Source organism: Taudactylus pleione, unplaced genomic scaffold (assembly GCF_031769625.1).
Source record: "Taudactylus pleione unplaced genomic scaffold, aTauple2 ptg000334l, whole genome shotgun sequence".
In the NCBI taxonomy this organism is placed as follows: domain Eukaryota; kingdom Metazoa; phylum Chordata; class Amphibia; order Anura; family Myobatrachidae; genus Taudactylus; species Taudactylus pleione.
In genome coordinates, this window is record NW_028284735.1 from 2,897,501 (window position 1) to 3,122,886 (window position 225,386).

At 44.1% G+C, this 225,386-nt stretch overlaps 1 protein-coding gene across 1 annotated transcript; it reads left to right on the forward strand.

Annotated features, from left to right (window-relative positions):
• Positions 1–101,559: 101,559 nt before the first annotated feature.
• Positions 101,560–224,829, forward strand: LOC148508926 (NXPE family member 4-like). The gene is made up of 8 exons (XM_088443790.1): positions 101,560–101,827; positions 101,869–102,197; positions 146,817–147,505; positions 174,661–174,733; positions 200,596–200,844; positions 202,726–202,865; positions 221,893–221,978; positions 224,291–224,829. Exons 1-8 carry the CDS (start codon positions 101,560–101,562, stop codon positions 224,827–224,829), a joined length of 2,373 nt encoding a protein of 790 aa, XP_088299916.1.
• The last annotated feature ends 557 nt before the right edge of the window (positions 224,830–225,386 follow it).

Consider the following 225,386-nt stretch of genomic DNA (forward strand, 5'->3'; position numbering starts at 1 on the left):
TCACATCACTTTATACGGTGATAAATCATGCACAAGGAATCAAGAGCATAAAATATTATCTGGATCAAGATCAAAGCATGAAACTGAGACAAATCGAATTCATACTACAAGCAATTAGCTACATCCTCCACCATAACTATCTGTGGTTCGAGGGCACCTTCTGCTTGCAGCAACAGGGCACGGCGATGGGGACCAAGTTTGCCCCAAGCTATGCCAACCTCTTAATGAGTCACTGGGAACATGAGGAGGCAAACTTGGTCCTATGGAGATGATACATCCACTATGTCCTGTTTGTTTGGGAAGGGAGCGAGCAAACCTTGGAAGCCTTCATCAGCCAAATTAACAACAGCAAAGTAAACCTTAAATTCACCACCCTATACAGTAAATCATCGGTCCAATTTTTAGACTTGGACATATACATACAAGAAGAAAAAATAAAAACCAAAACCCACTACAAAAACGTTGATGTCAATAGTCTGATTCTGGCCACAAGTGGCCATCACTCCCAATGGCTAGGCAATATTCCGAAGGGTCAATTCCCCCGCCTCAGGAGTAATTATACAACCATGGAGAATTACATACAACAAATCAGAAGTACTTAAGACACAAGTACTGGAGAAGAAATACAAAGAAAAGACAAATGAGACAGCATATAGAGAAGTTCTAAATAAAGAAAGAGAAACTCTTTTATCATATAAAGAAAAAAAGAAGGTTGACAAGAATGAAAAACCAGTGTATTTTAGAACAGAATACAACACAGCGTCGGCACAGATAAAAAAGATTCTCAACAGACATTGGAAAATGCTGCTATAAGATGACACACTCAGATCTATTCTTCCATCAAGACCAACAATAGTTTATAGAAAGGCCCCGGATATCAAGAAGCAACTTTTTCAAAATCACATTAAACCAGAAGATCCTCAACAAACATCCATCATTACAACACGCAGAACAAAAGTTTTTTTCCGATGTGGAAAATGCAAGAATTGTCTCACCATGGGAAACAAAACAACCAAACCTACAACAACATTTACCTCAAATATCACAAAAAAGACCTTTCAAATCCAACAATTTATAACATGTGACACAAAAGGGGTCATTTACATCTTAGAGTGTCCTTGTGGAAACAGGCAACTGAATTGGAGAACACAGACGAAATATCAAAAATGGATTTGAGATGCACAGTGTCTCACAGCACATCAAGCAATGGCACAATCAAGACCCAAGCCAACTCACATTTGCAGCAATTGAAAAAATAAAATGAAATTGGAGAGGAGGGGACCATAATAAAAGAATAAGTAAAGCAGAAATCAAATGGATAATGACTTTAGACACATTACAACCTAACGGTCTGAATATAAACTTAGAAATACAGAATATACTTTGAAAACACAACAAACAAATAATTGAGTAGAAGAACTTGAACAGGAGCAAATCACTGTAAACTGACACATTCAACACTGTAGTTTGCAAAACACAACCATATAGATTGCATACAGGTAGAAAAAGAACAGCAAAGATACAATATTTACATTTGAGAACTTGCAATATTTAGAGTAATTGTAACATTTACAAATAGTAATACAGTATTCACAAATACAAACTGAATGATAATGCCAGTTTGTACAAAAGGAATAGATACATAATTACAAGATACTAACACATGTGAGGTCATTAAATCTAATATGCCACTATCAATAATGAATGTATTTTAAATGTCAGCATTAATACAAATATGTCACATGTTTCTTCTAAATGTCAACATTATCAAATAGATGCGAACACAACTGGTTCAGTAGCAGACATCCCCTTACATATTATTTATAATAAATGTAATAAAAGAATCACACATCTGTATATATATAATATCCAGGAGTCATACAGCATTAGTGTGACTGCATTGGAGATAGAGCCACATTACCAACACCTGCAATTTATTCTGCATACAACACAGTTTTATGTAAACCACACCTACTGTGTTATCCTCAGTATTCTTAACCACCTGTATCCAGGTACTTTGTACCACACCCCCCTGAAAGGAACAACCAATCACCTGGAGGAAACAAATAAATCCTGAAGGATTTATAGGAGATCATGAAGGACATGATTATACACCTTGACAAAGGCAAAACGGAGCCGAAACGCGTTGGTGTACTGACACCCTCTACAACAGCAGAAAGAAATCCAGCACCATTTCTATAGGACTGAAGCAGAACCTCAGACGGAGAGATCAGGACAGCGCGCGCACACGCTTCCATCCCTTACAACGGTCCGATCAGCCGCAGGTGCAGCAGCAGCTCACTGAAAACGGGAGGTCTCACTGGGACTCTGGATCATGTGGACGACAGAGCAAGTGTCACCGCGAACTTCCAGAAGATCATCTACAGGAGTACGCCGCACAGAGCGAGGACCGGCATTGCAGGAAGCCAACAAAGGGTAAGTCACCCAAGAGGCTACAGCGGCCGGTCACCAGCGGCTCTCAATACATTTTACAACATACAGGGAGAAACCGGCATCTCAGAGAGCCCACAAGGGACAGTCACTTATGTGGCATATTGGCAGCCGGATCCCGGCAGGCTGCATAATATTGAAAGTAGCTGCCATATCAACATTACCATCAACAGACCAATCAGGCTGTCTCAGCAGAACTCTTTTTGGATGTATCTATTGTACTACATTGGGACATTAGTCATTACCTGATACCTGTCCCCATCATCCCTAAACCCCTGCACTTAACACTGTTGTAATTGTGTATACTACACATCCCCACATACTCACTCCCTTCCTATGTTAGTTTGTGTCTAAAACGTACTGTTGTTCATGTGGACATCCTAGATCCACTTACCATCAGCTGGCTATTCTTATAATACATATATAATTGTTTCCATATATATTTTAATTGATTATAAAGATTAGCTCAAATATATGATCATAACTATTCTGATTGTGCTTTTACAGTAACATTCAAATTTATATTGATAATGTAACAACTATTGCGGTAAAATTTAAATTTTGCTGATTTTATGAACTAGATAAATAAATTGTTTTTATAAAAAAACAGTTTCATTCATTTATGTCATTACACTAAACAAAGGTTTAATGAGACACACAAATTTTATGAATTTATTCTATACTATATTGCAAAAGGTCGAGGTATTACCATAAATCACAGATCCATAAGCAAATTGAGGGTGGTAACCTCCTATACCCGTAGCTGCCCCCATTACAAGATATTTTGATCTTGGAGCGCTTGTGCATACAAGCACAAAATCAATCAAGACAATATTGAAACCAAGTTTGTATGAGCAGCTCAGATCAAGAATCTAGACACATCCCTTCACTACACATATGGGAATTCTAGAATTCAGAAAAAATAGGGACAAAAGGGCAAAGGAAGTGTTTAATACATTAATTAATGATACCACTAAGACAAAGGAAGATCTAAATATACATAGAGTTCTAAAGAAACTATCCAAACTCCTCTCCAAAGAAACAAAAACATGGTGGGACTACTTCACACTACATTGGTATAAAGAGAACAATGTGATTCCAAAAGGACTGAAAATTATGGTGGGTACACACTGAACGATTTTCAGCCTGAACGATATCGCTGAATGATTTGGATGATCTTTCTTTGATCGTTAAACAACTTTATGCAAATGATTTTCAAACGATTTTATAAACGATTTTCAAACGATTTTACAAACGATGAACGATCAGCGATATCATTCAGATTAATAATATTATGGTCTCTGGCTGTATTTATGAGGCTTTATTATTTTTAATGTAAAAAAATGTGGGCAGGGCTATCATGAGGAGATAAAATTGTGTCAGCCATTTTAAATCACTGCATTTATGCTCTGTGGCTAGTTTGGTTTGGTGTATTCCTTGCTGAACGCTGTTGCTTAGCTAATTGCTGTGGTTTGTTATTGCTTTGGGTTTAAACAAACTGTCTGTACTTTCTGTCGTGATGGATACGTACCGTTATCGATTGATGGTTGCTTATGCAGGAGTGGTGGTGATAAGTAACCGGGAGAGAAATGAGAAGAGGAGAAGGCTTCGTTCATGCTGGACGAAGAAGTGGTTGCAGCAGAGGGATTCATTCTCTCATATGCCGCAGCTCATGCAGATTCGCTGGAACAACCCGGATGACTTCCGGAATTTCTTGCGAATGGATGATTCAACATTTCAAGAATTGCTGGCCTTGGTGACTCCGTACATACAAAGGCAAGACACCAGGTTGCGTAGAGCCATTCCTGCAGAGGAGAGGCTCATTGTGACACTGCGTTTCCTGGCTACAGGGAGATGTTTGGCCGACCTGAAATTCGGGACACTCATCTCACCGCAGGCTTTGGGTCTTATTATTCCGGAGACCTGTAAAGCCATCTTTTACGTCCTCAAGCCGGAGTACTGTAAGGTATTAAAATTTTAGTAACCCTGTCACAAATCTCCTAAATCTGTTACTTCTTTCTATATGTCTTCTAAAATGTGTTTAAATAGGTGCATGCCAGTCGTATATCCGTGCTACTGCTCCCTACTATATCTACTCCCAAATCTATATAAATAGCTGTTTATCCATCCTCTGCCTTTGCTGCTGCTGCTCCCTAATTATATCCCAATTATATACCCCCCAAAAAAGGGTCCCCCCTCTCCCAAGCACCACAGGCTTACGCTGAAGCCTGGGGCTCATCCCCATACCCCTGGAGTGGTGGGTATGGCGGTAATAGGGGGGCCAAAATAATGTCACACTATTGTACTTTACAGTGGAGCTACAAGTGCCAGCATGCCTGCCATTTTGCACTTGTGGAACTACAAGTGCAAGCAGACATGCGGCACCTGTAACTTCACTGTAAAGTACAATAGTTAAAAAAAGTCAAAACACACACACCGTGTCAAGTTAAATTTTATTACACACACCTATCCATTCACACATACTTACCTATACCAGATGTTTGGTCCCCTTGTCCACGTAGGATTTCCCAAAACCATGGCCCTGCAAGAAAGATTTCATACTCACCTACATCCAGCGCTGGTTTCCGCAGTAATCCTTGGTTTTATTAAAACAAAAAAATCCTTACACGACCCATGGAACACAGCTATCTGTATGTGTGTTGTCACACATACAGAAACCTCCCAAATGGCAGCTACCGTCACTTGACGGGGCATTGCAGTCCTGTGAGCCAATCAGCGGCAGCGCTGACTGTAGAGCGCCCGCTGATTGTCTCCGGCAACTGACAGTTCCAACATGGTGTGACTCGCCCAGGACCCTGAGAGGGGGGACCCTTTTTCGGGGGGTCCCCGACTCCGCCGAGCTCACCGGCTTGCACTGACTGACTTGGGGTGTAATGCTTTGGACCTGGAGCCCTGGTGATTGGGTCTCCGGCCTGTGGCATTACACCCCAGTCAGTTGGGTCTGGGGCTGGTCTTAAATATAGGGGGTACCCCACATCTTTTTTGCCCCCTCTATTTAAAATCAGCACTAGTCCCTGCAGCCTGGTGTTGGTTTCAAAAATACGGTGGAACCCTACACATTTTGTTCCTCATATTTTTAGAAACCACCACTGGCTGGCAAGCCTGTGGCTGGTTTGTCTTTTGGGGGGGGACCTTATGTCATTTTTTTAGTACCATATTTCAAGTTTTTATTTAACAGGTTTGAAAAAAGTGAATTTGAGGTAAATATTCTATGGGACCTCCGTCAAGACGTGTAGACAAAGGGGATCACTATGGAGACCCCCAATTTAAACTACTGAAGGAAGTTGTGGTTTTTAATAGCCACGGCAGGTGCATAAATTCAGCTTTTACTAAGGTCATGCACAAGAGCATTTAGAATTCTTTTTAGAGCAAAACTACTATGCTCATCAAATTAGGGCTACTTGAAAATGGAGTTGAGTATATTAAAAAAAATATTAAACTACTTTTAAAAAATTTAGTAAAAAAAAAACCTGACACAAGCACCTGCAATGAAAAAAACAGCTGAGACAAACTTAGGAACCCCCCCACAGTAAATTTAGCAATTTTTGAAACTTTGTCCCTCAAAAAGTTTTATTTATGTCCCCTCAAATTTAAACTGATTTGTTTGTGGTATCCCTAATTTTTTTATTCTTTTTGACACAGATGGTTTCAAGGGGTCATTCAAAAGGGTGCAGGCTAATTTTTTTAAACCTGCACCCCTTAACCCAAATCCCATCGTACGCATGCGCGAGACCCGGATAGCGACAGCCAAGCTGTCGCTCCGGGTCTCGCACCAAAGGGGGCGTGCTGTCGATGGTGAGTGACAGCACGCCCCCTTTGGTGGGCGTGCCAGGGGCATGGCTGCCAGATGGAGGCGTTCCCATGGGAACGCCTACCGTCTTGGTCCGGCCCCACTGACATCACTAGTGATGTCAGTGGGAGTGATTTTGGCTCTGTTAGAGCCAAAATCACTCCAGGACTTGCGGCAACGAGACCCTACCACAAGGGTCTCGTCGCAAGCCCGATGGTCGCGATCGTCTTGACCATCGCGACCATCATCATGGACGCTTGCATAAGCTGTGGGTGGCAACCCACAGCTATGCGAGCGTCCAGGAGGACACTCCAAATTTAACTAGGACGGCCCTGATTCAGAGCGAGCGCTCTGGTCAGAGCATCCGGCTCTGAATCAGGGCCTGAATACGGTGTTGATGCAAAACTAGCAAAAAAGATGTCTTCGATTCAAAATTTTAACATAAGAGAGCACCAAAATGAATACCCCTGTAAATGTATTAATGTAATGTTTAAAATATGTTATGATTTTTTTTTTCTGTTTCTAGTTCCCTTCGACTGTCGAGGAATGGCAAGCTATTGCCAACGATTTTGAGACCCGGTGGAACTTCCCAAATTGTGGCTGCGCCATAAACGGGAAACACATCCGGATAACACAACCAGCAAACACTGGATCTTTGTACTTCAATTACAAAGGATTCTTCAGTATGGTTATTATGGCGGTCGTGGATGCCAATTATCAATTTTTATTTGTTGACGTTGGCAAAAATGGAAGGTCTTCCGATGGTGGCTCTTTCCGAGAGACCGTCTTTTTTGAGAGACTAATGAACAATCAGTTAAACATACCTTCGGGGTCGCAAACCAAATATGGTTTGAATTTTGTATTCGTTGCCGATGAGGCATTTGGCCTTAATGAAAATTTAATGAGGCCATTTCCACAAAGGGCATAAACACCTGAAAAGAGAATTTTCAACTACAGACTATCGCGTGCGAGCCGCACTGTTGAGAATGCCTTTGGCATAATGGCGAATAGGTTTTGCATTTTCCATACTTGTATAAATTTCAGGCTAGACAAAATCGAGTGGCTTGTCTTGGCATGTTGTGCCCTACATAATTTGCTTCGAGCCAAAAAAATTGGACAACCGCCTGCCACAAACTCATTGCCTGAAAATATTGACCATAGTGAGGAAAATATTGTCCTAACATCTCTAAATCCCCCAAGATTTCCCTCTGCGGCCTCTGCCCGGGCAAAAGAGGTCAGAGAGAAATACTTGAATTATTTTAATGGAGAAGGTGCCGTTTCATGGCAGGTTTAAATATAATCTGGAATTATGTTTCTTGATATTTTTAAAAACTGAAAACTAATAAAAATATTTTCACCTTGTGTTTTTTTTTGCATGTTAATATTTAACATAACTTTTTGCAAAATTAGAATAAGAAATACTATAGTGGCCATTAAACCGAATTTTAATCATGAAAGTTAAGTATTCAGTTTTAGGGCCGAATTCAGAGGCGGTCGTAGGATGCAAGCTTTCATTCTGAAACAGGGCGGCCACTTGTATCCTGAACGGCCGCTTCCATGTCGCCGGTTAGGCTGTGGGTCAACACCCACCGCTGTAACGTCCGCTATTGGTGATGGTTGCAATGGTCAAGACCATCGCGACCATTGGGGCTAATGACAACACCCTAAGGTAGGGTCTCATCAACCTTAAGCCCCAGAGCAGGAAGCTCCCCAGTGACATTACTGATGATGTCAGTGGGGCCGCCCCCAAACGGCAAGCGTTCTGGCAGGAACGCTGCCGTTTGGCCAGGCACGCCGCCGTACAACCAAACCAACGGAGCAAGCTGTCACTCAACATCTCATCACAGCTTGCCCCGTCAGCTAGGAGACCCCTAACGACGGATCACCCATCGTTAGCCAGGTCACGGGCATGTGCATGATGGAGCCGGCTCCTTTTGTACTCATGCGCATTGGAGCAACATCCACCCGATTGCAAGCTTGTAGAGCTAATGACCGGGTGTGAACAAGCTCCATTATGAGGCATAGGGGCCCATTTATTAAGGATTGCATTTTGCAATGCGATCAGGGCATGCAGTACCGCCCATGATCGCATTGCAAAATGCGATCATACCGGCCGAATGTATGACCAGGCACATGCATGGAGATGGGCTCCGAAAAGAGCCCGTCCCACGAATTGGCCGGAGCGCATTCCAGGCTGCTGTGCATGCGCAGTCCCGTGGACTGCACATGAGCGCACCCATTGCCGGCAGAGGGATCTGGAAGATCCCTCTGCTGGCTGAAATGCGGGTAATTAGTAATGTTGGAGTTGTGCACTTGTACTTTCTTTTCTTGTGTTTGCAACAATAGTCTCCACAGGTAGCACCTCCCATTATATATATATTCAGGGTGTGCAGTCTAGGGCCCCCTTTCTATATACTCTATTTAGTGTGCTCCCATGCACACATGAAGGTTTGAGACTCCTTCAGCCTAGATTAGCACCCCTTCCCCATTGGTTTTAAGCAGGGATTCTGGCATTTTGACTGCACCTTAGTACAAGGCACAATCCTAGGTAAGTCCTAAAATTTTTTATATTGCAGTGCAGATATGGGTTGTTTTTTGGGGCATGGGTCCCCTGGATTGCTTTGGTTGGGCTGCTTCAGGGCATCACATTATAAACACATTTTCCTTTTTGCACTTTTAGCACCTTTATTGTTTGTTTAATATATATGTATTTTTCACCTTCTTATATATGCAGCAGCAGCTGCTCTTATCTATCTTACACTTTCTTACACTTCACCTTCTCTCATTAGAGTGATGCCCTGGGGTGGCTAAACTGGGCCTGTTTAGGGGTGTCCTGTGCTCTGGATTTCAACCCCAGTAGGTTAGGGACCTACCCTCAGAGGTTACCTGGGTGTGATGGGTAGGCCCATAACCATGGCCATGATTATGCTAAAACCTCTACGTATTGCAAAATTCTATTGCATAATGTATATTATATATAATTAGTAATGTTGGAGTTGTGCACTTGTACTTTCTTTTCTTGTGTTTGCAACAATAGTCTCCACAGGTAGCACCTCCCATTATATATATATTCAGGGTGTGCAGTCTAGGGCCCCCTTTCTATATACTCGAAATCCCCCAAGATTTCCCTCTGCGGCCTAGATTAGCACCCCTTCCCCATTGGTTTTAAGGACACATAGGACACAGAGGCTAACGCTATCTTCGGATGGCGTTAGTTGCTGGTGCCAATATCGGGAATACTTTGCATTCCTGATATTGATACATTTGGCAGCATCGCATCCCCCATAGAAACCAATGTGGGAGGCGGCTGCTGGCGGCAATGGAGGGATCGCAGCAGGTATCGGAGATACCTGCTGCGGTCCCTCCTTCATACATTTGGGGGATACTTAGTATTTGAGGTAAAGCCCCGAATACAGGTGTTTTCCGGGAATTTACCTCAAATGCAGTTTGATAAATGGGCCCCTTAAAGTATAAAGTGAAGGGTGTGAGTTACACAGTAGATGGGAAATTTGGGACTGTAAGGTGTTAACAAATCTACATTATATTATATAGGTAATCTAATTGTGTCTGTGTAAAAATTTATGTAAATTTTAAATTCTTTACCAGTCAAGTTAAAAAAAAAAAAATACTACTGGCATGTTTAACTTCTTGAGTACACAGTTGTTAAATGTCAAAGGAAATACCAAAAATACACCTAATCATACACTTATGTAATATATAAATATATATGTGTTCAATAAGCCTAAGTACCCTAAATAACACATTATAACATTACAATTATAATAAGCCATTAAATAAGAGACCACACGAATTTTTAACTTTAGTAAAAAAACTTTTTTTACTTTTTGGACAGGATTCATTGAGTCTAATCAAGACTTTAAGTGCCTCTGGAGACAAGATTACACAAATAGAGTGTGAAAAATAAGGCATTTGAACAATACACCAATACAGTACAGAACAATATTCCTGATGTGAACATTGCAACAGGTTCAAGATCAGAATCCAGGATCTGGGCCCCGGTTTTGAGGGAACACAAAAAATACTTTAGAATCACAAAGAACAAGAAACCAGGGGCACATGAGGTGGAGTAGCCATCGCTATTGTACTACGACCATGCTACAGTCCACCATGAAACAAAGAACCAAATCAATACAAGGAGTGATAAGTTTTTAAAAAATGGAAAAAAAACAACTGCCAAATTTATAACAATTTACATATTTAAAAATTCATCTTCGCCAAATACAGTGGTGCGAGCACTGCCCAGTGCTGCGTGAACACCACTGGATGAAGTACTGGGAAAGGCAGAAGGGGGCGAGGGGGTATGCGACAAAGAAAAGGGGTGGGACTGTAACGGAGAAGGGTTTTCATGTTGTGGATCCGCGAAAGTTTCTTCTGGGACGGTGAGGTTGCCTGATGTGGCCGTTGGGGTGGGCTGCTGCCTGTTATTTAAGACAATGGTACTTGCCATACTCAAGTCCCCCTCAATAGCATGTACCAATGCCTTCTAAACCAGATGCTTGAAAGGCTTGACCTGTTCCGGAGGAATGGTCAGCATTTCATTGGCGAGATTTAGGCCAAATATTTGATTTTCATCCGGGGGTTTGGAAAGAACCTCCTCCGCATGTTTTAGAAACGTGTCACTCCTTGACTTTCCCGAAGTGGATGCTTGGGTTGTCCCTTTCCGCTTCTTAGCGGGCGCCTTGGATGGCGTCTCGGCCACACGCACAGGGACTTCCACTTGTTGGGGCTCGCAGGACATCGGGTCAGGATCCTCTACAGCCAGCAGTAACTTAAAAGAAATGATAAAAAAAAAAATTATATCAACAATATAAACATTAAAAAAAAGAATGCTGTAATAAAAAGGTTTATTTAAAAAAAATTTTTTTTACCAATAACTCACAAACCTGCAAAATATAAAACTCTGGTCCAAAAAAATGCGAATAAATGGCAATAAAAATATTACATAATTAATGTTATGGTTAACACATGCTTAAATTATATTCAACATAAATGACCCACTCCCGCATTTCTGGTGCCATAAACAATACAAAATCCAAAACAACAGGGATTAAAAAGTCAAATGTTTATAGTTGTAAGAAACCCTTTACAATTACCCCACCTTACCATTCCTTTATGGTGCCTAACCTGAAGCTCCCCCTTTCCCCAGCCTTACCCTATACCTCCCAGGGTGGTGCTCTAAGAGCCCAACCCCCCTCCCCCCAGGAACCCTTAACCAATCATTCCCCCCCCAACAACTATCCCTGCTGGCTTTAGCAGTGACCGGGATACCATGTGTCTGGACTCATGCGTAGGTCAGGCATCGGGATTACGACGCCTGGCATTTATCCACTGCAGGGTTTAAACATTTGGAAAGGCGATGGTTGGCATCGGCTTCCTGACTGATTTCTATTTAAAAAACGTGACTAAATTTAGATTTATTAAAAAATTCGAAATTTTGAAAAAATAAATATTAATAAAAAACTTACAGCATCCTGACTCACGGTGTCCTGTGGTAATACATCTGGTGACTGTGGCACCAGCGAGCTCCGGGAACTTTGACTTGGCTCTTTATCCAAGGTAAACAGCAGCAGGTCGTAGTACCATAGCGATGACTTTCGCACCTCCGCTGCCCCTGCTCCTGATCTTTGCGATTCCAAGTATTTTTTGTGTTCCTTCAAAAACACGGTTCGCAGACCCTGGATTCTGTTCTTGACCCATTCAATGGTCACACCAGGCTTATATTCTGTACTGTATTGGTGTAGTTTCTCAAATGCCTCATTTTCATCACTCATGTAGTCTTTACTCTTCAATCTCCAGAGGCACTCATTAGCTTGATATAACTCAATGAATCCTGTCCAAAAAACTGTGTCTTTTGATGAAGGCATATCTGAAAATTTTATAATAATAATAAAAAAGATATATTATTTTTTTTTAACACAAAATAAAGATATGCCCCCAGTAGTAATGCTGTCCCCCCCCACATGCTGTGCAATTCCCCCAGTAGTAATGCTGCCCCCCTCCCCCCTCCCATGCTGTGCAATGCCCCCAGTATTACTGCAGCCCCCCACCAGCACATGCTGTGCAATGGCCCCAGTAGTAATGCTGCCCCACCCACATGCTGTGCAATGCCCCCAGTATTACTGCAGCACCCCCAGCACATGCTGTGCAATGGCCCCAGTAGTAATGCTGCCCCCCCTCCCCCTCCCATGCTGTGCAATGCCCCCACTATTACTGCAGCCCCTCCAAGCACATGCTGTGCAATGGCCCCAGTAGTAATGCTGCCCCCCTCTCCCCTCCCATGCTGTGCAATGCCCCCAGTATTACTGCAGCCCCCCCAGCACATGTTGTGCAATGGCCCCAGTAGTAATGCTGCCCCACCCACATGCTGTGCAATGCCACCAGTATTACTGCAGCCCCCCCCAGAACATGCTGTGCAATGGCCCCAGTAGTAATGCTGCCCTCCCCCTCCCCCTCCCATGCTGTGCAATGCCCCCAGTATTACTGCAGCCGCCCCCCAGCACATGCTGTGCAAAGGCCCCAGTAGTAATGCTGCCCCCCCTCCCCCCTCCCATGCTGTGCAATGCCCCCAGTATTACTGCAGCCCCCCAGCACATGCTGTGCAATGGACCCAGTAGTAATGCTGCCCCACCCACATGCTGTGCAATGCCACCAGTATTACAGCAGCCCCCCCCCAGCACATGTTGTGCAATGGCCCCAGTAGTAATTCTGCCCCCCTCCCCCCTCCCATGTTGTGCAATGCCCCCAGTATTACAGCAACCCCCCCCCAGCACTTGCTGTGCAATGGCCCCAGTAGTAATGCTGCCCCTCCACATGCTGTGCAATGCCCCCAAAAGTTTTGAAGCCCCTTATGCAGAGTCCCCTTTGCTGCTGCAATGCCCCCAGTACTTATGCTGCCCCTTATGCCTCTCTAATAATGACCCCAAAAACATTGGTGGTCAGTGGGGGACTTTACTTACCGTTTTGTTAGGCATGACCACACGCAGCAAACTTCCTTCTTCTTTAATAGCAGTAATGGCTGTGTCTGGCTCTCCGCGCGGCGCCAAATCGTTATCTTTATCATTATCGTTTGACAAAAAACATATACTACATGCCGAGCGATTAAATGATAACTATATCGTCCTAATCGTGCTGCAAGTAGCCGCGATGAACAATGTCGAAAATGACCAGCGGGAGCATGCATCGCTGGTTGTTTTTGACATTGTGTTGAATGATATTTGAACGATTTATGAATGATCAAGCGATTACGATATCGTAATCGCTTGATCTTTCATTAAAATCGCCCAGTGTGTACCCACCATTAAAAAATCCCCTGCACACAATAAGGATAATCAGGGTTTCATGCGAGATTGGAACAAAATATTAACGAATTGCTCGGGACATTTAATAGATCTATTAATAAAAACCCACACACTACAACTGGAAATTTTGGATAAGGAAATCAACCTTCTTTTTGGAACACTGGATACATACACACAAACAGAGCAGCAAAAGGACATGTTAATATCAATAAAAGAAAGATTATCAAAACAAGAGGAACACGCATCATAGATAAGAAACTAACAAAAATTATATGGGATAAGTTTGGCATTACAACAAAGAAAACAAATCAATATTCTAAAAGACACCAGGTAACCAAGAACTATACAAGAAAGAACAAGAAAACAAACAAAAATAAGACAACGGGAGAGAAAACACAACTCCTGAAAAAGACACCACCATATTGCAAACTTGGCTTAACTTACCAACAGTATATGAAAAAATTTCATAAAGAAAACCTGTTAAACGAATTCAGAAATCCCACAAGCAAACACTATCTCAAATCATTACCATCAGAACTGCCGTATAATACAGGTTCTGTCTCTATTCACGAAACGACCGAGATAAATCCTGATTTCACTGTACATTTAAGTGAGGAGAGGGAAGATATTACAGCGATCACCAGAACACCCAAACAAACTACACCTGGACCATTGCAAGAGGTACAATTGGATCACATCCCCGCCCCCAATATTTCGGTTATAACAATCCCAATAGACCCTGATTCTGAAAACCACACTGATACCATCAACGAAATTGAGGAAGAACAAGAATGGGGCCATCATTTTTTAGATTTAGAGGCAGGAGCAAGTGCCTGCCTGACACCAGAAATGAAAAAAGCAAAAAAAGAGAGGTTAGAACTGAAAAGAATATCGCTAACAAACATTTCAACTCCAAAAAAAGAAAATTACAAGACATTATGAGTAGAAGAACAAGAAGAGGAACCCGAGTAGGAAGATCCAACAATAGAATTAATAACAGACAACAAAAACAAAAGAAGAAAAACCCAATATACCAAACCCAAGAACATGAGAGTGAAGAATTGCAAATAAGACAAAAATCCGCAGAAGACGACAAACAAGATTCATTACAACAAAAAGGAATTTTCAACTTAAGCAAATTGGAACTCACCAAAAGCCAAGTTTCATTACTCCAAAAAGGACTTAAATTCGCTCCTCCCAATAAGATCAATAAGTTTGAAGCATTTTTGGATGTACATAAATTCACTAGAAAATTCACACTTAAAAAATTATTTGAAAGAACTCCATCCTTAAGAACGGATAAAGAAAATCCTGCAGAATATACACATAGTGACCTGAAACCCCAATCCCACTTCTACCAACAACACATTAAAGGAGAATTTATATCTACATTTGAGAAAATGGTTACAGATGACATACAACAACTGAAAATACAGGTGAATGCTAGGAATCAGAACATCTGTAAGCAAGAATCCAAAGCCCTAAAGGAATTACAACAAAACAAGGAGATCATGATCAAGCTGGCTGACAAGGGGGGTGGGATCGTAATCATGGACACACAACAATATATTCAAGTTACAGAACGCATTTTAAGCGACAAATAAACTTACAGAGCACTCAGCAAAGATCCAACAGAATCATTTAACAAGGAACTTCTCAATAAAGCAGCAGAAGAGGGCATTATCATATACAACCAGTATCCAGTCATCCTAGTGTTCTATCAGTTACCAAAAATACATAAGGACAAAAAGAACCCACCTGGAAGACCAATAGTCTCAGGTATAGATTCCATCACAGCCTATCGTAAAATATATTGATTTCTTTTTACAAAAATATGTCACTCAACAACCATCGCATCTCAAGGACACCACCCAAACCATACAAGTTTTAGAGTCAATAACATGGAATGACAACAGATGGTTGGTCACATGTGATGTCACATCACTTTATACGGTGATAAATCACGCACAAGGAATCAAGAGCATAAAATATTATCTGGATCAAGATCAAAGCATGAAGCCGAGACAAATCAAATTCATACTACAAGCAATTAGCTGCATCCTCCACCATAACTATCTGTGGTTCGAGGGCACCTTCTACTTGCAGCAACAGGGCACAGCGATGGGGACCAAGTTCGCCCCAAGCTGTGCCAACCTCTTCATGAGTCACTGGGAACATGAGGAGGCAAACCTGGTCCTATGGAGACAATACTTCGACGATGTCCTGTTTGTTTGGGAAGGGAGCGAGCAAACCTTGGAAGCCTTCATCAGCCAAATTAACAACAACAACAGAAACCTTAAATTCACCACCCTATACAGTAAATCATCGGTCCAATTTTTAGACTTGGACATATACATACAAGAAGAAAAAATAAAAACCAAAACCCACTACAAAAACGTGGATGTCAATAGTCTGATTCTGGCCACAAGTGGCCATCACCCCCAATGGCTAGGCAATATTCCGAAGGGTCAATTCACCCGCCTCAGGAGTAATTATACAACCATGGAGAATTACATACAACAATCAGAAGTACTTAAGACACAATTACTGGAGAAGAAATACAAAGAAAAGACAATAGAGGCAGCATATACAGAAGTTCTGAATAAAGAAAGAGAAACTCTTTTATCATATAAAAAAAAAAAGAAGGTTGACAAGAATGAACAACTAGTGTATTTTATAACAGAAAGGCCCCGGATATCAACAAGCAACTTGTTCAAAATCACATTAAACCAGAAGATCCTCAACAAACATCCATCATTACAACACGCAGAACAAAAGTTTTTTTCCGATGTGGAAAATACAAGAATTGTCTCACCATGGGAAACAAAACAACCAAATCTACAACAACATTTACCTCAAATATCACAAAAAAGACCTTTCAAATCCAACAATTTATAACATGTGACACAAAAGGGGTCATTTACATCTTAGAGTGTCCTTGTGGAAAACAGTATGTAGGAAAGACAACCAGATAACTGAATCATAGAATTGGAGAACACAGACAAAATATCAAAAATGGATTCGAGATGCACAGTGTTTCACAGCACTTCAAGCAATGGCACAATCAAGACCCAAGCCAACTCACATTTGCAGCAATTGAAAAAATAAAATCTAATCGGAGACACACATTACAACCTAACGGTCTGAATATAGACTTAGAAATACAGAATACACTCTGAAAACACAAAAAAACAAATAATTGAGTAGAAGAACTTGAACAGGAGCAAATCACTGTAAACTGACACATTCAACAATGTAGTCTGCAAAACACAACCATATAGATTGCATATAGGTAGAAAAAGAACAGCAAAGATACAATATTTACATTTGAGAACAATATTTAGAGTAATTGTAACATTTACAAATAGTAATACAGTATTCACAAGTACAAACTGAATGATAATGCCAGTTTGTACAAAAGGAATAGATACATAATTACAAGATACTAACACATGTGAGGTCATTAAATCTAATATGCCACTATCAATAATGAATGTATTTTAAATGTCAGCATTAATACAAATATGTCACATGTTTCATTCTAAATGTCAACATCATCAAATAGATGCGAACACAACTGGTTCAGTAGCAGACATCCCCTTACATATTATTTATAATAAATGGAATAAAAGAATCACACATCTGTATATATATAATATCCAGGAGTCATACAGCATTAGTGTGACTGCAATGGAGATAGAGCCACATTATCAACACCTGCAATATATTCTGCATACAACACAGTTTTATTTAAACCACACCTATTGTGTTATCCTCTCTATTCTTAACCACCTGTATCCAGATACTTTGTACCACACCCCCCTGTAAGGAACAACCAATCACCTGGAGGAAACAATTAAGTCCTGAAGGATTTATACGCGATCCTGAAGGACAAGATTATACACATTGACAAAGGCAAAATGGAGCCGAAACGCGTTGGTGTACTGACACCCTCTACAGCAGCAGAAAGAAATCCAGCACCATTTCTATAGGACTGAAGCAGAACCTCAGACGGAGAGATCAGGACAGCTAGCGCACACGCTTCCATCCCTTACAACGGTCCGATCAGCCGCAGGTGCAGCAGCAGCTCACTGAAAACGGGAGGTCTCACTGGGACTCTTGATCACGCGGACGACAGAGCAAGTGTCACCGCGAACTTCCAGAAGATTGTCTACAGGAGTATGCTGCACAGAGCAAGGACCGGCGTTGCAGGAAGCCAACAAAGGGTAAGTCACCCACGAGGCTACAGCGGCCGGTCACCAGCGGCTCTCAATACATTTTACAACATACAGGGAGAAACCGGCATCTCAGAGAGCCCACAAGAGACAGTCACTTAAGGGGCATATCGGCAGCCGGATCCCGGCAGGCTGCATATTATTGAAAGTAGCTGCCATATCCACATTACCATCAACAGACCAATCAGGCTGTCTCAGCAGGACTCTTTTTTGGACGTATCTATTGTACTACATCGGGACATTAGTCATTACCTGATCCCCGTCCCCGTCATCCCTAAACCCCTGCACTTAACACTATTGTAATTATCTATACTACACATCCCCACACACTCACTCCCTTCCTATGTTAAATCACTGCATTTATGCTCTGTGGCTAGTTTGGTTTGGTGTATTCCTTGCTGAACGCTGTTGCTTAGCTAATTGCTGTGGTTTGTTATTGCTTTGGCTTTAAACAAACTGTCTGTACTATCTGTCGTGATGGATACGTACCGTTATCGATTGATGGTTGCTTATGCAGGAGTGGTGGTGATAAGTGACCGGGAGAGGAATGAAAAGAGGAGAAGGCTTTGTTCATGCTGGATGAAGGAGTGGTTGCAGCAGAGGGATTCATTCTCTCATATGCCGCTGCTCATGCAGATTCGCGAGAACAACCCGGATGACTTCCGGAACTTCTTGCGAATGGATGATTCAACATTTCAAGAACTACTGGCCTTGGTGACTCCGTACATACAAAGGCAGGACACCAGGTTGCGTAGAGCCATTCCTGCAGAGGAGAGGCTCATTGCGACACTGCATTTCCTGGCTACAGGGAGATCTTTGGCCGACCTGAAATTCGGGACACTCATCTCACCGCAGGCTTTGGGTCCTATTATTCCGGAGACCTGCAAAGCCATCTTTTACGTCCTCAAGCCGGAGTACTTTAAGGTATTAAAATTTTAATAACCCTGTCACAAATCTCCTAAATCTGTTACTTCTTTCTATATGTCTTCTAAAATGTGTTTAAATAGGTGCATGCCAGTCGTATATCCCTGCTACTGCTCCCTACTATATCTACTCCCAAATCTATATAAATAGCTGTTTATCCATCCTCTGCCTTTGCTGCTGCTGCTCCCAAATTATATCCCGATTATATACCCCCCAAAAAAGGGTCCCCCCTCTCCCGAGCTCCACAGGCTTACGCTGAAGCCTGGGGCTCATCCCCATACCCCTGGAGTGGTGGGTATGGCGGTAATAGGGGGGCCAAAATAATGTCACACTATTGTACTTTACAGTGGAGCTACAAGTGCCAGCATGCCTGCCATTTTGCACTTGTGGAACTACAAGTGCAAGCAGACATGCGGCACCTGTAACTTCACTGTAAAGTAAATTAAGTCCTGAAGGATTATAGGCGATCCTGTAGTACAAGATTATACACCTTGACAAAGGCAAAATGGAGCCGAAACGCGTTGGTGTACTGACACCCTCTACAGCAGCAGAAAGAAATCCAGCACCATTTCTATAGGACTGAAGTAGAACCTCAGACGGAGAGATCAGGGCAGCGCGCGCACACGTTTCCATCCCTTACAACGGTGCGATCAGCCGCAGGTGCAGCAGCAGCTCACTGAAAACAGGAGGTCTCACTGGGACTCTGGATCACGCGGATGACAGAGCAAGTGTCACCGTGAACTTCCAGAAGATCGTCTACAGGAGTATGCCGCACAGAGCGAGGACCGGCATTGCAGGAAGCCAACAAAGGGTAAGTCACCCACGAGGCTACAGCGGCCGGTCACCAGCAGCTCTCAATACATTTTACAACATACAGGGAGAAACTGGCATCTCAGAGAGCCCACAAGAGACAGTAACTTAAGAGGCATATCGGCATCCAGATCCCGGCGGGCTGCATATTATTGAAAGTAGCTGCCATATCCACATTACCATCAACAGACTAATCAGGCTGTCTCAGCAGGACTCTTTTTTGGACGTATCTATTGTACTACATCAGGACATTAGTCATTACCTGATCCCCGCCCCCGTCATCCCTAAACCCCTGCACTTAACACTATTGTAATTGTCTATACTACACATCCCCACATACTCACTCCCTTCCTATGTTAGTTTGTGTCTAAAACGTACTGTTGTTCATGTGGACGTCCTAGATTCACTTACCATCAGCTGGTTATTTCTTATAATACATATATAATTGTTTCCATATATATTTTAATTGATTATAAAGATTAGCTCAAATATATGATCATAACGATTCTGATTGTGCTTTTACAGTAACATACGAATTTATATTGATAATATAAGAACTATTGGGGTAAAATTTAAATTATGAACTAGATAAATAAATTGTTTTTATAAAAAAAACAGTTTAATTAATTTATGTCATTACACTAAACAAAGGTTTAATGAGACACACAAATTTTATGAATTTATTCTATACTATATTGCAAAAGGTCAAGTGCTAAGGTATTACCATAAATCACAAATGAGGTTGTCTACCAAACAGGACTTCAAAGGGGGACAGATTGAGGGGGGGGTCTAGGAGTTGTCCTGATACTATGAAGGACTAGCGGTAATACTTCTGGCCACCCCAGTCCAGTTTCTACCATGATCTTACTTAATTTATTTTTAATATTACCGTTCATCCTCTCCACCTTGGCGCTAGCTTGCGGTCAGTAAGGGGTGTGAAGTCTACTATTAATACCCATCAACTTACACATATTCTTCACTTTCAATAATTCTAGGAATAACGTATCTGTGCATACAAACTCCTGAACAATCTTTTTAACAGTAAACACAGCAGTATTAGTGGCAGCTGGGTATGCCTCTACCCAGTTAGAAAATACATCTGTACAAACTAATACATACTTGAGATTCCTGCAGGGTGGTAATTGGATGGAATCAATTTGTATTACCTGAAAAGGTCCATCTGTCGGAGGAATGTGGGATGGCTCGGTTGGTATTGTTTTTCCAACGTTCTTCCTCAAGCATGTCTAACAGGACATTGGCCTCTTTTCAGCCTGGGAAGAGAAACTTAGTGCACACCAATACACCCTTACCAACTTGCACATACCCTGCTTTCCCAGGTGAGTCAGACCGTGCGCTGCCTCAGCCAAGCTCGGGTAGTATGCCTTGGGTGCCACCGGCTTACCTTGTCCATCTCTCCAGAGTCCAGAGGACTCTTGCCCACATCCCTTAGATCTCCAGGCTGTCTTTTCCTGAATGGAACACACATTTTGCATCTCAATTAATTTCTGCATATCAATCGTTTGGAAAACCATCATCATTTGATTAATTGGCATGTTTACTCTTAAACCTGCTGCCCATTTGGCAGCTTCATCTGCCCTGTTATTGCCCAGTGACACCGGATCATCTTCACATGTATGGGCTTTACACTTAATGACGGCTACTGCTTTAGGCATTTGGATAGCTGTCAATAGTCCTTTTATATGTTTTGAGTGTGCGACTGGTGTGCCTGCTGCTGTCATAAAATTTCTTAGATGCCATAGACCACCAAAATCGTGTACTACCCCGAAGTCAGTTTAGATATTAGCAGATTTGCCTTTTGCTAATTCACATGCTCTCTTTAGTGCCACCAGCTCTGCCACTTGGGCCGAGTGATGTGGACCAAGGGATTCGGCTTCTATGATGTCTTCGTCATTTACAACAGCCTAACCTGTACATAACTCTCCAGTGTCAGTTTGTCTATGACAACTCCCATCCATGTAAAATGTCACATCCACATTTTCGAAAGATGTATCACGTATGTCAGGTCTTGCAGTAAAGGTCTGATTTAAATATTCCATACAATCATGTGCATCAATATACCTGCAGAACTCACCTTCCGCCAGCGACTCAACTCTCTCCACCCTTTGTGCATCCTGAGGCACATATGGTAAATACGTTGCTGGGTTTAACGTACTGCACCGTTTAATGGTGATGTTTGCAGGTGCTATTAGAGCTAGTTCCCATTTTGTGAACCTAGCTGACGAAACATGTCTGGTTTGGGCAGAATTCAGCAAAGCAGATACAGCATGGGGTGTATAAACAATTATAGCCTAATACTACATCCTCACTCTTACTGACCAATAGAACAGTTGCTGCTACACTTCTTAAACATGTTGGAAGTGATCAGGCCTACTGGCATCACCATGTTTTTGTGTGAGGACACCTGCTGCGCAAACCATCAGCTTCCGTACAATACAAATAATAAGGTTTTTCATAATCAGGTATTCCCAATGCATGTGCTCTTGTCAGACTATCCTTAAGTTTAAGGAAAGCCTGCTCTGTTTCCTCTGTGTGCATGACACGATCGGGCTTTGAGGAAGAGACTAAGTCCTGTAATGGTAAAGCCAAAATAGAAATACCTGGGATCCACATTCTGCAGTATCCACACATTCCCAAGAAGGTACGGATTTGCTGTTGGTTCTGCGGCAGTGTCATGGTCCGTATGGCCTGGATTCTGTCAGTAGTCAGATGTCGTAATCCATGCGTTAGACAGTGTCCTAAGTATTTAACCCTGGACTGGTATGGCTGTAGTTTGTCCTTAGCAACCTTGTGTCCTGTTTGCGAGAGATGAAGCAATAAAAGTTTAGTATCATTTAAACATGACATAAACGAATCAGAGCATAACAACAAATCGTCCACATATTGTATTAGAACAGATCCATTGGCAGGTTGAAAAGATTGTAAACAGTCGTCTAAGGCTTGGGAGAAGATACTGGGGCTGTCTATGAAGCCCTGGGGCAATCGTGTCCATGTGTATTGTACCCCCTTATATGTAAATGCAAATAGGTACTGACAGTCAGGATGAAGAGGGACAGAGAAGAAGGCAGAACAGAGGTCAATGACAGAAAAATGGGTGGCATTTGGTGGGATCTGAATTAGAATGACAGCTGGATTCGGCACTACGGGGAATTGGGTCTCTACTACCTTATTAACCCCTCTAAGGTCCTGTATCAGCCTATAACCCCTCCCACCACTCTTCTTCACAGGAAAGATGTGACTGCTGGCTATACTCGCTGTACAGACTAAAATTCCCTGTTGTAATAACTGCTCAATTATGGGATAAACCCCTATCTCTACCTCCTGTTTTAATGGGTATTGGGGAATTTTTGGAGCTTGCCTACCACTTTTTAGATTTACCATTACGGGAGCTACATTTGCCCTCAATCCAGTGTCCTGTCCATCTTTGGTCGAAAGTGAACCTGGTATTTGAGATAACACCTGCTCTACCTGAGATTGGTTCTTATCTTAGCGAACCTGTCAGTGCGGCCGAAAATCGTTTGTTCGCTAAATAGCGAATGCCTGCTATTTTGAGTGACATGAGGAGGCATATGTGGGTGGTAACAGGGGAAGGTGCTTGAAAACGGGGAGTGGAGATCCGAACGCAGGCGTGCTTAAAGGTCAAAACGGGCGTTTTATGGGTGTGCAAAATGAATACAGCAGCGTCATTGACCACGTCACTGGGTTATTTTATAGTCAGAACTGCTCGCAAGATTGTGGTAGGAAAAACCAACCACAAGAATAGCGAGCAGTTCATACGCTGGTCGATGTACTCGATTAATCTAATAAATAGCGGACATGACGTAGGATGCGAGCGGCCAAGGGGCGTATTTTTCCAAAAAACGACAGCAAGTTTTGTTCGCTTGTTCAGACATAGAGGCGTGAACAGACCGCAAAGAGCGAACGGTTCATTTGAATAGCCACCCCTTTTTTCTGAACAAGCAAGCGCAAATAGCGTCCGGCTCTGAATCAGGCCCATAGTTCTACTCTTGTCCATGGACAATGCATCACTACATTCCTTGTGGCCACTACACCAGGTGCATCCAGATTTCCATTGGGAACAGTTATTGTGCTGACGCAATGGATGCCTGCCACACTGCTACCTTTGGCCTGTTTACCTGGTTGAGGGTTCAGCCTACTACTACTATGTATGGTATTAACAACCTCTGCTACTGTTACAGAGTGTGTTAATACCTCCTGCACTATCAATGGTGGGGCTACCTCCACTATGGGCACTGGTGGGGCAGCTACCTGTGCTTGCTGTGATGGTACATTTAACATTTGGGCAACATGGGAAAGAGCTGACATTACAACATGTTCATCATCTACATCAAAAACATGTTCCTTATAGTTCCTTATGAGAGGGTACAAGTTACTTGTTACATTTTTATGATTTTTGAGATCGACTATACCTTGACCCCCATCCACATAGGGCGGAGGTGGTGTGCATGCGCTACTAACAATACCTTCCGCAACGCGCTGCCATAACTTTAAAAAGTCATTAAACTTTATTCTTTTCTTTAGAGATTTTACTAAACATACACTCTCTTTAACATTATTCAGAACCTCTGGATCAAAGCTACCAATTTTAGGAAAGGTGTTCTACAGTTCTTGGTCATTTTGACCCATATGTCACAGTATGCAGTATCATACGCCCCATACTTTTTAAACATAACATACCTGGCTGACCCAAGCGGCCCTTCCATCAGCAGCACATCATCAACCATTACTAGAGATTGCTTCACACCCATCTGAGTAAACACTTAGCAATTTCTAGAGAATTTCTATTGGTGAACGATTTTCAGTGAGCTACGTTCACGCACTCTCTCCCGTTATACACAGCAGACCCGCCTGGCGTTAGTCGGCTTGTATAACAAGGAGCAAAATAACCACCTATTGAAAATTATTCTACTTGTGGCGATATTAGCTCAAGCTTCTGTCGCTCGCTTCCTACTTTGAGTTTACTCCTGCTGGTAGCATCTAGAAGTTTCAATAACTCCTAACCTTGCCAGCAGTTTCACTCCCACGACAACCCACTTCACAATCACGATTTATATAACCATGCGGTTCGATTGCATTGCCCAAAGAGCCTAACTGATCAATGGACTTTGCTATTAATGGGTACTGGACCAAGAAACCCCTTAGTTTCTCGATAACCACAATGTACCTGCTTTGTACACTGGCCCAGTAGTTTGTACAGCCCCATCAGGCACCTACCGAGTTTTCACTGAGGTTTAACAGACAGTAACCTCCACTATTTTGGCTTAACAGACAGTAGCCTTCACAATCACACATTTCAATTTACATACACCTTTTTTGCACAGAAAATAGAACCTTGTCCCTTAATATGGCAGTACAATACAGAGGTTTTAACAAGCAATCACACTATGCATACAATGACCGTTTAAACATGTGGCAGCAATACAGGAAACATGCGTACGCTATTGTGCAACTTCCCCTTTTAACACAAAGCTATCAACGAAGGAAAACAAACTTTTTCCTTCCTTGTCCCTGGATTCTAATCAGCGCTTCTTGAACTCACACAATAACAGATAGCGGTCTCTAAGCATAAAGTGGTAGCAGGTTTTCGAAGGCAATGCATTCTTTCCTGCATATGGCGCCTCCACCCTTTGCTGAGGGATTGATAATCATGTATTACCATGTAAATTGGCAGCGTGATCTCACTCTACGAGCCCCCATCTGTGAATTCCTAATGATCTATATACCTTAAATTTGCTGTTTAGCGTTGCGTACGCATATGAAAAAATCACTTTTCAGACTTTAAGTGTGGTTCCAGGTGTACCAGTCCCAGTTACAGTCATCAATCCAGAGGTCTGTGGTCATCCCAGAGAATGGCTACTAACTGGTTAAGGGACACAGGCTATATACCCTAACAGATCATGATAACAACAATGCAGACAGACAAACATAATTCCATTGGTTCTTGCTCTTGGTCTTTGTAGTACACTGTAGTTCATAGGACAGTTCACTAGGGGTATGTCCCAATCCTCCAGATTACATTGTCGTTCTTTAATTGATTTAAATTAGATAGAGACACTACATTACAGTGTATACATTTTAAAAAATAATTTCCTATATTCCATAACCATCGAGCACAAGATGCGACTCCCTTGCTGATAGGTTCAGATATCTGGAAATAAACAGTGTGTCAGTTTAGTATCAAACATACCATGTCTATCATGTTGTATACCATTAATATTAAATACATGCATTTTACATCATAATTAATAACTTTAATATAAACCATAATGTGAAGGAACCTTTTATGAGTGCGTGTATATTTATGAATATATGTAAGTATGCATTGTGTGTCTTCATGCAGTGAAAAAGGTGCGCTGTGTGTTTCTATTTATAATTGCAACTGTATATATATGTGTGCACACATTGTGGATACCCATGTGATCGTTTAAGTGTGTGTATATATACATATATATATATATATATATATATATATATAATATATATATTCACACATACATATCTATACACATATATCCTCAAACTGGTTATTATTTATTTTACTTCTGTCTGAACTAAAAGGATGACAGACAATGGGGTTTTGTCCTGTTCATAGATGGAGAAAGCTTTGGCAAACAATCTGATAATTTTAACAAAAGGCTCTCCAGAATACAACTGTTAGTTCTACTTAACCATATCAACATTGGATACAAAACCTACAATTGTTAAACGATGGCTAAACGTCTGACCATTGTTTCCAAATCTACATTTAGCATATCAGTGTCTGTGTTATACTTCAATTGTCATAGACACACTGTATCAATATGCAGAGCAAACACTCACAGTATCCTTGTGTATTCTTAATTATTTTTCACAAACATGTCCACCAGACATGTCTGTCATCACTGATATATGTGTAGTCTTAATAAATGTATGTATTGTTTTTGTAAGGACTTTTAACAGAGTTCTATTGCGTAGGAAACGCACAACGCTAAGTAATAACACAGCGCCGTATACTGTGTAGGATTCGCAAAATGGCGTTGTGCAGATTTTGATTTAAACAGATTCTGTCTTAGCCAACCATTCGGCTTCGACAAGTCACAGACTGTGTACAGGTGTCCTGCTCCTGCATTAGTTAACACTCCCCAAGAGATGGGAACATTGTGTGCGAATAAGCAGGGAAGAAAGCAGGGAAGAAACGCCTCTTCGATTGAACATTAACTCCAGTGTCTTGATGTAAGGGGGGGTAGAGGGGTTATAGGTGTTCAGCAAGGATGTACTTTGACCCTTCAAAAGGAATATCACAGAAAATTGAAGGAGAAATGAAGAAACACTCATGTACTGTCCATAAGAGCCAATAACCACTTGCGAGTGCAAATATAGCATATAGTCAGTCATACATATGCAGGTGCAGCTCACTCTACCTGGGCAGCAAATGCATAATGGCATAAATAGGCAGATACTGAATACAGAAGACTGCACACAGTCAGGAGCCAGCATTGGCAGGAGATACTCTAGTTTTACAACTGGCACGTTTGCACCTTATTTGGAAAAGAGGGTATCCCGGTGCTCCTTGTCAATTCTCAATGTATGGGTATTTTGGATCAGAATCTTCCTTTGTGTATTCCCAGTTGGAAACCATAAATGACAGAAAGAAAATACAATAGTGTTTACTGATTGAAATATTGTTGGTTGTCAAACTATTGCACTCACCTTTATAGGTGTAAATATTTACACTTTGAGTAAACTCACAGTTGCCCAATGGTGGTTATGAAATCAACAAGATATAAGGTAGAAGGGCAACTTAAATGGTGAATGGCCTACAACACAAAACTTACCAGGAAAGACTCATACCCCTTTTAGCTCCTTGGTGTAAAAGGGGAAAGGGTTGGATTGCCGGGTCGAGTGACCTGGCAATCCAACCCAGGTAACTTGCAGGGTTTAACGAGGAAATAACCCATGCCTGCTGATTGGCTGGCTTCAGTGGCACTTGGAGATGACGTCATGAAAAGCCGGGTCTCTCCGGTGTGAGTGGTGCCGACTCGTGAATATCCTGTGTCGGTGCCAGGGAAATTCCGGGTCTGATCCGGATTGGAACCCTTTTCCAAACTGCGAGTCAGACCTTGAATTTCAGTATAAAAGCAGTATCAAAGATTGTAATATGTATAATTTGGAGCAGAGTAGGGAAAGGGGTTTAACAAAGTACAGGAGGGAGGCACCCTTTAAAAGAAGAGAAGTACTAGAACACAAGGACATGCACTGAAACTGGAGGGAAGTAGATTCAAAGTAAATTTGATGAAAAATGGCTTTACTGAAAGAGTAGTGGATATATGGAATAGCTTCTCATTAGAGGTGGTAGAGGCTAAAGATAGTAGAGCAATTTAAACATGATTGAGACGTAGGACGGAGTGCATTTCATACGCAAGGAGTTAATTAAACACCCAAGCCTGTGGGTGTCAGCCTCTGGACAAGAAGGGGCTAGTTGTTTAGTGAGATAGTGTTGTGGGGTGGGGTTAGGTTTGGTTAGCCTATAGGATTGGCAGAGGGTGGGTCAGTGCTATTTCAGAGTTGCTGCTTGGCAGCCATTTCATAGAAATTTCTCTGGTCGGCTGTTTCCCGCCCTCCCTCCCTTATTCATTGAGTTGTTTGGTGTGGACTTTTCTTGTGGTGGGAAAGAACGGTAGCAGTCGTTATCTGTCTTTGGAGCTTGATGTGCTCTCCCTTCCAATACATGGCTTAGGCTGATTTTACCCTACTGGGGTCAGCGGCAACCACATAACCAGGAGGGCCTCACGTCATGTCATTGGGGTGGGAGGTGGATACCTTCGGTGTGATCATGGGCTGGCTACTTGCCTCCCATTTAGAAGATCAATGTGAGTATGCAGTTGATGATCTTGCATTGTGGGGCCGTTCTTTCTGCACCACCATACTTTGTCTGTCTTTCTTTCTTCTTCTATTAGTTAGTTCAGTTATACATTAAATAGTTTAATTAGTTTAAAATTAAATAATTCTGACCTTCCTTTCCCCTTATACAAGTCTCTGTGTCATTATTTCATTATGATTATGATTGATGATTTGATTTACCCTGCACTGTTAGGAGAGAACACTCATCAGGTGATGGGGAGTTTAATGCTTGAGACACAAGAATATTGTTCCAAAGGACTATGGATTAAATAGGGATGAGGTTACCAAAAGGTTAAAAAACGACAGACTAGATGGGTCAAGTGGTTCTTATCTGCCATCAAATTCTATGTTTCTATCTGTCTTAAGCTGCATACACACGTAAAGATTTTCTGTCCAACCATCCAACTAGTTGATTGGTTGGAATGAAAACCTGGTAAGGTATGAAAGCAAATGACAATCTGCAATTTGCTCTCAAATCCCGAAAATGGACATAAACTGTTGTTTGAACAAATTGTTTAGATCAAACATTTAACAAACTTGTCTGACGACCATTTTCATCTATTTTCTGGCATTTAGGAGCAAATTGCTGATCATTAGTTACTCCCATACGTTCCCAGATTTTCATTCCAACCAATCAACTAGTTGAATGGTTGGACAGAAAATGTTTACGTGTGTATCCAGCTTTACAGCTCATTAGTTTTCTTTTGTGACGGCTATGGTCATTCTAAAAAGAAAAAGATGAAGACTAGTGCAACCTAATATTGCCACATGGGGTGATCTCAAGTACTGATAATAATTGCAATCACTTTATATCGATATTTATGAGCTTTGGACATTTATATTATCAATCCTGATGTATAGCGGTGCGTTGAAATTAGCAGAACAGTACCTATTTTCTAACAGAATATTTACTGCTGGTATCAGAGTAAAGAAAATCAGATAATAGACTGTTCTCTTAACACCTTGGGCTAAATTTACTAATTAATGCTAAACAAGCCTATGTAATTATTACTAATTACTATGTCCTATGAAATGGAATCGGTATGAAATACCGGCGTCCCTCTGGCCGGCTGTTCGAATCCCAGCAGCGGCAGGCTGTCAGAAGCAGAGATCCCGGCAGCGGAAGCACGACAGTGCTGGAAATCCCAATCATCCGCAGGTAAGTAAAAACTAACCTAACCTAACCCCCTAACCCTCCTTAGGGGTGCCTAAACCTAACCTCCCCCCTAGTGCCTAAACCTAATCCCCCCTGTAAGTGCCTAACCCCCCCTTCCCCGCTGCCTAAACCTAAGTCCCCCGGGGGGGTGCCTAACCCTAAGTCCCCCCCGGGGGTGCCTAACCCTAACCCTCCCTCCCTCCCCCTAGCCTAACCCTTCCGGGGGGTGCCTAACCCTAAGTCCCCCCCGGGTGCCCTAAACCTAACCCTCTCCCCCCCGCGGCTGTCCGCTCGCGGCGACCGGCATCCCTTCGATCGGGATGCCTGGCGCCTGTCTCCCGGCATTGGGAAAATGACAGGGTCTAGATATATATGCCTGATATTTAACCCCCGCCGTGATAAAGCAGTCGAGAAGCCGGCTGTCGGGATTAAGACAGCCGGGTTCCCAATTGCATCCCCTTTGAAATCCATTGGTCACGGCTGCCGATCAGCAGCAGCTTTGAAAAGCTGTGGGTTAGTAAATTGAGGACAAGATTAATGTAATTAATTGATAAAATTGATAAGACCTTATATTAAAAGTGATGCATAATAACATTAGTCATATACTGTGTTCAGAGATGGACAGTATTGCACAGCTGCAAGGTAGCGGCTGTACAATACTGTCTAACTCAAATGCACATGCAGCAGGAAGTGTCTGTAGGAAATAGACAACTCCTGCATGCATCTGCGATCAGAGTGCAGCATCCATAGACGCTGCTTCGGATCGGATCACCATCGCGACTATCAGTTGGTCCTTTTCCCAGCTGAGACTCACTCAGCCTGGTAGGTTCCTGGCAGATGCGAGACCAGAAAATTTGCATCCATTGGCACATACCCTGACCTCGACCCTCCTGGAGAATGGTGATGACGCTGCCCCCTGTTTCCAGGAATGGTAGCCAGCAGCATTCCTGCACCACCCCTCAAATGCCACAGCATGTTAATTATGGTGCGGAGTGGGGGATCTGCGAGCGAGATTGCAGGACCCATTCTGCACATGTGCAGACCACAAAATATCGAAGAGGTACGCAAACCATCTGTTGCATACATCTATGAATCAGGTCCTGTGTGGTGACAAATTATAGTCCCTGTTCAGCTTTTGTGATGATGTGGCTAGTTCTATGTACACACACAGAACAATGCTAGCACTCACTGTTATATATTGCATCTTGAGCAGTGCTTTTCTCAATATCACTCCAAACTGAGGAGGAGAGCATACTAACACACACACAACCATAAATATATATATACAGTATACAAAAAAAAATAAAATAAATATATATATATATACTGTATATATATAGACAGCAAAAATAGGCGGCACTGCAGGTCTTATTAAGCGTTGAATTTATTTGGCAAAATAAATTCAACGCTTAATAAGACCTGCAGTGCCGCCTATTTTTGCTGTCTACATCCACCATTGAGGAGGGCACGCAGGCAGTATAATCAGTGGAAACGGAAGTGCCGGACCGATTGGACCTATATATATATATATTAGGGGTGAGCGGGTTCGGATTTCTGAAATCCGAACCCCCCCGAGCCCCCCCGATCCGAGTCCGATCCGAGTCAGGCTCGACTTTTCCCGCCTGACTCGGATCTGACATCGAGGCAAAACGTCATCATCCCGCCTTCCGAGTCTCGCGGGTTTTGGATCCTATATAAGGTACCCGCGTCGGCGCCATTTTCTCACTCGGCTGTGGACAGTGAAGAGGGAGGGTGGGAGTTAGTGCTGTGTAGTGTAGTGTAGTGTAGTGCTGCTGTTGTCCACTACTTCAAAGTCCATAGGGGCTGGCTGTGTTGTGCTGTGCTGCTGTTGTTAATAGGGGCTGTGTCCACTACTTCAAAGTCCATAGGGGCTGGCTGGACTGTGTTGTGCAGTCAGTTCTCCATAGGGGCTGTGTCCACTCCAAAGTCCTGTGCAGTGTCCCAGTCCTAAAGGGGTGCTGTAGTGTTGTCCAGGGGGTGCTCTGTCCATCAGGGGTGCTCCCCCCAAGTGCTAAAAAAATAATATATTTTCTGTGTTTGTGAATTGTGTGCGCAGTAGCCGCACGTGCATCAACAAAGTAGTGCCAAGCGTGCGCCTGTGTCATAAGTAAAGGGCCGGCTGGCTTGACCGTTAAAGGGTGCTGTAACCCCCGAAAGTACACTCCAGTCCAAACCAAAAAAAAATTATTTTCTGTGTTTGTGAATTGTGTGCGCAGTAGCCGCACGTGCATCAACAAAGTAGTGCCAAGCGTGCGCCTGTGTCATAAGTAAAGGGCCGGCTGGCTTGATCGTTAAGGGTGCTGTAACCCCCGAAAGTACACTCCAGTCCAAACCAAAAAAAAAATTATTTTCTGTGTTTGTGAATTGTGTGCGCAGTAGCCGCACGTGCATCAACAAAGTAGTGCCAAACGTGCGCCTGTGTCATAAGTAAAGGGCCGGCTGGCTTGACCGTTAAGGGTGCTGTAACCCCCGAAAGTACACTCCAGTCCAAACCAAAAAAAAAATTATTTTCTGTGTTTGTGAATTGTGTGCGCAGTAGCCGCACGTGCATCAACAAAGTAGTGCCAAACGTGCGCCTGTGTCATAAGTAAAGGGCCGGCTGGCTTGACCGTTAAGGGTGCTGTAACCCCCGAAAGTACACTCCAGTCCAAACCCAAAAAAAAATTATTTTCTGTGTTTGTGAATTGTGTGCGCAGTAGCCGCACGTGCATCAACAAAGTAGTGCCAAGCGTGCGCCTGTGTCATAAGTAAAGGGCCGGCTGGCTTGACCGTTAAGGGTGCTGTAACCCCCGAAAGTACACTCCAGTCCAAACCAAAAAAAAAATTATTTTCTGTGTTTGTGAATTGTGTGCGCAGTAGCCGCACGTGCATCAACAAAGTAGTGCCAAACGTGCGCCTGTGTCATAAGTAAAGGGCCGGCTGGCTTGACCGTTAAGGGTGCTGTAACCCCCGAAAGTACACTCCAGTCCAAACCCAAAAAAAAATTATTTTCTGTGTTTGTGAATTGTGTGCGCAGTAGCCGCACGTGCATCAACAAAGTAGTGCCAAGCGTGCGCCTGTGTCATAAGTAAAGGGCCGGCTGGCTTGACCGTTAAAGGGTGCTGTAACCCCCAAAGTACACTCCAGTCCAAACCAAAAAAAAATTATTTTCTGTGTTTGTGAATTGTGTGCGCAGTAGCCGCACGTGCATCAACAAAGTAGTGCCAAGAGTGCGCCTGTGTCATAAGTAAAGGGCCGGCTGGCTTGACCGTTAAAGGGTGCTGTAACCCACAAAGTACACTCCAGTCCAAACCAAAAAAAAAATTATTTTCTGTGTTTAGCCGCACGTATATATCAAATCGATATAACATAAATGGAGGACCAAACTTTCTCCGATAAAAATAAAATAGAGAAAGATCAAGAACCACTTCCTCCTAGTGCTGAAGCTGCTGCCACTAGTCATGACATAGACGATAACATGCCATCAACGTCGTCTGCCAAGGCCGATGCCCAATGTCATAGTAGAGGGCACATACAATCCCAAATGGCAAAGTTCAGGAAAATGACCTTGAAAAAGACATTTAAATCAGCTGAAGAGAAACGTAAACTTGCCAATATGCCATTTACGACACGGAGTGGCAAGGAACGGCTAAGGTCGATCCCTAGTATGTTCATGACTAGTGGTTCAGCTTCACATGACGATGGAAGCACTCCTCCCACTAAAAAAATCAAAAGAGTTAAGCTGGCAAAAGCACAGCGAAGAACTGTGCTTTCTAAGAAGATATCACAAATCCCCAAGGAGAGTCCAAGTGTGGTGGTGGTTGCGATGCCTGACCTTCCCAGCACTGGACGGGAAGAGGTGGCTCTTTCCACCATTTGCACGCCCCCTGCAAGTGCTGAAAGGAGCACCCACAGTCCACTTGCTGATATGCAAATTGAAGATGTCACTGTTGAAGTACAACAGGATGAGGATACTGGTGTAGCTGGCGCTGAGGAGGAAGTTGGCGAGGAGGATTCTGATGGTGATGTGGTTTGTTTAAATCAGGCTCCGGGGGAGACAGTTGTTGTCCGTGGGATGAAAAAGCCCATCACGGTCATGCCTGGGCAGAAGACCAAACATTCCACCTCTTTGGTCTGGCAATATTTCTATCCAAATCCGGACAACAACTGTCTTGCCATATGTACCATATGTAAAGGTGAAATAAGTAGGGGTAGGGACGTCAACCACCTAGGAACATCCTCCCTTATACGGCACCTGCAGCGCGTTCATAAAAAGTTACTGTCAAGTTCAGAAACTTTGGCTCAGACTGTAAGCAGTCCAGGGACACCTAAATCCCGTTGTCCTGTTGTATCCAAGCGCCTGCAAACCACACCGTCAACTCCCTCCTCGTCAATTTCCTCCTTAGTCAGGATCGGAAGTAGTCCTGCAGGCCATATCACTGGCATGACTGACTCTCCTATCCGGGATTCCTCCGGAGGATCCTGCATTGCTACGCCTACTGCTGCCGCTGCTGCTGTTGCTGCTGCTGCTGGGAGTCGTTCATCATCCCAGAGAGGAAGTAGGAACACCACTACTTTTACTAAACAATTGACCCTCCAACAGTCCTTAGCGAGGAGGATGAAGTACGACAGCAGTCATCCTGAAGCAAAACGTATAACTGAGGCCTTGACTGCTATGTTGGTGTTAGACGTGCGTCCGGTATCCGCCATTAGTGCAGTGGGATTTAGACAATTGATGGAGGTAGTGTGTCCCCGGTTCCAAATCCTGTCTAGATTCCACTTCACTAGGCAGGCGATACCGAGACTGTACAGAAACGTCAGAAAAAGTGTCCTCAGTGTCCTGAAAAATGCCGTTGTACACAATGTCCACTTAACCACGGACATGTGGACAAGTGGAACAGGGCAGACTAAGGACTATATGACTGTGACAGCCCACTGGGTAGATGTATCACCTTACGCAGCAACAGCAGCAGCGTCACCAGTAGCAGCATCTCAGAAACGCCAGCTCGTTACAAGGCAGGCTACGCTGTGTATCACCGGTTTCAGTAAGAGGCACACCGCCGACAACCTCTTAGAGAAACTGAGGGAAATCATCGCCCAGTGGCTTACCCCACTTAGACTCTCCTGGGGATTTGTGATATCTGACAACGCCACCAATATTGTGCGGGCATTACATCTGGGCAAATTCCAGCACGTCCCATGTTTTGCTCACACAATAAACTTGGTGGTGCAGAATTTTCTGAAAAGCGACAGGGGCGTGCAGGAGACGCTTTGGGTGGCCCGAAAAATTTCTGGCCACTTTCGCCATTCAGCGACTGCGTGCCGAAGACTGGAGCGCCAGCAAACACTCTTGAACCTGCCCCGCCATCACCTGAAGCAAGAGGTTGTGACGCGGTGGAACTCAACCCTCTATATGCTTCAGAGGATGGAGGAGCAGCAAAAGGCCATACAAGCCTATACATCCACCTATGACATAGGCAAAGGAGGGGGTATGCACCTGACTCAAGCGCAGTGGAGAATGATTTCCGTGTTGTGCAAGGTTCTTCAGCCCTTCGAACTTGCCACACGTGAAGTCAGTTCAGACACTGCCAGCTTGAGTCAGGTCATTCCCCTCATCAGGCTTTTGCAGAAGCAGCTGGAGAAAGTGAAGGAGGAGCTAAGACGGAGCGATTCCGCTCGGCATGTGGGACTTGTGGATGAAGCCCTTCATTCGCTTTGCCAGGATTCCAGGGTGGTCAATCTGTTGAAATCAGACCACTACATTTTGGCCACCGTGCTCGATCCTAGGTTTAAAGCCTATGTGGTGTCTCTCTTTCCGGCCGACACAAGCCTGCAGAGGTGCAAAGACCTGCTGGTGAACACACTGTCAGCTGAAGCGGAACGTGACACGTCAACGGCTCCTTCTTCATTTTCTCCCGCAACTGGGGCTGCCAGGAAAAAACTTAGGTATCCTAAGCAACCCGCTGGCGGTGATGCAGGGCAGGCAGGACCAAGTTTGGACATCTGGTCCGGACTGAAGGACCTGGCAACAATTTCTGACATGTCTACTGTCACTGCATATGATACTGTCACCATTGACAGAATGGTGGAGGATTACATCGGTGACAGCATCCAAGTAGGCATGTCAGACAGTCCATACCTGTACTGGCAGGAAAAAGAGGCAATTTGGAGGCCCCTGTACAAACTGGCTCTATTTTACCTGAGTTGCCCCCCCTCCAGTGTGTACTCCGAAAGAGTGTTTAGTGCAGCCGGGAACCTTGTCAGCGAAAGGCGTAGGAGGTTGCTTCCACAGAATGTGGAGAAGATGATGTTCATCAAAATGAATTATCAGCTCTTCCAGGGAGACCAGCCTCCAGAACGTACAGAGGGACCTGTGGTGGTGGATTCAAGTGGGGACGAGTTAATACTTTGTGAGGATGAGGATGTACACACTGAAGAGGGTGAGGAATCGGTGGATGAGGAGGATGAGGATGACATCTTGCCTCCGTAGAGCCAGTTTGTGCAGGGACACATTAATTGCCAGCTTGTTTTGTGGGGGCCCAAACGAACCAATCATTTCAGCCACAGTTGTGTGGCAGACCCTGGCGCTGAAATGATTGATTTGTTAAAGTGTGCATGTCCTGTTTATACAACATAAGGGTGGGTGGGAGGGCCCAAGGACAATTCCATCTTGCACCTCTTTTTTTCTTTGCATTATGTACAGTTTGGGGCCTAGTTTTTCTAACTGCCATCCTGTCTGCCACTGCAGTGTCACTCCTAGATGGGTCACGTGTTTGTGCCGCCCACTCGTGTCGCTTAGCATAGTCATCCAGCTACCTCGGTGCAACCTTTTGGACATAAAAACACTATTGTGAGGTGTGAGGTGTTCAGAATAGACTGGAAATGAGTGGAAATTAAGGTTATTGAGGTTAATAATAGCATAGGAGCAGAAAAACCTACAAATTCTGTGATTTTAGCTGTTTTTATGCTTTTTTTCAAAAAAATACAGATCCAAAACACAAAACCCAGAACCCAAAACACGGAAGGGTGGTTTTGGCAAAACCAATCCAGATCCAAAACACGAAGAAAGATCCAGATCCAAAACCAAAACACAAAACACGAAAAGTGGCCGGTGCACACCGCTAATATATATATATAAATATACACATATATATATATATGCAGTATAAAAACACATATATATATATACAGTATATATATATAGCAAACAGTAGATTCAGAGCAATGTAGTAATAGCAAAATCCCAAAGGATGCAGGCGGCACTCATAGTCTTCATAATGATAAACTTTATTTCTCTACATTTCAGGGGACACAGCGCCTTTCGTCAGGAGATATATATATATATATATATATATATAGTGATATAGTCAGGGTAGGGGGTCCCTCTCCTGGGGTAGATGGACACCTCCTTACACACAGCAGCCAGGAAACAGCACACCAGTCCAGGGTTTTTGTGCAAGCTGGTCGGAAACAGTTTTATTGTGCAATATAAACAACAAAATAAAGAAAACATAGAAATAAATCCTAGCCCATCTGGGCACTAACTAGACAGTGTCACACACTGCTCTGGAGACCCCAGAATCAGACCCCACAGCTTACCTTTGCGGGCGCTGACCCGCGCTGTCTTCCGGCTCCCACGCCGTACTCCTCTCTCAGGGCGGTCTCCTCTGTTGTCCTCTGGAGGGTCCCACTGCTGTGCTGCTTCCACGCCGGCTCCTACTGATCGCTGGTCCCCGCTGGTTACTTCCAAGAAGCGCTGTCCTCTGGTCCATGGGCGCGGCCATCTTGGATTGCCCATGTGACTCCATTACCACCAGTGAGGAATCTTCTCCTTTTCTCTCAGCCTGTCAGCGTCTACTATAAAAGGATCCCCAATGCTGACACAAGTTGCCAGTGCAACTAGTTTCTTAGTTTTACTAAGTGAGCCATGCTCCAAAGGTGTTTCCTGCTATCCAGATTAGTGTTCACCTCACGTAGCGTCCCAGCTACCAAACGTCTCCACATGGCTACCCAGCCACTCCACGTAGTGTCCCAGCTACCAACATCTCCACACGGCTACCCAGCCGCTCCACGTAGCCACCCAGCTACCAACGTCTACCCACGGCTCTCCAGCCACTCCATGTAGCCACTCAGCTACCAACGTCTACCCACAGCTATCCAGCCGTTCCACGTAGCCACCCAGCTACCAACATCTACCCATGGCTCTCCAGCCACTCCACGTAGCCACTCAGCTACCAACGTCTACCCACGGCTATCCAGCCGCTCCACGTTGCCACCCAGCTACCAACGTCTACTCACGGCTATCCAGCCGCTCCATGTAGCTTCCCAGCTCCTAACGTCCACTCAAGGCTATCCAGTCTTTCCAAGTGGCTTCCAAGCTACCATGCTACTTCTACATTACTCAAACTCCCCATCAGTTCACTGCTCTCGCTCATGCGGAGGAACTTTATTAAGCCAAGTCTCCATCAGCGAGCGTCTGCACCAAGTAGTACAGGTCCAAGGCCCAGTCCGGGAACACAGCCTCTAAATCCCACGATTGTGACAGTTTGCACTGGCCCAATGGACTCGGCAAGTGGTCAAGGATCTGGGGTAGATCCCTCGCAGGATGTACTATCTCATCTGGAAAGACAGGAGACCTCTCAGGCCCAGTTGATCCAGTTCATCCAAGATATGTCGTCACGCTTGGACAACATTCAGCCCTTATAGGCTCATCCCGCTCCTGCTGGCTCCCAAGCTGCATCTCCTCCAGTGGTGTCACCTGCTCCCCCGCTTCTACCTCCTGCTCATCTTCAGCTTTCCCCTCCGAGCAAGTTCGATGGCAACCCCAAATTGTGCAGGGGCTTTTTAAACCAATGCGAAATCCAGTTCGAGCTACAATCCGCCAATTTTCCGACAGCCAGAACTAGGGTGGCATATATAATCTCTCTGCTCTCTGGCCAAGTACTCGACTGGGTCTCGCCCCTTTGGGAGAAGTCGGATCCTTTGCTCTCCAACTACCCGGAATTTATTTCCACATTTTGCAAGATCTTTGATGAACCTGGAAGAACCACTTCCGCATCAGCTGATATTCTACGCCTCCGTCAGGGTAGCAGGACAGTCGGTCAATATGTAGTCCAGTTCCAAACTCTGGCTTCAGAACTCAATTGGAACGAAGATGCTCTCATCGCTGCCTTCTGGAGTGGCCTTTCAGAAAGACTCAAAGATGACCTAGCTTCCCGTGACCTTCCAACCAATTTGGGTGATTTAATTTCCCTTTGCAACAAGGTGGATCTTCGTCACAGGGAGCGTGCCTTGGAAAGAGGCAGACTTGACCACGGAAGGCCACGTCCAGCTTCCCGTTTACCCTCTCCTCCTGTGGGTGAAGAACCCATGCAGGTCAACCACTCTCGTCTATCGGCTGAGGAACGACAGAAAAGGCAGAGACAGAACCTCTGTATGTACTGCGGATCTCCTCAACATGTAGTTAGATCCTGTTCCATCCATCCTATTCGTCCGGGAAACGCCTCCTCCTAACTTATGACAGAGAGGTTAAGTTAGGAGTTGCCATTGAATCACATAGGAAGTCTGATTCCACCATCCAAGCTCATTTAAAGCTTCCTCGAGGTTCCAAAGCTGTATTAGCTCTTCTAGATTCTGGAGCAGCAGAGAACTTTGTCACTACGGACTTTGCCCAGAAACATCAAATCCCCATAGAAGCGTTGCCTCGAGTCATCACTTTAGCCGCCATCAATGGTAGTCGCATTACTAGTGGAACCATCACTCCTCGTACAGCACCACTTAGACTTACCATTGGGGTGCTCCATACCGAACAACTGTCCTTCCTAGTGATTCCAAAGCCTCTCCTTCTTTAGTCCTCGGACTACCCTGGCTACAGAGACATTCACCACAAATCGATTGGACCACCATGCAAATAACCTCTTGGGGTTCCAATTGTTTCAAAGGCTGCCTTCAACGGGTAGTACTTGTCCGATCTTCCATCATACAGGATTCTAATAACCTGCCCAAAGCTTATGGTGGGTTTTTGGACGTCTTCAGCAAACAGAGCGCGGATCTATTACCTCCCCATCGTGATTGGGACTGTCCCATAGATCTGATTCCCGGGAAGAATCCTCCTAGAGGCCGAACCTACCCTCTATCTCTCCCTGAGACTCAAGCTATGTCGGAGTACATTAAGGAAAACTTAATTAAGGCTTCATTCGACCTTCCACGTCTCCAGCCGGGGCTGGATTTTTCTTCGTAAAAAAGAAAGACGGTGGGCTGCACCCATGTATTGACTACCGGGGTCTTAATGAAATAACTATTAAGAATTGCTACCCTCTTCCTCTCATAACAGAGTTATTTGATAGAGTCAAGGGATCCACAGTTTTTACCAAACTCGACCTAAGAGGGGCCTATAATTTAATTCGTATCCGTCCAGGCGATGAATGGAAAACATCCTTCAACACCAGGGATGGGCACTGTAAATATCTCGTTATGCCCTTCGGCCTCTGTAATGCTCCAGCCATCTTCCAGTTTTTCATCAACTAAATCTTCCGGGATCTTTTGTACAAGTGTGTGGTCGTTTACTTGGACGACATTTTGATTTTTTCTCAGGACCTCCAAACTCATCAAGACCAGGTGAAAGAAGTCCTTCTGAGGTTGCGGTCCAATCAACTTTTTTGCAAATTAGAGAAGTGTCTGTTTGAAGTCTCAAGTGTACCATTCCTGGGGTACATCATCTCCGGAACAGGATTCTTCAAAACTACAAGCCATTCTTGATTGGTCGCTTCCTTCTTCCTTAAAATCCATACAAAGGTTCCTAGGATTTGCCAACTATTATCGCAAGTTTGTGAAAGGTTTTTCAACACTGGTAGCTCCTATTACAGCTCTCACCCGTAAGGGAGCAGATCCAACTAAGTGGCCCGTCGAAGCTACCTCGGCATTTCAACTACTTAAGCAAGCCTTCATCTCCGCTCCCATCTTAAAGCAACCGGATTCCACCCGGCCATTTATCCTGGAGGTGGACACATCCTCTGAAGTTGTCGGCGATGTGCTCTCCCAGCAGTTTGAAGATGAAAAACTTCATCCTTGTGGTTTCTTTTCCCGGAAGTTTTTGCCTGCAGAAAAGAACTACACCATCGGAGATCAAGAGCTATTTGCCATGAAACTAGCCCTCGAAGAATGGCGATATCTTCTAGAAGGAGCTCACTACCCCATTACCATTTTTACAGGCCACAAGAACCTGCTTTATCTTAAATCTGCAAATTGCTTGAACCCTCATCAAGCCTGGTGGGCTATGTTTTTCTCCAGATTTAACTTCAAACTCTCCTATCGCCACGGCTCACAAAATCTCAAAGCCGACGCACTCTCCCATTCCATGACAAGCGACCCTGATCTACCCATGGAACAGCCCCAACCAATCCAAAATCCAGCTTTGCTTCCCGGCTCTCTGGACACTTGGGTATGGATAAAACCCTTGAATTCATCCAGCGGTCCTATTGGTGGCCTTCAATGAAAAAGGACGTCAGGTCTTACGTATCGTCATGCATCAAATGTGCCCAACACAAAATACCTTGGCGGGTTCCACACGGTCAACTCCAGCCTCTTGCAATTCCATTTAAGCCATGGACTCACCTCTCTATGGATTTCATCTCTGATCTTCCTCCATCTCGGGGCCACAACACCATTTGGGTTATCGTGGATCGCTTTTCTAAAATGGCTCATGTTGTACCTCTTACTGGGCTTTCATCTGCACCTCTACTCGCCCAGAGTTTTATAAAAGAGATCTTCAAGCTCCACGGCCTTCCTCAAGAGATCATCTCCGACAGGGGAGTACAGTTCGTAGCGAAGTTCTGGAGGTCACTCTGCTCAGCCCTTCAAATAAAACTCAAATTTTCTACCGCTTATCACCCCCAGACCAATGGTCAGACCGAAAGGGTCAATCAAGACTTGGAACAGTTCCTGCGCACTTTTGTCTCCTCCTCCCAAAATGACTGGATTGAACTTCTTCCTTGGGCCGAATTTGCTCACAATAATAATTATCACACGTCCACCAACTCAACTCCTTTTTTTACAGTTTTTGGTCATCATTGCCAGATTTCCCTCTTCTTCCAACATTAGATGTGAATGCGGCCAAGATGTCTCTTCAATGGTTCACCAACATCTGGGAAAAGGTTCGTTCCTCTCTGACTAAAACCTCAGCCCAGTACAAGAGATTTGCTGACCACCAAAGACGAGCGGTTCCCAAGTTCCAACCTGGGGATATGGTCTGGCTCTCTACCCGAAACCTAAGACTCCGAGTACCCTCAATGAAATTTGCCCCCTCGGTACATTGGTCCATTCCCAATCGTCAAAGTCTTCAATCCTGTGGCCTACAAGCTAAAACTTCCCCCATTCCTTCGCATTCCAAGCTCTTTCCATATTTCTCTTCTAAAACCACTGGTCTTAAACCGATTTCAGAAAGTCCTTCCCAAAGCTTCTAGTGTTCAAACACAGCAAGGAGAGGAGTTCAAAGTTGACAGAATCTTAGATTCCCGTTGTCGATACAATCGTCTTCAATACCTTATCGACTGAAAAAATTATGGTCCGGAAGAACGAATCTGGATAAATGCCTCCGATGTCCATGTGCCCCGTCTGGTCAAAGCGTTCCATATGAAATTTCCTCATAAACCAAGGAAGTGTCCGGTTGCCACTCCTGAAGAAGGGGGTACTGTCATACGCTGCTCTGGAGACCCCAGGATCAGACCCCGCCACTTACCTTTGTGGGCGCTGACTCGCGCTGTCTTCCAGCTCCTGCGCCGTACTTCTCTCTCAGGGCGGTCTCCTCTGTTGTCCTCTGGAGGGTCCCGCTGCTGTGTTGCTTCCACACTGGCTCCTGCTGATCACTGGTCCCTGCTGGTTACTTCCAAGAAGCGCTGTCCTCCGGTCCATGGGCGCGGCCATCTTGGATTGCCCATGTGACTCCATTACCACCAATGAGGAATCTTCTCCTTCTCTCTCAGCCTGTCAGCTCTCAGCGTCTACTATAAAAGGATCCCCAATGCTGACACAAGTTGCCAGTGCAACTAATTTCTTAGTTGTACAAAATGAGCCTTCCCACTGTGCTCCAAAGGTGTTTCCTGCTATCCAGATTAGTATTCACCTCACGGCTACCCAGCCACTCCACGTAGCATCCCAGCTACCAAACATCTCCACACGGCTACCCAGCCACTCCACGTAGCGTCCCAGCTACCAAACATCTCCACACGGCTAACCAGCCACTCCACGTAGCGTACCAGCTACCAATGTCTCCACACGGCTGCCCAGCCGCTCCACATAGCATCCCAGCTACCAACATCTCCACATGGCTACCCAGCCGCTCCACGTAGCCACCCAGCTACCAACGTCTCCACACAGCTACCCAGCCGCTCCATGTAGCCACCCAGCTACCAACGTCTCCAAACGGCTACCCAGCCACTCCACATAGCCACCCGGCTACCAATGTCTACCCACGGCTCTCCAGCCACTCCACGTAGCCACTCAGCTACCAACGTCTACCCACGGCTCTCCAGCCGCTCCACGTAGCCACTCAGCTACCAACGTCTACCCATGGCTATCCAGCCGCTCCACGTAGCCACCCAGCTACCAACGTCTACTCACGGCTATCCAGCCGCTCCACGTAGCTTACCAGCTCCTTATGTCCACAGTCTTTCCAAGTGGCTTCCAAGCTACCATGCTACTTCTACATTACTCAAACTCCCCATCAGTTCACTGCTCCCTCTCATGCAGAGGAACTTTATTAAGCCAAGTCTCCTCCAGCGAGCGTCTGCGCCAAGTAGTACAGGTCCAAGGCCCAGTCTGGGAACACAGCCTCTAAATACCATGATTGTGACAGACAACTTATTCCCTCACTACAAGTGGCAGGGCCTACTGCCTTACCACAAACACAAACACAGCACTGTCACGACCAGGGTTTCTCGGCATGCTGGCCGGCAGGTAATACCTGTGAGGACACTATGGCAAGGGGCGTCTGGCGGTGGTACTGGTGTCTAGCGGGGTGCTTTGGCTGTGCGTATTCCTGTGCGGGCATGCTGTCACTCTGGTCTGGTTGGCCTGGTGGTGCCTCTGTTCCGCTCTGGTATGGGCACTGCCATTTTGCCTCTGGACATGTGACCTAGTCGCCCTGTCCTGGTGTGTCACATGCTCTCTCTGGCCTATCACAGTGTGGCACTGTGAGTGAGGAGCTTCCTTTCATTGCCAGTGCAATGTGTTTCTCAGCGAGAGCTGAGAGAGAGTACCTGTGCTCATTCACCTGTCTGTTGCCTGCTTCACCCTGCCTGTTCCAGCCCCGCTGGATTCTCCTGCCTCCTCCATTGCCTCTCCCTCGCCTGAGTACCTGTGTCAGCTGTTACCCTGCACCTTGCCTCCACTTGCAATTCCTCTGGACATTATGTCTTCAGCCTGCAGTTCATTTCAGCCTCACAAAACCTGGAATACTGGACTGCCTTCTGTTATCATTACCTGGACTTTTTCCCATTGCCTCACTACAGTTCCCAAGTGCACTTTAGTGCTATACCCAGACTTTTTGTTTTGCCACATTCATGTCTGTTAAGCCACTCATTAAAAACTCCACATTTATTTTTAAATCTGCTTCAGTGTCTGCTCCTATTACCACCCTGGGCCCACAACAAAACTAGAATCTCACAGTTTGCACTGGCCCCATGGACCCGGCCACAGGACAGGAATCTGGAGCGGATTTATTCCAATGTATTGCAGGCCGTTTGGAAAACCTGGAAGCTATGCAACATCAAATGGCTCAGTTCATGCAAGAAATAACTAAACAAGATAATCTGCAAACTTCTCTATCCACCCCTAGTGCAACAGTAGTTACACCTGCTCCTTTGTCTGTAAATACAGGTTACAGGGCATCCTCCCGCTTACACCTTCCTATGTCAAGTAAATTCGACGGCAACTCCAAGCTTTGTCGTTGGTTCCCACTCTGGGAGCATTCAGATTCTCTGATGGATAACTATACCGACTTTGTAGCATCATTCAGGAGGATTTTTGATGAGCCTGGACGTACTGTATCAGCCTCATCCAGTATTATGACACTGAAACAAGGAGCTCGTCCTGTCAGCCAGTATGCCGTACAGTTTCAGATTTTAGCATCAGAACTCAAGTGGAATGAGGAAGCCCTCACCTCAGCTTTCTGGCATGGGCTTTCTGATCGACTAAAGGATGATCTGGTCACCCGTGACCTTCCTGCTAACCTAAACGATATGATTTCTCTCTGTAACAAGATTGACCTACGCTTCAGAGAACGTCAGGCTGAGAAGCACAGAACTGAAAGGCAAAGGTCATTTACTCCTCCCTCTACTACCCATCCATCCCCTCCTTCTACAGATGAAGAGCCAATGCAGGTGAATCATACCCATCTCTCTAAAGAGAAACATCTTAGAAGAATATCAAAAAACCTCTGCCTATACTGTGGAGACTCGGGTCACCTGGTGGCCTCCTGTTCCCGTAAATCGGGAAACGCACATTCCTAACTGACCCTGGGGACATCAAGTTAGGAGTTAAGGATACTGGATTTCAACCTCTATATGCACCTACCTATACCTTCTAAACCCTGCCTATAAACCTCTAAAATTGATGCTATTTGCGTACGCAGTCATACAGTAAAATAAAGACTTTAGACCTTGAACATGTGTTCCAAAGCACAAAGAATTATTCAAGTAAAGTACAGTCAGTTACACTCTGTGATCTAAGTACAATTTAGTGCAAAGAATTATACAGACCTAAGATACAGTCATACATACGCACGCGCTCTGGACCAGATACCGGCATCAGCAAGAAACCTCCATCAATCAGCAATCAGCAAGAAGACTAGAAACCCAGGGTCAGAGCACACATATTTATACCCCCCCAGAAATAGACAACACAATAGAGGAGTTTGTTGCTGATCCCATTGGTTCCCAGTGCGGGTGTATTTGTTACAGGGCATTTAACAGGTTGATTCAAATGGCCACAGTCCAGCCTCCAACAGCTGGTTGCCTTAGTTTTCCCACCTCATGCAAATCTAGACTGTTGGTTTTACAAAGTACATTTTGGTTCTTTATGTCTTTACGGTCCATAAGTTGCGTATGCAAGTTCCGATCTTCACACCGATGATACCGCAAAGCTGTGGATAAAGTTCGGATCAGTATAATATCAAACACGGCTTACTTATCACATATTAAACCTTAGATACCAAAATAGTCTTTATTTCACAGCATATGTAATAAATGAATAAAACTTGGAACTTTTACTTTATAGCTATGGAACCGTTTGTGTAAGTGTGCATTATGTAAGTATTAGGGGTTTGGGAAAAGACACTAGTTAGGTTTATCTGATTTGGGGCAGATGTGCACGCATGCAGCTAATAAACAGCATTCACATGCAGGATATTGTGCATTCGCTACTGAGCGTCATGTTAGCAGCGCAACTGTGCGTAATGTGCGGTGTTTATGCATGAGATTCTATCTATGATGGACTTAACATATATATATATATATATATATACACATCTCATTCCTTACTAACAGTTTCAAACTGCAATGCAAATGTGTTATGGGCAGTGAGCTTCATTTCTCAGACAAGGTGGAGACCCCCAGCTGTGAAGCTGGGGCCATTCTGTCTGGGAGTGAGACTAAAACCTGTTTAGGATTCAGACAAATTTAATTGTGTAGATCAATGTCTGGGTTATATTACAATTTCCACAACTATACTTGTCTATATACAGGGATTCACAATTTGTATGTAAAACACTCACAGTATTCTGGTGTATTGTCTATTCTATTTACTTTTCTCAGGAGGCTGTTTTTCTAGTTGTTTTTGGTATTTCTCTATGCAAGGTTGTCCCCAGAATGGGCCTGCCATGGCTTCTAAAAAGATTATCAAAAACATTGCCATCTGTACTTAGCTCGTGAGTTGTAACTTAAAATGGCGCTGGTCGCAAAATGGCATCTTGCAGATTCTTGTTTCTAAAATGGAGTCTAGCTGCCATTCGCAAGATGGCGTCGCGCACGCTAATTTTTATGCTGATTCCGTCTCAGCCACTAATCCAGCTTCGACAGAGTGATGAGCCAGTCCCCAAATTCTAAAGATTTCGTATTGATCTTAGCTTTAGATATCAAGTCAAAACCTGTCTTCGTTACTGCTCTACTAGATTCTGGAGCAGCCGGAAACTTCATGACCTCCAGCTTAGTTGACAAGCTACGTATCCCTTGTTCATCCCTTGATCACGTGATTTTCCTGACCGCTGTAGATGGACTTCCTCTGGCTAACGGCGTTGTCACCAAAGAAACTCAACCAGTACTGGTCCGCATTGGGGCACTCCATTCTGAGTCTCTAAAATTCTTAGTGATACCTGAGGCCTCCCAAGAAATCATTTTAGGGCTACCCTGGTTATGCCAGCACAATCCCAGGATAGACTGGTGCTTGATGCAAGTCCTTTCATGGGGAGTTGACTGTCAGGAATCCTGTCTTCCCAAGACCTGTGAGGAAAACAGTCTCATTAGTACCTCCAGCAATTCCCAAGGAGTATCAAATGTTTACTGACATCTTTTCTGAACAAAAGGCAAATATCTTACCTCCTCACAGGGAGGGATTGTCCAATCGACTTATTGCCTGACAAGATGCCCTCCTCGTGGCCGCACCTATCCCTTGTCCTTGCCAGAGACAAAAGCGATGTCTGAATACATCCAAGAGAATTTGGAGAAAGGATTCATTCATCCTTCCACCTCTCCTGTCGGAGCTGGGTTCTTTTTTGTTGCCAAGAAGGAAGGTGGATTAAGACCATGTATAGACTATCAGGGTCTTAACGATATATAACGGTCAAAAATCGATACCCTCTTCCATTAATCACTGAGTTATTCGACGGAGTCAAAGGATCCATCATATTTTCTAAGTTAGATCTATGAGGGGCCTATAATCTTATTTGTATCTGCACAGGTAACGAGTGGAAGACCTACCAGAGATGGGCACTTTGAATACCTTGTGATGTCCTTTGGATTGTGCAATGCCCTTGCTGTCCTTCAAGGCTTTGTTAATGAAATTTTCTGGGACTTATTATATGTTTAAGTAGTTGTCTATTTGGACAATATATTGATTTTTCGTTTTTTTTAGAAGAGCATCATAAACATGTGAAGGAAGTGCTATCCCGTTTAAGGAAGAATCACCTCTACTACAAACTGGAGAAATGTATTTTTAGTGTACCCAGCGTGCCATTCCTTGGTTACATTATCTCTGGCTCCAGTCTGGAAATGGGCCCCAAAAAGGTTCAGGCGATCCTGGATTGGTCTCGACCTCAAACATTGAAAGCCATTCAGAGACTGCTCGGATTTGCCAACTACTATAGATGCTTTATCAAGAGATTTTCATCTTTGATGGCCCCCATCATGGCCCTGACCCGTAAAGGCACTAATCCTGCCCTATGGTCACCTGAGGCAGAGATAGCCTTTCAGCTTTTGAAACAAGCTTTTGTTACAGCTCCAGTTCTCAGACAGCCAGACCTGGATAGACCTTTCTTATTAGAGGTTGATGCGTCATCAGAGGCAATGGGAGCTGTTCTGTCCCAGTGTTATGAAAACAACTGAGTTCATCCTTGTGGTTCCTTTTCCAAGAAATTTTCTCCTGCTGAAAGGAACTATGCTATTGGAGAACAAGAACTCTTGGCGGTGAAATTGGTGCTAAAGGAGTGGAGGTACCTGTTAGAAGGGGCTAAGTTTCCTTTCACTGTCTTCACAGATCATAGGAACCTCCTCTTGCTCAAGAAAATCCAGTGTGTGAGTCCTCGTCTGGCCCGTTGGGCAATATTCTTTGCACATTTCCAGTTCACTCTGACTTTCCATTCTGGAGCACTTAACCAGAAAGCAGATGCTCTATCCAGATCCTTCTCCTGTGATAACAATTCCGAGATTCTACGCAGTACCCCCGTACTGTAGTCAAGGGTGTTTGCCACCATACAGTTACAACCTCCTACCGGGAAAACCTTTGTGGCCCCAGAGTTAAGGAAGCAGCTTCTCACCTGCGCTCACTCCTCATGTTTTGCAGGTCATTCTGGTACTTGGAAGACTCTGGAACTTTTAAAAAGAGCCTACTGGTGGCCATCGATGAAAACTGATGTGTTGGAATTTATTTCTTCATGTACTCCATACGCTCAGAATAAATCTTCGCGTCAAGCCCCAGCTGGTGAGTTGTTGCGCCTGCCTATTCCACCACATCCGTGGATGCATCTCTCCATGGACTGTAACTGATTTGCTGAGTTCTCAGGGTTACACTACCATCTGGGTCGTGGTTGACCGATTTTCGAAAATGGTTCATTATGAACCTCTAAAGAAACTGCCTACTGCTTCAGATTTAGCTCATCTGTTCGTCCAGCACATATTCCGTCTTCACGGACTTCCTGCCAAAATAGTCTCAGATCGGGGTGCTCAATTTGTGGCAAGATTTTGGAGAGCTCTGTGTTCTGGTCTGCAAGTAAAGCTAAACTTCTCTACAGGCTATCATCCACAAAGCAATGGATCCACAGAGAGAGTCAATCAAGACCTTGAGACTGTCTTAAGAATTTTTATGTCATCATCTCAGAACAATTGCTCCGATTTGCTGCCCTGGGCTGAATTTGCGCATAATGCCTCCTATCACTCTTCCACAAACCAAACTCCATTACAGGTTGTTTACGGTCTCCATCCTCGAGTACCTGAGTTCCAAAGTCTGCCTGTTTTTGATGTGCAAGCAGTGGATGATACGTACGGAGATTTGCATCAATATGGGCTCAAGTGTGTACTGACTTGGAGAAAGCGTCCTCTCGCTACAAACTTCAGGCAGATAAGAAGCAAAGGAAGGTACCTTGCATGCAAGTTGGAGACCAGGTTTGGTTATCCACCTGTAACCTACGGCTCAGAGTACCTTCAATGAAGTTTGCCCCACGTTTCATTGGACCCTTCTCCATCACCAAAGTAATCGCCTTCAGCTACCCTCATACCTAAAAGTTCCCAACTCCTTCCACATTTCCTTACTTAAACCATTAATCCTAAACAAATTCCTCAAAGTTCTCCCTGTTCCCTCTCATATCCAGACTGAAAGAGGTGTAGAATTTGAAGTCTCCCAGGTTCTGGATTCTCATGTCAGCAGGGGTCGACTACAGTACCTTCTGGTTTGGAAGGGTTACAGCCCAGAAAAATGCTGTTGGACTGATGCCTGGGACATCCATGCTCCCGCACTCATCAGGAAATTTCATGCTGTCCATCCTGAAAAGCCTGGTGAGTGTCCTGAGGCCACCCATAAGGGGGGGTACTGTCATGACCAGGGTTTCTCGGCATGCCAACCAGCAGGTAATACCTGTGAGGATGCTATGAAGAGGGGCATCTGGCTGTATCTGGTATGGGTGCCACCATCTTGCCTCTGGACATGTGACCTAGTCGCCCTATCCTGGTGTGTCACATGCTCTCTCTGGCCTGTCACAGTGCAGCCCTGGGTATTTAAAGGAGTGCAGAGCTTCCTTTCATTGCCAGTGCAATGTGTTTCTCAGTGAGAGCTGAGAGAGTTCCTGTGCTCATTCACCTGTCTGTTGGGATCATTATCTAGCCTGCTTCACCCTACCTGCTCCAGCCCCACTGGATTCTCCTGCCTCCTCCATTGCCTCTCCCTCACCTGAGTACCTGTGTCAGCTGTTACCCTGCACCTTGCCTCCACTTGCATTTTCTCTGGACATTATTTCTTCAGGCTGCAATTCATTTCAGCCTCACAAAACCAGGAATACTGGACTGCCTTCTGTTATCACTACCTGGACTTTTTCCCATTGCCTCACTACAGTTCCCAAGTGCACTTTAGTGCTATACCTGGACTTTTTATTTTGCCACATTCATGTCTGTTAAGCCACTCATTAAAAACTCCACATTTATTTTTAAATCTGCTTCAGTGTCTGCTCCTATTACCACCCCAGGTCCACAACAAAACCAGAACCTCACAAGCACTTCCAAATAACAGAGTGTCTCTGAACAAACCTTAGTGTCTGTTCTTCCCCAGGGTAAGTGAGACACTCAACCAAATCCTTAACACAGCTAAATGAACCACTTGCAGGTGCAACTACTAATCAGCCTGCTCTCAGACTGAAAGGACCAACACCTGAAATGGCCTGTGGATGGAGCCCTCCCTTCTCTTCTCACATCCACACCCCTAGGACCCATTATGCGGCTTTTACCAAAAGCCGACACTTCTGGTCTGTTTGGCATATCAGACTTTTCCTGGGGTTTTTAAAACACATATGATAGTAATCTGGGACACACATATATGCTATCCCAGACTTCTCCAGTGCTTCTATCAGATATCCAATCCATTTGTTTCGACCTGTGGGGCGAAACAACTGCAGCCCCCAAACAATGAACATGCGACAAAGCACCTGCAGTGGCCAGCTGGCTTCCTGGCTTGTGTTCGACTCTAAACTTAAAGTTCTGCAGTGCCAAGAACCACCTTGTTATTCTCCCATTGCTCACTTTGTTCTCTGAAATCCATTTCAAAGGGGCATGGTCAGTGATCAGCCTGAACTTCCTTCCCATCAAGAAGTACCTGAGAGTTTCTAATGTCCACTTTATGGCCAATGCTTCTTTCTCGACCGTAGCATAGTTTCTCTCATGTACATTCAACTTCCTGCTTAAGTAACAAATAGGGTGTTCTACACCTTCTTTACTTTACTCGCTCCTATGCCTACATCTGATGCATCAGTTTGCACAACAAACTCCCTATCAAAATCAGGGGTCATTAGAACTGGTTGGGTATACAATGCAATTTTTAACCCCTGAAAAGCCTTCTCTGCTTCAGGACTCCATTTAACCATGTCTTCCTGTTTGCCTTTGGTAAGGTCAATCAGTGGCACTGCAATGGTGGCAAAATTGGGTAGAAATCTCCTATGATACCCAGTAATACCTAAGAAGGCTCTCACCTGCTTCTTATTCAGGGGTCATGGCCAGTTTTGTATTGCCTCAATTTTATTAAGCTGGGGTTTTATCAAACCTCTGCCAATGGTGTATCCAAAATACTTTACTTCTTCCATCCCTTGGCAACATTTTTTTGGGTTGGCTGTCAATCCTGCCTTATAGATGGAGTCCAACACTGCTTGTACTCTGGGCAAGTGAGACTGCCAATCAGGACTATGAATGACTACATCATCTAGATAAGCAGCAGCATACTGTCTATGGGGCCTTAGAATTCTATCCATCATCCTTTAAAAGGTTAATGCTGCTCCATGTAACCCAAAGGGCAACATCTTGTATTGGAACAACCCTACTGGTACAAAAAAGGCTGTCTTTTCTTTGGCATTCTCAGTTACTTGCAATTACCTTTTGGTTAAGTCTAGAGTGGTTAAATACCTGGCTGTTCCTAGTCCTTCAATTAGTTCATCCACCCTAGGCATTGGGTAGGCATCGAACTTTGACACACTGTTCAATTTTCGGTAATCGTTGCAGAAATGCACACTCCCATCAGGTTTTGGAATAAGCACAATGGGACTTGACCACTCACTATGAGAATCTTCAATTACACCCAATTCCAAGATTTTTTAAATTTCTTTAGATACTGATTCTCTTTGGGCCTCTGGTAGCCTATAGGGCTTTAGGTTAATCTTTACCCCTGGGTCAGTGATTATGTCATGTTTAATGACTATGGTTTTGCCCGGTATATCTGAAAACAAAACCCTATTTCTGCTAACAAATTCCTTAACTTCCTGCTGTTGAACCGCTGACAGGGTTTTAGCTACTGTCACTTTGGGAACCAAGGGCTTGGGGAACCTGGGTTTACAGGAGGGGCTGGGACGGCTGACAGAGCTGCTCTATCCTTCAAAGGTTTTATAAGATTTACATGGTATATCTGTTCTGGCTTTCTTTTCCCAGGCTGGTAAACTTTATAATTAACCTCCCCCACTTTTAAATTTTCCCTGGCTTTTACCAGAGTAGGGTCATTTAACTGCTCCACAGCAAAGACCTCTTTTCTGACTTCCAGATCAGGCAGACGACCAACTGGCAAAATAACACTTCCCACCTCAGTCGGATGCACATCACTTGGTGAGCCACCATCATTCTCAGAATTCTCTGGTTCGCCAATCATGCTAGAAAAGGGGAACACCTCAGACTCTGAAGAAACTCCCTCTGCTACTGCATCAGTAACCTTCTCAAATGGGTCGGGGTTATTTACTTCTATAACAAATCGGCTTTCCCACAACTTCCAGAAGTGAGAAAAGTCTCTCCCCAATATTGTATCATACATCAAGCCATGCACCAAACCCACAGAGACTATCATGGAACCACATTGTGTTTCTTTGATCACCTCTGCAGTAATATAATAGCGAGTATCCCCATGTATGCTGGTCACACCAACAGTTTTTCCCTTACGCTTCAAAGGGTTCACCAGTTCACCAGGCTACCAGAATCTAATAGAGCCTCTACTCGCTTGCCTTCTACAGCAACTATACACATTTGCTTATCTGTCCCAGCCTGTCAGTCAGCAGTACTGACTGGCTGTGCAAAGAAAGACATTCTGCGATTGACGTAAGCAGTATCACATTGCATAGGTTTAGAGGTAAGTGAACAATTAGCAGAAATATGGCCCAAATCACCACATCGGAAACATTGAATCTTACTATTATCAAGTCTATTACGGGGTAGGAACCTTCCTGGCCTGGCTGGAATATCTCCAGGTTCCAATCCCTCAGTCTTAAATACATTCCACCGCCCAGCACCCTTCTCCCCTGGAACAGTGATCATGGGAGATCACCGTTGCGGAATCGGAGCTCGGTGGGGCCCACTCAACAGTTCCTCAGCTGCCACATACCTCTCCAGCAGTTCAACCAATTGGTCTGCTGTGTTAGGGTCTGCATGGCTCACCCACTTGCGCAGAGTTGCAGGTAGAGATCACAGATATTGATCCATAACGACCCTTTCCATGATCTGTGGTCCCAGTAGAGCTTCCAGCTGCAGCCATTTTGTGGTAAGATAGACGAGGTCATGCATTTGCGAGTGTGGAGGCTTTTTTGTTTGGAACTCCCAGCGATGTACTCGGGCGCGAACAAAATACTGTGACTCCCAATCGAGTTAAGATTTCCTCTTTCAATTTAACATAGTCTTTTGCATCAGCCAGACACAATTCATAGTAGGCTTTCTGTGGTTCTCCAGACAGGAAGGGTGCCACAAGACTTGCCCACTGCTCTTTAGGCCAATTCTCTCTTTCGGCGGTTCTTTCAAAGGCCGTAAGATACGCTTCCACATCATCATTCTGGGTCATCTTTTGCAGAAAGTGACTAGCCCGTATGGTTTTGAGTGTGAGTTGGAAGAGCAGGGGAAGCATCTCTAGACTGGACTACTAGCTGTTGTACCACCTCTCTTAAGGCCTGGCTGGTTTCTTCTATGGTGACTTGCCAAGTTCTGTTAGCTTCCTGCTGAGCTCTGTTTGTTTCCTGCTGAGTTCTGTTAGTTTCCTGCTGAGCTTTGATAGCTTCTTGCAGAATTTTGTTAGCTCGGAGCATGGCCTTAACAATGTCCTCCATGTTGTCTTAGGTGTAGGTTGGAAGTGGAATCTTGCTTCTCTAAGCATCTACCAACACCACCTTTACGGATTTCATAAAACACAGGTTGACATCCAAACAACAAATTGGAGTCTGTCTCTTTAAATTTTCAATGCAAAATGTTTCCTCTTGCAGCAGTTTTCAGTGTGTCTGCCCGCATTCTCCACCACTTGTGATATAGTCGAGGTAGGGGGTCCCTCTCCTGGGGTAGATGGACACCTCCTTACACACAGCAGCCAGGAAACAGCACACCAGTGCAGGGTTTTTGTGCAAGCTGGTTGGAACCAGTGTTATTGTGCAATATAAACAACAAAATAAACAAAACATAAAAATAAATCCTTGCCCATCTGGGCACTAACTAGACAGATTATTCTCTCTCTGCAAGTGGCAGGGCCTTCTGCCTTACCACAAACACAGCACTTCCAAATAACACAGTGTCTCTGAACAAACCTCAGTGTCTGTTCTTCCCCAGGGTATGTGAGATGCTCAACCAAAACCTTAACACAGCTTATCTGAGCCACTTCCAGGTGCAACTACTAATCAGCATGCTCTCAGACTGAAATGCCCAACACCTGAAATGGCCTGTGGATTGAGCCATCCCTTCTCTTCTCACATCCATACTCCTAGGACACATTATCCGGCTTTTACCAAAAGCCAACCCTTCTGGTCTGTTTGGCATAACAGACTTTTCCTGGGGTTTTTAAAACACATATGATAGGAATCTGGGACACACATATATGCCATCCCAGACTTCTCCAGTACTTCTATCACAATATATATATATATATATTTTTTTTTTGTTGTTGGTGACAAGTAGTAGGATTCCAAGAAGCGCCTGAAAGACAAATTTCAGAATGCCACTGTCATGTCAGGGACCTTCAACTGTTTGGAGCTGTCAGCTCTTAAGCAGAAAACGTCACCCTGGAAGGATTGTTATACCCCTTTCAGACATACAGCAAAAACCCAGGTTTTAGCACGTGAACATGCATCAACCTGGGTTTTTGCTATGTGTGAACAAAAATGACCCGGGTCGAAGTCCTGGGTCCATGACCATGCTCTGTACCAGGGTTTTTCCCAGGTCAAACCCAGGTAGGCTCTAGTGTGAAAGCATCAAACCCAGGTTTTTAGACCCAGGTTTTAAGAAAATGTTTTCATTGGCTGTTCCGTGAACTTGCAGATAACATCAACTGCAGGCATCCGGACCACATGGCTGGAGAGCAAATGAATTTCAGTGTGTATTATTTTATGTTTAACTTTTTTATGGGAAAATGTTGTCTTTGTATAGACCAAAACTTTATAAAGGCTGTATTCATAATGTTCTTATATTGTAATATGTGGCAGCTCCAGAGGTGGGGCTGTAGCACAGTCCAAAATTCAAATAGGGATCCACACCAACTGTCATTCCAAATGCTGCCAAACATAGATGGCTGGGACTCACTGGCAGTTGGTGTGGTTCCCCTATTTGAATTCTGGACTGCGCTGCAGCCCCACCCCTGGAGCCGCCACTGATTGTAATATAAGAATGTATTGGTTTTCAATAAAAAAAAAACCCGTTGGAAACAAACAAACTTTATGACCTTTACTCTAAAAATGCAAATTTTTGTATTATGTCATAACTGAACAAAAAAAATGTCCCCATTAAATCCACACCAAATTCCAGAGCAGACCTGGGTTCAGTGTGAGCATACCCGACCCTGGAATTTCCCAGGTTTTGGTGTAGTGTGAACTAAGAGACTAAGGCCCTGATTCAGAGCTGGACGCTCTGACAGAGTGCTCGCTCTGAATCAGGGCCGTCCCTCCTCCTTTTTGGAGCAGCCTCCTGGCCGCTCGCATAGCTGTGGGTGACCACCCACAGCTATAGCGAGCGGCCAAAATGATGGTCGCGATGGTCAAGACCATCACGACCATCGGGCTTGCGACGAGACCCTTGTGGTAGGGTCTCGCTGCCGCAAGCCCTGGAGTGCTTTTGGCTCTATCAGTCCCAGAACACTCAACCACTCTGGGAGCTGCAGCACAACATTTGTAGCATGAAGTGATCTCTATTTCATTATTAAACAGTGACTATTTAGTAACTGTTAACATATCATTTCTAATTTAGAAACATTTTGTTATGCATATAAGCTTCAACTCTTTTAGCTATGCCATTACTAAACTTTTGGAAATTGTTATCAATAATGATGGATATTGTTTATTCTTGCATTGTTAAAATGACTGTGGGGTCTGCATACCATTACAAATTTGATATAATACTACTTTGTGATTATTCCACTGTTTATAAATCTTGCATAATTAAATTACTCTTTACCACCCACAATAATTGTTCTGGTCATCACAAGTTTATTTACACACTTTTTCTTGCTAATTTCATGTTACTATTTTTGTATACAATTTACCTGTGCATTGTATAGGGGCCATTGGAAACCATGTGCATTGTATGGCGCCTCTGGAATGCTATATGTATTTTATGGTGGTCACTGGGATGTTCTGTGCATTGTACGGTAGTCACTGGGATGCTCTGTGTAACTGTATGGTAGTAACTGGGCTGCTCTGTGTACTGTATGGTGATCACTGTGATATCTGTGTATTATATGGCAGACACTGGCATGCTCTGTGTTTAGTATGACGGTCACTGGGATACTCCATGTATTTGTACTATATTTGGGTACATATTAAATTAATATTCCTTTTACGATGGATTTAGTCTGATTGCCTCAGCTACTTTTAAGGCTCTCTCTTTTGTTCTTGAGACACTCTTAACTGTAGACTATGGAGACAGACATCTTCTGTGCCTCTGACCCCCTGAAGTCTTAATCCAGGTATGTACTAATAATTTCCTTGAGCTGAACATGTCCGCTGTAATAGCTGGACACTCCTCTCTGGTGCTGAAACACTCCCAATGGAGGCAAATCAAATCCCTTTGTGGGCCCCAATGATGGCATTTCTCTGGTGGGCTCCCAGTCTGACACTGGGTCTGTATAAGGACTGGATGACTCTGAGTTTAAACGCTTCAACTACTCTTCCCCAGAATCTGGCCGCGAGCTTATCAGGTCTTACTGATGATACAGGCAAAGTAGATATTTCTATCACTGTAGAGAATGCCTAGGCATGGGCACAATGCCTGAAGATTTTAGACAAAGAGGGGAATGAAGAAACTGTTAGCAAGTTTATTTAGACATTGTGCACCTTTATAAAGAAAACACAAAGGGGGGTAACCAATTAGCCGCGATAACGGATTTTTCCACGCTATTATAGCGTCACATGGTATGTTTTACATGCGGACTATTATCGTCCTATCCAATTATTCTTTTTTCACTTTTTCCCTGCCCCATAAATTTCCATAAATCTAAATTACTTCCGAAAAATATCTTCAATTGAAAAGAATATATTTTTTTGCGCAAAAGTATCTAATTATCCCAGAGCATTTAAAATTGTTTGAAAAAAACATCTTTTCACGGATTTTATTTCACCTACTCAGAGCAGGCGAAACCGGAAATCTTACATTAGAAAAGTTGTTTAAATACCAGAAACTCATCTATTACATAAATACATGAATGTCCCTTTTAAAGTTATGCTTCAAAATATGTTGTTTATATTTTTTCTCTCCAAACCATCTCCCTTTATTCACTCCCATAATGCAATTCACTTTGCAGGAAGTGTCAGGAAGTTGTCACTCCTGGTATTGGGACTTGAGGGAGAAATACAGCATTGTACAGTCTGCTTGAATATCATCGGCCTGTGGCTTATAATTGCTTGTTTTCTATTTATTTAATACTTTTTTAACACTGACTACAAACATGGAGGCATTTCATGACACAATTTGGATGTTTATGATCCTGTCAAGTGCGGAGGCAGGCCAGGATATGATCTATGAAGAAGGTGCTCAGGTAGTGGTTCCAAAGGGTGAGTTAATGCCGGTCTCCAAATTATTAATAATATATATAAATGCAATAACATTTTGCAATTAATAGAGGTTTTTAGCAAAATCATGGCCAAGGTTATGGGCCTACCCACCATATCCAGGTAACCTCTTTCGGGTAGGTCCCTAACATACTAAGGTTCAAATCCAGAGCGCAGGACCCCCCAAAACCGGCCCAGCTAAGCCGCCCCAGGGCACCACCATAGTAAGAAACTGGAAAGTCTATCCAAGGTGGAGGTGATTCAATACTATCGCTTATCCTCTTGTACAATTCGGCCACAAGGGCAGAAGCACCCAATCAGCAGCCGACCCCAATGGACTGTACAACCAGGGTAACACCCCTCTTCTGCTCATCGCGCCCCAAAGCGGGCATCCTCCAACCCGGGTGCTCTTGGCCAGCAACTACCCCGTCCTGTCCCTGCAAATCATCAGAGATCACCGGGGCCCCAACTGGAGACGAAGTGCTACAGCTGTGGGAAAATCAGACATCTGAGGATGATCTGTCCCACACCGCAAGCACCCCAGACTCGTTCCCCAGATCTGATTGCTAGAGCCCGGCTTGTTTGTCTAACCCAGGGAGGTGAGCCCAAAGAGACTGTTCCTACTCCAGTCAGTCCAATGGAGTGTGGTGAGAATCAGGTGGACTCTACGGAAAGAGTCACCTGCATGGCCGAAGGGCCACCCCAAAATATGTGGCAGCAAATGCAGACAGTCCAAGTGGGGCCCCTGCATGGGCAAGGATTAAGAGACTCTGGGACCTCCATCACTGTTGCGAGCCCCTACCTTATTGATCTTGCTGAAGTACTGCCAGGTCACTCTGCCAAAGTGAACACGGCAGGTGGAATGGAGCAAGAGGTACCTGTGGCGAGTCTACCTGGAGTGGGGAGCTGGCCCAGAGATGAGGGATGTTGCCATCATGAATGGCCTTCCAACTGATGTGGTCCTGGGTAATGACCTTGGTGGTGGAATCGTTACCACATTTGCTGATGCCATCGCCCGGAGTCAAGTTTCCAGGTCACAGTCTACATCAGCTACACGAGAGCAGCCCAGTCCAGAGGAAAAGACCACAGCGGCTAGAAAACTGCCAGTGCAGCCTACCACATTATCAACCAGCCCAGAGTAAAAGATTACAGTGGCTATATCAGCACATCTACCCAGAATGCCTTTTACCTCTGGTATGCCTATTTCCCCTAGCAACACAGAGGATGTTGGTTCCAGTTCATTGGATCCTGTGGGGTGCCCAGTGATGCTCCTGTCCCTAATGGTTTGCCAACTCTGGCGGTGACTATGAGTGACCACACAGACTTCCCTTTGACTGACCTCAACCAGACTGACCCTAGCGATCCCAACCCATATCCCCCTGTAGAATGTCCCTACTTAGAAGGAAGTGAGAGCCACAAGCAGGAGTTCAGGGAAGCTCAGCTTGCTGAACCATCTCTGGAAGGCATATCGTGCCAAGCTGGCAGTGGCCTTCAGGGATGGTGGCAGTGAGCGTGACCTGTTGGGAAGGGTTAAGATACAGGGTAGCCAGGAAGGTAGAAGGGGATAGGCCAGTTAGGGAGCAAGGTTCCCTGTTTGTGCCAAGTAGATCGGGGAAGACACGCAGCCTAATCATGGTGGATGCCACACGGGGTCCAGAGGCTGGTGATCTGTCCACCATCACTGTGGAACAGATGGCAGACAAGGTGGTGAGAGAAGGCCTAGGTGACAGGGTAGGTTCCCGTAGTCATAGGTTGTTGGAGGAGGATGGTAGGGCAGGTCCGTCAGTTAGTGCAGACAGATGCCAGTTGGAAATCACAGAGGTGCAGTGCCCAGGGTATAGAGTGGGAGGAGGCAGGTGTAGGCCCAAGCCAGTGGAGGTAGAGGCAATCAGAGAGTGTCTCCGGACCACAACCCCAGGACAGGTACTACTGACCTCAGAAACTGTAAGGTGTTATGAATGAGTTGTCCCTGACTTTAGTGCTGTAGTGACATCCCTTACAGCAGTGATTTTCAACCTTTTCCAACTCGAGGCACAGTAGGCAAGATTTTAAAATTGCCAAGGCACACCATCCGGCGATGGAACAGCGGTTGAAAACCTCTGCCTTACAGAGTTGACTAGGGAGGGACTTCCCAAGTCAGTTGACTGGATACCCGCTTGTGAGTTGGCATTCCAGTCTTTGAAGAAGGCTCTGGTACTAGCTCCAGTGCAAATGGCGCAAACTCAGGACCAGGACATTGTGGTACAGTGAAATGCATCATTGCACGGATTGGGAGCAGTACGGAACAAGGAGGGGCCATATGGGCAGGAGCACCCTGTGGCTTGTTTGAGCGGGATACTGCTATGGTGGGAGGTGGGGTATGCCACAATTGGAACACAGTGGTTGGCAATTGCTTTGGCATTGGACCACCATCAGCACTATGTGTGCAACTGGCCCCCTTTAGGGGAAACTGAGACTGTTGTGATGGAGCCTTGGACTTCAGGGTGACTATTTGGACATTGTGCACCGACAAGGAAAGGCTCACTGCAGCATGAATGAACTGTCTAGGCGGGAGCCAAAGACCCCCAGGTAACCCTCCAAGAAATTGCGGGACCAGGAGCCAAATCATAGGGACATGGCCCGCTGGTGGTCCGTCTGAGGGGGGGGGGAAGGTGGCCACCCACACCTGGTTAATGGCTGCCACGGCAATGTAGGGGTTAACCCCCCGTGCTGTGGCACCATTTTTAAAATGAACAATAAGCGCTAGGTGCCCGTTTAAATGTATGTTATCGGTGCTAGGTGCCAATTGTTTAAATAATGTACTTTTCATGTTGCCGCAGCCCAGATGCTCTCCTGCAGCCGCGGCAATGTGGTAACTCCTGATGTGCCGGGGTTATGGGTCCACGGCCATGAAAGGACCCAGTGGAGGCTGCCGGGTTGCGTGCTCCATGCTGAGAGCCTTATGCTGGGGACTGGGAGCTCAGCTCCCAGTGACTCAGCACTGCAGGGCTGGTTAAATAAAGCTCTGCACTGAGTGCTGAGCGCTGGGCACATTTATATAAAGGCACACATGTATACAGAGGTACATAGAGTATAAACTTACATTTAAAAATGTATGTGCACTGTGCAGCACTGAGTCATGACAGCAGGTCCTGGGCTGCAGTGCTGCAAATGTTTAGAAGCCTGATACTGTGCACAGGCACAAAATGTGAATGTATTTAAAATGTATGTGTTTTAAAAGTGTAATTTAAAGAAAATGCACATACCTGTGATTTCTCTGGATGGCCACTAGATAGAGAGTCCTCAGTGGGCAGTTCGATCCCTCAGCCCCTTCCAGAGAAATAAAATGTTGTCCTATGCAGCCTCATGCTGGCTACTGCAGCTAGCTAACTTGTTCAGGGAGGAAAGCCTGCCTGGGGACCCTGTTTGCCCATCTCTGGAGCTTAGATTTAGGCATAGATGGCAGGCTTGGTCCCTTAGCAGATTCCTGGAAGACATGTTTGGAGGGAAACCTCCCCCGGCCCTAGACGAGCCGCCTCCTGGGTGGCGTCTAAAACACCAGGTGGGCTTAGGCACAGGGCAGTGACCACTCCCCGCTGTCCATAGGGAACAATGTTAACTGTGCATGTGGCCAGCACATGCACAGGTCATGCACTTAAGGTGATTGGTTGGGACTTACCACCTGTGGTAATGTGTATTGGAGTGGCATAAAAGAAGGCTTCGTACCTGGTAAAATTGTACATCCTTGTATATTCTGTGTGGAGAAGAATTGCTATAACATCTTTTGTATGCTGATATTCCCCTTCAATCAGAAGGGAGGGTCTTTTTTAAGACTTTGAGCAATAAACACCTTTGCCTATTCGATTGCATCTGAATCCTGCAACCAACGGAATTGCGCCAAACGCTATTCTGTTCTCCTACTGTTCTGGGTTGAGCCAAGCATCTCCGAAGCGCATGCCGTCTGCCAGCTACTGTACCATGCAGAGCGTGGTTCATTGCGATTGATCAGGTGGGAATAGCCGACACCAAACAGGAGGTGTGGCGGCAGCTAGTCGACACATACACAGCAGAAGCGGTTCCCAGCGCCGAGGTAGGAGTCTGATTGTACCTAAGAAGCGGTTCCAAACGATGACTGAAGGAGTTTGGTAGAGTCAGCATTGTTACACGCCCACAGTACAGTGGGTGGAGTCAGTGACAGGCGGTCACTGATGGTAAGCAGGAATCCCTGATACCCAAGATCCAGTGGGGATCGAAACCACAATCTGTGATCGGGAGTCGGCAAGAGGCCATCCGGTCACAGCTTGCAATGTATTTCACATGTTAATTGCTAAGTAATCACAACCAACCTATTTAAAGTTTCTAAACAACTGTGTTTTTCTGCAGAAGCAACTGTTACAAGGAAATATTTATCTCAAGTAACAATCACATTATTTTGTTCACCTATGACAATTATTCCAATATGCACTTAATAAGGAATTCATTATTGTATGCATATGCATATTGGGCCACATGCATGACACATCGCATTTGTGATGGAATGCATACCACCACTCTACACATGCATGCAGGAATTATTTATGCCAATATGCATGAACAAAATCACAAAGTACAGCTCTCTCGGTAAGAGCGGTCCATTGCAAATAAGGGACTTCCTGATCTATGCAGAATGACACACGTGCTGCAGGGGGTGCTGGGAGGGATCTGACTAGATTCTGCTCACAGCATTCTCCAAATAGAAGCCCATAGGCTTCTATAGGGTTATACCATCAGAAGATATGCGGTCAAACCTGCACTTTTTGGGGGTTGTGACCGCATTTCTCACATTGCTGCATCCCACACAGTACGGTATGAAATATATGCTCTAATTGCATGTATATATTTGACTTTGTATTTGGTTCCTCATATACAATATTCAAAAATGCACAAATATTTGTTTGTTTGGAAACACCCTTATAAAAAGGAATTGAGTAAGGTAATATTAATTCAGTGTAGACACATATGATATGGGAGTGGGCGAAAACTTTTTAGGGTATGTCACCAGTATGGAGGCCATCTTGGAAGCAACTATATATTTTTGATTGGGAAGATAGTCGTGTGACATATCAAAAAGATGCAGAATGTTATAAGAAAAACAATGGTGTCCTTCATTTTAATGTATCTGTATTCATTCTCGAGTAGTGACATTAATGGCAATGTCACCAACACAAACAGAACGTGTTAAGATTGTCTTGATATATATGGAGAAGGAAGCACACTTGCTATTGCAAATTATTTTAAACCAACGTCCCCCAAATATGCACCCATTACTCACAGTGCAGTTGCCAAACTCCTTGCCAAATTTAAAGAAACCAGATCAGTTGCAGATAAGTTGGTATGGTGTGGTTTGTGGGTTACCCATATTGTAGGGCCATTCTTCATTGATGGAACATCAACAGCAGCACATTATAAGAGGTTGTTAGATGAAGAGATTTTCCCTCAGCAGTGATGTCAGTGGGGAGCTTCCTGCTCAATCAGAGCAGGAAGCTCCCTGGGGCTTGCAGTTGCCGAGACCCAACCTTAGGGTCTTGTCGCAAGCCCCAATGGTCGCGATGGTCTTGAGCATCGCGACCATCAACCTGGTCGGTCGCTAAAGCTGTGGGTGGTAACCCACAGCTTAGCTAGCGACCAGGAGGCCACACTAAAAAATACAAGCGGCCGCCCTCATTCAGAACGAGCGCTCGCTTCTTGCAGCAGCCTCTGAATGAGGGCCAGAGTGCTGCTCATTCCTGGCACTCATATATATCTTGGCAGCCCATGCACATTGATTATATGAGCATTATACACAACGCATCTTCCCTATGAATAGGTCTATTCAACACAAGCCTTCATAGTGGATTATGGGCCTGATTCAGAGCTGAACGCTCTGACCAGAGCACTCGCTCTGAATCAGGGCCCTCCTACCTTTTTTTGGAGCGTCCTCATGGACGCTCGCTTAGCTGTGGGTTACCACCCACAGCTATAGTGAGCGTCCATGATGATGGTCACGATGGTCAATGACCATCGCGACCATCGGGCTTGCGACGAGACCCTGCGGTAGGGTCTCGCTGCCGCAAGCCCAGGAGTGATTTTGGCTCTATCAGAGCCAAAGTCACTCCCACTGACATCATTACTGGGAACGCCTCCGTCTGGCCGCCACACCCCCGGCACGCCCACCAAAGGGGGCATGCTGTCAGTCACCATCGACAGCACGCCCCCTTTGGTGCGAGACCCCGAGCAACGTATTTCTCGTCGCTCGCCGGGTCTCGCGCATGCGCACGACGGAGCTCCCTCCGTCGTGCGCATGCGCAGTCTAGCAACATTGACCCGCAAGTGAGCGAACTTTGCTCGCGAGCGGGTCTGAATGACCCCCTAAGTACTTGGGGAAATTAACCTGGCTAGCAATCTATAAAGGATATATGTAAAAGTATATCTTCATATACCAGTGGAGTGGCATAAGTGAAAATAGACTCCCAGCTAGAGGAATTATAGGCTTATAAAAAGGCATTTACTTACAGGCTTCATATAAAGCGACTGCATAGAATGGCCTAGGGAGTTCAAGAAGAATGTTGCTGTATAAATAAGTATCAAGTATGGTTCCCAAAGAATAACAGCAGCTGATTGAAGAAATACATTGTGACTAGTGGAAACTTGGAAGGGGAATATTATTCAATATTTGGCAGCAGGGATATAATCTTCCATAAACATCTTTGGCAATTTAAGTAAATTGAAGTTATAGCACAGCACATAGCCTTGGGTTCTGGCTTCTGCCCATGCCACAGGAAATTGCCTATTGAAGTGTTAAGGCATATTACTCAGCACAAGTTTCAACATAGGCCCTCATTCAGAGCCGCTCGTTAGTGGCAGTACGCTCGTTCCGAGCGATGTTTGCACATCTGCACATGCGTACGCGTTTTAGTACGCATGCGCGAACCAGTCAGTGCGGCCGAAAATCCTTTGTACGCTATATAGCGAGTGCCTGCTATTTTGAGTGACAGAATGAGGCGTATGTGGGTGGTAACAGGGGAAGGTGCTTGAAAATGGGGAGTGGAGATCCGAACGCAGGCGTGCTTAAAGGTCAAAACGGGCGTTTTATGGGTGTGTATATTTAAAACAGCAGCGTCATTGACCACGTCACTGGGTTATTTTATAGCCAGAACTGCACGCAAATTTGTGGTAGCAAACACCAACCACAAGAATAGCGAGCAGTTCATACGCTGGTCGATGTACTCGATTAATCTAATAAATAGCGGACATGACGTAGGATGCGAGCGGCCAGGGGGCGTTTTTAAGAAATAAACGAGCGTATGTTTTGCACGCTCGTTCAGACTTAGAGGTGTGAACAGACAGCAATGTGCGTACGGATCATTTGAATAGCCACCCCTTGTTTTTAAACGAACGACCGCAAATAGCGAACGGCTCTGAATGAGGGCCATAGTTTCTTGCAGGAACTGGACTGAGATTACACTCATATTACCTGCATATTTACGTGGAGTATATCCATGACTTTAAATATATATAATATTTAGTGGAGGGACTCCACAAACAAGTTATAGAAGATTATTAAAATAACTTTGGACACTCAGGAACTGATACTCTAGATAGATAGATACCGAGAGAGTCATTTAATGTACAAACAAATTTTTGGTATTGTATTTGTACTTATATGGTAATGTATGATAAACCAACCAATGTATGTATGTTTCATTACACTCTATAAAAGGAGAAAACCCTATAACTATCATTATTGAGTAGTAGTTCCAGAACGGCACAACCTGTGGAAGAAGAAAGGATCCAGGTGGTAAACTGAAAGTGAAATAGTACTGTATAGTACATTGCATATTGAACTATTGTACACTTTAAGGGGGGTATCCACTAGGCGATTTTAGCAAGCGATTGCACGATAACGACGTCGTTATCGTGCAATCGATTGTAAATCGTGCATGCATAGTCCATGCATCGGGCATGTTTTGGTCCAAAGCAACCAGCGATGCGCGTACATGCTGGTCGCTTCCGACATCTATCATCGCCCGTACATGCTGGTCAACCTGACAATCGCATCAGGTTCAGCATATGCGGGGATGATGGATGTGCCTGGACTGAACAAGTGAACGTTCAGTCTAGGCACATCACTAGATATACAAAGGACCAAAGGACTGACGCCACATGTGCTAAATGCATTTCTACAAAAATGTGGCCTGGACTGCATTTGAAATGTTGGTATGTCATGTTATGTTTTGTTTTACACAACACCCTGAGCCTGAATCTTGGACGCATGATGTTGCCACAGCTGCATATTTTGCTGCAGTAACGTCTGTATCTTATGCTAATGCCACATCCGAATTGTTACAAACTGAGTCGCCCACTTGCAGCATCATGAGATGGTGCATTCCTGTCTATGATAGTCTTTAGAAGCATCATTCAGGGCCCCAATGGCACATTCACCAGCCCTATGGCAGGTTCAGTTTCTCCCTGTGAGTCTGGCCTCCTGAGTGAGCAGTTCAGTGTCTTTGGATGCTGTCACTTTCAGTGACACATCCACGTCAGCTTAGCCACCCCCCTGTTTCCTCCCAGGTATACCCATTAAATTCCACAGAGCCTGCATCCGAATCTCTACTGCATCTTTGAGTGGTAACAATTGGAAAACATGTGCATTGCACAGACTTACAACATTGGCCTTTTGCATGCGATATCACCAGTGCATCTATCTCTGCATCCCCCCCCCTGTCATTCATTGTGGCCGTCATCAGCAAGTGTGTATACACTAACCGATATCTGCACCCCCGCCGGGCCCGACGCTGCCCGATATCGTCTCATACACACATCATCTAGTGTGTATGATCATTAACTCTATTGGGCCTCCTGTAACTAATGCAATTATTAACAAGAAAATAAATTCCCCTGCAGCAAATAAATGAAGTTGTGCTAAACTTCCACGTACTCCGCGGGCACGGCCGGGATGCTGGCATCGGCAAGTATATACTCACTTGCCAATGCCGACCAGCGATGGACGACGGCGGGGGGGGGAGCAGGGCCATGCTGCAATCAGTAGCATGGCATTGCTCACAATAACCCCATATTGAGCTGCATGGGATTATCGTAAACGACCAGCGGGAGCGTGCATCGTTATCGCTCAATCATTCAAAATATCGGCTAGTGTGTACGCACCTTATCTGTCTTCCCGGTTGTCTCAAAACAGTCTTTTGGCTAGAGACTTGTGCCATTGATCATCTAGACTAGCATAAATTAGGACAGCTTTGTCTGGTTGGTCTTTTGGGTAGACTTTGACTAAACAGATTTTGGAGCAGTAGGGTTAGTAAAGTTTATCCTGCGGCTCCCACCATTGACTTCAATGGAGGGAGCCGTTCATTGGCTGAGAGGCGGGGCCTGACCTCTCTCAGCCAATGAACACAGAGACACGGAGCTTCAAAGGATGAAGCCTCATCTGTGCGCTTCATTCGGGAAGGAATAATCATTCTGGTTAGAATGATTATTCCTTAAAGAGATGGTCCGGTTTTCATTTTATTATTTTAACCCATGGATGCCTATTGGAGAAGGGGACCACTGGAGGTAATATAGGTGAGTATGTGTGAGTGTGTATGTATGTATGTATTAAAGTTATACTTTGTAAGGTGTGTGTTTCTTGCAACATTTCTTTACAGGTGAACTACAAGTCCCAGTGGGCCCTTAATGCTCTGCATGCTGGAACTTGTGGTTCTCCAAGTACCAGCATGCGGGGGAGGCTTGCTGGGACCTGCAGTTCTACTGGAAAGACAATGTTTATTTTTATCTATTTTTTACACAACACCGCCACAATCAACCCGCCACCCACCGCACAGGGGTGGCGGGGATAGCCCCGGGCTATCAGCCTAGGCAAAGGGTGCCCTGGAGAGGGAGACCCCTTTATTGGAGGGGTCTCCAACTCCCCAGAGATCCCTTGCCTCGGCTGACTAATGGCCAGGGCTGATGCTGCGGCTGGGGGGCCCGGTGATAGGGCTCCCCTGGCTGTGGCATCAGTCCCCCGTTAGAATGGGTCCAGGGCTGGTTCTGGATCTTACAGGGGAACCCTACTCAATTTTTTGCCTGTAAATCCAGGACCAGCTCTGCTTCCCATAGCCCAGTGCTGGTTGTACTAAGTACAGGGAGACCCTAAGTCATTTTTTCCCTGTACTTAGCCAACCAGAAACTTAGCCAACCAGAACTGGGTTTCAGTAGGGCTGGTTATGATTTTGGGGGGGACCTCACGTCATTTTTTTCTAATTTTAACTTTTTCTTTGCATTTTACAGCCAGATACATGCAGGCATCTCACTGATGTCTGCATGTATCTGTGTCAATCCGACCTGCTCATGCTCAAATCGAAAGCATGAAGCAGGTCTATTGTATTGGGGATTTGAAGAGTGATTTGAAGTCCATTTTGAGGTAAATTTCAAATCGAATGATAGTAAATAATGGTTTTGTGTGTTGGGCTATGTAAAAGTACCAATGTTTTTCCGATGGTCGATTTGAGGGCGATTTGAGTCCAAATTCAATTTGAAGTCCAATTTTACATGCGATTTGGCCTTTAGTAAATACTCAAAACCCAAATCGAAGCCAAATCGAATGAAAATCGCACCTCAAATCACTCAAAATGCCAAATCGACCTTTAGTAAATTTACCCCGTGTCTGTCTTCCTTTACTTCTCACTGAGAAGCATTTGCCTCCAGGCTCCAGCAGGGGGAGCTGCTGAAAGGATTACTGGCTTCCTTATAGTGTACTCATCGAGTCATTGTGACTACTCGGCACTGCAGCTCTATACTACAGGCAGTGAGGGGGCATACTGTGTGTCCCTGCCCTTTGAAGTAAAAAATTAAGTTGTTTTGCTCTGCCACAGTGACCTGTGACAGGGAGATAGGTGAGTCACATGAGTTTTGTACAGAGGGGAGGAGGAGGAGGGGGGTTACTGTGCAAGCTGCCAAGAGATGAGCTCTGCTGAGTGAATGATATCAGTGCTGGTGGTGCAGTGTATGCTGGCAGTGCAATATGGTGATTTAGTTGGTGCTAGTAGTGTAATGGCAGTGCTGGTGGTGCAGTGTGTGCTGGCAGTGTAATGGCAGTGCTGGTGATGCAGTAGGTGCTGGCAGTGTAATGTCAGTGCTGGTGGTGCAGTGGGTGCTGGCAGTGTAATGTGGTAATGCAGTGGGTGCTGGCAGTGTAATGTGGTGATGCAGTGGGTGCTAGTAGTGTAATGGCAGTGCTGGTGGTGCAGTGTGTGCTGGCAGTGTAATGGCAGTGCTCGTGATGCAGTAGGTGCTGGCTGTGTAATGTCAGTGCTGGTGGTGTAGTGGGTGCTGGCAGTGTAATGTGGTAATGCAGTGGGTGCTGGCAGTGTAATGTGGAGATGCAGTGGGTGCTGGTAGCGTAATGGCAGTGTTGGTAATGCAGTGGGTGCTGGCAGTGTAATGTGATGCAGTGGGTGTTGGCAGTGTAATGAGCAGTGCTGGTGGTGCAGTGTGTGCTGGCAGTGTAATGTGGTGATGCAGTGGGTGCTGGCAGTGTAATGTCAGTGCTGGTGGTGCAGTGGGTGCAGTGGGTGCTGGCAGTGTAATGTGGTAATGCAGTGGGTGCTGGCAGTGTAATGTCAGTGCTGGTGGTGCAGTGGGTGCTGGCAGTGTAATGTGGTGATGCAGTGGGTGCTGGTAGAGTAATGGCAGTGTTGGTGATGCAGTGGGTGCTGGCAGTGTAATGTCAGTGCTGGTGGTGCAGTGGGTGCTGGCAGTGTAATGTGGTAATGCAGTGGGTGCTGGCAGTGTAATGTCAGTGCTGGTGATGCAGTGGTTGCTGGCAGTGTAATGTGGTTATGCAGTGAGTGCTGGTAGTGTAATGGCAGTGCTGGGGATGCAGTGGGTGCTGGCAGTGTAATGTGGTGATGCAGTGGGTGCTGGCAGTATAATGGCAGTGCTGGGGATGCAGTGGGTGCTGGCAGTGTAATGGCAGTGCTGGTGATGCAGTTGGTGCTGGCAGTGTAATGGCAGTGCTGGTGATGCAGTGGGTGCTGGCAGTGTAATGTGGTGATGCAGTGGGTGCTGGCAGTATAATGGCAGTGCTGGGGATGCAGTGGGTGCTGGCAGTGTAATGGCAGTGCTGGTGATGCAGTTGGTGCTGGCAGTGTAATGACAGTGCTGGTGATGCAGTGGGTGCTGGCAGTGTAATGGCAGTGCTGGTAGTGTAATGGGAGTACTGGTGGTGCAGTGGGTGCTGGCAGTGTAATGGCGGTGCTGGTGGTGCAGTGGGTGCTGGCAGTGTAGTGTTGTAATGCAGTGGGTGCTGGCAGTGTAATGTGGTGATGCAGTGGGTGCTGGCAGTGTAATGTCAGTGCTGGTGATGCAGTGGTTGCTGGCAGTGTATTGTGTTGATGCAGTGTGTGCTGGCAGTATAATGGCAGTGCTGGGGATGCAGTGGGTGCTGGCAGTGTAATGGCAGTGCTGGTGATGCAGTTGGTGCTGGCAGTGTAATGACTGCTGGTGGTGCAGTGGGTGCTGGCAGTTTAATGGCGGTGCTGGTGGTGCAGTGGGTGCTGGCAGTGTAATGACAGTGCTGGTGGTGCAGTGGGTGCTGGCAGTGTAATGGGAGTACTGGTGGTGCAGTGGGTGCTGGCAGTGTTATGGCGGTGCTGGTGGTGCAGTGGGTGCTGGCAGTGTAATGGCAGTGCTGGTGGTGCAGTGGGTGCTGGCAGTGTAATGGTGGTGCTGGTAGTGTAATGGCAGTGCTGGTAGTGCAGTGGGTGCTGGCAGTGTAATGGTGGTGCTGGTAGTGTAATGGTGGTGCAGTGGGTGCTGGCAGTGTAATGGCAGTGCTGGTGATGCAGTGGGTGCTGGCTGTGTAATGGTGGTGCTGGTAGTGTAATGGCAGTGCTGGTGGTGCAGTGGGTGCTGGCAGTGTAATGGCAGTGCTGGTGGTGCAGTGGGTGCTGGCAGTGTAATGGCAGTGCTGGTGATGCAGTGGGTGCTGGCAGTGTAATGGCAGTGCTGGTGATGCAGTGGGTGCTGGCAGTGCAATGGTGGTGCTGGTAGTGTAATGGCAGTGCTGGTGGTGCAGTGGGTGCTGGCAGTGTAATGGCAGTGCTGGTGATGCAGTGGGTGCTGGCAGTGTAATGGCGGTGCTGGTGATGCAGTGGGTGCTGGCAGTGTAATGGCAGTGCTGGTGATGCAGTGGGTGCTGGCAGTGTAATGGCAGTGCTGGTGATGCAGTGGGTGCTGGCAGTGTAATGGTGGTGCTGGTAGTGTAATGGCAGTGCTGGTGATGCAGTGTGTGCTGGCAGTGTAGTGGTGGTGCTGGTAGTGTAATGGCAGTGCTGGTGATGCAGTGGGTGCTGGCAGTGTAATGGCAGTGCTGGTGATGCAGTGGGTGCTGGCAGTGTAATGGTGGTGCTGGCAGTGTAATGGCAGTGCTGGTGATGCAGTGGGTGCTGGCAGTGTAATGAGCAGTGAGGCAGTAATGCTAACCATTATTCCATGTTTGTAATTTCTGTAGTGTTTAAAGCTTGCATATAAGAATGAAAATTGACATATAATGTAACAGGCATTAATCAGGTAACAAAAATATAGTGTGTTGGATTGTATGTGGGAAGGGGTCCCCAAACTGGTATCTTGCCTAGGGCCCCATGAGGTCTAAATCCGGCTCTGGTCCAGATTCTGGATAGTTTATATTGATCATTCTGATTCTTTTAGCATGCTCAGTTGACTCATTTCTGAGCCATCTAATTAGAGATCTATCTCCACACTATGGGCCTGATTCAGAGCCGCTCGTAAGCGTCAGTACGCTCGTTCTGAGCGATGTTCGCACATCTGCGCATGCGTACGGTTTTTAATAAGCATGCGCGAACCAGTCAGTGCGGCCGAAAATTGTTTGTTCGCTATATAGCGAATGCCTGCTATTTTGAGTGACAGAATGAGGCGCATGTGGGTGGTAACAGGGGAAGGTGCTTGAAAAAGGGGAGTGGAGATCAGAACGCAGGCGTGCTTAAAGGTCAAAACGGGCGTTTTACGGGTGTACATAATTAATACAGCAGCGTCATTGACCACGTCACCTGATTGTGTTATAGTCAGAACTGCTCGCAATATAGTGGTAGGAAAAACCAACCCCAAAATAGCGAGCAGTTCATACGCTGTTCGATGTACTCGATTAATCTAATAAATAGCGGACATGACGTATGATGCGAGCGGCCAGGGGGCGTATTTTTCAAATAAACGACCGCATGTTTTGTTCACTCTTTCAAACCTGGAGGCGGCAACAGACTGCAAGGAGCGAACGGTTCATTTGAATAGCCACCCCTTTTTTCTGAACGAGCGAACGCAAATAGCGTCCGGCTCTGAATCAGACCCAATATGAAAAGTCTACTGATGGAATTTTGGAAGGAGGTTCACCAGGCTCTGGAGTTATCAGGGTGATCACTAAACTTTCAAAGTCAATTTGTTACTAGCTCTCATTGTGCAAGAAACTTAACAAAGACTAGTGTGTCTTGGTTTGGCTCTAGGATATACTGTTATTATAATAAAGTGGTATGCGGTAATACCTGCTAGCATTGTCTGGTTCAAGTCTGCCTGTATCATATCACTATGCAGGAGGTGTTTTTCAGAATCAAACACCTGGGGCTAAATTTACTAAGAATCGTGTTTGGCCCGAGATTGCCTGAGTTGAAACACGCTCAGCATTGCTGAAACATGGGAGACTTTTGACAGCTCAAATACTCAATTTTACCAAGAATTGTTATTTGCCGAATCGTGTTTTTTGATGGTGTATGTGATCATGTTTCTCCCTGAGCTCCCTGTGTCTGACAGCAGCCACACAGTCCCAAACAAGCAGCCTGCACATTTCAGTGAGATATGTGCAGGCTACTTGTGTATAATAATTATTAAAATAAAGGGTTCATTTTAAATGAAAATTGACGTGAGGTTCCTCTCCCAAAGCATAACCAGCATGAGCCAATCCTGGTTTAAAAATTTGTGGAAAAAGTGGCATGGGGTCCCCCTCTTTTTAAAACCAGCACCGGACTCAAACTAGCTGGGGTGTAGTGCCACAGCCAGGGGGCCCTTTTACTGGGTCACCCTGGCCAAAGCATTCATTTATAATTTACCGGGGAAGAGATGTATGTGGAAACACATACATCTATTCAATGTCCGAGTGGTTTGGGCTCAGTCGGTTGTCTCTACTGGAGAAGGGGACCGACATGCGCCAGGAGATAAGTGAGTATGGGTGCCGGCTGCCTGCTTGCACTTGTAGTTCCACAAATGCCAAAGGGAAGGTACGCTGGAACCTGTAGTCCCACTGTGAAAAACTATAGTAGCCATCTATTTTTAACATTATTACTCCTGCACCCACCGGCGAGGGGTGCAGGGAAGTGCCCTGGTCTTCAGCCAAAGCCTGGAGTGCTCAGGAAAGTGGGGGGGGGCTCCTTTATTGGGGGGTCCCCTCCTCCCCTGGGATCCCCGGCCTGGGCTGACTATCGTGGAGTGTTAATGCTTTGGCTTGGGTGACCTGGTGAGAGGTTTTAAAAATATGGGGACCGTTACTCCATTTTTCCCTGTATTTTTAAAACCAGGACTGTCTCACAGAGCCCAGTGCTGGTTCATAAAATATGGGGGACCCCTACATGTTTTTTACCCATATTTTTAGAACCGGGACTTGCTCAGGATCCCGGGACTGATTATGCTTTGGACAGAACCCCACATCAATTTTTTAAAAACTTTAACCATTTTTAGGCTAATTACAGGCAGAAACATACACAGGTCACAGTGACCTGTGTATGTTTCTTCCAAACATGCAGCGCTCAGGAGGTAGTCTATTTGACACCTATATAGGACTGAGGGCCTGATTCAGACCCGCTCGTGAGCGCTCGCAAGCGGGTCGATGTTGCCCAAGAGCGCATGCGCACGACGAAGGAGGCTCCGTCGTGCGCATGCGTGAGACCCGAATAACGATGGCCAAGCCATCGTTATGGGTCTCGCACCAAAGGGGGCATGCTGTCGATGGCGATTGATAGCACGCCCCCTTTGGTGGGCGTGCCAGGGGCGTTGCTGCCCAGACGGAGGCATTCCCATGGGAACGCCTACCATCTGGGGCCGGCACCACTGACATCACTAGTGATGTCAGTAGGAGTGCTTTTGGCTCTGATAGAGAAAAAAGCACTCCAGGGCTTGCGGCAGCGAGACCCTACTACAAGGGTCTCATCGCAAGCCCGATGGATGCGATGGTCTTGACCATCGCAACCATCATTTTGGTTGCTCGCTATAGCTGTGGGTGGTCACCCACAGGTATGCGAGCAGCCAGGAGGCCGCTCCAAAGAGTAGGAGGGACGGCCCTGATTCAGAGCGAGCGCTCTGTCAGAGCGTCCGGCTCTGAATCAGGGCCTGAGGACCTCATTAAGAGGCGCTCGCAAGTGGCTGTTCGTTCGTAGTCAGCCGATGTTGTCCAACCACGCATGCTTCGGTGTAACAGTGCGCATGTGCGTACGTCTGATTGTGGTGATTTTTCAGTCGATCGTATACACAGCGAACAGGAAGTGACATGTGAAATGTGATTGACAGAACTGTCCGTTTTGGGGTGGTGACGGGGGTGGAGATGGGAAAACGCAGGCGTGTCGAGGCGTTTTTGGGGTGTACATAAATTATCTTATGCGAGCGCCAAATGTGAACGGAACAAGTGATACGTCACTGTCTGATCCAATTTCCATTAAGACTGCTCGCTCAGCTTGTGGTCTGGTATAGTCTACCGCAATGACGATGGTCTCTTCGTACTTCCCTGGGCTCATCGATGGTCTAGCGATTTATCAATTGAGGTCACAAAAAAAATCATCTTTTAATTGCTAAACTGCTTGTAAGGTGTTTAGCAAATAGACCTTTTTTAGTAGCTAAAAACCGAACGCAGGTGAACTACTCAGCTGCTAATTTCTGGGTCATACAATCAATTAGCTAACAAATGTTTTGTTTTTTTTTGTGGGCTTTTAAAATATTTGTAAGTGTTTCTTTTTTAGGGAAACAATATTGTACGCATGTTTGTTTTTTTTCATTTTTTTTTTTGGCCAAGAAACCAATCGTCCTTTTGTTTTTTGCTAAGTGTTAATTAAAACTCATAAATTGTTTTTAACCCTTGTTTTTTTAAAAAAAATTAAATGTTTCTATTTCCGTTGTATTGTTTGTAAGTTTGTTTGAGGGATAACCTTTTAACCAGTCTTTGAATAAATCAACAATAGAATTTTGCAGATTTTGAACATAATTTTATTAAATGATTGTGTCCATTTTTTTATGTTTTTTATTTTTTTTCATAAACATTTATTTTAAGGTAAAAAAATTTACAAATGATTTTGGCCACACACAAACAAAATAAGTGGCATTTGAACTAAAAAAATAAAAACAAATAAAAACAATTCACAAGAAAGGAGAGGGAGGTTTTTGGCATGAAAGAATATGGGGCAAACACAGAGATGGATTGTGGGGAAATTAGCCAGTGCTGTCATCGCCTTTTAGGCCGTTTGGCCGGGGGTTGGAGGGAGCCTGAACGGGTCCAGGATCTCCTTCGGCTGGCCTGGCCAGAGGCAGATGTTGTGGCCTCTGGACTAGGCATAGGGCTAGGCACATTTGGAGGGATGGCTGTTGTTGTGCCAGAGGTGGAGGGTCCTGATGTTCTGGCAGGAAGGGAGACCGGCTCCAACATGTGCTGGCGAATGAGCTGCTCCAGGGCATTTGCAATTCTCACGTTGGCCGCAGCAGTTTCCTCCAGGGCGTCCGCCACCCGTAGCAGATTGGCGTCCATCCTCAGCAGAATCTCGGTGTGCTGATCCGTTTTAACATTGAGATCAGTGAGGAGGGCCATCTCCTTCCTTGTGAATTGTGGCTGCCTTTTTTTTTTGGCCCTAGTTTGCCTACTAGGCCCAGCAGCCTCTTCCATGGCATCCTCCACACCTTTTTTTTTAAATGGTTTAAAATTTTTTAATGTAAAATGTTTCAAAATGTAATGTTAAACATAAGCATTTTCCCATAAAAAAGCCAAATACTTACATGGTGCCTCTTGGCTAGTACTTTGCTGCTCTGTACTCATTGTGTTTTTTCTCAATGCAGCAGACCGATTTGGGCCTTCAGTGACGTTTTTATACATGCGTCAGCATTATTCGTCCACATCATTCATTGTGCGCTCCTATTGTCCGTCCTTAATTTGAGCAGGAAAATGTAGACTATTTATGGCTTGGTGTGACTCCATTCGAGGTGGCATTTTTTGATTGTTGGAGGTATTTCAGTGTAGAGTGGTTTGTTGTTTGGTTGGTGGAACGTGAACGAGTTTTTTTTTTTTCTTTGAAGGAGCGTTTTTTTTTATTACTTTCTTTGTTTAAGTTAGCATTTTTGCGCATTTTTATTTGCTATTTTTATTTATATTTTTGAGTAAGTATTTCAATAATTCCCATAAACATTTATTAATAAATTGTGGCAAAATTTTTATATTGTGTTTTTTTTGTTTTTTTTTAAAGTTATTTTGGCTGGAACCCAAGTGACCTTTTATAATTTTTTGATATTTGTCTGTTTTTGGTAAGTGTTTTTGGTTTTATTAATTAACAAATTAGATGTGTTGGTCTTAGCATATGTTTCGCTAAGTAATGTGTGCTTGTTCTGTGTAAAATCATGTCTTAAATCTAAATGTAGCATACTATTTTGCGAAATAATGTGTGCTCCCTTCTCTAAATTTTAGAAAACTATATTTGGTTTAATTCCTAGTTTATAAAATTAATCTTAAAAATATTTTCTCCTTTTGAAATGTAGGTGGATTTTCACATGACACTACCCAGGCCTGTAAGATGCTTTGGTTTTCTTTGAAAAGATAAGTATATTTTTCTTAACACATTTGTCTAAAACAATAACTACCTTGCTTAACATTTCAGGTTGATGTTGGTCGTATTCTCTTGGCCATGGTTCCAGAACCCGACCAACCTCAACTTCGTCCCAGGCGTAGGCCTCTTAGGCGTGCAAGGCCCAGATATATAGAACACGTGTCACCCTTTTTGGAATGCCAGATGATGAGGTGTTAAGGCGCTACCGTCTGCCTCCAAAAATCATCATAGACACTCTCTCATTAATAGAGAGTGATCTTGAACAGCAAATTGACAGTCCTACAGCAATACCACCACTTACACAATTAATGTCGGTGTTACATTTTTGTGCCTCAGGATCCTTTCAAACCACCGTGGGAATAGTCACAGGAATCTCCCAATCCTCCTTTTCAAGGATCCTGAGGGCAGTGATGGATGCACTATATAAACACCTCCATCATTTTATTAAAATGCCATTGGATATGGGTTCCCTTAATGTGGTGAAGGATAAATTTTACCAAATTGCTGGCTTCCCACACATCATAGGGGTTGTGGATGGCACTCACATACCACTTCAGCCTCCAACAATGCTGGAGGCAATATTTAGGAACCGAAAACACTTTCATTCGATGAATGTAATGGTGGTATGTGATGCCTCCTTCCAGATCCTGTCACTGAATGCCAAATTCCCAGGCAGTACACATGATTCCTTCATCATCCGGCAACCAGGGATTTGGCACAAATTAAACAACCTACTAGCTGGTGATGCGTGGCTTCTGGGTAAGTTGACACCTTCTGTTGAAACCAATGCAAAGCTTGGTACACAATGGTCCTGATGTTGTTTTTTATATTTTCACAGGAGACAGTGGTTACCCTTGCACGCCCTGGCTGCTCACTCCTTATTTGGTTCCCACACCAGGGCCACAAAGTCAGTAAAATTCCGCACTTACAGCCACCAGGCAGGTGGTGGAGCACTGTATCGGCCTTTTAAAAGGCTGATTCAGATGCCTCCACCGCTCTGGTGGTGACCTCATGTATTTGCCGGCTATGGTTTCCAAAATTGTGGTCCTGTGTGGGATATTTCACAACATCGCCATAAGGAGTGGTGTCCCAATGCAGCCAGAGGATGCCTTGCCTGAGGACGGCCCACCCGAGGTTGGTCGGAGGTCAGTATGTGGGGGGGCCATACGCGATCAATTGTTGCCAGATTTTTTAGGTAATTATTTCCACAAAGATATTTAATTGACACAATGTAGACATGTATTATTTTAATGTACACTTTTAACTTTTTTTAAATTTTGTTTTTGTTTTATTCCCTAAAATGACCATAAAAATCCATGCATACTACCGGACAAATTACTTTATGCGGACACATTGGATATAACTTCTGGAACAATGATTTCTTCTCATTTGTGGATTCATGTTGGCATGCTACTTCTTCAAACAGTTCTTGATTTTTTTTGGGGGGGGGGATTTTTGAATTTTTTGGTCTTTTGTGTGTGTTTTAACTGTGTGATTTTGTTTTGACAATTCACTTGGTGTTTATTATTTGTGTGCAAAAAAATTATTTTTTTCATTAAACAACCATTTCCTTCGTAAATTACAAACAAGTGAAACTTGCTTCAAAAAATGCAAACATGCTTAACGCCTAATACTGTACTTTCTAAACTTTTGTAACCCGCTTTGTGGCTAAAAACAAACACCAAAGGTATTATGGTGAATCAGTATGTTTACAATTCTAGGCCTAAGCAGGTTGCTTTAATTTTTACATTACCACCAAAAATATTTAATCTATTTTTAACATTAAGTCTAAAAACCTATTGGTATTGTTATGTGCTTAATGTGCAAGCTGACATACTTACTTGACCTTTCTACAAACAAATTGACATTACTTAAAAACACAGGGACAAATAGTAGACTTATGTAAGGTTGAACAATCTAAGATTTACAGGCAAGGAATGAGACTTAAATAAATCAAAATAAACTTTTTTTTTTTGTCAAAATACAAAAAATTATTGGCGCAGGATCACCAAAAGGTGGTCTAAGGCCACCAGAATGCCAATTACATGGCCCTGGAGTTCCACCAATCCTCCTGCAATGGCCTCGTTACGCCTCTGGGCCTCTGTGGTGAAAAAAAAATGTGCGGGTTACAAAAATGACACCTTCATTTAGAATGTTCAAACCCACAAAAAATTCAGGCTATACCAAAAAAAAACATCAGTTACAAAAACATGTCCAAAAAAAAAGGAATGCCAAACGAAAAGATTTTCAAAAAATAAGGGGCCAAAAAGTAGAAATAACCTAAAAAAACATATGTCCTAAACCTAAGCAAAACTACGACATTTGTTGGTACCGTAAACAAGAAAGACACAAGTGGGAGTGTTTGGACATGTGTCATATGTGTAAGGGGAAAACATCCTTGACATTGTTTCACAAAGATATATATAAAAAATATTTGAACTACTTTACTATTTTGAACTGCACAGGCAAAAGGACAACATCAAACAAATTAATTTACACAATAAAAAACAAAAAAAACCCCCCCAAGTTTACAATGTAAACATACCAGCCACACTGCGGACTGGGCCTGGAGCCACGAAATCCTCATCTGAGGTGGGCCAGTAGGTAAGTGAAGGAGGAGGGGTTATGGCTGAGGGAGTGGAGGGTGTGGAAAAGTGAGGTGGGTTTTGAGGTGAGGGGGAAGTTGGAGGGATGGTCAGGTGAGCAGAGGGAGGGGACTGAAGGATGGCAAGGTCTGGGATGGAGGGGGAATTTGGGGAAGAGTGGACGGGATGTTTGGGTGGGAGTGGGGCATAGGGGACGAGCCACACGTCGGCGCCATCTGACTATCCGCTCTGCCCCTAAATGATGGAGAAAAACATTTTTAATTACATTTTTTTTTTTTTTCAATTTTGGGATAAAATAATAAAAACAGGGATATACTGTAAACAAGCACACGCAGGTATGAGAAAAAAAAAAAAAGACACAGAAACACTTACTTTGGCCAATCCGGCGCCGCAAAAGGGCCAGCAGGCGTGGTGATTGGCGCCTCAGATCCGACCACCTGCGTTCCAACTGGCCGATATTACGGTGATAGCCAAGGGAATGCAGGCGGCGGCGCACCTCCGCGTAGCCCCTATGCTTTTGCAGATTGGTGATGGGGAGCGGATGGTCAGTAATGCGCTCGTCCATGACCTCAACTAGAACCATTAGCTCCCGCCTACAGAAAGCGTTGGCTCTCAAAAATTTTTTTTTACACAAACCAGTTTTAATAAATCTCCCAATCCTCCTTTTCAAGGATCCTGAGGGCAGTGATTTACTTTGTAAATTAACAGGAACAATTCTATCGGTTAGTGTATGAGTCATGTGACCTACACCCTCACAAATATAATGTGAGTTATGATAGGCTTGATGCGTAAGCTAATTTAAAAAAAAAAAAATGGAAAATCTGCATTTAAAAAAAAAAAAAACATTAGTAGCATTCAAACAAACTTTTACATTAGAAAAACCATCCCCTTGGTCAAACCGTACGTATTCTGCGGAAGAAATGACACACACTAACAAGAATAAAGTTTATTGACATTGAAAAAAAAAACAGGATTGCAAACATGTGAAACAAACAATTAAGGTAATTAATATAGTGAATGCCAGTAATCGATTCAAGTATGTTTGCAGAATGAAATAGCTGGCAATCGAAACTGACAGGGCCACTTCCGGAATTGACTTGTGCGAGCGCTCACTGCAACCAAAGAGGAGACGGACGCTCGCTATTTTGTACGTTTGCTAGCTAGAGGAGGGGTTGGGAGAATATGGGGCGGAAGGTTAGCTACGAGCGAACATACGAGCGAGCGCTTGGATTTAAATATTTCCGCTCGTATGGCGGACGAGCGATCGCCCACTTGCGTCCGGCTCTGAATCAGGCCCTGAGTTTGCTAAAATTACATCCGTGATTAAAGGTACGATTCTTGGTGAATACCCGAGTTGTATTCCTGGCTATGAAAAGCACCTGCGAGTTTGGCCGATGGTGTATTTATTTCTATTTGTGTTTTTACCCATGTTTTAAAGAAAGTTTCATGATTTCTCACCTGAGTTTGCCTTTAGTAACTTTCTGAGTACAAAAAAATGGGCAAACACACCCGTGATTGCAATCTCGACCAGACATGCAGCTTAGTAAATTTACCGCTTGGTGTGGGGTGGATTGTTTGTAGTGGATTCAGCTAGTGTAGAGTTCTCTTGCTTGTAATTGCTGACTTGCGTTTGCACTGCATAGCCTGGACCGACAACAGAAATCATGGGACCCTGGGTTCCTGGCAGGAACAGGCCAGTCGCTTATGAGTCTGCCGTACCTACTATTTATGTGGTTTCTATGCAATGGGGAACCTCCTAAGTAATTGTTCCTCCCTGGGCAGATGGTGACTTCAGTCGGTATTTACTATTCATGTAGGAGATCACATTGTCTGGAAGATGCCTGTTTGCAAAGAAATATAACCAATGTCATTGTTATATAGCAGAGGTTTGACCAGATAATAAATAGTAACAGATGTTTTGGTGCAGGGCAAAATGTGAACTTTCCTGATCAAACAATTTTATATTATTAAACTGTATTTGCAAATTTGGTACCATTTGTATCAGTAATGTTTTTTGTAATGAAGTTTACTGTCCCCAAGCATTTTCCTTCTAATACTGCCAGTTGTGGATAATCTCCAGCCATTTCTTCTATATCTATTCAGCCTCATCCCACCTTGTGTCTCTCCAGCTCATCTGTGTCTCTCCAGCCTCATTCCTTGTCTCTCCTGATCTCTTTTGTCTATCAGGCCCTAGCCCCCTTCTGTCTCTCCATCCCCAGACCACTTCTGTCTCACCAGCCCAGTATTTTTCCAAACCCCACAGAGTCCCTCCAGCCCCAACCCCAGTTTCTTTCCAGCCCTTACTGTTTCTCCATCCCCAGACCCTTTCTGTCTCTCCACCTCCACAGTGTACTCCTAGCTCCCAGTGTCCCACCATCCCCTGCAGTATCTTTTCAGCCCAACAGTGTCCCATCAGCCAGCTCCCACAGTGTCCCTCGAGCCAGCCAGATCCTACAGTATCCCTCCAGGCAGCCCTCACAGTGACCCACCAGCCAACTAGCTCCCACACTGTCCATTTAGCCTTTCCGCTGTCATAGTATCCCTCCTGCAAGCCAGTTATCCTCCAGCCAGCTTCCACAGTGTCCCGTCAGCCAGTTCCCACAGTGTCCTTCTAGTCAGCCAAATCCCACATTATACCTCCAGCCAGCCAGCTCCAAAAGTATCTCTCCAGCTAGCTAGCTCCAACAGTGTCCAGCCAGCCAGCCAGCTCCCACTGAATCCCTCCAGCTGGCTCCCAAAATATGCCTTCAGGCAGTCAGATCCCACTGTATCACTTCAGCCGGCTCCCATAGTGTCTCTCCAGCCAGCCAGCTCCCATTGTCCCTACAGTCAGCTAGCTCCCAGCGTTTCCCTTCAGCCAGCTCCCACAGTGTCCCTCCACCAGCCAGACCCCACTCTTACCCCACTGTGGCTCCTCTGCTGTCTTCTAGTGGTGTGGCACTGCGTGACATCATTACATTACATATAAAATAAAACTTTGTTGCACCAGCTGGTGCTGGTCCAATGAATCTACATGCCAGAAGGACTCCATGTACAGACTCTTTACCTGCCTGCAACCTGCTGATCATGCAGCAGTGCAGGCAGCGGTCAAATAATGTTTTATCTGTGGGCCTCCTAGAACTTCGGGGTCCATTACAGCTGTGCCTCAAGTCTCCCCTGTCACTGGGCATTTGCATAGCATGTTTGGTTTATTTCATGGATGAAGTGTGTTTGCTGGTAAAGGGTTGCTACTTGAATTAAGACCTGATGGACATATTCTGATGTGCATTGCAGTGAATCTTGGCATTCACCTCTAAGCCAAGTAGTTTGCTGGTTCTTATTCCAGAAACTGTGCTTCAGCTATGGTGGCAGCAGCTATGCAGTGAGCTTCTCCATAGTTTCTCCTAAGCACAATTTCTACATATATTTTTCTGGCTCCAAATGTGATTTTTCTACTTTCAATTGTATTTTTTGCTCAGCAAAGATATTTTATACTTTTGTATCTGTAGCTTCTGTGTGGTCAATGATGGCTGTATTACTGAGAGATGAGGATTTTGAGGAGATGCTTAAATGTAAAGACTGCTATATTCTACTATTCTAGTATGTAGGTCACTGTACTGACAGTATAGTGGGTCTCTGAGGAGACAGGGTCTTAGTACTAATATAAAGCTGCTTGACTGTGCAGATGCTGCTTTATTTGTCTGTATGCAGGTGGCTGCTTTGACAGTGTGGCAAATCTTTGTAAAGTCAAATGGTTGTACTCAGTGCTTAAAGTGGTCCTAGAGAAGTGGTGGAACTCGCCGCCCCCCCTCGGTGCAATGTCAATAAAGGGACAGCGCGCACCATAGACGCGTGCCATAAAAGGGGCGTGGTCTCAAAGGAAAGGGGCGTGGTCACATAATAGTATTTCTGATACAAATTACGCCACACAATAGCACATTCTTGATTCACATTACACCACATAGTAGTGTCTCCTATTCATGTATGACACACAGCAGTGCCCCTTTTACACAATGTCCACATTTGTGCCCCATATACACAATGCCTACAGTAGTACTGCCCCTTATACAATTCCCACAGTAATAGTGCCCCTTACATATAATGCCCACTGTATAATCCCCCTTATGCAGTGCCCCCAGTAGTGGTAGTGCCCTTTATTCAGTGCCCACAGTGGTAGTGCCCCTTATGCAAAGCCCACAGTAGTGGTAGTGCCCCTTATGCATGGCACACAGTAGTGGTATTGCCCCTTATGCAGTGCCCCCATTAGTGGTAGTGCCCCTTATAGAGCCCACAGTAGTGGTAGTGCCCCCTTATGCAGTGCCCTCAGTAGTGGTGCCCTTTATGCAGTGCCCCCAGTAGTGGTAGTACCCCTTATGCAGTGCCCACAGTGGTAGTGACCCTTATGCAGTACACACAGTGATAGTGCCCCTTATACAGAGCCCACAGTTGTGGTGCTTCTTATGCAAAGCCCCCCTTATGCAGTGCTCCCATGAGTGGTGCACCCTCTGCAATGCCCCCTATGCAATGCCCCCATTAATAATCCCCATGTAATAGTGCCCCCATTAGTAAACCCCCTGTATTAGTGCCCATACTAGTAGTGCTCCTAGTAGTAATGCCCCCAGTTGTAGTGCCACCTGAGTAATGCCCATAATAGTAATGCCCCCAGTAGTAGTGCCCCTAGTAATGACGTCTCTCCCATAGTGAACTGCACACAGCGGAAGCCGGAGCTCATGCCGTTGGCGTTGCGGGGAGGGAGCCAGGTGCCCGCTGGTAGCAAAATCTCAGCGGGCACCCAGCAAATGGAGCCTCCTTGTGGTTCCGGGGTTAGGTGAGTTAGAAGAGGCAGAACTGGTTCCGTCTTCAAATAGAGGTGACAGAACTCAGCTCCGCCCCATTCCAGCCCACTTTTACCCTTGGCTGTACTCCTATTTCTGAGTAGCCACTGTTTGCAGACTATATATACATTTCTGGGTTGTCATATGCAGATAGCTGACCTGGCAGTGTGGCAGATCTGTGAGTCAGAATATATGTGCCCCACTTGCTGACAGACAATATTTTACTTTCTCTAGAAACCTATGGGCTGAGTATACAGTAAGTATACAGTGAGTAACAGACCACATAAACCACTCCTACATTTCAATAATTCCAAACTAGATGTGAACATCTGAAGAATGGTGTTTTATGGTACTAATAGGATTCTTGAAGAGCATTGGTAAATCGGGAATACAAACAAGCAATGGAATGAATCTGAATCTGATTTGGATGCAGTTGTGGCCTTCCTCGCGTCTTTTGCTGCAATTGCGTCTGTGACTTTATGCTGATGCAGCTACAATGCCCTTCCCTTGTGTACAGCCAAATATGCAAGGACTGATACAGCCACTTTCAGTGTGGTAGAGCTTATTTCCCCTTCGCACTAGGGACCTGGAAGTGACATGAGTGAGGGCAGAAGTGCAGTTCCATGCCCATTAAGGCCACCTAAAGAAGAAACCTGTCCCCTCGCAGGCTCGCTGCACTTCAGACTCTGTGGCTTGCTATGCTCGCCACAAGATTATATTCCCCCTCTATGCCCACATGGATAGTAGGGAATGACGTTGGACAGTAGCTGATGATGTCAGGGTCCTCTCCATGAGGGGGAAACCAGACACTACCTTACAGATATGTTCCGTAGGATGGGAGTTGTAGTTAGAAGCAGGAGGAAGGATAGGATTAGTAGTGGAAAGCAGAGGGCAGGTTGGGAGTAGTAGGTAGAAGCAGGGGCAGGATAGGAGTAGTAGTGGGAAGCAGAGGGAAGGATGGGAGTAGTAGTTAGAAGCAGGGGGCAGGGTATGAGTAACAGTGGGAAGCAGGGGCAGGATGGGAGTGATAGTTAGAAGCAGGGGGCAGAATGGGAGTAGTAGTGGGAAGCAGGGGCAGGATGGGAGTAGTAGTTAGAAGCAGGGGGCAGGATAGGAGTAGTAGTGGGAAGCAGAGGTCCGGACAGGAGTAGTAGTTACAAGCAGGGGGCAGGATGTGAGTAGTAGTTAGAAGCAAAGGGCAGGGTAGGAGTAAAAGTGGGAAGCAGGGGGCAGGATGTGAGTAGTAGTTAGAAGCAAAGGGCAGGGTAGGAGTAAAAGTGGGAAGCAGGGGGCAGGATGGGGTAGTAGTTAGGAGGGGCCAGAATGAGAGTAGTAGTAGGAAGCAGAGGCAGGATGGGAGTAGTAGTTAGGGGTCAGAATGAGAGTAGTAGTAGGAAGCAGGCGCAGGATGGGAGTAATAGTTAGGAGGGGGCCGAATGAGAGTAGTAGTAGGAAACAGGGGCAGGATGGGAGTAGTAGTGGGAAGCAGAGGGCAGGGTGGGAGTAGTAGTTAGATGCAGGGGCAAAATGAGAGTAGTAGTAGGAAGCAGGGGCAGGATGGGAGTAGTAGATAGAAGAGGGGGCAGGATAGAGGTAGTGGTGGAAAGAAGCAGAAAGAATAGGACTGGAAGGAACTCACCTGGAAAAATAATCTCCGCAGAGCTCTCTGGTCCCAGCCGCTGTTCCTGCCTCCCATAGTACAGCACTGTGCGACTGTCACTGACAACCAGCTCCTTCTCCAAACTACATAGCTGCTGCGCGCACAACTCTACACATCTCCAGCAGCCCCAGGGATGGGAACGGATGGCCTAACCCATCCCATAGAGACAGGGGGTAGGCAGGTGGGTAGGCAGGTAGCGGAGGACGAGAGAGGGGACACAGGAGATGGGAGGCAGCTTCCCGGAAGTGCGGCAGCTGGATCCTTGCAGAGATGAATTGGCGCAGATGGCTGGCAGCATCAGCCCCTTTTACTGGGACTGGGGAGCATGGGCCCAATACCTCTCAGCAGCCCCACCTTCTTTTAAGACTGACACCCAGGGCCGGTTCTATGATTAAGCATGGTACGCGGCCGCGTAGGGCGCAATATAGTGAAGGGCGCCGTGGCCGCGACCATGCTGATTTATAAACAGCCAGAAGCAGAGAGGCTGACCGCGGGCAGACTGTGTCACTGTGACACAGCTGCACTGCGGTCCTAATGGGCGGCCGTCCGATGGCTTGTATAGGGCGACGTGACGTCATGACGTCACGTCGCCGCCACAGGCCCGAGTAACACTCCCCCATGAGTGGCGCCTTGCTGCGCCGGCCCTTCTGTCCCTGCATGGTTGCTGCTATTTCCTAGTTGGAAGGACCTCTGTGACTTATCAACCACATGACTGTTGCAGGAGGCTGGACCACTCCTGCGTTACCATCCACTAGGGCACAGAGGGGGAATAAATATTTGTGGCGAGTGCAGCGAGCCACCGTGCCTGAAGCATGGCGAGCGGACACTTTTGGTCCCCCGTTAGCATCCCCGCCTCTCCCCCTTTCAGGCCGGGTCACGTGGGTGTGACGTCACAGGTCCATCTGCGCTGTATAGTCTAGTCCTAACCGTCCCTGCATCCTTCGTCTTCCCGTGGATCCACTATCGATGACCTGAGAGGAGGCGCCAAGAGATGAGGAGGGGCCAATAGGGAATGCTATCCTCCCCCGTGTGGCTTAACCCCTCCAGGGACATGGCCATCACTGGTTAATAGCGCCCCATTGCTAAAAACTGCACTGGTGGTCTAGTGGGGGTGTGGAGACAACCATGCCCCACTGCCGGAGGCCTCCCTCAGGGAGCTGCCTTACCTTCCCCAATGCGATTGGCTGCGGCTCTCCCTCTGTGCTGGATCCACTATCAAGGGGCTAGCCACGGCCACCTAAGAGGAGGCTGAAGAGCAGAAGGAGGCAAGGGAAGTTGCTGCAGTGTAAGCCCAAGCAGCAACCATAGCAGCAGTGCCACCAGTGTCCACTCTGCAGACTGCAGGCATCCTTCCCTGAGAGATAATTTTATGGTAAGTCAACGTTTACTTTATTTAGTTTATATATATGTGTGTGTGTATAAAGTGTATAATATATGTGTGTGTGTATACAGTGTATGATTATATATATATATATATATACATACAGATATATATATATATGTGTGTGTGTATACAGTGTTTGATATATATATATATATATATATATATATACCGTGTTTCCCCGATAATAAGACCTACCCCGAAAATAAGACCTACCCTTAATTTTGAAACCCGGTCCAAATTAAGCCCTACCCCGAAAATAAGACCTACCTGAACTCATTTTCAGCTGGGAACGCTGCAGAGACCAGCGTTCCCAGTCATGCAGTGCGCGCTGAGGATCCTGTGCGGCCGCGCCTACTGGATCATGTTAGATCCAGTCAGCGCGCAGGTGAGAGCGACATCCTGGACGGCGGCGAGTCAGGTAAGTTCACTACAGTAAGGGACACTGCTACAGGGGGGGACCTGCATAAGCGGCACTTCCACAAGGGGGCCTGCAAGGTGGGGGCATGCATAAGCGGCACTTCCACAAGGGGGGGGCATGCATAAGCGGCACTTCCACAAGGGGGGGCATGCATAAGGGGCACTTCTGCAAGGGGGGGGCCTGCATAAGGGGCACTTCTGCAAGGGGGTGGCCTGCATATGGGACACTTCTGCAAGGGGGTGGCCTGCATATGGGACACTTCTGCAAGGGGGGGGCCTGCATAAGGGCACTGCTGTAAAAAAATTTATATAAGACCTACCCCGAAAATAAGCCCTATGGTGTTTTTGTTAACAAAAAAAAAAATAAGACAGTGTCTTATTATCGGGGAAACACGGTATATATATATATATTAGGGGTGTGCACCGGCCACTTTTCGTGTTTTGGTTTTGGATCTGGATCTTTCTTCGTGTTTTGGATCTGGATTGGTTTTGCCAAAACCACCCTTCCGTGTTTTGGGTTCTGGGTTTTGTGTTTTGGATCTGTATTTTTTTGAAAAAAAGCATAAAAACAGCTAAAATCACAGAATTTGTGGGTTTTTCTGCTCCTATGCTATTATTAACCTCAATAACCTTAATTTCCACTCATTTCCAGTCTATTCTGAACACCTCACACCTCACAAGTGTCACCACCCTTTAACAGACAGACGCACGCTTGTCGCTGCTGCTTTAAGGATGCAGGTGCAGCTACAGCCCACACATTTCACAAAGACAGAAAAAAGAAGAAGAATATTTTTATTGTTTGTGTAGCACACTTTGAGGGTGTCACCACCCTTTAACAGACAGACGCACGCTTGTCGCTGCTGCTTTGAGAATGCAGGTGGAATCTAGACGGGATTTGGAACCGGGGACACACTACCTCCATCAATTGTCTAAATCCCACTGCACTAATGGCGGATACCGGACGCACGTCTAACACCAACATAGCAGTCAAGGCCTCAGTTATATGTTTTGCTTCAGGATGACTGCTGTCGTATTTCATCCTCATCGCTAAGGACTGTTGGAGGGTCAATTGTTTAGTAAAAGTAATGATGTTGCTACTTCCTCTCTGGGATGATGAACAACTCCCAGCAGCAGCAACAGCACTAGGAGGAAGTGGTTCTTGATGTTTCCCTATTTTATTTTTATCGGAGAAAGTTTGGTCCTCCATTTATGTTATATTGATATATACGTGCGGCTAAAACGCACACAAACACAGAAAATATTTTTTTATTTTTGCTGGAGAGTAGTGCACTTTGTGGGTTACACCACCCTTTAAGAAATGAGCCAGCCGGCTCTTTACTTATGGGACACAGGCGCACGCTTGGCGCTGCTCCTTTGTTGATGCACGTGCAGCCACTGTGCACACAAGTCACAAACACAGAAAATAATAATTTTTGGTTTGGACTGGAGTGTACTTTGGGGGTTACAGCACCCTTTAACGGTCAAGCCAGCCGGCCCTTTACTTATGACACAGGCGCACGCTTGGCACTACTTTGTTGATGCACGTGCGGCTACTGCGCACACAATTCACAAACACAGAAAATAATTTTTTTTTTGGTTTGGACTGGAGTGTACTTTGGGGGTTACAGCACCCTTTAAAGGTCAAGCCAGCCGGCCCTTTACTTATGACACAGGCGCACGCTTGGCACTACTTTGTTGATGCACATGCGGCTACTGCGCACACAATTCACAAACACAGAAAATAATTTTTTTTTTGGTTTGGACTGGAGTGTACTTTGGGGGTTACAGCACCCTTTAATGGTCATGCCAGCCGGCCCTTTACTTATGACACAGGCGCACGCTTGGCACTACTTTGTTGATGCACGTGCGGCTACTGCGCACACAATTCACAAACACAGAAAATATTTTTTTTTTTGGTTTGGACTGGAGTGTACTTTGGGGGTTACAGCACCCTTTAACGGTCAAGCCAGCCGGCCCTTTACTTATGACACAGGCGCACGCTTGGCACTACTTTGATGATGCACGTGCGGCTACTGCGCACACAATTCACAAACACAGAAAATATTTTTTTTTTTGGTTTGGACTGGAGTGTACTTTGGGGGTTACAGCACCCTTTAACGGTCAAGCCAGCCGGCCCTTTACTTATGACACAGGCGCACGCTTGGCACTACTTTGTTGATGCACGTGCGGCTACTGCGCACACAATTCACAAACACAGAAAATAATTTTTTTTATGGTTTGGACTGGAGTGTACTTTGGGGGTTACAGCACCCTTTAACGGTCAAGCCAGCCGGCCCTTTACTTATGACACAGGCGCACGCTTGGCACTACTTTGTTGATGACGTGCGGCTTCTACGCACACAATTCACAAACACAGAAAATATATATTTTTTGGGTTTGGACTGGAGTGTACTTTGGGGGTTACAGCACCCTTTAAAGGTCAAGCCAGCCGGCCCTTTACTTATGACACAGGCACACGCTTGGCACTACTTTGTTGATGCACGTGCGGCTACTGCGCACACAATTCACAAACACAGAAAATATTTTTTTTTTTGGTTTGGACTGGAGTGTACTTTGGGGGTTACAGCACCCTTTAACGGTCAAGCCAGCCGGCCCTTTACTTATGACACAGGCGCACGCTTGGCACTACTTTGTTGATGCACGTGCGGCTACTGCGCACACAATTCACAAACACAGAAAATAATTTTTTTTTTGGTTTGGACTGGAGTGTACTTTGGGGGTTACAGCACCCTTTAACGGTCAAGCCAGCCGGCCCTTTACTTATGACACAGGCGCACGCTTGGCACTACTTTGATGATGCACGTGCGGCTACTGCGCACACAATTCACAAACACAGAAAATATTATTTTTTTTGGTTTGGACTGGAGTGTACTTTGGGGGTTACAGCACCCTTTAACGGTCAAGCCAGCCGGCCCTTTACTTATGACACAGGCGCACACTTGGCACTATTTTGTTGATGCACGTGCGGCTACTACGTACACAATTCACAAACACACAAAAAATATTATTTTTTTAGCACTTGGGGGGAGCACCCCTGATGGACAGAGCACCCCCTGGACAACACTACAGCACCCCTTTAGGACTGGGACACTGCACAGGACTTTGGAGTGGACACAGCCCCTATGGAGAACTGACTGCACAACACAGTCCAGCCAGCCCCTATGGACTTTGAAGTAGTGGACAACAGCAGCACAGCACAGCACAACACTACTCTGCACTACACTACACAGCCCAGCCAGCCCTAACTCCCACCCTCCCTCTTCACTGTCCACAGCCGAGTGAGAAAATGGCGCCGACGCGGGTACCTTATATAGGATCCAAAACCCGCGAGACTCGGAAGGCGGGATGATGACGTTTTGCCTCGATTTCAGATCCGAGTCAGGCGGAAAAAGTCGAGCCTGACTCGGATCTGCTTCGGATCGGGGGGGCTCGGGGGGGTTCGGATTTCAGAAATCCGAACCCGCTCACCCCTAATATATATACATACAATATGCAGAAAAGGTGTACGGCTCTCTAGGGACTTTTACAAGAAAAAAATTACCAGACTGTCACAGCATAAGTGGTTCTGATGTTTTTGCCTTAATCACCTTCTTCAAAAGTGGAAACGTCAGACACACTTATGCTATGACAGTGTGGTGATTTTTTTCTTGTAAAAGTCCCTTGAGTGCCGTCCACCTTCTCTGCATTTGTTTATTATTTTTCGGAAGGCACCTGGGCATCTAAACCGTTCTTCACAGCTAGAGTGATGAAATTTGTGCAATTATATCAACATTCATATATTAGTAGACTCAGGGGAGGAATATGTGCTTGTGGTGGTTGAGGGTAATGGGACAAAGGTGGCGGAGGGGGCCCCCTGGGGACACCAGTGTACAGGGCCCCAGGTTTCTGTTGCTGGACTTGCGAGTAGCTATATTGGCGGGGGGGCAGCGCCAATCTATCTGTTGTGTTGTCACTCAGTACTGTAATGTGGGCTGGAGTGGCTGGGCCTCCCGACGCCGTCACCGGGATTCGGGAACAACGGGAAGGGTATTTATCCACATTCTGCCTGGCTGGTAAGTTGGTATTATAACACTGGCAAGTGTCGCACTTGCAGAAAAATACTCAAGTGATGAGGTGCTGGCCTGGCCCTGGGGCAGGGCTTTAGCCTGCATATGGTGTTGATTTATAGATATATATCACCAAAAATAATTTGACCCCTGGCTATCATATCATAAAGGTATATCTATCTATAGGGCTTAAACATGGCAATGGTATGGTTTTATAGATTTAGCTATATCTATAAAGCCATAACATTAGAATGATTAAGCCCTATAGATAGATATATAGATACAGCTATATGATAGCCTAGAGGAATATTGTTTTTGGTGAGGATATATAACATAGATATATCTATATCTGTAGATAGATATAGCTGTAGTTAGGCCATGCCCCATATTTGGGATTTACAGTAACAAATAAAAATGTGAGGTATATAATACATACATGTACACAAGTGTATGCAGGGCCGGCCGGCCCATTACGCCAGGTACACATCCATGTACGGCACTAAGCTGGAAGGGCGGCCACATCATCTCCTGTGTCCCTCCGTGGTCCCACACAGCCGCCAGGTGCCGGCATTACAATGAGTCACACTGACTCATTATATGCCACTGTGCAGTCTGCTGCTAGTGCGGCAGCCGGTGCCTGTCTCCCCAGAGTGACACAGCTTAGTTACAAGAGCTGGATGGGGAGGAGGGGCCGTGCTCTACTCCGCTCCTCCCCTTTTCACTTACCAACCAACCCCAGCTTCCTCTCTCCCTGAGGCTGTGCTGGACGTCGGTGATCTGACGTCATGATCACGTAACCACCACCAGCGTTAAGTGAGGTCCGAGGAGGAGCGCTGCAGTTCTGTCCCCAGGTAAGGAAATTGATATACCCTGTATGGCTGTCACCCTGTCCCTGTCACCCATTGGTCATTCTCTCCCTGTCACCCACTGCTGACACCATCTCCCTGTCATCCTGTGATACCCCTAAAAGTGCTTGCTGATCAATTCATATACAGTATTTAAATATAATTTTGTGGTAAATTTATCTATATACACAAAACTGTAAACATGTGGTGGTTGAGGTATGTGGACTCCTTATAGAGTGTTACATAGACTGAATTGCTCCTCTTTGACTATGGCCACCTGGGGACACCTTCCCCTATATTGATATATGTACCCCCTCCCTAAGGTGGGTATGGCGCAGCCTGCCCTTGCTGGACATAGAGACTGGTAGGCACGCGCCAGGGACATCATGCAGCCGCTGCACATAGGGGGAAGGAGAGAGAGCTCGTAGAAGGATGATTAATAAGAGCAGCAGAGCGGCGCATGCGGTCGGCGGGAAGGAGCTCCGCACGCGACCGCTAGTATATAAGGTTACCCGCGGGGACTGCCGGGTAGTGTGGTCTGAGGTGAGCCAGTGTGGAGAAGCACTGCGCTTACCGAGAGGAGCGGGGGGGTTAGTAGAGCCCTGTGAAGCGAGCAGCATTTTCCGGGAGCTGTTACCTGGATCTGCAGGTCTCCGGGAAGGGAGCGCTGGGACCGGAGCTCCCTAACGGTGAGGAGCGACTGCCGAGGGAAGTCGCATCAGTAGGGGGCCGCCTCTGAGCCCGCCCTGCTAAAGAGATGGACAGACGGAGAGCGGAGGAGACTGCTGCGGGGGCGTATATAGGAGGGAGCATCTTCAGTGCTGGAGCCGCCCTGCTTCCTACCCCTTTCACATTGACTGGCAGCTGGAGGAGAGGAGGGAGAACCGTCGCTGGTGCTGAGGGCAATCCACGGAACAGGTCTGTCAGCTGTTCATTCATTGGCACCACAACACTAGCACAGTACCAGTCAGACTTTCAGTCAGCACAGTGCCAGTCAGACTTTCAGTCAGCACAGCCAGTCAGACTTTCAGTCAGCACAGTGCCAGTCAGACTCTCAGTCAGCACAGTGTCAGTCAGACTTCAGTCAGCACAGTGCCAGTCAGACTTTCAGTCAGCACAGTGCCAGCCAAACTTTCAGTCAGCACAATACCAACCAAACTTTCAGTCAGCACAGTGCCAGCCAAACTTTAGTCAGCACAGTGCCAGCCAGATTTCCAGTCAGCATAGTGCCAGCCAGACCTTCAGTCAGCTCCCCACCCTGTTCCCTCAGAAAAGATCTAGCTTCAATAGGGAACATAGCTAGGAGAGATTGTTACAAATTATCTGGGATACAGATTAACAACTCCCAGGAGAATTGCATATAATAAATATCGTTGACAGAACAGCTAGTGATTTCATATAGCCGATAGTACTTCAGGACTTTGTGGTAACTAAGGATTTATAAACTCGTCCTCTAAAAAGCTACACAACAACCCGGGCAACGGTATATCAACATTTAACTGTTAATCGGTTATCTCTAGCATGCAGAGATAGAGACTAGTGTATGTTCAGGTGCACCTGGTAGTATTGAGACATTTGGGACTGAGGGCCTGATTCAGACCCGCTGAGCGCTCGCAAGCGGGTCGATGGTGCCCAAGTGTGCATGCGCACGACGGATGTGGCTCCGTCGTGCGCATGCGCGAGACCCGAATAATGACGGCCAAGCCGTTGTTATGGGTCTCGCACCAAAGGGGGCGTGCTGTCGATGTTGATTGACAGCACGCCCCCTTTGGTGGGTGTGCCGGGGGTGTGGCTGCCCAGACGGAGGCGTTCCTATGGGATAGAGCCAAAAGCACTCCTGGGCTTGCGGCAGCGAGACCCTACCGCAGGTTCTCGTCGCAAGCCCGATGGTCGCGATGGTCTTGACCATCGCGACCATCATTTTGGCTGCTCGCTATAGCTCACAGCTATGCAAGCGGCCAGGAGGCCACTCCAAAAAGGAGCGGGGACGGCCCTGATTCAGAGCGAGCGCTCTGTCAGAGCGTCCGGCTCTGAATCAGGGCCTGAGTTGAGCTATGCATTAAAGAGTTATGTTATATGAACTTTGCTATTAACCCTTTACTCTCACAGGTGAAGAATATACCTGAGTTCCAGCTTAATAAAAAAAAATAGACCTGAGTGTATGTTAATTCGTTCAAAAAAATGTCCATTACAATATTTGAAAGTGCATTTACATACGGTATGATAACTTGTTAATGCGGTTATTTGTTTGATTGTATTAATTTATTCTCCATGTGGAATTAGAATAAATTCGCTTTATACTCAAAGGTGAGATAATATTTAAAGTGTCAAAGCCTTGTACACCTGAACCAGAATTCCCATTATTGGACACACCCCTGCCATTAAAGTTCAAAAAAGTTTAGTGTATACTATAATCCACTGCCTTCACCCTCTCATGGATTAACCCTCTCCCTGTCATCACCCTTTACTTGTCACCTAGTGATGTTGACCTCTCACCCAGTGCTGTTACCCTCTCCCTCTCTCCTAGTGCTGTCATCCTCTCCCCATCGTCACCCTCTCCCTGTCACCCGGTGCTGTCATCCTCTACCTATCTTCATCCTCTCCCTGTCATAATCCTTTCCCTGTTACCCAGTGCTGTCATCCTCTCCCTGTCCTGACCCTCTCCCTGTCATCACCCTTTTCCTGTCACCTAGTGCTGTCGCCCTCTCCCTCTCACCCAGTACTGTCACTTTCTCCCTGTCATCATCCTCTCCCAGTCACCCAGTGCTGTCACCCTCTCCCTGTCATCACCCTCTCCTTATGAAAAAAAGCAAAATCTCAAGCGCTCCTCCTCATGAGGTAGAGTCACATAAAAGTCTTTTTAGTCTTTAAAAGTCTCAGGTAAATATAAAAAGTAGTTGAAAAAATGTAGAATGTAAAAACAAACTTCTCTTCTTAAACGACAGTCTTCAAACACACTAGCACAATAGACCCTTCAGTGTTTTACAGCATCTCAAACAAATCACAAATAATGATCTCTCATAGTGCAGTATTATCACATTTATTTCCAAAGTTATATAAAAAAACATAGAATTAATAAAATGGCAGCGTACCATAGGCAACCTTTTTAGAAAGGCACATTAACACGCATAAGGGGTGATTATAGCTACCCCAACAAGCAGTTCACCTTTCTGATGCAGGTTCCTCCTAGACAGCTAGGTAATGGCAGCCCCACAGGTCTCAGATCAACGCGTTTTGGCTATACAAGCCTTTATCAAGATATTTCACACACAAAAATATGAGGCTTTATTTCAACAGGGGGTGCCAAAATCTATATCCGCTTACCAAAAAAATCAGGCTCGGTCCAGCCCTGCTGACACCCCTGCAGTGGCACTACCGCAGACCAGCCTGACCTGACATGACATGATCGTGCATGAACACCAAAGGGCTGACAGAGGAACTGAGGGAGGCGGAGCTACTCGGCTGCACCAACAGTGTTACTGCAGTCACTGAGCACAGAATGGCCAGGGAGCATTCTTCCTGCCTGCCTCCCGCAGCCAACCATATACATGCAGGGGCAGCCCTGGAGCACTCAAATTGTACCGGTCAGGGGGCATATGGCACCCTGCCCCCTGGCCCAGCCTGCCTCTGACTGTGTGGGGTTTGTTGAAATACCTGCCTTTCAAAACCTCACAGACAATTTCTGCAGACAAGAGGTTGGTAGAATGACAAGCTGCATGCTATAATTTAGAGATGTGCGCCGACCCACGTATTTTGGTTTTGGATCTGGATCTCCCCTGGTTTTGGAACTGGATTGGTTTTGCCAAAACCTCACCTCCGTGTTTTGTTTTCATGTTTTGGTTTTGGATCTGGATTATTCTTAAAAAATAAAAAAACAGCTAAAATCACATAAAATGGGCCTTTTTTTGTTCCTACAGTATTACTAAGCTCAATAACATTTATTTCCACCCATTTCCAGTCAATTTTGACCACCTCACAGCTCACAATATTGATTTGTTCATCTTGTTTAGGCCCAAAATTTGCACCATGATAGCTGGCTAACTAAGCTAAGCTGCAGCAGTGGGTGGCACAAACACATGGCAGTTCAACTTCAAACATGGCACATCAGGAAACACTTTTATTATTCAAGAGAGGCATGAGGGAGATGGAGTATGTATGTAGTTGAAGGTAGGGCAGGGACAGGAAGGGTTGATTGGCAGTAAATTTAATTTCGTTTTTTGATTCAAAAGAAAATTTATGAGGGAGAAGGGGTTGGGGAGGAGGCATTTACAAAAAAATGTGATACAGTACATTTACATCAGTCCTTGCTACAGAAGAATCCTTGAGTATGGCTGCTGCTGCTGGGAGTTGATTTTCTCATCCCAGAAGGGGACCAGACAGAGTGCTTTCCAAAAACAAATGAACAATTGACTTAAATAATGCTTTGCAAATCTTCTATAAAGGCATTTCCCAACCTGTACAGGGACATAGAAAAACATAGTTAGTTAGTGGCCTCAAAGTGCCACTTAACCAGCACAGATATGTGGACAAGTGTAAAATCTATGATTTAAGGGCAGGGGTAGCCAACCCTGGTCCTCGAGAGCTACCAACAGTGCATGTTTTCCAGGTCTCCACAGAATCAAAACTATAATAATTAACTCCACCTGTGGATCTTTCTAAATGTTTTGGTGAGTAAAGAATACAGTCATCTGGAAAATGTGAGCTCTAGAGGACCGAGGTTGGCTACCCCTGATTGAAGGCCTTACGTTGTATCTTTCTTGAGAATCAGGTGCCTGCTCCTGCAGGTAGGAGTGGATTTTCATTCCAGAGTGCTCCAAAAAACAATTGACTTAAATAATCCTTTGCAAACCTTCTCTTCTGTAAAGGCATTTTCCAAACTGTACAACAACAGAAAAAAAAAACAGATTTAGTTAGTGGCCTTCAAACTACTGTTGTTCCTCGCTGTCCACTTAACCATATGAGAGATGTGAACAAGAGGAACAGAGCAGCAAATGCAACATTTAAGATTTAAGTCTTACGTTGTGTCTTTCTTGGGAATTTTTTCTTGAGCGCCATGCCTGCTTGCTGGGAGTGGATTTTTTTCATCCCAGAAGGGGACCAGCAAGCGTGCTCACACACTAGGTGGCCCTGCTCAAGGAGCAGTGCAGTCACACTGGCTGCGAGAAGGGTCATTTGTAACACCTCATGCTAGCAGTCTTCCTATCATAAAATACCCTAAAGGCTCCAGGGAAGTATATTAGTGTCAGGTCTTGTAGTTGTGCTAATTTGCATTTACACAAGAACCTGGGAGAACAAAGGACTGTACTTTTGAGCCTGGGAAGGGTGGGGGCTGCTGAGGGAGAGGGGGGGTGTGGAAGTATAATACTCAGCATTCCAGACTGCTACGTGTTCACTCTGAGGGAATAGCTGAGAGCTAAGGATTGTTCCCCATGTTGGTCTATGGTGGTCTCCCTCCACACAGATCCCCTAAGACTTCAGCGTAAGATACCTTAGCATTCTGACTTTCTAACCTGTACTTCTCTGTAATCAATCTGTGCATTTACTATTATTACTATATAGATATGTCTTGTTTATTTACCTATTTTTCTTGTAATTTAACCCTGAAGATATTTCTCAATAAATACTAAAACTTTATCAGCGTTATCTCTGTGCTCTAATGAATTCACGTGCCTGTAGAGGCCCATGCTATATTTGTGTAATCACTGTGAGTTTAAGTGAGATTTATGTATCTGGTGAACGTATGAGTGCTATTTTAATACTCTTCGTGGTGGCAGCTTAAGTAAAACCCACATCACAACCACCCAGCTATGTCAGGTTGGCGTATCTGAGCACAAGCTGGGCACGGTGCCGTGACAAACTGGTGGCAAGCGGTGGGATTTTATATATTTGTTTTTATGATAAGAGCTTAAGTGAATTAGTGGTGTGTGCTTCTCAGAAAGTCAGCACTCTAATTCGCCAGAGAGTATGCTCAGGGTTAAAATTTTAAAAAGACATACTGTGCACAGTTGATCTGTTTCCTCCCTCTCTCTTGTTTTTCTTTTTCTATCTTTTTCTTTGGCAAAAAGTTTGAGGTCCAGAATGACCATGGAGTACCAGCAGTTAAAAAGGGATGAACTGGCGGTCCTGTGTATGCAGAGGAACATTGCCTGGACTGGCCAGAGCAGAGATCGACTGGTCCAAGCACTCAAGGAGGCTGATCAGAACCTTGCTGCTGAAAGGAGCCAAACAATGGACAATCCTGCTACAGAAGCTCAGTCTGTCCTGGACCTTACCACAGATGCCCAGCGGGGATCAGACACCTTTGCTGAGGCAAGTGAGTCTGCCCTAGAGAGTTCCCTTCAAACTGCTATAAGGCTATGAAGGACGTGGACCAGGCAACAGCCATGCAGTTGGTGCCGCAGTACCAAGCGACAGCAGACAGGGAAGCTGCAGCTGTAGAGCGCCAGGCCGAACGAGTGTTCCAGCTGGAGCTGGCCAGACTCCGCAGCCAGAACACCACCTGTGACCCGGGTAGGAAAAAACCCTGGCACGACCAATTCCCTGTATTGGAGAAAGACGGCGACCTCGATACATTCCTGAGGGGATTTGAAAGGACTTGCTGACAATTTGCGCTGGAACCCAGTGAATGGGCCAGCTATTTAACACTGGGACTGAGAGGGAAAGCACTGGAAGCATTTGCTGACCTGCCTCCAGAGCTGGATGGCAATTACCGCGCCATTAAGGAGGCGCTGCTAAAGCGATTAAACCTCACCCCAGAAACTTATCGTCAGAAATTCAGAGACTTAAAGCGCAGTCCCTCCGACACATATACAGGACTGTTAGCGCACTTGTCAACCACGATGCATCAGTGGATTGACGGATTGAAAGTGACGGACTTTGATAATCTGAAAGATCTCATCCTGCAGGAGCAGTTCCTCACACTGTGCCCCACGGAGGTGAAAGAATGGGTCATGGACTGTGACCCTAAGTCATCGCAAGAAGCTGACAGCCTGGCTGATAAGTACATCGCGACCAGGGCTCCAGCAGCAAGGAAGTCATTTGGGATGTCTGGGCAGTCGGCCTGGAAGGAGAGGAGTCCTGGAGGGCTCCCTACACTTGCCCCTTCAACGAAACCAGCTGTGGCTGCACCGTTTGGGGGGGTGGTGGGCAAAACCTATTTTGGGCGATGCCCACAGGTGTTTTAATTGCAACTGGGTGGGGCACATCAGTGCCAATTGTCCCTCCAAGAAGCAATCAACGTCCCTTCCTGTGGGAGGCCCAGCAGAGAAGTCTGTGCCAACTGTCCTGTATGCTGGGGGACCCCAGGAGTGAACACGGGACAATCTGCAAGCAGTACAAGTCTGTGACAAGGTAACCATTGGCATGTGTGATGTGCGCCCCGAGAACATTTTCCAGGGAGAACAATGGCTGTACAGGGGGTTGGCGGAGTACACTCTGCGGTACCCCTAGCCAGGGTTTATTTAGACTGGGGGGCAGGTCATGGAATCTGTGATGTTGGGGTACTTGCAGACCTGCCTGCCATGGTCTTATTGGGGACAGATTTGGGGAAGATGTCTGCTACATATGTGACTGACCAAAATGTGGCCCCTGATGTAAACTTACCTGTCAATAATTTTTCTCCCCAGCTAACACCAATACCGATATGTACTAAAGTGTCTATATGTACTGATGATACTGCAGGGAATAACGCTTTTCAACTTCGCAGGACAGAGACTGAAATGTGTGATGATGCTTGTTCTAGCATAGAACCGAGTACTATACAGTTAGCTAATGATTTTACAGCTGTTGCCGCAGTGACTACACGCAGTGCTGCATGAAAGGAAGAGTGTTTGCTAGCCCCTGCAGATGCAGAGGCAACAGCACTGAAAGGGTGTGTTTCTTTAACCCCTGCATGGGTGGAGGACCGTTCACTGGATGGCAAGCCCCCTTCCCCCCTCCCCTTCTCTCCTGTGAGAGCAGATGAGGGGGGGCAGCCTCCCAGTCTACTGCCCTCCACTGACAAGAATGTGTTTAAAGTATGTCTAAACACAGACCCAACGCTGGAGTCGAACAGGGCTCAGGCTAATCAGATGTGTACAGAAGGGGACTCAAATTGGATATTTTGGGAAAATGGGTTTTTGTATAGGGAGCACAATGTCAGCACTAAGCATTCCAATGTAATTATTGAAAAGCAATTGATTGTGCCAGAGTTGTACAGGGACGGGTTATTGAAGGTGGATCACAAAATTCCCCTGGCAGGACATTTGGGTGTGTCCAGAACCAAGGCCCGGCTAAGACACAATTTTTATTGGCCTTGCATGATGACAGACATAGCTAACTACTGTCATTCATGTCATGCATGCCAGGTGGTAGGAAAGTCGGGTGATGTAAAAAGGGCGCCCTTAATACCCTTGCCAGTTGTCTCAGACCCCTTTGAGCGGGTTGCTGTAGACATTGTGGTGCCCCTAGCTATTCCCAGAAGCTCAGGGAAGGAATATATTTTGACTGGGGTAGATTATGCCACACGATATCCGGAAGCAGTGGCTCTGTCATCCATCTTGACAGATAAGGCGTATCATGACAGGGAAGCGTATGTTGCAGTTGTGTGTAGCTTGCCTGAGAATGAGCAGGAACCTGACCCCCTGTTAGACCTGGCAGTTGTGGCCCAGGAAGGAGGGTCTCTGACAGACGCTCGCGGAGGTGAGACGCTGTCTGCAGAACAGCTAGGTCAGCTAGCTGACACCCTACACCCGTATCAGGCACATATTACAGGGAAGCCTGGCAAGACACACCTAGTGATGCATCATGTTAACACTGGAACCCACTGGCACCCAGCCTACCACACCTCCCCAGAATTGTTAGCGTCCATGAAAAGGGAGATTGATGAGATGCTGCAGCTAGGGGTGATTCAGAGGTCTCATAGTTCGTGGGTGGCCCCTGTGGTCCTGGTTCCCAAGAAATATGGTGGTACCCGATTTTGTGTTGATTACAGGAGGCTGAATGAGGCCACGGTGTTCGATGCATACCCCATGCCCAGGATAGATGACTTGCTGGAGCAGTTGGCCCAGGCGCGCTACATCACTATCATGGATCTCAGCCGAGGGTACTGGCAGATTCCATTGTCTCTCAAAGCCCGTGAGAGGTCTGCATTTATCACCCCATTTGGGCTATTCAAGTTCCTTGTAATGCCCTTTGGGATGAAAATGCCCCTGCGTCCTTCCAGCGTCTGGTCAATGACCTGCTGGCAGGCCAGGAGGGACATGCAGTAGCGTACCTAGATGACATTGCTGTGTTCAGCCAGACCCGGGAGGAACACCTGGGACACCTTGATAGTGTGTTGCGCAAGATCACTGGAGCAGGTCTGACTATCAAGCCAGAGAAATGCCAGCTTGGCATGAGTGAGGTGCAGTATCTGGGACACTATGTAGGGGGAGGTACTCTGCGCCCAGTACCGAGCAAAGTGGAGGCTATCACAGCATGGCCTACCCCTCGGGACAAGAAGCAGGTCAGGTCATTCTTGGGGACTGCGGGGTACTACCGTAAATTTTACCCAATTACGGTGCCCCTGCCAAGCCCCTAACCGACCTGACCCAAAAGACGTGTACGAATCTGGTCGCATGGACGGCAGATTGTGAGTAGGCCTTCTGAGCCCTGAAGTCTGCCCTGGCTCAGTCTCCTGTGCTGCAGGCCCCGGATTTTAAATGCAGGTTTATTGTATAGACTGCTGCCTCTAACTACAGTCTGGGAGCTGTCCGCAGTCAAGTAGATGGGCAGGGAAATGAGCACCCAGTCCTCTACCTGAGTAGGAAACTGCTCCCCCGTGAGGTGGCATATGCCACGATTGAAAAAGAATGCTTAGCTATTGTGTGGGCATTGCAAAAGCTGCAGCCGTACCTCTATGGGTGGGACTTCGCGGTAATCACTGACCATAACCCACTCAGCTGGTTGAATACGGTTTCTGGGAGTAATGGCAAATTGCTGCAATGGAGTCTCACTCTTCAGCAATACACCTTTACCATCCAACACAAAAAAGGGGCAGAGCACGGGAATGCAGATGGACTCTCCAGGCAAGGCGATGAGGTAGACGCCGTGGCACAGGGAGGTAGGTGATGGATGATCGCCATCTCCCTGCGCCATTTTTAGGAGGGAGGTGTGACCATCACCACGAGTTACGGCGATTCATCAAAAGCCCATGTCATGACTGTACGTATTTTGTGTGCTCTGTATAAAGTGTGTGTATTATCATAATTTCCTAAAGTATATTTCAGGAATAGCTGCTTGCCATGAATGGATACAGTATGTCAAAATTGGATTGCCTTAGCTAATCAGAGCAAATGGCCAAGTGACACCTAGCCTTTGACGAAAAGCTTCAGGGACGTAACGTCTGCTCACACACTAGGTGGCCCTGCTCAAGGAGCAGTGCAGTCACACTGGCTGTGAGAAGGGTCATTTGTAACACCTCATGCTACCAGTCTTCCTATCATAAAATACCCTAAAGGCTCCAGGGAAGTATATTAGTGTCAGGTCTTGTAGTTGTGCTAATTTGCATTTACACAAGAACCTGGGAGAACAAAGGACTGTACTTTTGAGCCTGGGAAGGGTGGGGGCTGCTGAGGGAGAGGGGGGTGTGTGGAACTTTAATACTCAGCATTCCAGACTGCTACGTGTTCACTCTGAGGGAATAGCTGAGAGCTAAGGATTGTTCCCCATGTCGGTCTATGGTGGTCTCCCTCCACACAGATCCCCTAAGACTTCAGCGTAAGATACCTTAGGATTCTGACTTTCTAAACTTTACTTCTCTGTAATCAATCTGTGCATTTACTATTATTACTATATATATATGTATTGTTTATTTACCTATTTTTCTTGTAATTTAACCCTGGAGATATTTCTCAATAAATACTAAAACTTTATCAGCGTTATCTCTGTGCTCTAATGAATTCACATGCCTGTAGAGGCCCATGCTATATTTGTGTAATCACTGTGAGTTTAAGTGAGATTTATGTATCTAGCGAATGTAAGAGCGCTATTTTAATACTCTTCGTGGTGGCAGCTTAAGTAATAGCCACGTCACAACCACCCAGTTACGTCAGGTTGGTGTATCTGAGCACAAGCTGGGCACGGTGCTGTGACATCCAGGATGGATGGTTTGTAAGAAGAAGGCCTAGCAACAGATGGGGATGGTCATTATCAAGACCTGGTCCCCCCAGTGGGTATAGTCTGGGAGGTATTGGTTGGCATGCAGGCAGCGGAATAACAAAGGACTCCCTGTGGCCTGTGCTCACTATTCCGTATTTCAGATTGCGATTCAGGTAGGAATAAAGTCGGCTACAGAACACAGTGACAGAGTCACTGGATGTCTTAGTGCATTCAGGCCAAATGCGATCCTTGAATTCCCAGACAGATTCCGGGCATATGAATCCTTTGCTTGTAATAATCTTTGGTAATTCCTGGCAAAAGTGGGTGTTATAGCCAGACACTTTGAAGGCTGTAACTTTGAACTGCTTTATAGAAAACATGTGAATGAAACCTTTCCACATTGCAGAACATGATGGAGAAATCCCTTGAAGTTCAGCACCTAGAGCATCTTTTTTCATGTTCTCTGAGGCCTCTCCTGACTTTTGTTTACGTTTTTGAATACAACAGTTTTAGAATTTAGGATGTCTACTCTATATAGGTTTGTAAATAAATATAGGCTTTACTTTTTTAGAACATATAACTTTATAAGCTGTTAGGATAACATTTCTGCTATGTTTAAGATTAAAAAAAATAACTTTTTGTAACCCAATAACTAAAAAAAAGGTTTCCATTGCAATATTCATACAGCCCCTTGACAGACAGCAGCACAGCACCCCTGCGCACCTACGCCGATGACAATTGTGGCTAACATGCACGCAATGAAAATTGTTTAATTATTATTTTGGGCAGCAGCCCCTCGACAGACAGGAGCACAGCACCCCTGCAAACCTACACTGATGACAGAGACAGCCAGGTGTGGCTGACACGCACACAATAAAAATTGTTTATTTATTATTTTGGGCAGCAGCCCCCCAACCCGCCTGCCAAATGGGGTGAGCTGTCGATCAACATCGATAGCCGCCCCTTTTGGATGCAAGCACTGGAGCAAGTGACTTCTCGCTCGCTCCAGGGCTAGTGCCCGCCGCGTGTGCGCACTGCCCTGCCATCGACCCGCTTGCGAGCGGGTCTGAATCAGGCCCACAGACAGTTAAAGATCAAAAAAAAGACAATTTATTTTTATTTTTTTATGCTCCAAAACTTGGACCCAGAACACTCATTGATCACGACTGGAGTCGGGCAGGACTAGGTTGCAAGTTGTGTTGCTGGCTGGATACATTAACACACACACAGTTAAAGATTAAAAAAAAGACAATTTATTTTTATTTTTTTTATGCTCCAGAACTTGGACCCATTGCACCGATTGATCACATCAGGCAGCACTAGGTTGAAACTTGCATTGCTGGCTGGATCTTGTGCAGTTAAGCCTATTTTTTTTAATATATATATTTTTTTTTTTTTGGGAGTCCTGAACTTGGGCCCAGATGGACGCAGCACCAGCCCAGATGTATTCTGCACCAGCCCAGATGGACACAGCAGACAACAGAGCACCAGCCCAGAATGGATCAGCACTGCAGCACCCCAGGACACAGCAGACAGTAGAGCACCAGCCCAGAATGGATCAGCACCAGCCCGGAATGGATCAGCAGTGCACCATCCCAGGACATAGGACACAGCACCACTCTCCCAGCCCTACACTACCCACCCTCCCTGTTCAGTCTCCACAGCCGGAGTGAAATGGTGTCTGCCGCGTGGTCCCTATATACTACATTGATCATAGAGACGTAAGTTCGCGAACCGCGAGATTTCGGATTCTATGGTTTTGCCCCGGTTTCGAGATCCAAGTCAGGCGGGAAACTCCGAGCCTGCTTGGATCCGACTCGGATCTGCAAAATTTGGGTGGGCTTGGTTGTCTGAGAACCGAACCCGCTCATCTCTACTATAATTAGGGATGTGTTATTAGTTGCTTAATGTCCTGGATGTCCATCAGATTTCAAACTATAATCCAAATAGTGTGGGGGCATAGGAAGAGAAGTCCCAGCATGCCATGACTGTACAGTAGAGGGTTATACAAAACTTATGATCGCTTATGTTTGGAAACATAAATCACATCATCTAGGTGTCCATAAGATGGCATTACCTAAGAGGTATGGTGAGTTTAAGCTACCATATCTCCCTCTATCAATCTACCTGTATTATGGCATAATTTAAAAATTGGTTCTTGTCTTGGGCAAAAACTTTGGGTTATCTTGAAAGTGTCTGTTTTCAGGTGGCTGTTGATCTGCTCTGGCTTCTTAGTATGATATGCCCATGACCTAACACTGTCTTTTAACTATTGTAGATGCTCTTAAAGTATGGGATTCCTGTACTTTTGCCCAAGCTGATTGGGGATGTCCTTCTAGGAATCTATCTCTCCGGCATTAGGTCACCTAATACCTAGGGCTGGATTAAGGGAGGGCGTATGTGTATGTATGTATGTGTTAGTGTGTATATATGTGTTTATTGTATTTGCAGTAAGTGTTAGTAGGTGTATTCTGTGTATGTGTTAGTGTGTATATATGTGTATGAATGTGTTAATGTGTATATATGTTTATACTGTGTATGTATATGTGATAGTGTGTTTGTATGTGTGTATACTGTATATGTGTGTTAGTTTGTATGTTATATATAAATATAAGTTTGTTGCATATAGTATAGGGGCACAGTCATGCCCTTATATTAAAGATGAATAAAAAAAATGGAAATCTCCATAGAAAATTCCGGATGGGATCATGGTGTTTAAGGAGTTACACCTCAAAAGCTATAGGAAATACCAAGCTGAAATTTGGCACGGGCAAGTAGAACTGTCACTCGGTGCTGCATGCCACATTTCAGGGCAAAAAAAAAAAAAATGAGGATTGGGAGTAGTCTAAAGTTCCAACTGTCAGTTTTTTTACACTCTCAGTTAGGACCACTTTTCTGCTGTTCTCTATGGGGGATTTTAGGGAAGGCATAACTCAGGGTAGAGGGTGAATTTAGACTTAGGGTTTGTTTTATTAGGTAGCTACAGTGCATTCGGAAAGTATTCACGTTTCAATTTTTCCACATTTTGTTATGTTATACCCTTATTCCAAAATGGAATAAATTCATTTTTGTCCTCAAAATTCTAAACACAATAGCCCATAATGACAACGTGTAAAAAGTTTTTTTGAGATTTTTGCAAATTTAATAAAAAAAAAAAAAAACACTAAGAGATCACATGTACGTAAGTATTCACAGCCTTTGCCATGAAGCTCAAAATTGGTGCATCCTGTTTCCACTGATCATCCTTGTGATGTTCCTACAGCTTAATTGGAGTCCACCTGTGGTAAATTCAGTTGATTGGACATGATTTTGAAAGGCATATATATGTCTATATAAGGTCCCACACTTGACAGTGCATGTCAGAGCACAAACCAAGCATGAAGTCCAAGGAATTGTCTGTAGACCTCGGAGACAGGATTGTCTCGAGGCAGAAATCTGGGGAAGGTTCAGATGAGCACAGTGGCCTCCATCATCCGTAAATGTAAGAAGTTCGGAACCACCAGGACTCTTCCTAGAGTTGGCCGGCAATCTACAATGAGCAATCAGGGGAGCCTTTTCACACATCACTGCCGATGGCTCTCTTCGTTTAGAGCCACAAGCCGTGAAGGACGCCGGCCCTGCAAAAACTAGAGTCGGACGTCCACGCCGCACTAGAAGACGGGGATAGAATTTTAACCTGCAATACTTACTGAGAGCTGGCAAAAGCATCGGCGATGCCGGGGAGAGAATCAGAGACTCCACGTCTGGCCAAGTCTTAGGGTAAGCTAGGGGTAGCACCCGCTGCATTGCACCACAGCAGCGGGCACCCAAATTCACCCGGACAAAAGAGTATATCACAGCCTGTGTCTATTGGTTTTTGAAACATCTTCCATTCATCATTTTTATTCTATTCATTTTATATTTTATTTATTTCAGTTATTTTATTTCATTTATTTACACTTATATATTTGGTGGTCATCTAGGTACAATTTGTTTTGACGCACATCAATTTCATTATTACATTTGTTGCTAATTGTGTCCAATCATTCGGTCACAAATACATGTTTTATTTCATAATTTAGGTAAGTGCTTCCTTCATACTTGATACTATTATCTTTCTATTTGTTAAATAGTTAGCACGGAAGCAGCTAAATCATTCCCAGGTGCGCTACTGTTATTTTTTAATAATAATGGGATATTGTGTGTAGAATTTTGAGGACACAAATTAATTTATTCCATTTTGGAATAAGGCTGTAACATAACAAAATGTGGAAAAAATGAAGAGTTGTGAATACTTTCTGGATGCACTGTATTGTTCCATGATAGGGCCTTTTGGGGTTCAGGTAATTGATAAAGTTACAGTTTTTAAACTATTACCTCACAATTGCACCATTATACTGTTGAATCGTGCAATGAACCTTTAGTACATTCCTGCCTATAAACCTCTAAGATTCACCTGCCTAGAAGCTCTAAGACAAAACCTAGGCAGGTTTTACCTTCTAAAACCACAAGATGTCGCTAATTAGCGTTGTGTTTGATTATACCATTAATAAAACTCTAAGACAGTTGAATAGCGGTCCAACGTGCTAAAGATTATTATTCAGGTAAAAGTACAGATGTTACCACGCTATGATCTAACAATGAGCGCAACATAAATTGTACAAACATTAGGTCATAAGGTACAGTCAATACATACGCGTGCGCTCTGGGACCAGATACCGGCATCAGTAATGAGACCTTTCGTCAAACAGCATAACAGGAATACCGCAGACTGGCATCCTGTTTCAGAGCATTCACATATATACCCGTACTGGGATAAGCAATACAATAGAATACGTTGGCAGGTTCTCATTGGTTCCTCTTCTTGCTTCTTCCGTTACGGTACAATTCATAGGTCAGTGCAAAGACTCAACCCAGCCTCCAACAGCCTGATTGTGTTCACCTTCCCGCTGCATAATAAATCTAATCTAACTATGGCATACAACATTTCAAGAAGTTATTCTCTCTAACATTCATATTTCATAGCCGCATGTTCTGATCTCCTCACCGATGCCACCGAAACGCTGTGGGAACAGAGTAGATCAGTACGGCACCAAACACGGTCCAATTGTCATTTACTAAGCCATAGTTACAGAAAACATTCATTTCTTTATATGCTGAGATTGCGATTAAACCAAGTAATAATCATTCCTTTCGCGTTGCGGGACCATTGCTTTTAAATGTGTATGCGGGGAGAAATGACACTAAATTGTGTTGTACGTTTGAGCTTCTGTGGGGCACTTAGCGACCAGCACTAAGTTGGAAAGGCTTCTGTGTATGTGTGTGAGCATGCCAGTATGGGTTTGGAAAAGGTCACTAAAAAGCTGGCTGTGCGTCTAAATCGCTATTTTGCATTGTCCTATGTTTAACATGAAGTGCAGGGAAAACACCACTAATTTGCTACTTTTTGCTACATCGCGTATGTGTTAATGTGAATGCAGGGTAAAACACCACTACTTTGCTACTGCTCAAATATAAGTCTGTGGTGATTTTAATGTGTTGGAAAGTTATTTTATGTCTGCTAAACACCGTCGGTAGGTGTTAGGGAAAGATTGTTAAAAAGCTGTTCGTGCTACTTACAAAATACGGAGGACAAATTACGTAGGGGTCCCCCGGTTTAAGCACAACCAGCACCAGGCTAATCAGAACCAGTCCCGATTGCCATAATACAGAGGGACAAACGACGTAAGGGTTCCCCGTATTCAGAGCAACCAGCACTGGGCTCTGAGCCAGTCCTGGTTCTTGAAATACAGGGGAAAAAATGAGTAGTATTTTCCAGGACCAGCACCAGACTTTCTAGTGGGGGACTGATGCCACAGCCAGGGGAGCCCTTTCACTGGGCCCCCCAGCCAAAGCATCAACCCTGTACGCTAGTCAGGCTGGGGATCCCTGGGGATCTGGATACTTCAAATATATAATAATATAGGTTTCAGTAAAATCTGCAAGGTCGTCTGGTTATATAATGAGTAGTGTCAGTGATCCGAAAAAGTGAGGTGTAAATCTAACAATAAAAGAAAGAAGAGATAGATGATAGTGACACTCCTAACATACAGTAAAGTAACATGAAAACAATAAATGTCACGTGTATCAAAAAACCCAAAGTGAAAATAGTGTTAAGTATGACTAGGTGTAATAAATATTAGTGAATAGAATCAGGGGTGTTGTTCAGAAAAAATAGATATAAATAAATATAGATATAAATGTGACCCATAGGTATTATTGTGTGAAATTAGTGTACCCAAACAGGGTTATATGCCACCTAATGCTCAGAAAGGTGGAATCTCCTTTAACTAAATATCAGCTGTCCTAGTTAACTGGCTGATCTATAGCTCAGTCAGTAAGGTGCATGTTCTGTTTATCAGCAAAACCCAGGTTCAAATCCCAGTCAGCTGTCCCAATTTAAGTGTCAATTTCAGGGACATTACCTGAGATAGAGGTTACGATAATGATACCTCTCAAATTTATCTATACCTCTATTTGGAGCAATCTGATTCATGTAAGGGCCCCTTTTTTCCTGGGAACCTCTCTCTCTTCTCTGTTTTGCTAAACCAAGTGTAATATTAACTTGAATATGATCAATATGAATGGAGATAAATGGTAAACCCCAACGAAATAGGGTCAATGTGTGTCACTTATCTGTACTTGATTTATAGCTAATAAAGTCTGAATTCAGATTCTAACACATGTGAGGTTATATGTGGCTTTTTGATTGATAAAAATCCTTATCGTGTGGAATCCTACTACAAATACATGACAGGAACTTGCCTATATGTATTCCTTGCTATAACGACTCATAATATTCAGACTACATACAAAATCATTTCTAATTACAAAAGATGACACACTCAAGAATGTCTTCAACTATGAAATTAATAAATAAACATACAGTGAAGGCATCACACGCAGAATATTTTTAATAGTTTCTAATACAAGTTATATTTTAAATTATCTGTGCACCACAAATGACAGCTCTTCTATTTTTCTATATACATTGCCTGTATTAATGGTAGCAACCCCCATGTGAATTTGATTCAATACTATATATAGGGGGTAGTTATCATCCGAGATATTTAAGATTATTCCTGTGCGACTGGATTCCAATTACCTACATATTTTAAAAGATCCATAGGTGGAGCTATTATCTCACTTGTGATTCTGTGAGGAGACATGGAAAATATGCACTGTTTGGGGTCCTGAGGACCAAGTTTAAGAACCTGTGCTCTAATTAATCATTAAAGATAATATAGCTGTAGGTCTAGATATGTAAATTTCTGCTGATGTATTTATTTAGGTATTGATAGAAAGGCCATTATGGTTTCCTCTCAGGATCACCACTGCTAAAAATATGTGTATAAAATATTGCTTTCACACATTTGTAGATATGGGTATATATAGACTCATAAATGAGGGTTTTTGTAGATACTTAGATGGATACTTATGTATCTTGATGGAGGCATAGTTATGGAGTTATATGTGTTTATTACATTTATTTTAGTAGAATGGATTACCGAATCACCCATACTTCTAAGAGCTCCCTTATATATATATATATATATATATATATATATATCCATATCTACAAGTCCATAATAAAAAAAGGCCATTATGGTTTCCTTTCAGGATCACTACTGCTAAAAATATGTGTATAAAATATTGCTTTCACACATTTGTAGATATGTGTAAATAACTATACACAAAAGGGGTAGTATACGGCGCTAAGTCTATTCCAGTCAAATCAGTCAAAAGATATCCGTCGACCAATGCACTCCCCAATGTAAGTGGGTGGCAGCTCCTTCTCCCAAAAGCTATTGTTCAAACAGCATATAGAACCTGGAAAACAGAAGGGTGGAGAGAGAGTGCCTCCTAGTGCAATATTATTTAGATTGTTTACAAACTTCACCACAAAAAATCACCCTCTATGTGAGTGGGGGTGTACCTCATTAAGTGGGATTCACCACTTTTCAATCAACATATGCAACCATAGGAGTCCTCAATGCTGGGGTTCCTGGACACAGCTTGATATCACACTTTGTCACAACATAGTATACATGCTTGTGCATGCCGCCATGTTGTGTCTCCTCTCTATAAAATAACAGAGTCGCTGACCTATCACAGCACTGTATATAACTATATATAGACTCATATATGAGGGATTTTCTAGATACTTAGGGCCATATTCAATTTGAAGCGAAAAGTCAGTTGCAGGTCGAAAACTTATCAAGCTCGTCAGGGCTGGATTGAGGGCCACATGAGCCTGGAGCTGAACATTACCAAGGGCCTATTATGAGAAACAGAGGAGGTGTGACCAGTGCTGTTAGGGTGTGGCCAGTGCCATGTGGGCGTGTAACCCCATAAACTCTCTGCCCCAATGTCTCCTGAAATATGTAAAAGAAAAAAAATGCTTCATTTTGTGAGGTAAATAGAAACACAGTTTTACTACTTATGATTTATGGCTGACAGTGTGGAGAGCATTTGGCCAGTCAACATCATGTTGTCATGACAATGGGCCTATTTTTATGTGGAGGCCTGGAGCTGTAGTTCCATCCGCCCCATTGTTAATCTGGCCTTGGCGCTCGTCCCCGCGATTTCCCGTATTCAGTTTTCAATTCAGCGAAAACAGGACCCGGCAAAAAGGAATTCTTTAAAAAATCCTGTCATTTTTGGGGAAATCTGCCTGACACCCCCCAAAAGATACTCTGACATGGGGGTTCACTATTGGTACCCCCGATTAGCCCTGCTAAAGGTATTTGGGGTCTTTAAATGGTCTCAATAGGAGCTACTTAGCGTCTTTGGTAAAGTGGTGAAGAATAGCATTTAGCAACTTTTTTTAAAAAAAAGTAAGTAGTCCCATCAAATTTGGGGTACATGAAAATGGGTTCTAGCATACTTTAAACTTATTACTTTTAATGTGAACATTTAAAAAAAGTGAAAAATCCACCTGCCGGAAACACCTGCAATATAATTAACCTGGGGCATACTTGGGGACCCCCCCTGAGTCTATTTCGCTAGTTTAAAAGTTTGTCCCCCTACTTTTTTTTTTTACCCCCGACATGAAAGTACCTTTTTTGGTGTGTCCTGATGTACATTTAAACAATTTTTTGATACAGAATACCTTTGGGGGACTGTCCAAGGGGTGCAGGGTGGTTTTTGGAAGTTTGCACCCCAAAACCCAAAATGTGCACTTTTTTTCACCACCTATTCATTGGTGATACTTTTTTGCTGGGTCTAATGCATTGACTTTTCACTCCAGCGAAAAGTCGGGAAAATTGAATACGGGGTAAGTCAAACCTACGAAAATGACATCCTCGCAGCCTGATGACGGCTTTTCGCAGCCTAATTGAATATGGCCCTTAGATGGATACTTATGTATCTTGATGGAGGCATAGTTATGGAGTTATATGTGTTTATTACATTTATTTTAATAGAATACCAAATCAGTTCAATACACCCATACTTCTAAGAGAGCTTAATAGAATATACAAATTCCCTTGTCTCTTTTTATATATAGGTAATGATATGCAACCTTAAGCCTCTCAAACAAAGTGATCCCCAATTATAGGGAATCAGTATGGAATCCCGGCTGCCGCATTGCCGGCAGTTCGATTGCCGGCAGCGGCAGCCCGACAGATCAGCAGAGCCCGGCAGCGGAAGCCCGACAGCGCTGGAAATCCCGATCGTCCCTAAGGTAAGTATAAACTAACCTACCCTAACCCTCCTTAGGGGTGCCTAACCCTAACCTCCCCCCAAGTGCCTAACCCTAATCCCCCCTCTAAGTGCCTAACCCCCCCTTCCCCGCTACCTAAACCTAAGTCCCCCGCGGGGGTGTCTAACCCTAACCTCCCCCCGGGGGTGTCTAACCCTAACCTCCCCCCGGGGGTGCCTAACCCTAACACCCCCTTCCCCTATCCTAACCATCCCGGGGGGTGCCTAACCCTATGTCGCCCCCCCCGTTGGTGCCCTAAACCTAACCCTTCCCCCCGTGGCTGTCCGCTTGCGGCGCCCGGCATCCCTTCGATCGGGATGCCGGGCGCCGGTCTCCCGGCATCGGGTAAATGACAGGCGTCTAGATATAGACGCCGGGTCATTTATCCCACGCTGGGATAAAGCAGCCGGGAAGCCGGCTGTCGGTATTAAGGCAGCCGGTTTCCCGACTGCTTACCTAATTATAGAGATATTACTAAAAAATTTACATATGTCTTTTTACATATTTTAGTTTAGTTCTCCATCATATTTATGCCAGAACAGCATGTGGGAAAAATAAAAAAAACCTGCGAGCGTTTTTTTTTTTTATATATATATATATATATATATTGTTGAGTATTGTAATTTAAATATTGAGCTATGTTAAGTATTCGGCAGCAATTCATTGTAAATGTGAACGGAACACAGTTAAAATGAAATCGAATGAGTTAATTCTGATTAACCAATGAAGAAAGGAACTCTGCTTTTTAAACTGACCCAGGAAATTAGGAGTGATTCAGCTTGAAAAAGGCCACTGTCGAAACGCATTGCTGCTCCTGCTATAGTCCAGCTGCTCCAGTTATTACCCAAAGGAATCGAGTTGCCCCCACTACCCTCCAGCTGCTCCGGCTATTGGGGGAGATGTATTATAGCGGCACGTTAAGTGCTGCTATATCGCTTCCTGCTTTGCCTCTGTACCAAGGTGAAGCAGGAAGCACTAACGATGAGATGTATGAACATCTCATCGGCCAGAGTGGGGGAGTGTTAACTTCCCCCTCTGGCGATCCTTGCCTGAGTACACAGCCCATCAACCTAGTGCTGATGCGCTGTATCTCTGTCCCGGCTGGCTCCACTGAGCATGCGCGGGATCTCGCAAGTATTGGGAGATCCTGCGTGCAGCCCTGGAGCCGGCAGCCCCCGCAGCAAGGACAGCTGGAATCACACATACTGGAACTGTTCAGATACAGAGCACCTGGGAACTCATCACAGCTATAACTTCAGCAGAGGCAACATTGTACTGGCAACAAGGGCCAGCCAGGAAATGGAATTTACAGGGGAGGATCGATGCTGCAATCAGCTGGTCTGGGAGCAGTGCGCGGAGTGAAGGAAAAGTGACAGAGTCCAACATGGCTGCGCCCATACTGTGGTTTAGGAGGGAACTATGGCATGCAGCTTGTGTGCCATCATGCTGGTAAGACACGTCGTGAGCAAAGGGCTGTGGAGAGCTATCTCCATGCTTAGTGACAGGACTCTGAGCGGATGGGGCAGTAGCAGCACAGACAGACCTCAGCACCGGCCGGCAGTAATGTGTAGCATGAGCGGACCTCTGTGCTATCCGGGAGTGCTGCATAGCACAAGCAGACCTCAGTGCTAGCCAGAAGAGACACCAGAGAGGTAAGAAAGTTTTTTAAGGGCCGGAGTGTAACACTCTTCATGTAATCCCAGACAGTCTTGATGATGTTGAGATCAGGGCTCTGTAGGGGCCATATCATCACTTCCAGGACTCCTTGTTCTTCTTTAATGTCATGATCTGCTGCCAGGATTTCTGACAGTTATTGTTATAAGCAGAAGATCTCAGCAGAAGGCTCTAGGGGTTCTTATACTTTTACAGGGGTGTTTCATAACCTTTACGCTGAAGATAGTTCTTAATTACATGTCCTGCTGCAGAATAAATTTGGAGCCAATCAGCTGCCTCCCAGATGGTATTGCATGATGGATAAGTACCTGCCTGTATTTCTCAGCATTGAAGACAACATTAATCCTGACCAAATCCCAACTCCATTTTCTGAAATGCAGCCCCAAACTTGCAAGGAACTTCCAACATACTTCACTGTTGACTGCAGACACTCATTATTGTACCACTCTCCAGCCCTTCGGCGAACAAACTGTCTTCTGTGACAGCCAAATATTTAAAATTTTGACTCATCGGTCCAGAGCATCAGCTGCCATTTATATATATACATTTCTTACCTATCCTACACAATGGTGTTTACCTAGTTCCTGATACTGTGCAATGTATTATATTTGAGGTGGAGAGGGGAGTGAAGAGTCACAGTACCATCATGATTTATTATAAGAACACCCATCCTACAGCCATAATGTGATTATTATTCTGAGACTGTCCATCAACATCCTCCCTATGAGATTTTTTTCTTTGGACATAACTAATATGGAATTACATATGGACTTTTTTGGAGTACATTAAAGAACACCCTTCCTACAGATTAAAAATCGGGACTATTGATATACAGCGAGGAGTTTTCCACATATATCATTCAATTACTTTAAAAATATAGATTCATATTAGTAAGAGGACTATACTCAGGTGAATTAATAGGAATAGAAAAACCATAACACAGTGGTGCACTTATTCAATCAGGGATCTTTTGAATGCACAGCAGCTGACATACAGAGGAAACTGCCACAAATCCTCTCAAGGAAAACACAAGTAAAAAAAGTATGTATGTGCTAATGTTCACTGAAAGCACAATTCAATATTCAAAAATTAGTTAATACCAATTACTTATTCATAATAACATACATATAAAAATAGAACTGCAGTTCCTGTATTTGTAAGTGTACAATCAACATGTTAAATATTACATCAGTGTACAAATGAATAAAAGAAAAATTAATATATTCATACATAGTCCTGATTCAAAAAAAGGGGTTGCAGGTAAAGTGAATACACAAGTGAATAAATTCCTTCATAATGAAAATAGATAACTGTGAGTACTCCTGTTAAAGAATGTCACAATTGGTATATATACCGTGATAGTCTCACTTCCCAATTCCCAAGGGGGAAAGCCAGCAGAGAATGTCTTATAGGCACAAGCACTCACAGCTCCCCCGTTTGTCAAACAGTGGGAATCCCAATATTCCGGAGTACTCATACAATATGAGTATTGCTTTGGATACAGTATGTCTCTTGGGTTTACCAGGAGGACAGTAGCACAGTGTCCAATATATGCAATGTATTTCCAGTGCTGGCTGGAGCGATGAAGGTACAGCATGGTCTCTCTCCGGTAATAGCACATTAAGTGGGGAAACCAGCTCCACAGGCTGTATAGTCGCTCACCGTGGGTGTTTTCCACATGGGTTCTAGTCGCTCCGGCAAACGGGGTGAATCGCAGCAGGCGGGGTGTATCGCGGTGGGGAAATGGATTGCGGTTGGAGAAATAACTGTGCGGTCTCTTGCAATCTCTTGGCAATTCCCAGGAATAAATACAGGTCTCAGTTCTCTCCCTTGACGTGTTTTTCCCCTCTCACAGGGGTTTTATCACTCTGTCCCTCTGACTGAGTTACCACAACAATCCCACTGTGGTCCAACATCTTTCTCACTCCTTACCTTCATATTCAGTATCCACAAACAGCTCCCACAAACATCTCATGTTCCATCCACACATTACATTACCCAAGCAAACGTCAGGCCTCACAACTCAACAAATACCCACACTGCAACTATCATTCAACTTTCTAAATACCTACCCAGTTCCAACATCTTACACACCTCACCCTACATCCCACACACTCCCAAATCCTAATCAGCTCCCCATCTCACATTTAGGTCTTGTTTCCCAATCTGTCCCTCATTACTACCTGACCTAGTGATTTACCATTTACAAACTCATTCCTAACTTTAACTGAAACATTACTTGGGCAAACTATTGTATGGAAGAAAGGGTGGCACGGATAGGGGGAGACAAAGCAGTACAGGTAAGGGGGACAGAATGGCAGAAATGGAGGGGGGAGACAGAGCGATACAAATGGGGGGACAGAGCGGCTCTGCTGGATGGACAGAGCAGTGACATGCGCTGAGGTCAATGGCTGGGGAGGCACACGTGTAAAAACTAAGGATTAGCGGGTTCGGATGTACTCGGTTCTTCTTGACACTTTACCGCAAGTTCGGATTAGTTTGGATTTATTTTATTGGCTATCTAAAACACATGATGGTTCTCAAAACGGCATTTTATTGGCTATCGACTGAGTAAAACCAAGTGAATCCAAACCCGCTCATCCCTAATAAAACTGTGGAGCATGGGACAGCGTGGCACAGATAAGGGATAGACAGAGCAGCAAGCTTGGGGAGAGACAGCAGCGTGCATGTGGCAGGGGCACAGAAGCAAACATGGGGGTTGGCAGACTAGCATGGATGGGGGTCAGAGTGGCATGGATAAAGGGGAGACATTTCAGTGAGCATAGGGGAGACAGATCAGCACGCATGTGGGGGGCACAGTGGCATGGATGGGGAGACAGATTGGTGTAAATAAGGGGAAGAAAAACTGGTGCAGATTGAGGCTAGACAGAGTGTCCCAAATAGGAGGGAAGACAGTGTGGCTCAGATAAGGAGTACAGAGCGGTGCGGATAAGGGTGAGACAGCAGCGCAGATGGTGGCCTTATAATTTGTTTTTTATATTTGCTCAGACCATCAGTTGCATAGACTGCATGTGTGTATTTTAGTGAGCACACAAGTCTGTGAATTAGCAGCTCCACCGTTTTGTGAATGACAGCAATCTCACTCCATGAGAGTGCTGAATCTGCAGTTAACCACAGAGTGTGATGGCATACCATATCTGTATTGTACAAGGAACATGTCCATTAAGATGTCAGCTTTTTTAAAGTAGATATATTTATGCTGTACAATTTAGAAGTAAAGATTTTGACAAGCCACACCCGGCCCACCATATTTTCCCTCACATGCCAGCCCCTGCTCACCTGCATGACCTTCACATTTTACCCTCAGTATATCTGCTTTTCCCTAACACCCCAAACTCTGTCCTCTTGATTTTCCCTCACATTCCAACCTCTGCCACCCTGCTTTTTCTTCATAGCCTACCCTCTGCCCATGATTTTTTGTTACTGTTATTGGGTACAGGGCAGTGAAGACTGGATATTGGGCTGCAGGGAAGTGATGATAAAACTGGATAAAAAGCTGTGAAAAAATTATATGAGAGGTCATGACAGTGATAATGAGATTTGGGGGGTGCAGGACAGCGATAAAAGGATATGAGGGTGCAGGACAACAACAGCAGGATCATATCTGTGATGAGTAGACATTGGGAGTTGCTGCACATTGACAACAGGACATGGGGGTGCAGAAAGGGATGACAGGACATAGGAGTAGCAGAAGGGGACAAGACATGAGGAATGCAGATGGGTCGACAAGATATGGGAGTGCAGAAGGAAATAACAGGACATGTGGGGTGCAGCAAATATTAAGTGTCACCCCAATGTACCATGAAGGGACCGCAGCAGATATCTCTATATTGGCCGCGGTCCCTCTATTTTAGCAACTGCAGCCACCATTGGTTTCTTTCTATAGGTGCTGCAAAGCTGTCAGATTTCCCAAGCTTTGGAATGTGAAGCATACCAGAGTTTTGTATTGGCAGCTAATGCCATGTGAAGATGGCGTTAGCCACTGTAGCCTATGGGCTACATTTCGAAAAATTACAGGGAGAGTGTTCCTCTGGAACCCTCTCTAGCAATGGCCACCACACATGCGTGGTCAATAAACTATGCATGTGCAATAGTGCTGTGGGAGTCCTGATCTAGGAGAAAAATTACCTCTGATGTGGACACTATACTCTGTACACATCGCAGGGACAGGCTCCTTTTGGAGAACAGTACCTGTCCCTGCTTGTGCGTTTTGATACAACGGTGATAAGAAATTACAATTATCTGGTCTAAAACCTGATGATTGATAAAAATGCCCCTTGGTCTTGTGTTTGACTGCAACGTAATGGCAGGTTGCAGTTGAGATAATTGTTAGTCACAACATTAATAGTAATATCCTAAGCACCATTCACATCAGTATCAGGACAGTGTTTAAACTGTGTATCTACCACGACTATCAGAACAATATGATCCATGGCAGCAGGAGCTGTGTGGACAGTGGCAAACGAAGGATTTCTAGAGGGGGTTTCCAAATGCTTGATTTTAGAGCGAGTGTGGCCAGTCCATGAAGAGGGCAGAATTAGTACTTATTAAACTTTAATATGCGTCATACAATGTGTATTGTGTCATAATTCCAGCATATACAGGATCACAATAAGTCATTTGATGCATCAGTAGGGCCATCCTGCCTGAGCTGAATGTTTTTATTTTAGATGTGAGCACCATTCCAGAGCATTCGAACAAGTCTGGGAGACTGGAGGAGCAGCAGAGGAACCAAGTACTTCCCTGGACATGTATGTACATATTGGTCTCTATAGCAGTGCATCCCTAACAGTGCATGTTTTCCAGATCTCCTAGTTGGTGCATAGGTTATTTATTACTGGCTGATACATGTTAAAGAAGAACATGTAGCACTATTAAAATTCTATTATATTACTATTTCTACTGAGGTCATGGTATGTGCTGGGGAGGGGGTTTCCAGGCAGACAGAAACCACCCCTGCGTTTGCCTATGTGTGTAGATCACCAACTCTTATGCAGCTGTAGAGAAAGTAGAAGCAGCCGATCATTAGTGTTCTGCCCCTCACTATGTGTCTGACAAATTTGGAGCAGACAGCATAACCAATACTCTATCTTCCAATAATCCAGTCAGATGTGATCTGAAGAACTGAGTTTATTATTCAATAGAGGAACTTGCGTGAATGTACACAGATACGTGCGTATGAATGAGTGTGCATGATAAAACATCGGATGCTATAACAAGTTGAGCATATGAAGTGATAACTGTCTGGGACCATGTGTGTGGAGGAAATGGCTGCTTACAGCTCGGTAATGTCTAAATCCCCTTCACGGAGAGGACCCTGATGTCATCAGCCATTGTCCAGCATAATTCCCTGCCATCCAAGTGGGCACAGAGGGGGAATATAACCATGTGGCGAGTGTAGCGAGCCACCGTGCCCGAAGCGCGGCGAGCGCAACGAGCCTGCGAGGGGACAAAAACTTGTTTAAGTGGGGACAAAGTACTTCTTTAGCTGGCTGTCATGGGCAGGAACTGCACTTCTGCCCTCACTCACGTCACTTAAAGGTCTCTAGCACGAAGGGGAAATACAGCCAACCCTTACAGCTCCTTTAGCCTAGAATGCATTGCTAGACTGCTAAGGTATGTTAGGAAGGACAAAATAGATCAGATTTAAACTGCTACTGTCCTGACCACTAGGTGGGGCTGCTAATATGAATTAATGTAACATAAACCCTATGCTGAAGGCATGACAATTAGTGTTGGTGCATCTTTGTATAAGCTAGAGCTACATCAGAAACATGTAAGTGGACCTCGGATACTGTCTAATAATATATTGTGTGCTATCTGCGGCTATCCGAGTAGTATCATCTGCAGGGGTGGCATGGAGCACTGGCTTTGCAGGTGTGGAGACAGCAGCCGATCCTCTATGCTGCTGCAGCATAGTATAAGCTGCAGCTACATTATAGACATACTGTATTATTGTTTCTCAGATGCCGCCAACAATATATACTTAACAACAATAGTAGTAATAGCACTTTCTTTACTTGATAGAGGCATAACTCTCCTAACTCCCCCATCTGCATAAAAACCTGCATAGGTGGCAGGAGTTGTGCACCGCTAAAATTGTAACAGCATGCTTGTGGGGGTGTTTGCTAGAAAATCACTTGATGCTCAGTAGAGCCTGGTTTCTACAAACAAGCGCAGTGAAAATCCAGTTTAACTTGCATAACTAGGGCATGGTGGTGTAAATTGTGCTTATGTTTGTCAGAGGCAATTTACAGTGGCAGCAATTTTTACACACTGTGCCATGTGACATTGTGCTGGAGGCTTTTTAATTATATGCAAATTATACAAATTAGGAGTACTTTATGTAGATTTCAAGAGTCTACCCCATTGTAGTAATTAAAAGGAAGGCATAGCAATTAAAATACATGCTAATAAATTTTTGCAGAAATCAATTGGTTACTGGGTACACACTGGCAGATATATTGGCCTATCAATTTATCGACCAATATATCTTGTGCTGGTTGGCCAGTGTGTACAGACGATATGCCTGTGAACGACATCGTTCACAGACATATCAGGGCTGAGCTGCACAGCCGATGCCCAATATATCTGCAGATATATTGGGCATCGTGCTGTGTGTATGGCCGACCCGCCGACCACACGATTCGTTGGCTATTCAGTGCCTTACCATGATGGGCTGGGTTATGCAAAGCAGCTCCTGAGTCCTTGTTGTGCGAGCTGCAGCCGGCGTCAGCGTGGGATCTTCTGGAGATCTGGACCAGTGCCTCTGACAGGTGAGTTTGCGGTTGCACAGCCAGGGGGGGACCGGACAATGTGGGAGGGTTGGGGACGCTTGACCCCCGGCCAGCGGAAGGGTGACATGCGGAGGCATGGGTGGCTTCAGTGCTTTGCGGGGAAGCTAACTGCCTCTGCCCGTGACAGTCAAGCTGTCACAGGAGGACAGCCCCTAAAGCCAGCCACAGTGTGTACTTGTGTGGCTGACTGCTCTGAAGGTGTGCAGCAGCCCGTCCAACTGTGCCTGTCCCTCCGTCGATGCCTGTCCCCCACTCTCCACCAGAAGGTCTCTGCCAAAACCACGGAGCAGAGTCCGCCACTGTGCGTCCACCATCGCCAGCCAGTGTGTGTCCGTCCCCTGCCGCATTCAGTGAGGCACAGGACAGCCCCTCACACTGCCCGTTGACTGTGCACCTAGCTAAAACAACAGCTGGGGGAGTGCTAATTTCCCCCCGCTAGCTAATGCCAACCTCCCCCTAACACCACAATACATACCTGTGGGATGCCGACGGTCAGGTATATGTGCCTTGATCTCGTCCTGTCGGGATTTCGGGGCTGGTATTTGGACCATCGGCATCCCACACGCCGGGAGGCCGACTACATACCCGGCACATATACATACTGGACAGATGCCCATTACCACATACATACTACGCAGATGCCCATTGAACCCATACATACTGCTGACATGCCATTGCACAGATACACACTGCACACATACGTTTTTTTATTTAAATTGCTTCATTGTATTTAATTTTTTCTGTTAATAGTTTCCATTTATTCTCTTAAGCTGGGTACACACTGATAGATATATATCGCCTGTTCCATTGAAGGGGCGATATATCTATAGTGCATCGCCGCGTGTACAGCAGATGTGTCTGTGAACAATGTCGTTCACAGACATATTCAATCTGCTGTGCAGCACAGCAGATGGGCAATATATCAGGTGAACCGCCAATCGCTTATACACATATGCTGCAGGGACACGGTAGTGATTAACAGCTCACCTGGGCGGGCAAATTTAAATAGCCACCTAGTTGAGCTGTCTAGCCTTGCGCTCCGGGCGGGCAATTGGTATGTGTGTATACACTTACCAATCAGCGGGTCGGCTGTCTGGCCAATTCGTCTATCTAGTGTTTACCCAGCTTTATTTTGAAAAGCTGTGTTAGTGATATTTTTAAGGACAATCCAGCATTTTCTACAAGTGGCATAGCAAGGGAGGGGTGAGTGGGGCACATTCCCTGGGTGTCAGGATAAGGGCATGGCTTGGTGGACATTTTGAGACTCTAGCTTCCTACCAAGTACTGCATTACATCCAAACTTCATAGTGCATGTGATAGGACAGCTCTTCCAAGCAGGACCCGCAAACAGCAGTGTTTTAATATGTAATAATAATGGCTGGTGCTATATTTTCCTCTGTAACGGCTATCAAATGGACTGAAGTGCCTGCATTTTGCCGATCATCCGCCTGTCAACACCCCCAAATGGTAATTTCCGGTCAATCACTCTGCGATAGGTGTGATCGCATTACAGCCTTCACGCAAACGCACTGCGATGCAACAATTGACTGTCTACGTGCATTATCGCAGTTGCAATCCATAATGAATTAGGCCATATGACACAGGTGCTGATACAGTAGCAGAGTATAACAGAAGAATAGACGGCCTATTTTCTTTCCCTGTGTGCTCTTCAACACTAAATTACAGGAATATTTGGCATATATCACAAAGACGATCTGCCAGTGTGTACGGAGTAAAAGCTTAATTGGCCAATTTCCTCACAGCAGATATATCTTTAGATGATAATGACGGTTGTTCAGTGTGTAAAGGCCCCCATACATCAATTGTGCAATTTGCAATCAATTGTGTATAAAAATCTATCCCTTTTTCAATCGATTGTGGCATCTCTGCAATCTGCAATCATTTGAAAAAGGGAAAGATTTTTATACACAATCGATTGCAAATTGCACAATTGCTGCAATCAATTGCTGATGTATGGGGGCCTTAAGAACAACCATCATCTGCAGATATATCTTTCAGGTGTGTACCCAGCTTAAAACAATCAGGTGGGAATTAGCAGCAAAAAAACCCAAACCTGACACTTTTCTTTTATCCCCAAACACATAATGAGTCAGATGAGGGTTCAAGGAACCAAAACTCCTGTATATTGTTATAAGTAAACCAGAAGACACAAGTTAATAAGCTACAGTAGCTACTGCTTACCATGTGATTATCACACTCTCCGAACAGTATTGTCTATTTTTTAGCAGATCTCCAATCTGCATCTGCTGAAAGCAGCGTTCACAGAAATGTATATAATAAGGGCAGAGCTACACTGCAAAGTAAGATCTGTGAAGGCTAAAGAAAAGGTTCATTTAAAAGAAAAAAAATGCATAGGGTCAGCCCCCCGATCAGTAGCCAGCACTGGACCTATAAGCCTGATCTGGTATTGGAAAATGGGGTAAAAAAAATTATTGTGTGGGGTTTCCCCTACTTTCCAATAACAAGTACCAGGCTGAATCAGCTAGGGAGAAAATGCTATAGCAGGGAGCACGCAACGGCGGGATCCCCCTACCAAAGCATTAAGCAGCCCCAAACAGGTCAGCCCAGTATTGGCAATCCACTGAAGGTGGGGATCCTGAAAATAAAATGTTCCCCCTCCCGAGTATCAACCAGCCCCAGGGCTCTTCCCTACACCCCTGGAGACGGTGAGTGCAGGGGTATTGTGTAAAAGGTAGAAATAATATTGCTTTTTACAGTGGGACTACAGGTCCCAGCAAGCCTTCCCATCATGCTGGCACTTGGAGAATCACAAGTACCAGCATACCTGGATATTAAGGGCCTGCTGACAACTATAGTTCTACTATAAAGAAAATATTCAAATTTAGACAGAACCCCTATTGTTTTAGTCATTTATTGATCTGAAACTTCATCCGTAGGGCGACGGCCTTTTAGCACTTTTTCATGGCTGCTTCCCCCAGGACTTAAATATTTCTGAAAGATATTGGCTGTACACTCAGAAAACACACAAGTGGTCCCACAGAAATACAATTAAACATTTAATGAAATATAAGCATTAATATACGTATACGATTTCTCAATCGCAAATGTTACAATATAAAATCATCCAGTAATAAGTAAACAATATTACACTCTATAAAAATGATAGTAACTGTGTTGTACATATATTTGCTATACCAGTCCTGGTTTTCTGCCTGTTTCTTATGGAGTCTATGGAAGGGGTTAAGCACCTCAGGGCGTGCACTCGGGCAAGTTACCTGTGAGCTGTGACTAGTGAGTGCTGGAACTGTGGGATTTTATATATATATATATATATATATATATATATATATATATATATAGTTCAGCAGTGGTGCAGGCACTCCCAATAGTAAATCCTCTAGCCGTGGTGCTCACTCAGGGGAACAGATATTAAGGCAAAGCAAAGTCACTCTCCGGACTTGGAATAAAGATGTCTCAATCGTGTCAACGTTTCGAGATTTAATCACAACTCGTCATCAGGACATACAAAATTACATTGAAAGTAGTCCCGCTTCCGGCTCACTCTCCAGCGTCACCCGGGCAACCACACAAACAGTACCAATATCACCACGTGAACATACGTGTGTACACAAACACACGAGTTAAATATATAAATATTAAAAACACGGTTCGTTAATGTTTATAATGTAAAGACCATCCCCGGTCTGTATGATATAGTTGCAAAAATAGCAAAGCTACACAAAGTACCAAATACGGCATACAGACATAAATCTGATGTCATAGAGATATTGATGGCTATCTATTACAAGAGACACCTAACTATAATAAGTGCAATTTTGGATAAACACAATATTGCAGCACCATACAGATATTAATAAAGACATAGAAAGCAAAACATATCATTGCCAATGTAACCCAGCAATCATAAAGCTATGTGACAATACCTGTGCTTTATTGCACATATCAACAAATAAAAACAGACAGCTAGACCCTTCAGATGTCATACATATTATTCAATCATAGCATATAGTTATAATTAGGGGTGTGCACCGGCCACTTTTCGTGTTTTGGATTTGGATCTTTCTTCGTGTTTTGGATCTGGATTGGTTTTGCCAAAACCGCTCTTCCATGTTTTGTGTTTTGAATCTGTATTTTTTGGAAAAAAAGCATAAAAACAGCTAAAATCCCAGAATTTATGGGTTTTTCTGCTCCAATGCTATTATTAACCTCAATAACATTAATTTTCACTCATTTCCAGTCTATTCTGAACACCTCACACCTCACAATATTGTTTTTAGGCCAAAAGGTTGCACCAAGGTAGCTGGATGACTACGCTAAGCAAAACAAGTGGGCGGCACAAACACGTGGCCCATCTAGGAGTGACACTGCAGTGGCAGACAGGATGGCAGTTTGAAAAACTAGGCCCTAAACAGTACATAATGCAAAGAAAAAAAAGAGGTGCAAGATGGAATTGTCCTTGGGCCTTCCCACCCACTTTAACAAACCAATCATTTCAGCACCAGGGTCTGCCACACGACTGTGGCTGAAATGATTGGTTCGTTTGGGCCCCCACAAAACAAGCTGGCAATTAATCTGTCCCTGCACAAACTGGCTCTACGGAGGCAAGTTGTCATCCTTATCCTCCTTATCCACCGATTCCTCACCCTCTTCAGTGTTGTGTACATCCTCATCCTCACAGAGTATTAATTCGTCCCCGCTGGAATCCACCACCACAGGTCCCTCTGTACGTTCTGGAGGCTGGTCTCCCTGGAAGAGTTGATAATTCATTTTGATGAACATCATCTTCTCCACATTTTGTGGAAGCAACCTCCCACGCCTTTCGCTGACAAGGTTCCCGGCTGCACTAAACACTCTTTCAGAGTACACACTGGAGGGGGGGGCAACTCAGGTAAAATAGAGCCAGTTTGTACAGGGGCCTCCAAATTGCCTCTTTTTCCTGCCAGTACAGGTACAGACTGTCTGACATGCCTACTTGGATACTGTCACCGATGTAATCCTCCATCAATCTGTCAATGGTGACAGTATCATATGCAGTGACAGTAGACATGTCAGATATTGTTGCCAGGTCCTTCAGTCCGGACCAGATGTCCAAACTTGGTCCTGCCTGCCCTGCATCACCGCCAGCGGGTTGCTTAGTTGTTTCCTGGCAGCCCCAGTTGCAGGAGAAAATGAAGAAGGAGATGTTGACGTGTCACGTTCCGCTTCACCTGACAGTGTTTTCACCAGCAGGTCTCTGCACTTCTGCAGGCTTGTGTCGGCCGGAAAGAGAGACACCACGTAGGCTTTAAACCTAGGACCGAGCACGGTGGCCAAAATGTAGAGGTCTGATTTCAACAGATTGACCACCCTGGAATCCTGGCAGAGTGAATGAAGGGCTTCATCCACAAGTCCCACATGCCAAGCGGAATCACTCCCTGATGAGGGGAATGACCTGACTCAAGCTGGCAGTGTCTGAACTGAATTCACGTGTGGCAAGTTCGAAGGGCTGGAGAACCTTGCACAACATGGAAATCATTCTCCCCTGCGCTTGAGTCAGGTGCATACCCCCTCCTTTGCCTATGTCATAGGTGGATGTGTATAGGCTTGAATGGCCTTTTGCTGCTTCTCCATCCTCTGAAGCATATAGAGGGATGAATTCCACCGTGTCACAAACTCTTGCTTCAGGTGATGGCGGGGCAGGTTCAAGAGTGTTTGCTGACACTCCAGTCTTTGGCACGCAGTCGCTGAATGGCGACAGTGGGCAGGAATTTTTTTGGCTACCCAAAGCGTCTATTGCACGCCCCTGTCGTTTTTCAGAAAATTCTGCACCACCAAATTTATTGTGTGAGCAAAACATGGGACGTGCTGGAATTTGCCCAGATGTAATGCCTGCACAATATTGGTTGGCATTGTCAGATATCACAAATGCCCAGGAGAGTCTAAGTGGGGTAAGCCACTGGGCGATGATTTCCCTCAGTTTCTCTAAGAGGCTGTCGGTGGTGTGCCTCTTACTGAAACCGGTGATACACAGCGTAGCCTGCCTTGTAACGAGCTGACGTTTCTGAGATGCTGCTACTGGTGACGCTGCTGTTGTTGCTGCGTAAGGTGATACATCTACCCAGTGGGCTGTCACAGTCATATAGTCCTTAGTCTGCCCTGTTCCACTTGTCCACATGTCCGTGGTTAAGTGGACATTGGGTACAACCGCATTTTTTAGGACACTGCAGTCACTTTTTCTGACGTTTCTGTACAGTCTCGGTATTGCCTGCCTAGTGAAGTGGAATCTAGACGAGATTTGGTACCGGGGACACACTACCTCCATCAATTGTCTAAATCCCACTGCACTAATGGCGGATACCGGACGCACGTCTAACACCAACATAGCAGTCAAGGCCTCAGTTATACGTTTTGCTTCAGGATGACTGCTGTCTTACTTCATCCTCCTCGCTAAGGACTGTTGGAGGGTCAATTGTTTAGTAAAAGTAGTGGTGTTCCTACTTCCTCTCTGGGATGATGAACGACTCCCAGCAGCAACAGCAGCAGCAGTAGGCGTAGCAATGCAGGATCCTCTGGAGGAATCACGGATAGGAGAGTCAGTCATGCCAGTGACATGGCCTGCAGAACTACTTCTGATCCTGACTAAGGAGGAAATTGACGAGGAGGGAGTTGACAGTGTGGTTTGCAGGTGCTTGGATACAACAGGACAAAGGGATTTAGGTGTCCATGGACTGCTTACGGTCTTAGCTGAAGTTTCAGAACTTGCAAGTAACTTCTTAATAACGCGCTGCAGGTGACGTATAAGGGAGGATGTTCCTAGGTGGTTAAGATATGGCAAGACAGTTGTTGTCTGGATTTGGATAGAAATATTGCCAAACCAAAGAGGTGGAATGTTTGGTCTTCTGCCCAGGCATGACCATGATGGGCTTTTTCATCCCACAGACAACAACTGACTCCCCCGGAGCCCGATTTAAACAAACCACATCACCATCAGAATCCTCCTCGCCAACTTCCTCCTCAGCGCCAGCTACACCAGTATCCTCATCCTGTTGTACTTCAACAGTGACATCTTCAATTTGCATATCAGCAAGTGGACTGTGGGTGCTCCTTCCAGCACTTGCAGGGGGCGTGCAAATGGTGGAAAGAGCCACCTCTTCCCGTCCAGTATTGGGAAGGTCAGGCATCGCAACCGCCACCACACTTGGGGGTATATTTACTAAGGTGCGGGTTTTTAGAAGTGGTTTTGTTGCCCATAGCAACCAATCAGATTCTACTTAACATTTATCTAGCACCTTCTAGAAGGTAATAGCTAGAATCTGATTGGTTGCTGTGGGCAACAAAACCACTTCTAAAAACATGCACCTTAATAAATATACCCCTTGGACTCTCCTTGGGGATTTGTGATATCTTCTTAGAACGCACAGTTCTTCGCTGTGCTTTTGCCAGCTTAGCTCGTTTGATTTTTGTAGCGGGAGGAGGGCTTCCATCACCATGTGAAGCGGAACCACTAGTCATGAACATAGGGAAAGATCTTAGCCGTTCCTTGCCACTCCGTGTCATAAATGGCATATTGGCAAGTTTACGTTTCTCCTCAGATGATTTAAATGGTTTTTTTAAGGTAATTTTCCTGAACTTTGTCATTTGGGATTTTATATGCCCTCTACTATGACATTGGGTATCGACCTTGGCAGACGATGTTGATGGCATTAAATCGTCTATGTCATGACTACTGGCAGCAGCTTCAGCACCAGGAGGAAGTGGTTCTTGATCTTTCCCTATTTTATTTTTATTGGACAAAGTTTTGTCCTCCGTTTATGTTATATTGATATATACGTGCGGCTATGACACAGGCGCACACATGGCGCTGCTCCTTTGTTGATGCACGTGCGGCTACAGCGCACACAATTCACAACACAGAAAAGAATTTTAATTTTTTTTGGAGTGTACTTTGGGGGTTACACCATCTTTCAACAGACGAACCAGCCGGCTCTTTACTTATGACACAGGCGTATGCTTGGTGCTGCTCCTTAGTTGATGCACGTGCGTCTACTGTGCATACATTTCACACACAAACACAGAAAAAAAGAATTGTTTATTTTTTGTGAGTGCACTTTGGGGGTTACACCACCCTTTAACAGACTTATGACACAGGCGCATGCTTGGCGCTGCTCCTTTGTTGATGCACGTGCAGCTACAGCGCACAGAATTCACAAACAGAAAAGAAGAATTTTAAAAAATTTTGGGAGTGCACTTTGGGGGTTACACCACCCTTTAACAGACTTATGACACAGGCGCACGCTTGGCGCTGCTGCTTTGTTGATGCATGTGCAGCTACAGCGCACAGAATTCAGAAACAGAAAAGAAGAATTTTAAAAAATTTTGGGAGTGCACTTTGGGGGTTACACCACCCTTTAACAGACTTATGACACAGGCGCACGCTTGGTGCTGCTCCTTTGTTGATGGACGTGCAGCTACAGTGCACACAATTCACAACACAGAAAAGAAGATTTTTATATTTTTTTGAAGTGCACTTTGGGGGTTACACTACCCTTTAAGAGATGAGCCAGCCAGCCCTTTACTTATGACACAGGCGTATGCTTGGCGCTGCTCCTTTGTTGATGCACGTGCAGCTACAGTGCACACAATTCACAAACACAGAAATAAATGTTTTTTGTGCACTTGGGTGGAGCACCCCTGATGGACAGATCACCCCCTGGACAACACTACAGCATCCCTTTAGTACTACAGCCTTTATGGGACACTGCACAACACAGCCCAGCCAGCCCCTATAGACTTTTGGAGTGGACACAGCCCCTATGGACAACTGACTGCACAACACAGCCCAGCCAGCCCCTATGGACAACAGCAGCACAACACAGTCCAGCCAACCCCTATGGACAACAGCAGCACAACACAGCCCAGCCAGCCCCTATAGACTTTTGGAGTGGACACAGCCCCTATGGACAACTGACTGCACAACACAGCCCAGCCAGCCCCTATGGACAACAGCAGCACAACACAGTCCAGCCAGCCCCTGTGGACAACAGCAGCACAACACAACCCAGCCAGCCTCTATGGACTTTGGAGTAGTGGACACAGCCCCTATGGACAACAGCAGCACAACACAGCCCAGCCAGCCCTAACTCCCACCCTCCCTCTTCACTGTCCACAGCCAGAGTGAGAAATGGCGCCGACGTGGGGACCTTTTATAGAATCCTAAACCCGCGAGATCCAGAAGGCGGGATGATGATATTTTGCCTCAATTTCAGTTCCGAGTCAGGCGGGAAAACCCGATCCGGACTCGATTGCCAGCTCGGATCGGGGGGGTTTGGATTTCAGAAATCCGAACCCGCTCATCCCTCGTTATAATCATATATGTCAAACAAAAGCCGCAAAAGATAGATGATCATTTAAACCTTTAGGTTTGACCGTATCTAATAGATATATCCACCTAATTTCTAGGCGCAACAGAGCCTTATGACGATCGCCCCCTCGGGGGTTCTCAGGTACATGATCAATTATCATGTGTCTCAGATTTGCCATATTATGTTTGTTTTCAACAAAGTGTCTAGCTACAGGTTGCTCTGATAATTTGCCACTCAGTGCTGCTCTAATTGCAGACCTATGTAGTGCCATCCGCTCTTTAAAGGTGCGGATGGTCTTACCTACATAACAGAGGCCGCATGGTCATTTAATCAAATAGATGACAAAAGAGCTAGAGCAAGAAAATGGAAATCTTATGTCAGATTTTTTGCCCGTATGTGGGTGTGTGAAGAATTTACAACAAATCATATGGCTGCACGTAATACAGCCCATACACTTGTGGCAACCTCCACTTTTTCTTTGTGTATTATTGGCACTATTCACTAGCTCTGTAATATCCGATTTTACTATATAGGCCCTCATTCAGAGCCGCACGTTAACAACAGTACGCTCGTTGCGTTCCGATGTTGACTAACCGCGCATGCGTCGGTGTTACACTGCGCATGTGCGTACGGCAGATTGCGAGCTTTTTTTCTCTCGTTCCTAAAATAGCGTACAGGAAGTGACATGTCAAATGTGATTGACAGAACAGGGCGTTTTTGGGTGTTGACGGGGGTGGAGATGAAAAAACGCAGGCGTGGCGAGGCGTTTTTGGGGCGTACATACATTAGCAGATGCGAACGTCAAATGTGTTCGGACCGTCTCATACGTCACTGAAACATCCGCTTTCCCTTCAAAATGCTCGCACAGCTTAGGGTCAGGATTACTCGACCACATTGGCGATGGCCTTCTCCTCCGTCCCGGGACTCCACGATGGTGCAGCGATTAATCGCGGCTGGTCAGTAAAGTAATTAGTGTTGGATTGAAATCCGGCTTGGTATGTGTTTGGAAAGCAGTTTATTGGGATAGCACAAAAGCGTACGCAGGTGGAAATCAGAGCTGCTAATGTCATGATTACACAATCAATTAGCGTACATTTTTGGGGTTTTATTTTGGCCACAATTTGGTGGTTATGGCCTATTGTAACAATAATGTCATCATCTTTTAATTAGCTCCCCTTTTTTTGGTTTACTGTGGCATTTGCATCGCTATGTGATTTTTTAAACGTTCCTTAAAGAGGCCTTTTTTTTTTTTAAAGAGGGTCAGTTTTTGCGTTTAAGGCCAGGATTAAATGTAACCCATTTGTACAATAATGTCACAATACAATGTCAGTGTTTTGTTTTTAATTTATTGTTTACACACAAACAAATTGGCCTAATATTGTATTGCCTTTTTTTGTGGCCAAGATATTTGATCCAAAAAAAAATATAACATAACTACTAACATAAGCGTAAATACAAAATTTAAAAACATTTCACAAGAAAGGAGAGGGAAGTTTTGACCAGAAAGGAATATGAGCCAAGCACAGAAGGAGTGTGGGAAAAGTCGCCATTGCTGTCACCGTTTTCTCGCCCGTTTGGCTGGGTGAGGGTGGGCGCCAGACCGGGTCCGGGATGCCATCGGGCTGGCCTGTCCAGAGGCAGATGTTGTGGCCTCTGGACTAGGCACAGGGCTAGGCACATTTGGAGGATTGGCTGATGTTGTGCCAGAGGTGGAGGATCCGGATGTTCCGGCAGGAAGGGAGGTCGGCTCCACCATGTGCTGCCGAACGAGCTGCTCCAGGGCATCGGCGATGCGGATGTTGGCCCTGGTATTTTCCGCCAGGGCCTGACCAATGGTCACGTTGGCCGCAGCATTTTGCTCCAGGGCCTCAGCCACCCGTATCAGACTGGCGTCCATCCTCTGCAGAATCTCCGTATGGCAATCCGATTTAAAATTGAGTTCTGTGAGGAGGCCCACTGCCTGCGAGGGGGCACGCCCTGGACTGGCTTCTGCAGGGTCCTCAGCCGGATGTACTGGTTCCTCCCCTGCAGAGCCAGCAGAAATTCTGCGCCCAAGGCTCCCCTCTGGAGCAGACTCATCCGCCTCTGTCTCTGTTAGGAAATTGGAGAAAAGACTCACATTAGAATCTACATATTGGCACAATAGCATTTCAGAGTTGGTGACATCACAAGACTTACCTTGGCCAACATGAGGAGCCGCAAAGTCTGGCATGTCCGTATCCATGTTGGACACGCCAAACACCTCCACAGCCTGCACACACCCCTGTGCCATCTCTTCTAAGTCTGTCAACTCCAATGACACAGGGGTGGGACCCCCACCTGTCCCCCTTGCATGCCTAGCCCTGTCGGCAAGTTTTTGCTTTAGACGATATTTGAAGTCTGCCCATCTGTGGAATGAATTTGGAACCATTATCCTTTTTTTTACAATGGGGTTTGTTTATAGGATGGGAAAGTGTTTACTTACCGCCGTTTGACATCCCGGGCTAGACGGACATAATCACCCACCCTATTGACAGCAACGGCGACCTCCTCCCACATTCTCCACTTCTGGCTTTGGCTCATATTCCTGGCTGCCTGGGGCAGGATGTCAACGCACTTCTGGATCAAAACCTCCATCTCCTTGCTTGTGAAATGTGGCTGCCTTTTTTTTTTGGCAGCTTTGGCGGGTTGACTGGGGCCAGCAGTCTCTTCCATGTCATCCTCCTCACCTATTTGGGTAAATATGCAGATTTAGCCACTTCACAACTTGCACAATATTATGTTTTAAAAGAATCATTGACACAAAATGCATGAAGGCCTTACCGCCGCAATTTTGACCATTGTTTCCCTGGTTTGAAGCCATGTCTCTGCTTCCAGCATGAAATCATCCAGAAATTCTATGTGATTTCGTGACATATTTATACATGCGTCCTTAGTTTGCGGCCGCATCATTGATTGTGCGTCCCTATGATTCATCCTTAATTTGTGCGGGAAAATAAACACTATTTATGGCTTGGTGTGTGTGGAGTCGAGGTGGGGTTGTTGGAGTGTTGTCGGTTAAGTGGTTTGGATTTGGTTGTTTGCGTTTGGAGGATTTGGCAGAGTTGGTTTTTTGTTTGTTTTTGCTACATTTCTTTGGTTTTTCCGTTCGCATTTTTTTCATTTTTTCCACATCCTTTCCTGATTTGGTAAGTTTTGTGCATTCAAATTTGTGGCCAATTGGTGTATTCTTCTGTTTTGTGGTTCGTTAATTTGTTTAACACTCATTTCATCTTTTTTAGTTTTTTTTGGTTTTCGGACCCAAAGAAGTTTTTTGTGGAAATCTTATATATTCAAGTTGGGTAAGTCCATTTTTTGACTTGCATTTGCGAATTAATTACCGCATTTTTGACTGTTGGTGTAGTGACTTGCATTTGCGAATTAATGACCGCATTTTTGACTGTTGGTGTAGTGACTTGCATTTGCGATTTAATTACCGCATTTTTGACGGCTTATTCATCATATAATCCAGTTTTGCTTTTCCCTTTTCCATTTTTTGGGTCCATTTGAACCCTATTTGACGTACGGTGTGCAATGTCGTTTTCATCGATGGCCAAATGTGTTTTTCAGCTATTTTCTGTGTTGGCTTGCAACAATTTTTAAACCAAAAAAACACCCTCTAAATTTTTGAAGTCTCATTGTTGGCTTTTTTACAGTTTATACGTATCATGACAATACCCCGGCATGTAAGCAGCTATGGATGGTATCAGAAAGCTAAGTTGTTTTTTATTACTTTTGGGGTGGGTCAAAAGCCTTACATTGTAAACTTTGAATTTCAGGTAGATCTGGGGCGAATTGTTCTGGCCCTGCTCCCGGAAGACGACCAACCTCAAACTCGTCCCAGGCGTAGGCATCGTAGGCATGCAAGGCCCCAGATATTTCGAACACGTGTCACCCTTTTTGGAATGCCCGATGATGAGGTTTTAAGACGCTACCGTCTACCTCCCAAAATCATCATAGACACTCTCTCATTAATAGAAAGTGATCTTGAGCGGCAAATTGACAGTCCAACAGCAATACCACCACTGACGCAATTTATGGCGGTGTTACATTTCTGTGCCTCAGGATCATTTCAAACAACGGTGGGAATAGTGGCGGGCATCTCACAATCCTCCTTTTCCAGGATCCTGAGGGCAGTGATGGAGGCACTTTTCAAGCACCTCCATCATTTTATTCAAATGCCTTTGGATATGGGTGCCCTTAGTGTGGCCAAGGCCAATTTTTACCAAATAGCTGGCTTCCCACACATCATAGGGGTTGTGGATGGTACTCACATACCACTTCAGCCTCCAGCACGGCTGGAGGCAATATTTAGAAACAGGAAACACTATCACTCCCTGAATGTAATGGTGGTATGTGATGCCTCCCTCCAGATCCTGTCCCTGAATGCTAAATTACCCGGAAGTGCTCATGACTCCTTCGTCATCCGGCAATCAGGGATATGGCAGAAATTAACCAACCTACAAGCTGGTGATGCGTGGCTTCTGGGTAAGTGGAGACCTTTAGTACATAACAATGTTAAGCTTGATACACAGTGTTCCTGATGTGGTCTATTTTTGTTCACAGGAGACAGTGGATACCCTTGCATGTCCTGGCTGCTCACTCCTTATTTGGCTCCCACACCAGGGCCACAAAGTGCGTATAATTCCGCACTTACAGCCACCAGGCAAGTGGTGGAGTGCTGTATCGGCCTTTTAAAAGGCCGATTCAGATGCCTCCACCGCTCTGGTGGTGAGCTCATGTATGTGCCGGATATGGTGTCGAAAATTGTGGTCCTGTGTGGGATATTTCACAACATTGCCATAAGGAGTGGTGTCCCAATGCAGCCAGAGGATGCCTTACCTGAGGATGGCCCCCCCGAGGTTGGTCGAAGGTCAGTATGTGGGGGGGCCATACGCGATGATGTGGTGGCCAGATTTTTTAGGTAAGTTTGAAAAAACTCCAGTGTTTATACCTAATGTGTTTGTGTTTTTTGGCGAACATCTAATTTATTTTTATTTTTCTCACCATCTTCTGTTTGTTCACATAATCTTTGGCACTCCAACGCTCACTACTTCCTGCTACCCTTACCAAACCTGGATCTGGTCCTTTTGGGCATATATTCTGGAACCCATATCGCAACGCCATGTTTGTGGAATCATGTTGGCATGGTCCTTCGTCAACCAGTTCTTGATTTTGTGTTTTTATTTAATTATTTCTTGGTATGTGTTGTATTTGAATTTATCACTGTGTATTTTTTTTGGGAGTGACCACTTTGTTTTCTCTGTTATGTTGTGAATAAATGTTTGAAGAGTGAAATGGTCTTCCTTTTTTGGGACGTTAACAGCAAGTGTAACCAGGTTAACACAAGTTACATTTGACTAAGGGGTAAACCAGTACTGACGCCAGTTGAGCAAAACTGAAATATGTTTTCAGCTTCCCAATCCACACCAAAAGGAAGCCTGGCCCAACCTTGGGATTTGTAAGATTGGCCTAAGCAGCTTGCGCACCAAGTAGGAACCTGGAAAATGTAGAAATCTGTAATTGACACTACACCCAAAAAGGGAAATGACATTGTTACTGTTATGTGTTTCTGGTGTCTGTTTGACATACAAAGACAAAACACAATCTAACTTTTAAAAAAGGGAAATCCTTGCAGGAACTTATGTCAGGCTAAACTATCTTGGTTTTGGATTTTAAAAATGAGCCACAACGTATATTTGTCTTAATAAATTTATTTGGAAAATAGAAACAAAAAAAAAAATCTAATGCCGAAGGAGGCCAGACAGCCGGTCGAGGGCCACCAGAAGGCCGATTACATTTTGGCGCATCTGCCCCACAACATCCGCCACCTCTTGCCGACGCCTCTGTTCCTCTGTGGGTGAGAAAAGTGTGTGGGTTAATACAACAATAGGGAATCCACAGAAAAACTTAAAAAAAAAACCAAATCACTCCTAAACCCAAAAACAGAAATAAAAAGGGTGGGCTGGCAAAAATACAAGGCCTAGGTACAAATTCCCACAGGTATGATATGTGTATGCTTAAATCACCAGGAAGAGGTAAAGGCAAACCTTCACAATCAACAAAAGTCAAGCCACAAAAACACGAAGAAAGGCACGACACATGATTACATACAAACAGTTTGTGCTTTAAAAAAAAAATTAAAAAAAACATACCGGGAGACAAATCGGGAGCTCCGGCCAAACCTCCATGATCCTCCTCGGAGGATCCGTCATTCCCCAAAAATGGGGCGGAGTTATGCTGGACTTCGGGGAGGGGGTAATTGGAAGAGGGGTGGGTGGAGGAGAGGGGGAAGTGGGACGGAGGGGAAGGAGGCCCGACATTTCCGGGAGAGGGTCTGGGAAGGATGGGGAGGAGTGGGGAATAGGGGAAAGATTTGGGGTGGAGTGTTGGCTGGGGGTTGGGGAGAGTGGGCGGGAACGCCGTCTGGATGGACGTTGATGGCGGAGTCTTGGCTGTCCCCCTAAAATATGTCAAAGAAATTGCGTTTAGTTTATGGACAAATCATACATCATTCTCCTTTTCTCTCAATGAAATTTTATATATTGAAAGCATTGGTAAAAAATATTTTGGTAGCAGTACTTTAAATAGACAGTGGATGTGGAACAAGGCCTATTAGGATGGAAATAGATAATACAAATACTGTGACAATGACATTACTAGTAAGCTTTTTACAAATTGGTCAGAACCATCCTCCATCAACCTTCAATATCTTGGCCTTATATACAGTACATGATTATATTGTATAGGAAACTCTGGGGAGAAGGGAAATTTGATGCTGAGTATGTAACTCCTGCTAAATGACACATCTTAAGAATATCATCAAGACCATTTAAAAATTTTCACTGAAAATATTAGTTCCAAAGGTATTTTTGTGTGCTATATATGCTGTATACATGGCCACTACTCACATTAATTAACTCTAAGGCATCCTGGATGTGGAAATAAATGAAACCTAAGTAGAGATGAGTGGCTCAGATTTGATTTGGTTATTCCCATCAAGTTCAGAACTGAAAATGAATGAAAATGTATTTAATTTTCAGTAAGCTTGGATCTCATATATTTTTGGGTTGCATATAATTTACTAGCTCAAGTACCCGGTGTTGCCTAGGTTTAAATCTTCAAGTTATTAAGTTTTATTATGTGATGTCATCCAAATCCATCCAGTGGAAGGCCCAGAACAGGCTCCCTGGGTCAAAGTTCTGTTCAGCGCACTCTGTCATGAGGTCCGACCGGGACCCCAACCACTCCATTAGGCATCCCAGATGAATTGCCACCCCTCTGTGAAATTTTCATCCAAATCCATCCAGTAGAAGGACCAGAACAGGCTTCCTGGGTCAAAGTTCTGCCCAGCTTACACCAACAGGAGGTCCGACCGGGACCTCAACCCCCTAGTATGTCTTCTGGAATCCAATGTTACCACTCTATGGAGTTTTCATCCAAATCCACCCAGTAGAAGGCTCAGAACAGGCTCCTTGGGTCAAAGATCTGCCCAGCATACACCAATGGGAGGTCCAACCAGGACCCTAACCACCCTAAAATCAGCCAGGATCCAACTGGACCACCTCATATTGGTTTCATCCCAATCGGTGCAGGGGTGACTGAATGACGGTCAGACAAACAAACAAACAGACCAATTAATTATATATATTGTGACACAGTCGGATACGGGTCCCTCTCCTGCGGTAGATGGACTCCCTCTTTACACACACAGCAGCCGAGGAAACGAGACACAAGTCTGGGGTTCTCGTACAAACTGATCGGCACGAGTTTTTATTGTGCAATATCAACAATCAAAGAAACAAAACACAAAATAAACCCTAGCCCGGCTGGGCACTAACTAGACAACAAGTTCCCTCACTAACGGAACACTAAACCAATCTCCGTCCATAGTACCTTCTGGTTTGTAGCCAGCAGTGTCTCAGAGCAAGCTAACCTGCAGGCCTGCTCTCCCAGGTATGAGACACTCATCTCTAACTAGACCCAGCATATATTAGCCACTTCTAGGTGCAAGCCCTGATGAGCCTGCTACAAAGCTGAAAGGCCCAAGACCTGGAATGGCCTGTGGATGGAGCCCCTCCCTATCCTCACATCCACACCCCAAGGACCCATGCCGGCTTTTCACAGAAGCCGACATTACTAGTCTGCTTTTCTAACAGACTTCTCCTGGGGGTTTTAAAAGACATAAGACAGGAATCTGGGACAAATATAGAAGCCATTCCACACTTCTCCAGTGCTTCTATCACATATCCCCCCCTTTGTTTCGACCTGTGGGGCGGAACAACTGCAGCCCCCAGACAATGGACACGTGACACAGCATCTGCATTGGCCAGCTGGCTTCCTGGCCTGTGTTCTACTGTAAATTTAAAGGTTTGTGTGACCAGGCGCCTTTCGTCTAGGCCAGCCCTAGTCACGGGTTAGCGTTTTCTGAATCCCAATCACCATCAGTGACCGCCTGTCACTGACTCCGCCCACTGTGCCGTGGGTGTGTAACGATGCTGCCACCACCAAACTCTGCCATCGGCATTTGGAACCGCTTTTTATGTTACCCTCAGGCTCCTACCTCGGCACCTGCAACCGCTTCTGCTGCATATGCGTTTGACTAGGTGCGGCCACACCCCCTGATTGTGTTGGCTGATTCCTCCTGATCCCTCGCAATGAACCAGGTCTGCACGGTAGCTTGGCAGAGGGCTTGAACTTGGAGACACGGAGCTCTTACCCAGAACAACCGGAGAACGGAATAGCGTTTGGCACAATTCTGTTGGTCGCAGTATTGAGATACAATTGAAGTCAGGCAAGATGTTTATTGCTCAAAGTCTTGAAGAAGACTCGTCCTACCGGATGAAGGGGTACATCGCATACAATAAATCTTATCAAGCAGTTCTTCTCCTTACAGAAATTACAGGGTAGTACACATACAGGGCTCACAGTCCCTCCTTTTATATCATTCTTACACACATCACAGGGGGGCAAATCCGCCATGTGTTCCTCTCAACCAGTCATGATTCCTCAGAAAATATAATTTAACCACATATTACATTTCAAAGGAGTCACACAATTTCCTCCTTTCTAATCTACCATCCAAACCTAAACATAAACTGATTTATCATACAATTATAACTGTCTCCTAAAATGTTGATATAACATTTCACAGGAAATAGTAAATAACATTCATCCTTCCCAATGGAAGTATTTATCAGTTTGGCATTTCCAACCTTAACACATTCAGTGACCTCCAAAAGGGGTTTCTTAAAACAAACAAACAAATTGTCTTTTCAAAGAAAGTGCTGTATGACACTATTCACACAGAAACCTTCCAGCCAAACCTTTCTATTCATCAGACCTCCTGCTAGGGAATGACAATTAGCATATAGTTTCCTGCAGCCACAGAGGCTGGTCATGTCATATACAAAAAGTGCATTTAAACCCATTTTACATTTAAAATCATACATTTTAAATACATTCCCATTTCATGCCTATGCACATACCATTTTAAATACATTTTTATGTTTAAACACTCGGCGCCTAGCGCAGAGTACAGATTTACAATGGGCGCCAAGCGTCTTTTGTCCGTTTAAAAATAGCGCTGCAGCACGGAGGTTAACCCCTTCAGTGCCGCGGCCGCCATTATACACATGGGGTCGGTCTCCGGCCACAGTTTGTAATGCCAAGAACCATCTCATTATTCTCGCATTGCTGTCTTTGTTTTCTGACATCCACTTCAGAGGAGCATGGTCAGTGATCAATCTGAACTTCCTTCCCACCAAATAGTACCAGACAGTGCCCATTTTATGGCCAATGCTTCTTTCTTGACCGTAGCATAGTTTATCTAATGTACATTTTATTTCTGGCTTAAGAAAAAAATCGGGTGTTCTTCACCCTCTTTGCTTTGGGTCAGGATCGCTCCTATGCCTACATCTGAGGCATCAGTTTGTACAACAAACTCTGTCAAAATCAGGGGTCATCAGAACTGGTTGGGTACATAAAGCTATTTTAACTCCTGGAAAGCCTTCTCTGCTTCAAGACTCCATTCCACCATGACTTTCTGTTTGCCTTTGGTAAGGTCAGTCAGTGGTTCTGCAATGGTGGCAAAATTGGGTATAAACCTCCTATAATACCCAGTGATCACTAAGAAGGCTCTCACCTGCTTCTTATTCAGGGGTCATGGCCAGTTTTGTATTGCCTCAATCTTATTGAGCTGTGGCTTTATCAAACCTCTGCCAATGGTGTACCCAAGATACTTTACTTCTTCCATCCCTAGACAACACTTTTTTGGGTTGGCTGTCAAACCTGTCTTATAGATGGAGTCCAACACTGCTTGTACTCTGGGAAAGTGAGACTGCCAATCAGGACTATGAATGACCACATCATCCAGATAAGCAGCAGCATACTGTTTATGGGGCTTTAGAATCCTATCCATCATTCTTTGAAAGGTAGCAGGTGCCCCATGTAGCCCAAAGGGCAACATCTTGTATTGAAACAACCCCTCTGGTGCAGAAAAAGCTGTCTTTTTCTTGGCTTCCTCAGTTAACAGCACTTGCCAATACCCTTTGGTTAAGTCAAGAGTAGTTAAATATCTGGCTGTCCCCAGCCTTTCAATTAGTTCATCCACCCTAGGCATAGGGTAGGCATCAAATTTTGACTCACTGTTCAATTTCCGGAAGTCATTGCAGAATCGCACACTCCTGTTGGGTTTAGGAATGAGCACAATGGGACTTGACCACTCACTATGCGATTCTTCAATAACACCCAAATCTAAAATTTTTTTAATTTCATTCGACACTGACTCTCTTTGGGCTTCTTGTAACCTATAGGGCTTTAGGTTAACCTTAACCCCTGGGTCAGTGATTATGTCATGTTTAATGACCATGGTTTTCCCTGGTATGTCAGAGAACAGCACCCTATTTCTGATCAGAAATTCCTTTACTTCCTGCTGTTGACTGGCTGACAGGGTTTTTGCCACTGTCACTTTGGGTACCATGGGCCCTGGGTTTACTGTAGGGGCTCGGATGGCTGACAGTGCTGCTGTATACTTTCAGGGTTTTATAAGTTGGTATATCTGTTCTGGCTTTCTTTTCCCCGGCTGGTAAACTTTATAATTGACCAGCCCCACTTTTTCTAAGATTTCAAAGGGTCCTTGCCATTTAGCCAAAAGTTTACTTTCTACTGTGGGAACCAACACCAACACTCTGTCCACAGGAGCAAATTTGCATAAGCGAGCATTGTGGTTGTACACCCTCTGTTGTGCCTGTTGGGCCTGTTCCAAGTGCTCTCTTACTATCGGCACCACAGCAGCAATTCTTTCTTGCATTTGGGAAACCTGCTCAATAACTGTTTTATATGGACTGGACTGCCCCACCCATGTCTCTTTGGCAATGTCAAGTAATCCCCTTGGATGTGTCCCGTACAATAAATCAAAAGGGGAAAACCCTGTGGAGGATTGGGGGAACCTCTCTTATGGCCAACAGCAAATAATGTAACAAGTAATCCCAGTCTCTACCATCTTTGTCCACTGCTTTCCTTAGCATGTGTTTTAAAGTTTTATTAAACCTCTCCACTAACCCATCGGTCTGGGGATGGTACACAGAGGTTCTTAATTGATCAATTTTAAACAGGTGGCATAACTCTTCATGATTTTTGACATGAATGGGGTACCTTGGTCAGTCAGGATCTTCTTAGGTATTCCCAACCTGCTAAAGACATGGAGTAATTCTCTAGCAATGGTCTTGGTTGACGTATTGCGTAATGGTATCGCTTCCGGGTACCTGGTAGCGTAATCCATTATCACCAGAATATATTGATGGCCCCGGGTAGATTTCATTAATGGCCTAACCAAATCCATAGCTATTCTTTCAAAAAGAACCTCAATAATGGGTAACGGAACCAGAGGACTTTTGAAATGTGGCCTTGGAGCATGATACTGACATTCAGGGCAGGATGCACAATAGTCAGATATCTCTTTATGGACCCCGGGCCAGAAAAACCTCTGGATAATTCGCTCAGTGGTTTCTCTACCCCTAGGTGGCCTGCCGTTATAAGACCATGGGCCAGATCCAACACTGTTCTTCTGTAAGCTTTGGGAACTATTAATTGTTCCACAGTATCTTCCCCCTTCTTAGTCACCTGATACAACAAATCCTGACATACTGCCATGTGAGGATATGACAAAGGACTATCTGAGTCTATGGGTTTACCATTGATCACCTTGACATTCTCCCTGGCTTTTACCAGAGTAGGGTCAATTAACTGCTCCACGGCAAAGACCTCTCTTCTGACCTCTAAATCAGGCAGATGATCAAATGGCTCAACAACACCTCTGACCTCAGTGGGAGGCACATCACTTGGCGAGCCAGTATCATGCTCTGCATTCTCTAGTTCGCCAATCATACTAGAAAAAGGGAAATCTCCGACTCTGAAGACACTTCCTCTGCTACTACACTGGTAACCTTCTCAAACGGGTCAGGGTGATTTACCTCTGTGCAAAATCGGCTTTCCCACAACTTTCAGAAGTGAGCAAAGTCTCTCCCCAATATGGCATCATACATTAAGCCATGTACCAAACCCACAGAGACTATCGCAGAACCACATGGCGTCTCGATGTTCACTTCTGCAGTAATATAATACCGAGTATCCCCATGTATGCAGGTCACACCAACAGTTTTCCCCTTACGCTTCAAGGGGTCAACCAGCTCAGCTTTCATAAGTGTCACCAGGCTACCAGAATCTAACAGTGCCTCTACTCAGTTGCCCTCTACAGTGAGTACATACATGTGCTTATCAGTCTCAGCCTGCCGGTCAGCAGTACAGGCTGTCTGTGCAAAGAAAGACCCCCTTTGATGGACATAAGCAGTATCACATTGCATAGGTTCAGAGGTAAGTGAACAATTAGTGGCAATATGGCTGAAGTCACCACATCGGAAACACTGAATCAGATTATTATCTAGTCTTTTATGGGGTAGGAACCTTTCTGGCCTGGCTGGCCTGTCTGCAGTTTCCACACCCTCAGTCTTAGGTACATTCCAACGCCCAGCACCCTTCTCCCCAGGAACAGTCTTACCAGTGTCGATGGGAGTTCGCTGGTGTGTCATCGGGGCTCAGTGGGGCAGACTCAACAGCTCCTCAACCGCCATGTACCTCTCCACCAGTTCGACTAACTGGTCTGCAGATTTAGGGTCTGCATGGCTCACCCACTTGCGCAGAGATGCAAGTAGCGATCATAGATACCGGTCCATCACGACCCTTTCCATGATCTGTGGTCCTGTCAGCATCTTGGGCTGTAGCAATTTTGTGTATAGATGGATGAGGTCATGCATCTGTGAGCGTGGAGGCTTTTCCATTTGGAACTCCCAGCGGTCGACTCATTGAGCACAAACAAATGTGGTGACTCCCAAGCAAGTTAGGATCTCCCGTTTTAACTTCTCATAGTCTTTTTCATCAGCCAGGCACAAATCATAGTAGGCTTTTTGTGGTTCACCAGACAGGAAGGGTGCCACAAGACTTGCCCACTGCTCTTTAGGCCTCTTCTCTCTGTCGGTAGTTCTTTCAAAGGCCATAAGATATGATTCCACATCATCATTCATGGTCAGCTTTTGTAGAAAGTGACTCGCCCGTATGGTGTGAGTGTTAGTTTGAAGAACAGGGGAAGCATCTCCAGACCGGACTACCAGCTGTTGTACCACCTCTCTTAAGGCCTGGCGGGGTTCCTCTATGGCGACTTGTTGTTGCCTCTGGGCGGTCTCCAAGGCCAATATTTGCACATTGGTAGCTTCCAGCTGAGCCCTGGTAGCTTCTTGCTGAATTTTGTTCATTTCCTGCTGAGCTCTGGTAGCCTCTTGCTGAGCTGCCGTAGCTTGAAGCAAGGCCTTAACAATGTCCTCCATGTTGTCTTTAGGTGCTGTTTGGAAGCTGAATCTGGCTTCTCTAAGCATCTGCTGACGCCACCTTCATGGATTTCACAACTTCATGTCTGTCCCTTTAAATTTTAAAGGAAAACTTTTTTTCAAGCTGCAATTTCAGTGTGTGATTGCCTGCATTGTGACAGTCGGGATAGGGGTCCCTCTCCTGAGGTAGATGGATGCCCTCTTTACACACACAGCAGCCGAGGAAACGGGACACAAGTCTAGGGTTCTCGTACAAACTGATCGGTGCCAGTTTTTATTGTGCAATATCAATAATCATAGAAACAAAACACAAAATAAACCCTAGCCCGGCTGGACACTAACTAGCCATCAAGTTCCCTCACTAACGAAACACTAAACAAATCTCCGTCCACAGTACCTTCTGGTTTGTAGCCAGCAGTGTCTCAGAGCAAGCTAACCTGCAGGCCTGCTCTCCCAGGTATGAGATACTCAGCACTAACTAGACCCAGCATATATTAGCCATTTCCAGGTGCAAGCCCTGATGAGCCTGCTACAAGGCTGAAAGCCCCAAGACCTGGAGTGGCCTATGGATAGAGCCCTTCCTCTCCTCACATCCACACCCCCAGGAGCAATTCCAGCTTTTCACAGAAGCTGACATTACTAGTCTGCTTTTCTAACAGACTTCTCCTGGGGGTTTTAAAAGACATAAGACAGGAATCTGGTACAAATATAGAAGCCATTCCACACTTCTCCAGTGCTTCTATCACATATCCCCCCCCCTTTGTTTCGACCTGTGGGGCGGAACAACTGCAGCCCCCAGACAATGGACACGTGACAAAGCATCTGCATTGGCCAGCTGGCTTCCTAGCCTGTGTTATACTGTAAATTTGGCAGGGTCAGCATAATTACACATGAAGTGAAGGTGGAATGTCCAGATATCCCAGGTTTAGCAGAGTAAAGGCAGCAGGACTGAAGGATCCAGTTTAGGTGTTGCCTCAATCAGTTGTCATCTAAGTAAGCTGCACCTGTAATCAGCCTTTAAGAATGTGTGCAGAGCACAGAATGTTGCTTTTGATGGTGATTAGCATCCAGAAGGGTGTGTGGGATATTGGGTCCACTGTTCCTGTGATATGAACTGATGCTGACTATTCCTGTGCAACTATGAGATGATGTGAACCTGTACTGCTTTAACATACTGTATGCTGTTTGGAGAACAGCCTAAATAGCTTGAAATTGCAAGTCTGTTGTATGAAGCTGTAACCTGCCTGTGCTGATAATAAAAAGGGTTGGACTATTATCTGGTATATGTGAGAATATACAAACTCCAGGGAGAATATGCAACCTCCACACAGTTAGGGCTATAGTGGGAATCGAACCCATGACCTCAGTGCTGTACCATCTGTGCTGCATATATATATATATATATATATATATATATATATACATACAAATGAATACGAACATACCGTACATACATACTACAAATTAAGAACTGAAGCCTGTTCTGAACACGTACATTGTTAATGTGTTTGTTTCCATGTATCCCTGTAGTGTGTCAGATCGGAGATCCATGCTCAAGTGATCAATGAGACTGTTCAATCAGTATCAGATATTCAAGTACAGATAAACCAAATATTTGATCATATAGAGAGAAAAATTCCTAAAGTGACTTTTACCCATATGGACTACACAACAAGTGCTAAAAACAGCAAAGCCTTCATAAGAAACCCCAAAAAGAGTTATTGTGTTGGTGATCTACTGACAGTACAGATTGATGCATATGATTATCTGGGCAAGAAGAAAACATATGGAGGAGACTATTTAAGAGCAATAATTTCTAACTCAGATGGAAGAGCATCTGGTAGGATAGAAGACTGTAACAATGGCACATATTATGTTAATTTTACTGTATTTTGGGAAGGTAAAGTTGTGGTGACGGTCTATCTCATGCACCCAAGTGAAGCAGTCTCTGCAATCTGGAAGGCAAGAAACAGCTGGCATGGCTATGTAGACTACTTGGGCAGGTTCACAAGTCAAGGCAAGCAAGCAGAGACTAAGTGCGGGTTTGACCATCATGACCTCCTTGAAAAAGATTTCTGCGAGTATAAGGACGAGAGAGATGAAGAATATTTTTATTGTGTCAAACATCCTGATTTTTCCTGTGAGTCGTTTACAGACTATAAAAGCTGGATTACTTTTAAATCGCAGTTGATCAATCTGGAAGACAGCCTCTTTGTCAGGTATGTGACTTATTTCTATTTGTCAAAAATACTGTAAAATGTATATACTGTATAATGTCTTGCAAAACATGATATTAGTTCTTTTAACAAATAATCAATATTACTGTCTGATATTTCTTATAGGCAGGACATTGCAAAATCTTCTTAAAAATTGTGTCAAACAAAAATCTTGAAAAATGATGTAATTGTTTGTTTCATGTTACAATATGTCTTGTAAAAAAGTGCATGCTCACTATTAGTTCTCAATTTCTGTCACCACCAGTTTCATTATAAGAGGTGAATGCCCTAAGGAAGTTTCAGTTACTACCTACAGTAGCTTATCTCACAACACTTACATGTTAAATCAATCCCAGTTATCAATATACAAATAATAACCTATAATGCAGATATGTAGTGCTTATACTAGCCACTTTCACCTGAATACGATATTCGCACAGAAAAATACATTATCCCTATACATTTGTTCAGGAAATCTGGAGGATATAGGGCCTGATTCAGACCCACTCGCGAGCGGCTGTCCGCTCGCAAGTGGGTCGATGTTATGGACTGAGCATGCGCACGACGGAGGGAGCTCCGTCGTGCGCATGCGCCAGACGCGACGAGCGAAGGAAAGTCCTTCGCTCGTTGTGTCCGATCAAAGGGGGCGTGCTGTCAATGTTGATTGACAGCACGCCCCCTTTGGTGGGCGTGCCGGGGGCGTGCCTCCCTGACGGGGGCGTTCCCACGGGAACGCCTCCCGTCAAAAGCCGGCCCACTGACATCACTAGTGATGTCAGTGGGAGTGAGTTTGGCTCTGATAGAGCCAAAATCACTCCGGAGCTTGCGGTTGAAAACCTCAACCGCAGGCTCCGGCTCGCAATTTCGATGGTCGCGATGGTCACGACCATCGCGGCCATCACAATGCACGCTCGTATAGCCTGTGGGTGGTGACCCACAGCTATACGAGCGTCCAGGAGGACGCTCCATTTTCATGGAGCCCGGCCCTCATTCAGAGCGTGCGCTCTGCTCAGAGCGTACGGCTCTGAATGAGGGCCATAGTTCTCATAATAGCAGTAGTTTGCTCAGATAATATAACTTCATGATCTTGTGGACTTTCTGACACTTGGAATGTGGATTCAATGCAATGAGAAACTTGATCCATGAATGTACCTGCAAATATGGACTATTTCCCATTTAGATGAACGCTAATTCCTGGAGTGTAGCTGAGGAGATATTTTGCATTTTGATATTTTTATACATCCTTTACAATGTTTTAGATTTTGATTTAAACTAACCTCGATTTCATGCATCATATAGATTTCCTAACTAAGGCCTTCATTTTCACTGTGCCATGGTCGTCATGCCGTCAAGTAACTTTTACAATACTATTGTTCAAAGCTTGGTAGTCACATTTACTGTAGAACAACACATTAATGTTATTTTACCAACAGCCAGTTAATTTCTTCTTGTTGAGAATCCAGGATGTCTTGTTTTGTTATATAGAAATATGATTGATAATACTGTATAATTTCTGGTTTTAGATATGGGAGCTACTTTACCATATTGAGTGATACATATCTTCTTGGCCTGTTTGGACAAACTCGTCGGCTTATTGCTGTGAAATATTTTTCTCTTAAATTCAATCTCATAAGTGTGAACACCAAAGGGCAATGACTGTATTTGTAATCACAAGAGGATGGTGATCAATGATCAATATGAGTTTTATAAAACATATTGGTGGATTGTCATTACTCCACATACAAAATGTAAAGCTTCATTGTCAATTTGTGCATCATTGCTTCCTGCCACAATTAATAATCTTAATGCAAATGCACTTTGTGAATCATCATGATGTGTTAAGAGTGCCACTGTTTAGTAAGGTGTGGTGTCACATTCCATATTGATATTGTCACACTCCGCACTATTAAAACCATTTTCTTACTGCTCCAGTGCCTGTCCAGGATAGCACAGAGGTTCACTCATGCTGCACATCTATCCCGGCTGGTACTGAGGTCTGCCTGTGCTGTTCCTGTCCTGTCCGCTCAGTGTCCTGTTACTGAACATAGAGGTGGCTCTCTGCAGCCTCTTGCTCACAACGTGTCTTCCCAGCATGATGGCACACAGGCTGCATGCCAGAGTTCCCTCCTAAACAACAGTATGGGTGCAACCATGTTGGACTCTGTCACCTTATACTCTTCCTCCACTCAGAGCGCTGCTCCTAGACCAGCTGATTGCAGCATCCAATCCCTGGAGATCCTCCCCTATAAATTCCATTTTCAGACTGGCCTCTGTTGCCAGTACAATGTCGCTTATTGCTGAAGTTACAGCTCAGTACTGAGCTCCCAGGTACTCTGTATCTCTGTATCTGAACGGTCCCAGTCCGTTATATCCAGCTCATATATCTGGTAAACAAGTCTCCCATACCATCTTGCACACCAGTCTGGTTTTTACAATTCATCTGATGCTTCCAACATTGGACTCATATTAAGTTCTTCAATTCATCAACATCAGTCCAAACCGATAAAGTTCATCAATTCATTAACATCGGATTCAAATCCATCAAGTTCTTCAAATCATCAACATCGGTCTCAAACCGACCCAGCTCTCAATCCGGCATCATCGGTCCCATTCCAATTCTGCTCATTCATTCAGTTTTATCATCTCCAGTTTTCATTCCAACCTGCTGTTTAATAAAGAATTTAAATTCCTGTTCTTGCCTTCGGGCCCATCATCCTCTGCAGCTTATCTACCTCCTCACAGTAATACATGAGGATGTCCTGGCTCAAGTCATCCAGGTTTATTCACACTTCCCAAGTCTCCTCTTCAGCCTCACACGTCTGTTCCAGCCCAAACCAACCCTCAGGCATGACAGTTGGTACTGGCCCTATGGATCCAGCCGAGAATCAGGCACAAGCTGCTAGGTTTAAGTTTACACCTGATCTTGTTGCTCACCTAGAACACCAAGAGGCGGTGCAGGGTCATTTGGTACAGTTCCTCCAAGAACTGATTTACCGGCTAGATAACATCCAAACCACTCTGAGAGGCTCAGGAGCTGCCACTTTATCCATTCAGATTTCTCTGGTTCCAGCTTCCTCAGTGGCACCTTGTCTGAACATTCCTACCCCTGCAAAATTTTATGGGAACCCCAGAAATTGCAGGGGCTTTTTAAATCAATGTGAAATACACTTTGGGCTTCAACCTAGCAATTTTCCTACACACCATACCCGTGTGGCATATACTGCATCATAAACTGAGAAACAAAAAGACTGAGCCCTATACCACAATAACACAATGGTGATGCGCTAATAAACAAATAAATAAAATACTATGTAGTTCCTGAAATGGCAGAAAAAATTCTCAAAACACCACCTATATAATATTAATAATCTTTATAAAAAAAATGGAATACAGTAGATCAGTACATATAATCACATTTACACTTTTATAAATAATCACATTTATCCAATATAGAAAGACTAAAATACACTCCTGAGAATTACTGAGAAATATATAAAGTATACTGCCTCTAATAGAAATGAATCACTGGATCTTTGTTGCCTGGAGCAGTCTCTTGTCAATTTAATGATGTGTGGAAAATCCAATAATAAATATATAAAGCTCTTTCTGTATGATATAAGTGCACACACTGTTACACCAGTCTCTTACCACATCATTACCAAGTTGCAGAGTCCCATGAACAATCCGTTGAGTTTGGAAAGACACAACTCCTATGGAACACGCTCACGGTGGGCACTCCTGGTAAGTAGTGGGGGTCCGGTCGGTGTTTCACGTGTGCAGCTGATAACCAAGGGAGTTTCCAATGCACAATCCCAAGCAAAGTGAGCTGTTCTGAGTCACAGCCGCTTGTATATATGTGCTGATGGAGCTTCCAGCTCTCTGCTTGAGACTCAAGGGCCCCATACATCAGCAACGGATTGCCACGATCCTGTGATGCTGCAACCCGGCATCGCAGGCTCGCAGAAATCCCAACATGTTGGATTTTCCTGATATGACGATCGTGATAAAAAAATAATCATGATCGTCAAACCGGGGACATTTAACATGTAACATTTCAGCGATCCTGCTACGGATTGCTGAACAGAGATAGTGGGCGGTCGGCATTTCCACCCGGCAAATCGCCATTTCCGATCGCATCGCTACATTGTGACAATCAGTCACTGATGTATGAGCACCTTTAGGGGTATATGTATCAAAGCTTGATGTGAGATAAAATTGTGAGACATATATCACCAACCAATTATTTGTGTTTAACAAATGATAGTTTGGACCTGATTGGTTGGTGATATATATTTCACAATTTTATCTCACATCTAGCTTTGATATATATGCCCCATAGTCTATAAAGGCGGGTATCCACTACTAGATATACAAATGAGAGCATGATTATGACACTGCAATCGTGCTCTCGTTTGTATATCTAGTGATGTGCCTAGACTGAACGTTCACTCGTTCAGTCCAGGCACATCCATCATCCCTGCACATGCTGAACCTGACGGGATCGTCAGGTTGACCAGCATGTACGGGCAATGATAGATGTCGGAAGCGACCAGCGTGCACGTGCATCGCTGGTTGCTTCCGACCAAAACATGCCCGATTCATGCGCGATTTTCATGCGATTGCACGATAACGACATCGTTATCGTGCAATCGCTTGCTAAAATCACCTAGTGGATACCCCCCTTTAGGCTTCCACAGCACAAGATCCCAGTTTCAGTAATGTGGCAGCAAATCTACTGCAATATATAATTACTGGCAGGTAAATCTCTGACCGGTTTCGCTCCATTATGGGGGCTTTATCAAAGAGGAATCATATACAGAACAGGATATCCTTATATACCTGCTTCTTCATTCAATTATTTAACTTTGCAATCAACATATCATCCACACCTGTTGACCTAGGTGTGCTCAGATCAGCATTTCTCTTAATTTAATCTTTTTGTGTCTAACTACCGGGATTCGAACCCCAGTCTCTCCATATATAAGGCATAGTATTTACCAGTGCACCACCAGGGTATTACAATACTCAAATAGGAATAAGAGAGAAGGATCTGTATATGGTGCACAGCTGTATTATAAAATATAACTTTTATTATATTATGATTAAAATGTTCGTATTTAGACTATTTTTGAATTAAAATAGTTAAATATATGTGACATATTAAGTGAAAAAGTGCATATAAGTGTAAATGTGTATATTACACCGTGTGCCTGTATTCGGTCTTCTTATTTTGAGTATAAATCTTAGTCCTTTATCTTGGTTTGTATGAGATGAAACCATTTAATGTCTGTGAGATATGAATGGATTGATGGTAGTTATATTATAATAATAATAATAATAATAATAATAATAATAATTTTATTTATATAGCGCTTTTCTCCCATAGGACTCAAAGTCACTTTACAGACATCATAAAACATGGTACATTGTACAAGGATTTTATTGTTGCAAAAGAATAGAAAACCACACCGAGATAATTAAAATCAACTGAAACCTAGAGAGCACAATAATCATATTGTGGGGTTGGTGCAGACATGTTGGGAAATAACTTCCATGGGTTATATATTCCACCCACAAAGGTACCAAATGAGGCAGCCGTCTTGGGCGCACTATGTAGGATTACCCTGGGAAGAATAGGTTACGCCTAGAAGAGATGACACAAAATGGGTGGTTACAATGTCCTGATGCTAGGAGTAGGGTCCCAACATAATAGTCAGGTCCATGTATTTTTCATCCCATCCACGAGTGTACCAGGTGAGGCAGCCATGAAGGGCGTACTACGAAGGTTACACTGTGGGTCATGAATCATACAAGGACCCAAGGAATATATTGGAAAACTGACACATTTGTGGCAGTATGATATACCCTTTGTGAATAGATCCACATGTACATCCTGCCCACGGGGGATGCACTTCAGTGGATGTATAGCACACCGGAATAGCATACAGTGGGGTGGAAGTACATTTTACAGAACAAGGAATAGTAAATACAGCAAACAGTGCTGTAGTTCGGGCATGAGATTTACGGGTGACTGAAACATTTGAAATATGAAATGCACTGAATGAATACATCCACGTGTTTGTTCATCCTGCCCAAGAAAGAACCATCCGAGGCTGCCATCTGGGGCGCACTGCGTAGGTTACATCTGGCAGGGTGTGCAAGTAGCGGAAGTATAACGTCCAGGTGGAGAAAAAATAAAAAAGAATAAATGGTGACCGCATTTTAAGTTAAAACCATGTTAAACTTAATCAGAAATTAAAAAATGATAGAGTGATCTGCAAAAATCCACAGCGTCTCCTTAGCTCGAGTTTGTGGGTTTATCGCATCCAGCAGTTTGTGGAGTTCGATTTGGCTGCAGCATGAGACAGCAGCCAAACCCAGTCTCAGGGGAGTGTAAATGAAGGTGGAGTGGCAGCATTCCTTTGTGTTCGTGAAATTGTTTACATTTTGGTTAGAAAGTAGTCAAAAGTCCAAATCCAGTGCGAACTCCGGTTCTAACTCCATGCATCAGATGAAATGCTTAAGATGCAGGCTACAGTGGCAGGCCAAGCCTGTGTGTGCAGGCTTTAAAATGATTCCCTTTTGCAGGAGAGGCTAGGTCAGCTGGTACAGTGGGAGGGAATGTTTGAGCAGTTTGTTCAACAAGATAATTAATGGTGATTTACATATAAACTAGGGGTGTGCACCGGCCACTTTTCGTGTTTTGTGTTTTGGTTTTGGATCTGGATCTTTCTTCGTGTTTTGGATCTGGATTGGTTTTGCCAAAACCAACCTTCCGTGTTTTGGGTTCTGGGTTTTGTGTTTTGGATCTGTATTTTTTTTTTTTAATAAAGCATAAAAACAGCTAAAATCACAGAATTTGTGGGTTTTTCTGCTCCTATGCTATTATTAACCTCAATAACCTTAATTTCCACTCATTTCCAGTCTATTCTGAACACCTCACAATAGTGTTTTTATGTCCAAAAGGTTGCACCGAGGTAGCTGGATGACTATGCTAAGAGATACAAGTGGGCGGCACAAACACGTGGCCCATCTAGGAGTGACACTGCAGTGGCAGACAGGATGGCAGTTTGAAAAACTAGGCCCCAAACTGCTCATAATGCAAATGCAAAGAAAAAAAAAGAGGTGCAAGATGGAATTGTCCTTGGGTCCTCCCACCCACTTTAACAAACCAATCATTTCAGCACCAGGGTCTGCCACACGACTTTGCTGAAATGATTGGTTCGTTTGGGCCCCCACAAAACAAGCTGGCAATTAATCTGTCCCTGCACAAACTGGCTCTACGGAGGCAAGTTGTCATCCTTATCCTCCTTATCCACCGATTCCTCACCCTCTTCAGTGTTGTGTACATCCTCATCCACACAGAGTATTAATTCGTCCCCGCTGGAATCCACCACCACCGGTCCCTCTGTACGTTCTGGAGGCTGGTCTCCCTGGAAGAGTTGATAATTCATTTTGATGAACATTTTGTGGAAGCAACCTCCTACGCCTTTCGCTGACAAGGTTCCCGGCTGCACTAAACACTCTTTCAGAGTACACACTGGAGGGGGGGGCAACTCAGGTAAAATAGAGCCAGTTTGTACAGGGGCCTCCAAATTGCCTCTTTTTCCTGCCAGTACAGGTACAGACTGTCTGACATGCCTACTTGGATACTGTCACTGATGTAATCCTCCATCATTCTGTCAATGGTGACAGTATCATATGCAGTGACAGTAGACATGTCAGATATTGTTGCCAGGTCCTTCAGTCCGGACCAGATGTCCAAACTTGGTCCTGCCTGCCCTGCATCACTGCCAGCGGGTTGCTTAGTTGTTTCCTGGCAGCCCCAGTTGCGGGAGAAAATGAAGAAGGAGATGTTGACGTGTCACGTTCCGCTTCACCTGACAGTGTTTTCACCAGCAGGTCTTTGCACTTCTGCAGGCTTGTGTCGGCCGGAAAGAGAGACACCACGTAGGCTTTAAACCTAGGATTGAGCACGGTGGCCAAAATGTAGAGGTCTGATTTCAACAGATTGAACACCCTGGAATCCTGGCAGAGTGAATGAAGGGCTTCATCCACAAGTCCCACATGCCAAGCGGAATCACTCCCTGATGAGGGGAATGACCTGACTCAAGCTGGCAGTGTTTGAACTGACTTCACGTGTGGCAAGTTCGAAGGGCTGCCTTGCACAACACGGAAATCATTCTCCACTGCGCTTGAGTCAGGTGCATACCCCCTCCTTTGCCTATGTCATAGGTGGATTTATAGGCTTGAATGGCCTTTTGCTGCTCCTCCATCCTCTGAAGCATATACAGGGTTGAGTTCCACCGTGTCACAACCTCTTGCTTCAGGTGATGGCGGGGCAGGTTCAAGAGTGTTTGCTGGTGCTCCAGTCTTCGGCACGCAGTCGCTGAATGGCGAAAGTGGCCAGAAATTTTTCGGCCCACCCAAAGCGTCTCCTGCATGCCGCTGTCGCTTTTCAGAAAATTCTGCACCACCAAGTTTATTGTGTGAGCAAAACATGGGACGTGCTGGAATTTGTCCATATGTAATGCCCACACAATATTGGTGGCGTTGTCAGATATCACAAATCCCCAGGAGAGTCTAAGTGGGGTAAGCCACTGGGCGATGATTTCCCTCAGTTTCTCTAAGAGGTTGTTGGTGGTGTGCCTCTTACTGAAACCGGTGATACACAGCGTAGCCTGCCTTGGAACGAGCTGGCGTTTCTGAGATGCTGCTACTGGTGACGCTGCTGCTGTTGCTGCGTAAGGTGATACATCTACCCAGTGGGCTGTCACAGTCATATAGTCCTTAGTCTGCCCTGTTCCACTTGTCCACATGTCCGTGGTTAAGTGGACATTGGGTACAACGTCATTTTCAGGACACTGAGGATACTTTTTCTGACGTTTCTGTACAGTCTCGGTATCGCCTGCCTAGTGAAGTGGAATCTAGACGGATTTGGAACCGGGGACACACTACCTCCATCAATTGTCTAAATCCCACTGCACTAATGGCGGATACCGGATGCACGTCTAACACCAACATAGCAGCCAAGGCCTCAGTTATACGTTTTGCTTCAGGATGACTGCTGTCGTACTTCATCCTCCTCGCTAAGTACTGTTGGAGGGTCAATTGTTTAGTAAAAGTAGTGGTGTTCCTACTTCCTCTCTGGGATGATGAACGACTCCCAACAGCAGCAACAGCAGCAGCGGCAGCAGGAGGCGTAGCAATGCAGGATCCTCCGGAGGAATCCCGGATAGGAGAGTCAGTCATGCCAGTGACATGGCCTGCAGAACTACTTCCAATCCTGACTAAGGAGGAAATTGACGAGGAGGGAGTTGACGGTGTGGTTTGCAGGCACTTGGATACATCAGGAAAAAGGGATTTAGGTTTCCCTGGACTGCTTACGGTCTTAGCCAAAGTTTCTGAACTTGACAGTAACTTTTTATGAACGCGCTGCAGGTGCCGTATAAGGGAGGATGTTCCTAGGTGGTTGACGTCCCTACCCTTACTTATTTCACCTTTACATATGGTACATATGGCAAGACAGTTGTTGTCTGGATTTGGATAGAAATATTGCCAGACCAAAGAGGTGGAATGTTTGGTCTTCTGCCCAGGCATGACCGTGATGGGCTTTTTCATCCCACAGACAACAACTGTCTCCCCCGGAGCCTGATTTATATAAACCACATCACCATCAGAATCCTCCTCACCAACTTCCTCCTCAGCACCAGCTACACCAGTATCCTCATCCTGTTGTACTTCAACAGTGACATCTTCAATTTGCATATCAGCAAGTGGACTGTGGGTGCTCCTTTCAGCACTTGCAGGGGGCGTGCAAATGGTGGAAAGAGCCACCTCTTCCCGTCCAGTGCTGGGAAGGTCAGGCATCGCAACCACCACCACACTTGGACTCTCCTTGGGGATTTGTGATATCTTCTTAGAATGCACAGTTCTTCGCTGTGCTTTTGCCAGCTTAACTTGTTTGATTTTTTTAGTGGGAGGAGGGATTCCATCGTCATGTGAAGCTGAACCACTAGTCGTGAACATAGGGAAAGACCTTAGCCATTCCTTGCCACTCCGTGTCGTAAATGGCATATTGGCAAGTTTACGTTTCTCTTCAGATGATTTAAATGTTTTTTTCAAGGTCATTTTCCTGAACTTTGTCATTTGGGATTGTATGTGCCCTCTACTATGACATTGGGCATCGACTTTGGCAGACGACGTTGATGGCATGTTATCGTCTATGTCATGACTAGTGGCAGCAGCTTCAGCACTAGGAGGAAGTGGTTCTTGATCTTTCCCTATTTTATTTTTTTCGGAGAAAGTTTGGTCCTCCATTTATGTTACATTGATATATACATGCGGCTAAGGCGCACACAAACACAGAAAATAAATTTTTATTTTTGTTGGAGACTAGTGCACTTTGTGGGTTACACCACCCTTTAAGAAATGAGCCAGCCAGCCCTTTACTTATGGGACACAGGCGCACGCTTGGCGCTGCTCCTTTGTTGATGCACGTGCAGCCACAGTGCACACAATTCACAAACACAGAAAATATTTTTTTATTTTGTTTGGAGTGTACTTTGGGGGTTACAGCACCCTTTAGCAGTCAATCCAGCTGGCACTTTATTTATGGGACACAGGCGCACGCTTGGCACTACTTTGTTGATGCACGTGCGGCTACTGCGCACACAATTCACAAACACAGAAAATATTTTTTTATTTTGTTTGGAGTGTACTTTGGGGGTTACAGCACCCTTTAGCAGTCAATCCAGCCGGCCCTTTATTTATGGGACACAGGCGCATGCTTGGCACTACTTTGTTGATGCACGTGCGGCTACTGCGCACACAATTCACAAACACAGAAAATATTTTTTTATTTTGTTTGGAGTGTACTTTGGGGGTTACAGCACCCTTTAGCGGTCAATTCAGCCGGCCCATTATTTATGGGACACAGGCGCACGCTTGGCACTACTTTGTTGATGCACGTGCGGCTACTGCGCACACAATTCACAAACACAGAAAATATTTTTTTATTTTGTTTGGAGTGTACTTTAAGGGTTACAGCACCCTTTAGCAGTCAATCCAGCTGGCCCTTTATTTATGGGACACAGGCGCACGCTTGGCACTACTTTGTTGATGCACGTGCGGCTACTGCGCACACAATTCACAAACACAAAAAATATATTTTTTTTTATTTTGTTTGGAGTGCCCTTTGGGGGTTACAGCACCCTTTAGCGGTCAAATCAACCAGCCCTTTATTTATGGGACACAGGCGCACGCTTGGCACTACTTTGTTGATGCACGTGCGGCTACTGCGCACACAATTCACAAACACAGAAAATATTTTTTTTTTTGGTTTGGACTGGAGTGTACTTTGGGGGTTACAGCACCCTTTAACGGTCAAGCCAGCCGGCCCTTTACTTATGACACAGGCGCACGCTTGGCACTACTTTGTTGATGCACGTGCGGCTACTGCGCACACAATTCACAAACACAGAAAATATTTTTTTTTTTGGTTTGGACTGGAGTGTACTTTGGGGGTTACAGCACCCTTTAACGGTCATGCCAGCCGGACCTTTACTTATGACACAGGCGCACGCTTGGCACTACTTTGTTGATGCACGTGCGACTACTGCGCACACAATTCACAAACACAGAAAATATTTTTTTATTTTGTTTGAAGTGCCCTTTGGGGGTTACAGCACCCTTTAACGGACAAGCCAACCGGCCTTTTACTTATGGGACACAGGCGCACGCTTGGCGCTGCTCCTTCGTTGATGCACGTGCAGCCACAGTGCACACAATTCACAAACACAGAAAATATTTTTTTATTTTGTTTGGAGTGTACTTTGGGGGTTACAGCACCCTTTAACGGACAAGCCAGCTGGCCCTTTACTTATGACACAGGCGCATGCTTGGCACTACTTTGTTGATGCACGTGCGGCTACTGCACACACAATTCACAAACACAAAAAATTAATTTTTTTATTTTGTTTGGAGTGCCCTTTGGGGGTTACAGCACCCTTTAACGGACAAGCCAGCCAGCCTTTTACTTATGGGACACAGGCGCCCACTTGGCGCTGCTCCTTTGTTGATGCACGTGCAGCCACAGTGCACACAATTCACAAACACAGAAAAAATTATTTTTTTTCTAGCACTTGGGGGGAGCACCCCTGATGGACAGAGCACCCCCTGGACAACACTACAGCACCCCTTTAGGACTGGGACACTGCACAGGACTTTGGAGTGGACACAGCCCCTATGGACAACTGACTGCACAACACAGTCCAGCCAGCCCCTATGGACTTTGAAGTAGTGGACACAGCCCCTATGGACAACAGCTGCACAGTGCAGCACAGCACAACACTACACTGCACTACACTACACTACAACACTACACTACACAGCCCAGCCATCCCTAACTCCCACCCTCCCTCTTCACTGTCCACAGCCGAGTGAGAAAATGGCGCCGACGCGGGTACCTTATATAGGATCCAAAACCAAGGGAGACCCGGAAGGCGGGATGATGACGTTTTGCCTCGATTTCAGATCCGAGTCAAGCGGGAAAAGTCAAGCCTGACTCGGATCGGCCTCGAATCGGGGGGGCTCGGTGGCGTTCGGATTTCAGAAATCCGAACCCACTCACCCCTAATATAAACACACTCCTTTATTGTCTGTGTCTGTACAGACTTGTATTCTAAATCTGGATACAAAATTGTATTGTGCAAGATGTTTTGCAGCAATTGTAACTATCCATCATTCCTTAATAATATGCATACAGTTCACTATCTTTTATATGGGGATTTGACCTCCTAAATGTCTAATGATGTTAGAATGCAATTATATAATCAATGATGTATCCATATCCTACTATATTGATACCTTGTATTGCCTTTAATTAGTAAGGATATATTGTGTTAGCTGGTTTATTCACTCTTCTTCAGATACTATATAGCAGCATGTCAGTGTGTTCATGACTAAACCAATTAATATTCACTGCATGCTTGGAAATCTATTCTTCTATATTGAACAGCACAGTGTGTAACTCCTGACACTTTCAGCCACCATACTGAGTGGCTGGTGTATTTTACTATTTACACAAATGGAAGATAAGTCCTTATCTCCCAAATTTGGATTTACAACATGTCGGCAGAACCCCGCAACCATTGAAATGTCAGTGTAAAAGGCAGTGTCAGAATTGTTTGTTTAATGCTGAGGAAGAGTGAATAAACCAGCTAACACAATATATTCTTACTAATTAAAGCCAATGCAAGGTATCAATATAGTAGGATATGGATACATCATTGATTATATAATTACACTCTAACATCATTAGACAGTTATGAGGTCCAATCCCCATATAAAAGATAGTGAACTGTATGCATATTATTAAGGACTGATGGATAGTTACAATTGTTGCAAAACATCTTGCACAATATAATTTTGTATCCAGATTTAGAATACAAGTCTGTACAGACACAGGGCCTGATTCAGACCCGCTCGCTAGATGCGATCGCTCGCATCCAGCATAGGCAAATTTGTCAAAGTGACGGCATGGGAAGCGAACGTTCGCCAAGGCATAAGCACACCCACTTTGGCTGTGCGAGCGATCGCTCTGTGTATGCAGACACCCATTAGCGTATGTAGAGATGCCCACTAGCGCACATCATCTCCAGGAAGTGTATTAAAACATTGGTACATTGAGCACCATCGGTAGTGATCGCAGCGCTTGTGGTTGCCTTACCCTTCCGCAAGCACTGCGAGGACTTCAGTGTAAAAAACAGACATGTGACATGTACTATTATGCTGCCTGTTAATTATGCATATCTTAAAAACAGCAATGAAACACCGAGGCACGCCTGCGTTTGCACCTCCACACCCCTGTTATTAGTGTCCTGCCCCTGTTACCACCCACAAACGGCTTTTCCTGTCACTCATTTCACTGGGCTGTCTTTGCTGGGCGAGCGAGTGGCCTGCAATCGCACAGAGTAGTGCCTGCAATCGCACAACACGCGCAGAACGAAGCATGCGCATGCACGTTCGCAAACCATCAGGCTGTGGGTCTGAATCAGGCCCACAGACAATAAAGGAGTGTGTTTATATGTAAATCAATATAACTACCATCAATCCATGCATATCTCACAAACATTAAATGGTTTCGTCTCATACAAACCAAGATAAAGGACTAAGGCCCTCATTCAGACCCGGACGCAAGTGGGCGTTCGTACGTTCGGCGTACGTACAGAATTATGTTAATTCAAGCGCTCGCTCGTAATTTCGAACGCAGCTAAACATCCTCCCCAAACTCTACCGACCCCTCCTCTAACTAACGAGCGTGCCAAATAGCGAGCGTACATCCCCAATGTGGCTTGCAGGGAATGCACGCACAAGTCCAACCCGGAAGTGGGCCTGTCAGATTCCGATTACCTGCTCCTTTATTCTGCCTACCTCCCTCAATCGTATCATGCCAATCAATATATCAATTATCTTAATTGCTCGTCAATTTTTTTTTAATTTTTTTTTTAAATGCAATAAACTTTACTCTTGTCCGTGTTTGTGTTTCCCCGCAGAATACGTACGGCTTAAACATTCGCTTTTATTTGTCAAAATACATGTTTGAGCCAATTATCCATTTGTTTTCTTTGTTTTTAACCACGCATATTTTACTGGGTTCATTTCTTTATTTAAATTAGCTTACGCATGTCACTGCATCAAGCCTATCATAACTCGCAATAGATTTGTGGCCCTGTCGAACACATGACTCATACACTAACCAATAGAATTTGTCCTGTTAATTACCCAAATACATTAGCCAATCAAATTTTTTTTCGGGTCTTTATTAAAATAGTTTATTTTTAAATACACCATTGCCATCATGAGAGACTCGGCATTCACCAGGCGCGAGCTGCTGGTGTTAACCGAGGTGATGGACAGGCGGATCACCAGCCAGCCTCCCCCCATCACCAATAGGGAAAAGCGTTCCGCATATGCGGAGGTACGTGGCCGCCTGCGTTCCTTCGGCTCACGCCGCCAGATCGGCCAGCTGGAGCGCAGGTGGTCCGACCTGCAACGGCGGACGCCCCGCTTGCTGGCATGCTTTCGCATGCAGATAGCGGAAAGTAAGTTTTTTTGACTGTGGTTTTCATGTTTATCTTTGTGGCCCTAACTGCATGTGCATGTTTTCATGTATGGCCTATTTATTCTTTGTACTCATATCTGCATGTGCATGTTTTCATGTATGGCCTATTTATTCTTTGTACTCATATCTGCATGTGCATGTTTTCATGTATGGCCTATTTATTCTTTGTACTCATATCTGCATGGGCATGTTTTCATGTATGGCCTATTTATTCTTTGTACTCATATCTACATGGGCATGTTTTCATGTATGGCCTATTTATTCTTTGCACTCATATCTGCATGTGCATGTTTTCATGTATGGCCTATTTATTCTTGTACTCATATCTGCATGTGCATGTTTTCATGTATGGCCTATTTATTCTTTGTACTCATATCTGCATGTGCATGTTTTCATGTATGGCCTATTTATTCTTTGTACTCATATCTGCATGGGCATGTTTTCATGTATGGCTTATTTATTCTTTGTACTCATATCTGCATGTGCATGTTTTCATGTATGGCCTATTTATTCTTTATACTCATATCTGCATGTGCATGATTTCATGTATGGCCTATTTATTCTTTGTACTCATATCTGCATGGGCATGTTTACCTATTTTGGGCGTAAAAAATTAGCGTTTAACAAGGTGATGTTCTAAAATGACCACAATTTGTTTTCCATCATTTAGGGGCAGAGCGAAGACTACGGCGTCATCGCCGTCAAAGACGGCGCTCTCGGCCCCTCTCCCCAACCCCCAGCCAAACATCCACACCCCAAAATACCCTAAATTCCCCCTCCTCCCCAGCCTGCACAGACCCTGTGGCACATCCGTCTGGGCTCCTTCCCCTCCATCCCAATTCCCCCTCCCCTCCAACCACCCCTCTCGTAACTACCCCCTCCCCTGAATCCGAAATCACCCCTCCCACCTCGTTGGGGTATGTTGCCACCTCCGAGGAGGACGAGGGAGTTGGTTCTGGGCCAGGCGTCATTTTGAATGGTATGTTTCCCTTTTATCCTTTTTTGTGTTTTAAAATGTTTGGATCTAATCCTGTGTCTGTGCCTTTTACTTTTTTTGGTTTGTCAGAAGTTTGGGTAGATCTCTGTTTGTCTTTATCTTTTACTGCTGATTTCCCCATACACATATCCCACATGTCAAAATGTTTTTGTTTTTTGTGCAATTTTTTGGTTGTCCATTTTCGTGTCCTTTGGTTTTTTGGGTTAAATGTGCTTTTGGTCACAATATTGTCATTTGTTTGGCTTGTTTTTTCAGGGGGTTTCATTAATTATGTATTAAGCCCCACACTTTTCTAACCCACAGAGGACCAGAGGCGTTTGGCGGACCTAGCCGGGTGCGTCCAAGTGATGCGGGGCCACGTGATCGGCCTGCTGGAGGTCCTTGACCGTATGTCTGGGATCCTGCGTCCATAATTTTTTATTTTCATTTACAAATATTTTTCGTAATAAAAATTTTAAACTTAGCGTTCTGTCTCATTCCTTGTCTCCAAATCTTAGATTGTTTACACTGACATAAGTAGACTCTTCCAGCAAGTATTTGCAATTAATGTCACTAAGATTGTGTGTTGTAGATTTTTAGGAAACAGGCACATGAAACAGCTAACAGTAACAATCTGCTTTGGCTTTTTAGGTGTGTTACAATTTTTATATTACTACATTTTACATGTTCCAATTTGGGGGGCAACCTGCTTAGCCCGAGATTACAAAGCCTACTGATTGTACATAATACCTTTTGGTGTTGGTTTTGACCCAGAAAGCATATTTAAATTTAGATCAAATTGCGACATTACAGGATTAACCCTTAAGCAATTTTCACGTGGGTGAACCTGGTTACACTTGCTTGCAATGGTCAATAAAATTTGGAAAATTACACTCTCAAAAAATGTAATCAAAACATAACTAAAAAACCAAAGTGTTGGCTCACAAACAATACACACAGTGATAACAAAAAATACAACCCATCAAACACCATATGAAAAAATTAAAGAAAAATCAAGAACTGGTTGACGAATGAGCATGCCAACATGATTCCACAAATGTTGCGTTTCAATATTGGTTCCAGAATATATATCCAATGTGTCCCCATGAAGGTTTGTTTTGGGTAGCAGGAAGTAGTCATCGTTTGAGTCCCAAAGATTATGAAATCAAACAGAAGATGGGAACCAAAAAACAAATTAATTAGATGGTCTCCAAAAATCCTTTCCACATTGTGTCAAAGAACTTCTTTTGTGCCAATAATTACCTAAAATATCTGGCCACCACATCATCGCGTATGGCCCCCCCACATACTGACCTCCGACCAACCTCGGGGGGGCCATCCTCAGGCAAGGCATCCTCTGGCTGCATTGGGACACCACTCCTTATGGCGATGTTGTGAAATATCCCACACAGGACCACAATTTTCGAAACCATATCCGGCAAATACATGAGCTTGCCACCAGAGCGGTGGAGGCATCTGAATCGGCCTTTTAAAAGGCCGATACAGCGCTCCACCACTTGCCTGGTGGCTGTAAGTGCGGAATTAAAATTACTTTGTGGCCCTGGTGTGGGAGCCAAATAAGAAGTGAGCAGCCAGGGCGTGCAAGGGTAGCCACTGTCTCCTGTGAAAAAGAAGTGACAACATCAGGAACACTGTGTATCAAGCTTAACATTGTTATGTACTAAAGGTCTCCACTTACCCAGAAGCCACGCATCACCAGCTTGTAGGTTGTTTAATTTGTGCCATATCCCTGATTGCCGGATGACGAATGAGTCATGTGCACTTCCGGGTAATTTTGCATTCAGGGACAGGATCTGGAGGGAGGCATCACATACCACCATTAAATTCAGGGAGTGATAGTGTTTCTGGTTGCGAAATATGGCCTCCAGCCGTGCTGGAGGCTGAAGTGTTAAGTGAGTACCATCCACAACCCCTATGATGTGTGGGAAGCCAGTTATTTGGTAAAAATTTGCCTTGGCCACACTAAGGGCACCCATATCCAAAGGCATTTGAATAAAATGATGGAGGTGCTTGAAAAGGGCCTCCATCACTGCCCTCAGGATCCGGGAGAAGGAGGATTGGGAGATTCCCGCCACTATTCCCACCGTTGTTTGAAACGATCCTGAGGCACAGAAATGTAACACCGCCATAAATTGCGTCAGTGGTGGTATTGCTGTAGGACTGTTAATTTGCCGCTCAAGATCACTCTCTATTAATGAGAGAGTGTCTATGATGATTTGGGGCGGAAGACGGTAGCGTCTTAACACCTCATCATCGGGCATTCCAAAAAGGGTGACACATGTTCGATATATCTGGGGCCTTGCACGCCTACGATGCCTACACCTGGGACGAGATTGAGGTTGGTCGGCTTCCGGGAGCATGGCCAGAACAATCCGACCAAGATCAACCTGAAATGGCAAGAATTGAATGTAAGGTTTTTTTGGCCAAAAATAATTGAAAAATTACTTAGCTTGACGATACAATCCAATGATGCTTACATGCCGGGGTATTATCATGATTTTCCCAACCTATAAATAATAACAAACAAACAATGCAACAATTTAGGGTGGCCATTTAGCAATCTAAATTGGGTGCAAGACAAAACATAAAAGGGGAGAAACACACATTTGGGCAAAGAGCAAAATGACAGTGCGCAGACTACCTCAATTTGGGCCCAAATTTAATAAAAATTTGCTAAAGGGAAATCACAACCAATTTCAAGTAAAAAAATAAGCAGATAAAAAAGCGCTAATTAGTTCGCAAATACAAGACCAAAAATAAGCAGATAAAAATGTGCAAATTAGTTTGCAAATACAAGACAAAAAATAAGCAGATAAAAATGCGCTAATTAGTTCGCAAATACAGGACCAAAAATAAGCAGATAAAAATGCGCTAATTAGTTCGCAAATACAAGACAAAAAATAAGCAGATAAAAATGCGCTAACTAGTTCGCAAATACAAGACAAAAAATAAGCAGATAAAAATGCGCTAGTTAGTTCGCAAATACAAGACAAAAAATACGCAAATACAAAAGCGCTAATTAGTTCATACATTTCGGAATCACAAAACCAAAGGTTAAAAGTGTAAGGTCAAACAAAGTTGCGTTAAAAAAAACAAGAACATTTAAGAAACAAGTGAAAAAAAAAACTTACCAATAGAGGATATATAAGTCACCGGATAAAAAGGGCGTTGGGGCAGAGCCAAAAGAAACCTAACTAAGGAGATATTTAAAAAAATTAACGAACCAAATTTAACAAAAAGAAGGAGACACAAAGTGAACAAAAGTAAGACGGGCAAAAACTTACCAAAAAATAACACGACAAAGAAAACAACCACACCAAAAAAAGCGAACGGAAATAAAAACTCCAAAAAGACAAACCAAAAACAACTCCAAACAACGCCAAATACAAATCCCGCCAACAATCCACTCCGACCAACGTAACCTCCAACAACCAACACCCGCCACCTCGACTCGAGACGCCCCAAGCCATAAATAGTGTTTATTTTCCCACACAAATTAAGGAGAGATCATAGGAACGCACAATCAATGATGCGGACGAAAAATAAGGACGCATGTATAAATACGTCACGACCCAAAAAAAACGTTCTGGTGTATTTCTTGTTTGGAGGTAAGAAATGGCTACAGACCAGGGAAACAATGGCCAAGAGTCTGCCGGTAAGGATTTCATGCATTTCCAAACAAGGAATATTTTGAAACATAATATAGTGAAAGTTTGCAAGCTTAAATTTCTCAACGTTTAAACAAATAGGTGAGGAGGATGACATGGAAGAGGCTGCTGGGCCCAGTATTCCGGCCAAAGGAGGGAAAAAGAATAGGCAGCCACAATTCACAAGAAAGGAGATGGAGGTTTTGGTTCAGAAGAGTGTGGACATCCTGCCACAGGCAGACAGGAATATGGGTGCAAGCCAGAAGTGGAGAATGTGGGAGGAGGTAGCCAGTGCTGTCAATAGGGTGGGTGATTATGTCCGTCTAGCCCGGGATGTCAAACGGCGGTAAGTAAAAACTTGACCCCCCTAAAACCAAAACCAAAAAAAACCACGGAATAATGGTTACTTTTTCACCCACAGATGGCAAGACTTCAAATATCGCCTGAAACAAAAAATGGCGGACAGGGCTAGGCATGCAAGGGGGACAGGTGGGGGTCCCACCCCTGTGTCATTGGAGTTGAATGATTTAGAAGAGCTGGCACAGGGGTGTGTGCAGGCTGTGGAAATGTTTGGCGTGTCCAACATGGATACGGACATGCCAGACTTTGCGGCTCCTCATGTTGTCCCAGGTAAATATTGTGATGTAACCAACTCTGAAATGTTATTGTGCCAATATGTAGATTCTAATGTGACTCTTTTCTCATTTTTCAAAAAGAGACACAGGCGGATGAGTCTGCTCCAGAGGGGAGCCTTGGCCGCAGAATTTCTGCTGGCTCTGCAGGGGAGGAACCAGTACATCCAGCTGAGGACCCTGCAGAAGCCAGTCCAGGGCAATCCCCCTCGCAGGCAGTGGCACTCCTCACAGAACTCAATTTTAAATCGGATTTCCATACGGAGATTCTGCAGAGGATGGACGCCAGTCTGGTACGGGTGGCTGAGGCCCTGGAGCAAAATGCTGCGGCCAACGTGACCATTGGTCAGGCCCTGGCGGAAAATACCAGGGCCAACATCCGCATCGCCAATGCCCTGGAGCAGCTCGTTCGCCAGCACATGGTGGAGCCGACCTCCCTTCCTGCCGGAACATCAGGATCCTCCACCTCTGGCACAACATTAGCCAATCCTCCAAATGTGCCTAGCTCTGTGCCTAGTCCAGAGGCCACAACATCTGCCTCTGGACAGGCCAGCCCGATGACATCCCGGACCCGGTCTGGCGCCCACCCTCCCCCAGCCAAACGGGGGAAAAAACGTTGACAGCACTGGCTACTTTTCCCACACTCCTTCTGTGCTTGCCCCATATTCCTTTCTGGCCAAAACTTCCCTCTCCTTTCTTGTGAATTGGTTTTCATTTTTTTATTTAAGTTTCCATACCTTTTATGTTTGCACAATTTATAATTTTTATTGGAATAACACTGCCAAAAATATTTGGGCCAAAAATGGGCCAGAAAATGTTTTTAGTTTCCAATAAATTTTGAAAAAATGTTCGACATTGTATTCTGACATTATTTTAGAAATGGTTTACAGTTAATCCTGGCCCACAAGGCAAAAACGACCTCCCAAAAAATTAAAACGAAAAAAAAAAAAAGGGCTCTTTAAGGAACACTTTAAAATTTACATAAGGATGCAAATTCTCCAGACAAAAGCAAAATGGAAAAATACACACAAACATGATGACATTATTGTTACAATAGCACAAAAACCAAATACAAACCAAAAAAAACATACCTACAAATGTACGCTAATTGATTGTGTAATCCTGAAATTAGCAGCTATGATTTCCACCTGCGTACGGTTTTGTGCTAACCAAAAAAACTGTTTTCAAAACACATTACAAGCTGGTTTTCAATTCAAAACTGATTGATTTTCTGACAAGCTGTGATTAATCGATGAAACATCGTGGAGGGCCGGGACGGAGGAGAAGGAAAGAGGATCATCCAGTGACGTATGACTTGGTACGAACACATTTGACGTTCGCATCAGATAATGTATGTACGCCCAAAAAACGCCTCGCCACGCCTGCGTTTTTCCATCTCCACCCCCGTCAACGCCCAAAAACGCCCTGTTCTGTCAATCACATTTGACATGTCACTTCCTGTACGCAATTTGAAGAACGAGACAAAAAAACCTCGCAATATGCCACACGCACATGCGCAGTGTTACACCGACGCATGCGCGGTTTCTCAACATCGGAACGCAACGAGCGTACTGCTGTTAACGAGCGGCTCTGAATGAGGGCCTAAGATTTTACTCAAAATAAGAAGACCAAATACAGGCACACGGTGTATTTTAATGTACACATTTACACTTATTTGCACTTTTTCACTTAATATGTCACATATATTTTGCTATTTTAATTCAAACCTACTCTAAATACAAACATTTTAATCATAATATAATAATAGTTATATTTTATAACACAGCTGTGCACCATATACAGATCCTTCTCTCTTGTTCCTACTTGTATCATATTATCTGTGATAGCACCTCCAGGTACATATAAATATCTATATAAATTTAAGTTGATAAATAGGGGTTTCCTTTGTAATATTTACCCATACAGTAGTTATAGATTTCTCTATGATAGTTACATATTGCAATAATCAAACATAGTTTTCCATATACTATGTTACATTTAAGGCGCATACACATGGTCAGATTTGTCAGATGAACGATTGAATGATCTCAACGATTTGATGAACGATTTGAACTACGAATGATTTTTGACTGCATTAAAATTAATGGAATCGTCCAAATCTGACTGTAGAAACATTAGATGTCAGATATCGTTATCTGACAAGCAGGAATGCGCATCATTCATCGTTCATCTGACAAACATGTCAGATATGTCAGATTTTCCTTCAAATATGAACGATTTTTAAAATAGTTATCATTCAGATCTGAAGAAAAATCTGACCCTGTGTATGCACCATTAGAGTGACTCAAGATAGATATACATTTCCATGTTATTATATTGCATCTTACTTTTATTGAGAACAATATTATACAAATTAATATATATAAAGTTCAATGAATACTTGAGATATATATATATATATATATATATATATATGTATGTTTATATATCTGCATTCCTATATTTTAGTGTGAATCAAACTATAAAATAAATAGAATCAGGTGAACCTCATTACCCAATCCAACTACCGATAGTATAGATCAGTGGTTCTCAAACTCGGTCCTCAGGTCACAGGTCATGTTTTGCAGGTCATCCAGCAGGTGCACAGGTGTATTCATTACTCATTGACATTTTAAAAGATCCACAGGTGGAGCTAATTATTTCACTTGTGATTCTGTGCGGAGACATGTAAAACATGCACTGTTTGGGGTCCTGAGGACCGACTTTGAGAACCTGTGGTATAGATAATACAAGATACCAAAAAATAATAAAACCACTATTTTGACCCATATGGCCATATGAATTGGATAAATTCCTCAACTACATTAATGTGTGGCATTCCAGCCTATATCCATAAACCACTCGACTTGCCAAAGCACTCCAGATGTATTATATGATAACTACAAAGCATATGAAATGCCGGCAAAAAGATCCTCCCCATTAAAGACCCAGATAGACCTCCGAACTAATGTTTTGTACACATGCAGCGATTTTTTCGGATGATGGAACGATAACAATATTGTTATCGTTCAGTCGTCCAAAATATCGTTCAGTTTTTGCCCCAAAACGATGAACGATAATGACCAATGCGTTTGTAGTTGGTCGTTATTGTTCATCGCACGAACCTCTCGTCCAACCTGACGACATTGTCAGGCTGAACATGTTCGGGGATGAGGGAGGGTGGCCAGCACTGAATGAAATCGTTCTTGACTTCATTCAATGTTTGTGCTCAGTGTCGTTAACGACACTGAGCACATCCCTGCCATGGTCACACGGGACAAAGTTGTTTATGGAGCGAATCGTCCCCTGTGTATGCACCTTTAGACTCGCTGGATTCACAGTAGATGTTCCCTCATTCTCATCTTAAGCTTGCGAGTAGTTTTGCCAACATACTGGAGTCTTTCTATATTGAATAAATGTGATTAATTATAAGTGTAAATGTGATTATATGTACTGACCGATTCCATTTTTATAAAGATTATTAATATTATATAGGTGGTGTCTTGAGAATTTTTTCTGCCATTTCAGGAACTACATAGTATATTATTTATTTATTTATTTATTAGTGCATCACCATTGTCTTATTGTGGTGTATATATATATATATATATATATATATATATATACTGCATCAGCTCCCTATTATCTGCATCTACCTTAGACTGGGGAAAGATCGGATCCCATCCTAACATCTTACAAGGAATTTGTCACGGCAATCCACCAAATCTTCAAGATCTGGGAGAGTGTCATCTGCATCTTCAGACCTTCTACAGCTACCCAGTGTTCAATTCTATAGGCCAGTATCTGGTGCAGTTTCAAATACTGGCATCAGATCTCTCTTGGAATGAGTATGCAATCTATGTAGCCTTCTGGAACAGCTTACTGGGCAAAATTAAAGATGTTCTCCCAAACAGGTTAGAAGTGGTTAAGTTTTAAAGAAAATGCCCTTGAGAGAAGATTCATTCATCCTAAACCTCGAGTGACAATCTTGTCTCAGTCAGTTTCTCCTCCCAAAGAGAAACCAATGCAAATGAACCACTCTCGACTATCACAGGAAGAACGCAAAAGGAGACAGTCTGAGAATCTCTGTCTATACTTGTATTGCTCCCTCTCATCAGCTCAACAATTGTCCCTTCTCATCAGCTCAACAATTGTCCCAAGCATCAGGGAAACCCCTGCTCCTAACTCGGCAAGGAGAGACTAAGTAAGGAGTAGTTCATTCCTCTTCAAAGAAAATCAATTGCGTTCTCTCAGTTTCTTCTCAGTTTCTCTTCATGTGGCCAAGCGCTTCAAGCAAGTCTCTGCACTATTGGATTCAGGCGCAGCTGGTAACTTCATCACATCTAAATTGGTCCAGCAATGGGCATTACCACCAGAGAGTCTGCTTCATCCTATCTAGCTGCACCCTAGGGGGTACAATTACCCTTCAGACTCAACCTCTGCGAGTCAAGATTGGTGCTCTGCACTCTGAAATTTAAAGTTTTCTTATCATATCCAAAACTGATATTTTCTATAAAGCTGGTGCTGATATTCTTATATGAATGGCATTGTCCATTTGAATTAATTGCTGGAAATTTCCTCCCAGAGGGTGAAGTTATCCGCTATTGCAGAAACAAAGGCCATGACTGACTATATCCAAGAGAATTTTGAAAAAGGGTTTGTCCACCCTTCTACCTCTTCCACTGGTGCGAACTTCTTTTTCGTCAAAAAAAGGGGGAGGTCTGTGTCCCTGCATCGACTACAAGGGACTGAATGACATCACCATTAAAAACAGCTCCATCTGATCACAGAAAATTTTGACTGAGTCAGTGGAGCAACGATCTTCACCAAATTGGATTTGTGAGGAGCATATAATCTCATGCAGATTCGGGAAGGAGAAGGAGAAGACCATATTTAACACCCGAGATGGTCATTACGAGTATCTCTTTATGCTCTTCAGTCTCAGCAATGCTCCCGCAGTATTCTAGCACTATGTCAATGAGATCTACCGCGATCTGTTGTGCAAACATGTTGTTGTCTTTCTTGACGATATTCTCATATTCGCCAATGACCTGGAAGAACTTCGCTGGCAAGTAAAGGAGGTGCTGACACGTCTTCATTCCAATAGTCTCTACTGCACACTGGATAAGTGTGTCTTCAAGGTCAAGTCTATTCCCTTCCTGGGATATATAATTTCAGGTTCTGGTTTAAAAATTGACCCAGAAAAGCTCCATGCAATTCATGAATGGCTACTTCCTAATACTCTCAGGACTGTTCAGCACTTCTTAGGGTTTGCAAATTACTATTGCAAATTCATAAAGAACTTTTGCACCGTCATCGCACCTATTGCCGCTCTCACCCAGAAAGGTGCCAATCCATCTCGATGGTCAGAGGAAGCAAAGGAAGGCTTCCAAAAATGAAACCGAAGTTAATTTCAAATCCAGTTTGTCACAATCCGTACATGAGGTTCCTCAGATGAGCAAAAAAGCCAGGGGGCTAGGGTGGCCAAGGAACCCTAGATGAGTGACAGTGACTAGGTCTCCCTACAGTATTGCGGCCAAACCCAGAGGCGCAGAGTCTAACTCACTTGGTGGTCTTCACCAGTGACTCCTCCATTTTGGATATGGGTTTTGCTGCACCAAGTGAGCAGGTCGCTGCCCTCTGGACAGGTAGACCTGGTGGCAGGAAGACCTGGAAACTATATTTGAGAGTTACCACTGAGAACCCTAGAAATGCATTAAAACTAGGAATTAGATGTTTACTGGAGATGATCCAGCTGCAGCCTTGCTCCGAGGAGCACTGGGAATGTAGGCACAGGGGTGTACTGAGGATTGTAAGAGATCCAGTCACAGACTTGCACTGAAGAACACAGGAAGCTGTAACACAGGAATGCACTGAGAATTTGTTAGGGATCCAGTCACAGGTTTGCTTTGAAGAACACAGGAAAGTGTAACACAGGAATGCACTGACAATTTAAGGCTCTAGTTGCAGGCTTTCTCTGAAGAAAACAGGAATGCACTGAGAATTTGTTAAGGATCCAGTCGCAGGTTTGCTTTGAAGAACTCAGGAAAGTGTAACACAGGAATGCACTGAGAATTGTTATGGATCCAGTCGCAGATTTGTTCTGAAGAACATAGGAAAGTGTAACACAGGAATTTAACTGAGAGCTAAATAGTAATCAGCATGAAAGCTGACACCTGTAACACAGGGAAGCAGCTGGAGTATTTTATTTGTTTATACGTATCCTCCTCTCAGGACAACTGGGCTGAACTGCTTCCTTAGGTGGAATTTTGTTACAACAATCAGTACCATTCTTCATATGGTTCCTTGCCCATGGCCTCCAACCTTGAGTTCCTGAGTTTCAGCCACTTCCTGCCTCACAGGTTCCAGCTGCTGATCGCACCTTGCAGCACTTCTCCAAGATTTGGAAAGAGATCCACTCCTCCCTTGTGAGGCTTCTGAGCGGTACAAGAAGTTTGCTGACAGGAAGAGGAGAGCACTTCCCAGTCTCAAAGAAGGTGATAGAGGTTGGCTCACTACATGAAATCTGTGGTTAAGAGTGCCATCCATGAAATTTGCGTCCCCCTACATTGGGCCATTCCCAATTGAGCAAGTAATCAACCCAGTTTCTTTCAAACTCAAGCTACCTCACTTTCTGAGGATATCAAATTCCTTCCATATTCCAGGTGATGCTAGCACTGATATTTAAATAGATTTGCTACTATGCACTAGCTTAATATACAGTTACTACTATTTTGCACATTAATTTTGTTTTCAAGGTCTAATGTCAGAGTGGAGATTCCAACAAACTTTCAGGACATCAATGTGTCTAACTGCAACAGTAAGTATGCTGTATTGTCTTCAAGCATGAGAAATAAAACATATAGACCAAGTCAAATGTTTTATAAACATTACAAACTATTTTAGCCTTTGACAATTCATAGCAAACTGTTCAGGTTTACAAATCATCAGACAGGTTTACAAATCATCGGACGTACAGTGTTTATTGGTGTTAAATTATTCTATCACTAGTTTGGTGTTCATTATATGATATTCTAGGATGGCTATGTCATTATAACATAATACTTTGCTTTTTAACTTGGAAATGGGTACAGGGGCTGACTGGCAACTTTAAGCCTGGTGGTGCAAATGCATGCAAATGAATCATACATACGCAAGTACAAGAGATGTAAACAATTTAAGGGCATCTCCATTTATGGATGAACTGGCATAACTGGGGTTTAATGGGCAGTCTCACGTAGATAAAGTTCAGTGACGGTGTGTTGTTGCTCCCACAAAGGAACGCTGGCAGTTGTCTAACACCTAGACACTCTCCAGGCAGAGAGCGGTGGCTGTGCTACTGATCCAAGTGCCCTTCTAGATGTTCCAGCAGAGACGTGAGCCGGCTCATAACTAAAATGTTATTTCAGCTTCTGTCTAAATTACTTCTATTCTTGATGGGCTCTCTGTGAGTAGGGGCACTGGCTGCTGACACACCTTCTTGTGGAATAACCACACAGCAAATTACTGATGACAAAGCATCTGTTACAACTAGCCAGTGAATCAGTGTGCGCACTGCAGTTAAATGCCAGCTTTCGCTGACTGCTTAACACTGGATAGGGCTCCTGGTGTTTGGAGTGCTGTGCTTATTAAAAAGAGCACCTGGACATTGTTTGCATCAATATTGGCTCTTGGTAAGTGCTAAAGACAAATTAACAGCACAAACAATTGCAACAATTTATTGTGAAATTATAACTCTGCATATCTGCCACTTTATAAGGTAGGGAATGGGGAACTTGGAGAACACCTCTGCACAAGGTTTAATTTTAAAATAATTAATGATGTAGTGGCCCCAACTTATTTATAACTCACAAGTGTACAATTATCCCATGGGGGTGCTGCCATAGACAGTAATGAACAATACAAAAGAAAAGCACTGTCTCTTTGTTGGCGCACAAATAGAGAAATAAATTAAAATATAACTTTTATTGTAAATATTTAAAATTCACCTTGCCTCACTAGTGAAATATTTCATAAAAAAGTAAGTCATGAAACAGACATATGAATATATATTGTTCTAATAATTTGTTATCAATATTAAGCAATAAAGTGACTTATGATCTGTTTGTCTCTGTGTCCTTATTCTGTTGTGTATATTAAAACATTCATGCTCCCATAGGGGGCGTTATAATGAACAAACTTTATATATATGTGGTATAATTCATATAGCTCATATGATTGAATAAAAATTATGCAGCCTTATAAGGGGAGTTACAATATCTATTGTGATTCAAAATAACTCACTTGGTACACAATATGAGAAAATATACCAATTATTGATACGACATATGCTTGGAAAATCCAGTACGTTACGCACCATCTATATAGCTAAGTTTGATTATGTTATTAGTGAATTTCATGTATTTGTAACAACTATAATATTCGTTAATTCCCATTAAAACAGATATCCCAATTTAATTGTATACCCCTATAGGGGGTGCTGTAACATTATATGTTGGTAATGATTTCCAACCTATGCAACCATATGATTGATTATACTCTGATTTAACAGGGGGCATTACACTTTGAAATGGGATATGGATACATGTTCCCATGTGTCATATTTCTAAAATTGAAGTACTTTGCCCTACAGAGGGTGCTGTGATTATTACAGTATAAACAACCATTAATCTATAGTCTCAATCATTAAGTTGAGACTGGCAAATTGTACAAGTTGCACGAATGCATTATTAGATTGAGATATTATTACCCTTATTAATGTATGAAGAAATTTGATAATATTACCGTTTATTCACAGTTATAGGTTTGCAATAGGAACAATCCATTTGGGAATACACTATCAATAAGGAAGTTATCATAATTTAATTAACAATATTGAATGTTTTAATATACACAACAGAATAAGGACACAGAGACAAACAGATCATAAGTCACTTTATTGCTTAATATTGATAACAAATTATTAGAACAATATATATTCATATGTCTGTTTCATGATTTACTTTTTTATGGAATATTTCACTAGTGAGGCAAGGTGAATTTTAAAAATTTACAATAAAAGTTATATTTTAATTTATTTCTCTATTTGTGAAACAACAGAGAGACAGTGCTTTTTCCTTTTTCTTCTTCTATATCTGCCACTTTACATGAACGATATTGCAAGAATCGATACAAAAATATGTAGTTGTCTTCCAAAGTTTATTGTGCAATACCCACTTGTCATGTTTGCTCCTCTGGATCAGATTACCTTGCTCATGTGGCATCCTGGCATGCCCTATGGTCCTCTGTGCATGCCATGTCTTTTAAATATTCCTGTGTATGTCATTCCCTGCATTGCCTCTGCTTCCAGTTAGACTGTGTTACTGGGCCCAACAGTATGGGCACAGGCATCTTGACTCTGGTCATGTGATCTTTCCTACACTGAACTCGTTCATGCAATTCTTCACATGCTCTTTGCACCCTATCTACTTCCAGGGAAGCCTATTTAAACCCTTCCAGTTCCCTCACTCATTGCCAGATCAACAAGTCATATTCCTAACTCCCTGGTTCCTGTGATCCTAGTAATCTAGTACTGCTGGATTTCAGCTTTACAAGCTACAGCTATTTAGTTCTTATGTATCAGCACTGTTGTTACCTTCAGTTCTCCAAGTTGCTATTTTTCCTAGTTACTCTTGTGTTCCTATTTAGCTGGGATTACATCCCACAGATCTGCTCAAGTCTCTCCATTATAGAGCTTCAGTGAGTTGCTAATTGAGCTGTCCACCTGCAAGGCTCAAGCTAATCATTCACCCTGCTGCCTTCTAGATCTTCAGAGTGTTCACATGATTTACCCAGGCTGCAGTATTCCTGCTTTCAGTTCTAAACTACTTTGCAGCACTACAGGTCACAGCATGCCAGTTATACCTAGTTAATCCTGCTTCAGTTCTACCCCACTCTGCAGCACTTACAGATCCCACCATACCAGTTAAACCTAGATAATCCTGCTTCATTTCTGAACTACTTTGCAGCACTACACACTCCAGCATACCAGTTAAACCTGATTCCAGCTTGGACCTGCTCTACAGCACTACTGCTTCCAGCAATACATGGCTCATCCTTCCAGCTCTTTCTTCATCTGTCAGACACTGCTTTAGGATCATCTGCATTCACCCCTTGATTATTTTTTCAGTGGTCCTACTGCTCTTAGCTCTCATATACCATTGTGCCTCATCTGCATACTATTTGGGGAAAGCTAGTTACATTGTCTGCGTGGATTCCATTCATCAGTCCGGAACTCTCTGCACCAATCCACCTGCGGACTTTGTTTCCTGTGTGCAGTTTAAATTTCATATTCCTTCAAATTACCATCACCTGCTAAGAGTGCAAGTTCCAAGATCCATATACAGCGTGTTTCTATGCTATTACACCTGGCTTTAGCAGTGTCCCCTACACTCTGCACAGACTCCAGACTCATCTCCACCTGCAGAGGGAACATTAACTGTGCATTAACTGGTCCCAGCCCAGCATCCATTCTGTCTACTGGTCCCAGCCTGGTCCAGTGTGTGTTAGACGGTCCCAGCCTATCATATGTGCCTAGTTGGTCTCATCCCGGCATCTGTGCCTAGCTGGTCCAGCCCAGTATCCGAGCATAGCCGGTCCTAGTTCCAGTATACTGAGTCCAGTGATCTCCCAATTCCAGTCCAGTATCAGTATCAGTTCCAGTCCAGTAATTTCCTGGTTCCAGTCTGGTCTCAGTACCTGTCTCAGTCTAGTCATCTAACGGTTTCAGCCCTGTCATGTTAATAAAGAATTTTAATACTGTTTATAGTTAAGCACCACTTACACAGTCATCTCTCGTACCAGTATTTTTTTTTAAACTGTTTATTGAACAGCAAAGATGGAAAAATACAATATATAAGTATATATAGTAATCACAAAATCTCATGTATACATACACAATCAATACCAGTCAAGAATCAAATTAGTAATTACTGTTCCTTTTTTTTTTTTTTCTATACAATTGGAATAAAAGAAATAACTATCAAATAAAATAAAATTAGATAAAATGAAATGAAAACAAAGAAATAAAACAATTTATACATCACACAATGGCATTTCATTCTATAGAACAAGGCATGTACTATCACGGTAATTATGTGTAACCAGCAAAGTTTCACAGAGAACTCCCATGTCATAACCTGATCAAAACATAAAATGTTTGAAAATAGAGATACAAGTGATGTTAATTAGATAAAATACTTATCTATATAGAAAAATGGTTTCATCATGAATCAATAAAATATTTAAGGTCAGAAAGGAACGAGGAGGCCAGTCACACTATTTGCCTCTGTATGCTCGAACAGTTTCCAGATGTTGTCTTTTAAGTGGTCAGGTAACTGATCTATGTATATTTCCCACTTTTTGGAAAAAGCCAGAATACCCTTCTCTATGTCATATGTGGCAATTTGCCTTTCATAATGCAACACATCTAGCATAGCAGTTTTCCATTCAGATATCATGGATGCTGAGCTGAAAATCCAATGTTTGAAAATTAGATGTTTAGCCACTGTGACCATAACAATCAACAAAGGTTTCCAAGGTTGTAAGGATTGAGTTATCTCCCAAGAAGAGAACTCTGCAAATAGGAAGGGTGCGACTGATTTGGGTAATCATAATTGTAGTACAGAATTTATATGTTCCAATAATTTGTTCCAAAATTTAGCGATTTTACCACATTGCCATAAATTATTGGATAATGAGGCCCCAGAGTGACCGCACTTAATGCAATCGCCCGTGTCGGAAGGTACAAAATGTCTCCTTTGGGTGGGAGATATGTAGGTACGGTTCAATATACGGATGTGTACCTCCTGTAGGTGAGCCAATTTGAGATTTGGTAAAACCTTGTCTAGACAATCAATAATTGGTTCAAAATCCGGTAAATCAGTTTATTTCCGATTGCCACGCCTGGAAAGTGGGAGACCATGTGTGAGAAGATGCTTCAACTAAATGAGAATAAAGATGTTTAATCCGATATTTATATAATTTGCAAGAGGACAATATTGATAGTAATGTATCTGGAGAACAGGAGACAACCGGTGGAGGATCTAATGACTGAATGTAATGACGAATTTGCAAAAACATGAAAAAATGTGAGTGGGGGATATGATACTTTTCCTAAAATTCTGAAAAATAAAGGAGATGGCCGCCTGGGTCAAATACGTCCCTGATAGACAATATGCCTTTCTGATACTCGAAAAGTCGAGTTGACAAGGGAGGGGACAAAAGATGGGTTACCCCAGAAGGGTATGTAAGGAGACGAAAAAGGATTTTTCTTTAAACTTTTATTTCTACTAAGCCACGCTTTATAAGTGTCCCAAAATAGTATATTGGATTTAATCCCTGAAGGAATTTGTATGGTCGGGGCATGAAGTAGCGCTGCCGGAGTGTACGGGTAAAGAAGAGCTTCTTCTAAAACAGTATTAGTGAAGTGGTTAGTGTGTAACAGCCAGTCTGTTATATAATGGAATAAGGCAAATCTGGCAAACGCCACAATATGGGGCACACCAAGTCCACCTCTAGCTTTGGGCAAATAAGTACGAGGACGACTAATCCTGGGTTTACGGTAGTGCCAAACAAATTTAGAAAAGATTTGTGTACATAATAAAGTATCAGTCATCGTAGTCATGACCTACAGTGTTTGCAGCAAGTACGCCAATTTGGGAAACACCATATTTTTATTTACCACTACCCGTCCCAATAATGAGAATTTAAGGTCTTTCCAATATAATAATTGGGATTGAATTTTATTTATAACAGGTGAAAAATTATAACTATATAATGAGAGTACTGTTGGGATGAAGATACCCAAGTATTTAAGTTTATGTGACACAACTGTGAATAGATATGCTATATGAGGGTGAGAATTTAGAAAAGAGAGGGCATTAATTGGGAGCAGTTCTGATTTGTCTGTGTTAATGTGGTAACCTGCAAAAGAGCCAAACATATCAACAATTTTCAATATTGCTGGAATAGATTGTAATGGTCTCGAAATAAAAAGCAGCATATTGTCTGCGAATAAGGATACTTTGCATTCCTGATGTCTAACTTTTATACCTGTGAAGTTTTGCCATAGTCGCAGAGCTATAGCTAATGGCTCGAGGGCAGCTGCAAATAAGAGATGGGAGAGTGGACACCCCTGTCTCGTGCCCCTTTGTATGAAAAAGGACGGCAATAAAAGAAGAAAGTACAGTAATAAAGTAGGGAGGCATGCCAAACCGCTTAAGAGTCTCAAACAGATGATCCCAGGCCAACAAATCAAAAGCTTTCTCAGCGTCTAATGAAAGAAGTAACCCGGGATCATCTGTCGGAGAGTCACGAAGAAATTGTAAAACAGCAAGAACCTTTCTGATATTAGTGATTGAGCTATGACCCCATATGAATCCGATCTGGTCAGGATGTATAATGGAGGGGAGTATAATTTTGAGTAAAGATTTTATAATCTACATTGAGTAGAGATATGAGCCTATAAGATGAAGGGAAAAGAAGATCTGTACCAAGTTTTGGTAATACTTTCACTATGGCTGAATTAAAATTTAGTGGAAGGGGTTTTCCGGCTAATATGGAGTTACAAAAATCTGTCAACGGTTGCACAATATGTGGGCAGAGTAGTTTGTAGAATTCCCCACTAAAACTGCCTGGACCCAGTGCCTTCAAGGGTTTAAGCAATTGTATAGGTCGGTCAACCTCACCAGTAGTGAATTTATTAGTTAAGCTCTCCATTTGTGCTAGGGAAATTTGTGGCAATGAAACTTCCTTCCAGAAGGATTGTTTCTGTAATTCAGATATGGGTTCCTGAGAGTATAACCTCTGATAGTATTGATAAAAGATATCAGCTATTTTGTCCCCTTTAAAATGTGTGATTGAATGTTCATCTTTAAGTGCTGCTATATTGGTATGGCTTCTATCTCCCTTTAACATATTTGATAATAAATGGCTAGGCTTGTTACCATATTGAAAACAATTAGATCTACTAGACAGAAAATAACGGTTGTCAATCTGGGTGAGAACTTGATTAAAGTGTTGCCTACAGTCATAATAAGTTGCCTTAGTAACCGGGGAGGGGGAAGCTCTGAATGCTTCAAATGCTTCAGTAAAAGAGGATTGGGCAGACTTGTATAAAGCATCTTGTGCAATTTTGTATTTTTTATTGAAAGACGCAACATCACCACATATACCTGCTTTTGCAGTATGCCAGAATAAACTAGGATAATTTTTGTGGATTTGGATATTAAAATTCATACTCAACCCAGGCGGCATCTAAGATAGCTTTGAATTTGAGTGATGAAACAAGTTTTGCTGGGAAGCGCCACTGAGAACATGATCCCAGCAGAAACTTCCCCAGTAAATCTATCCAAACTGGGGCATGGTCTGAAATGCAAATAGGTTTGATGGCCGTGTTTAAAACCATTGGAGATAAAGATTTAAAAAGAAAAAAGGCTAGAAAACGTATTATTGGTTGCTGAGTAGTAAGAGTATTCAAGTTCAACCGGATACCTTACTCTCCAAATCTCTGATAAATTCAATTGAGACGCCTGTCATAACTATTAGGGCCATAAACAATGCACAAAATATATCTCGTGCCATCTAAAGTGACATCTGCTATGATATAGTGACCATTTGGATCTATAACAGTTGAATGAACTGTATGAGGGATCCCCCTACGAATTAATATAGCTACTCCACGTACTTTGGTAGAGTACGAAGAAGAAGCTAACACTGTTTGGTGTAACATGTTTAATTTATCATGTTCAGTAGGGGAGAGGTGGGTTTCTTGAAGAACTGTAATATCCGCTTTTAACTTATTTAAATAGGTCAATATTCGCTTCCTCTTTACCGGTGAATGAATCCCCCTGACATTCCAAGTGCAGAATCTAAGGTGGGAAGTCATAATAAAAAATTTACATGGAGCAATCTATGCAACAATAGATAAATTCGGTTCATATTCCATTTTCTATAAAATCCTGTACCAGAAAGATTGAATTTATGGAAATCAGTGGAAAGATAATCTAAACAACATAAATGACATGGGTAGCAAAGGGACTCAAAATAACTGAAAAACATTGCGTTCAAGTATTACGTGTTCTAATGAAATGCCATTGCTGGAAAGCACATTTAAAAATACCATATAAGAGAAGAAAAAAACAAAAAATATGAACAAGAATAAAAATAAAACATGGTAAAGATAAGATAAGATAACCATAACAATGCAGTCACAGTCAAACAAGTGAACTATCAAATATTCATAATTGACTAGATCAGATCCAATACACATAGACTATCTAGAAATTCCTAACTGAGGAAAGAGCTAGAAACTTCCTGTTAATGAGCAACTACAACAAAATAAGGGTGTCGCATATAACAGATGTGAATATAAACCTTATAATATCAGAAAACGAGGAAGAATGTTACAACAAATACCAGCCATAAATGGATGTTAGAGTAATATTGAACCTTAGGACCAAAGGTAATCCAGAAGGGTTAGAATCCCATCAGTCAGCTTGGTCCATGTCAGGAGAGCCGGATTCTTGTTCCATTTCTCTTAGGTAGGCCTGAGCATCTGTCACTTCCATGAAATCCTTCACGCCCTTTGGAGTAAAGATACAAAGCCTGGGTGGATACAAATGAGTAAATTTAATTCCTGTTTTGATCGGCTGCGAGCATACAGGTGACATATTTCTGCGTGCCCTCGAGACTTCGGCTAAATAATCCTGGAAGATTAGAAGGCGCTGACCCTCATGTTGTAAAGGGCCTTTCTGTTTTGCTGACACCCAAATAAATTCCTTATGTTTGAAGTTCAAACACTTTAATAACTCCAGATCCAGAGCCGTAATCTTTGAGTCTCTAAAAGGACCTAAACGATGGGCCCTTTCGATTTCCAACGAGCACAGTTCTGAGGACAGACCAAGCAGAAGAAAAAAGATAACTCCCATGGAAGGGGCACACTCTGTCACAGAATAGTTAAAAGTTTACTTTTATTATTATACATCTATAAAATTATTGATGAAATAGGGCAAAAAATATTGAGACTAATAATACATATATGTAGAAATCCTTGAAAAAATTAAAAGTTCAAAATTACCATCTCTCATGGGATCATGAGAAATGATTTACTGTATTCATGGATTTAACCAAGAGAGAGTAACACTATTGTCAGTGAGAATCAATAGCAATAGGTATAAAAGTGATCGTGCAGATCAGTATGTATCTGAAAAGCACATAAATCAATCATCATAACCCCTAAAGTTGTTAAATCTCAAGTTCTAAGTGCAAACGCATAAATCAGAAGACATTCTATCTGTTGACAAAATAAAAATGGGTTAATCACATTCGGTATATAATGGATCTAGTATTGCGTTCACTTGTGCTAATAATGAAAATTAAATAGATCGAAAAATACATTTAAGACGAAAATATAAAGTATACTGACACATTTATCATAAATACATAAATAATTGGGTCATTGTATCAATCAAAGATAAGTACAATGTAACAGCAGCACCACATAACTCATAACTCATAAGTTGCAGCATATAATAATAAATAAATTGTGGTGTCCCTCAACAGGCTGTTAACCCGGTAATGATATCCCCTTGGGTAAATACTACAAGATGAAGAAAAAAGTGCCTGTGTACTTAACAGAACAAAGATCTGCTTTTGCCAGTCTTACTAATGTATTGGACTAGGAATGAGAGTCCTTGTCCCGCGGCACCATGAAGGAAAAACAGGTACTTTCTCTGCTGTCAGAGCGGGCAGTGTTACTGCAGCATTGCAGGGTGAAAATGCAGAGACGGCAGCTGATGAAAGTCTAGTGGAAAAGAAAGATAAGAGATACCTGTCAGCAAGAGGCGGGGAAGAAATTTACTGCCTGGACTTGAGATCGTGGTGCATGAGGTCCCCATGCGCACAGGGACTCCCAAGGAGACGTGGCTCGACGCGTGTTTCGCCTGGAGGCTTTCAAGGAGGCTCACGTGGTGATGTGAAAGCCGGAAGTAAATACACCCGGCTGCTGATTCATTGGACCTAAACCCCTGATTGGCAGTATGGTTCTCCAATGTGGTCCTCAGCTACTGCAGAGGTATGACAATTATCATAGGACCAATGGGGGGGTCTAGAGGTGGGGTTTATGTAAATGAGATGATGCAAGTTAAACATTTGTTCGCAATCTACTACAGTTATCATTCATATGATTAATCAGATTTATAACACATAAATAGAATTAATGATAATAATGTTAGTGTTATTAGTTTATCATGATTACAACAAAGAATACTATAACAAAAATCAAAATTGCTGTGACTATTGAGTATGGTAGTACTGTTCTAAAATAATAAACGTCTGTGACTGAAAAGTATGATATCTCATGTGGCTCAAAGGAAAAAATATATTGACATAGAAATATTATTATTAAATAATATTTTGACAAAGTCAATGATGGCGATAATTGTAAGGGATATTCATAATAGGAAATATACTAAAAGATCTCCTCATCCCATATCATGCTATGATTGTTTGTTCTAATAAATGTACAAACGTGATCGTTTAATGATCATCACTACCTCTGAATATTATTATTGCCAGCGTAAATATAATTGATAATAAATGAAAATACATTGGTGGCCACATTTGTGTGCCTACATAAATAAATATGTCCATATAAATACACACATGCATATGCATTATGTTACTCGTTAGTGTATTGACTCATGTGTGAATAGTCCAAATAGTGATATATTGCTATTAACAGTGATGTGAAGTACCCTGTTGTGTGCAAATGGTGATATATGATATGTGACAGTTTAAATGTTAATAAATAATCTATGAAAAAGATAAAGATAAAAAAGAGAAGAAGGGGGGTGTGATAAAAATATATTAAATCAGTGAGTGTGTGGTTGTGTACAGCAAATTAAAGTAGTGAGGTGATGCAAAGAATAGAAGGAAAATATTGACAAGTAGTCTGGCCAGCGGTGAGTGCCAAATTGGTACATATAGTATTAATACTAATTACAATCTAGTGGTGCTGAAAATTGTTAAGAAAGCAAACTCATATGCTACTTAATGATAAGGGTATGAGAGAGATGTATTAAATAAAAAAAAAAAAATAGGAAAAAATATTAAACAATAAACAGGAAAGAAAAAACGAGGAGGGTACTCATACAGTGTATTTATTTATTTAGAAAGGGGCTGTAGTTAATGTTCTCATTTAGGCCATAGGGGTTCACAGTACCCATCTTGAATGTCCACTCACACTCCTTCTTGAGTAGTTCTTTAGTGATATCCTCACCTCTGATATCTAGTTGTATCCTTTCTAGGTCAAACGCTTGGAGATCTTTCCACGAGCTATCATGTTGTGCCAAAAAATGCCTCGCCACAGATGTAATCTTTTTCCCTTTGACAAAGTCTGATGCTGCGTGTTTGATGTTCCCTATGTGTTCAAGTACCCGTTGTTTCAGTGGGCGAGTGATCATGCCAATATACCTCTTGGGGCAAGTGCATTCTAGGCAGTACACAACTGCTGGAGTACTACAGTTTATAAATTGATGTATTTTGTGATTGGTGCGAAATCGATCGATGATTGTATGTTTTTTGATCATGGTAGGACATGCCTTGAAATGTCCACATTGGGTATGAACCGCAAATCACAGGATATTTTTTTCTATTTTTGGTAAAATGGCTGTGTACCATCACGTCCTTTAAGGTTTTTGGCTCTCCTCCAGCTCATTTGTACTTTTGGTTCTAAATGTTGTTGTAAATTATCATCCAGTAGAAGCACATGCCTTTGTCTCTGTATAATGCTAGTTAGATCTTCCCATTCTTGGCAAAAATCACCAATACATCTCAATTTATCTTGTTTAATCTGATCTTTGGCCCTCATTCAGAGCCGTACGCTCTGAGCAGAGCACACGCTCTGAATGAGGGCCGCCCTCCATAAAAATGGAGCGTCCTCCTGGACGCTCGTATAGCTGTGGGTCACCACCCACAGCCTATATGAGCGTGCAGTTTGATGGCCGCGATGGTCGTGACCATCGCGACCATCGAAACTGCGAGCCGGAGCCTGCGGTTGAGGTTTTCAACCGCAAGCCCCGGAGTGATTTTGGCTCTATCAGAGCCAAAGTCACTCCCACTGACATCACTAGTGATGTCAGTGGGCCGGCTTCTGACGGGAGGCGTTCCCGTGGGAACGCTCCCGTCAGGGAGGCACGCCCACCAAAGGGGGCGTGCTGTCAATCAACATCGACAGCACGCCCCCTTTGATCAGACACAACGAGCGAAGGACTTTCCTTCGCTCGTCGCGTCTGGCGCATGCGCACGACGGAGCTCCCTCCATCGTGCGCATGCTCAGTGCAGACCATCGACCCACTTGCGAGCGGACAGCCGTTTGCGAGTGGGTCTGAATCAGGGCCTTTGTTTTTATTTTTATTCTCAGGGAAAATCAAAGATTCTCTTTGTATCTTAGAAACCGTGTACTTGGCTCCTTTGACCATTTTTTTGCTATAGCCTCTCTGTTTGAGTCTCTACATCAGATCTTCACATTGGATTTTTAAAGTTTTCTCATCTGAACAGTTTCTGCGTTATCTCAAAAATTTACCCTTAGGAATGTTGCGAATAGTTGGTGGGAAATGGTGACACGTGATGTAGAAGGCTATGTATTGCAGTTGGTTTTCTATGCAGGTCAGATATCAAATTACCAGAATCATCAATGGCAAGTTTGAGATCTAAAAATGTGACTGTCTTGGGATGTATCTCAAAAGTATATTTGAGGTTCAGCATATTATTGTTGAGCTTCATCATGAAGTCATGAAATTTTTCCATTGTGCTGGTCCATATCACAAAAATATCATCAATATATCTGACCCACATGGGAGCATGCCTTGTATATTCTTTGTTCTCTTCATTGAATACTTGAATGTGCTCTCACCACCCCAAAAAGAGGTTGGCGCAAGTGGGAGCACAGGCAGACTAAGCTGTTCAGGAAGGACCGATATCAGAAATTTGGTAAGGTCTGGAACTTTTACAGATTCCTTCAGGCCTATGAGCCTGAGATTATTACGTCTAGACCTATTTTCTAGGTCGTCTACCTTAGCTAGTAAATGTGTTTGGTTAGACGTTAGAGATGAAACCTGTTGCTTCAGTTCAGAGATTTCATGATCCTATTTTCATTCACAGATACTTGATGTGTAATTGAGGATATTTGTGATTTTAAATCAGCTATAGCTCCCATGAATTTATCCACTTGTTTTTGTAGTAAAGGCTCCCCCGTTTCATTTATAACCCTAACAATTTCGGCATAGGATAGTGGTGGTGACACGGAACCAGAGCTGGCATTGCGGTCACTGTTGTTAAGTGAAGAAGAAAGAGATGTATCTTCTACAATGTCCATGGTTTGGTCACCTTTTCTGCCACTGCCCCTAGCTCTTTGTGGTTTAGGGGTGTTTGGAGCAACAAATTTATCCATAATATAGTTAGCGAGTGTACTTTCCAAAGAGAGAAAAAGAAAAATAGAAATACACACAAAACAAACACTTGTTTGGTAGTCAATACTGTAGTAGGATGACTGTGACAATGCCTGTCCTGAAATCTCACATATCAGTACACAATAACCTTTCAATGGGGTGAATTATAGCGCCATCTAGTGGTGAATGGCAATGTTATATGGAGAAAAAAAAATTAAGATTATATAATTACAGCCAAATAGATATAGAAAAGAAAAGGATAATATAATATAATCCTCTATAGAATGTGGCCTGACCAGCAGAACCACACTCATCAGTGAAGCAATAAAACCACTGGCTTGAAGGGGTTGGGTGATGACAATACCTGTGGCAGGGACTATGAGTAAGTGTGCTTCCGGTGTTACGTATATTACAGAGCCGTCAATTCACATTCCAGGTTTTAATATAAGCGGTCCCCCCTGGTGCAGCCAAGAAGAGGGTAACTGGCCAGTTGCGTGGCCGCGGGATCACACACACGACCAGTGAGATCGTGATCGTGGGAGTCACGCGGCGGCATGTCCTCTTCAAATTGAGGCTGCGGCTTCAGAGGTAGGATTAGGTCCAGACTATCTCTGCGGCTCCCGAGCTCCGGATTCGGTCCCTGAGGGAGCCCTCAGTCGCGGGCAGCAAACCGGAGCCTGTGAGGTTGGTATGGCCGGGGTTGCTGAGCTGGGAAGGGTCTTTTGCAAAAGTTCTTTGCAGGAGCCCAGCCACTTCACGTCCGGTCCAACATGCGTCCAAGCCATGCTCCATCACTCATACCAGTCTTATCCATAAAGCCCAATGGTCTCAGTTCCCGTGCCCACAAACAAAACACAGATTCCTGACACCACCTGTGGTGCTGCGCTCCTCTCTGCTACTTCTAGTTCACTCTGATCTTTGTCCCTGCTGCTCTGTGGTGCAATTTCAGCTTGTCTGTCTACATCTACTAATTTCATTACTAGGCAGCAATGAGCTGCACCAGTCCCTGGATGATTCAAGACTGCTCCTCAGAACTTCTAGGACCAGATCAATTTGTCTTATTAATAGGCCTGTCCATGTGAGATATCCTGTGCTCCCAGATCAGATCCATGGTTCCCGGTTCTTCATTCTCAGACTGTAAGTACTGAGAGGATTCTTCTAGCAACCTTTTTCATGAATGGTCAATTTTTGGTCAATACAAAAATGAATAACATCGGCATCGATTTTTTGAGTCCAAAAAGCTGTTTTAATATCAGTTGATTTTAACAATGTTGATTTTGGTTGATTTTTGTGTTCTAAAAATAGTCAATTATGAGATATTATCAACAATAAGTCGACCAAAAATTGACCTCAAAACACTTACACTCCTATGTACCAAAACCTACCACATGTTATTTTTAAAACCCTGATCTTTAGAAAAGCCCTAAGCAAAGAAAACCACCTCAGAGGGAATATTTTGGTGGACTACAAACAATTTTATGCCCTAGGCAAAATATTTGTTTGTGCCCCCTAGCAGATAATCCCCCCACCAAGCTTTGTGTTTATACAGGGACATCAAAAATAACACCTTGGTTTATGGCTTATTTTTTATTGTTATAGAAATATGTTCAAAATGCACAAAATATACTATAGTATAAATATAAAGAAACCAAACAGAGCAATATAAATACCATCAAACAAACTATACAATATAAATAATAGAATTTTATAAACTTCAATCATAAAGTTAAACAAAAGTTGAGTAAAATAATGCTCATTACATGTAGTGTTGTTTTATAGCCATACTCGCCTTGACTTTCTTGCAGCAAAGTCATCTATCACATCATCATACAATAGTTGTTGTGAGACTATATGATCTATACTTATGATTAGAAGGCCACTGATAAGTTCTTACTCCATGGTCGATCTCAGATAATTTATAATAGGTTTGAGCTTAGAGAAACTCTGTTCAGCAGCAGCCACTGTAACAGAAACCGTGGCAAAGATTCTAAACGTTACCCCACATATTGAGATACATTTATGTCAACTCTTTTTCTTGCATAAAAGTCAACAGTTTCAAATTCAACATTTTCTATAATGGAAACTGGGGGAAATTTTGCATTTCTGCAGCAAGTTCCATGCCATCAATATATGGTTGTCCACAAAGAGTTAAAGCAGTGCTCAGTGCTTGATATTGCTCTAACAACTCTGTTTTTGTCAAATTGGGAAAGTTTACAAACACTCCAAATTTTTCATCAAATGCTCCCATGGTCTGAAATCTTTTATCTACTGAAGAGAGGGTTGCATCCACTGAGACAATGTTAAGCTCCTTCAACTTTTTGAGGATGAGGGGTGACAGACTTCCTTCTGTTGATGCCTTTGCCTTAAGGAAGCCCATAAAATGTTCTTTAATTTGTGGTGGGTCGTCCAGTATCATTATTCTTATATAACAGAGAGCTGTTCCTTATGAATTAGGTCAGGGGTGCAATCCAAAATGATGGAGAAATACTTTGATGTTTTGATCTCTTCAACCATTTTGTATATTATTTTAACATTGATTGAGTTTATCAATTCATTTTGTATTCTCTTGCTCAAATAATGTCTGTGACTGCCAGCTCCACTTTCCACCCTTCTAACATGAAGTTTCATTACTGGGTCAAATTTGGCCGTAAGTTCCACCTCTTTGAGGAAATTACCATTGTCTGATTTGTTCAGTGTGTCTGTAGACCCCCTTAAAGCCATGTTTCTTTTAGCTAAGGACTGATTTATTGCTACTAATTTTAATAGGAACGTGATGCCACCGTTTCTCTTAGCTGTAGCAAGAGTCATCTCTTGTTTATCGATGGATAGACCATTGGCAAGGCAGGCCTTCCTATTCCTTCGAAGTTATCATGTTTGTAGTGTTTGTAGTGTGCTCCTGGCTATCCTCATGGTTCTTAAGCAACTGGCCTGCATTTTTTTAGTCACTTAAACTTTTTTTAATCAACTTACATTCTCTCTAAGAAAACAGTTAGCAGCAGAAGCCCTCCTCCAGTGACCAGCAGCCATTTTGGTTAGGCACAGTACCCTCTGCCCTCACTATGCAGTGTCTACTATGCTGCTCCAGCCTCCCTGGAACTGCTTCCTGCCGTAGCAGCAGCCCGCTGTTCCTGGTTGTGAGCTGCCTGCTGCAGCAGGGAGATAACAACACACCCGAGAAAGGGCCATAGCCTCATGGGGAAGGGCCAGGAAAGAAATAGGGGAGGCCAGGAGATGTTGGGGATAAAATAAGAGGAAGCTACAAGTGAGAATGATAATAAATAGAAAATGTACAGGTCCAAACAGCGCCCCCTGCCCTGCGGTGCCCTGTGCCATGGCGCAGGTCGCACTACCCTAGTTATGGCCCTGTGGAAACATGACAGGTGGCATTGTCGTCCTGATAAAATAAGAGTTGTTTTTGTAGAACTACAAGTGCATGGTCCTCCCTATGAAGTGTTCTTGTCGAAAACCGCCACAATAATGGCCATTTGGAACTTGTGTGCAATGGTATGCATGGTATGCTTTTCGCTTGCCTAGGGGTGTCCAATCACTTTTGTCTATATAGTGTATGGTAATGCCATCACTGCTGCATCTTTTTACGCAGCTGATGTTTAAAATATGCAAATGTTGCAGTTGCCAGGATATGTATTTAGATGCCCACCACCAGCTTTGAAAACCCAAGCGACTTTGGCCCTGATTCAGAGCCGGATGCTCTGACAGAGCGCTCGCTCTGAATCAGGGCCGGCCCCCTTACATTTTTGAGCGGCCTCTTGGCCGCTCGCATAGCTGTGGGTGACCACCCACAGCTATAGCGAGCGGCCAAAATGATGGTCGCGATGGTCAAGACCATTGCGACCATCGGGCTTGCGACGAGACCCTAAGGTAGGGTCTTGTCTGCCGCAAGCCCTGGAGTGCTTTTGGCTCTATCACTAGTGATGTCAGTGGGGCCGGCCCCAGACAGTAGGCGTTCCCATGGGAACACCTCCGTCTGGGCAGCCCCGCCCCCGGCACGCCCTCCAAAGGGGGCGTGCTGTCAATCACCATCGACAGCACGCCCCCTTTGGTGAGAGACCCATAACGACGGCTTGGCCGTCGTTATTCGGGTCTTGCGCATGCGCATGACGGAGCCACCTCCGTTGTGCGCATGCGCACTTGGGCAACATCGACCCGCTTGCGAGCGCTCAGCGCTCGCGAGCGGGTCTGAATCAGGCCCTTTATCCAAATTCACAGCATTGGTTGCAGATCCTTTGATAATTTATCCCTCTGAGTAGCCCTATGATCATGCAGAATGGCTGAGTGTACTGAGTTGAAAGAACCTTGTTATCTGTATACTGGACTACAGATGCGGGCTGCGCCACTCCCCGTTACCTTCTTCAAATTCTCTCTGACTGTCAATCACACTGCAAGGCAAAAGTGGCTGCGAGTGACTATGGTAATGTACCTTCATGCATGCACTGTGCGACTTAGAAGTATGCACAGTTTACAGAGCCTTGCCGAGGTCATACAGCATAATTATGTTGGAGCGATTGAGGCAAAATATCTGTACAACCTCGACAGCAGACAATGCATTGAGATTTAACTGCATACAGCAGTTAAGAACCTAGGCCTGCGTAGGCTCTGATGTACCTCAGTAAGCTGCTGCTGTTCTTCTGATTCAGGCTCCTGGGTCCTCTCAGTCAGGTGATTATGTGCATAACGTAAAAAAAAGTGCAGAGCAGATCGTAGCCTTCTATTTCCATTTTTCCTACAGCCACAATGCACAACATGATTGTGTCCCTTTTATTAAAAAGTTTAAAATATTTTTTTGTGCAGTACCCCACACTGTGATGCTGTATGCCGCACCTTCCCCCCCCCCCCTGAGTGTATCCAAAGCATTGTGATGCTGCTGGCCATATTGTGAGTCACTCTGTAGGTTCTTCACACTGCAGTGTATAATTCGTAAAGTATTGTAAGTGATGCTGTCTGTCAGTAATACCGCAGTGTAATATTATTCATACAAGTAATGTGACACTGTTGATCAGTAATACCATACAAGTATTGTGACACTGTAAGTGGTAGTGTAGTGTAATATTCATAAAACATATTGTGACACTAAGTGGAACCGCCGTGTATTAATCATAAAAAATATTGTGACACTGTAAGTGGTAGTGAGAGGGTATTCATAAAAAATATTTTGACTAAGTGGTAGCGCAGTGTATTCATAAAATATATTGTGACACTGTAAGGGATAGCGCAGCGTAATATTTATAAAAAAATTCAGAAACATTGGCTAAAAAAGTATCAACAGCTAGCTCCCTTCTCTCTGCTAGATCCAAGCACCTGTCATCAACAATATCCTCAAACATGAAGCGATTGGTTTGTTTGGGCCCCCTTAAGACAAGCTACCAAAGGGCAGCTGAAACTGCTGGCAAGATGTTGTCGCCATCATCATCCGATTCCTCACCCTCATCAGTGTCTACATCATCTTTCTTCACACAATATTAATTAGTCCCTGCTGGAATCCACCATTACAGATGCCTCTGCAATTTTTGGACGTAATTGGCGATAAAGGTCTTCCTTGTGGGATTTGTAGTTCATTTTGATGAACATCATCTTTTACACATTTTGAAGAAGTAGCCTCCTACGCCAATCACTGACAAGCTTCCCGGCTGCGCTGATATCTCTTTTGGAGGGTGGGCAGCTCAAGTAAAGCAAATCCAGTTTGTGCAAGGGCCTCCAAATCGCCCTTTTTCCTGCTAGTAGTCAAATGGACTGTTTATGACATGCTAATTGGATGCTATCTTTAAAAATAGTCCTCAACTGTTATTTGAATGGTGACCATATCAGATGGAGTCACGGTAGAGGTCTCATTAATTTAATTGTAGGCAATTCTTTTAGACTCGACTAGATGTCATAACTTGGTTGTGTTGACTCATCTGCATCAGCTTAGTTTTTCCTTGGCAGTTGTACTTGCTGGAGAAACTGAAGGAGCAGCTATCGCTGCAATATGTGCCACTTGAGCTGACAATTTGCTTACCAACAGGTCTTTGCATCTCTTCAGATCTGTGTCTGTTGGGAAGAAAGACACGACTTATGACTTAAACTTAGGATCGGTCACAGTTGCCAAAATGTATTGTTTCGATTGGGAGGTGCTGACAACACTTGGATCCTTGTGAAGCGAATAAAGGACTTGATCTACAAGTCCAACATACTTTGCAGAATCACTTTGTTTTAGCTCTTCCTTCAGTTTCTCAAGTTGCTTTTCCAAAAGTCTAATTAGGGTAATTACCTGACTCAAGCTGGCAGTATCTGGACTCATTTCACAGATGGCTACTTCAAAGGGTTTCAGCACTTTGCACAACATGGAAAGTATTTTCCACTGAGTTTGAGTAATGTACATTCCTCCTTCTCTTCCTATGTCATACTTTGTTGTGTAGTTTGGGATGGCTTTTTGCTGTTCCTCCATAAACTGAAGCATATAAAGGGTGGACTTCCACCTTGTAACTACCTCTTGTTTTAGCTGGTGGCAGGGCAAATTCAACATTTCTTGTAGGTGCTGCAATCTTCTACATGTTGCTGCTGAATGGCAAAAATGTCCAGACATTTTTTGGGCCACAGAGAGCATCACCTGCACGGCCCTGTCATTTAAAAAAAATAATTGCACCACCAAGTTGATTGCATGAGAAAAATATAGGACATGATGTAATTCACCCAGCTGTAATTGTCTCACAGTATTGGTAGCACTGTCAGAAATCACAAATCCTGAGGAGAGTCCAAACGGGGTTAGCCATTTTGCATTGACTTCCCTGAGTTTTTCTAAAAGGTTGTCATGCCTCTTAGTGAAACCAGTGATACACACAGTAGACTGCCTCTGAATGAGCTGCTATTTAGATACTGCTGCTGCTGTTGGTGCTACTGCAGGCAATACAAGCACCCAGTGGGCTGTTACAGTCATGTAATCTTGGACAGTGGGTTCAACGGCATTTTGATGGACGCTAATTAAGTTTTCTTCAATGTCCCTGTACAGACTGGGAATTGCTTTTCTAATGAAGTGGAATCTAGATGGGATTTGGTAGCAAGGACACTGGACCTCAATTAACTATCTAAAACCCACTGCATTATTGGCGGATATTGGGCACACTTCTAATTCCAGCATAGATGTTATGGCATCAGTGATACCCTGTGCAACTGGGCGACTGCTGTCATACTTGCTACCCCTTGCAAAGGATTGTTTAACAGTCAATTGTTTTTTAAACTACTACTAGTAGTCTTCCTGGTCCCCTTCTGGGATGAAGATCCACTCCCAGCAGCAGCAGCAGGCGTAGCAATCAAAGATTCTTCTGGGGCAAAGACTGATGTGAATGGGCTGCTAAGCCAGGGCTGCGTTTGCAAGAGTGCTTATATTTGAAGTGCTTAATTTAAAGTGTAATCTAACTACTACTCCCAACATATCTTGCTGCTTGGTGTTTCTATTACACAGCCTTTAAAATTGCTAGGTAATCTAACTACTGCTCCCAACATATCTTGCTGCTTGGTGTTTCGACTATTACACAACCTTTAAAATTGCTAGGTAATCTAACTATAGAGTATTTCATATAGTTTTAAAATCTGTACCAAGGCAGGAATTTACTCTGTATCTGTGTTTCTGGGTTGTCCTCTGACCGTTTGTTTATTTGCTTGCTGACCCTTTACTGTTTGGGGAGGGGTAGAATCAGTGTGGACACCTGGCTTCAGCCATACTTATTACTTACATCTTGGACTACTAAGCCAGGGCTGCGTTTGCAAGAGTGCTTATTTTTGAAGTGCTTAATTTAAAGTGTAACTAGAATTTTTAAATTGAAGCCGGAGTTATTCAGGAGTTAAACAGGAGGAGAACAGAAGGAGAAACTAACAAATCAACTATTCCTGCTATTAAGGACTGTTTTTATAAACCACCACACTTCCAACATGCCTATGGATTGTGCCTGTACCTGGATCCCCAATGCTGCTCACATCCCTCCTGAACGCCTCATGCAATCTGCTTATCCACTCCAGCTATGCCATACCAAACCACGCAGCAAATTGACCCTTCTAATGGACCTTGGTTGTGGCCAAAAATCTTGAGGCTTGGTGAAATTTGGATCAACTCATTGTCCTTTCCTCTTAAGTTTAAACTAACCTTTCCATAAATGTTATATTACTGTCACGCTTATATCCAGCCCATCTGTGTCACCCCTGTCTGTCTGCCCCCTCCCCTTAGAATGTAAGCTCTCATGAGCAGGGCCCTCTTCCCTCATGTGCTTCTCCTTCACTTGATTATACTTTAATATACAACAGTACCCCACCCTTGGTTGGCGACACCATGCTGCTTATATAAGTGTTATGCAGCAATGTATTAATCATGTATCTGTCCTGCATTGTTTGTACTGTTAATAACTGTTTTCTTGTGTGCTTGTTTGTTTATGTACATTGTAAGGCACTGCGGAACCCTTGTGGCACCATATAAATAAAGGATAATAATAATGATTTAAATATATTTTGTATTTTTTATAAATGCCTCCCCTACTTACTCATAAATTTGTTTCGGAATTAAAAAATGAAACCTCCATTTCCCTGCCTTCAACTACATACATACTCAACTCCCTCGGTCCTCTTGAATAATAAAAACATTTGTTCCTGATGTGCTATGTTGGAAGTTGAACTGTCACAGCTGCTGCAATTGTTAACATGCTGTTGCTGAATGCCAAAAATGTCCTAGAATGTTTATGGCGCAGACAGCATCTCTGCCCCTTTAGTTTTAAAAAATATTCTGAATCACCAAGTTTATTTTGTGGGCAAAACATGGGACATATTGTTCACCCATGCTCTCCCCTCCTCCCTCATAAATTTTCTTTGGAATCAAAAAATGTAATTCAATTTACTACCAATGAACCCTTCCCCTCCCTGCCTTCAACTATATACATACTTTATCTCCCTTAGGCCTCTTGATTATTGATAACATATGTTTTCTTATGTGCCATGTTGGGGTTGAACTGCCAAGTGTTTGTGCCGCAAACTGCTACCGTTTTGCTTAGTCAGCCAGCTAGCTTGGTGCAAATTTTATGCCTAAACTGCATGAAAACAATATTGCGAACTGTGAGGTGGTCAAAATTGACTGTAAACGAGTGGAAAGTAATGTTATTGAGGTTAATAATACTGTAGGAAATTATGTGATTTTAGCAGTTTTTATACATTTTTGAAAAAGAAAATACAGATCTAAAACCAAAACACGCAAGGGCGGTTTTAGCAAAACCAAATCCAGATCCAAAAGACGAAGGAGATACAGGGCCTGATTCAGAGCCGGACGCTCTGACCAGAGCGCTCGCTCTGAATCAGTGCCCTCCTCCCTAAAAATGGAGCGGCCTCTTGGACGGGTCTCGCCGGGTCTCGCACATGCGCACGACAGAGCTCCCTTCGTCGTGCGCATGCGCATTCGCCCAACATCGACCCGCTTGCGAGCAACCTTCGCTCGCAAGCGGGTCTGAATGACCCCCACAGATCCAAAATCAAAACCAAAACATAGGGGTCAGCGCACATCCTTACTTTTTTTTTAGGCAACATAATGAAATTTGGCTCAAAAGTAGCTGATTTAGAAGTCAAACACACCAGTCAGTTAAAAGTCCTTTTTGAAAATATATATATCTAGAGACCGGCGCTTATATACCAATCACATCAAAAATCAATACCATTAATAGAGAAACGGATGTATAAAAAAAATCATATATCACATTTATTTATTATACACATAAAATCATAAATATAAAAATAAAAAATAGAGACATCTCATTCAATATCTCACAAGAGCATAAGTGGTATTCAGTGCTTCCAGCTGCTAGGAAGTCCCTCATTGGATGGTTATTTTGGGCACAGGCTGTGTTTAAGCAAGACATCAGGAAAAAGTAATGTGCAGCAAATATTTACCAAGTGGAGTGATCTTAGTATGGCAGTCCAATTAGCAGATAACCGCAAAGCAGAGTGTTTTTAATGGTCCACTTGTAGCTATGTCCTGAGTCCGATAGCCAGACTGGTATGTCCAAAGTCCACGAGATGCAGGGGTTACTTCCAAAGTCATTGCAGCATTGTAGGGAATCACTTAACGCATTTTGCTGGACAATGCGTCCAGCTTCATCAGAAGCATGTCCCTACTGTCTCCTTAGAGCTCTTTATGTACCTCTTTACTTAAGGCAATCTAAAACACTTGTGCATTAATTAAATCTTAATTAAAAACAAAAAGCATCCATTCCTAATATATAAAATCTAAAAAAACTATCGATAACATGAAGGCAATCCTACTTCTAACCCCTTGATTTGAAAGAATCGACATAAATAAGCAATCTACTAAAGTTAAAACCAACCTCATTTGTTATTCATGCAGTCTGTATATTCCAGTATTAGGTCCGATCACGTGATGCAGATCTACCCATGTAATATTAAAGGACCAATCATGTATCCTTCTAATTGTTTCTAATGTTGCCTAGCAACTGTCAACTTCAGCCCTAGCAGCTGGAATAACTACATAGCGCTGAATACCACTTATGCTCTGATGAGATATTGAATGAGATGTCTCTATTTATTACTTTTATATTTTTATGATTTTATGTGTATAATTAATGTGATATATGATATTTTATACATCCGTTTCTCTATTAAGGGTATTGATTTTTTTATATGATTGGTATATAAGCGCCGGTCTCCAGATATATATATTTTCATATTCCTTAAAGGTTGACAACCTTTGACTAGCTGCTGATTGTTCAGCGCACTTTTGATTTTATATATTATTTCTGTTTAAAGTTTTTTTTGTCATTCTAAAGTGCTGCAGTTATGAGTTGTTTTGTTTTTCAAATTTTAATGATCAATTAAGTAGAAGGCAATCCTACTTCACCCATTGGGAGGAGCAGAAAGATGTTATTTCTGAAGATTCTAATACTGATATGAATAAATGTTTTTATAAATTGAAGGATTTGTTGAAGACAGAGTCTCGGAATTGGTTAGATAGTGTCAATATGCATCAATATATAGATAAGAAAATGATTCCAAGGGGTCTACGGATATTTTAAACCATCCATTTTCAGGGGAATACTGAATACCGACAAGAATAGTACCAATTATTGGATGATTGCTCCCTAGCACTAATGACATTAGTTATTACATTTAGAACTAAAAAATGACAAAAGTTGGAAAAAGAGATAGAAATATTAAAGTCATCTATGGAGAAGTACTCTACCCTACTAGAATATAAAGAGAGGGATTATAGAGTAATTGAGAGAATAATAGGTTTTGAGAAAAATCAAATGGAAATAAAACAAAGTAAATTTAAAAGGGATCTGAGTGACTATAAAAACTATGAAGTGAGAGACTTTAGATATAAAAATAAAAATAGGAACAAAATATATGAAGGGACCAATAAAATAAGTGTGTGCATCTACAGTGGACAAAATAGGTGGTCCATATTCTGACTATGATCATATCTCCAAGAATAGATTTCAACAAAATAGATTTAAAGTTCCCTGAATGCCATGGGAGCTAGAAAAAAACAGATCAGAAATACAAACAAAAATGAAGAATCACAAAAGTTTAGATATAAAGAATATATTGAATATAAAGATCAAACAGAAAAGAGGGATTTGTTAGAGATTAGTCCCAGACATACAATCTAGGATCTAACAATCACACTCAGAAGAGACACAAGCTCAGAGGAACAAGAGCTGGGAAAGAAAGTAAAAAAGAACATAAGAAGGATCTAACTGATCCAGAAGGTACTCAGGAGGAGAAGCCTAGGAATATCTATAATATATCCTCTAAACATCTGAATGCTTCCCAACTCTCTCTCCTCAGGAAGGGACTTATATTCTCTCCCACAAGTGAACCAAATATATTTGATCTTTTTGTGGATTTCAATAAGTTCATAAGAACTTTATGCCATAAACGCTTCTTTGCTAATAAGAATCTTAAAAGATTAAACGATAATTCTATTCCGATTTTTTTTTATCAAACAGACGATATGCTCCTACATTCCCTTGAGGAATAGTGGGAGGAAAACAATACAACCAATGTAATATCTCCAGTAATAGATATATTCAATATTAAAAAAAATCAACCACAATTTAAGCTAAAATCTGAGTTTTTTCTCCAGTAAGCGCTAATAGCAGTAGCATCGAAGCGTTTTACAAAATTACGTTAGAAGATTTTAAGAATCTTTGTTCTCAGAATCCAAACAAAAATAGACACAATATGAACCTTTCGAGGGAAGAAAAGAGAGCTTTGAAAAGTCTGACCCAGGACACCTCAATTGTTATAAAAGAGGCGAACAAGGGGGGAGCTCTGGTGGTTATGGATCGTGCCAATTATGTAATAGAGGTTCATAGACAATTGCAAGACATTAGATATTACAGAGTCCTGACAAAAGATCCAACATCAGACTATCTAGCGTCCTTGAAAGAAATGTTGGAATCTGCTGTAAGTTCAGTTCCCCACCGCTTCCACCTTTTGTCTCTCTAAAATGCACAAGTCTTTCTTCACCACCTGGTCATCCTATAGTTTCTGATATTAATTCCCTCACTTCTAATTTATTCTTTTATGTTGACTCATTTCTTCAACCACGGGTGAGTACACAGAGGTCCCATCTGAAAGATACCACACACTTTCTAAATTTAATTCAATCCGTTCAGTTGAAAAATCATATTCATTCCTCACACTAGACGTTTCAGCCTTATACACACACATCCCGCATCAACAGGGGTGTGAAGTGATATCTAGACGAATATCATCAGATGGTGACCTCAGTGAAGTAAAATGACCTCAGTGAAGTAAAATGAATAGCGAGTAATGATTGGACTTTCATATGAGCAGATATAAAACATACGATGGATCAATATCTTCTACTGAGATGTACAGTCTGAGATCTTTTGCTAAAATAACATGGGAATATATGTAGGAACAACTAGCAATAAAGAGTAATAATAATACTGGCATGGTCATGAAATGAGTTGCTTAGCAACACGTTTGGAATCTAATTGAGTGTTTAAAAATAATGTTTATATTAGTTCATTAAATGAGATTAGAAACAACCAATTTAGGAGCAAATTATTGCATTCAACTAAATGATGACAATTAGAAGAAGAGGAGGTAGGATATCTGCGCACTGAGAATGGGTATGGTTGGCGAGCTGCAGTAAGTGGTACAGCTGACACTGTAAATAGGCAAATGGATAAATAAATATACGTACTGCGCTCAGCTTAACCTTAATCTAGGCTAGGAAGATGGTCTCGTGTGGACTGATATATAAACCGTGAGAATCAGTATGATTATGAAACAACGAGGGGTTTTAATGCAAAAAACGGGGGGGCATATACAATTCATATGTATACATCACAAAATGTACAAAAACAAATAAAGTAATAGGGAAGGTGATAATATATATCACTATTTGTAACAAAGACAAAAAGATGGGTACATAAGTGATAAACATGAATCAAATACAATGATCAATAAAGATGGGCATGCATAGGAGATCATGAATGAGATATACTGCTGTTTGTACAGATGTTTCAATATCAGAGCTCAGAATGTGTCCAAAGTCATGTAGTTGGACAGATCGGTCTTTAGGAATGGGGTTGTAGCGGCGTCCCGCTTGTAATATGGTATAGTCTAATGTAGCGCTAGATGAGGTGCCCGGGTGAAACTTCCTGAGGAAGGGAGTACGGAGAGATCGGCAGCCAGGGGGTTAACTCTGACCGACTGCCGCTGACTCCCGTGCAGGTGCCGGTGGTGCACCTGTTCCCAGGCATCCGCCGGAGCCGCAGTCCGGAACAGCTGCTGCCGTGGTGTGGGAGATGCTATAGTCAGACTCTGTGTAGCCAGTGACCATACGTCCCTCTCACATCAGAGACTTACCTCCCTTGGTACCGCCGCTGACCGCTCCTTCCTCTTGCCGGCTGTGCTGGTCTGCAGTGCTTGTCTGCCCTTCGTTCTGCCTGGTCTCCTGGTCTGGTCATGTATCGGGCCCTTCTCCTCTGTGTGTTTCTCCTCCGCTTCTGGGTATGGTCACGTGGGGGTTATCTGAGCTGCGGCCACAGAAGTAGCAGTATTTCTCATGAAGATCTCTGAATGTAGAATAATTGTAATGATCTTATGGTGGATTAGTTGTCCTCCAACGCGTTTCAGCCCAATGGCCTTTTTCAGACAACTCCTTGAAAAAGGCCATTGGGCTGAAACGCGTTGGAGGACAACTAATCCACCATAAGATCATTACAATTATTCTACATTCAGAGATCTTCATGAGAAATACTGCTACTTCTGTGGCCGCAGCTTAGATAACCCCCACGTGACCATACCCAGAAGCGGAGGAGAAACACACAGAGGAGAAGGGCCCGATACATGACCAGACCAGGAGACCAGGCAGAACGAAGGGCAGACAAGCACTGCAGACCAGCACAGCTGGCAAGAGGAAGGAGCAGTCAGCGGCGGTACCAAGGGAGGTAAGTCTCTGATGTGAGAGGGACGTATGGTCACTGGCTACACAGAGTCTGACTATAGCATCTCCCACACCACGGCAGCAGCTGTTCCGGACTGCAGCTCCGGCGGACGCCTGGGAACAGGTGCACCGCCGGCACCTGCACGGGAGTCAGCGGCAGTCGGTCAGAGTTAACCCCCTGGCTGCCGATCTCTCCGTACTCCCTTCCTCAGGAAGTTTCACCCGGGCACCTCATCTAGCGCTACATTAGACTATACCATATTACAAGCGGGACGCCGCTACAACCCCATTCCTAAAGACCAATCTGTCCAACTACATGACTTTGGACACATTCTGAGCTCTGATATTGAAACATCTGTACAAACAGCAGTATATCTCATTCATGATCTCCTATGCATGCCCATCTTTATTGATCATTGTATTTGATTAATGTTTATCACTTATGTACCCATCTATTTGTCTTTGCTACAAATAGTGATATATATTATCACCTTCCCTATTACTTTATTTGTTTTTGTACATTTTGTGATGTATACATATGAATTGTATATGCCCCCCCGTTTTTTGCATTAAAACCCCTCGTTGTTTCATAATCATACTGATTCTCACGGTTTATATATCAGTCCACACGAGACCATCTTCCTAGCCTAGATTAAGGTTAAGCTGAGCGCAGTACGTATATTTATTTATCTAAATGATGACAATGATAACTGAGTAACATTGTTTATTAACAACGGATATATAATCGGGGCTTCTATGGTCACGTGAGCGGATATAAGTCATGTGATAGAACAACATCCATTGCCGAGATACATGGGCTGAAGTTTACAGTTGCTAGGCAACATTAGAAACGATCGGAAGGATACTTTAATATCACATGGGTAGATCTACATCACGTTATCGGATCTAACATGGGCTAAAGTTGACAGTTGCTAGGCAACATTAGAAACGATTAGAAGGATACATGATTGATCTTTTAATATCACATGGGTAGATCTGCATCACGTGATCGGACCTAAAACTGGAATATAGAGACTGCATGAATAACAAATGAGGTTGGTTTTAACTTTAGTAGATTGCTTATTTATGTAGATTCTTTCAAATCAAGGGGTTAGAAGTAGGATTGCCTTCCTGTTATCGATAGTTTTTTTATATTTTATATATGAGAAATGGATGTTTTTTTAGTTTATAAGATTTAATTTATGCACAAGTGTTTTAGATTGCCTTAAGTAAAGAGGTATATAAAGAGCTCTAAGGAAACAGTAGGGACATGCTTCTGATGAAGCTGGACGCACATCGTCCATCAAAACACGTTAAGCGATTCCTTACACTGCTGCATTGGCTTTGGAAGTGACCCCCTGTATCTCGTTGACTTTGGCCATACCAGTCAGGCTGTTCGGATCATCCTTCTATCGGACTCAGGACACAGCTACAAGTGGACCATTAAAAACACTTTGCTTTGCAGTTAGCTGCTAATTGGACTGCCATACTAAGATCACTCCACTTGGTAAATATTTGCTGCATATTTATTTTTCCTGACGTCTTGCTAAAACACAGCCTGTGCCCAAAATAACCATCCAATGAGGGACTTTCTAGCAGCTGGAATAACTACAGAACACTGAATACCACTTATGCTCTTATGAGATATTGAATGAGATGTCTTTACTTTGATATTTATGATTTTATGTGTATAATTAATAAATGTGATATATGATTTCTTATACATCCGTCTCTCTATAAATGGTATTGATTTTTAATATGATTGGTATATAAGCGCCGGTCTCCAGATATATATATTTTCATATTCCTTAAAGGTTGACAACCTTTGACTGGCTGCTGATTGATAGCGCACTTTTGATTTTATATTTTATAAAAGAAGGTGTGTAGGAGCGCTGGTTTATGGAAGGAACAATTCAATGTGGAAATATAACAAAAGATTTAATAACAGTAAATACCAGATAATAAAAATGACAATCCCAACATGAGCATCAAATTAGCAATATTCTGTGCAATGTTCAGAACGTCCTAAATGGACACAATGTGACCAAGCTGTTGATATAATAATGAGTCTGTTCCAGATGGAAACAAAGTTAGAAAAATGATCCTGAATTATGCAGTAATAGGCAGTATTTAATTGATGAGCTTGTTTGTCATATTAATATGGAGCCAGCAATATTAAGGTAGCTGCTCCCGGGAACCACTAAATGGACACGGACAAGAGATCACCATGCAAATAGCAATGTATAGATGATGTGGGGAAATAGTAACTCGACCGCTAATAGCGGGAGTATAGCTTGCATGTATGCAGGATAGTTACCAGTATGTCTCTCCAATGTCCAAGTGTCCCAAAGGAGAAGCTACAAGTGCGGTCTCTTGGAGGAGGTAGCGCTCTGACCGCTCGTCAGCGGGAGCGTGGAGCTGGTGGTGCTGGCAAGCTGGGAGCCGATCACTGAGTGCTCCGTAGAGCCAGGTGCTTCACCAGTGTAGGTACAATCAGCCTCCATGAACTCACGAAAAACTCCTCATGCAGGGACAGGACTCAAACAACAGGATAAGTAATGGTCAGACAGGAGCAAGCGGAATTCCTTGACGCGTTTCTCCGGGTAGTCAAAAACCCCGGGTTTCCTCCTTTGTGTTTTTGATTGAACAGCGCACTTTTCTATTCTTTGCATATATTATAAAAGTCTTTTTTGAGGTTGATTTTTAGGTTGATTTTTGGACAATTTCCAAACCAACCTTTAATAAATCTCCAGATTCTATAGTCCTCTATGTAAAGTATCGATGGTTGGGCTGATGTTCTAACTTGCTTGGCGCTAATTCTAATGTTCTACATAACCTATTTACTTGCTTTACCAATCACATAAATCTGGTAACGTCCCCATCTGCATTGTGATTGTATTTCTAAGGAAGCAGTTTTTTGCACACTATATTAGTGCTGTTTATGGATGAACCTAATAAATCTTTGTTACGTTTTACACTATGAAAATTAAAATTTTCTATCTTTCATCTTTATGATACACAATTAATCTCATTGCTACAAGGTGACAAGAGGAGAATCGTCACCTAAGAAAAGGAATTAAGTACATGTCACATTGTTTTGTGTATAATTGTGTCGGATGTCTATTTTAATGCTGCTATATGTGTAGGAAATAGGTTATGTCAGTGGCTCTCAAACTCGGTCCTCAGGACCCCACACATTTCATGTTTTCCAGGTCACCCAGCAGGTGCACAGGTGTATTCATTACTCACTGACACATTTTTAAAGATCCACAGGTGGAGTTATGTACTGTAGAACATTAGAACTAGCGCCAAACACCTAGCATTTTTCTTATATATCTGTTATTGCGTTTGAGGGTACCCCTGTTTCGGTTCAGGCAGCTATTTTGTTCTGTTGCGCCCAGACAGTTCTCACGATGTTCTAACTTGTTTGGGAGTCTATTTAGAGCAGACTTGCCTACCTTTAGGCTGTCCCTTTTGGGAGGGGACAGCCAGGACGACACTCTTTACACAGCAGGTGGGCGGAGCGGGGGGCGTGGTGGCTCAAAACGTCATCGTGTCCCCGCCCCCCGCTGTACAGAGCCCGTAATACAGGCACTGTACTGCGGGGGGCGGGGCTTCGATGACGCGATTTAAGGCAAATCGCTTCATCTGATCCCCGAGCTGCATACTGCGTGGCCGGCAACGGGGGGTGCGGGATGGCTGCGGCTGGTTCCGGGAGACTTGCCTGCCTTCCCGGGAGGTCGGGAGCGGCACCCGATTTTCGGGAGGCTCCCGACCAAATCGGGAGGGTAGGCAAGTATGATTTAGAGGTCAATTTGTGGTCGATTTTGACTTTAATAATCAGTAAATCTCCATTTGCAAAATTGACAGAAAATTGTCCAATAATTAACATCGACCAAAAACCGACCTTTAGTAAATGTTGCCCTTTGTTTCATTCATTACCTGTTTACTAATAAGATCCTTCATCAGCAAATACCTGTTTATTGCAAAGTACTTTTGTCTCATCTATTGCCTGTTTCCTCACAAGATCCTTCGTTCACAATTACCTAACGATTTAAAAAATAGTTAAATCGTTCATATCTGAAGGAAAATCTGATGCACATTCCCAATGGTCAAATAATGATATCTGACATCTGATGTGTTTGGATGATTCCATTCATTTTAATGCAGTCAAACATCGTTCAAATCATTGGTCAAATCGTTCATCAAAATCGTTCAGATCGTTCATCTGACACATCTGACAAATCTGACCATGTGTATGCTCCATTACAATACCTGTTTGTTTGGAGAATCGATCTGATTCAGCAGCGGACGCAAATGCAATCGCAACTGCATACGGATCGCAGTAGCTAAAAATGCTAATGCTTACCAAAGTATAGCCGACACAAGACGCCTACTGCTGCCTTCTCATATCTGTCCAATGTCGGTCTTCTGTGCAAACATCGACACACATCAGGCAGTCATGCAGCATTTACAAAAAAGTCTGAGGGAGGGGACCATGCTGCTGCCAGCCCAATACAGACTTCAGGACATTTCAGTCTGACATAGACCAGCCACCAGGCAGATAAGCACTACCCGAATTGCTTTAGAGTGTACCATCCTGAGGGCAGATGTTACCCTGCTCCCTAGCCCAGCTCACCCCTGAATGGGTATCATGCTCACATGAAGTAATGTTGTGTTGGGCAGTCACATTGGGGCTGATTCTGAGTTTGGAGCAAAACAGAGCAAATAATTTTGCACTTGGTAAAGCCATGTTCAGAGCCCGCCCAAGGTATAGGCAAACTAAGCAATTGCCTAGAGCATTTGGATTGCCTAGGGGCATCCAAGCCCACCTAGTGCCGGTGGTTTGCTGAGGTTTGGGACAAGCATTGAGGCACGGGGCACCTGTTGATAAAATGGGGCAGCTGCTACTGCTGCTGCACAGCGTCCTCTGTTTGCTGCTGATGGACCCGATCAGTGCTGTCAGCTGAGCTCCAATCGAGCCCAGCAGCAGCAAACAGTCAGTGGGCAGGCAGCGGCAGAACAGCCGGTGATCGGAGCTCCAATCAGACAGCAGCAGGCAGCTCACAGACAGCTGCCGCTGCGGAAGCAAGCAGGTCCAGGGAGGCTGGAGCAGAGTAGCAGACTCTGCACAGAGGGCATCAACAAAACTGGCCACTGGTCTCCAGGGCCAGATTAAGGCTTGTGGGGGCCCTGGTGCAACTAAGTTGTGGGGGCCCCCACCAAGCCACATGGAGCCTACCCCCCTCACCCACCACGCATTAAACACGCACACACACATATAATATATATGTCATACTTGCCTACTTTTGAAAACTAGTTTCAGGGAGATTGTAGAATGCGGAATGTGGCGCGTTGTTAACGGGACATGTCATGCTCTGCTCAAAGGTTGTGTCAAACTCCACCTCTGTGCATATCTATTGACACGCAGGGTGTTTCCTGCAGTGAACCAGGAGACTCCTGCAGGATAGGTAAGTATGCTCCTTACCGATACAGTGTCTAGCATCTACCCCACAGTGCCCAGAAGGCGCACAACCCCCATACCCATACAGTGCTCAGCAAACACCCCCATATCCATAATGTTCAGTATACACCCTCCCATACTTACACTCAGTATACACCCCCATACCCATACAGTAATCACCATGCATCCTTCCATACCAACACAGTGCCCAGTATATACCCCCACATATACCATACAGTGCTCAGCATACATACCCATACAGTGCCCAGGATGCACACCCCATAACAACAGTGCCCAGTATATACCCCCACATTAACCATACAGTGCTCAGCATACATACCTATACAGTGCCCAGCATTCACACCCCATACCCATACAGTGCCCAGCATGCACACACCATACCAACAGTGCCCAGTATATACCCCCACATATACCACAGTGCCCAGCATACATACCCATACAGTGCCCAGCATGCACACTACATACCCATACAGTGCCCAGCATGCACACCCCATACAGTGATCAACATACACCCACTATACACACAATCTCAGTGCCCAGCATACAGCCCCCCTATCCATACCATGCACCGCCCACATACATAGTGCCTGACAAAGACACATACAGTACAGTAATACATTACTATTCTTTATCTGTAGCACAGCCACACAGCATCTGTCATGGCCCTGTTTCCAGCAGCAGAGAGCAGGGATAACTAGAGGAGAGGGTAAATACTGCCCTCACTACAGAAGGGTGGCAGCCATGTTGCTGAAGCTCTACAATTTTGGACACCTCTCTTTCATAAGCTCTCCCCCTGGTGGCCGCCAGCTGCAATTACAGCTAGAGAAGGTGCTCTACAATTTCCGACAGCAGAGGAATGCGGGGGATTTAATTAAGTTTCCGGGGCATCGGGAGACTGTGCCTTGATCCGGGAGTCTCCCGCAGGAATCGGGAGGGTAGGCAGGTATGATATATGTAGCAAACATATATTTTATATAACATACACACAAACACACATATACAGTATACACACACATGAACACATACACACTAACACATACATAAACAGTATGCACACACTAGCACATATACACATTAACACATACACAGTATACAGACATTAACACATACTGTATATACAATAATGCATACACACAAACACATACATATACATATAGTATATACACACACATACACAGTATACACACAAACACATACTGTATATACAATAAAACACACATAAACACATACATACACAGAGTATACACACAAACACATACTGTAATATACAATAACACATACACACACATAAACATATATATATATATATATATATATATAGACACACAGTATACACACAAACACATACTGTATATACAATAACCCATACACATATATACACATACATACACATATATGAACAATAAAACAGTATACTTACATTCTATGCAGCTGCTGCTCACTTCATTAGGCCCCGCCACCTCGTGTCGTACTGTCACGATTTGCGGGTCATATGGGGGCGGGGCTTGTCGTGTTGGCTCCGCTCCCATTTCAGCAACGGTAGGAGACAAAATTGGTCCATCAGGGGAGGTTTCTAGGTACTCAGAAACCCCCCCTGCGTGCTCTAGTGGTGGGGGCACCTCTGTGTGTGGGGGCCCCGGGATGACCGCCCCTGTTTCCCTCCCCTTAATCCGGCCCTGCTGGTCTCTGGAGGAGGCCTGTTTGTGCATGCCCAGCCGCAGAAGCTCCTCCTCCCATGGACCCCCAGCAAGCAGCAGTATAATGAGTCTGACTGACTAATTGTATGCCATTCACCTCTGCGCTGTGGGACGTAACAAAGGAGGATGCCTAATTAGTTGTATATTTTGTGTTTAGCAGGTATTTCTTTAACAATAAAATATAAGCCATAAAAACAAAGGGGTATTTTTGGTGTACGTGTATAAACACTAAGCTTAATGGTGGGATTATCTGCTAGGGGCTACCAACAAAAATTTTGCCTAGGGCATCAAATTGAATAGGGCTGGCTCTGACTCTGCACTACAGGTGGAGCAGATTTCAAAGATGCAGAGAGATTTCGATCTTAGAGTGGTGTGTCCAAACTCAAATGAAGTGTAAAATATAGCTGTCGAGTATTTGTGGGCTATTTGCAAAAACAGCCATTGCAGCATGGTTTATTCCATATACAAAGCTACTTGCTTTTTTGCTTTGCTCTCAACTCCGAATCAGCCCCATTGTGCATAGAAATGCTGAAGTGCATATCTGTGGCAAGTGCCCCAGAAACCAAAACACCAAACCTCTGCCATACAGAGTGGCAAACAGTGGGACATCCATCATTTTTGTGCTATATGGCATAAAACTCATTATATAACTTAGATGCTCCACAGTGTCTAGAGTGCATTACTTGTGCTTATTTAGAAACTGGAGCTACCATCTTACATCTGCATTCAGGCAAACTATACAAGATCAGATGTGTGTATGTATGTAATGTATATATATATATATATATGTGTGTGTATATATATATATATATATATATATATATATATATATCAAAACACAGTTGTGCGCTTATTCAATCAGGGAACTTAAGTGAATCCACAGCAGCTGACATACAGAGGAAACTGACACAAATCCTCTCTAAGAATAACAAAAGTAGAAAAATTTCTGCGCTATTACTCACTATAGGCACAATTCAATATTCAGAAGTTTATTCATTCTAATTATTTATTCATAAAAAATACATAGAAAAATAGAACTGCAGTTCCTATATTAGTGAATATACAATCAACATATAAAATATTACATCAGTGCACCAATGTATAGAATAAAAGGAATATATTCATAGTCCCCATTCAAAAAAAGGGTTTATAAGTGAGGTGAGTGCACAGATGATTGAATTCCTTCCTATTAAAATAGATGCCTGAAAAAACTCCTGTTGGAGAATGTCACAATTTGATGTGTGTCCCACTTCCCAATTCTCAAGAGGGAAACCAGCAAAAAATGTCTAATAGGCACAGATCACTCACCGCTCCCCTGTTGGTCAGGTTATAGTTTTCCAGAGATCCCGGAGTGCTCATGCAATGAATAGGTATTAATGTGAATGCCAAATGCCTCTTGTGTTGACCAGGAGGACAATAGCACAACGTATGTATGGTGTATTTCCTATGCTGGCTGAGGTGATAAAGGCACAGCATGGTCTCTCTCCGGCAATAGCACATGCAGTGAGGGAACCCAATCTGCAAGCTGTGTAGCCGCTCACCGTAGGTATAATCCACGGGAGATCTGGACGCTCTGGCAGATTCTTGGCTGTGAGCACATCAAACGGGATGTATTGCGGTGGGTGAGTGAATCGGGGCTGGAGTAATAGCAATGTGTGGTCTCTTGGCAATTCTAAGGAACAAATGCAGGTCTCTATTCTCTCCCTTGACGCGTTTCTCCCCTCTCACAGGAGTTTTATCAAAAGGCTGAAGTGTGTATATGTATATATATATATATATATATATATATATATGTATTGTATATGTATGTATGTATATATATATATATATATAATATACAGATGTAGCCACGCTCATCCATCATCGCAGCATATATGGCACTACTAGCATGCCCGCGTCCATGGCATGTGCGTTCGTATGGATGCGGACACCATAGACTTCAATGAGGTAATCGCCAGTTGTGAGTGCTCGTAGCCTGGTGATTCCTGCGCTTTGCCACAATGCCTGCGCACGTACGGGCTCATCGCGGCAAAGATGAGCCATGCTCAGGAATTCGAGTGTAGTAAACAGCTGTGAATCACATAACAGAAGCCAGTATACAAAAGTACTTATGGTATACCTGGTGACCAATCATTAAAGCCCAGGCCCGACAGCCGTTTTTGTGTACAACCACCTTAATCATGTGCACAAGGAAATAGTCAAGCAAGCTATTTAAATAGTTAGGAGAGGTGCCTAATCAGCAGCGGGAATGAGCCTCACCTGTCTTGCCGTTGTCCCATTAGTGCCATGTCCACTCGGTGCAGATCTTACGGCGCTACGTCACCCGCACATCACCATGGAGACGCCCGAGTCGCGCTGGGTCCAGCGCCCACTCAGGTCTCTCCAGCGGGATATGACATAGAGAGACTGGCCAATCACACACCAGTGCATAAAAAGCACATTTAGGGCGGAATTCAATTGATTTCGCGGCCCGCATCTCCCGTCTAAAGTGACAGGAGATCGCGGGCCGCTATTCAATTGTGCCAGAATTTCACGCTGATCGCGCCCATAGAGGTCAGGTTTAGCCACATAAAGCAGCTAAACCCGACCAAAGTGCTGGGCGCGATCGCGAAAAGTGATGTTTGTGCGCCCAAACATGTCACTTTTCGCACATTTCTGCTCTCATCCCCCTGGGGCTGCAAGCTGAAATGTAGTGCTTGGCAGCTGATCGCGCCCGACAGGAGCAAGAATAGAATAGCTCCGTCGGGCGCGATAGGGGCTGGAAAGAATTGAATTCCGCCCTTAGTGTGTAAACAAAATATGTCATCATCAAACAGAACGTCAATCACATGTATAGTAGCATTACTAGAGGCCAGTAATTAAGGCAGGCGAGCACATTCTAATATGTCTGACAGGCACCAATACCCCCACAAAAAAGGACACAAATACATAGAATAAAGCAACCTAATAGCAATCATAGACGTAGATGAATAAAACATAAAGTAAGTAAATCCCAAAGCAGAAACATTAGTGCACAAAAAAGGTTCAACCAAAAAATGTGCTAGATACCAAAACAATATTAATAAAAATATATCGAAAAAAGGTTATTATTCCAGCCAGTTGTTAGTAATACCCCAGGTATACTTAAGGACACTACAGACTTTCTATTAAAGGTGAAAGAATTCGGGTTTCCGCCAGAAAGTTGCTTGTTAAATATATAAATATTTTAGGGGTGAGCGGATTTGGTTCCGTTCGGTTTTTTAAACCGAATCTTATTGGCTATCCGCTGTCACGAGTTTTGGATAGCCAATAAGATTCGGTTAAAAAAAACGAACGGAACCGAGTAGAACCGAATCCGCTCACCCCTAAAATATTTATATATATACTGTATGTATATATATATATACAGTATATATATATATATATATATATATATATACTAGGGGTGTGCACCGGCCACTTTTCGTGTTTTGTGTTTTGGTTTTGGATCTGGATCTTTCTTCGTGTTTTGGATCTGGATTGGTTTTGCCAAAACCACCCTTCCGTGTTTTGGGTTCTGGGTTTTGTGTTTTGGATCTGTATTTTTTTGAAAAAAAGCATAAAAACAGCTAAAATCTCAGAATTTGTAGGTTTTTCTGCTCCTATGCTATTATTAACCTCAATAACCTTAATTTCCACTCATTTCCAGTCTATTCTGAACACCTCACACCTCACAATAGTGTTTTTATGTCCAAAAGGTTGCACCGAGGTAGCTGGATGACTATGCTAAGCGACACGAGTGGGCGGCACAAACACGTGACCCATCTAGGAGTGACACTGCAGTGGCAGACAGGATGGCAGTTAGAAAAACTAGGCCCCAAACTGTACATAATGCAAAGAAAAAAAGAGGTGCAAGATGGAATTGTCCTTGGGCCCTCCCACCCACCCTTATGTTGTATAAACAGGACATGCACACTTTAACAAATCAATCATTTCAGCGCCAGGGTCTGCCACACAACTGTGGCTGAAATGATTGGTTCGTTTGGGCCCCCACAAAACAAGCTGGCAATTAATGTGTCCCTGCACAAACTGGCTCTACGGAGGCAAGATGTCATCCTCATCCTCCTCATCCACCGATTCCTCACCCTCTTCAGTGTGTACATCCTCATCCTCACAAAGTATTAACTCGTCCCCACTTGAATCCACCACCACAGGTCCCTCTGTACGTTCTGGAGGCTGGTCTCCCTGGAAGAGCTGATAATTCATTTTGATGAACATCATCTTCTCCACATTCTGTGGAAGCAACCTCCTACGCCTTTCGCTGACAAGGTTCCCGGCTGCACTAAACACTCTTTCGGAGTACACACTGGAGGGGGGGCAACTCAGGTAAAATAGAGCCAGTTTGTACAGGGGCCTCCAAATTGCCTCTTTTTCCTGCCAGTACAGGTATGGACTGTCTGACATGCCTACTTGGATGCTGTCACCGATGTAATCCTCCACCATTCTGTCAATGGTGACAGTATCATATGCAGTGACAGTAGACATGTCAGAAATTGTTGCCAGGTCCTTCAGTCCGGACCAGATGTCCAAACTTGGTCCTGCCTGCCCTGCATCACCGCCAGCGGGTTGCTTAGGATACCTAAGTTTTTTCCTGGCAGCCCCAGTTGCGGGAGAAAATGAAGAAGGAGCCGTTGACGTGTCACGTTCCGCTTCAGCTGACAGTGTGTTCACCAGCAGGTCTTTGCACCTCTGCAGGCTTGTGTCGGCCGGAAAGAGAGACACCACATAGGCTTTAAACCTAGGATCGAGCACGGTGGCCAAAATGTAGTGGTCTGATTTCAACAGATTGACCACCCTGGAATCCTGGCAAAGCGAATGAAGGGCTTCATCCACAAGTCCCACATGCCGAGCGGAATCGCTCCGTCTTAGCTCCTCCTTCACTTTCTCCAGCTGCTTCTGCAAAAGCCTGATGAGGGGAATGACCTGACTCAAGCTGGCAGTGTCTGAACTGACTTCACGTGTGGCAAGTTCGAAGGGCTGAAGAACCTTGCACAACACGGAAATCATTCTCCACTGCGCTTGAGTCAGGTGCATACCCCCTCCTTTGCCTATGTCATAGGTGGATGTATAGGCTTGTATGGCCTTTTGCTGCTCCTCCATCCTCTGAAGCATATAGAGGGTTGAGTTCCACCGCGTCACAACCTCTTGCTTCAGGTGATGGCGGGGCAGGTTCAAGAGTGTTTGCTGGCGCTCCAGTCTTCGGCACGCAGTCGCTGAATGGCGAAAGTGGCCAGAAATTTTTCGGGCCACCCAAAGCGTCTCCTGCACGCCCCTGTCGCTTTTCAGAAAATTCTGCACCACCAAGTTTATTGTGTGAGCAAAACATGGGACGTGCTGGAATTTGCCCAGATGTAATGCCCGCACAATATTGGTGGCGTTGTCAGATATCACAAATCCCCAGGAGAGTCTAAGTGGGGTAAGCCACTGGGCGATGATTTCCCTCAGTTTCTCTAAGAGGTTGTCGGCGGTGTGCCTCTTACTGAAACCGGTGATACACAGCGTAGCCTGCCTTGTAACGAGCTGGCGTTTCTGAGATGCTGCTACTGGTGACGCTGCTGCTGTTGCTGCGTAAGGTGATACATCTACCCAGTGGGCTGTCACAGTCATATAGTCCTTAGTCTGCCCTGTTCCACTTGTCCACATGTCCGTGGTTAAGTGGACATTGTGTACAACGGCATTTTTCAGGACACTGAGGACACTTTTTCTGACGTTTCTGTACAGTCTCGGTATCGCCTGCCTAGTGAAGTGGAATCTAGACGGGATTTGGAACCGGGGACACACTACCTCCATCAATTGTCTAAATCCCACTGCACTAATGGCGGATACCGGACGCACGTCTAACACCAACATAGCAGTCAAGGCCTCAGTTATACGTTTTGCTTCAGGATGACTGCTGTCGTACTTCATCCTCCTCGCTAAGGACTGTTGGAGGGTCAATTGTTTAGTAAAAGTAGTGGTGTTCCTACTTCCTCTCTGGGATGATGAACGACTCCCAGCAGCAGCAGCAACAGCAGCAGCGGCAGCAGTAGGCGTAGCAATGCAGGATCCTCCGGAGGAATCCCGGATAGGAGAGTCAGTCATGCCAGTGATATGGCCTGCAGGACTACTTCCGATCCTGACTAAGGAGGAAATTGACGAGGAGGGAGTTGACGGTGTGGTTTGCAGGCGCTTGGATACAACAGGACAACGGGATTTAGGTGTCCCTGGACTGCTTACGGTCTGAGCCAAAGTTTCTGAACTTGACAGTAACTTTTTATGAACGCGCTGCAGGTGCCGTATAAGGGAGGATGTTCCTAGGTGGTTGACGTCCCTACCCCTACTTATTTCACCTTTACATATGGTACATATGGCAAGACAGTTGTTGTCCGGATTTGGATAGAAATATTGCCAGACCAAAGAGGTGGAATGTTTGGTCTTCTGCCCAGGCATGACCGTGATGGGCTTTTTCATCCCACGGACAACAACTGTCTCCCCCGGAGCCTGATTTAAACAAACCACATCACCATCAGAATCCTCCTCGCCAACTTCCTCCTCAGCGCCAGCTACACCAGTATCCTCATCCTGTTGTACTTCAACAGTGACATCTTCAATTTGCATATCAGCAAGTGGACTGTGGGTGCTCCTTTCAGCACTTGCAGGGGGCGTGCAAATGGTGGAAAGAGCCACCTCTTCCCGTCCAGTGCTGGGAAGGTCAGGCATCGCAACCACCACCACACTTGGACTCTCCTTGGGGATTTGTGATATCTTCTTAGAAAGCACAGTTCTTCGCTGTGCTTTTGCCAGCTTAACTCTTTTGATTTTTTTAGTGGGAGGAGTGCTTCCATCGTCATGTGAAGCTGAACCACTAGTCATGAACATACTAGGGATCGACCTTAGCCGTTCCTTGCCACTCCGTGTCGTAAATGGCATATTGGCAAGTTTACGTTTCTCTTCAGCTGATTTAAATGTCTTTTTCAAGGTCATTTTCCTGAACTTTGCCATTTGGGATTGTATGTGCCCTCTACTATGACATTGGGCATCGGCCTTGGCAGACGACGTTGATGGCATGTTATCGTCTATGTCATGACTAGTGGCAGCAGCTTCAGCACTAGGAGGAAGTGGTTCTTGATCTTTCTCTATTTTATTTTTATCGGAGAAAGTTTGGTCCTCCATTTATGTTATATCGATTTGATATATACGTGCGGCTAAACACAGAAAATAATTTTTTTTTTGGTTTGGACTGGAGTGTACTTTGTGGGTTACAGCACCCTTTAACGGTCAAGCCAGCCGGCCCTTTACTTATGACACAGGCGCACTCTTGGCACTACTTTGTTGATGCACGTGCGGCTACTGCGCACACAATTCACAAACACAGAAAATAATTTTTTTTTGGTTTGGACTGGAGTGTACTTTGGGGGTTACAGCACCCTTTAACGGTCAAGCCAGCCGGCCCTTTACTTATGACACAGGCGCACGCTTGGCACTACTTTGTTGATGCACGTGCGGCTACTGCGCACACAATTCACAAACACAGAAAATAATTTTTTTTTGGTTTGGACTGGAGTGTACTTTCGGGGGTTACAGCACCCTTTAACGGTCAAGCCAGCCGGCCCTTTACTTATGACACAGGCGCACGCTTGGCACTACTTTGTTGATGCACGTGCGGCTACTGCGCACACAATTCACAAACACAGAAAATAATTTTTTTTTTGGTTTGGACTGGAGTGTACTTTCGGGGGTTACAGCACCCTTAACGGTCAAGCCAGCCGGCCCTTTACTTATGACACAGGCGCACGCTTGGCACTACTTTGTTGATGCACGTGCGGCTACTGCGCACACAATTCACAAACACAGAAAATAATTTTTTTTTTGGTTTGGACTGGAGTGTACTTGGGGGTTACAGCACCCTTTAACGGTCAAGCCAGCCGGCCCTTTACTTATGACACAGGCGCACGCTTGGCACTACTTTGTTGATGCACGTGCGACTACTGCGCACACAATTCACAAACACAGAAAATAATATTTTTTTTGGTTTGGACTGGAGTGTACTTTCGGGGGTTACAGCACCCTTAACGGTCAAGCCAGCCGGCCCTTTACTTATGACACAGGCGCACGCTTGGCACTACTTTGTTGATGCACGTGCGGCTACTGCGCACACAATTCACAAACACAGAAAATAATTTTTTTTTTGGTTTGGACTGGAGTGTACTTTCGGGGGTTACAGCACCCTTAACGGTCAAGCCAGCCGGCCCTTTACTTATGACACAGGCGCACGCTTGGCACTACTTTGTTGATGCACGTGCGACTACTGCGCACACAATTCACAAACACAGAAAATAATATTTTTTTTGGTTTGGACTGGAGTGTACTTTCGGGGGTTACAGCACCCTTAACGGTCAAGCCAGCCGGCCCTTTACTTATGACACAGGCGCACGCTTGGCACTACTTTGTTGATGCACGTGCGGCTACTGCGCACACAATTCACAAACACAGAAAATAATTTTTTTTTTGGTTTGGACTGGAGTGTACTTTCGGGGGTTACAGCACCCTTAACGGTCAAGCCAGCCGGCCCTTTACTTATGACACAGGCGCACGCTTGGCACTACTTTGTTGATGCACGTGCGGCTACTGCGCACACAATTCACAAACACAGAAAATAATTTTTTTTTTGGTTTGGACTGGAGTGTACTTTCGGGGGTTACAGCACCCTTAACGGTCAAGCCAGCCGGCCCTTTACTTATGACACAGGCGCACGCTTGGCACTACTTTGTTGATGCACGTGCGGCTACTGCGCACACAATTCACAAACACAGAAAATATATTATTTTTTTAGCACTTGGGGGGAGCACCCCTGATGGACAGAGCACCCCCTGGACAACACTACAGCACTCCTTTAGGACTGGGACACTGCACAGGACTTTGGAGTGGACACAGCCCCTATGGAGAACTGACTGCACAACACAGTCCAGCCAGCCCCTATGGACTTTGAAGTAGTGGACACAGCCCCTATTAACAACAGCAGCACAGCACAACACAGCCAGCCCCTATGGACTTTGAAGTAGTGGACAACAGCAGCACTACACTACACTACACTACACAGCCCTAACTCCCACCCTCCCTCTTCACTGTCCACAGCCGAGTGAGAAAATGGCGCCGACGTGTGTACCTTATATAGGATCCAAAACCCGCGAGACTCGGAAGGCGGGAAGATGACGTTTTGCCTCGATTTCAGATCCGAGTCAGGCGGGAAAAGTCGAGCCTGACTCGGATCGGACTCGGATCGGGGGGGCTCGGGGGGGTTCGGATTTCAGAAATCCGAACCCGCTCACCCCTAATATATACACAGGTAGATGATAACAAATAATCAATGCACAAGAACTTATTTTAAAAACGTAACTTATAACATAGTGTCCACATGGTTTTATCCTGCACCACTAGGGGCAAACACCTGCACCACGCCATCCTCGGTCTCCTTTCTCACACCAAAACACCTCTGGAAAGTATCGCTGTGTTGTATGGGGATCCCACACCAGTGGCCTTGTGACGTCAATTGCATTCATGTGACATTCATGCTAATGCCACAACCAGTGGGCTTCCTACTGAGCGACCCATCGGCGGCATCGTAAAATCCTGCACCGATGTACCATCGGTGACCATATCAGACACAAGAGCAGCCCTATAGGTTTTGGATCTCTATTTTTTCTAAAAAAAAATCATAAAAACAGCTAAAATCAAATAATTTGGGGTCTCTTTTGTTCCTACAGTATTATTAACCTCAATAACATTAATTTTCAGTAATTTCCTGTCAATTTTGACCAGCTGACAATATTGTTCACCAACATAGGCCAAAGGCTGGCTGGCTAAACTAAGCAACCAACAGAGCAGCTGCACAAATACACATCAGTTATTTCTGTTGACAAATGTTTTGCAAACTAGAAATTTATTAGCAATAACCAATCAAATTAACTAAACTAAGTACGTTCAATAGAAAACAATACAACACAAAAATGTACTAAAAATTGGGCGTGGAATATCCTTGCTCAAAACAAGTAGTCGCAGTTAACAAGCAGCACACAAAAAAAACTATACCATGCGCAAATACTGTAGCAATAGCCAACATGAATGCCCCCTTCACAAGTGCACATGCCCTCAGCACATGCCAATTCTCAGTGCCCAATCTGTATTTCCCTCATGGGGACGCTGGGCCACTGATGGCTGGCACTCTGTGCCTATATAATGCCCAGATCAATCAGCATTTTGTTAAGCAGTTCCCCAAAATCCAGACCATAAAACAATGTTCCGTACCTACGGGTCAGAAACAGTGCAGGTCGGATACAGTGCAGGTCGGATACAGTGCAGGTCGGATACAGTGTGGCTTGGATACAGTAGATTTTGGACACAGTGCAGGTTGGATACAGTGCAGGTCAGATACAGTGTGGCTTGGATACAGTAGATTTTGGACACAGTGCAGGTTGGATACAGTGCGGGATATGGTGTACAGTAGGTTGGATACAGTGCAGGTAGGATACAGTGTGGGTTGGATACAGTGCAGGTTGGACAGAGTGTGGATTGGATACAGTGTGAGTCGGTTACAGTGTGGGATACAGTGTGGGTTGGATACAGTGTGGGTCTGATATAGTGCGAGATACGGTGGGTTGGATACAGTGTGGGTTGGATACACTGTGAGTCGGTTACAGTGTGGGATACAGTGTGGGTTGGATACAGTGCAGGTCTGATATAGTGCGAGATACGGTGGGTTGGATACAGTGCAGGCCAGATACGGGGCCTGATTCAGCAAGGATCGCAATTGCTAATACGAATGCAATCGGCCGATTGTTACATTCTGCGTATGCGTATGCATCACAGTACGTATGCGTGAACTTGCTATTGCGATCGGGACTGCATAGCGCAGCACCACTTGTGAGTGGTGATGGGGGGGTGGTTGGCCGAACACGAGCATGCCAGTGCGTTTCAATGCTGTTGCTTGGGCGTGCATAAATTATCCACTGCGATACCAGATGCAGATTCATAGCGTGCACTGAAGTAAGCAATTCCTGAGTGAGGTCTAACCTGCTTTAACTTTGCGTATGGGTCGGGTGTTACTCGATGTTACCGATTATTTTGTTTTGTTGCCAAAGTATACGGATGTGAGTAAGGGAAAGTGGGTGTCCTTATGTTAAGTTGCGATCGCAATGCAAATGCAAACATATGCATATCACCACTGATATTAGCAATTGCATTGCGTGCGTATTTGCAGAATAGCGATCCTTGCTGAATCAGGCCCACAGTGCGGTATACAGTGTAGGTTGGATACAGTACAGGTCGGATACAGGGCCTGATTCAGCAAGGATCGCTGATGCGATCGTGGCAGCAAATGCGTACACAGTTTTGCTGCAAAATTATGCAAATGACTGTGATCGCAATGCAATGCCGCAGCACAACATAAAGACGCCCACTTTCCTTTCCTCACATCCGTAATACCTTGCAAGTCTGCAAAAACATTGGTACCATGAAGTACCATTAGAGACTTATGCACAATTAAGGCAGATCAGACCTTACCCAGAAATTCCTAAATCTCCTGTATGCAGCTAGAGCTCATGCTGCATATGCCGACGCTGTGGTGAATTTATACACAAGTGTTGAAATGCAATGACATGCCTGCGTTTCACCGACCACCCCCCATCACCACCCCCAAACGGTACTTCCTGTCAATCGCTCTGCGATGGGTCTGCATAGTCACTGTGATCACAGTCCCAATCGCAGTGGCTGGTTCGCGCACTGGGATGCATGCGCAGAAGGCAACAATCGACCAGGTGCATGCGTTTTTGAACTTGCAAACCTTGCTGGACCAGGCCCACAGTGCAGGATACATTGTGGGTTGGATACAGTGCAGGTTGGATACACCAGTACGGCACTTACTTTGACAGTGGTGTTGGCAGTGTAGGGGTGCCAGTGGTGTCCTCAGTGCGGGGGTACCGGCAGTGTGGCGGTGTCGACAGAATGGGGGTGCCAGCGGCATCTTCAGTGCAGGGGTGCTGGTGGTTTTGGAATTGCAGGGGTGTTGGCGGTGTCCTTAATGTGGGAGTGCTGTAGTGCTGACTGTATCCTCAGTACAGGGGGAAGCAGTGTGGGGGTGCTGGCAGTGTCCTCAGTGCAGAGTGCTGGCGGTGTCGGCAGAGCGGGGGTGCTGGCGGTGTCCTCAGTGGGGGAGTGTCGGCAGTGAGGGGGTGATGGTGTACTCAGTATGTAGGGCAGGGTTGCTGGAAGTTTCCTCAATGCAGGGTGCTGGCGGTGTCGGCAGAGGTGCCAGCGGTGTCTTCAGTATCGGCAGAGGTTCCAGCGGTGTCTTCAGTGCAGGGTGCCGGCGGTGTCTGCAGAGCGGTGGTGCTAGCGATGTCCTCAGTGCGGGTTGCTGGTGGTCTCGGCAGTGCGGAGGTGCTGGCGGTGTCGGTGGTGTCCTCAGTGCGGGGGTGCCAGCAGTGTCGGCAATGTGGGGGTGCTGACGGTGACCTCAGAGCAGGGTGTTGGCAGAGTGGGGGTGCCAGCGGTGTCCTCAGTGTGGGTTGTTGGCAGTATCGGTAGAGCAGAGGTGCTGTCGGTGTCGGTGGTTTCCTCAGTGCAGGGGTGCCGACACTGTGGGGGTGCTGGCAGTGTCCTCAGTGCAGGATGCCAGCGGTGTCAGCAGCATGGTGGTGCCGGTGGTGTCAGCAGCAAGAGGCAGCAGTGTCAGTGCAGGTGCCAGCATTGTCGGCAGCACAGAGGGTGCGGGTGGTGTTGGCAGCTATGGGGGGCAGCAGTGTCAGTGCGGGGGGTGGGCAGTATGTGCCTTCCTTTTCCTCTTCTCATTAGAAGTCTTTGGGCAAGCACTTATTGGCTGAGAGCCGTGACAGACGGCTCTATCAGCCAATCAGTGGTAAGCCTATTGAATTCAATGGGACTTTGAAAATGGTCGCTCGGGGCAAAATCTCTAGCTCCAACAGTGGGATCTCGAGGTTTTGGCTCGAATAGTGATCCGGAGCGAGTGTGGAGATCTGAGCTGTGTCTCGGATCCCATCGGATCCCTGAAGTTCGGGTGGTCTCGGATCTCTGAGAACCGGGCCCGCTCATCTATAATTATATGTATATGAATATGTAGTGCCGACAACTCAGGTACTGAAGGGGAAAGTCTACTTATCACCATCTGGAGATGGAAATAAGTTAGTTAAAAAAAAGAGATATATTTTCTCCATTTTATATAAATATCTCATGGAGAAAACCCCATTAGATTCTATGGGGGAGGCAGTGTTACCAGGAAACAGTGAAAAGTCTGTGACATCAGTGATTTCTCCATACTTTTCACTGCACTTAAATATGAAGAAAACATAATTATCACATTTCCAGCTATTATACTGGAAAAATTAGATAATTCTGTTTATTAAATAGCCTCCTAAAAGACTATTTATCTGACTGAGAAAGGATGGAACAACAGGCTGTGATTTGAACATGCAAAAAGAAATACAGCAACCTATAATTTGTAAACTACTAAACAGCATATTTAAGGAAAGTGATCATCAGGGTTGTACAACCCATTCAATATATTGTTGTCCTGATATTCTACTGTCAAATTCCATCACCTTGGACTTCAGATGTTTATAAAATGAATAGTTATATTTTCTCCAAGTATTGGAAAACTGAGCTGTAGATGTTTTGACACCACTTAAAAAGAAACAAATATTGAAGATGGAACAAGTTAAAATGATTGTGCGCAAAGGGATATTTCTGGTGAAATCCATTAAGCTACTGTACACAATTAAACCATTTCTTTATACATTGCTGGTAGAGCAGAGTTGCATTTCCACTACAGATTCTGTATAGTGTTGGAAACTTTTTTAAACATTCAAATTGGCCAAATCTGTCTTTCTGTGAAACTGGTTGTTTTTGGGTTGCAACAGGACCCAGGTGATTCCATGAAACCTCTCTGACTTGTGTGAGTGTCATGGGACAGTCGTAGGCATGTAACAAAAGCTCTGTGCGACTCCAATTCATGCATATAGGGAACGGTTGCCTATTCTGATGGATGTATTACACCTAGCATGGGGCTGCGGCAAGTGCTGATACTAATTATGATGGTTGTGTTGGCTGGCGTAAATCAATAGGAAGCAAGAACCCCCATACTAACACAATTACTGCCACTTTGTGTGTGACTAACCTGTATTAGAATGATCATAATTGCTAAAGCACATTCTTCAATTACTTTTGACTTTTTTTCAGCACTGACTCCTCTTAACCTCTATGAAACTGGATGGTCCCAGAAGATTTTAGCTGTGGATGTTGTAAGGAATATACAAGTTGTTTGGAAAAGACACAGAAAGCCATTTATTAATGCTCAAATTGTATCAGAAAGAGAAGAACGCTCTATCCCACGTGAAATTGACTTAATTGGAGGTAACCAATATACTGTGATTGCTGTGAACATTGGAGTTCATTTTAGATCACACCCTGTACATCATTTCATCAGAAGGCTCCTCAATATTCGTCGTGCTATAGAGCGCCTCTTCATCAGAAGCCCAGAAACAAAGGTTATCATTAAGACTGAGAATACCAGCGGAATGGATAAAAATTATGAAGCAGAGAGTGATTTCCATGCATCTGTTCATTATCTGATCACGGAAATGGTTTTCAAAGATCTCAATGTTGGATTTGTTAATGGTTGGGATATGACCACTGCATGGAACACAAATGAGATACATCCTCCAGAACCATATTTAAGAAATGAGATCAACATGCTGATGACCTATATATATAGTTAACTCATCAGCCACAATGTGCAGATCCATGATTACTAGAACTACACTTTCCCATAACAATATGTAATATACTTTAAACATCAAGTACTATTTGAACTGCCTGAGCTTTTATTGATTTATGTACTTCTATGTCCCTGCAACTTACCCTTTGTTGGCAAGACTGAACGCACCCTACAGGAGTGGATGGCCCTACATCGCTCAGCCATCAAGAAGATAACCGCTGTGGGAATGAGCGTTCAACTGGTTGCTGACCATTTTACTGAATTAAAGCACCCATTCAACTCTCTGAAATACATGGTCATCAAACCTTCGAGCACCTCTCCTTGGAGACTGATCCAGCCTGTTACTTAGACTGGAAACATACTGGATTTTCAATCTGAAAGGAATGAATCCAACTGAACTCAATGAACACGATAACCTCTCTTGCGTTCTTTAAAATATTGACTTTTAAAGGCTACCATTATGCTAATAAGGCTAATACAATTCTACTATGAAAATTTTGATTACGTGTTTCCCCTGGACACCTCTCCACCTTGTTGCACTGCTTTATTTGTACTTGA

What these genes read in the sequence shown, in the direction of transcription:
- LOC148508926 (XM_088443790.1), top strand. Translation starts at nt 101,560, where the DNA reads ATGAAAAGGGAGATTGATGAGATGCTGCAGCTAGGGGTGATTCAGAGG. An exon ending in TCCATTGTCTCTCAAAGCCC is followed by an intron (nt 101,828 to 101,868) that starts GTGAGAGGTCTG and finishes GGGCTATTCAAG; the next exon opens with TTCCTTGTAATGCCCTTTGG. An exon ending in CCCCTCGGGACAAGAAGCAG is followed by an intron (nt 102,198 to 146,816) that starts GTCAGGTCATTC and finishes GTATCCCTGTAG; the next exon opens with TGTGTCAGATCGGAGATCCA.